Genomic DNA, 288,358 nt, shown 5'->3' with positions numbered 1-288,358 from the left:
AAGGCTCAGATACAAAACCAAAACTGTATTAAATCCGAAAATTGGAAAATAAGTTCTTAATAGAGTCATACGTTATTGTGAATGGCTCCAGTTCCTAAACAGCCCTGTACACCTAGAATGAAATTTATTCAAACAGTCTCATTCAGTGCACATCAATTTGACGCAACACTGCAGCAATCATCCCTCATTGACATTCAGATGGTTTCACGTCTCCATCTTTAACATCATTGGCTCTGACATTTCAAGCCTATTTCTGTAACAGATGACATCATATGACACAGATCGCTTTACTCCTCAACCAGGGGGAGTTCAGCGTGCTGCCACTGTGCTAACACATTTATACCCTCAATATCAGCTTATTTCTGTCCATTCATTCCAACTGTAAGCACGTTGGTGTGTGAAATCCTGTCCTAATGGCGTTTTATGGCATGTCAGTCGGAGCCTGACATATAGCAACAAAGTCTCATGGGAACTAAATGTGTTAATCTAAATGACTGAAGTTGTCTTCAGTGCGGTCCAGTGTGGTGCAGATGGCTTGGAATATGATTACAGCGTTATCGACAGACTGACATCCAGCTATCACATTTAACTACATACAAATACACGACAATCACCAGTTCACTTGTCAGTTATGAATCATCAGCGTCATTTGCAAAAATGCTTTTTGTCCTGAATCCAGTGTTAGAGTTAACAGTCTTTGATTTATATTAAATCATCTACTGAAATAGAAGTATTTGTGTATGATAATTTTACAAAGTGCTTAAATCCCTCATGTTCTCACCCTGGAACTGTATGTTGTGTTGAAGGGGCATTCCTGCGCACCACTGTGGCGCGGTAGGGTAGCGCTGTAGTCCTGGCCAAAAATGAATCAACAATTCCCATCTACTCGTGCTTTTGATTTGTTGAGAACTACCTCTAGGAAACTGAACTGAACACTGAAGTGCATTATGGCAAAGTCTCTTGCTGAAGCTAGCTTGGCTTTTATGTAAGTATTACCAAACTATCTGCCACCTATGTAAATTGAAGCATTACAACCTTAAACAGTGTTATAAAACTCACTATGAGTGAGTGACAAAGTTTAGCTTGCTACTAAACAAGCTAAATCGGTAGTGTACTTGTTATCTGTTTACTGTTTGACACTTACTGTGCCAGTATAAACTCACTGCTGAGACCGTTCTGTACTCCAAATCTGTTCAAATCATATATTCAACTGAGTTTGGCTAATTCCTGCCCTTGCCACTTCCCATATACCTAACTGCAGCGTGCCCATTGAAGATACTGGCAGTTTCAGGGCTTTCCATATTCATTCACTTGTTAGCCTGTTAACCTGTGGGTGCTATTCCTGGATGTATGCCGACTTTGATGAGACTTGTTGCTGCAGTTTGGTTGTTAGTCCCTGTTACTGTTTTGCATTTTGATTGAAATTGCTTTATCATCTCCGGGTCTTTTCTCTTTTCTGTTACTGTGACACAACATACATACAGAACATGTTCACATGTTTATTCACCATACAAATAATAAACACACAGCATTAGAGTTAAGTACACTTACAACACTTCTTGATTTCATAAGTCATCAGCTTCATATACCCTATAGCTTAATACCCGATAGACTGGGTTAGAAACTGGTATGTAGGTTAGATAGTCCAGTGATGCTCATGCATGGCCACTGCTTTGTACTTATACTTGACTGATTTAATTTTCTGCTGAACAATTTCAGTAAGTGAGAATTTATTTTGTTGGATGCTTTGGCTGAATGGTGGATTCTAAATTCACTGCAGTATGTACACTACCAGATAATTTAGTCAACATAATCAGAAACAGACACACCAGAACTTAGTGGTGCAAATCTCAATTTTAAAGCACACATGTTTCTTTGGCGTTTAAACAAAAAAGTTTGTTAATTATTGTCCATAATGATAAAAAAAATATTCAAGTTGAAGTAAGTTATCCACATGATAATATCTTACATCAAAAAAAAAAGATAAATATTGCATATAGTTTGCTTCATTCTGTTATGTGCGCACATCGTAGTAGAATTATTCTTAGAGTCACAGTATTCAGGGCTAATGACGACTTTTTATTTATAGTCCAATTAGAGATGTCCAATACTGTATGGATTGATTAGTGCTACAGTGGGAAGTCGTCCATCTGATCTAATTGTAGTAACACACAAATATGAGCCAGACAGAAGACAAAAAACATGGTGTCATTTGAGGAGCTTGTTCCACTCTTACATCAGCAATCTATGAACATCAGGGACTTTAATCTTTATTCTCATACCCGCTCAGGCCAACTCTGCAGGCTAGCTGCTTAACCTACAGGGCTTCTTCTTATTCATAAAGGGCACAGATAACCAGGACCTAAAAAAAAAAAAAAAATTTCAGTGCTTGTAATAAGTCTTTACTATTTTATTGAACATCTCAGTATATTTATACATATATATAAAGATGAGAAAGCTGTTATATTTCATGCAATTGAACCATACACTGTCTGTTGTATTCATTAACCCCAAAATACAGCAGGATTTTTTTTTTTTTATGTAAAAACATAAAACCTCAGTTCCTGAATACCTGAAAATGCATGCTGTGTTCCAATTCAGGCAATAAATCCTCCAAACACCATGGTCCACAAAGTCGAGTTCTTCACTGATCCATTCGCTTCTTAGTAACCAAGACATGCTTCATCTTCAGTCTCATGGGGAGTGAATGGGGAGCTGTTGCATTGCTGCAGGTTTCAGGTTTGTATGTCAATATGTCTCACACACAAGTGGATGGGAGCAGACTTGCTCTCAGTTTGGATCACATGGTGCATCATCAGGACTGAAAAGTGTATTTTGAGGCCAACTGAGAGTGTCAATTGTGAAGTGCAAGGAACACAACATGTTTTGCAGCTCTTCTTTATTGCAGCAGGTCATTAACAGTTCATCGTGCTGCTGCTAATGTTGCTGTTCTTTCTCTGTCTTGGGTGAGTTCAACTCTACATTCTGAGTGTTTTTTTTTCTAAGCACTTCAGACTGTACTTCTGTCCTTTTTTGGATCTCTTTTTTCAAAATGTATTTATACACACTGGTTGGCAGGTAGGTCTTCCATGGGTCCACTCTTCTACTTTGAAGATGCGGCCTTTGAAGCGCTGAAGGAGCAGGCAGAGTGTGTCATACTCCTCAAATGAAACTGTGTTTGAGTGTGCCACCTTCAACAAACTATGAAAATTGAGTTCAGGGACTGTGGCATTTTATTTCTGCAAGTTCAACATTTTTTTTTTCATCGTGATCTCACAATTGTCATGTGACCTCTATTTGAATAATAAATTATGATTATATGAACAAAACGTTTTTATACTGGAAATTATTATATCGCTTAAACACATGAAAATTAGCTCGTATTGCATTTGAAAAAAAAAAAAAATCCTCAAAACACAATGTGAAATATGAGGCAGTCACATTGAGCTCAAAATAGCCTTCAGTGGAGATGATGGCATAAGTAATTGAAATTAAATGTCACTTTATAAAGAAGGCAGAGGAATGAATTCACTTTTGATACAAATCAATTATGTTTTTGTAAATTAATTCCTGTTACAACAGCAGCTATTACCCAGAACAGAAACATGAAGTTAGTCGTTATCCTAAATGGCCCCTTACCCCAGATGAAATTTACCATACTGTGTAAATTAAAACACATATGCCCTCCATAAAGTACAAACAAATATGCACCCACTCAACACACACGCCACCCACAGACCCTTTTAATATTCAATTATTGCTCTTGCTCGCTTGCCTATCTCAGTATAAGGGCTTTTTTTTTTTTTAGAACAGCCATCAGCAACAGTCCTGTAATTTCCTGTTGAACACGAAGCTGCATATCTCCGTGGTTCTTCCCATTTGTCTAATCTAACCTCTATCTGAGGAATCTTCTGCTCATACACAGAAAACAGTCAGCATCCTTGAGCAGTTCTGAAATGGTAAAATAGAGGAATAACAGTATCAAGGAACCTGACTGTGGCTCCAGACTTGCAGAGCAATCTCCCCCCCACGAAATCCCTGCAGCACAATCCAATTCCATATCACCGTAGGACAGGGCACCCAGGACGTAATCTGACAAGCCATGAAAGGTTGGCAGGGCGGCAAGCATGAGGATGCTCTTTCAAGTCCATTAAATAAAGGCAAACCATTGCATGTAGATTGCCATATCATAATAATAATAGGAATTATTATTATGTACTGTTAATGAAATAAGATGTAACAATGTAACAAGATGCAAAATACATGTGAATTAGAGTTAGTTCAAAATGAGCAATGTACTGAAAACAAAGATTATGCAAATTACGTGTAGTGAGGATTAACGATTGATGATTTTTTTTTCAGCACAGCTGTTACAAGTCAAACCTCCTCAGGCAGGGCTTTCCCAGATGCTCTGACTGTCGCAACTCAGCCACCTCTGTTGTTTCCTCTGGACTGGCCTCGCCAGCAGCCACCCTGAGGACTGTGAGCTGGCTCATGATGTAACTGCATGGGAGCTACACCATGTACTGACCTACCATCGTAAAATCCATTGGGAAATGCACGGACATCCAGTGTGAGGGGGGTGGAGGATGATAATATGATTGTACCTGTTTAAACTGAGTAAAACGTCTGTGTTTTGGTGTCTCATTAGGCAAGAGAAAGTAAATGTCTTGTTTGGGTTCAGGATTTTTACTGCATGGCCTCTACATCAGTCCACATCATCTAAAATCATCTGAAAATATGGTGTCATGGATTCATTTAGCAAAACAACAACTGCCCAAATGATCAGCAATGAGCAGCATACAGCAAAGAGCCAATAATATAAGCAAGAATCCTGCCATGCTATTCTTATATATAAAGCTTTTGAGAATTATAATCACAATTATGAATTCATTTTGATAACATTCATATTAGGAGGGGCAAATTGTATTATATGGTCTCACAGGAAATAAATAAATAATAAATATTGATTGTACTCACAATGCAGAAGAGAACATGGAGACCAATTAGTGATTAAATATGGCTTGTTTTCACAAAATCGCTATATGAGTCAACTGGGAGTTTCCAAATATTTACAGTCCAGCTGGTAAATGAGTATATTAAAAATGTAATGCCCCTAAAGGAAACGTGCAGTTATATCTGCCCTCTGCAGCGGCTCAAATAGCTAGTGTGTTTTAACAGCGCTTTAGCAGCTGCTTTTGAGAAAGCCAGGAATATTTCAGGCATTAATGCGTATTTGGTAGTCTTGCCTAGCAGAGGCTTCCCCTGAGAAAGCTGCCCGAAGTCTAATAAGATAGGAAAAGTGAGCAAGTTCGAGATTAATCAATGAATATTTAACATCTTAAATGCCTTCAAACTTGAAATTCCTGTCGGACCACACATTTTAAATAATGTCATTGGTGACAGTGAGTTAATGCATGAAAAGTCCTGAATTATTTCTCTTTCTCGCCTTCCCCTTTTTGATTTAGTTTTTGACCCTTCAGCACTATTTGTACTGTGTATTGTACCCCTCTACAACCTCAATATACTTTAACTTCTACGTGCATGACAAAGAAACTCCATCAAAAAGCAAATGCCTCGTTGTCCATCTGAAGAAACCCTGTCTACCAAGCTGACTGCAGCAAATCCTCACGCTAAACACAGTAACATGACACCTGTGCGGTTAAGGTTTGGTTACGTTATGGCAACCAAACCTACTTGGTAACGGTAACGGTTGTGGGCTTGGTTAAAGTGCCATACTAAAGTGAACCTGGACACTGGCACTGGTACAACACTGCTTTGACATTAACTCTGAAGTCAGTTGCTAAAATATTCACAAAGACAATGCTAACACACTGATGTTTGGCAGATGGAGTCTTTACCATATCTACAATCTCACTCACCAAAATCACCAGGATTCACCGTCTGGAGACCATGAAAATATGAACCCAATGTCATGGCAACGTATCCAGCAGCTGTGGAGATATTTCAGTCTGGACCAAAGCAATGGAATGACTGACAGGCCGACGCTGCCGTCACTAACATCATACTGCTAAATGGCTGATTAAAATAAATACTCTTGACTGACTTTGCTGTACTAACAGTGTCAAGCTTTAGCCACCTTTACTAATTAAAAACAAGAATGAGTATTTGCACTTCAACAAAAGTTCACTCGTTAGAGAGGCATAAAGATGTTTTCAGGGGTCTAAATAAATGACTCATGCTGTTATTTTTCTGGAGAGGACGGTTTCGGTTTCATGTTTATAAAATCAGTTAGCAAATACTGCATCGCATCCTTAACGTTCCTTTTCACAATCTATTGCTGAAGTGCTACTTTAAGTTACCAAACTAAATCAATACCTCAGCAGACTGCTGTTGGCATGAGTGGGGGTCTAATCAAGGTCTCACTCATGAAAAAATATTGAGTTTGGCAGAATCGACCAGAATCAATGTTCTGTTTCAAAAAATACTCAATACACAATAGTTTTCTCCAACCACTTCCTGCCAGCTCATTTTTGAAACACAAGACAGTTCATACATTTTGGAATCTGGGGCTGCTATTGAGTGCTATAACAAAATCAAATAGTGTATCTCTCTGTCTGTTTTCATGAATTATAGTTTGAACTAGACAGAACCAGAAGTACCCTAACGAGCAGTGGCCCACCAGTGGGTCAGCTAAATCTTGTACAAACTCACAGTATTGTATTTATGTATTTTTATCCTTTAGTGAAGATCCAAGAGTTTTCACAGATACCAAATATGTCAGGTTAAATTTAGGTGAAATGTGAAATGATGTACATAAACACAGACTTGAGTTTGACTGTGTTGTTCATTAACTACTGCAATACCATAAAATATACTGTCAGACAGTAAATTTGAAGCTAAAATATAGTTGTGAATTATATATTCCATATCATGTGTTTTTGGATTTTTGCTAAGCATATAATGTAATGGTGGTTCCGCACTGCACCTATCAGAGATTACCTGTCAATCAAACACTGCTCTAGGTGTTGACGTTTGACACCATGGTGACCAACGATGCTAATAGCGACTACACACTTCTGCTTCTATTTCTTCCAAACTGCTAATATCATAATTTTCTGCATTTCCCTGCCTAGTTGAGATGTACTTGATATTTAGCACAGCTATGCAATGAGTCATATGTTTATAAAAAGCATTATATAAATCATATCAAAATAATTGTATGTATGCTATATAAATACATTTATTTGTATTGCTTATGACTTGCAGAGAGATAGGCCTGTTCTGTTCATATTTGTTCAGTTGGGGGATTGCTGATACAAGCAACATCCCAAACTGTCAAAAGTTTCTGCTTTAACAAAAAGCTGATCTATTTCAACTCAGCACATTCCAATTTATATTTTTTCCTCCACATTGTGCCATGTCTCCCCTGCTGTCACTCTGCTGACCGTCTTGCAGTGCTTTTGAGCTGCTCATCCCTATCGTAATGACCTCCTTGGGGACCTGGAGGCGTTGTCTGTGATGCCCCGGCTGTTTGGTGAAGGACTTCACCACTTCATGTGAAACAATAAAGAGCGGTGACAGAGCGTGGTGCCGACTGTCCTCTTGTTAAAAGCTCCGAAAGCACAGTGCATACAAAACCTTCATGCCGAGATGAAAAGAACAGTAACTTGCAGGGTGAAGCCCTCTCTCTTGGAGCGATGATGGGGTGGGATGGAGAGCAAAACGTGTCTCTGATAGAAATTCTCTTAGACAGCTCCTCATGTTATTCTATGGAATATGCCCTCTAAACATACATATGATGTACATTGTGATAAAGGAGCAAGCTAAAAAAACACAGTTATGTTCACTATTGTATTCCAGGTATCAATGATGTTTTGAAGAAAATAACCTTGAAGATAACACCAAAGCATTAAAGCAGACTGTAAGTATCTATTGTATATAGTAGTGCTCAAAAAGTCCTTCACTCAAGCAAACATTTCAGACTCAGACTAATGCTTCAGTGTGCTGGCCTTGCACTCTGCAGAGATCACTATAACATTGCATGTCTGCTAGAAGCTGAATTTATGTAAGAATGGTGTGCTGAAGTTTTTTCAATTTATCATATGTACTGCAACCTCGACTCTGCTGCACTTAGATAACCACTTTGGATGCAAATATTTCCCCGAGTTGGAGTCTTTGTCCCACAGCGGTGCCCCGACTTTCCAAAAGTGGCAACTCTAGCAAGAAAAACACACATTTGTTCCCTCCTTTCACTGCGTTTCTGTGGCGATTAAAATCCAACAGAATCATTGAAATCAATTAGAATCACATCCATGCTGTCGTCTGCCTGACATGTAGCAACCCCCTCTGGCATCAGCTCCAGATTGACTGGTCTCTATTATGGTAATAAAACTGTCTATTTTGGGATAAGGTTGTGACAGTAGCTCCTCTTACGATTCTGACATCAGTCTGCTTGTTTGGCATTAAGCAGTTTGGAAAACAACAATGGTTGTTCAAGTGTCTTGTATAAAGTATTGTTGGTGATAGCTGCCCCTGTGGATGTGCTTATTTGTGTTTGTATTTGACATATTTCATGGCGATGTTGAAACACGAGAGGACTTATTAGGATAGCTGAGACTCTGTTATTATTTGACATAAACAATGCCTAATGACTGCATGAAAGGGAACATTATTTCATGCTGTGTCCTAAACTGTACATCAGCTATGATGAGAAGAAGAAGAAAAGATTACAAAAAGTGAAAAAATGTTCTACTAAATTGTAAGGCAGGGTATTGTACTGTTAAGATTAGGCCAACAGTTAGTGAATTAGTTTACTATGCAGTACAATAATAATACAATGTTTAAGTCTCTCTTGATATTGCACCCTTAATGTTTTGGTCAGCTGCTGAGATAAATCCGCATCGTACACCACTAGACTGGTTTCTACAACCGAACTCTCAGAGCTGTGATCCAGATGTTCCTCTTTTTGTTCTTCGAACAAAACAGGTATCATGAAATATGCATAAGAAAGAGGAGGAGAGCAACCCCTCCGGGCCTCATAAAAAGCAGTATTAAGCTCCCCCAATTAACTTGACTCTCTCCTTCGGAACAACCAGCATGACTTCGGGGACATGATAGAGCCTCTCCAGGTCCTCTTTCAGCTTTTGCAGCAGCTCCTATGCTGAAAACACTGCAGGCTGCAACAATCAATAAAGAGCAAATTCATGAATAGAGAATATTTTCTCCATTATCAACAGATACTATGTTAACTAGGCTGGCCATAGTGGAATGGCTTGATTTAAATGCATTGAATGGTGAATGACACCGTAACTTACAGCTGGTAAAGGTAATCTGTAATCCTCTGCAATGGCCTGGAGAAAAGAACAAGCAGAGTGTTTCCTGTTTTCTGGAGAACGCTGCTTATTTTCCCTTGTGCACTGCTGTGTTGCTGAAGAAATCAACCCAAATTACCCATAATGTACCATATATGAAAAACAAAACACTCAGCAACAAGGTCGTATTTTCGGCTCCAAAATCAATTCTGAGACATTTGTGTTAAGATACTGCTTTGTTCCTTCCTCACTCATGAATAGTTGTGGATGCTGGTAAACCTAAGGTGAAGAAAGGTCACTCCTTGAGAAATAATCACCCCTCTGATAGATTGTAATTTTCTGTTCTTTTTTTCAGAATAAAGGAAAATGTTCGTAGTTATTACTCATCAAATAAAAGCACCATGCAGTTAACGTTTTCCAAATAACCATCCGGTCTTTTCAAGAAGTGGTTCAAGTTTTGTGAGTTTTTATGGTGGGAACATAAAGTTCAGAGATTGTCAGTGGTCTACGCATAGAGTCACACATAGATCACCAAAGAAACATCAAAGACACAAAAGGTAATGACTAAAAATACATGTTTTGATCAAATGTTTAAGACTTCATTTGAAACAGAAAACATTTTAATAAGCCTACACATATATTAAACACCAAAGACCGCCAATGGCAAAACACTGAAGAGTGCACACACTAAAATGAAGATAATGAGCCACACGGCCAAGTTGAAATATGATCAGACAAGAACAAACACTGCATGACAGAGAGTGTGTTTACTTGATGACAATAATTGTGAAGAAACTGTGATCGTCCATCCTGTCCCTTTCCATTTGCCAGAGGCACCACTTGTTCTTTGTGAAGCTTAGTGAGTGTTTTTCCTCCTTTGATGCACAAAAGTAAAAAAAAAAAAGAAAAAGAAAAAAAAAGGATACGACATCATTCCAGAGATTATTCAACTTTGTAGCACAAGTTCATATGAAACTAAAAATGAGACAGAATTTCCCTAGATGCCTTAATATTGTTTTAATAAAGAAATTAATATTTCTGCATTCAGTACATTCACATTCACATGTGACAAGGATGCTGTAGTGCTGTAATGAACAAAATGATTTAAATTAATCATTTTGTGGCTGTAACTTTGTGTCTAACTCTCCTCTCTTTCTCTCATCATTATTGAGCATCACCCTTTCACATCACCCAGCATTATTATTTTCTCATTTTTAATTCAATGTTATTCAGAAGTTAACAAAATGCTAATTAACCGCCCCCCCCACCCCCCCACCCCCCTCTCGGTGTTGTGATTGGTTCTCGGTAAAAAAGTCATTTCATGTTCCTTATTGCCATGTGCTACGGTGGGAAATAAGCACACCCCAGCAGCACTAAAGCAGCTTTAACAGGGAGGCACAGAGACAAAGTGAGGCATTATTGCACGTACAGTCCAAACATTTATTAACACACAGAAAGCAGCACGGCAGAAGAAAGCCATCCCATCTCTGTCTCCAGCTGGTGCTCGAGTCATAATTTAGATTAGCTCCTTTCTGTTCACTTATTGATCTTTTTGGTAATTTTAATGTGGAGCACTTTGCATTGTAACCTTGCATGAGGAGAGCTATAAATAAAGTTAGTTGAGCTGATTTGATTCTACAGTTAAGTGCATGTTGTAACATAAAATATTTCCTATGTGCTTCCCTCCCAGACTCTACAGAAGCTTCTCCCCATTCTCCCTATGCTGCGTTTGCCATCACTGAAACTTCCCTGCATGATGTAGCTTTCAAATACACTGCATCGCTTATGAACACAGGCTGTTTTAAACTTTGACTGCCATTTGGACTGTTCACAACTGAAAAGATGATTTCTTGTGACCGAGAGATGGAAAAGTGTACAAATCAGACCAACAAGTTAACGCTTCAATTTGGCTGGTTTATTTGTGCACAAAGGACAGATCTGGTGCTGGGTACACCAAGTCTCTCACTGAATGACAGAACTTGAGCTGCTTATATCCTAACTTGATCAGGGCCTGGTAATTATCATCTGTTTAACCTCAAAACCTTTCTCTCAGTGTTTCACTTTTATTGCTTACATCCTCCTGGAAGTACCTGCATCACTAAATCTCTGCCAGGATGTAGATAATCTTCTAAACACCAATATCACCATAAAACCCTTGACGTGTAACAGACTCTGTGATCTCCTGCTCCACCGAAGGTCAGCAGCCTACCTAAAGTTCACATTCTGGACATCCTTAAACCAAAGTTACCAACATGCAACACAAATACAACCTTACAACAACCAAATGCTTCAGAGGTGAAGGGTCTCCCATAAAGGTAATGAACATTAGTTCCCAGTCCTTACCACTGCATGTGCTTTATTTACATGCAAGATGCAGCTGCTGGTTAAAAGGTTAATACCAAAAATATAGAGATACTTAGCGTTTGATTGGATTTAGATACACCTCTCTGTCGGTCCCTTAAGATTTCTTCCTCTGCATGTCTCTAACTCATCCACCTTAGACATAATTGTTGAAATAATAAAACCCTGATGAATTATGTTGTACAGATGTAAAAGATAAAGAAAAAAAGACTGTATTATTGAAGTGCTGTTGAAGCATGAAGGTGGTCATCCTGACTGCTTCAGTAAAAGATGAATTGTTCGAATTACATAATCTTCCATTCTGGGCAGGTCTCATCTTCCAAATGGAAAAAAACTAATAACAAACAGTATCTACCTTTTCAAATGGTGTGCGTCAGTAGAGGTGGATGATGCAGACTTCTAGAGAAAGGAGATGCTGTAGAAAGCAGCTCAGTCTGGCAAACAGGCACTGACCACAGCTGTAACAAATAAAGGCAAAGGGAATTAAGTTTATCCCAATAGAACTCAGTGATATCCTTATTACCGATATTAGTCCAACAAACCAATGACTTCTCTGTTTGGTCAGGTTTCTCCACCAGCACCTAATTACCTTCTGTGATTGTTTATGTTGCCCAAACAATACTTCTGGTGGATAATGAATGACTGCGGAACAGACCTTATGTTTAATAAAGCCCACAAAGTGATTATGTTCCCCTGTTGAGAGACTGCATGATTTTTGTTCTTAAGCCCGCACATGCAATTTGATACATGGCCAACCACCTCCCTCGTGAGGAAGCTCCCGATCCAAACCTAGAATCTGGGTGTTTGATAAGATGTACAGAATGCAGAGGCTCCTTCAGCTTGATTTACTTGGTTTAAAAAAAGGCCCTTAGACACATGAGCTTTGATTTTAAACCTATGCCTATTTCTTACTCTGACATCGTAATGGTGTGCTCATCTTTTACCTTCATAGATTTTTATCCATTAAGATTTTTTTTAGTATCTCTTTGTGTTCATAGAGCGTCTATGTCTGATGCTGGGAGACCAGAGGTTGGAGTTAGGTGTGATTTTCCATTAGTTTGAGCTTTTCAGATTTTCTTTTGTTTGGTTGTTTTGTTCATGTCTTTATGCCTTTTTTTCCTGGCATTGTAAAGATTAATGATAGAAGATTAATGCTGAGATGTTTTTAAATTACACTGACCACCTTTTCTCTCTCCAGTTGGGGAGCATTCACTTAATCAAAGAGAGGTTCAGTGGGTCAAGGCAAAATTTATGTGTAACCTGGGAATTCAGTGGCACAGAGAAGGTAAGAACCAAGGTTATCACCATCACTTTTCTTTTGGACGTGCTTATCTAACCCTATTGCCCCCGTATCAGCTGCCAAGAGCATTTCACTGTGAAGAGGGGATTTCAAACTATTCCCTTTGCTGATTATATTACTGGATGTTTATCTGGGAAAAAAAATGAATTATTTCAGAAGTTTGATGCATAACATCAAATTATTTATTCTCACCTACAATTATTTATATGTGTGGAACCAGGTTTCCACCTAATTAGGGCAGAATAATTACTTTGTAAAGTTATTTTGATGCTGGATGCATGTCCTCTGCTCAGGATTCATTAAGAGCTCTTTCTTTTTATGTCAAGAGACAGTGATAGCAAACTGTAATTAAAACAAAGTAAGTGTGTCAACAGTTTAACACTTTCAAACTTTTGTTATGATTGAATTATAAGTCAGACAAAGACAGTATTTTCTATAATGTGCATTTTACTGGCTCTGTCAACACTGTTGGCCACACTCCTTTATTTTAACTGCTTCATCTACAGTACCTGCAGCTATAGACTACAGTGGCATGGCAGTAGTTAACACACACACCATCAAATACTTGCCCTCTTACAGCAGCTGCCAACAGAACTTGCTGTGTTCAATTTTCACTAGATTAAGGACATAATTAAAGTTGCACTAATCAATATTTTTAACAATCAACCAAATAATGTGGGCTGAAAGAGGTTCCACTTGTGTTGACGCATTGTTTCCAGATGCAGTGGGCAGTGACAAAAGAAAAGAAAAAAAAAAACAAAAACACTGCAGACTACCTAACCAGCACCAAAATGCAAAGTTAGCAATTAGGTGAATGTAGTGCAGCAAGCTGCAGATTACTTTGTTTTTCTCAGGAGTTGGAGTAGTTGAGCGAAATGGAGGAAAATGAAGAGTGAATACTGGACCATTCATCAGGAGGGCAGAGACACCAAAGAAATGCTAATGTTGCTGTGTTTCTGCTGTGTCTTTAACAGGAAATTGTTTGCTAACACATTTACCATAACCACAGCCTTTTACACTGGCCCCACATGGCAAAACAAAGACACATAGAAAGAAAAAACCAACACAGTTTTAAAGATGTGCTCACCTCATCAGTCCATATCATTTTACTCTACATTCACCCACAATAATTACACTTAGGCACTTGGATAAAACAATACAAGTAGCTACACAAATAAAACGATAACAAGCTAAACTTAACAGCATGACAGCTAATTAATGGTAAATAATATATAGCCTGTGATCTAACCCGGACCACATATAAACAGCAACTGAAAAGGCTACGTCTCATTACCCACAGTATACACCAATACAACAAGCCACAGTGATAGGCCTCCTTGTTCTTCACTTGCTGAATCTGAATAAATAGTTTACATTTTGAAATAGTTTCATTAACTTTGACTCTTAAATATTTATTTCTCAATAGTTAATTGGTTACCACTTTCTCTGTGTATCTTGTGTCTGTCTGACTCGTCTGTGATTCGAACAGTAGGTGAATAGTTCCTTTGTGTGTAAAGGGAAAATATTATTAAATAACAATAATACATTTTTTTTTTAAAAACAGGTACGCAAAAATGCAGCTCTCACAGATAAATAATCTTGTTTATTGTGGGGCAAAAACCAAGTCTGCCCCTTCTGGACCTGTTGAACCAATATGCATTGGCCCTAATTTGAAATCTAACAGTACATTTAAGTAAATTGATTCCACTTCCTGCAAGATAGAAACCCAGGAGATATCATCTTTGTTCAAACCAATTTATGCTTGAAAGAGTGTCGATTTAGTGCCAACTTGTGAAACGGTGATTTTTACAGACCCCACTTTTCAATTTACTCAAGAGATTAAAAGTTTTCTCAATGAAGTATATATATATATATATATATATATATGTATACCCTAATTTTTATACACACCCTAAAATTCGCAAATCAGATTAACATATAAAAGATAAAAGAATTGGTACATCAGCTTCCCTCTTACCTTAAAGACTCATTGCTCATTGACTTCCTCAACAAAATTTCTTCTATTCAGGATCTTTAGGAGACAAACTTACTATGTGCTATAGAGATTATAAACTTCTAAATTTTGAAGCACTTCCTTATTTTTATTTTTTTTACATTTTACGCGGAGATCATCAAACTTTCCCTGCTGGTTTTTTGGTACAACTCATCCAGCTGTTTCTTATCCACAATATCAAGGTCAGCATGGGCAGTGCATGTGTCCTAACTACTGGCAGCCATGAATGGGTCTTAGGTGTGAGGAAGAGCTAGCATAGACGCTGCTAAAGCACCCGTTATATCAGAACTGGAGAGTATTTCTTCATTGAAAGAACAGGAAAAAAAGGCATTGAATGCTTTTCTTGACAGAAAAGATGTTCTCACTCTTCCCCTGACTGGCTTCGGTAAGAGTTTGATTTACTTACTTGCTCCGCTGGTAGTGAGCAAAATGGGAAGGATGCAGAATGTGATTGGTTGAAGTTAGCCCATGATGGATGATGATAGTCAAATGGTTCATCCACCTGCCAAGTATCTTTTGAAAACACCTGCCCTTTTCCGAATAGTTTCCAAAGAAGCCTTCCCACATGGCTCTGTGTAACAAACCATCTGGCACATCTGCTTCATATTGATCAGGTGGTCATGAACAGTTTTGATCGAGTGAAAAACATAGACAGAAATTTCCTTCCTCTAAGAGGTACTCAAAAAAATATGTTGGGTAGCATACTACATTCACCCTGTTGTCCTATGAAATTAGAGTTTGGAGATTTGCAGCTTTTCACGTTGCTACTTCCTACAATAACAGAGAGCACATTGACCTTGAAGGAAGATTCAAACCAGATAAATTATACTGTATCCTCTACTCTACGTTCAGCGTTTTATACTTAAAACTAATTTCAAGTGAAGTATTTTCCAGCCTGTATTTTATTGTCTCTGAAGCTCAACATGTGCAGTGTGAATGATGTGCATCGTGAATGATGTGCAGCTAAAGATGATGGGAGTGGACCACAGGCTACCAGTGCATGAGTCACTTTTTGCATAAATTAGACATTAGCGTGTGGCAACGTGTTTAATGTGCCTAGAATCTCGGCATAGAAAACAAGAGTCATTAGGACCTTCACTGCATGTTTATGACTGTAATGTAGACAATGAAGGTCCTCAAAACTTAAGGAGGTAATTATTTTAACCCAAACCACGATCTGGATTGGAGGACTTTTGAATTCTAAGTTCATTTATATCATATAGAACAGTGTATCTTCAATTCAAATCCAAATGTAATTGCAAGAGGTATCAGTACTGGTTTCATTTAAATGAATGAAGATGCAGCCTTTTTTCATCTAGTGCTTATAATGGTTGTAACATAGCCACAAGAATGCACTTACTAACTCCCCTGCCCATGCTTCTATTGTACTCACATTCTTTTGTGCAGCACAGTTCAGAGAGAGGTATGATGGACTATATTTTAATGGTATAGGCACGACAGGAGGAAACTAAGTCCCTGGCACACCTGATATTTTTGTTCCTATAGTCACAATATGCTAAGTGAAAAGGGTCTGGGTGAACCATCAAAATACATATCATCACAATGCATTTGTAAAGGAAAACATTAAACACCACTTTTGCTTGAAAACCTGGATTGGAGGCGATGACACACAAGATTAATGAGCCTGGTGATTTGTCATATGCATTGTACACTGGCAGAATACTGAGATATAAGCAGGCAGTCTGATGTGTGCAGCATGTGGAATTGATTATAGTAGACAACCTTGTGTAATAGAGGTGCAGTAATTCTCAAACTGGAGGATGGAGGCCAGTCAAACATACCTGTCCTGCTGTCTCAACAGTTATGTGAAGGAAAAGGCTTTTCTATAATATAAAGCAGCTCTGGATAAAAGATATTATAAGAATCACACAATTTCTCCAGGCATTTGTTTGCCCTTGCTGTTAGAATTACCAATAGATAGATATTTGACAGAATTATCAAGCATCTCAGAATCGTTTTTAGGAATAACAAAACATTTTCATGTGAAAAAGTTAAAATAGAATTAAAAACACTCCTGCCTCAGACCAGGACATCATTTATGAAGCACCTTTCACTTACTTTCAGCAAAGAAATGACAACTCTAACAGTAATGTGTGATGTCCATGCTTTACTACACTCAGAGCCACAAAGCAGAGATTTAGGATGATATGATATTGTGTTCTACAATACATATGCCATTTAAACTGTAAATAAACATTGGTGAACCACTCTTGTGGCTTCAAAAATAACTGTAAATTAAGAGGTAGGTAATCTAACTCAGCTGTGTATAGTATTATCTTATCAGCCCTATCCGATCCTATGTTGTTTTAAAGCCTGGAATAGTGCAGCACCTCACACATACTAACACCTTGCACAGGCACAGGCAGCAATGATGTTGAAAACTCTCTGGCTGATCTTTTACTGTCCAATTTCTCTTCTCCCTATTTATGTTCCCCACAAAATTTTTTATTCCTGTAATGTCATCCAGTCTTGGGAAATGCACCGTAACAGGACTTAATGGAAATATTCTTAATTATGCAGGTGATGTAATCTCACTGAGGAACCTCTTCGCGCACATTAAACTTTAGAAGACCAGTTCATTCTGCACCAGGTCAGTTATTCTGTTTTTGTCAAAACAATTTTTGATCGGCTTATTGTCATCAAGCATTTCAACACATCTCTGCCTGAACACCATCTCCTGGGAACTCCTAACAGCACTGCTCTGGAGCTCTCCTAAATTTAGGTTGAGATAAGTGATTTCCTGAGGAAAGTTGATGAAGAGCTATTACCTCTAGTCCTAAGAGTGTCACTCTGAGAATTTCTGGTCCAGTCAGGGGTGATTTCCTAATATGAGATACTGTTTGCAACACAACTTCTAAGAACACACCAAAACACCAACAACTTGCTTTGCACAGTTTCATTTGAACTGACTTTTAAAATCCAAAGCAAGTTTGATGCACTATAGACAAGTTGACAAGTTGACCCCCTCAGACAACAGTCTTAACACTATCTCAGCACCTGAGACGACTTGTTCCCGTTAAGCCCTAATCGAGTGCAGTATGCTGTAAGGGAGCATCTGCCCCCTGCGCTTTTAATGCTTTGACTGAATTAAGCAGTGAGAGCCCAGCATATCTGCAGAACTAGAGTTCTGGTGACTTCTACTTTCCATTCATTTTACTATTGTTTGAAATCAAGAATTCATCTGACTCCAATAGTGGTTCCAAAACCTGATCCATGGGTGCAGGAGCAGTGTCCTCTCTAACAATGGCCTCTGATCTGTGACCAGAAGAGGGCACAACCAGATCTTTTCACAGGACAAATTATTGACTACGTGACGACAACATTTTTGTCAATTGTTAATTTGAACCCACCTCATCTCCACTCACCCTACAGTGAAAAAACATTCAGATACATCTGCAGTCATTGCACTAATATTCATTCTCTCCTTTCCTGTTTTTTTTGCACTATGAAAGTGTCCACAAAAAAGTTTAATTCAGTAGCTGTTCAGATGTGTTTTTATGTGACATGGACTTCCTCCAGCCGAGGACTCTGGCCAAGAATAAAGTAGGCCTAAGTGAAATGTTTTGATGACTGTAATGGATCCACTACTCTGCTGTTCTCAGCTTAGCCACGGGAATACATCCCATTCATTCTTCCCTCTCTTTCACTGGCTGCTTGCAAGATTTAAGGTTTAACTGTAATTGTGCTAATAACTTTTAAGGCTGTTCATGGTTACATGTCCTGCTGGATATATTAGTCCCCTGTGTCTGAGAGTGTACCCTGAGCTCAAAATATGATTCATGACACAATCATACAGCAACAATCCACATTAGTTACAGCTTTTACATGTGAAATACACAGACAGGCTCTATATTACAGCTGTTATTCCACAGCTTTAACAAGGCTGATGAGCACCAGTTGATGTATATATATATATATATATATATATATATATAAATAATATGTATAGTATGTATTTACCAGCGTCATCACTTAAATACTTGTCATGTCCTGTTAACTGATGGTGAGAGAAATGCATTAAAATGTCCTCGCAGTCAGTGGTTTCTCATTTCTATATTAAACATGTGAAAATTGCTCTGCTCCCCGCAGAATTACCTCTAAAGTGTAATAAGAAATGGAAAAAAGCTCCTCTCATATAACTTAAATGTTCATGTAAAATTAAAATTGTAATGGTACAAATACGTGAGATGAATACAAGTTTGTATAGATGATTGGATATGATATGCTCTCTGAGATCTACTGAATTACCTACAGACTGACCACTGAGGGACTTAGTAGTATCTATATAGGACTTAAGCATCACTCCCTTCAAACTGTGTCTGTTGGTCTCTGTCATGCTGTATTTTCTCTCTTGTCCCCTGGTGATCATTTGCACATTGGGATCTTCAAGTCTACTTTAAATGTAAAACCCAAAGGGGCTCTTTTATTTCCTCTCTGAGCGCAGAAATGTCATCCTGTAGTTGCTGTTGTACTTTGAATTCAGGACACTCTGATTTTCTGGTAAAAAAATAAATGCCACATTTCTTCCCTAAAGACTAGGGGCGTGCCTTTAATGTGGAAGTATGACTCTAAATCCTGCCGTTAATCCAACTTAATCCTGGGTTATAATCAATACTTTACAACTGGTTGTTTCCATGCAAAATCTCTCCTATTGTACGATAATCTTTTAATGCGGTTTTACTATCTCAGCAGTGTACAACCTTTCTTCTCTCCCATGTTGACAAAATGAGTCATAAACTTTTAAATTTGCACATTAGTAACTGTAGCCTACGCTGCATTTCAGATAACCATTAAAAACATGAGGAATAGTTTAAAGCTTTGAATTCTAATCACATCCTCAAAAAATGAAAACAGGATGTGGGCGTAGTTATCAAATTTAAAACCTCAGGTATTCACAGAAAAAACACATTAAAGTCAGCAGCATACCGACTGAGCAGTATTGTGATGAATAAGCTAAACAGCAGTTACCTCAAGTAGTTCTCTGAGGACGCTGCTGTCTCCCCCGGGACTGGTTGGCTCTATACAGAGCACACAAGTTGCATAGTGCTCCATGCTCCCCCTGTAAAATGACACAGCATGACAGCATGAAATCCGCACAGCGACTTCCTTCAGCTGTGCAGAGGAAACAAAGAAAAAATGTTCCGAGAGTGAACTACCAGCAAGCAGGTCAGCTTGTTTCCTGTCTTGGAGTAGAATAATACTGCACAGCCTTTTCTGAATAACTTAACAACAGCCATTGATTTAAAAAATGGCTCTTTGATTTTTCTCACATAGAATTGTGTTTTAAATTATGTTCGGGCTTGAACAGTCAAGGTTATCCTTATCAACATACTGTAACATATCTTATTGATTATGACTGTATTTTAGAGGCATACGGTTTACTAGAAGACGGAACATTTACATTCATGTATGAGTTCCTTCAAGACGCCTTCTTATATTATAATATATTTGATTCTATACCACGTTCGTCCTCTAAGCTCGTCTCATCAGAATTAGAGTAAATTACTCTGCACTTGCAGCGCTTGTGTTGGGATACACATGATCAAGACTGCTTACACCAGAGAAATGACAGCTCTGGTCAAACACATAAAACGCCCCATTGATGAAGCTACCTCTTGTGGCCTTGAAAATAATGACAGCACTCCCTAGACAAATGACAGAGTCAGTCAGTTCCTCAAATAAAGTAATTTTACATTGAGATGCAAAGGAGGAAATGGTGTGACATTGGCATTTTAAGAGAAAAAGCCTCACACCCTGAACACACAGGCCACTGTACAAAAACAGCACGTCAGCAGAGCAGCAGCAGCAGGATGCCTTCCTACACAGGATGCTTTCAGTCGCAGCACTGCTGTGTGCTCACCTACATCTTGCCAGCTCGCAGCTTGAACCCAATACACAATCACTGCAGTTATGAGCATAAAACCAAAAAAGCAGACCTGAAGCAGCGTGTGCAAAATTTGTGACTTTGACACTGCAGTCTACATTTGCATTGCATCTCCATCCAACAGTCAACATTGTTTGTTTTTTTTTAACCATGGCCACGATCTGTCAGTTATCTTTAGTTCATCAAATCATTTTAGTTGCTCACCTAACCACAGCTCAAAGCTGCTAGAATCAATATTTCTATAGTATTACATCAGTTCAGTGTTTGAGTTGTACGGCCAAACAACTTTACTGTTCAGTATTCAACAGTGTCACTGAGTGGCCCTGCATGCTACCAGACTGGACCAAGCGGCAGACAGATGCAGTTAGCGACTAGCTGGTCTTCACATTTATATTTGCATCTAGCGCTGTTAATCATGCAATGTAAGGTGGGTTCATAATAGGATCAATAATGGGCTTTTCAAATGAGAAGCTCACATCAGCAAACAAATCCAGCACTAAAGAAGAATAAACTTTAACAGTACCAGTTGAATCAAGCTCTGTGTGCATTTGTATGCATTGTATTGTAGACCTCACATCAGCACTGTGGCATGGGGTGCTGGCTGTTGACAAATAGTTTACATGCACTGAATGGTGTGGCGCCTCTGGCAAAATTTTGCGGAGGGCCCCAGAGAGAGCTGCATTTGTCTCTACAGAGAAAAGATTAAAACCATATTAAAGGCCCAGTTTACATCCGTCATTCGGTTCCCCTTCTGCCTTATATTTCCTGCAAAAATTATGCGGTTTCTCACATCCTTTTATGGACTGAAATCCTGTTATCACAAAACAAGGGTAATATTAGATTATAGCTCAGGAGTGAGGTGCATGCCAAAGAAATGACTACAGAGTGTGGTGACTCAGTTTTCCGGCGGTGTGCATGCTCTTCATTTACATTCACAGTGGAGCACATTCTTTGCCAACCGGCTCACACGGCAAGGCCAAGGTCAGGTATTGTCTTGCTCATACACATCAGACTTCCCCGGTGCAGCCACTCACACCTGACTGCCTCTCCAGCTAAACGTCTTTGAACACTGCTGGTGCAGTGGCCATGACAGATCAACAAGTCTCAGGTGGGACTCGCGCACCTTATCAGTGCAAGAGAAAAGCAAGTGAAGTCACTGTGCAAAGGATGAAGGAAATTTTAAATTTCACTCTAACTTTCCACAGTCTGCTTACAGCACAATCTCTATACAATGCCAGCAAATTAAAGAGGTGGATGTCTGAAAGGAACTCGTAACTATAAATAACTCTATATACAGACTCTCTTTATTGTTCTTCCAGTGTATAAGAAATTTTCTCAACAGATGAGGCCATCAATTTGCAGCATATAGCAATTAGACTCCATCATGTCTTTGCAAGTAGATGATCAAATATGAAACAGGTTTTTGCAGAGAAATGAGACCTCACCATGCTGAGGACTTCTTTTCCTGATGTCTCCTGTCAACACTTTGATAAAGTAATACCCCTAAAAGTTTCTAATGCTGTCGCAGAAACTTCAGAATGACCTTTGCACAAAGCTTTTCAAGGCATATATTGTCAGGTAAGTTTTCCACGGCATATAAATGGCACATTTAGAGTGAATTAACGTCTTGAGCTGTTTTTAATGTCACATTTGCTTCGCTGTGACCTTGCATGAAACATTTCCTTCTCATCTCACTTTGATGATAGACTGCTGCATTTTTGGTTTATGAGGATTTCAAGCTCATTTCCTCCGTCGTATGTTATACCAGGTGGCAATCTGACAACTCAACGATTTTATCCCCATTTTTCTGACACGTCCGTCGGTACAGCTTTCGGTGAATACTTGCCAACATCTTTTCCCTTCCTCCATAAAACTGCATTTGCTTTACTCTCTGTTTCTCAGACCTTCAACAATAACTTTGACCAGGGGATATACTGTAGTCAGAGCTTGTGATGCAGTGGAATGCAGGGATGTATTACTGTATGAATATGTTGCAGTGTTATTTTGCATATATTACAACTGGCTTTTGTGCTAGCATATGCCACCTACTTTAAATGAAATGAGCAAGTGATCCAGATGAGTTACAAAGTAAAACGGGAACAGAGGGATTGTCAGAGACTGGGGTGCATATAATTCTGAATGCAGTATGCCTCTCACTCGCCTGCTCTGCCATCTGGAGTTGTTTGGCGAAATGCTGCAAGGCACATATTTTCTAAGCAGTAAGTGAAAATGAGAATTTTGTGTGTTTGTCCGGTTCTTTAGCACATGTAGTGCGTGTAGCTCATGCAATTGTGTGCCCAACAGCACACAGCACTTCTGCTTCCATGGTTTTATTTCACTGTTTACTGTTTGAAAGGTGATGTTTTGCAAAAAAAACAATCTTATATGTGTTGGACATCACATGGTTTATTAAAAGTGAAATTGAAATAAAAATTAATTGCTATGTGAATCCCTACAAATATGAGTAAATATGAATGAATGAATTTAGAGTAGCTCAGACAAAGAAAACAGAACTGAATAATGTGCATCTGCTTTAAATATGCATCTGACACACGCTCCTGTCAGTGAAGTAAAATTACAGTGCATTTTTGGTGAGATTGTTCCATCATTATTCATCTGTTACAAAGCACAAAAGCACGGGCGAAGCTTACTGCATACCAATTGTAATAACTTGCAATTTAATAGGCTGCTAGTATTACAAAAAAAAAAAGACACCCCAAAGATAATTTCATCTTAAAACGTGAACTTAGACACATTGACGAAAGTATATGAAGAGCTGTCTATAGACTTTTGTGTACTTTAGGCCTGGGGGTTATTTTCTAGTGTGAAAGACTTTGACTGGCCTGCACAGAGCCCTGATCGTAACTCCATCCAGCACCTTTGGGATGAACTGAAATGTCAACCGTGAGCTGCACCTTATCACCTACCATCAGTGGCTGACCGCACAGATGCTAATTGTGGCCGAATGGGAGCAAATCCCTGCTGCCAGGTTCCAGCAACTCTCTGCAAATACTGTGGGATACAGTCAAATGGTATGGAAAATAGCTAGTATGTGAATCTTGGGTCATGAGTGAAGCAAATGCAGCTCTGAGTTGCACTGACAACAACAACAAAAAACAGATAAGTTAATTAGTACACATCAAGATTCAGCTTTACTTTACAGCCTTATTTCGCCTCTGTCTTGTCTGTTCTTCAGAATATCAAGACACATGCCTTTGTTCTTACCTACCTTTGAACAGATACAACTGATGTTATACTTACTGATATGCAATGTATTGACTGCAAGTGCTATTCAAGAACATCTCATTATACTGTATGAAATTCAAATCATCTGCAAGACCTTTAAAATACAGAGAGTAACAACTACGCTATGCAATGACTGTCTGGATTTAAGCTACTTTATTCATCCTCTGGGTTAACATAAACTGTACTTTTGATATACTGATCCTATATCTGCATGCTTGAATTGTTTTAAATTCATGGCAGGCATAAGATGGTTTGAATCGTACATGGTTGCACAGTTGGAAGCAACTTTTGCTTTATAGTGACGTCCCCTGCTGATTTTTCACTACATGTGCATTTACTCTCAAATTTGAAGCTCAGTAATCTGCTTTGCTCCATTTTGCTGTATTATTCAGTTTTGGCATGGGTCTACAGAGTCTTTGGAGCAGCAGGGGGAAGATGTTAATCATTGTCACCACTGGAACACAGACGACGCACATTTATTTACATAGATGTGCCTGAACAGTACAGCAGCGCGGAGACACACAAACATATTTTGTCATTGAAATTGGGCTTGAAAATCTCATACCTACTGGCAATTTAATACAGAATATGCGCCTCGGTCTTGGTGAGTTAATAACTTTGTTACACAGGCAAGTTCCTTACAAATACAGAGCACTGACATTAAGTTAAAGTACTTGATATGCTTGAACATGAACAGATTTATGCTCATAAGCCTCAAAACGGATCCATCAGAAAGTGACTTTCTCCCCTGAAAATCTGTCCTCATGTGCCAAGGCTGCTGGCGTAACGGTCCTATGGTAAAGTGTTACACAACTGTCAGGAGCAATCAATAGAAAGTTATTTGTACAGTCTCATGTCAGAAATATTGCTTGGTTGACATTTAATTCAGTGTGTGTGGGAGGATAATTCCTGTTTTGAATCATGACACCTACTTCATAGGTATCACTAAAAACGGTACATTTCTGCTACCAGTGCAAGTAAAAGGTTTACTGCCACAGGGACTGGACAATGTAATGTGCAGCTGCTTTAATTAAGAGATAATTCCTACTGGTCTCAGGGGCTTTTACATACTCCCCGTTAAGAGCACAAGACAAAAATGACTGCACAAAAAAAGGTCAGCATGTCTGGAGCTCCTAAATTTTGTTCATGTGTGGCTTGGAGCCTTGATTAAAATGAGCAGCATGCCGCTCTGTGGGCATCACTGCGATCAGCGGTTTGCTTTACTGGGCAGTTTTGGTAACAGGAGAGATCATCTATTTCCCCAACCTCATATCTGGAATCACAGACGAAGAAAATCTGACATTGGACCGGATAAAATGTCTAAATATAGAAGCTCATTCATTCATATGAAAACTGCTCACCCAGGGCATTCAAATAGAAAACTCCTATCACTTTCAGTTTTCATGCTCATAACCATTCTCGTTCCATGTAATTTAAAGAGCTGAATGCTTGTGGTGTTCAGGAAATTGTCTTCACAGTTTTGCCACAGTTTATTTGCAATAATCTTGTAAACAAAAAAAAAGTAATAGTCAGACCTGATGTCATACTCTGTTGCTTCATTCTTGCTCTTATTTTGTTTGTTTGTAGTAGCTATATCTTAAAAAATATAAGGCCCAATCAGCAGTATTGTGCAGCATACTGTATACTGTATATTCAAACCACCAACATGAAATGAAAGAAAATGACAAACTGAAAAGTGAGTACAAAGTTGAACTCCAACAGCCGAACTGTGCCTTTTTAAGATGCTGTCAGCGCCGTGGATGTCAGAGGAGCTCCACTTTTATCTCCATCTAGTGCCAGTAAATGAGAGTGAACAATAGATAACAACGATCCCCGCAGATCAAAAGCCGAGCCGAGCTCTGGGAAGTTTCCTACATATTTCCCTGGAGTATTTCACCTTTGCTGTAGCTGTCTCGTATTGCAGCCGGAAGGGAAAGTCGTCACTAATGAACATGTCAGAGCAGGTTGCTGCCATACGAGCTGCAAGAGTCTGATTGACTTATGGCTTCAGGCCTCTGACATGAACTATTCAAAATACACTCTGACACATCTTAAGGCAGAGACAACAATGCCACAAGGGCTTTTGCACTATTTATACTACTTAAGTTATCTCTGTGTTGTTGTTGGGGGACTACCCTTTTTGTTTTGGTACAAGTCTGGCCACAGTAGTTGAAAGGGGGTCAGATAAAATAAAAAGGATTACAGTACATGTGCTGCACGGTGATCCCAGTGGAAATATGGCTCATGTGCATCCAATCCTTTACCCCAAGATTTGCTTGCGCTGCACATCTCCAGGTCATTTCCATTTAAATGGGTAGAGTTTTTGGTGGTGAACTTTCTGAGACACAAGACATGAGTGGATTAGCTCTACGCATGGCTTTCTAGCTCTCACAGAAGGATGGTAACGTGAAGGACACACATGTGATAAGTGTCATCAGTCTGCGACCTTCATCCCAGCGCATCATCTGCACACATTTAACACAGCCCCGATTAACCCCCTATGTATCAATTCTACGCCCTCACTGCTTGTGTCTGCAACAACACCTTGTGTGAGCAAGCAAAGTCCTCTCACCTCCCTGTGAGCAAGCCAAATTAACAACGAGCAGAGGTTTCGGTGGTTTGATTTCATTATGGTATAAAGAGCCATAAAGCCGTCACAGAAAGCCAATGAATTCTTTGCTGAACATAAAGAACGGAGAAACAGCCTGCAAGAGGTGACAAAAACGTGCAGCTCTGTGTGGTACAATATGTGGTCATGTCTAGCTGCTGGAAAAATACTTAGGTTTCTGCTCAAACCTTCAAAATTCTCTGTTCATATATGGTCCGCAAAGAGCCCTGCGGGTTGTCTTTTTTAGTGTTTGTAAATTGTGCATGTGAATTACTATAATTTTCATGACATACTACTAATACGTACCCTCTAACTGAGAACTTGTGTGCACAATTCATGCCTCAAATCCTGCATGTACATGCTACACAGCACTGTTGCTTTAGGCTAGTGGTACCTTGTTATTCTAATTCAAGCACTGAATAACTTATGTTTATCTCCATGTGTTTTACATGAATCCAATATCATGAGTCAGACTATGAGGGCAAAATAACCATAATATACAAATTACCTCGACAAGACTTTTTCTCCAATAGGAAGAACCCCAAACCAGCAACAATGCTGGAAAATATGCCTGCGGCCATTTCTTCTATTTGACATAGTGTGCTGTAGGTATTCATATTTCATTCATCATTTGCATGAAACTATTACGAACCAACCAGCAACAAATTTAGCTCAGCTTCTACATTAAGGTAATTTGCAATACCAAACATATGGACTGTATACAAATAAATCCAGCACCATTAATGGATCAAACTTACAGAAGAAAACCAGCAGCACTAGACTTAGTGTGTGGGACAGCAGTAAAATCCCAGCACTTCATGCTTGTAATTAATCGAACCTCAAGTGATACCAGCAACAACCACAGCAGAAAAACTGAAGCTGAGAGAATAGCCAGCAGCAACAGCAGCCTTATCATTTGCTTACCGACATTTAACGAGGTAAAGCCAAGACATCACTAACAAACATAATGTTAATACTCTATAATCCTGTTCACTGTTAACATTATCACATCCACCGTATTAATATTTCTACTAGCCAAACATTATGCTACATATTATTGGCTATCACACTTACTAACAAATGCGGATACTGCACATACTAATCACATCCACTAATCCAGCTCTGTTGCACGTTGTATTGCTTAGTCATGATTTTACACACGTGCGCATTGGTGGTGGTTAAACAGCAGTTCTCGGTTGTGTTTTGTGGGCTGTACAAATCACGAGCCAGGTGTATGTTTAGAATATTAATAGAAAAAGCATCCCATAAATATACTAACAGGCAACTAAGGCTATCCCACAGCTGTACATTTTTGATACATGTCACCCAGTCATTAAAAGTATTCCAGGGATAAACCACAAAATGACACCCAACTCCAAAAAACATCTTTGCAGAGTTTTATATATAATATATATATATATATATAAAAAATTATTAAATTCATTGTGTTGATATACAAATCCAAGGGTTATTTCAGGGTTATTTTATAACCAACCAGCCCAGGGCATTTTTAGCTTTTGTGATTTGTGACTACTGATAGAGTTTCTATTATCCTGGGTGTATTGTTCTGCCAGTCTGTAACTACTATATCTTGACTGCCAAAAATAAGAGGAAAAACTTTTTTTTTTTTACCCAGATACAGTTTTTCAATTTAATGTCAGGACCTCATCAGATGCTAAAAGACTAATTGTTTTGCCTGTTAGCAAAGAAAGTTTTTTCCTCCAAGTTTTCAGATTCGACCTGATGTAGTTGGAACAGAAACGGCAGTGATAGTGAAGGTTATCCAGCGCGGCTGTGCACATACTAATGACCCACAGTCGTCACTAATGGAGCTACAGTAATAAATATTGACACTATTGAATCATTACGATGAATCCCAGGTCTCGCGGCTATGTACTTGGTCAAGTTCATTTTTCCTCATCTGTTACTTTTCCTATTCTCCACTTTCACACTCCATTACAACAAGTCCTGCAATCAATCAAGCATGGATACATGTTAGTCATCAGTACATTTACAATAGTGTAAAAGTTTAGAAAGCCCCTACAGGGAAACAATGTAAAGAATAATACTTGTTATTGCAGTTGATTGGATTAACATAAGCATTACAGTGAATCTTATGTCAACATCATTTTGGTACAACATTTTCAGTAATTATTTCCCAATAAAATGTGTTGTACTATACAACCAATGCTTACATAATCAAGGTAAATCTATACATTAGTGCAACCTAATTACTTATAACCTACTCACATCATAAGCTCTCTTAAAAAAGAAAAAGAAAAAAAAACAGCATTACAAGTAATAAATGGTGGATCTGCAATTAACTGACAAATGTTCTATTTCAACAACAGTCGCCATATGGCTGACCCATATACTGATGTAACATTTATAGCTCATAACATCAGTAGAGGGACTTCTTTGATTAAGCCTGAGTAATGGACAAGCCAGTAATGCATTGTAAAGCACTATCGTGCTGGCTCCTAATTGCCTGATGACTTTAATTAAACTTCAGGCTCTTATTCTTGACTAATCACACAGCCTCACAGTTCCCAACTCTCCTTTAAATGGTACGCACATAACTTTTTGCAGATGTCAGCATTCTGTTAATAGGAGGTTGGTTCAGGAAGTGGCACTTAAATGGCCCCATACACTGTACACAGATGAAATACAAAATGTAGTCAGATAAGAAGATTTGTCAGTGCTGCCATTACAGTACATCACCACGCAGTTACAAAGAAGTATAAATCAATATGCTCTCAAACAGCCACCAATTGCATTTCATTTCTCAAATAAAGTATCAGTTTATTGCACATTACAGTCATGCCATAATATCTCCCTAACATGTGCAGAAGCAGTAAAAGACTTCCTCCGTGTGCAATTCCAGTACATACCTATGTTTTTCCACACCTTTGAATGAGAGTATGTATGGGTGGTCTCTATTTTCTTTTAATGATTCCGAAAATAAAAATAAAAAATTGCTCCCTGCAGTACAATAGAAGGCACTCTGAGGAGACGCTTTATTTGCAGGGGTCCAGGAGTTAATGCCTTACTTATATATTTTCTAACCTTTAAAATGATGCCAGCTTTTTCACAATTCTGCACACAAATGCATCTGCTCTGCTTGTAACCTTTAGAAAATTGCAGACTCTGGACTGAAATAATTCAAATTATTCATCAACTATAGCGTGGATATTACTGTAGTGGATGAAAAATATACAAAGTGCACAAGGTGCATTATGTAAAAACAAAAACGTGAACAATCTACTGTACAATTAATTTCATATATATTTTGCCTAATGTACTATAGGTCTACATGCTGCACCTTCTGCACACAGTAATATATAGGTAATGGGAACAAGGGGAAAATAATTTGAACTCACTTCCAGTTTCATGACACCAAGGAGATGTGTCTCTTTAACAGGAAAAGCTATTAAATACACAACCAATCACAGGCTTTGAAAATCAAAAATGTACTAAGATGCACTAAGTTGAAATCGGTAGGATAAATTGTCTGCTCACTGCTCAGTATCTATTATATTTCAGGAAACATCTTACGATCATTGGAAAACTGGTGAAATGACTATAAATACTATTGGTTAAGTGAATTAACCAATACAGTTTGGCAGATGATCATAAGCAATGATATCTGTATGATCTGAGCTTTTATAAATATACTTCAGTTTTCACTGAGGGAACAGAAGCATGATGTTTACTAATCAGTAAATGCTTTTCATTTGTAATTTCATTAGCAACCCAAACAAATCAGCCTTGAAAAGCTCCAGCATGCATTTATGTGATTCGAAGTGCTTTGACACTACTTACTGTGTTTAATTGAAAGAGATCAAGTTGAGATGAATAACAAAACTTGGTTTGAATTTAAAATACAGAAAACAAATGCACACTCACTGGCACAGGCTTAAGGACAGGACCCTCCTTGGGAGTCTGAATGCTGATGGAAGTGAAAGGAGATTCGGGAATGCGTCATCCCAGCTGGGAATGTACAGTAAAGCTCAGTATGGTGATAGGAGAAGTGTCAAGACAAAACACTATTTAAAGAACAACATCCACCTGCTCAGTGGTTCATTGAACACAGGAGGATAACTGCAAGATCAGATATATAGAGATGAGGCTTTGTGCTGTGGCAGCATGGGAAAGCGGAAGTGATGGAGATGCCAAGACTCACTGCGGGGAGAGCTGAGGAGAATCAGTGAAAACTCACCAACAAATGGAGGGCTGTAATATAAGAGAGACGGTCTAGCTCATCTGGCTCCAATAGAAAAGATGAGTGTGCTGTGAGTCTGTGAGAGACATATTTGAGATAGTGAGCGCGGGGCAGCGCGGTGCCTTATCGCCTCATACAAGAGACGGACTCCAACACTGAAATGAATTGGAAGATTTATTGTGGCGCAAGAAGCTTTGTCTCTGTGTTTTCAGGTCGTGCAAAACTGAACCCTGACAAGAAACATAACACCATTTGTGTTCAGAATGTTAAATGTTATGTACGGCATATGTATCCGTTTTTATGCGTGCACAGTGTCTGTGTATACTCTTCATATATCAGAGAGCACAGATTAAATTTACTAGGCTCTTTAACATACAGTCCATGTTCTTACTTTACATTAGGTCAACCACACGCTGTAGTTCTGTATCCAAACAGCTGATCAAATCCATGCAGCACTCATAACATGGCTATTATATATACAGTATATATATATATATGGCTCTTGTTTATTGAAGAGTGGCCACTCTGTTTTGCCAGTCCTAATTCTTTCAAGCATATTTCCAGGGTTTAAAGAGATATTTCATGTTTGTTTGTTTGTTTATTCAGATCCCCATTAGCTTTTGCATTGCAGCAGCTATTCTTCCTGGGGTCCATATAGGTATGATGTTGACAATACAGCCATACATATTCACAGTGCTCATCACAACACAATAAAACACGTAACAAGAAACTCTCATTAATTATGAAACTTTCTTCTTCAGTAATGCTTTTTCAGTGTTTTTTTCAAACCATATATATTATTTTGTTGTACAATATGATTTGGGAGTGAATTCCATTCCTGCATTGCTCTGTATGTCACTGTACGCTGGATTGATGTGGCTCTTGATTTTGGTAAAGTAAGACATTCTTCAGTAGCATGCCTTGTTGAATAATTCTGTAGACTTTTACAAAAGGAGAGTTCTTCACAAGAACTGAAGTCCTCGTGGTTGTGATGTTCGTAGTGAAAAACATTAATGAATACAGATATCTATTTTTTTTTTTACAACTAACCAAGACAGACATTCATTCATTATGGCAGACATTTGGTCTTAATCTCAAGAGCTACATGTGCTGCTTTATTCTGGACCAATTGTAATTTTCTTATATTACATAATGGAGTATTTAACCAAACTGCTGAGCAGTAATCTAAGTCAGACAAAAACAAACTTGAATTACTTGTTTTATAGTTTGTTGTGTCAAATACTTTGCACATCTCTTAATTTCAGACAAAGTATTTCCCCTTTTAGTTACCACTCTCTGTTTGTGTCTCATGTTGTGATATGCTGAGCGCTTATTCAGAACAACATCATGTGAATGTCTTTATTAAAATATTACCTCATTATTTCAGTCTATTCTTCTATCCTCGGCTTAAAATTTGCAGAGACGTTACAAAATGAGACAAACAGAGAATGATGTTGACCTTTTTGTATTTTTTTTTTTGTAGCACAAAATACACACAAAGAAAATACAAGTCAAACCAACATTCATTAAAAACATTTTCCCATTATGTTGACAAAACATGTAATTCATATGGAATTGTGATTGTCTTAAAAAACATATTTGTCATACCTAAACATAATTTCTAGGAGACAGGGTTGTCTGCTGCTCCCCTCTGCTTCAGGTCACTCCCTGATAGACTGTGAGATACCATGTACTGCACTAATGAACATTTTCTTTTCTTGGGCATCAGGTAATGTGTGTTATTGCAGCTTTTTCTCCAATACTGCTGTACTTATTTCCTTCTATTTCAGAGTGAGATCATAAAAAAAAACAAAAAAAAAAAAAAAACATCTTTTACACTGGATGCTGCTGAATTGCTGACAGAGTAATGAAATCGAGAAATATAATGAATGAATTGCTGCTGTGTTTCTCTCCGTACATGGCCAACAGCGGGAAGGTTGAAAGTCACGTTGGAAATGATATAAAGTAAAACCTTTCAACTCGGCTCAGCAGAAGGCTCTCTGATTCCTTCAAGCTGTTGGACCCCTAGAGGCACGCAGCGGCAGATCCGCACGGAGGGTAAAAATGAGCATTTTCCAAAGCCAGGTGATTATTCTCAGCTAGCCAGTCTTTACTAGTGAGCCTAAAGAAGAACGAAGCACATTGATTATTTAGTGCCACTTCATAGCATCTTGGAGAAACATATTCGGAATATGTACCCCACAGCTTGCACTGAACACGCTGGCAGACAGGGCACACGTTCAGTGTATGAAGTCGCCTGTCATGCTGAATCTGACAGACAGTGCAGGTTATTGATTTTAAGAGAGGGGCTTGGTGGGAGATATCTCTGGGTGCCATCAGAGACCAAAGAATCTCCCACTGTTTAACATTTATAGGTTCACTAACTCTCTCAAACTTCCTGTGGTCTTTCCTCTGTTGAGACTGTAGTGTACTGTATGAAAAATCAATAAAAGACTTTGGGGAAGATTTTAAAGCTTCCACCGTAACTGAACCGTTTTGAACCCATGAACTCAATGACCAGCCTGATAAAGAATAAAATTCTCATTGACGGTGCATAATCAGGACTATTTTAATAGAACAAATCCAATATTGTTGTACACCCTCAGCAGCAACAGACAAAGGTTATCATTCAGACGTGAAAATGAATCATTCTGGGGAATGAGCTGAGTCATGTACAACCAACATAGCAAAATTACATTATTCATACAACTCAAATAAAAAAATTTAAAAAAAACCTTGAATTACTATTATTTATAAATGTATTCTCAAAAAGATCGACACCATTATCATCATCACTCACGTGCACAGCCAATATGATATTCCTTGTAATTCATTTTTGCCAGGTTTTTACCTCAGGCTACTTCAGTCCATCTAAATCAAGACTATAAGTGCAGGATCAAGACTCTGCTGTCACGCTCCATAAGGCTGATGCGTGGTCTATTTTCCTATCGACTTCCAGGGGGAATTTGCAGGTGAGAAGCTCATTCCAGAGTGCCTTTGAGCTGTTTCATGCGCACACACTGGACCTAGTATATCAACTCTTCTTTATATTTTCCTCTCTCATATCCTTACATCTTATTCTCTGAACAATATTTTACAATTCTACAATATTATACTATACATTTTTAAGGCCCTTTTCTCCTAAATAATTCGATTCACTTTAAGATTAAAATCTATATCAGATCCTTGCACTCTTGCTTTGGTAAACCAGTATGCAGTAATTCAGTCAAGTTTATTTTTATTCAGTCGCATATTCATAGGGATTCTTTTAATACCAAAGGGAACTGGACATGCAGCTGGGACCACTGGAATTCAGACCGAAATACATTCGTAATTCAACAATTTATATCCCACTTTGGCGTGCTAAGGGGTGGAGCAGGAGTAAAATAAACATATCACAATGCAAGTTATGCAAGTTCCACATTTAGATGTATTATAATCATTATGATGATGATAATAATTGTACCAGTGGGTGTTAAGCAGGATCATGGGGGCAGTTGGTGGCTTGCAATCAGATCCAGACTGTACAGCTCCATGAGGCAGAAATATCTTCAAAGAGCAACATGAGGAGAGAGGAGAGAGAAAGCACAAAGAAAGCACAAAAATACAAGAGAGAGACCGTGCTGAGTTAGTAACATATATTAATGGGATATGAATGCATATTGATGGGAGAGGGAGAGGGGGAGACAGAAGCTCAGTGCCTCATGGGAAGTCCCCCGGCAGTTCAAGGGAGGCCCAGCCCTAACTATAAGCTTTATCAAGAAGGAAAGTTTTAAGGCAACTCTTAAATGCGGAGAGGGTGTCTGCCTCCCGGACACAAAGTGGAATATGGTTCCACAGGAGAGGAGCCTGATAGCTCTTGGAGACTCTAGGAACCACAAGTGAGCCTGCATTCTGCATTCTCTAAAAGGAGACGATGAGTCCGATGTCTTTAAGATATGATGTTGTCTGACCATGGTGTCTTCGAAGGTGAAAGGGAGGATTTTAAATTCTATTCTGGCTTTTTCAGATAGTCAGGGCAGAGAGGCTAATGTGGGAGAAATATGACATCTTTCCTCAGTTCTTTCCTAAGTCAGTACATGGGCAGCAGCATTGTGGATCGGACTTGATGGGGCAGCCTGATAATAAGAAATTACAATAGTCCAGCCTAGAAGTTACAAAAGCATGGACTTGTTTTTCTGCTGTCCTTGAAGTTTGTTTTATGAGGGAGTTAACATGGCAATCTCGAAGATTTTCATTTCAATAAATGTCTGCTAAGTCACTATCTATTGCTGGGTGAGGTAACACAATGGTGACTGGTCCTATAGCCCACTGATGTAAGTGATATTTATACATTTGCAGGATGAACAACTGGGTTTCTATGGTGACAGGGAAAACTACTGTATGAAGTTGCTGGCAATGCAAACCGAACAATTCCTGCCTGTCCAGCTTCACATTAAAAGCATTTCACTGGCAAAAAATGAGTTGATGTTTATTATGAAATAGTCACAGAAAATGTAAAGTGTTTGTCAGTGATCTTGGCACTTACCGCCACAGTTCATCAAAGGGTGTCTACAAACTGAAACAGTCATCTTCTGCATGTTTTGGCAGTAAATATTGTAGAGTGTAATAGAACAAGAGCCACAGTGAACTGCTAGATGAAGAGCTGCAGGGGACAGGCTGCACATCTCCAACCTCTCAGCAAGGTAACCTACTCCCTGCTGTTGTCAGACTTATGCCGTATGTAGCATAAAATTGGTTCATGGTTGCTCACAGACTAATGGGAAAATGCCAATAAATGCCTGACTTAACAATAGTTTGTTTCTCATGACTGCCATTGATGTATGCCACTCAAAGATAACTCCTAGATTCCTTACTGGAGGTCCTGGAGGCCAGGACAATGCCAGCTAGAGTAATTATATCATTAGATAATGTGTGTCAGAAGTGGTTTGGGGCCAAGTACAATAACTTCAGTTTTGACTGAATTTAATAGCAGAAAATCCCAGGTCATCCAGGTCTTCATGTCCTTGAAGTTTAGCTAACTGATTGGTTTTATCTGTTCACTGATAAATATAATTGGGTTTTATCGGCATAACAATGAAAGCTTATGGAGTGTTTCTTAATAATATTGCCTAAAGGAAGCATGAGATGAATAGAACTGGTCCAAGCATAGAACCTTGTGGAACTAGCTTTTACGTGCATGGAGGATTTATTGTTAACATGTACAAACTGGAACTCATCTGATGAAGAGGACTTAAACCAGCTTCGTGTGGTTCCTTTAATGCCACTTAAATGTTCCAGTCTGTAATAGGATGGGGTGGCTGACGGTATTAAATGCACCACTAAGAGCTAACAAGACAAGTGTCAGAGACAGTAATCATTTGTAACTTTCACCAGTGCTGTCACTGTGCTATGATGCACTCTAAATCCTGACTGAAAATCCTCAAGTCATTGTATTTGTAATGTTAAAAGTCACACAACCGATTGACAACTGCTTTCTCAAAGGATCTTAGGAAGAAAGGGAATGTTAGATATACAGTAGGTATAAAGAGTAAGCTTTTTTAAGAGGCTCAATTACTGCCACAGAACTGTTGTACATAACCTCTTAATATAGAGAAAGATTTTTCATATAGAGAAGTGCAGACTAAAGTTAAAACCTAAGCAGCCTTGTTCGGATTGGGTCTAAGAGAATGGTTGATGGTTAAGATGTAGAAATTAAGTTATATGGTGGAGGCTCATGGGAGAAAAACAGTCTGAATACTTATCAGGTTCAGCTCTTTCTAAGGTACCTGTCTGAGGATAAATCGGTGTCTATTGAGGGCAGGAGGTGGTGAATTTTGACTTCAGTAGTTGGAATTTTATCATTAAGAAGAGCATGAGGTCATTACTACTAAGAGCTTACATGGATCAACAGAGCTATGACTCTTTGTCAACCTGGTCAAAGTGCTGAAAAGGAACCTGAAGCTGTTTTTATTTTCCTTTATTGATGAGTATCAGGCTGCTCTGGCATTACAAAGGGCTTTCCTTTATATTTTAAGATTATCTCTCCAATTTAAGCAAGATCCTTCGTGGAACACCACTGCCTTTCAATTTTTGGCGATGTTTACATTAATTTGTTTGCATTTAATTTTTGTTTCCTCTTTTGTAACTTCTTTTTGTAGAAGGGCGATAGAGTCGAGTGTCACTCGCAGTGAGCCTGCAGCTCTATCAACAACATGGTCAGTTTGGGAGGGACTAATGTTAGCACATAGGAGTCCTCTGTTATTTTGAGCATTGAATTAAATGCTGATGGAATCACTCCCTTAAATTTAGCTACAGCACTATCAGATTGACATCTAATGAAGACGTTTTTGCCTAATGGCATGTAGACTGGTATAACAATTCAAAAGTAATTAAATCATGATCTGATAAAAGAGCATTCTGTGTAAAGACTATTAAGTGTTCAGTTTTGATCAAGTGGCAACCTCTGGGGCTGAAAAGTGAAGCCAACACAAAAGTGCCTTCTTTGAATGGCCACTTGAGACAGGTGGGTCAATCCTCATAGACTTCTATGTTAAAATGCCCAATTTAACAGCAGAAAGTTTACAGCCTGGTACAAAATTACCCTTCATAACAACTATACGTAAGTGATTTTTTTATATAAATTGCCTCTTTAAATTTTAGGCTTACATTTATGCATAACTGAGGGTGTGGCCACTTTGAGTGACAGGTGGGTGCCATCACAGTTGGCTAGAGGCTCAGTCTGCTAGATGTCTGCTAGGCATCACCTCAGCAAATTTGAGTCATTGAATATGGCCATGTTTGTGACTGTTTTTTGAGGTGAGTGAAATTAAATTATTATTTTATTTATACTGTATGTTAGCACAAATTAGCAGGTATCACTGTCTGCACTTACCATACCAGGCTTGTTAGCTTGGGTTGTTAACTAGCTAATTAGCCAGCATGTGAATTAGCTTTGGCTTCATTTCCAAGGAAGATGCACACTTAGCTGTGCTAACGATGCTAACAAGAGTGTATGCTTGCTACAGTTCTTTAACAGGCATGGGAGTAAGGCTCTGAGCTTCAAAACTGCTCTTCAGAAACCTATGCATGACTTTATGGAGCCTTCTATGATTTTGATGCCATATGCCAGCAAGATCTCGAGGGTGTGGTTAAAACAATGAGCGGGTTTATTCCCACTCTGAGAGAAGCAAGTTGAGTCTAGGAATGAAATAAATGCAGTGCTAAGGTTATCATTATTGACATCAGCATGATTAAAATTTCTTACTGTAAAAGGACAAACAAAAAAAAACAAAAAAAACAAAAAAAAAACTATTAGAACTCAGATAAAAATTCATCAGGGCCAGGAGCATACTACATTCAAATAGATTTGGCTGTAGTGTTTTCCAGGTTGGGTGTGAAAGACTAAGGGGTAGGCTTTCAAATGAGTTATGATCTGGTTAGGTTTAGGGTTGATTAATAGGCTTGAGTTGAAAATGGCTGCAATTCCACCTCCTTGGCAGGTGCCTCGAGGAATGTGAGTATTAATAACTGTTGGGGGAGTGGATTCATTTAGACTAACATATTCTTTATGACTCAGCCAATTTTCAGGAAGACAAGATAAAGCATTATGATGATCTGATATTAGATTGTTTACTAATGCATTTTTAGATGACAGAGATCTAATGTTTAAGAGTCCACAATTGTCCTATATATTTTTTTTTATCCTGTTCTAGTAGTTGTGTTAAGTTTTATTAGGTTGTATGCATAACTCCTCTTCTGTTTACTTTTGATTTAATTAATTTAAGTAGTGGTGGTGGGGTGTTGGGCTGCAGACCCCAGCTCTGTGGAGTTTTGGGTGGGTGAAAGTTCTAATGGAAGTGCAGGGAAGCGTGTGAGACTGCAAATCTGCCTTCTGGTCTCAACTCTGGGTTGTCATGTTTCTGCACTAATAAACTCTTCCAGATTTCTAGATATGAGAGCTGCTCCATCCAACGTGGGATGTATGCTGTCTCTCCTAATCGGACCAGGTCTTCCCTAGACAGTCTGCCAATTATCTACGAAGCCCATGTCATTTGCTGGACACCACCACGATAGCCAGTGGTTAAATGATACATAAGGTTATACGGGTCATCATTGATCAGATTTGGCAGGGGCCCAGAGAAAACTAAAGAGTCCGACACCATCTTTGCATATGTACACACTGATTTAACGTTAATTTTAGTGACCTCCACTTGATGTAATTGGGTGTCCTTATGGCCAAAGGGAATAACAATTTTATTATATTTACTCTTATCCTTAGCCAGCAATTTTAAATAGGATTCTACGTCGCTCGCTCTGGCCCTAAGAATACATGTGACTATGGCCAATGGTGTCTCTAACTTCACATTTCTTAAAATAGAGCTTTCAATAATCAGAGTTGCTTTCTCAGAGAGTGTGTTGCCAAACATGAACTGGTTGGTGGTGAACCATGGGCTTCTGCTCAAACCTCACAGTATATAAGCCTGCTGTCAATGATGGCTATTGTTGACATGGATATGCATTAACACACACAAACACTAGTCGTTATTACTTGACGAGGCAGACGTTTCTCATCTGTTGTTTTATAAACAGTGAGCTCACAAGCACAGGAGGCCTCGCAAGCCTGCGATCAGTCGAGACACACGGATTATAGTGGACTTACGTTAACCTTTGATTTCAATACATGGGTCTTGAATGCCCTTCCTGTTTCTCTCTCTCTCTTTTTCTTTACCACATGGTAAAAGGGATGGACACTCATTCTGCAGTAAACATGACAGGAACAAAATCTCAACAGCAATGGCTGAAACACTCAGTTAAAGATTTGGATAATAATAATAATTATTATTAGTTGTTTTACCACTGTTTTACCATTTGAACCTCTTCCAAATACTAAAACAGATGGTGATAAAATTCTTCAGACCTTCTGCATTTGGGGCCATTAAAGTGTAAAGCTGCCTAGTGCAGATTTAACACTGGAATTAAAAACCTGTGGTCATCCAGTACAGTGGCATTTTCACCACATCTATTTTTATTCCTTAATACTTTGAGTTTTACTGCTACCCTCATAGAAAAGCATTGGCCAAGTCGATGGTGGTCAGCTTGTGGGCTTGATGTCACTGGCATCAAGCTACTATAAATTATCAAATGTTTGGCTGCACAGTGCACTGTGGCTTCTTGGCTGGAGTGCTAGAGTGTGTTCTGAAAGCGGTGACAGAGTGATAATCTGAAAATATAAACAGGACTTGTGGCAGTCCACTGAATTTATAAGCCAGAGCTTTTAGCAGAGTGGTGCCAAGAGATGTCCTGCCACTCACACTGTTTGGTAACTCTGCACTAAGAGGTTTAAAAATATAATAAAATTAAACCATAATGCTGTCAACTACAGGGGGGGTGGGAAAAATGATATAAACATGTCATGAAAAAGGAACTGCAATGTGTGTGTGTGTGTGTGTGTGTGTGTATTAAGTGCATTTAGTGCAGAGCTGGTGTCAGGATGTGGTTAGCTTAGCTTAGCATAAAGACAGGAAGTAACTACCCTGGCTCTCTCTAGTGAAAAATACCACTTACTGATTCAGGTGTTGTTTGGGGGAGTGTCATGTTGTACTTACTCCTTGGCAGTACAACAGCTGGACGCGGTGACTGGAGGGAGCTTCCCAGAATCTTATCATCACAATCTTGTCACGAGATTGCCATGTTTGGTTGGATGTATAATGGATGGATGGATAATCTATTGTTCATTATGAAATTGTTACAGCACATAACAATCAGTGCCTTGATCAATCATGTCTTAGCTTGAATATTGGCGAGACAAGAGGTATGTTCTTTTCCAAAAACAATATACAGCTCCCTAATATTGACGTTCTCATTAAGGCTGAAAAGGCTGACATAGTTGCTGAACATAAATATCTTGGTGTAATAATGGATCTAAATTTTAATTTCAAGAAACATAAAAAAAGGGATAATCATTAAATACAGCTCGATAAATTTTAGACCGATTAGAAACTGTCTCTCAGTGAATGCAGCCTTGATATTTATGTATGCTATGACCCTTCCCCACATGTCATGTTGTATTACACACTGGGCAGGCTGGAGAAACAGTCATTAAACCACTTAAGTCTTTGTATACACAAACCTTAAAAAATCTATATAAAAAGCCAATTTAATATCATCAATGTAGTATATTGGGAGACAAAACAAACATTTTCTTATATTAATATATAAATTAAATATCCAATTAGATGGCTTGGCCCTTCGTCCATGACATTAATTTTTATATTCATTCAGAGAACTCTATATAATCCTCAAGAATATCTTCTATAGTAGATTGTACTGTGCCCTTCTGTCACATTGCATTTAGGCAGTCAGCATTCTCTGTGAAAGCTACAACTCAGTTGAAAGTCCTAATCAGAGCTGTTGTAATTACTCAATTAAAATCTTAAAATCTAATATTTCTTTTTGGTGGACGTCTGCTGGAGCAACTTGAACCACTGAAACACACGCTTGATATATTAACTGATGCTGGTCCAAGTGCACACTTTGGAAATATAATGTTATTCAAATGCAGTTACAGAAACTGGCTGATGAGGGTATTCACTACATCCTTTATATGTCCACCTCAGTCTTCATCTTCACACACTATATTATTCTCTTCTATTCATATCGCCCATCTGCCAGCCTCTCAGGAGAAAGACTACTTTTCTCTAGAGCCAGTCATGACATCATGACCCAGACCCTCAGTCTCAGAATTACCTCACAATGCTTTCCCTGGATACAGTCTTGAACTTAGAAGTTCACTTTTCCATTCATTATACTTTCATAAAGGTTAATGTGACTACATATAGATGTCTTAAAATGTACTTCTATCTTAGCAGCCAATGACATATTCAAAAAAAAAAAAACTCAGTCGTATCATCTTCAGCATCCAAAGCAAAGAGACCTTCAACGACGATCAAGGGTGGAAAGCATTTGAATAAAATGTCCATATTCTTGAGCAATGTAGTTTTCACAGAGTGTGGCTGGACTGGACATAAATGCTACCTTTCAGTTCTGCAATAACACAAAAACAAGCCCTCTTTTATGTAGTGCCGTCTACAATAAGGAAAAGAAAGCTCATGCATAGGCAGTCAGCCTGCTGGACAGATAAGTAGTTTCAATATTTTGTCTTTTTATTTTTTTTATTTTAATCTATGATACAGGGTATAAGCTGCCCTGATGGTGTAGACATGGTATGTGGCTTAAGGAGGTTTTTTATCTTGTTTTAAATTTTCATCACCTCTTACAGGAAGTAACAGTCCAAGAGTCAACAGGCATAGCAGATCGTGACATCAGCATATCTTCATTTTAATTTGTACACATTGGTTTTCATCAAAGCACTGGCTTTATGAATCTTGTATTTTAGCCTGTGAATATAGTAAATTCCATATGCAGTAATCCACATCTGTCTCAGGCTCCAGGTAAGGTTACATCCTTACCTGAACTTAACGCGCCTTCTGGTGCGTTACATCTATGTGTCTGTTTATGCGTGTGTGTTACAGTTCCACTGTTTTTTGTGTTGTTGTTTTTTTATGACTTCTCCAATCTGCCAGAGGCTTGTTGGGTGCCTGCTGAAGATTCTCATACATTTATCCAGCTTTCAAGCTGCAACAGTTATTCTAATTCAAATCACTCATTCTATGGATAAACAGACATGAAAGATTTCTAGACATCTTTGTTCGCCTGCTTCAGCACCCTGTGGCACAACTGATAAAAGGAAAAAAGGGTTGCTTACTGTATTTAGGTAAAATACGCCCGTAAATGAATGAAGATTTTGAGAAAACATACTTCCATGCTCTGCGTTATTAGTGAGTGTGACAATGAAACGCAAATAACACGGTAAGACTTGAAATTCAGAGCTATACTGACTACAGTTTCTCCATCTTTTAAATCCTTCACTCGCATTTCAGTCTTTTTATACCATCAGTGTGCTTTCATACACAGGATACAATCAGTAATATTTTACTGCTTAATCACACAAAAGGACAATAACACATCTGGTCTGCATGCATTTGTTTTGGTTGCAACCCCAAACCTGAAGCCTTCCAGGCCATGCCTGACTTGTTTCATAAATTTGTATCACTGGTTCTTACAATGGCGTATAATCATGTCATGGCAAAATGTGGTCCTGGAGACACCTGCTGTAGCAGGAACTACCACAGAGGCAGTTTTGAGTACCTTGGCAGGTGTTTCTAGGTCTGTCCGTCTGCACACAGATATTGTCACTGTGATGGCGTCACAACTGTGCAAGACACAGTAACTACATTTTACAGGTGTGTTGCTGAGATCAAAATGAAGGCCTAGATCAAAGATGGGTGTGGTCCAACCCATAAGAGTACTCATGTTTTAATGTAATAATGACAGATATCACGGCTGATGTGATCCCATCGCAAGATGGTCTGTAGTTTCTCCTTCAGCATCTGTAATGCTGGTGTGGGTGAGTAGACAAGACAGTGCAGAGTGGAAAGTTAGCTCAAGTTGAGACACACTTAATTTTTGATGTAACAACATGGCAGGGGGGGTACTTAGCAGGCGACACCCACTGCTCTAAGGTAAGTTAACCAGCTGCTGGTGGTATCTTCATATACACCATCCTCACACAAGAGTAGTGTTGACCCTCCCATTTCACTCAAGCCAAAAAAAAAAAAAAGCTGATTAGTGTATTTCCAAAAACTCTCAAAGGCACCAGTTCAGGGGAATAATCTAAGTTGCACCCAGTTGGCCATAATTCATGCAAAGTATCATGGAATAAGGTGGATACCACTACACTTGCATTGTACAAATACAGAATAGACTACCAGGATGGTAAATTCAACACTAGCCAAATGCAAATCTCTCAAGCAGCATCATATTACCAATATGATAGCATGCAGATGTGTCTATTTATGAGCATAATTCCAGCTGCTGAGCCAGCTGGCAAATCAGGTGTCTGTTGTAAAAATGCATGTGGAAATCAATAGTAGGGAATCTTTTACATTTGTATATCAAATTCATAATATGGTAAGTCCTGTCTGTGTAAATGTAAATTCAGTTGTAAATGTGGACCACAAAGATCTCTGCAACAAATGGCAATTGAGCATCCTCCCTTAAAGCTCTGGTCAGGTCATCACAACAGGAGTATAACATGGACCACACACACACACTGAGATATTGTGTTCAGTGTTGTGTACGGACAGGCAACCCAAAAACACAATGCCTGTCTGTCACTGGGGCAAAAGCATATAAACATGCCAGTGGGAGCCCTTGTGCCAAACCACAATGGGTTAGTAACTCTTACCAAATCAATACTTCAGACTTCCATGTATTTTCTATCTATATGGAATAATGAATATAACTGGAGTTCAGAAATAGGAAACAGAAATGATGAAGGGTAATGAGGACATCCTTGAAAAATCCATGGGTAAAAACATTCAACATTCATTGGTGCTCCTTAATGAATAGCCTCTAAAAGGCCCTCTGAGTACTCAGCAGTGAGAGCCTTACTGAATTATGAATTATTTGACTACAGATCTGCCAACCTTGAATAAAGTCTTGAAGTGCTACCTAAAAACATGTGTGAAGGGGTGTGGGCGTGTTTTTTCCTTTTTAAGTTTATTTAGTTTACTTCTGCTGCAATTTTATCTCTTTTAATTCACAGTCTTGCCAATACATACACACACATATCATTTGATGCTCAATTATTACCTGCTGATCCTTGATGACAATATTGATATCAATATCAGTATTGCAGACTGTGCAGAATGCATGGTGGGGAAGCCTGGAGATGCAGAGGCATGACCATCTTCCAGTAACTTTATAGACATTTCTGTGGCACATGCACTTGCCCTTTTTTTCGATTTTCGATTGCGATTACAGGTTTGTCTGCAGTAATTAATATTGTGGATACTATTAAAAGTCCTATTTAACCACCTGCAACACATGGACAATAGAACTTATTTTGTCAACTTAAATGTCTGGTGAACAAGCAAGCTAGCTTGGAAATACTTATGTAATGTTAGCAATTTAGTTTTTTCATGGGTGAGAGCAGGCAAGGGAACAAATCTGGCGCTATGATTGGTCTAACTCTTCTTCTTCTTTTGCTTTTCCACAGGCTTGACGCTCATTGGCGTAAGGCGGCACCAGCTTTTTGTGTACTTTAGAGCGACAAGTTGTAGCAGCGTAATTTGATATCAACATGTGTGCTTGCTACGCACAAGGTGTGCAGGTTGGCAGGTCTGTGTCACGTCTTTAATACCTGAGGGCCACTAACAATGATGACCCTGTACTGCACATCCACCTCAATGACTCTTCTAGATCCTTTAACTACAGGGTCTGAGGAACGATGGTATGGTGAAATCAGTGTGAAATAAGTCCTGGTGGGGATTACAAATGCATTACATATCCTGTTCAAATCATTCCTCACTTGGGTAACCCTGGGATAATCAAATATTAAAGGTGAGATGCACTATTGGATCAAGACCTAGAGTTTGCTTCTTCTACTCTGGTAGCTCTGTCGAATTAGAAGCTGCAGTAAAAGAAACATGTTACAGTTTTACTGCCATAATGAATTACCTATTGGTCATAAAACATATCTACTCAGACATTTTAGATGTCAGCATGAAGCTGGTTTAATTGGAATAATTTTGACCTGTTTGCCCAGTGGTGTGCAATGATGCATTGATAAGAGAGAACCTATTGTATTTCATGTGTGCTGCAGGAATTAATTCAGTAATGCAGCCAGCGGCTCTCAGTCCAGTTTGAGGGCACCAAATAGAGGCACGGCATGTACAGTCATGACTTTGTGGAGAAATCAAAGTTGAGGAAAGTGCATATCTTGATTCACTAAATCAAACCATATACTGACTCTCTGGATCCAGTTCAATAAATGCACACACTGAATTTTGTGTGCTGCACAAAAGCTCATGTGCTAAAATGGTCTGAATCTACAAGATATTATGGACATGCTGGCGCTATTGAAGTGCAGCCCACAATCTCGCCTGTCTCTTAAAAAATCTCTCTCTGCCTGGCTTATTTCTGCTCAATTCCTGCTTTGAAAGGGGAAATCAATAAGGCATGATGGCTTTCAGCTCTTTCATCTCATCAGTGACAAAGACAAAATGTCCTTATTGTCTACATTCTGTGCAATATCAAGCAATGACACAAACCTGGAGCATCAGTTGAAATCAAGCGTTAATACCAGACTTTAGCAAAAGAATAAAAAATGTGTGCACAAGTTTCATCAGTTAATTTTATACACTTCATACACTTTATACACTTCTTGCCTCTGAGCAAATTGGTTTTTGGAGTGTTTTTGAACATGTGTTTTCTTCACCATGCCACCAGTTTTGTAAGAATAACTGTATTTTGCAGAACTGATTGAACAAATAATTTTTTCCCCATTCATGATGTCTGGGTTTTCATTAAAGAAAAAGTTGTACTTAATCCGGTACTGGCTTCCAGCACAGACTAGAATTAAAACTTAAGTCTTTCTATCTTCCCTGTAAATGACCTTGGTCCACAATATGTGCTGTTGTCATGGCACTGGTACTCCTGCTGTGCAAGGGTCAGTTCAAAATCTCAAAAAGAAGTTTTTTATACTCACCTGTGGGCTTCCTGCTAGACTTCAACCTAAACTACAGAGGTGCTGCTTGTTGTATATAAATGATTTAAAAAAAAACAACAGACGTCATCTTTAAGTTGGACTAGACTGTTACTCAACAAATACATGTCCTGTATAGACAAAAGCTAAGTGCTGCATTTTGGTCACAAATGCCTGATTGTTTAACAGAGGTGTGAAGCAGTAATGTCAGGCTGTGGCAAACATCCCTCAGTACATAGAGACCACTGGGAATTTGCTGCTCTGTTTTTTAACGCTTTGTAATAACATCTTTTCCCTAGAATTTCACACTTCATAATTCTACATAACTCAAGCAGCCCTCACACCAGGGTGTGACTACCACAGGTTTAAATGCCTCAATATTACAGAAAATCAAGATTTTATTCTTTGATGTTCCATGGTTAAATGATTTGCTATTCCTCATCACATTTTTTACATTTTCTTTTATTAAGATTCAATTCAAAAACAAATCTTTGGCAACATGAGATCATTTTAGTAGAATCTGTGTTTTGTTTTTACTTTTATTTATTATCAGTCTAGCTCACTACTTTAAACAGATTGGATTAAATACAAATAAAGATGCTAATCTACTATCAGATGTTGATGTTGACAAGTTGAATGAATTGACACTATTATCTGCGGTTGCCTAGTATTCCTTTAAGATAAAATAACTAGGCTCTCAGTCTGAACTCAAAAGTGAGTTCAGACTGAGATCTTACTTGTTGATGAAATTTGTTTTACTATATAAGAACAAGCATTCCAGAAAAGTAAAATTCCTGTGGGGAATTTGCTGTAACTATAAGACTGAGCTTAAAACCTTCAAACTGCGACAGCAAGAGAGCTAATTATAAAGTTAAATCAAGAGCTATATACAGGGTTTTAGAAATACTGAGGTCCAAAACCTGAGCTTGCTAGGGGGGTCCGAGGGCATGATCCCCGATAATATTTGATTTCCCTCATCTAAATATGTACATTTTAAGACATTTGGAGGGCAAAAATTGAGCAAAAATTTGCTTTAAAATCATGTCAGTGGAAATAATATACTTTTAGCGGGAGTTTAACTGTTTTTGTTTTGTTTGTTTTTTTCCTTAATGATTGGATTTAGCAACAAGCCTCATTTAATCAAATTCTTCCAGTGTGCTGCTGATTCCACTCCGCCTTTTTGGATTATTATGAAATTGGCAGTTTTGACAAAAAGTAAACATATCAATGTCAACTTTAATGTCACTGCTCTGACAGGAGCTGGAAGAGTGTTATTCTCATCAATTTTGTATGGGGAGAAAAAAAAAATATAAAAACAAAAAAAAAATCTATTGCTGCAAGACGTTTACACATTTAATACATAGACAGAAAGATTATTTTACACAGACGCTTCAAGTGCAAAAGAAGAATCTTGAAAATACTCTTGTAAAAAGCTTTTTCTGTTGTTTACCTACTCTGCCCTTGGTGAGGTTTTGCTAATTCAATTTTTGAAAAAAAAATCTATATTCTTTATGTTTGGGTGGTTTCTGAATAATTGCTAGGTTACTTGAAAAAATGTAGTTATTTAATACTAAGCGAATTCCTCCTCCCTACTCTGCCATTCCTCACTAAAACAAACAGTTTTGTAGAGTCTTTTTCATGTCTTTTCACAGCCTGTCTGAGTCCCCAGAGCTGCTGGTGCATAAATGGGCAAAAGAAAGCTGAGGGTTGCATGCAGACCGAACACTCTCTCTCTCTCTTTCTCTCTCCCTCTCTATACCAGAGTTACAGTCATTATGCCACACTTCAGGGAGACTCGTTAAAAAACATTCTGGAGATGCAGACTTTCATTCCATTTGCAAGTTATCAGTGCGGTTTGTCACAGCCAAAGTACTGTGATGTAGCTGTGGTGTTCCCATGAGGGCTCTGTCAAAGTGCCCACCCCTTCCCTTTCACTTCTTTCACAGATCCAACTGAATGCAGTCACTGTACCTTCAGCAGTGGCCTGTTAACAGTGGAAACTCCTGAATAAGCGGTGTGAGCTGCAGCAGGTGAGATGGTAAATACATGAGTTCTACAACACGCCTTAAAACCTTTCTCTCTCTAGAAATGGACCGAGAGACAACCATGTATCCAGTAAATAGCAGCCCTTCAGTCGATCATTCTTTATCAAACTAGGCCATCCATCCCTTTGTTCCCACCCATCTGTACATAGCTATCAGACCTCGGCCACTGAAGAGGGAAAAGGACAAGCCAAGGGAAAGTAATGATGTTTGTGATGAGCCTCAGTGTTGACTCAACTCTAGCTGCTAAATCCCTGGACTCTCACAGCTAGGCCATTACACACACTCAGTGTGGTCCCCATAAGCTGGCAGAGGAGCTTATAAGGAGTGAAGATGCTCTTATTTGAGGCTGTGGTGACCACCAGATCACTGAATCCTGTCTGCACACCTTGCACTTTTCACCCTTTCTATTACATTCCCTTTCACCCAATTTTGTAGCGCTCACCTTTGTGATTGTTTAGCTGCCTAGTTAGGCTTTTTTTTTTTAAAGAAAAGCCACAGGCCATGGTCTTGCTGCATCTCTGCCTTCACCCCTCGGTTCTTAATAGCATGTGCATGACCTATTGGAGGAGCACAATAGCCACAGTTGGGTCATTGATTGCTGCTGATTTCCTATTATTAGTCTATTCAAAGAAAGATAGTGGGATCTTCTAAAGAAAAAAAAACAATACAGCACAATTTATTTCTCTGACATTACTGGGTTCAACAACAGGTTTTTTTTGACAGAAAAATGAAATGTAACTTTAAAAAAAAAAAGCAGCAATACTGTCAAGACTATCTCAGTTGAGGTATTCAGGCGGTTGAAATAAAAAGTGGTAGCTTTTGCAATGTATGATGACACAGCCACCTTAGCAGTTGCACCTATATGTCTCTGACCTTGTGCCCTCTGTTAGTTAACACGTGTCTTTTTCTGCCTGCATGGCTCCATCCAGTTTGAGATAAAGGATGTGATTCTAACTCAGTCTCTGGAAAAGTTTGATTAGAATCTATCATGGCGAATCATCATAATACCCATGTCACATTGTGTAAATAGATGGTATGTAAAGCATATGTATGTTCTTATCACAATATTAACATCAATTAGCTGTTATAATTAGAATGACAACACCTGTTTATCTTAGATTAGCTTTAGATATACAGAAGCTTTACATAAGCACAAAAATATCCATTATACTGCCTGTACATTAGATACAGTTGTTGGGCATTACTTAGCATTCTTAAAAATTATTAACACCTTAATTTCACAAGATTTTTTACTCATTAAAATGGTGACAAAGTAGGTCTGAGACTGATTAGAGACGGAGACTAAGGGATACGGCGACCAAGCCCAAAGACTGTACAGGACTTCCAGTCAGGCAGCAGCCAAGGTCTAAAAGGTTCAAACCTAGCTGTCATCTGTAATTAAGCTGCCTCTGAAGCAGGAGTATTATACATGATGAATAACCGTGAGAATAATGGTTCCAGTCCACAACATTAAAAAGCAGCTATCCTCATCCCGGGGGCAAAGCCGGTGAGGATGGTAGCGTTACCTCCAGGGACAGACACCAACATGAGCTGAGTTGGGGACTGCTGACAGACAACAGTAGCTGTCAGCCTATAACCCAAAAACACTTAAGCCGTTAAGAGCTTAGCGGCTATTTCCTGTCATAGAGGTGCTCAGTTGTCCATAATATGACTACATCAGGGTTGGGAGGCTGCACTGCTTCAGGATGTTTGGCAAAAGTTGATCCAAGGACAAATTGGCAGCATTTAGTGAGTCAACATGTTGATCCTCATTTCCATATTTCACCTGGGTGCTAAGCCCAGCATTAGAGTGGTCTTCCATAAATACAAAAGCAGCAAGGCAGAAAAAAAAACTGGCTCGCAACACAATGCTGCTTGAAATGCAAAGCAAACACATATCACTTACAATTTACCCAAAACAAAAACAGTGCATCTTTTGTGTTCAGCACATCATGGCACGGTCAGCAGGGGGTAGTATTTTTTTGTTGAAAACCGAGTAATTATCTCAAGTCTCTCTCTACGCATTCAAAAGAATCATTGCCCTGTCTCTCTGTTTTCTGACAGCATTATTCAGATGAGTTCTGCATTGCAGTCTGAGCCATGTTTACTGACCAAAGCTGCAGTGTGAAATCCAGAATAATTGCTCTCCACAACTCCCCTGGCATTCCCTGGCACACTGTGCTGCTCTGCTCAGTTCAAGCTAGAAGTCCAACTGAGAAATTTCCAAAAATAAATTAAGTCAACGTTCTGTTCTATTTTTTTTCTCACACATTTTTGTTGTCATTGAAAAATTAAAAAGATGAACAAGACTCAAAAAAAAAAAAAAATCCATCTAAGTTTTGCTGTGAATGCTGCAGGATAAATATATGCAAACTTTGAGAATGCAGACACCTCTGCTCTCCCTGTCACTGAGAGAAATGATTCAAGTCTGTCTGGATGTTTACCACCAACAACTTTAACACCCTGGCATACCATGAGATATACCTGTAAAAAAAAAAAAAAAAAAAAAAAAAAAAAAAAGCCTTAGGATACCCAACAGCATATGTAATTGCTTTAAAAATGGGGGATAAGCAAAACAAACAGATGTGTCAGTGCACAGTGTGCACAGCTCATTATATGAGAGCATTCTTCAACGTGCAGATATTCTCACCGCCTGTTCAAAATGACACATGGGGAGGTCTGTGTGTGTGGTGTGAAGTGAAGCAGCTGTGGTAACAAGCAGATAACAGTCCCACCAAGATGGTATTGCCAATGGTTTGCACAGTAACAGGTGGGGTAGGGGGTGGTGGGGCATCTTTGCCATTCAGCACTAGCTACATGCAGAGGTGCATGCAGGCTCACACACTAAACCTAAAGCTGCCATGTTTCCCCCTGCTGGCGTGTCACTCTCCCAAATTGTTCTTTTGAGCGACTAAATAAAACCAAAAGGCAAAACAAATCCTCCCGGGACAGGTAGGGAGAGAAAATACTTGTGTCGGGTACTTTGTAGTTCTGCCTGTATCTAATACTTTCTAGTCTGGTTTCTTCAAAATGGCATTTTCTATTTGAGCTTGACTCAAACTCTGGAGGGCTTTAATAAGAGAAGGAAGCATCTCTTAAGGACTTACTGCCATCTGTTGGCACTGAGTGAAACTGATTATCAGTAGATAATGCTTTTTGTGCTCTGCTGTGAGGTACAGTATATTTCTTTGAAATATGCATGCTGACTTGGACTAACATGAATCATCCATTCTATTCACAGGGTCATTTAGTTTCCTCTTTACGTATTGTACCTCTTACCATAACATCGCCGGTGAATTCAAGGTCTGGGTGATATATAGAAATTTGTTGTTTGGGAAATCAAAATTAAGTTAGCCGACACTTGAAGATCACTGGCCAGGAATGGGGTTAAATACACACTCAAAATTCTGTTTGTTTGCAGCATACCATAAAAATGAGCAGCCTGTTTTTTAGACTTTGTAAATTGACTTGTCCTAATGAATGTGCATGGACCTCCGTTTTCATAACATCTTGAATCACCATCTCACTCTCATTTTTGCATGCTTGACTGAACCATAATTACCATTTAAAGTGGGATAGGACTGAAGTGAATGAGATCGTTGTTTGCACCTCAGGTCACGCAAGCCAGGCTGCCTTTCTTGATTACTTGATTAGGTGAGGCTAGGGATCAACCAATGGAAAATTTCGAGGGAACATAAGTTGATCTGGAACACAGCAAATGGATTTCCTTGACCCTCTCCATATGATTGGCTGTCTGTATGACTGTAAATGTATGCTATTTTTTTTTTTTCCTAATTGCTCATAAGAGTTGTCCTTCCTTCACTGCATAATTTGATGTGATTAATCTGTATGTGCCCGGTATGAATAAAAACAGCAGAAATGAAAACCATGAATTTCCATTTATTTTAAAAAGTTAAACTGTATGGTAAAGGAAAAACCCTACAAAGCTAGCATGGTTCTGTTACTTAAGATGTGTGAAGCAATTAAATTCAATTTTATGGGGCATTGCCACCATCACCTTTGAAACAACACAGCTCCATCACCAATAATGGAGACAGTATCTAAAAACCGGCAATAAATTCAGAGTTGTCACATAATTGGCAGAGACATAAAATGAGATTACAAAAACAGTTTGCCTCTCAGAGCACCAAGATATCATGGCTACACAGATAGACCTCTGGCAAGTAAGAGTTCCATGACTAAATACAATAACTGTGAAATATGCCTTCAAACTGGCTAATTTTAAAAGGAACTATCTTTCCAAAACCCCCACCCCCTCCCCTCCCTTTGTTACATGAAAGGGGTTTCAATCTATTTAGCTAACTGTGGCACTGTGACCGGCTCCTGGAGAGTATAAAGGAGAGTACAAGTATTGATTCAGGCCCAAAACATGTAGAAAATAAAAACAGTATTAAAGCCCTTCCATTACAGTTGAACTAGATGTGAGGAGGTAGAGAAGAGATAAGGAAAAAAGAAATATAGACAGACTTCAGTAACAAATCCCTCTACTGCATCTGGTGCTGTGTTTATGTAAAAATACAACTCAAGATGGTAGTTATAGCAAGTGGAGCTCAGTCTGCGTCCTCTTCCTCAGATTCGGACTCTGGAAAAAGAAAACATCAGTCAGCACTGTGCTCACACATCTGCACAAGAAGCTTTACTACCAATATCACTAAGGCAGAAAGAAAGATACTGAATAGGGTGTACATCAATTACATCAGTTTGTTATTCGACACAAATGAGACAAAGCACAAACCCTTGCCAAGTCTTTTTGGCCATTTACAGCTGTGGGAGGTAGAACCCCCCCCCCCAGAAAAAAAAAGAAAAGAAAAAACAAAACAAAACATTGCTTACCTTCCTCTGCATTCTTGAGCCATTCAACAAACTTTTTCATCTGTTCAAGGAAAACACTCTTTCCTTTGGCTAGGTGGGCTTCATTGTACCATTTCAGAATCGCCTCTTCACTCAAGACATCCGCTTTTAAGAATATACAAAAAAAGAAAATGACTAAGAGAACAGATGTACCTGCAGGTGCTTGTTGCCAAGAAGGTTGATGGGTCATTCACCTAGCTTCCAACGTGATCTTTTTCTCCCAGTTGTGGGAATGGAAAAAAAGAGCCTTACTTACACAAAAAAACAACTCACCTTTGTAGAGCAGCACAACTATTTTCTGGAAGGCCTTCATGAAATGGATGTTGTCATAACAGTACTCCTGGATCTTCAGCAGGAGAGTAAGTTCAGAGAGGCCCTGGGAGGTAAAGGCCTTCAACAGTGGGCTGTATTGCTGAGAATGTAAAAGAGGGAAAATTCAGACAAGGAGTGGGAGGAGGGTTCAAGATATTTTTATGATTTCTTTCATTACTTCCTCTGTACTGGTGGAATGGCTTTAGGTTCATAAATCAATTATCTTCTCTGCTAAATTCAAAACCTACAGCAGCCTGGATTTTGAAAAATCTCTGAGGCACAATTTAAGAGTGACATCCCTAAGTTTTTTTTTGGATCTCTCGTTTCGGAGTGCGTTGCCATGACTGCCACAGAATCAAAGAACAGCAGAGCCATGTAAGTATCACCTTTAAATGTTTGATGGCTTGTTCTGTGACCAGCTCCTCCTTCTTGTTCCACTCCACGGAGCTCATTACACTGGACCAAATTAGTCCAATCATCGTCTGCTCGGAGATGTTGTTTTTCTTGATTTCCTCTCGGAGGTAGGTGATGATCTGTAAGGCCCAAGACCAGAGATGTAACACTTATTATTAGCAAAGCAGGTAAACCAATGTCAGCATGTGCTGAGACTTATTGCTTATCAAATCTTGCAGAAGTCTCAGGTATGAGAACCCTGGCGGGATACAGGGGCTTGCAGGAGCAGATAACATGTTCAGGTTGAGTAGGCTGATTTCAGCAACTTGTCATTGAGTCACTGCATCTTTTTGTTCAGCACTCCTCAAGACAAAGCGGGGCAGAGGCTAAGTAGAAAGCAATCTTAAGTGGTACGCTCAGTGCTGTCATACAAAAAGGGACTCGGTGTAAATGAAGCTCAAAATGTAACAAGGCTTACATCTCTGAGGGGGTCCCCACGTGACATCTGCTCCTGAAGCTCTTTCTGCAGCTCCTTGCGAGCACCTATGGACTGCTGGTTTCTTGCAAAGTCCGAAAGCTCCTTGAGCCCAGCGTCTGTGAAGTACTTCGAGAAGTGCTCACAACTGCGCTTATTTGCAGGGAACAGCTCCTGAAAAGGCACACAATCAAATATTGAGACAAACTCTTTTCAGCAGACAAGCCTTGTTCATTAATTAAGTACTAGATGCCACAGTAGTTTGGAGCTGGTACATTCATGCTGATTATTAATTTTATTTTCATCAATCTTACGTAGAAAGCACAGACACATTGTCAACCTTTTTTGCATTGGGAAGCATAACGCCTAAACCTCGTAAAGACTTCAAGATATCATTCTCACCATGAGCCTGTTGTCCATGCCAACCTTTCGGAGACTGGCAGCAACAGAGTTGATGTCCTTTTCAGAAAGCCAGGATTTGAAGAGTTTTACAGCAAAGCATGCAGAAACACCTGAACAAATGCATAAAAATGTGAGTCAGCTGTTGGTAACAGACCTGCCAGGATAATGTTGAGGCCTGACTAACACGTTGGTAAACACAGCTCCACAGGATGCGATTAGACAGGTTTTTACTGGATCAATGCCTCAAAATACAATAATGCAGTCAACAAAATAAGTTAGAACCACAGGTATATTAAACATGCATCTCTGTCTAAACAAAATACAGTAGGACTTCAGTGAGCAGTGCCAGTTCTATAATGTGATACAGGCAAGACCTTCCTTCTATCTATCATATCTGTTTAAGGGCCTTGATACACTAAGCTGAGTGGCGATCATCACTATCATGGCCCAACTGAAGCTCCATCAACTGCAGTTTTTGTGGCCAATCTTCTTTTCTTTCACAAACAAAAGACAATCAGCAGAAAAAACTTGGTCACAGCAAAGAAAACCCTAAGTGCCACCTGCAGCTATTTTTTTGGCTGGACCACAACAGCAGGGCCGTACCTATAAACACCATTGTCCATGACTCAAAGGACATTCAAAGTAAGAAAAAAAGAAAACACCTAGCGACAAATATAGCAATTTTTGGGACTTAAAGCAGCTACTTTCCATTAAGGAGAGTCGCCAGTAATGCTCCACAAGTGAGAGACACTCCTCCGTGTCTACTCTGTATAGTGAGTGGCAGAGGGAGGGAGCAGCAAAATGTTACCCAGACGGAGGCTGTGTGCTGTGTGAGAGACAAAATAAGAAAGATATTCTGTCGCCTCTAACTTTCTCTCTGAGTGATCATTTTACAAGTAAATATAGCCAAAAGCAGAAACTCCAAGCAGGCTGTCATATGCCTTTTACTCAAAGTGGCTTCAATCTAGTCACTCTACAATAAAGGCCCGATTAATGGAGTGCTGCTGAGATGGTCGTCCTTCCGGCAGGTTCTCTCATCTCTGCACAGGACTTCTGACACTCTGTAGAGTGACTGTTACTTCATGCCCAGTTACTCAATTTGGCCCGACTGTCAACTCTAGGAAGAGTCCTGGTGCTTCCTAACTTCTTCCATTTGAAAATTATTGACACCACTGTGCTCCTGGGAACACACAAGCTTTAGAAATGGCTTTATACCCTTGCCTTGATCTATGTCTGACCATAGTTTTAACGCAAAGGTCTACGGGGAGTTCCGTGGACTTTATGGCTTGCTTTTTGTCCTGACATCACAAGGAAAATTAAAGTAAACAGGATGCAAGATGATTTCAGTTTTTGAGGTTTTAAATTTGCAAACGTGTTTTCACTTTGTCATTTTGTGTTATTGAGTGCAGATTCATGGGCAAAAAGGGCAATTTTATCCATTTAAAATTAAATCTAATACACAGTAATGTGTGCGAAAAGTGAAGGGGTCTAAATGATTTCTGAAACCACTGTGTTTGTGCTTATATATGCATGTGTATATATCCGATAGATATATTCAATTTTCTTTTAGCTCTCAAATTATCGATATCAGTAGTGGCCTCAATGATCCAGTAATTGTTGGGCTAGATTGATCAGTTGCCCTGTGTTGGCACTAGTTCTTTGAGGGTAACTGGGTGTGTTATGGCTTTATGGCAGTTTGGATGTCTGTCTTTAGAATTAACTTTACTGCCAACTAACAATAGCCAGAATGGTTGATGGAGATTTCCCTGAATGTTTATCTTGTGTATTCAGTCATTACTAATTCTCGTCATTAGAATTTCAAAGATTAATGTGTAGTATATTTATCTTTGAGAAAAATATAGTAATGCAGGGACAAGTATTGATTTCATGTAAGTAATTAACAAGAGCAAAGCAAACAGCCAAAAGAAAAAGAAGAACGAAAAACAAACAAATCATCTACCCATCATAACTGTACAACATGACTAAGCCAGTCTGCAAGTGGTGTCATTAGTCACCCCCACATTTGCCATTTGTCAACTCATGAGGAAAAATAAGATCGCAGTAACAATGTTTATCTCACTGGAGGAACCACTCAATTTCTTTAATCGAATGATTCCCAATACCTGACAACGAAACTACATTTTATATGCTTAATGCATCTTCATCAGAGTACCACTGATAACAGACGTGTCTGCAGGCATGTATGGCTTTTCCATAGTGTCTGATTAAAACAAAAACCTTTATACTCTCAAGCACTTGTTTGCATGATTGCCTTTCACGCTGTTATTTTTAGACAAATAACTGTACGCCATTTATGCAGGTATAAGATTGTAAACTTAATTGTTAATAAAATGTTAATTCGCATGTTAAGATGTTAATTTGCATATTTGTTCTTTAAATTTTAAGAAATCATTGTGATTTTGATCAATTGTAAATTGTATTGTTAAAAAAATACAGATGTAGAAAAGAGAGCTAGAGAAAACAAAAAGAGCTAGAGAGGATAGTGTTTTAACAATGTTAGAAGAACTCAATAAAGAGGATGGAAAGAAAATAAAAAACATAAGAAGGTACAAGATTCTTCCCCTTTTTACATCTGCATATTTAATTTCAGTCCAGCTGCTTCTACCTGTGGACTATATCAGCTAAACAACCAAAAACACAAGTTGGCATGCATATGAGGCACAGAAGTATGTACCTTCTTTGACCAGGTTCTCATTGAAGAGGCTGCTAAGAATGGATGCAGAGATATTGCCGTTGGCAAGCAGAATTCCTGTTAGCATGGCCAGCTTGTTGCGCTCAGACTCTGTGAAGCCCTTGAGAAACAGCAGCAGCTGCCACAGAGCAAACATATAAACACAGACCTTTAGGCTGAATTGTGAGTCAGACATATAAATATTGGGTTTGAATAAAATGGTCATGAATTCAGAAAACTTGGCCTAGACAAGTGCTGGATGTTCTTGTAAAAATAGCTTTAGCAAAAATACAAACCTTTTTAATTTCCTCCTCAAATCCTTTCTCCAAGTATTTGTAACGCCTGATGAGCTTGTTAAAGACCTGAAAGGAAACACAAAACATGTTTCATTATTTGCGCTAAATTTGATTTTTATCTTTCTTTTGATAACACTGAACAGTGAACAACACTTTGGTATTCACCTGTGCATATGCCTGCATGGTCTCCATGTCCTCTTGTGCTTTGAAGAGACAGAAGTCTGTGCATGTCACGTCGTCCGACAAGGTACCCCCTGGGGCTGTAAAGAAACACAGTTTTTTTCAATTTTGTGAGTGTTATGTCTCAGATGAGTAGCTTAATTTTTTTTTTTTTTTTTACAGTTTATGTCTAACAGTTGCAAGAAACTGAATAAGGAATATAAAAGTATTTTTAATATTTCCATTGTTTTAGCTATGGTATCCAAGTCAAGACACCACTGCGGGCACTTGTTTGCTCTTATCCTGGCTAGTTTTAGTCTGATGATGCATATAGCGCTTAGCTGTATAACTGCCGAATTTTATCTCCATCACAACAATAGTTAGGGCTGGGCGATATGACTTCATCATCAATATCACTTATTTCAAACAAGGGCTGATCGATTACAAAAAGCCTAAAAAGTATCAAAACTGATGCTTACAACCTAGATATTAATTCAGTTAATACTTTCCCAAACGTGTGCGTTCAGTAACTGCCCTTCAAAGAATAGTACCTTGTGTTCAGTCACGTGCCTCCGCTCCATCCAACTAACGTAAGTGTGCATTCACTCAAAGCGAAGCTGGTGATATTTATGACACAAGTGCAAACACTGAGCCTCAGGCTATGTCCACACTAACACATTTTTGTTTTAAAACGCATCACTTTTGCTATGTTTATGCCGGGCATCTGCGTGCCTTGCCTCCTGATTGGGTCTTATCAGTCGAGACTACCAGACAGTGGTGAATACAACATGGATAGCAGTCATAATCACATTGCTGAATAGGAAGAGTGCACGGCTACAAAGTAAGGGGAAAGTATTAACTGAATGAACCATGAGCACATTTAAGTTGGTGAGAGTTTCTGTTTTTCAAAAATGTCAGTTTTGATACTTTGTAGATTAATTACCCTGCCCTAACGATAATCACGCTAGGTGTCCTGCCACTTACCCAGCATTCCACCAGCCACCAGGATGTCGAACAAAGTCTCAGCATAGCGTCGGTAGTCAAGTTTGGCACCAGAGGCATCAAGGAACTTTGCAACAGCTTCCAAATCAGTGCCAGTTTGGTTCAGACCTTGTATGATACTTTCCTGAAACTGGGAAGGGTCGAACCTCTCCTTTTCATCTGTTGAAAACACAGATATTAATTTCGGTTTATCCCTTCCATGTACTGGTGATCTCATGATTCTAAAAGACACATCCAAAGCCATACTCAGGATGTGAACATCCACAGATTTACACACTTCCTTATTTTGCACAAGGTAAGATGTATAGGCCAACACATTTTTAGTTGCTGTGTGAGCTTACTCTTCAGTGGCATTGAAGAATAGATAGTAATTAGTGTATATTCATTTGCCACACAACAGTTTTGGGCCAGATACCCATCTTTATGTATGTATGTATGTGTTGAATATTAAGTGAGTAAACAAATGAGCATGTTCCTCAGTTTGATCACTGAAAACACAATCATATTCCTGTGTTGTTGATTGTAAGCAGGTAATAGGTGAGGTGTTTCTCATGGAACCTGAAGGAGACTTATTGGTTTACAAACCACTGATAAAGGCTATCCAAACAAAATATTCAGTTCTAGTGAGAACAACTGTGTGATTTTTGCCTTAAAGCTTCTTACCTCTTTTCCGAGTTTTAAAACGCTGGCCTGTTAGCGTAGGCTTCTGCTGCCTTTGATTACTCATAAAAAACTCTCTGTAAAGCAAAGGGGAAATGAAATAAGAACAGGATTAAGACAATAAAATGATAATCATTTTTCCATCCTCTGTGCTCCCTCCATCTATCTGTGAAAACAACTATTCCTGCCATCCCTTCATTTTATTAAAGAAGTGGGGCTTATAATGACACACATTCTACACATATTCTGCACAGTGTTATGTGTGTATAATCACACATGCATTGTGAGTTAAAACAAGCCAGGGGCATGTAATGATCTTTGACTGATATTTGTAAACGTAACAGTTCGAGGTAACTAACATCTTCAGCACTGTAAACGTCACCTCTAGTTAAATGAGATCTGGCGTATTCATAGCGAATAAGTTGGACCAGTGTTCACTGTTACGATGCAAAACGACACGACATTAGTTACCGTTACGTATTTCCAAAAACACTGGCTTAGCAAAATCTGAGTAAATAACATAAAACTGTGACATAAAAATATAGGTTTCTGAAGGCAGGCAGAGCCAGCACTGATGTCCGACTTCCGATAACACCTGGTAGCGCTCAGGCCGCTTCAGCTTGATGTATTTTCCAGCCGCAGTGCCATAGCACGCTTACATATATGACCACCCACTCAGTTACATCAACCAAAAACAATCTCCAACTCACCGAAATCCTCTTTATGAGCAAAAACAGTCCGTGAAATAAAAACTAATACCACCGGACACTAGTTCCGCCAGATTCAGGGAAAAGGAAATTGCAGACACATCAGCGCATGCGCGTTAGCACGCACTCTATCTGGGTCACCACACTTTGTGTGGGGAGAATAGAGTTCGTAAACTCTTAAAAACTGAGAAAATGTTATCTGAGTGAAATAACCGGGGTAAATTTACTAAAGAATGTAGTAGTTAATAGAATATGGCTGCATGCCTACTCTGCCTGTTATGCAGACTTGATGAATACAACTACAACCCTTGCAACCCCCCCCCACTTACTTTTCGAAGTCATTTAGATAAAGAGTGAATGAAGTGAAGAAATACAACAACTTGAACAGGATAAGTTTCCTGGCAGTTAGAAACAAGAGTTAAAACTCTCTCTATTAACACACGAAACTGACCCAGATTTTGTATCATTAAACAATCGGTCAACATGTCGATGCGATTTAGACTGAAGACACAGGAGGGGGGTGTTGTGCTGTCGGGTGGATGGCGTATCTGTCTATGGGATGAAGGGGAAGCCTTAATGCTGCGTTACCGTTCGCCTCGTAAATCGTGGATCTAATTCCAGGAACTTTTTTGAACATGTTCAGTCAAATATTCTTTTTTTAATTTTTTAATTTTAACCAAAGATGGAATTTGTAATAAGTCTTATTAGATTCATAATAGTAGATCAGATAGTTTAAAGCACATTACTTCCAACCCACATCCATCATTTATTAATTTATTTTCCAGAGTCAATCTCCTGTAAGACAAACCCACCTTCTTCATCATGAAAGTCACAAGATGTAAAAATATTTAGTCATGCTTCCTGAATGTTTAGATATATATTAGAAAATGGCTGGTATTTTTGGTGGCCTATATGTTTGGCGGGGCTTAGGTTTTGAAAAGCTTGTGTCCCCATAATATAATCACAACTAGATTCAAGAAAAGTACTTGTACAAAAACAATGAAATGACAATTATTCCGACAACATTTGAAGGCATCACAACCCAGTCCAGCCCCCCTCCCGCACTGGAGGTGATTAGGGGACGCTGGACTAGCCCAGTGACGCCGCTCCAGCCGCTCCCTACGCCCGGCGGACCCTTCAGGCTCAAGTCCACCCAGAGCTCCATTCAAAGTGCTGAGATTCGGATGAGAGCCACGTCCAGCTTCATCCAGCACAGCAGACACGAGTTGAAGTAAAGGCAGCGGGGAAGGGCTTCAGGAGCCACTCCAGACTTGGGGAATCACTTCTGGGATCCTACTTTTGTCCGTAGAGTGGATTTAGGACAAGAGGGAGCAAGTCTTGCAGAGATAAAGAGGCAAGTTTGACATCTTCTCTTTCTCGGCTAGATGCAGAAAATGTTACAAATGCGAGCCCTTTCTTTCTGTTTGGGTCTGTTTTGATCCACGGTTGCACCCGCGGCAACTTTTCTCAAAAGTTAACTTTGCATGAGACCGTCTGCTTCCCAACTCATTCATTCCTCGTTACTTCGAGGAGGAGGAGGGGGTTGGGATTTTTTTGTATATTTTTCTTTCTCTTTGTGAACGAATTGTAGTGGTTGGAGGATAAAACTTGCAGGGCAGGTTATGTCCGAGTTCAGTTCGGCTGTTTGTGTGTTTCTTGGTCCAAACCAAAGCTCATTAGGCAATGTGAATAAAAAGTGTGATCGCTAATTGCCTACATCTGCGGGATTAAGCACCATCTTTGTCATTCAAGAGTCAACAACTGCAGACTCCGACGCAGAGGACAGTAGCAGATGCTCTTAAACTCCTTGCGAGTTCAGTCTTTTTAGATGCTGCGGTCATCGGCGCTCGTGCACAGCCAAAGCAGGAACAATAACTGTAAATAGTATCATCAAACATTCGTGTCATGAGAGGAGGGGGAAGGGGGGGGGGGGTATAAACTCTGTCTCCACTTTAGGATAACTCTAAAAGCCACTATTCTTCTTTCATGAAGATTATACCCATAAATTACGTAAACTATGATCTGTGGATACACTTGAATCTAAAGTTAAAAACATCCATGTCAGCTGTAAAAGTGGCTGAACTGACTGAAGGTGCAGAAGGTCCAGTGCTCCCCTGAGATCATAATGGAATACATTACCGCATGAATAAAACTATTCACCTCTCTGAGAAACATCCCAAAGTTCCCCCCTTGTCAAAGTTGACTTGCTTTCTCTCTGCTGAGGTCCCCTGTGGGATCCAGTCTGGAACTCATAGAATGAAACAAAGAGGGGAATACCATATGGGAAGAAAGCTATGGTGGCTTAAGAAAAAAAAAGCTAACACTGTAATATTAAATACACTGCTATTACATCAGATAAAAAAGATGGCTAAAACCACAGAAGTCATTATACTATCGGAAAAATTCTACAAAGTCCTTATTGAATGCCATAAAAAGTATTTTTTTTATGTATTTTAGGAATAATCCTTTTACTATTGGTTTCAACACAGTCCTGTTTAGCTCAGACTTGCATGAAAAATATTTGTTAATGCATGAATGGGAGTCGATTTCTAACAGACCTGATTTCAGATCAGAGTCATGGCCCACAGAAACTGCTGATTGTAGTCAGTCTAAACATAAATTAGTCCTTGACTTTGGCTTTGAATTTATTTATTTTTTGTCCCAGACTATGAGTATTTACAGTCTATAATATTCATGTTTCAGAAGTATGCAGACATAACTGATTCAAAACACGAATGCAGTGGAAATGTAACAAACTCACAGGCTCGTTCTGCTTTAAATGTTCTAGTTTGTGGTTTGATTGCCTTGTGATGCAAGATTGTTTCTGCTTTGAATCCTGCAGCTTTTCAACTCATAATTCCATTTGTGAACGTGAAATCCCAAGAGGATCAGATAAGAACTTTTTTTTTTTAAGGATTGTGTTTCTCTCTTTGTGGTTTTCCACAAATATGTCCCGCCTCTGTTGGCCAGAGTCTCAGTTGGGAAACCAGATGGGAACTTTATTACCCGCACTGATCAAACAAACAGTGATGTAAGATGACTGTGAAAGGTAGTGTGTGGTAAGCCTTCTGAGTTACAGAGAGACTCCTGGAAAAAGTAACAACCGTTTAGCTCAGACTTGGATGATGGCAGTGTGTGGGACTGTTGGCCAGTCTAGTAGCTCTACTCAGTGTGAGCTTGTTGGCCTGTGTGTTTTAAGTTGCAACAGCTTTTTCTAATGTGCCAAAAGCCTCTTCATGAACACCGTGGGGTGAGATGCTATGGTCTAATGTGGTGTGTGTAGAGGACCAAAGTCCCTCAGCCGGTGCCATGGTGATGAATAGTGTTTGAACTTGTCTACCCGTGCAGCTTAGTGTAGTGAGGCGTGTGTCTTGTGTTAGCCCTGCATCAACGGAGGCAGACAGGAGCACACATATGCAGATCCACTGACTGGACCTGTAAAAGCCTTCAGCAGGCTCTCTTACATGAGGATTTTCTGATGCCAGGAAGCATCAAAACTCCTCTGAATGCTACATAGCTACCTTTTTGCTATAAAGCAGATCTTATAGTGAATTTAAAAAATATCTTTATGTTAGTTTGGAGTAAAAAGGGTAAAACTCACACATTGTCTTCAAATTCGACATCCTAACAAAGAGCTTTTCCCTGTGCTGTTTCACTCAGAAAGATTCCCAGCCCTGCAACTTAACTGCTTAAACTTTGTCTTTTGCCTCTCTTAAGCGACCCAGTGTAATAATACTGTACATTTTGATTCAGCTCACTGTTGCTTTGTTAAGTCCAGTACAGCTGCTTTCTCCATTCACTTATGTGAAACCAAGCCAGACCAAGTGTTTGACTGCCTGTTGTGCAGACATCGCTGAAGCTGCCTACTAGCTGGAACATTTGAGTGTATTCATGTAATACAGTGAAAAATGTTGCAGCCTTGCAGCCTTCTCCTGTGTGCAGTTATAAAAAAAGCAGATGAGTCACTTTAGAGCTGTTGTTACTGGTGAAGTTCAACATTGTGAACCCTTAGGAACAGGAAAGAAGAACATTGATTGCATTAATTGTAGAAAAATACCTTTTGTAGGAAGGGTTAGGGGTTTTTTTATGTAAAACACTACCCTCACCACCTAAGTAAACCCCAGTATCAGGATGCAAGTGTCCGGTTGCGACAGTAGCAACAGTGTCTCCATTACAGTGAGAAATCTGGACCTGTCATTGTTTAGATCTTTTACCTCTCTAATCCTTTTAAAGCATTACATGCAATCTGTGTGGATACATGTGAACATGTTTTATGTTCTGTTGGTTATGGAACATTACTTTACATTGCTGTTTAGAGCAGCCAGTTGAAAATGTGTCTAGCACAAAATTAGCTTCCACCTGTTTTGTGATGCAATTTGAAATCGGTCGTAAAAGGCTCATAGCTTTCACATAGTCTATCCATTGTGTGCAGATCAGGGACATCTTGGCACACTTAACCAGTGCTGTCCCATTGCTCATGAAGAGAAGGGGAGGAATGGCAAACATCAATCTGTTCCATTTGTGAAAATACATATAAAAAGCCACTGATTGCTTGATTTCAAGGGTTTTCTTGATAGCATTACATATTTATAATGAAATAAGCATCCATCAAAGCATAGGGGTAAATAATAAAATAAGATTCCATTTAGCTTCTTCTGTTGTCCTCATATTGTGCATGATGGCTCACTGTCACACTTGAGTAAACCAGGGCCTTCATTTTATTTCAACTGCATTTTTTTGTGGCAAATTCAGTTCATTCCAGTGGAGTTGCCACGATAATTGGATTCACTTGCGGGGGATAAGTAAACCCAAGCCAGTTTTTCACATGAATCTCAACTTGGGGGAAGTTTGACATGTGAATTTGCACCATTGACTGATAACAAGCTGTCTTGACAGTGCTGACCTTTTGAGGGATGGTGAGCCAGAGTCCAAAACGGAGTAAGTTATTGTAGCTTATTAGTTCCATTGCACCTTTCACTTTTATTTAACCTCTTCTGTTAGAGTATAAACTGCTCCACAAAAGAGCAATGGTTTTCAGACAGGAGTCAATGATACAAATATGTGTTTTAAATAACTTGTGTGAACTTTGTCTGTATTAGCAACCAAGCTGAGCTAATGAGCTTGCTAACTGACCATTAGCTAGCTTGATATCCAAGAGAGCTTTATTTCCACAAGTTTTCATTTAACCAAATGGTGTACTGTGGTGACCAAATGTCAGGGGGTGTAAGCAGCACATTACAGAGAAAATAGAGAGGAAGCTATTGAGGCCAACTAGAACTAAACCAGCTGGATAGTGTATAAGCGGTTAGCTTGCCAGATATAGCAGTTCAGTAACTAGATTAATTTTGCTGTGCCTACAAATCAAAATGTCTGCTGTGAGAAAAGCTGCCTAATGATCACATTTTGATTCAAATGATGTTAAAACCTAATTGCTGTGTCACCTTTTTCCAACTGAACCCCGCCCACTTCAGATCAGTGAACTGCACAGCCAAAAAAACTCAAATACAGAAATCACTCATGTGACATTACCAGAATTGTTCCAACTTTGGCAGATCATTTTGTGATCATGTCGGAAGTAATCTTTCACAGTAAGAAGCTGAAGAAAATTAATGTTGTCAGGGACAGTTATTCCTATCAGTCATCTGGTCTCTTTTCAATGAAGATTGCATGTGGCATGTGGTCAGAGGATTAATTACGCTGTGGTTGTTTGATCCTTTGTCATCTTCACTGCCAGCTGCAGGCTAATGTGTTGGATAGCTACCAGTCTTGATGTGTCCTTGCTGTTTGAGCTGTATTGTAAATAAAGGGCAGTGTTTGTTTGGATTACAGGTTTATGTTTAACCAGACCTTTATAATTGTGTGGCATGAAAACAAAACTTGTCTCACACACAACTAAGCTAATGGAGAATGATCTGTGTGATCTTAGCCTTATCATAGTGTATGTCAAAATTTTACAGTATCAAATGTGTGCAGTTTTGACAGAAATCACCAGTTCACAATCATTAAGTGCAAAATGTTCAAAAACGTTTTCAGTTTGTTCAGTCTGCAGTGTGGCAGCAAGTGGAGTGACTGCCAGTTTTTTCGTGTGTCAGCCTTTGCTCACGCTCACTCACACACCACCTGGAGCGGTGTTGAGGACTCTGGATTCCAGGTCACTTTCCCAGGCAGCTGCTCGCTCTCTGCCCCTCTAAACCTCTGTCCTCTCTGCTCAGGCCTGCTCTTTGGCAGAGCCCCATGCCCTGCTGCTGCTCCATTAGGGAGGGCTTTAATCTCCATCATTGCCAGCAGCCTGTGATGTAGTGACTCTTCTGCCCCGTGACAATGCCAGGCTGATATGATGGGGAATTTTCAGACTATTACGCTGCAGAATAGATTTTTATCACCACTTGTTTGCACATAGATGCCACTGTCTTCTAAAACAGCCGCTCCCAAGGTAGAATGACACCAATCATCTCTCAGTGTGGCTCACACAGTACCCATTTGCTTTCCTGCAGACCACATGTCATCGCAGGCTGCCGGCTTTGTTGACCATGATGAACATTTTTACTATTTCAAAACTGATAAACACTGAGCTCTTTTACTCGTAATGAAGTACATGCATCCTAACAATTAACAGCTGGTTCATTGACTCTTTCACCGCTTATGCATTGTGCATATTTTTGCATGTGAGTGCTTGCACGGTTGTTGACCTTTTGGTTGAGCGACTTTCCTCCTTGCTGAAGGACAGAAAAGAACACACAGCCTCAGTCTAAGGTGTGTAAATAATATATGTACATTTAATGGTGTTTTTTCATAAATTTCCCCAATAGCCTGATCTTGCTGGGAAATCTAGGTCAGTGTCAGAGGCAGGAAGCAAAGCATGTATCATAATATTGTTGGTGACATGCATTGAAACCCTGGGCCCAGCCCACCCATCAATAATAGACTCAAGATGATTAAAAACTCTCACTCATGTTTTGTTTTTCCGTTGGGCAACTTAGCTCCTCTAAATACAGCACTATAATCTGTGATCAAATCCCAATTTAATATTTAATCATGTGACGTGCACTGAATGTCCTATGTAGGATCAAAACGGTGACTCAGTACTGACCTTCTCCTCACATCTAATGTGCTCTGTGTGATCTTGTCAGAATGCTTCATATTGTGTGACACCAGTGGGAGGGAGGGAGGTATTAACATTGAATTCATCTTGCTGATAGGTGATGAATAATGGCAGACAGTTTACCAGGAAGTCCTCAAAAAGTAATCATTAAGAATTGCTATGAAACACTGTCCCTTTTGCCATTTCATGCACCCACCATTCCTGCAAAGCAGAGTTACAAAGTACGTTTAAGTTTCCATTCAGGCCCAGCAATATATAGAAGTTTTTTTTCCTCAACAGAATCTGTTCACGATTCTTTTGTCACATAAGTCTAAGTCAGCATGTAATGGTCCAGATTTAAATGATGTGTAAACCACTTATTTGTCACAGGCACATGGTCTCTGTGCCAGTCAGTTCTGGAGAACACACTCAGTTAAGGTGACATGCATCCAGGCCGAGGGCATTTGGCCATAAATTTTGCTACATCACTGATTCATGAGATTTAGATTTGAGATTAATAGCAGCTAAACCATGTGGCCGCATGTGATGCTTGCCTCCTAAACATCCATCAGAGAGATTGATTAAATCTCTCTGATATAAAATGCATCAGAGAGATTGATAAAGCAGGACACTTCTAATCCAGTTTCTGAGTAATTCGCCTTAGGTTCATACTAGGGTCATTTTCATTTGGCTTGATAAAACTAGTGTGTTTTTATTTTATTTTTTTTAATACCTAAAATCAAAATAAAAGGTTGGGGGTATTTTGTCCTTCATATGTAGCAAACCACAAAATCAATGTATTTAGTTTTTTAACATTTACCAATACTGACTACTTATATTCCTCATCACTCTACCACTGAGCATTGAGGATAATCCCCTGAGTTTAATCAAGGCCGTCAGGTTTTCTCTCATTCTCTCACTTTTGATCCAGCACAGTTAGCAGCAGGCAGCAACTCTTATTAATGGGACAGTGTCGCTGGCTGCCTGGAAGCCAGTTGCAAATCTGGGGTAGTGGGTTATCAGCAGAGGAGCTAAGGGCATCCGGCGCCCAGGCTGCAGACAGATGCAATATGTTGTTGGTCAGCATGGCACAAGCACTCGGGCGACACAGACACATAGTGTGCTCCCCAAGGCTTCAGCATCTGTTTTCTGTTTAAACTCTTGTCTGGTCATACCAGAGACTAGACTCAGCACTGTCACTGTTGCATGTCTGTGCACTTACTGTTAGGCAGTAGCAGTAGCTGGGTAGTTAATAGGGTTCTACTGAGAAAGAAATTCAGCCATGACCTCATCTGCTAGGACTGATCAGGAAAACTTGGTTGTGATTGGCCAGGGAGTTCAGTCCTGGAACACGTACGCAGCATGCTCTCATCCGCACCACTGCCCGCAAACATCATCTGATGCTCTGGACCGGGCTACTGATAGTTTGTGAAGTTGACTTTATCTATGTACAACACATCTTATTGTTAGAGAAATCTGCTCTCAGTTCCGTCTATGCAATGTGTGGTTGTTCTCCATCCACTCATAAACCTAGTGGCATGTGAGAAATGAGAAAATGTGGAAAGCAAACAAAATGAAATTCAATTTAAAGGAAACAGAATAATAAGAATAATAAGAATAATAATAATAAAAAAACACCTTCAGGGCAACAAAAACATCTGGAATGCTGGAGCAAAGCAGCAGCAAGATGAAGCTCTAGTGAAAGATAGCATATGGCATGAGGCCACGGAGCAGGTGATTGCTGTTTCATCTCTCCAGAGTATCAGTGACCCCAGTGACCATGTTAAAAGGAAATAACTTGATTTAAAACTGCACTGCAGACAACCAAAGCAGCTGGTAGACATGAGCCGTCACTGGGAAAGTTTTGGCACAGTGCCATCAGACCAACACACTACATCAGTCAGTGGGCACACTGTAACAGAGTTCAGTTGACTATGGGTTGACAAGTGAGCATATATTTCTCCCTCTGCTTAATATATCCATCAGAGTCAAGATCAAACTCTTGGCAACTTTGTAGCATTAAAGCCATTTAAATGTTTTAATTGCAAATGAACATAAATCATTTTGCAACGTTCTTCTTCATCTTTTAAAAGTTTTGTGGGAGTGAGTGGCTTTGGAACTTGTCTCCGACTAAGAGCCTGGCAGCTTCTTTATGGGCCAATAACACTGTGCCCTGCAGGGGAACAGAGGCCAGAGAAAAACTGAAATGAAAGCCTACACTGGGAATCTATTTTTTCAGGAATGTCATGCTGCTCCTAAGTTGCCGCTAAAAGCTGGTGTGACAGCTGATCAAGAATTATGCCTTTGAAAGAAAGTGAAGGTTTTCTTATTTAATGTTGGAGCTTCATGTCTTCCTGTTCTGGCTGTCCACCAACTCTTTCAGATCACTTACTGTATCACCCTCTGAACCAGCTCTTTAATCCCCAAACTATATGTCTGTGTATTCACTGTCAGACTATGTATAAAACATTTGTGTGAGATGAATCTATGGAGAAGATGTGTCGTGTCAGAGTGTCAGACATTACTGCTTTATTCATTGAAACAAGTATCAAACATCAAAGTGCATTAAAAATATGTAGCCTTGCTATATTATCATCTGGTGCAAACCAGTGTCTGTTTCTGCCTATACAAAAAGAGACATCTGTACTGCAACAGCAGTGAACAATAGATGACTGCATGGCCTCATCCATTGGCCTGATGTGGACAGTCTGTCACAACTGCAGACATTGGGTTTTTGCTGCAACAAATCCCTGTGTCAAGGCCCTGAATGTATCCTAGGCCTCTCTTTTATCTCCAGCCCTATAGCATTGGGATTACCGTCCCAAAGGAGAGGGGAGGCGACACTAGACTGAAAACTGCCACCCCCAGCACTGTTTTTGTCATTGTGCTCTCCAGCCCAGATCCTTTACTGCCCCCAAATATTATATCGAGTTAGGCGACAAAGAACTATGAAGCAGTTTACTGTTTTCAGGGAGGGGGGCATTTCTTTGATTTATAAGATGTCCTGAAACAGGAGCCTATTACAGCTGAGCTGACACCCAGAGGTCAAGAGCAAAGTTCTTCAGTTATGTAATAGCCTATGGGATGTTCTCACATGCCAGAGGAAAAGACTGAATAGCCAATCAAAAGGCCACACTCCTCTCCCTGGAGTCAAACTGCTGCTGTACAAACATGTCCACCCCAAAGTTTATTTGTATTAGCTAAGTTTAGGACTGTTTATATTCTGGTCAGAGAATATGTCTTTAAAAACTTTGCCAGCGACCTCACAAATAATAGACAACAAGCATAAAATAATGGCCTAATAGTTTTAATAAAGTGATACTTTTCTTAAAGCAGTGTTTCGCATCATGTTTGCGAGTATCCTCGACGTCTAAAAAAACAAGCGAAGTGCATTTTCTTCCTCACAAGGCATATGCAAAACAGATAAAATAACAATTTAAATTTTCCATTATTTACCTCCATATTGGCTTGTTGGCAGTTTTCCTCTTCACTGGCTGTTCTGGCTCATTGTGACATGGAAAAAAAACAAAACGGGGGCTGACTCATAAACACATCTCTCCATAGCGCTTTGGGCCAAAACCTCCACAGGATACCTTTTTTACTTTCGCAATATGTGTGATGTGTCTCTTCCTTCCCCCGTTTTTCTGTGCAGGGGGGGACACCTGCAGCCAAGATGGAGGTGAAGACGTCACTCCTAGACAACATGATCGGGGTGGGCGACATGGTCCTCCTAGAGCCCCTGTCTGAAGACTCGTTCCTCGAAAACCTGAAGAAACGCTTTGACCACAATGAGATCTACGTAAGTCTACTGTTTTATATTCAAATGATAATTGTATGAATGTAACTGAATGTCATTTGAGTAGCAGTGTAACAGTATAGTGACTCTGGACACACTTTATGTGATTGTAAGAGTCACTTTAAGTTAGTCTTCTGCCTCTAAAGTCTGTTATAGAAGGCTTCACCAAGGAAACATGCAGATACAATTTCATAACCCCATTGTTCCTCCATTTCCTCACTCATTTTAGCCTTGGCTACAGAAGTGGCACAGATACAGAGACCACAGTAACCAGCCAATCAGTAAATCACATCACCAATGAATGTAGATGATGCCTTTAAATGAGGCGTGAAATCCAGAGCTCAGGGACAAGGAGAGGCTGGCAGCCTGGTTGGGCTGTATATCTAGAAAAAAAAAGGGGTGGGGGTTGTTAAACCATCATCCCTGCATCAGACAATTGGTTCTGGGTTTAGCGCTGTGGCCCTCCACGATTCTTCTGCTCTGCAGGTCGGCTCCTGTAGATGCCAGCCGAGATGATTACAGCTCTTTTCCGGCTGCTGTTGGCTCACAGGACCCAAGGGATGATGTCACCTCATATAGCAATGATTGCCTTAGTGGTGGTCTAGATATTTTGCTGAGATGCAGCCCACATCCTGCTGAGGAATTGGAATGGTGTTTTTACTTTTTAGATGCCCTCAGAGCTCAGAGCTTTCTATTTCCTGTGTGGCTCTGACCTAAATGTCGTGGAGTAGTTAACCGTGCACAGTGCTTTTTAAAGTAATTTATGTAACATATGCTCCTCCAAGAGAGGTTTTAGTTACACTGGTGAAAATTCTTCTGATGCTCTTCTTTTTACTTTAGTACTGACTGCACATGAAGTGAAAGTAAAGAAAAAAAAAAAAAAAACATTCATGGAAAGGTGGGAATCACATGGTTCTGGGTCCATAATTGAAGCTTTTTGGTGGCATAAAAACTGCACCTCAAGATTGATGACCAAGAGAAGCTCTGAATCCTATACTTATCCAATAAATCTGTGGTGTACAATCCTTGCATGTGAATGCATTTTCCCCTCTGTGGAATCATTCCTTACAAATGGTCCCAACCCCCACCCCAAACTATCATATGACAGCTCAGGGCAGAAGAAACATGGCTTTGTTTTCCAGAGGGACAGCGCATCATGTATCCAATAACTTAAGTGGAAAATCAAAGGGAATGAAAATCGCCCTGCTAACTGCTTGTTATGTCTCACTGAGCAAGAGGAATTACTGAGAATGTCAGTGCTACTCAAAGTTTATTCAACTTGTAAAGCCCTCCCCATTTTTACCACTGACTCTGCGTTGTGACTGTCATGATTAGGTGTATTGCATTTTCTTTTTCCACACCAAAACTGCAGCAGGATGAAATGGCACCTCATGAAATGGCATTCACTTAAATGAATTCTCTGAGTTGTAATTAACAGATGTCCTGATGTGTTATAGTAACCATCAAAGTCTTATTTTCATGACAGTTCAGGTTAAGAGATCACAGTCCCTAACCTATATTCTTTTTACGTAGCAGCTGATCTGTCAGCCCCAGCCATTTTTAATTCATCATGACTTCATGACTCTAAGTGACTTGTCACATCCAACTCCCAAGTTGTCACTTGATAAGCAATTATATTTTTTTCATAAACAGACAGATGAATAGGTACATTGTCTTGCACATAGATCCTAAACTCTGTGTGTTTTGTGGTTTAGAAGCTGAGTGACAAAAAGAAAGAAAATTGGATTAATTTATGTAGCTGCTGGGCATACGATGTGTCATCCAAGCAGCTGTAATATTCATGTAGCAGATGGAGTTTTATAACAAGCAGGAAGGCATCTCTACAAATGCAAAAGGAAGAAAAGATAGCGCAGCATGCATGATGCTGTTTGCATTATTGGTCTGTGCTGATGAGACATGACACTTATTTCAGTTTTAACCGTAGGCTACAATGCCACCCCAACCTTTTTACTGCAGTGGAGGAGGTCAAAAGATTGCTGAGAAACCTTCCTGAAGAAAATGAGCTACATGATACTACTAGCAGGCAGGGGGCAGAAATGAAAAAAAAACAAACAGTAGAAATATATGAAGACCGGGGTTTTTTGGCCCCATCAGAGCACAGAAAGTCATATTTTTGGTTTTACCTTACTTGTTTTGGATTTAGTGTGTTAAAAGCCCCCAATTCATAGCTGTTTTAACACCAGTTTTCTGAGATGCTTTCTGTGATTTGTTAGATGATCTCCATACTTGTTAAACAATGTTTTTCTGCTTTATTCTTTTCCAAGAGAATCCCTCCATTAACGCATGATACTTTTGTTTACATTGCACACACTCTTTCCCTTTTTGTACCCGTCCTCTGCACTTGAAAAGGCCTCATTCTGCCTCTGGTGTGCTATTGAACGAGAGGCTGTGGGAGGTTGTGGTGTTGCCACGGGGAAGGCCATGCTCCACTCTTCCCAGAGTGGGTTATGCAACAGCCATTACCATGGAAAGCAAAGAAAATGTTTCAGGTTGATGTTTGAAAGTGCTATCTGGGCTCTGTTTTGAGCGTAGGAGGATGATAAAGATGATTGCTGGTTACATTTGCTTTCGAAAATATCTGACAAGTGTTATTTGCTGAACAGGACTTGTGTGAGTGTTACATAAAGGTGTTATTTTATGTGAAACGGAGAAAGCAGTGCTTAAATGTCTACCAATTTATTATTTTTTGATTAAAAACCCACTGCTGACAATTTTGATATCTTGCATTTTAATTACATATTATGCAAGTGACTGATGTGACAGTGTTTTTTTTGGGAAACATGAAAGATTTTCATTTCTTTCAGTTTAAGTTGTTTTTGTTAACACCAAATGCTAATATCTAGGTCTGATATTGGTATGGCAGCATGAACACTTGCACACGCACACATACACTTACACATACCCTCCCTTAGCATCATGACCTCTTTGCGCTGTGTTTACTGCCCGGCCCACAGATTCCATGAACCTTTCATTTTATATGTCTTCAGTTTCACTTCAGGCATTGCATGTCTCAACACTGCATTAGTAATACCCAGCTGAGAGAAGCTGACAGCAGCAGAATTCCTCCTGCCTCGACTCAGCAATTAACACCCAGATGGACAGAGGGGAGGAAAGGTTGTTGGAAACAGTGCTCCTGTCAGTCTGTGCAAAACCTGAGGAAATGTCTTGTGGATTCACACTCACTGCCCCCCCCCCCTTTTTATTTTCTTCTCCCCCACAGACATACATCGGCAGTGTGGTGATCTCTATGAACCCCTACAGGTCCCTGCCCATCTACACACCTGAAAAAGTGGAGGAGTACCGCAACAGAAACTTCTATGAACTTAGTCCACACATGTGAGTTCTCCCTGGTCCTTTCCAAAACCAGGTTTTAAATTTGATTTCTTTCATTTGAAATCTTTTTTTTTTTTTTGTTGTTGTTGCTGCATCAATGAACCGGTGAGGATGGCACTTCACAAAAAGTATTTTTCAAGGCACTGTTAGTTTGAATGAGTTGAGCAGGAGCTGTCATATGTTGAATCTGTTGAGGATACAGCGTATTGCAAACCTCTGTGAGGATTATCAGTGTGGACCCGGTGACTAATGCGGATGGCTAGGGGCGGACTGAGATCAGAGGGACACTAGCTCTTGTGTGGAGAGTCCGTCTGCAGCTTCTGCCGGCCATTCAGCACCGTGGCATGCCATCTGTCCATTGGCAACATTAAGTCAGCATTGCTGTGAGGCTGCCAAGATAAAACAAAGCCCAGCACTCGTCAATTAGCCTGCTGTGTCTCTAGGCTGCAGCAAAACCCCTCAGAGACACAGACTGAAAGAGCGAGAGTGCCCTTCTCCCAGAACAGACATACTCCCAGCAGACAAAAGCAAGCTCCTTGGCTCTACTTTACAGCCAGCTATACAGAACCGACATGACACAGTTTCACACTGTTTAGCTTTTATTTAACTTTTTTTTCCCTCCTTTTGTTTTTCCAATGCCTGTCTCTTCTATCTTTTCTTCGATTAACTGGTAGGGACTACTGGTGCAGACCATGAGTTTTTCTCATGGACAGTTACTCAGTGCATTGTTGTAGAATTTCGAAGGTTGTCTTAATTTACCTGCTCAGTGACTTTAATCGCCCAAAACAGCAAACACAGCTCACAGGAAACACCTCCTGCCTTTAAACACAGATGTAGTTATGGATGTGAATAGAGAACGTCAACTGTCATTGTTTTCCTTTTTAAAAGATTTTGCTTAAAACCTTTGTGTTGAAGATAGACTGCATTGCAATCATGCATATTGCTAGAAGGATGATCTAAGGATGGTTAAACGTGTTGTTGTTGTTGAACGCATTACCACAAGATAATTTAGGCAGTTAGCTGACCATTTGTCAAAGACTTTGCAAGATCATTTTCATACCATACTGACATGAGCTCAAACCAGTGCCTGCCTTTTTAAAAGGAAATTCATGTAAAACATGAAAGATCTGTATGATAGAATATGCGAAAACACTGCTATGGTGCTGCAATAGAATACACAACCCTATAATTTCTGTCTAAACTGGAAGCGCTGTCAAACAGGTAAAAGAAGAAGACACACAAGTGTGCAACATATCTCACTGTTCAAGCTCTGCTCAAAACCATCTCAGTTTCTGCATGTCTAGTGAGGGATGAAACAGAAATTGTATCCGCTGAGTGACATGTGAATCCTCTAAACATGTTAAACATCACCTCATCATTAGTCTTTAAGTAAAGCAGATTAAGCTCTGTTTAATGGGACAGTCTCTTATAGAGGACCTAAAATGCCAGTCAAAGGCAGATTGTTTCAACATGCTACATAAATTCATCTTAATCCCCCCAGTCTGACCATCTGGACCAAGCTTTGTGGCTTTGCATTGATCGTCCTCAAGTAATGTTAAACCCCAAGTCTGATCAAATGCTTCAGCCCCGTTATTCTCCACTCATTTCATTTTGGGCCCAGCCTGACATCATACCATCAAGTGTTATTATTATATTTTATTTATTTATGTAGCCTCCCACATTCATGGCATTGATGGCCACTGAATTTGCCAATTTTGATCTGTGTATGTTTGGTGCAGATGTCGCTGTGACATGTTTGGCATCACAACGGCTAGCTCCAAAACTGCTGTTTGCATGTTTTTTTTTTTTTTGTTTTTTTTTTCTTGATAGCCAGCAAATTATTTACAAATACACTGGAGAGAGAACTGCTGTTACCATAGGATAACTGCTCCTTTTAAACTACAAATCTCCTCTTCACAAGTAGTAACACACTCTGATAAGCTAATGTAAAGCTAGAGAGGAAATTGATACTGGACTTATGGAACTTCTGGTTAGAAAACAAGCATTTGTTCCCATGTCAGAGTATTCATTGAACAGCATATTGTACGTTACATGTGTTTCGTACTTTTCATCCAGTGTTTATAAAAACATGAGACATTTTTAGTATTTCCCCAGTACTGCCTGCACCTCTAACTCTGCAGTGTTAGTGTAGTTTTTAGAAACAATTTGGATTTTTTTTTTTTTTTTTTTTTTTTAAATCTCTAAACTTAGAGGCAGCTGGATAGTTGTGGTTTGGAAGCACATTTGGATATTGTAATTTGAATATATTTGACTTGACTGGTAATCAAAGCAGAGAAACGATTATTCATCACTGCATGTGATTGAAATTCATGGTTTGTCATGCCTTAAACACAAAGAAGCAATTCTTTTTTTTTTTTTTTTTTTTTTTTTTTGAATGACTTATTTCCCCATTTCACTTATCACCACATTAATGTGTGGAAAGTCTACATTTTAAGACAACAGAAAATACAAAAGAACAGTATGAACATTTTGTAGACAATACTCCAGAGTTCTGTAATTCTGTTAAACAAAAGAAAAAAAAAAAGAGAAAAAGAGATGATGGCGAATGTTGATGAGATAACTCCCAGTTCCCCATAATGATCCCAAACCAGAAAGAGTTCCTGTTTTTCATGACCCTGTTTTTTGCATGACTGAGCCTCATCTGGCTGAGGGGCATTATTGCCACAGTGACCGGCCAGTGCTGACGGGGATCAGTGTTGGACTTTAATTAAGGTAACAACGGGAGGTCCGAGGAATCTTCCTCTTCCTGTCTTTGATCCTCATTAGACACTTGAACGCTATAAAATCAGCAGCTCAGAACAGGTCGCAGCAGACGAGGCCAAAGTGCCTTGGATTTGCCATGGCCTCTAAATATTTTAGGATGGGTGCGTGAAGTCGCATTGACCTATTTTTGTGTGGCAAAAACATACACCCTGTGTTATGTTAAAGTGGTTGGCGACTGAAGGCATCAACATTCATCAAAGTATAGTATTTTTCTGATTTAGGGCTGCAAAGTAATGCAAGATCTTGATCATTTCACATATTTTAAAATTTTAAAAGCTTGACAGTCACTGTCTTGAACTGAACTAAAATTGTATGATTGGCTGAAAAAATATGTTTTCCATATGAAACTTTTTAAAAAGATTTGAATCCATGGTGTTGTATGCTGTTGGAAGTTGGACAGAAAGCTTGATGGACGAAATTAGCATGAAGCTACTAGCTTGACTGAATTTCTCACCTTACTGCCACTGCAGAGAACAAATAACAAGCCACAGATAACTGCTCAACCCTTAAACTCCCTTTCACACCTCTGTGTACACACACACACACACACACACACACACACAGTGGAAGTAACACTGCCATGTTCGAGATCAGCAGCACCCATTTGGACTTTCAAGTTTAAGATTTGTACACAACCGTGTCACAATATTGTGTGAGAATGTCACAAATCAGTTTTTTCTGTCTGTCTGACAGAACAATGTGCTTATATAGTCAGTCCCACTGTGAAAAGCCATGCACACAGTGACAAAATGTCAGCTGATGCTCTCCCTAAAACAGTCACTGGCCCTGTGTCTACAGAACACATAGCACTGTCTGCGTATGAAAGATCAGTCATTGTCTAGCTTGATGTTGTGGACAGTCTGTTCACATGAAAGATGCTTGTGATTTTAGGTTATTTATTAAAGGACAGGGAGAGTGTGTGTGTGTGTGTGTGTGTGTGTGTGTGTGTGTGTGTGTGTGTGTGTTATCCAAGGATGTTTTAGATACCTTGTGTATGTGTGGTATTGCTTTTGTATCTCTTGCATGAGTAATGAATGTATGCAGGTGCTCATGTATTTTACACCTGCTCTTGTACTTCCCAGACGTGTGTGTGTGTGTGTGTGTGTAAGAAGAACTGCAGCTGGTCCCCTATCTGTAAAGTTGTTAGTAGACTAATTGCCTGTTAAATTCCATTTTAATTAGTGTTATTGCTGTTAACCAGTGGCTCATGCTCAGGTCAGAGACCAGTACAATGCAACAAATCAACCAATTTAGAAAAAGTCACTCAGCATGTTTCCATGTTGTCAAGTGAATTTTACCTAGACTTGCCAATGTCACAACATGCATAGGTGATTCAGGTACATTTTCATCATCCAATGGGAAACCACCACCATGACAGCAAACTTGGTTATAAATACAGACGGCAATGTAATCAGACTTCTGCAGATTGTGACGGATCTATTATTCTAGCTATTTTTAAATCATGGCAGGAAATTATTCTACCATTAATCAGGACAGCCCAACAACTTTGCAATATTGAAATATTTTGAGAAATGTGATTTGTTTTTGCTTTTTCCTTTTGTCCTATTAAAAAAAAAAAAAAAACTACCTGAATGTAAACCCAGCTGGAGAGTTTATTCATGTTACCACAGACCTGCCATCTCATCTGTCCATCATTTCCTCTGCCGCCCAATTTAGCAAAATGCTCTTTGCCCAGATGAGGCACCTCCATAATTAACTGGCAGGTGTTTTCTTCCCTTTCACACACACACACTGAGCATTAGAGATGAACTAATCAGAGACCTTTTTTCCATGCACAGCAGCACTGCAGATGGCCTGGTGTCGTCTTTTGTATGTCCCTTGCTGCCTAAGCCAGACACTGATTGAGAGAAGTGTGTGTGTGTGCATGCGTGTGTGGACAGGAGGCTAGCCCCATGTCTCTAGGGTAAGATCATATTCCCCAATGTTTAATGAGGTATTGAGACCCCCAATGCTCTCAGCGCTCAATACCTAGCGCCACTAGAGCATTGGTTACAGGGGGGCATCACGACTGGCTAATGGAGCAAAGAGGCCCCATGCAAGGCATGTGTCTGGGCTTTCAGCTGTCATGCGCACGGTTATGACAGCTTGACTGCAAAATGTGCTTTGTTACGGAGTTTTGACATCCAGGAATATCTTCTGCTTTTTCTTGCAATGTCAAATGATAGCATGCTTTCTGAGGATGTGGCTTTACGATCCTGGGTTGGTCTAACCCGTAATAAACACAAGATGAAGAAACTGTAGTTTACGCACCTTTGGCTAAGAACACAAAGAACTGATTACAATAAACCATTCATTGCTGTAACTGCAGTTTCCAGGGAAAGGTCTGTGCCCTGCGTGTCGAAGGCACTGACGAGGAGCAGAGATCACACGTGGGGGTAGGCTGATAGTACTGTGTGCCTGCCTCACAAGCATCACACTGGAGACATTCCCTCTATGCAGTATGACTGTGTGCATATTATGATGCCTCTCAGCATGATGTCAGATTGTGGCAAACTGAGAAAGTGTTTTTTTCTTCATTAGTCCTGTATGTAGCTTTGAATTTGTTACCCATTCATGTTTGTCAAATTCCTAGCGTTGGTATTGCCATTGGCCTCTGAAATTGCTGCCAATCTTGAATTGAAGCTATACGGTGCAACACAAATGATGGCTTCATTTTGAATGTGATCTGTAGACATAAGAAAAGGACGCTGCTTTACATGCAGGATGTTGGCTTAAGATAAAAGACCAGACTTCTACATCTACATCTGTGGGTAGGATGGACTTTGGAGCCGTTTGCTGCATCATGGCATCACACCTGTGTTTGCCTTTCCAGTGTTGTGAGCTGGAACACTGATTGAAAGGTAGTAAGCAAACGTGGTAAATTTCCTATAATATAGGATTTATTTGGGCAGTGCACCAAAATATATTTGGCCCTTAACCTTGTATTGATCTTACTTTCAAAATGCTGGATTCAACAGCCAAAATACTTCACCTGGCTACAATTGTTGTGGATGAATGAGTCCCCCCCCCATTTGAAAATAGATATATGGATGATGTAAGAAAGTCTTCTTTGGTGTCACTGTTTCCTACTGTCATTAAAAGATATGAACCACGGCCAGACATTTCTGTAAAACAGTACTCATCACATCTTTATTGATCAATGCCTTCCTTCCATTTTTTTCTGTTATCCATCACAGCTGAAGTTATCTGCTAACAAGCTCATGTCATGTGTACACTGTTTTGGTATTATATAAAATGGACTGCTTTCAAGGAGGCCTAGACAAGCTGCAGCACAGAACCTCTATGTAGGTAGGTTTAAGTGGGCACTTGTTGAAATGGCATTTTGACTCAGGTGGGTAGAGGGAGTCCTCTCCAGCATGTGTGTTGGCGTGATGTTGAGCTCGGTGAACCTAGAGAGAGATGACAGGGAAAGTGTGTGCGTGTGCATGTGTGTGTGGGTTCCTTTTTTTTTTTTTTTCCCACCCACTTCTTCACCCCAAGAATAAAATGCAAATGTATTGAATTTATAATCACCTGGTGCATTTGTGCATAGAGGCAACACTCTCATACCTATGTGCTCACAGCACCCGACTTTATTTTCTCCCCTAGGGCTTTTGGATTCCAGGAAGTTCTGGACATTTTGAAAATTTACTTACATTTAAAGTCATTAACGAACCTAATAATGTTTCTTCTTAGTATGTTGGTAATTGGCTTCCCCTTGTTAGGAAGGAGAGCTTTCCCTCTCCCCATGGTGCCTCTCCCTACACTGTGAATAAAAGGCAAAATGCCAGAAACAGAACATATGTGACAGTGCTGTATATATTATAATACAAGCTTATAGTTTTAGTAGCAAATAAAAATCACTATTTTTATTTATGCTCTGTTTGTACTTTAGTGGTTGTGTCATTTTGTGTATATTGAATTTTTCATATTGTGCAAAGTGTTTGGTATCAGTATCTGAAATTACTGAGCCCAGTGGCAATCATTTATAGGGAGCGGTTATGCATTCCTCTGTTGTTTCAGAGATAATACATCTACCTGACTGATTAAACATTGAACTGTCATTTCTTGCTTCCATGAGCATGAGATTTTATTTTATAGACTTTCTTTTGTCCAAAAACCACTGTAAACTTTCTATTCATCATCAGAACAATGGGTATTTGCTATTTTATCTGTGTCCACAGCTTGCATAAATACCTGTGAGAAAAGGGAGGCAAATAGATGAGACTCATATCAGCTGTGTTAAAGTTTGTTCCACCATGGACCTTTTTTTTTTTTTTTTTTTTTAATATTTTTGAATTTTAAGAAGATGTATTTTCATTTTATTTTTTAGGTGCGATCTTAAAGAGCAACACACTCGGACTTCCTCTCGGTCTTTGCTGGTGCCATTTTTGTGCAGAGCAGGACTGCAGCCGAAGTCATCCTTTATAGAAATTGACGGAGCACTGCTGTTGTATTACTGTGGTGCTGCTCTCACTCTGCAGCTGGTCTACAATCATGGAGGGGCAGGCATGTGATCGGTCACATGAAATCAAACAAGCTGTCAAACTGATTTGAAAGTGATTTGTGTGGTTGGAGGTTTCAGTTGGCTGTGGAAATTTGGCCATGGGCAGACAAATTTATCTCTGCCAGACCTCCCCAAGGGTCTGACAGAGGGCCCTAAGGGTCATGCTGGCATTACACAGAGACACTGTACATGCTAATGGAAATCTAATTTGCCAGCCATTAGATCTTTGATAATATATATTTGAAATAAAGTTGATATACAAGGTCAAAATTATCAAGAGTTTTCACTGAAGGCTGATATTTCATTATGATGAAAGCCTAGCCTTTTTTGGAGGAGGTCTTTAGTTTGTCTTTGCCACAAAATGCTGCCGTGATGCTCTGCGATACTTTAATTTGCTGATGCATTAACCCGGCTGCAAGAAGCCGGAGACTTTGAGCTTTCATGTATCTGATCTACATGTATTGTTTTAGTTAACTGTTGATGATGCTTGTATTCAACCAGTTTACAAGTGTTATATCAACCCACAGTTTATTAGGCAGTGCCATTTCTCTCTTACCTTTGATCTGTAATATTTCATTGCGAGCTGTTTGTTTTGGCTCTGGGAAAAGAACATTTTGACAGTTTTATTCCCTCCTCTGTAAAACTCTCAGGCTTCCTCGTCTTTTTTTCTGGTGTGGAGCAGGCGGGGGCGTCACCCAACAGTGTGGTGCTGATGTGGGTGTGACATTACACTATCAGTCAGACCCACAGTGACTCAGTGTGTTGTGTTGAATGGGCTCAGTGGGTCACACGTGGTCACCCTGAGGCCTTTGCCTTTTGGAAGACATGCTTGTACTAAATTAGACAGAACAGTTTTTTTTCTATGCAGCCTTTGTGTGTGAGTGTTTGTGCAGGGAATACTGCAATGCCTATGCAAGACTCAAAGATTACACATTTATTACAAACAAATAAAATGTATATAGAAGATAAGATCTCGTCCATTTTTCACATAGGTCATCCACAAACATATATATATACACACACACACATATATATGATGTAATGCTGAGACTGTTATGGTGCTGCTACAGTAGAGTTAAATGGAAAACCAATTCTCCACAAACTGCTGTTGCAGCAACATGAAAAACATCAAAAGTTCTTTTGGCATCAGTTATTACAATCAAAGAGGAAGGTCTTTGTTCTTCACTGTTTTTGTACCAATACCGAGCTCTCATTCAAGGAGAAATTGTCATACAAGTCTAGTACAGTTTGTTTCAGTTCAGTTGTAATGGCTGGTGGCTGGTGACTCAAAAAAAAAAAAAAAAAAAGTCAGTCAGTGGCAGAGAATTGAAGATGAAATTTTGAAATTATCACTGGACTAACATGATGTCAGTATTGTATTCTGGTTGCTGATTGGTAAGAGAGGATGCCCTCCATTGGAGCATCATTTTACGTGTTTTGGCCAATAACAGATTGGCATGAAATAAAATTACATTAAATTGATATAAGACCCCCACCACCACTTCACACAGACTCAGAATTTCAGTTAGGATTTTTTCCAAAGAAGAGAGAAAAATAATCTAAATGATACTGAGATAAGGTAATGGTTTATTTGAACCCAGTACTTTTCATATTTAGGGGTTAGGGTTAATCTCCCTTTTGCCTCTCAAAAATAGAGGAGTAGCCTCCTTTGCCTCTGTGGACCAACCTTCTCTGGTTGTATTCCAGTGTGAGGATGCGTTTTACATTGCTAGGCCTCTTTGAGTTTGAAGTGACAAGAAACACTGCTACAGTGGAAGGCTGAGTCATGGAGAGCAGGATGAGGAGAGGAAGTCCTCAAACCTGACAGAGCTATAAAAAGAAATCTTTCTTTCCATCAGCCTGTCTGTGGCTGTGTACATGTAGTTATGTATGTTTTGTTTTTTTTTTTCCTCAAGTGTGTTTTTCTACGTCCTGTTGCCACAGGCACGAGGATGTACGGTTTTATCTATGGCGTCTGTCGTTTATCATTGTATGAAATCTCATGGCTCAGACAATTCAGTCAACTCCTTTTAGCTTCTTTAGTACCTAATAATTCAGTCATTTTTTGGAAATATGTTGCATACAGATTCACGCAAACCTGCTGAAAGAGGTTCTGAAGAGTCTTTGTTTGAGAGCTGCTCTGAGGATGTTTTGCTACCTTACTCAGCATGCTTATTTCCTGCTTTTCCAAGGATCAGACAAACAACTTGGACCTGTGTTTTCCCCCTGCTGTGGGAACACTAAATTGCTGTGCAGTAAAGTAAATTAAAGCCCTGGACCCCCCCCAAAGTTTGATGTATGAGTTGGGGAGTATCAATGGGTAATTTAACAGAGATTCCAGACAACCTCTAGTGAGTGTTGAATAAATTAGAGATTTGTGGCAGCAGTTCTTCACTCTGAGCTTTTAATTTAGAGATTTAGAGCTATTCTTTATTGCACCTTGTAAGCAGCACACTGTGAATGCTCTTTTGAATTTAAGACTGTTACCATGATCTTGTGTCTTATTTGTTAGAATGTTGCACTGTGGGCTGATCGTCTCCTTACCACCTGTTCTTACTGCAACACATTGTCATAACTAGTCCACAGATGGGCCACATCTGTCAGGACCAAAGTTTTTTGTGTGCATGTCTGCATCCGCTCCCTGCCCGCCCGTCGCAGCAGGTTTGCCATCAATCTTTGAAAATGTCTGAATGCGTGTCACTGTAATTGTGTGTGTGTGTGTGTGTGTATGTGTATGTGTGTTTCTTGCACCAGCCACCCACTCGTCCACCTGGTCATAATGCATCAGGAAAGACTTGCTTCCTTGGCTGCTTCATCAGAGCCAGGAGGATTTCCTGTGGCCTTTGGAGGAACCAGATCACGCTGAGATCACAGGCTACTGTACTGCCCCCCAATGCATACGTAGACACGACTGAAACGTAGCAAATGTAGCATTATAGTTGTTTATTTGCAAGAGGCCTGATATCCGTCAGTAGCTGGGTGGGCTGAGCTCCAGCCCTTACATTACAGCTTCATTACCATCTACAAATCACAACTTTTGAAGTGCGATTTCTCTGACCTCTAAGTACTCCACCATTTTAAGATTCAGGTCACACACGGCCGGCCCATCATCCCCTCCTGTGCCCCAGTTACCAGGGGTTTGGTACTAAAAAGAACTGACTAGACTATTTTCTACCGTTTACCTCATGCCAGTGTGGCTTTGTGTTCACCACTGCCACGTGCAAGTCCAAATTACAGCCTGCAGGCAGATGTGAAGGGGAGGTGCCAAGCAGCGCTTATGGTCCAAGGCCTTATCCCCGCCTAACCCCCACACACCCAGCGCCACACACTGATCAGGGGAGGCCCTTGGGATGTTGGTGCCTCACTCATTGCTTCCTCTGGCTTTGATGGTGACCTTGGTGCTTCTTCATGAGTTTGACTTGACCACATTTGTGAAGCGGTGTATTCACACTGCTTTCATGGTCCTAATGATAGCATAATGCTGTAGCCACAGGGGTGTATGTTATTTCTAATTCTGCCTTGTTTTTCTTGCATCCATGTGTCCACAGTCGGAGTAAAAATACAGATCAGTCTCTTGTGTATGTGACCTGCTTCTTTTTAATTTAAAGATTTAAACATATGTATATCATCAGCGCTTGCACCGTTTTGGGTGTGGCCTCTTTTTCTGACCTCCATTCATACAGTGATTATGTGATGGCTATTCATATTCATAAGACCCGCTCTGCATGTATGTGTCTCATTGGGAGAAGTCCCTGGCAAAGGACCTCCCACTCCTATTTTCCACCCCTTGCCTTCTCCTGGTACAATCCCCATGTCGGCCTCCTCTGGGGGGGGGGGGGGGGGGGTGTTTGCTCATTGTCAGGATCAGGTCAGGCAACAGGAGTGTTTTCACAAAGCAGACATCTGCTGCGCTGTGCTGCCCTTTTCAGCAGTGACGTAATGTCCTGTGTGCAAGTCTCATCTGTACAAAAGTGGTGTACAGGAGAGGGTGAGGGCTGGGTGGTGATCTCAGATTTTGAGGGTGGAGAATGAGTGAGAAGCTTGTGCATGGTTAAACAGAGGAAAACAAATGTTTGGCACAACTAAGTGCACCAAAATTTTTACATTAAACGTTTCTTGTAAAGTTTCTTTAATAAAGACTATTTTTACATTTTGTGCTCCTCAGCAGAACTCAGTTTGTGTTTCCCTGAGGCCCAATAAACATGTTGAATGCATTTCTGTCCTTATAAACATTTGCAAAGAGATTTATTTTATTTATTTATTTTTACATTTTGAAACCTCATTGTTAACATCCACTTTAACATTGGTTAGCAGTCCTCACTCCTGCAACTTACGGGGGCATTGTGTACTTTTTTGGCTATTGTAGATCAGTTTGAAACATCATGTAATTTACATGCAGTACACATTTGTATTACTGATTTGTTTTACTGATATGATATGATAAAAAAACTCTAAATGTCTAAACCAGCTCGACTCAGAGGAACTTTTACAGAGTGAATTGAAGCATTAGTGTCCCCCTTCACTTCAGGGTTTGTTGGTGGAGGGCTCACACTGGGGGCTGACGAGGGAGAGTGCTGATGGTGGGGCTGCATGGGCTCTGGTCCAAAACGATGTGTGATGGTGCAGAACCCTAAGCTCCATTAGCCCGCCTGAGCTCTAACTTTGTATTGTGGCCTGGAATGCATTCATCTGGCTGTCCATCTCTGCCCTCTCTCTGTCATGACTTCTTACAAGCAATCAGCTTCTTTTCAAATTGGAGGTCAGTGTTAGTTCAGCTTGTGATTACATGCTCCCACTTCTGGTCCTCGCCACACTGACTCCACTAATTCATTTGTTGCTGTACCCGAAATTAGATTTAGATATTTTTAGACATTAGGCTCATTTTCTGTGTCTTGGTGTATTTATGGAAGTTGGATTCAATGATAAAGAAATTTACAGAATGAACCCGCATAAAACTTTAAGCATACTGACTCTAAACATCTCCCTTAGAAGTCACTTTGAAACCTGTCTCACCGGTTTTATAGCCTGCTGCTTGCTGTTGCACTATATTTTGATGTGCTTGAATCTGACAACAACTTTTCCCCTTTCAAGTAAATGAAACCTCACCAACCATGAGTTGGATATCTCTGTCCAGACCAAGCTACAGAGCCCATTGGTGGAGCCAGCGTCTGTGGATGTCAGACATTCCTTCCTGCATTCATGTCCACTCCACTTAGTGCATAGAAATACTTGATTAATGATATTACTGAGACCTGGGGGACTCTGGAGAGAGACTATTTTGATGCATTCCTCCAAAGTTACCTCAGGCTATATTCCATATCCACCGTACCTTATCTCAAACTAACTCACCGAACCTCTGAACAGCAAATATGTTTTGAGTGTGTCTTAAGGCAAGAAGAGAGAGGCTACATGCAACATTTCCCCCCACAATCACAGCTATTACCAGACGTGGCTTTGGAAAAAATTCCAGAGTAATGAAAGCCAAAGTACGGGGGGACGGGAGACCTAGCAAGCTAATTTGCAGTCTCGTGTCCTACTGGAGGAGAAAGTTGGAACACGTTCCTGCAGCACCATACATGACTGTTTGCTTGCCAAAGAGAAGCTGTAAAAAGCTTTTGCTGCAGCCTCACCCTTTGGTGTTTCTTCTTTTGAGGGCATATCACATCGAAATTATAGATGAGTGTGCCACACGAGATAAAAAGTTGTCATTGTGATATGGCCCTCACTCCATCCACACCCTACTTTCAAACCATCGCAAAGGGATTGTGTGCATAAAGAGAACAAATAATATATTGTTCTGGAATTCAGAGGGGGTGAAACTGCAATAATCAGTCCCACTTTTCCCATTGTAGTACTGTCCTGGAATGTGTGACAATAGGCTTCATTTTATAATAGGCACTCTTCTTTTATCATTCACTAATCCACTGAGGGTTTTTATTTTTTTTTTTTTACATTGTCATTGACTAATTGCATTATTCACACAGCTGCCAGGGTATGATTACACTAGATTTAATTTCCAATTAAATGTTTTTCCCATAACGAAAACAAAAAAAAAAAAAAAAAAATCCTGAAAGGGATTATGGGATAGTTAAAACAATTAGTTTACATGTGCAACCATTGGCTTCAAAGCATATAACTGCTTTTTTGTATTTAAAGAGCAACATTAGTGCAGTAGTTAAGTTTAAGAAGCAGGAGCAGGAAATGGTCAACTACTGAAGCCAAATCCCAAACACGAACCAGCCAGTGTTGCTAAATAAAGCTAAATCACTCCAGTCCTGTGGCTGTCCTACAGATGCGGCCTAATTTCCAATGAAGCCACATGCTGTTGATTAGGGTGGATGCCATGTAGCCTGACACAAAAGTATACCATTTCTCTGAACTTATTTTACCCCAGTCCCCTAAAATATCCTGGAAAAATGCCTGAAGTGTATTATGCAAGCTGTGGGCCAAGTGATTGTGATGTGAGCGCTCACGCCTTTTGTGTCTGTTGTCTTCCAGCTATGCTTTGGCAGATGAGGCCTACCGTTCACTGAGGGACCAGGACAAGGACCAGTGCATTCTCATCACAGGGGAGAGCGGGGCTGGGAAAACCGGTAAGTCAGGCCGTTTCCACTCCAGCCCAGCATCGCCCTGCTTCACACACACAGTTATCCACATTCGTACGTGGGTACAAACATTTATATTAGCACTATTCGTATCAGAATCCCATCTGTTTCAAGCATGAACATGAAAAGTTCTTCATTTATCAAAAGCCAAGGGGGGAGAAAAAAAAAAACATTTTAATAATCAAGAACAGTGTCTTAATGAAAAAGTCACTCAGTATTTAACCAGCAGGTCCCCAGAGGGTTGAAATGAACCGTTTTGGCTGCTCAGCTCTTGTTGTTTGTTGTACTTTGTTCAAAGTGTAGTCAAAACATATTTCTAAAGGCCACTGTAAGATAAGCATTGTTATGTATAAAGCCACAGTGCAGATTTATATCAGATGTACCTTTTTTTAAAAGGCAGCTTGTTGGCAGTTTTGTTTTGAGAACATCATGGTGGTACATGAAACGTGACAGACACTGTGATGACCTGTGCATGAAGTGCATGTAAAATGATAGAGGTAGACAAATCAAAGCAGACCAGTAGCAGACAGATGGTGTCCTGGTTTGATGACACTCCCTGCTTACAGTCAACATCCGCACTTATCCGCAGGGAAACTTCGAAAATTGTGGGGCGAGTGTTGGGACTAGAAATATTAAATGGAGCCAATGTTTGAAGCAGCTGTGTTTACGCCCATGGGCCTTTTTTATTTCTGTTTATACTATTTATAATAGTTTGGCCATGTTCTGGAGCAATTTCACATACCTTACAAAAATCCAAGAGGAGTGGAATTTCCTGGTCTCTATTGGCAGTGCTGTATCACAGGTAAAAGCCATATTGAGTTGGCAGAGCACAAACTTGGGAGAAGTAGTCCCACTCTGCTCATAAAATATCTCCCTGTACAGCAGAGACACAGATATACATTCATACTCAGAACTGTAAATCTTCTTGATTTAATTGTTCCCTTTACTTTATTTTTCCCAGCGGCACTAGGGCCAAGGCTTAATGTTGGTGGGGATTTCGCTGTCAACTTCAAACTCAGCAAAATGTAATCTGCCACATTTGACTTGCATGTGTTTGACTGGAGTGTGGGAGTGATTTGTAATCACAGTCTCCATTTGGTTCAAGTTAAAACTCTCCATGTGGTTTTAATGAGAGGGTAGGCGAAATGGGAAAAATAATTTATATCACCAGTAACTGTATTATCAGCATTATCGCTGTGTTGGAATATTTACTAAAAGTTCAAACTTATGCTTGTCCTGCTCAGAGTTTTACTCAACCAAAATCATGTCATTTCCAAGAAACGCATGTTCTCAAATGTTCAGGTAGTTATGTTTTGATAGTGGTAAAGTCTTAGTTATGAGTCATGTAGACATCAGAACTGATCCATGATATCTTTAATATGATTATATGAAGAAATGACGGAACAAAATGTTGAACTATCATTACTACTGAAGCCAATGAAAATATTCCATCCGAGTTACGAGTTATGTGGCTTTCCCCCTTTAACTTTTATTTGAAAGTACCATCGTCTCATGAGTAACAGAGATGTGTTACAGCACTGATCCCTTTATCCATCGCCTGCATTGATAATGTGACTCTGTTTTCAAGCTGTCAGTGGTTTTGGACTATTGGTACGTTGATCTCTGGCTGCAGCTCAGATTCAGTAACAGAACTTCAACCTGTAGCACTTCATCCAGAGCCATGAAGCCACACAATCATTTTAACAAAAGCCACAGTCAGCACTACGTGAGACTGTCAGTTATTATTAATAATGATAATACTAATAATGAAATAGGCCTGGGACAAAGCAATGAAACACTCAGGACAGTGTGAAAGATCATGTTATGCATGATGGGCTTGCCTTTATTTGAGTGTTCTCTACCTCTCGCGGATAATAAACAACCTCACTCCAAGAAGCTGTTCAGCCAAGTGTAGGAGATAAATTAGGATTTCAATAATCTCATCGGCCCCGAAGCTTTGTAGTGGAATAAGGCCATCAAAAACGTGCCTTCCCCATCAATATGGGTCATTGACACTCCTGTCTGGCTGTGGGTTTTCTCGTGCCTCTGTATAGCTGTGAATTCTGTAGGAAGGAGCTGTGACAAAACATTATCAGATGCCAGCGTAGCATACAGGAGACACAACATAGTTTTATTGTGAGAGATGACTGAGGAAGTTTATTTTTCTTTGCCGGGAGATAATGTGAAGATGAAGCAGTTTCTACCTTGTTACTCAGCAAAGGAGTGACTCTTGATCTCTCTCTTTTTTTTTTTTTTTTTTTTCCCCCCTTCCCCCTTAGCGGAATGTATGAGCATGTCTGGAGGGGTTTTTTTTTTTTTTAATGCCAGGCTCATCAGCAGTCTGCACCAGCAACTACTGTCAAGCTCTTTTCTATCATCACTTGGCACACCAAACACATCATCAGTTCTGGGTCACTGTCATTTCACTGGACAGGAGGGATGATTCCGATGCCAGCAGTCATCCGACAAGGATGTCACTTGTTCCAGACAGTGCAAAATGCCTTTTGAGCCCGTGTCACGTTCCTCATGCAGAAAATTATTTTTGGGAACGTGCTTCACTCTCTCTCTGTCTCAGGGCGCCCCAGATCAGCTTGTGACATGAGAAGTGGATAAACGAAGATCATCTCTGTAGATCCAAATAACCTTTCTCTAGCTCGTCCCCTTAGTTCCCAGTGAAGTCAGTAGCTTGAATGATGATAAGATGATGCAATAATGGTCATCATCAAATTAAACAAAAGTGTTTCTCTATAATGGGGCCTCCTCCTCTGCTCTGTACCCCAGACTTATGAATGATCACACCCTGTACTGATGGGTGTCAGGGGGGATGATGTAAGGGGGATTTTATGGGGTATGGTGAAATGAGTGGGCATGTCGCACTTGCTCCTCAGTCATGTCTAGCAAAAGGCTTTGACCTAATATTTATGTCTGTGTGTATGTGTGTGTGTGTGTTCCAGAGGCCAGTAAGCTGGTGATGTCATATGTGGCAGCGGTGTGTGGGAAGGGCCAGGAGGTGAATAAGGTCAAGGAACAGCTGCTGCAGTCCAATCCCGTGCTGGAGGGTGAGTGAAGCGCCCTGCAACACTAAGGCTGCACCTCAATTCAGGGGCTGCATCGTCTGAAGTTCACACTTGGAGACTGAATCTGTTCCATTTCAAAGGATCTTCAAAAGGCAGCTGAGAAAAGCAGCTTCCTTTTTTCAGTTTTGTGGTAATCTTTGATATTTTTGCTTGGTTTGTGAAGACACAATGACCAGAAAAATACATTCAATCACTTTGAAACTCCAGCTAATTAGCTCTCCAACACAATTATGCACGGCACTGTGAAACAAAATTTTTAGATATAGCACATAGTCAGTGTCACAGACAAGGAACTGATCAGGAAAAAAACTTTAGGAATCCTAAATACTTTGTAACACTAACTCCTTGTACACCACACACACACACACACACACTGTCTCATTCCCACATTTCACTGCTGGCACAGGAACAGCTGTATTTTAATTGGGGGCAGTGGACAGGAAATGCCCATGAGTGATGAAGTTGTATGCCCGGGTTGCGCCAATGTGGAAACCCCTGCACATCTGCAAGAGTTTAACTCCTGCCGATCTAACTGCCCTAATGTTAAAAGGGAGGGAGAGGGGAGCACCGTTATCCTGCTTCATACAATGTCTGTGTCATGTGTGCTCTCTGTGACTCTCTGCTTTGCTTACTTTCACAATCTTTATTGGTTTCATTCTTTGTCACCCTCCATTTCTTTTCATTCCTTGCTCTGATTCCTCTTTGCCTTTTGCGTTTTATCTCTCTCTTGCTCTCTTGCTCTCTGTCTTCTTGCCCTCCAGCTGCCATGGTGCCAGACCAACAGCCCACACATCACATTAACCATAGACTTAAACACATATTAATCAGCTGTTATCAGCAATTAAGCAGTCAGGCTAATAGCGCTGTGATGCATGACACATTAATAGCACTTTAATGTAGAAATGTGGTTAGAAGCAAATGTGCCCAAGATTGGATAATACTCTTCTAAAAGGCTCTCTTATGCACATAACACTAGGCCCACTGTACATATGCACACGTGCTCGTGAGTTCCGTTCTCACGCACAAAAATTCATACCCCACAACACTGTGTTTGAACACCACGTTTGTTTATTGTTTATCTATAAGCATGGGCACATATTGAAGCACTTTGATTTGAATGTGGCGTGACAGCAAGGTTTAGCCTCTTCCTAAGCCTGGAAAGCCCTGCTGCTTTGCTTAATCCATACAGAATTATGGGGCTTCATCAGTACAAATGGCTTTGACATCCAGCCCCTATATGATTGACAGCTAGCTGGAGAGAGGGTACAATGTTAAGGATCATCAATAAGGTTTGGAATATTTGTAGACAGGCTTTGGTCTGAGTTTAATGTATTGACTAAACTATGCTAGATGGATTAGCATAAATGATGCATTGTTTGCAATGTGTTGCTCATGATGTTCCTCCTTTTTCAGCCTTTGGAAATGCCAAAACAGTGAGGAATGATAATTCATCCAGATTTGTAAGTATCCTCTCCAGAACTAATAAATGCTACTGTTATTTGATTTGATTAGCTGCTTAATCTGCTGATTAATATGCACCGTTTGGATGATTTCACTCAGGCTTTCCCTCTGATTTTTGTCCCTCTCTATGTTTCTTTTCATTTGTTTATATCACCTCCTTTTTTTTAATTGAGTTGTAACTCAGCTGCTGCATTGCAGTAACAGCAGCCTTTGTAACGGCTTGGTGGTTTAGGCAAAAGTCTGAATCTGTTTACACATATAAACTGGTTTGAAGCTCACAAGATGCCAAGGTTGATGTTTCCTGTAGACACATGCCCTTGGTAAATGATGCATGTTGTCAGTGTGAGGATCTGTACAGTGTTCCAGTCCTCACACTGCCTTAGCCACAGCAGGCCTATGCCTTTTTACATACAGCAGATATAAAAAGGCCTTTGACCTACACTCCTGTTCATCAGCAACATAACGGTGGGATAAGTCCCAGTGCAGTTTGTCTCTTGCAAACTTTCAAACAGTTCCACATATATACTGTATATATATATTTTTTTCAGTTCATCTACCAATGTAAAAAAAAAAAAAAATGCACTTGTTTGTAATTTGACACCTTGCTCTCATGGCCTCCGGTGGTTTACAAATGAGGAAGCTGAAAGGAATCCAATGCTAATCTCTATGGAGGACAGAGATATCATCACAGGAATGATTCAGTGTCCACGTTGCTCTTTGTATAGACAGACGCAAATCCAGAAAAGTAGTTATTTCCAGGCAGTGGCATTATGAAAAGAGACGGGTGTGTTTTAGTTTTGTTTTCTCAAGAGAGCATGCTCACACTTTCTGGCTCGGTATTTTCAAGGGAGGCCTGAAAGCCGCTGCAGGCTGCTTCACTTTCTGCCCTTATTACATGTCGTTACATCAGATCAACCTTATCACACAACCAGTTGTGTTCATGTTATGTTTTTTTTTTTTTAACAGGAATGTTTATTGTCCTGAGAATTCCTCAAAAATTTTGTCAGTTTATCTGAAGAATTTCCAGTATATCCATCATGTCATGCCACAAGACTGAAGGTGTTTTTTTTCTTTTTTCTACACTATAATGGAAACTGGTTATTCCAGCCAGTAGCAGCTGGCAGGCTAGCTGCCAATGTACTTTTCCTATCCCAATTTTAGATTTCCAACTGTATTCAATTCTACCTACATTGGTACATACAAACACATGTTAGTGCTTGGACTTGCAGTTGTAACAGGGAGTATTATAAAGGATTATGCCCCTGATCTGTTTATATTTAGGTAACCTTGGCATAAACCTCCAGACAAGGACCTCAGGCCTCCCCACTAGTTCATCAGTGCTCCACCAGTTTATCAGAAAACTATGAATCAAAGTGTCACCTCATTTTGCTGAGTGCAGCAGGCTTATTGAGTCTAGCTGGAGCCCACTCTCCAGTTGAGCTTAGCCCGTTCTGAGGACCTGCGTGCTATTAATACATCAGAGGAGGGGAAAAAAATCAAACACACAGGACTCTCTGTTTTAACTTCCAAGTTTCAGACAGAAGGAGGAGATGGGGCCTGAGATGGTTTATTTTAGGCCTCCAGTAGAAAGGAATTGGCAGTGTGGGGGCTTTCCCTCCATAGAGGGCAGTTATTTCAGAGCAGTCCTGTTTATGATTGGCAGCTGGGGCAACAGTTGTAACTTGAATGGATGTGTGCAGACATCCTCACTGTGAACTGAACAGAATTCCTCAGCTGGGTTTGAGACCCAATTCACTGTAATGATCTCTGCATAGGTATACTGTAAGCTGGCTCCTGAAGCATTTTCAAAGCAAAGACAGTGGCAGCAAGGGAGAGTATATATCATCGTTATCTACAGTATGAGTTCAGTAGTTAACGTCCGTGCTCTGATCCACAGGGGAAGTACATGGACATTGAGTTTGACTTCAAAGGAGATCCCCTGGGTGGAGTCATCAGCAACTGTGAGTAGCGTTGAAATGAAAATGTCCTTAAAATAAAATTTAAAAAAAAATGTAAATGTTCCTGCAGGATTATGGCACGCACTATAATTCCTGCTTACTTTTTATCATATTATTCAAATTTGTTCTTCCTCTTGACATATCAGTCATCAACCCAGTCTCCCAGCAACACATTTAACTGTATTACTCATCACGGTGTCAAGGTATCCCAGTGTGAGGATGGCTTGTCACATATAAATAGATTTGAAAAGTACCCGCACACTGCATACATACTGTAACATACGCTATTCTACACGGCTCAGTCGTTGCAATGAGAGCAAATCAGCGGAGTGGATGTGCGAGAAGCTTAATGTACTTTGAATGTCAATATATTTTTCATTATCTTTTTAGGCTCTGTTTGAATTACTTGTCAAGCTCGTTTTGCTCATGTAGCCCAAAATTACAGACCACAATCATGCCTCAAAGGACAATCTGTACAGCATATGACACCTCTGTCCCTAGAACCTTGATTCAGATAAAGCAGAACTTTCCTTATAAACACCCCTTAAAGACAAGGAAGAAAAACCAGTAAGATCTAAAGAGCAGGTAGTCTCTCTGTAAAGAGTGGGGCTTTTGGGAAGTGTAAATCTGCAGTATAATCAAAATTGATTATACTATATAATCAGTTTACATATGTGCTTAAACTGAGCAGCAACAGCTCAGTTTTCTTTTTTTCCACTGTTTATTTTCAGCAGTTTAAGAAGCTATTCAGATCTTCAAATTTATGAGGCACAGTTGCACATTTTATGAAAGCCTATAAAACAGATTTTTGCTCAATTGAAACCAATCTCGGATCCTCAGACTGAACAAAAGGCATCTCTCCACATTCCAGCTTTCTCTCCTTTTGCTCTTTTCTCTTGTTTTGGTTTGATCTTGCCTGTGTTCACATTGTTTTGTCTGTGCTGGCTTCCCTAGCCAGAGGTCACAGAAACAAAGAGAGGAGCTGATGGCCAAGACACAAATGAACCTCTGTCTTCTGGCCTGAGTCAGTCCAACACAAGGCACTGTCTGTGAAGAAGAACCAATGACATGTGACTGCTTCAGACAGAGCTGGCTGGCTGGCTAGACAGATGGTTGAGGATGTACTTGCAGGGGCTGGAAGCTCATTATTCTGTCCTCCATGTATATCCTCGGAGCCCTCAGACCTTCCTACAGCAGAACATAGATGGCTATTAAAACGGATTCTCAGTAGCTCTGGTAGCTATAGAGTAGTAAGACATTTTTGGCGGCCACGTAACTGAAGCGTTAAGTCAGAACATAACAGGATATTGTCCCCACACTGACACTTTAATATGTGTCTGTTTATCTAAAGCAGAGAGAGCAGAGTAGGCAATAAATGCTGTTCTGGATTTAAATGGGAAGCCGTGGCCTTTTTAAAAAGCAAATGCAGGGTGACTGGAGGATTTGGCTGGACACAAGGTGTAAGGTCACTTCAGTCCGCTTATGATGAGAATAATCCGACTCTACAATGCCTGCTTTCTTATGTTTCTGAGCAAATGGTGTCAATCTATCTACAAAAAGGAGGAAAAAGAAATAGGATTAAGGAGGTGGTTTTTGAGTTGTATTTTTCCTGCCTTCTGCGTCTTTGATCACGGCTCTGTATTGCCGCTGCCAGCCACTCAGTCATGGATGTTGTATTATTGATGTGCTTGCTCTTATAGAGCCACTTATGTGATTCATGGCTAGTGGGTGTCACAGATTCACATTAAGCCTGATCCACTGCTCACTCTTGACAGCCCCAGGTCTCTGTGTAGGGCTCTCTAGTTAGGTACTTGGTGCAGCAGAAGTCCTCTCAGCACCCACCAACTATTGAGTCAGAGTTTGTGAAGTCTAAAGATTGGCAGCCGGCTGGAAATGGGATCACAGTTAAAAGGGAAGTTTGTTTTTTTCAAAATGTCGACTTTTCAGTGTAAAGTAAACTCTAAAATCTCCTAAAATAAGATATGTTTTCTAAGCAGACAAATTGAATGCTATTATCCGCCAGGCTGGCAGTGAAGAGGATCTCAAGCGGCCTCAGATGCTGCTGTGCTCTCTAGTTGGTCTTTAATTAAATCATACTCGGCCTAATGCGGTGAGTGGATGATGGGTCCCCTTTTAATCAGGTACTGTTGCACTTGGTCGGGAGCCCGGGAGAAAGGGCTGACGTTCGATATCCTTGTGTGGTTTTCTTCTCTTTGCACTTCCTGTAGTGTTTATACACACAACATTGGCTTGGTCACCTTGGCAACTTAAACACATCATTGAACTAAAAAACCCATTTGAGCTCAATATAGATGCAGGCTGGGCGTCCTTAATACTCACAGGTCAGCCCCGTATTTACTTCTCTAGGATACGTCTGTGAAGCACTGCAGAAACATTTCCTCTGAAGAGTGTTGTTAGGACATGACTTTTTGTCATCGTGTGTCAGTATTTCCTTTTTGTTGTCTTTTCACTCTTTTAGATCTGCTGGAGAAGTCACGTGTGGTGAAACAGCCAAGGGGAGAGAGGAACTTCCACGTCTTTTATCAGCTCTTGTCTGGAGCCTCCGACGATACGCTCAGTAAGTCGTAAAAACGCTGGAACTGGGAGCTGAATAGAAGCATCAGTGTATTTTTAGATGGTGTGCATGGGGACGAACTCGCAGATTAAAGGGCTCATTGATCTGAGAGAAATGGCAGTTTGATATAATGGAAAACTGAAATTCACCCTTCTTATCAGCCCCAACCACAAACTGGGGTTGTAATATATTTAGCCTGTTTGCCTAGAATAATTCCCGGCCTATGAAAATTCACGTCTCTGCTCACAGGAAGTGATGAATCAACCTTCACAGCAGCTAGCGAGAAGCGTTGTCCAGAGGAAACTAGACTCACCGCTATTGGATCTTCTCGCACATTGTTTTGATTTAACCATCATACACCAGACTGGGGTGGTTTACGCAATCAGGGAGTTTGTTTTTTTATGAATGTCAAACTTTCATTTGCTTCTTACTCTCGTCTGGAGTCACCAGCGCACCAGTCTTTATGTTAACATCTTACGTAAAGCGTTTTTCGGCAGGATTGCAGCTGCAGGAACACATGGCCGATACGTTAATGACCCAGTCTTCCTGCCTAACAAACACTACAGAGAACAAAGACAGGCCGTGAAACCTGTTCCCTCTATTTGCTTTTCCGTGGGCAGAGGGTATTGTTTTATGTCCTGAACGCAGGAGAACAATGTAATGGTCATTGACTCCAGAGCACATACATCAGAGGGGCTTGATTCGGCTGTAGTTAATGCAAAAACTAATGAAACCTGACACATGCACCCACGAGAGGTATAGATTTCTTTGCTACTAGATAGGAGGGCTTTTAAGAGGGCGATTTGATCCTCTAGAATAATGTTCACAGCAGTAACTCGGTGTGTACATGTGTGTAGAAGTTGTGTTTGGAGCGACAATAGCCTATAGGTTGGACAAAACGGCTCTGAGCTATTTGAATTTTGCTCCATCAAGTGTATTTTTTAGAAGGTCGCTGAAGCCTGCAGCTTGTAACCATAACTTCAAAATTGTGTTTTTTTTTTTTTGTCAGTCATCTTCCAGGTGTGTGTGTAGGTGTGTAACTTGCATTTTATGAAAATAAGGCTTCATTTATCTTAAGCCAATCTGCTTTAAACAGAGGTCATTTAAATAGTAACCACATGGTTTGTGTCACAGAGAAGCTGAAGCTGCACCGGGACTTCAGCAAGTACAACTACCTGAGCCTGGACTCAGCCGTGGTCAATGGGCTGGATGATGCGGCCAACTTTAGGACAGTCAGAGTGAGTAGTGCACACACATATTCGTCTGAAATGTATTACACTTCATCCTAATTTAGACATAATCCCAGCTGGCTTTAAAAGAGCGAGCCCAAAAACCCCAGAGGAGGTTTTTTAAAAATTATCTTCTGGAGAAGTCCTGATTACAATTCATATTCTCAACCACAAACAGGCTCACACTAGAACCAGACACAAGAACCAGATGAACAAGCACACACGCTCCTCACAAGCAGCGTCATACTCTCCAGCGGCGTAAAGCGCTGACTTTCCTTTGTTGCGTCATGCCGAGTTAATCTAAATCCTTTACAGAGGCGGTCTGACATCTCCTTATCATATCACCATAGCAAACTAACAGAGTGTAGATAGGGTGATTAAAGTCAGTCCGCTAAGATTGTGAAAACACTCCACACCAGATTCCCTCCCACCTGTTGCAAAACCAGGTGAACTTTGAACTGAACCTGAACTTGAAAGTGAACGAAAACCTGAACTGCCAGATTTGTGTTGATTAACACAGGGGGAAATCCATGTGTATCCATGCTTCAGCTGGTCACGGTAGCAGTTCAGGAGAAAAGGCAGTTGCTTCCTCCTTTATTAAAATATGTTTGTGTATATACATGCAGGATCTTGTCTGCATGTGCTTTGCCACCACTTCTCGTCCTTACTGATGGTGACACATCGGATGTTGTGTCTGTAAGGGACTGTATCTACTGCACTCTATTGTCATCATGCTGTCGCTGACATGCTGCAGCATGCTCTGCTCCAGCCTTTTCACTCTGTTCTGTCACATTCTGCTGGTCTTGTTTCACATCCTGCTTCTCAACAGCCCTCACACTGACTTCTCACAGTATTCCCCGTACAGCTGCGTCTCACCACCGGAAACACAAGAGCACATTCCCAGTAAACAATGAGTCCCTCCACGTGGCCTTCACTGCGACAATAAGAGTAGAGTTTTTATTAAGCACAGTAATGACTTTAACAAACATGGAAGTAGTTCCAAGTCCTCTCAAGCACTTCATTCATTTTCTAAAGGCAGTGTTTTAATATTTGGCTCGTCATCCTCTTTATCCATATTTCTCCCCTCATTTGATGAACTAGAACTATTCAATTGTGTAAATACAGTTTTGTTTGTAGGTTGAGCTCATCTTTTTGCTTTTTTCCCCTTTTCTGGCTTTTTTTTTTTTTTCTTTTTTTTTTTATATGCTGAATTATGTAAATGGAATACACACTTAGTTTGGCCTGGACTTGCTTTGAAAAGCAAGATCTCAGTCTCAAGGGACTGTCCTGGTGAGTTAAAGTTTGAAAACACCAGCAGCTCTCATTCAGTCTTCTCTGTTCCAGTGAGTGCAAACACAACTTTTGGATGTGACGTCTAAAATAAGAAAAGACATTTGTGTTTAACTCATTCATCAGATTCATTATCATGACAACTCCAGTTACAGTGCTGTAAGGCTGCAACAATAATATTCCAGTCTTACTTAACTGGTGTTTGCACAGTCACAGACACTGTCACATTGTCTTTTTTTCGTTTTTTTTTTTTTTATTTATTTTTTGCCCTCCCAGAATGCCATGCAGATCGTGGGCTTCATGGAGGACGAGGTGCAGTCGGTGCTGGAGCTGGTGGCTGCCGTGCTGAAGCTCGGCAACATCGAGTTCAAGCCGGAGTCGCGCTGTAACGGGACAGACGAGAGTCGCATCAAAGACAAAAACGGTGAGTTAACAGACAAACAGGAGGCAAAGAGTCATGAAAATCTCTGATCCTTTTACAGTTGGCCTTCATTTGAATGATTCTGCTGGATGATGTACTGAGCTGCCCAGTCTTTTGTTATAATTAGATATCAAATATCAGACAAGCTGAATAATTGAATTCATGTTTTCATTGTATTTTTACGCTGATCATGCTGACAATTTTGAATTTTTTCACACAACTCTTCTAACTAACATACCCAGTTGGCCTGATGTTGAACCACTGCCCCCTGTTGGCGGCTGTGCTCTCCTCTGTAGTCCACCTCACCAAATATTTGTGTTATATGATTTGCGTAACAAGAGGTGTGTGTGTGTGTGTGTGTGTGTGTGTTATCAACCCCACGGCTGTTCTCTTTAGGCAAATACTCCATTTACATATTTTCCTCCAGAACATTGGCATGATCCATCTGACTGCCAAGAAAATCGTGTGATTTATCCCATATGAATCAAAGACTAGACTGATGTGATGTGTCAAGAATATATTTCCCCCACCCGATCCTTGCAGAAGTTTTCTGTTAATTGTCTGTGCATTTCCTTTGTCCACTCTGCAGATTTGAAGGAGATGTGTGAGCTGCTGGGGATCGAACAGTCGGTGCTGGAGAGAGCTTTCAGCTACCGTACAGTAGAGGCCAAGATGGAGAAAGTCTCCACCACCCTGAACGTGGCCCAGGTCAGAGGGAAAGTTGCAAATCTGCCTCGCACCAGTCATACCAATGCATTTCTGCCCTACTTGTATTCACATTAACATGCACTTACACACACACACACACACACACTCATAAAAAGATAAAGGGCCATCTCTTCCTCTTGACTTGCTCCACTGGCTGCCGACTCTGATCCATGTCAATGCTACATGAAGACCTCTCCATTATAGATGAGCAGTATTCCTTCTGGAAATTCAAATGTAGGTCATATTTTAGAGGTTAGTGAGTTCACTCCGACTGCTTATATGACATGAATGCGCCAAACATGGGTCTCTGCATCCAGAAGCAGAAGAGGAAATGGTTCAGGGAATTAGCCTGACCTCAGAATAATGATGTCACTCGTGGTTGGCCTGTGTCAGTGGTTTCCTTTTTAATATATGTATCCACAGTTTTCACTGATTGAGAAGGTTTTTTTTTTTCTTTTTTCTTTTTCCAAATTTTTTACTTGTGGGAAACTCAAGTATTTGCTCCTAGCAATTTTTTCAAAGACTTGTATGGTTTGCTGAGTCTGGGAAATGAATTCATGCATTTTCTGTTGGTGGCTTCATTGTCACTTTGTCACCAAAAATGTGTTATTTGTTAACAGGCCTACTATGCCAGAGATGCCCTGGCCAAAAATCTCTACAGTCGTCTGTTTAGCTGGCTAGTTACCAGGATCAACGAAAGCATTAAAGTGAGTAATGTCATCAATATATTTTATCTATTTCAGTGGATTGAATCAATTATTGTGCTTTCATTTTTCAGTATTTTTCATGCTAAGTTAAACTGCCAGAACATCACCGTCACACTAAAGTTTTAATATTGACATTATTGTCTCCCTGCAGGCACAAGCTAAAACTCGGCACAAGGTCATGGGTGTGCTGGACATCTATGGCTTTGAGATATTTGAGGTAAGACAAATGGCGGATTAAAGCCACTCTTCTTGCTCTGATAAGCCACAAGGACGGAATCTGACCACACAAGCATTTTATTGCATTTAAAAGGATTTTGCCCCGGGGCTGTTTGCGTGCGTGTTGTGGTACCTGTGAGGAGCTTATCAACAATAACTGAGGGTTGATAAAACAACTTTCAGATCAGATTAGTTCAGCTTTATTGCTTCTGGAGGGTGAAACGATTTTTGTGGCAAGGTGATTTCAACACTAAATTCAGCATTTCACAGTAGAGAGATGGCCACAGCCTCAATGCAGTGCTCAGTACACAGGAAAACACACATCCTCAACACATCATATACATGTAATGATCACGCTGTCAATGGTATTCCACAGTAAACAATTGCGTAAGAGTCATTTGGTATCAGTGTGCATGTAAATAAGGATCTGCTTGGAAACAGTTTGAGTGCTCACAAGTAAATGATGGCATAAAATGTTCCTTGCCTTGTTGCCTGATGCCTTCAGCCCCCAACCCCCCCACCCCCACCCCCAAATGTTCATGTCTTTTTCATATCCCTGCTTGTTCACCCCACTTACTCTCAAGTCCTTCCTCTCCTCTGACTGTTGTGTTGTGTCTGGGTCACCAGGATGGAGTAAGTAACACCTGCACCGGCCTGTTTGCTGTGCCAGTGTGCATGCTGTGATCTAGACTCCTCTCGACTTAATTCAGCTCCTCATTAAAGATAATTCAGGGCTCCTAGTGTGCAGCATAGCCACGTGGCTGAAAGGATGCTTAAGACGCCTTTGCATCATTTGAATCACAGCATACTCAGTTGCAAGTTTATTCAGTGCACCTAGATAAAACTGAGGCAGAACAGCCCTGCAATAAATTCTATGTATTCTAATAGCTTTTTACAAAGGTGTTGATTCTATGCTGTGATCATTTTGGAGGCTGCACTTTGTGGTGCTGCTGAAGTGTGCTGTGTTATAGTCAGAGGCGTTTCTGATATTTTTTTGTGCCCCATTTCTATCAACAGCTGCAGAAGAGAAAGTGTTTTAAAAACATTGTTTTATCGCAAAGCTGTCATATAAGAAGAGGATGAGGAAGTAGTCTGGCACATACTGTAATTCCTGTGAAACTACAACATGTCTACACTTGGACTTTTGCATGGATTAAACATAAAATATATAATGCGTTGGCTAGTGAGATATAAAGATAGCAAGCCTGGATATGTGCATAGGACAGATTGTTTCTTCCTGCTTCCTGCTTTTTTGGTAAGCCAAGCCAAAAGTCTCCTAACTGTAATTTGATGTTTACTGTATTCCTCTTTCAGAGAGAGCAAACAAGCATATTAGCCAAAAAGTTGAATTATTTAACAGGTTGGCTTAGGTAATTGGAAAACACAATTATACTGAAAAGATTACAGGTGTCAATTTATTATGAGAAGATGGGTGTATGGCATCTTCCTTATCTTGAATTTCTGCCACAGTGGACGGAGAAGGTTTTGCAAAAAATTATTAGAAATGCCAATGAGATTTGAATAACAGACGGTAAACATTCAGGGCCCGTGCTCCCCATAAGGATTTTTCCCTTGAAAATGTGTTTGCTTATAAGAGATGATATTAAATGCAAGGACTTCTCAGAAACACCTCTGAGAAACAAGCCCATTGACCTTTAAAGTTAGTTTTAAGAAGCATCTGAAATATTTTAGTGTTACAGTACACGTCTATCTACAAGTCATATTTCAGCCTGGTGTCTGCTGCCATTTGGGTATAAATATGCTATTGTGTGAGTGTGTGTGTATCTGTGTGAGAATGTGTGAATGTTTGGGGTGAAGACGACCTTTTGGTTTCTCAGTAAAAGGAAATGGAAAGGAAATATTAACATTAATAACTGATCTCCTTGTGGCCATGTGTCCCATTTCCTGGTCACAGAGAAACCTCGCTGTGTCCTTCACTCTGAGCTCTCAAACTAAACATGCTGCTCTAACCTCTGCTGTGCCCTTAGAAAATCAGTTTTTACCTAACCCAACTCACAGTAAGGCCATCTGCCAAGTAACATGACTCACTGCTCAATGGTCATAATACACACCAATAATAATTGAGAAATGCAGGAAGCAAAAATGATTGAATCTTTGGAATGGTTAACCCTCCATCAATGTTTAATGATGTCTGTGACAATTTACAGGAACTTTTTTCTGATAAGGCTTTATCATCAAGTGCAAGATTTACTGCTATCAGTTTTTTTTACTACCCAGATTCATTAAACCTTTTGATGGTTTGTCAAAGTGATGAGGCAGCAAATTGAAGGAGAGAGCTGCAGGTTATACTTTGTTCAAGCTGATTATTGCTGGTAATCTATCAGATGTACAGCTCTTTTTAAAATTTCGAGGCTGCCCCCTGCAGCTCCAAAACAGAGATGTGAGGGTATTCAGGCAGATGTGACCATGGTTTCATTGTAAAGAGATTTTTTCCTCTTAAATCTTAATTCTGAGAACCTTCTGTAATCAAGCAAAATGTGTCTAAACATAGAATAAGCTCTCCTCATCAGTATGAGTCGGTATGACCATCCGCTTTAAAAAGCGCTGCAGGGAATTAATGAAAAAGGCAAAATTTCATGATGAGGTGAGCGAGTTTAACTAAGCTTTGAGAAATGAGACAATGTCGCAGAAAAAGTGTTTGGTGAGTCGAGCAATAAAAGTGTACAGCCCATGACTGTCACAAAGTATAGCAAGAGAAGACAAGTATTTATGATGCATTTCCTTATCTTAGTGGTGCATTACGTACAGTGGGAACCAACAAAAACTTTGACATTAACACAGAATGACAGGCAGCTTCAGGATTTAAAATCTTAACGTGCAGCTGAAGCTAATTATTTTCCACGTGTTGCTGCTCTCGCAGGACAACAGCTTTGAGCAGTTTATCATCAACTACTGCAACGAGAAGCTGCAGCAGATCTTCATTGAGCTGACCCTACGCGAGGAGCAGGAAGAATATGTCAGAGAGGTAAGTTTACACACACACACACACACACACACACACACACACACACACACACACACACACTGGGGAGTGGACATTTGGATAAATGACCCATCAAACCCAGCCTGTGGCCCTGGTAGCGCTCTCTCACCTGCAGCAGTACATCTACATCGTTCAACATGTCAGCAGTCAATTTGCAGTGCTGACATTTCATCATGGCAGGCCCTGCAGCAACAACTCAACCTGCTCATGTCACTCATCTGTTGAACCTCGTGTGCTTTTTCAGCTAAATCTGCATTCTTGCCCTTGTCCCCTATCCCGTCTCTGTCGTCCATCACACCCTCAGTTTGTACCCCCACCCCCCCCACCCCCCCTCTGTGGACTCTCTGGGACGAACGATCCTTCACTCCAGTGAGAGTAAACACTCCCTGTTGTGGGCCTTTAAGCTCTGTTTGTTTTCAAAGCTCCATGTATGTGAGTGCTGCAGCGGTGACCCCCACACCCCTTCCCCCACTAGCACCACCACCAATGATATTCTACTCCTGGCCTCTGTCCAGTATACTGCATGGGAAAATACCACAGCCCTGGAAAATGGAGGGAAGTCCACCAATAAGGAATTTGGCCAGTCACCCATCATTTTAAGCCACACCTTCTTTTGCACCCTCCCCCTCAAAATATCTGTCACATTGCCCATTAGGAGCTGTGAATTAGACTTCGGCAAAGCGGGTTTTTCAGGGGCCAGCGGCCTTTTTGACAAGATGGAAAATGTTTTCTTTTCCCTCCTCGGAAAGGATGTGTGCTCTGTCCTTACTCAGACAATTAGAGAGATGGAGATGGAGATGGAGACAGAGCAGGAGAGAAGGTCTTAGTGGAACCAGCAAGAATAAATGTAGTTATAAAGACCGATGTACCAACATTTAGACTGATTTAATCATTTTTAAGAACTGCACTAAAGTTTCTGATCAAAGAATCCTTAAATAACGAATATGAACCGTAACTTTAAAGAGGCCTTGCCCATTTATTGTTTTTCCTCCAAATTATGTGTTCCCATTAGACCCAACTTCCCCTTGTAAATATTAAGTGTTACAGTATGTGTCTAGACATAATATAACCTCAGTTTTTTACAAAGTAAAATTATAAGGTTTTAGATCAGAGTGAGAGAAACACTGGAGATTAATAAAATACAAGTCTCCTCAGTTCCTCCTTTGCCTCTTTACCAGAGAGTCTTTGCTAAAAGCCACTTACTGTAGGTGGCTTTGTGGCATGGTCCCTTTATACAGTAGACTTCTTAACCTATGACCAGAACAGAAATATAAAAGAAATGATTTGTGTCTTTCTCCATTTACTGCTTTGAGCTTTTTCAACCCTGAGTGTGTAGATGACAGACATCATCACGGCTTTTTAGCATTATACAATTCATCAGACTACCACTAATATGTCCTTTTTTATGAGGTTGAAACAGGGTCACACTATATTGTGGGGTATGTTGTGCTACATCCAGTACCTGTCAGTTACGACTGATAAACTGTCAGCAGATCTTTACTGTGAAGACTGAAGGTACATATGGAGCCTTAATGGGATCCTTCAGGTACTTGACGAAGTGCTCTGTGTTGTGCTGAAACACAGTCAGGTTCAAGAGTGTTATTTCATCTACCACACAAAAGACTTCTGGTTAGTTCTACTTAAAGGTGGAAAAGCTGTTACATCTTTGACCTTCATGTCTTTTGTCACAGGGCATCGAGTGGACCAACATTGAATATTTCAACAATGCCATTATCTGCGACCTCATTGAGAATGTAAGTGACCCTCTCACTCCTCAGAGACCACGCAGATCAATTCAGTGTGAATTCACATTTCAAGTTTGTCTTGGTTATAGAAAACAGCCTTCACTAGATGGCTTTAGATTTGAGTATTCAACATTTTATAAGCATGAACCTGTACTACCTTTCATGTTTACCCACCTTACAATGGCCAGAACCAGAATGGCATCTTGGCCATGTTGGATGAGGAGTGCCTGAGACCTGGGACAGTCACAGACGAGACCTTCCTGGACAAACTGAACACCATCTGTGCTGAGCACCAGCACTTTGAGAGTCGCCTCAGCAAGAATTCAAAGTTTCTCACCGACCACAGCCTGCCACACAGTTGCTTCCGCATCCAGCACTATGCCGGCAAGGTATTGTACTAAAAATAAATCGGTGCACAGAACAATAAGAAATCTGCACAAAGCAAAATGCAAAATGTGTGTTGAAGCTCTACAAGGGGATTATAGAAAACACCAGAGAGATGTTTTATAGCGTTTCTTTCTTTTATCAAGGTGCTGTACCGTGTCGAGGGATTTGTAGACAAGAACAACGACCTGTTATACCGAGACCTGTCACAGGCCATGTACAAGGCCAACCACAGCCTCATCAAACAGCTGTTCCCTGAGGGCAACCCTGCCAAAGTCAACCTGAAGAGACCACCCACTGCTGGATTCCAGTTCAAAGCATCAGTTGGCACGCTGATGAGGAACCTGCAGACCAAGAACCCAAACTACATCCGGTTAGTCCTGTCATTCTTACAGAGGATAGTAGCCGTTACTCTGTCAGGTCAAGATAGTGGCTCTATATCTTGGTCTATTATTATATTGGTTTTTGGTTGTTTTTTTTTTAATATTTGGCCCAAATAAATGACTTCTATCTAGTATGAATTTTAATCTTTGTGAAATCATGTTGACTGACAGATGTAAATGAATTTGTCCACTGATGAGTATTCAGTAATACTTGTCTAGAATAAAAAAAAACGTCTCCAGAACCCATTCAGGTAAATGTTCTTCCATAGAGGCAGCGTAGTGTTGAAGACTGAAAACTAAATTACGCTGTCAGTGTAAGTGATCATGTTCCATACATTAGTCTAGCACTAGTGTGAACAAGCTCTCTTCTTGCCTCCAAAGGTGCATCAAGCCCAACGATAAGAAGGCATCCCACATCTTCACCGAGTCCCTGGTCCGCCATCAGCTGCGCTACCTGGGCCTGATGGAGAATGTCCGCGTGAGGAGAGCCGGCTACGCCTTCCGCCAGGCCTACGAGCCCTGTCTGGAACGCTACAAAATGCTCTGCAAACGGACCTGGCCTCATTGGAGAGGGCCTGCCAGGTAATGGTTGTGTTCAGTCTGAAGCAGTGGCTGACAGTGAAAGTGGCCTTGTTGCTGGGTAGTTGCCAAAACAAATCCCTCCAAGGTTTATGTGAGTGTGGAAACTGTGAAATGCTCCCAGGTGTCTTTAACTGAGGTACTGGACCTCAGACTGCTCCCAGTGGAGTGACTGTGACCAGCACTAATAGACTGTAGTCGGAGTGGTCAGCTCCCAGGTGAGACTGTGTGTGGAGCTGTGTGAACGTGAGTCAGGTTACTGCTGGAAAAAGGGCTCCGATGATTTTCCCTGGAAAAACGAAGGCTCAAAAGGGGGAAATAATCCACTGAATTTCATTTACTTTTTTAGACTGCTATATATCTTTAAGCATGTTATAAATGTAAACATGGCCCTTACATCTTTTTTTTATGAAAATGTGGTGTAGAATTATTGAGGGTTGTGCACCTTTTTTTTTTTTTTTATGATTTCTATCCAAATTTGTTATCACATCATATTTCATTTGTTATCATACACATATTCATTTCATTGTCATATTCATTTTCACTCCACACAAAACCCCTCGTAATGTCCTCTCAGAAACTAGCAGCAGTCTTGTCACATACCAGTTGTTCACTGTTGAGAAGAAATGAACCATTCCCCCTCTGAACTACATGTTGAGACATTTTTACCTTATCTGCCTCCTCCGTCCTGTATCAGCCAGGCTTGCGTGTTTCATCCACTGTGCTGATAAAAGCACCGATTCCTATCTGCTCTACCATACATCGCTATCTTGTTGTTCAGCTATCCCTCTGTGCTTCGTGACGTTTTCGTATTTCCTCCGTCCACATTTTTCTCTTGATATGTTTATTCCTCCTTTTATCAACCCCTCTCTGTCTCTCAAAGCCGGCATCATTTATGCTGCGCTCGTCTTGTTCTCTCTTGCATCCTAAGCCTCTCAATCCTTCTTTACAGTTGTGCTTATGTTGTTTGTGTTCACTTGAAATGTCAAGTTAGCTTTGGGTGACCCCTCTGACTCTTCTGGCTCTCCTTAGGGAAGGAGTGGAGGTGCTGATGACCGACCTCCCGGTTCCAGCAGAAGAGTTCTCCTATGGCCGCTCCAAGATCTTCATCAGGAACCCAAGAACGGTAGAAAACACACGTTTATACGTAGTCAGAGTAGCCCTGTATGTGTTTTTCCAGCCAGCGTTGACATCTGCTGTGTCCTCTACTAGATGAAGATGTGTTTGTATGACTAAAGATTGAATCCAGTGTACTAAGCTGCCCTGTTTTCTCACAGTAAGATGTTTGTAAAACAGGGTGGGCTGCACTCGGAGCCCCCACTTTGGCAATTAGCATGCAACCACCACTCTGAAAACACATGGTTTCACTTAGCCGTCCCATCTAACATGGGAAATGAGCGTCTTTACTCGGCGCTTGCAGGCTCTTCGACTGTTCAAGCCTGCAGCGTTTGAATGGACATTCTCCCCACCCTTGCAAAAGAGCAAACAAAGCTTGGAAAAACATGATCTCATACTGATGGAATTTTCTTTTTTTTTTTTTTCCTCTATAATCGCTTTTTCTATCTGATCAACTTATCTCCATCATATATCTGCAGCTGTGAAATCACTTGCATATAGAGTCTAGTTAAGCAGACTTCCAGACAGTTTTTCTTCTGGTTCTTAATCCAACGTAGCCAAGCCTCAAGATTAATTGTTACCAAGGTTTGGAGAAAATGCAGAACAAGACATGGCTTCCCTGGGCACAATTCTGAGTAAATAGGAGTCGGTATGCAAGCTTGCAGGGTACACTGAGAGTAAGATAAAGTGCGATAAGAATTTGAGGAATTCTTTTTTCCTATATGTGATATCAAAATACTGCACTGGCTTTACAGCAGGACAATAAAATATTGTGCTCTCATCCCTGATGAAGATAAGTCGATTCACACAGGTCATTTTTTATTGTATTGCTCTAAGCTAAAGCAGTAAAGGGTTATTTTTGTCACCTGTGGAAAGACTGGACTTTACTCGATATCGCTCAGATAAAAAAACATGTTTTCATTGATTTTCATCATGGGTTTTTTTTTTTCCTTCTCCTCTCAAACGAGGTTAAAAAGATTTTGTACCCTCCGAAATTAAATTTGATCTTGATACCTGTCGGCTTTCAACAACAGACATCACACTGAGTCTGTATATAAGAGTGTCGTCTTGTTGTCTTGTGTAGTTAATTCTCCTCTCTTCCTGTAGCTCTTCTTCTTGGAGGAAAGGAGGAGGCAATGCCTGCAAGACCTGGCCACTCTCATTCAGAAGATCTACCGTGGCTGGAAGTGCCGCAGTCAGTTCCTGCTGCTGAAAAAGAGTCAGATAGTGGTGGCAGCATGGTACCGCCGATACGCAGTGAGTGTCTTTTTTGAGGAAAACGCACTCAAAATCCTATACAAACCAAAATGAACAGTGTTGTTATTTACCTAATCTCCTCCCTTCTCCATCTCGCAGCAACAAAAGAAATACCAGAGGATCAAGAGCGCCACCACTGTGGTGCAGTCCTACACCAGAGGATGGCAGGTGTGCACCTCATGAATTCACTCTGTTTAGAATGAAATGTAGCAGGAAGCAGAAATTCTGACGGAAACAATATTAAACTGTCTGCTTGTAATATTTCCGGCAGGCTCGCAAACTCCTGAGAGAGCTGAAGTATCAGAAGAGATGTGAAGAGGCAGTGACCACCATTGCAGCCTACTGGCACGGCACCCAGGTACTGATGCATTGAAGTGCAGAGGGGTATTAGAGAACGAGGTGTTTACCTCAATGAGGCATCAGTCTGGCTTTGATGCAGACTTTGTATTCATGTTGAAAAATCCTACTCTGGCCTTAAACACTTGTTTTTTCATCATATGCAGTGTTCCTGGCTAATGCCCCCCCCCCCCAGTTTTTACAAAAAAGATCAGTTCTTTAACAAAGCTCTCCTTGATATTATTGCTGCTGATTCCCTTTAATCCTGCTTCTTTTCCTGATCACACAACTGCAACGTCTCTTTTTTTCTTTCCCCCAATCCTCTTTCAATGCCCTTTCTTTTCCTTCTCGCATTCCTCTACCTGCCTTACCGAACGCCCACCGCGTCCCACCAGGCTCGGATGGAGCTGAGACGTCTAAAACAAGAAGCGCGGAATAAACACGCTGTGACAGTAATTTGGGCATACTGGCAGGGAACCAAGGTATTTCCACCCAGCTGTAGTGTGTCGCTGTCCCAGCTGTCTTGTCATCCCCGTTCACCACGTCCCGTCCCGTCCCATTTTCACTGTGACTCTAATAGTGTAGCAGCCCCTCTGAATGAAAGTCCTTCTAACCATTGGCCTGATTAATGTGCCTCATTGTTGCCTGTCCTGTTTTGCTATTGTAGATGTTACAAGTTGGATTGTCTTAACACGTGTTGGGTTGTCGTTGTTGTGGTTGTTACTATTTATTTCAGTGTTGGCGTTACAAACAAAAACTAGCTTTCTCGACATCTGAAACAAAATTAACCACACTCAGATCCTGAAACGTAGCTCACATGTTTTAAATTTGTGTGTCTTTTGGTTTGATGTCTATCCAATGTTTTCAATTTGTCCCTCCTCTCATGTGATCAAATAATTACTCCAACCATACAGTGCCCACCACACGTGACTTTCATTGTGCTGTTTACTCTGGCTCATGCTGAGAAGACTTTTTTTTAATATATATATATATATACTGATGTCAATATGATGGCACACATGTTGCTACTTTATAAAGCCTCTGTGTGTCGTATTATTACAGCCACTGTGCAGATTTTGTACTGAGAGCATAACACACCATTATCTTGGCAGTATTCATTCTACTTACCAGTGTTACCATCCCAGATATTCTTGGTAGTTAATAATCAATACATTATTTCAAGGTCTAACAGCCTGCTGATAACTATCAATTCAGACTCATTACAGATGCTGTTATTCCGTGAACTTTGTTCTTAACAAACATGATGGCTTCTCATTGGTCAGCATCTTTTATCAAGCTATAAATGATGTAATAGTAACCCAGGCTCTCCCAGCGCAGTAACGTGGCTCCCTCTAAAACCTGAACATATGTCACAGTCACACGACGTGAGCACCACTTACTGTTCGCCTGTTGATGTTAACCACCCACTGTCCCATCGCTTGGCGTCTTTTCGTTGTCTGTCGTCAGTGTTTGCTCATGATGCCTTTTCCACTCCCACCCACTACCTCTCCTGAGACAATTAAGTTATGATTGTCGGTGAAATTAACCTCCTCCACAACTGCCACCGCTTTTCATCAGGCCCGGAGAGAGCTGCGTCAGCTGAAGGAGGAGGCGAGGAATAAACATGCCGTATCGGTCATTTGGGCCGGCTGGCAGGGCACCAAGGTATTTGGGAAGCCTGTCGATTTGACTTGCCGTGACTTGCCGCCTCCATCGACCCTCCCCATCCCCCCACCACCCATAAACCCTGAACATGTGCATCATTCTGCTCAACCCATTCTAAACATTTTATTTCCATTTTAAAGCAGTTGACCATGCTCTCTGACACACACACACACACACAAACCGCACACGCACACCAGGGACAGATGGGTCATATTTTGGGTTTGTTTTTAGCTTCTTCCTCCCGGGTCCATGCCTTACCCACTGCATGCTGCCTGCTCCTGCTGCATGACTTCTTCCTCCTTGTATAGCTGGTGCATGTTTACTCTGCATTGCAGTACTGTTTGTTCTTTTCAGATGGAACTGTTTGGATTCTTTGAGGTGACCTCTGCTGCCTGAGTTGTCCTGACTTTTGCTCTTCTCCTGGTATATTCACTTTAGTTGCACTAAAAAGCACCAGCTCTGTTTCCCTTACAGAAGTTCCCCTGATAAAAGTTCATATGACCCACAGTGTCATATTCGTTTGCGGAGGCTGGAGGCTTTTACAGTCTCTTGATGGTCACACAGGGCTCGTGTGCAGTGTGTAGCTGTGTGTATTTGACGTTTGCTGACCTCAGGCAAAACAGTATCTCCCTCTTCTTCCTCTCATCTTCTCTTGCGTCATTTGTTCCCGCTCTCTTTCTCCTCCCGCCCACCCCCTGAACAGGCTCGCAGGGAGCTGAGGAGACTGAAGGAAGAGGCCAGGCGTAAGCACGCTGTCGCTGTGATTTGGGCCTACTGGCAGGGACTCAAGGTACCTACCAGCCCCACGGCGCAGCTCATCACCAAGTCTGCCACCCACTCATCACCCCTGACCCAACTCCTCCTCATCCCCCTCAACCATCTTTACACTCCTCTTCAGGGAAGCCAGTCTCTGCCCAGTGTTGTGATCACACTTTATCCATTATGCTGGCATTGTTTTAAAGCGTGTGCAGCTTCCTATCCAAAGATCCAGGGGTTAAACACACAGGGACATAAGTAATTATGTGGTAATTGGTTTATATATTAAATCAGTTTTTGTTGCAAGCTTACTAAACTCATTGTTATTTCCACTAAACCATCAAAAATATAATAGTTACCTGGATAATCTAATAATAATCTGGACAAAATTGCAATGAATGCTATACTTAAACAACATAGTCCTTTTTAACCCCGTTCCCTTTGTAGAGCACTCCCTGTGCAACTTGCAGGACTTGCAGCCATTCAATATTTAGTCCTGTGCCACCTGTGTGGCCCAGATAGATGTGTTTAACACAACAACTCTGTGATCTCATTTTAAAGGGGTAGTTCACCCGAATCAGAAGACACACCAGTGTTTAACCCAGTGGTTTCTAGCCATGCAGACATTGATGATTACAATCTCCATTATAATGGGCGTAAATAGAATTTTATTTGAGGCGCTGAAGTCATTGCGAAGATTATATTTGAAAAAAAGAAAAAGAAACCAGGCACTGGTTACTCAAAATAATCCACAGCCCTCACATCCTTGGAACAGTTTCTTTGGTAGGAAATAGGCAAGATGAGACAAGTTTAAATGGTTTGAGGTTAAACTCTTTCCAGTAGTTCCATAGTTTTAGAGGCATTTTAGATAATTATTTAGGGACAGTTGCTACTTTCCTCTTTAGGTTTTTATAGGTGAAAATTTAAACCAACAGAGACTGGCTAACATGGCAGTAGCTGTCAGTTTCTCTCTCTCTCTCTCTCTCTCTCTCTCTCTCTCTCTCTCTCTGTCTCTCTCTCTCTCTCTCTGAACTGTTCAACATCTGTCTCAGTTTGCTTCCTCTGTATCTGTGCAACTAACCCCATATAAAGCACCTCTGTTTTGTCTCACAGCATTTGTTTCACCTGTTATTTCTTTGTCTTTAGGTGTGTGTCCTAGGTTTTGGTGATTATCTGTTGTGTCATCACACTCATCATTTGTTGCAGTGTTAATCTTTTCATCATGTTAATTGACCACCTTGCACCTCACAGTGCACAATGCACCTGTTTACAACTCAGTTTGTGCAATTAAGGTCAGCATGAATGTAATTTGTCATAACCGTCACTGTCTTTTCAGTATTTACTTTGTAGCAGTCCTTGTCATTTTGATTATTTCCCGCAGCTTGGAGTCTGTTTCAGTTGTTCATTGTTTGTGACTAACCAAATGTCTGTTATTTTAGTGTGCTGTGTGTGTATACTGTCATCCTCCTATCAGTGTATTCCTTTTCTTCCCTGCTTCACATCAGACTAATAGGTGAGAACAGGGGACTGACAGTTTATTTATTTTCAACTTTTTTGCCTTAACAGGTCCGCCGAGAGTACAGGAAATTCTTCAGGGCAAATGCAGGAAAGAAGATCTATGATTTCACCATCCAGAGAATTGTAAGCATGGCTGAGAATATTTGCTTGAAACGTTGCTTGAATAAATGTTTTTGTTGGTGTTGTTTTTGTTTTCAACAAACATTACTTAGAATTTGAATTTAATGGCTTTGTAAATGCAGACAAATCAGACTAGGTTCCCTTGCCTTACATTTCTCATATGTGTCCATTTATCCAGATGCAAAAATACTTCCTGGGTCTGAAGAGCACCGTGCCCTCCATGTCACCCATTGACAAGAACTGGCCTGCTCGGCCTTATCTCTTCCTGGATGGAGTCCACACACAGCTCCGGAGAATCTTCCATCTCTGGAGGGTCGGTCTCAAATAACCAGAGCCAGTTCTTTCCTGTTGGATCCATTCAGCCATTGATTTCTTGTGTTATTTCATGATTTATTGAAAAGCAACAGCTTCATACCGGAGCCAACAATAAAGACAGAAACAGTCTTGTAAATAATTGATAAAATATGTACAGAGTACAAGTTTAGCATCGCAAAATCAATAGAATACAATATAAACCTGAAGACGTTAATTACTAAACATGCAATATAGTGCGCAATGAATAATATTTAGCTACAAGAATCTGTTGTTTCAACTTCCCTTATGTGTTCAGTGCAAGAAATACAGGAGCCAGTTCACAGAGGAGAGGAAAGCCGTGTACGAGGAGAAGCTGGAGGCGAGTGAGATCTTCAAGGATAAAAAGGCTCTCTACCCAAGCAGGTACCTGAAATTCACTGGAGCAGGGTGCTGTTTGTTTCATGGTATAGGTACATAAACACAACATCTATCAGGCTAACGTTTTTACTTTTTTCGATAGTTAAGTAGATGACTGAATCTTAAATTCCGTGATAAACACAAAGCATCAGACATCCCATGCGCTACATATTGTGAATGTCTTTTGTCTCAGTGTGAGCCAGCCCTTCAAAGGAGACTACTTGGAGATAAGCAAGAACCCCAAGTATCAGAAACTCAGCAGCGCTATGGATGAGAAGGTTCTGCTGGCTGATGTGGTTAACAAGATTAACCGAGCTAATGGCAAGGTAAGACGGATGACTGGCTCAGTGTTTACCATCCACTTAGCTTGTGTAAGAGCTGAAAAGTCTAAAATATAACCTGTTATTACATTGTGACCTGCTCACTCTTCCACACAGGCCTACTGGAGCACAAAACTGTTAAGTTGTTTTGATGTGCATTTGACCCAGTTGTGCAGCAGTCTGTTTTTGACACCTTAACAACTGGCATTATTTTTTGTCCCGGCAAATAGCAGACATGTCTGGACAGGTGTGTGACGTTTTACTCTTGACCCTGTCCCAGTTTCAAGATCATGAGGCACTTAAAAACGAAAAGAAAATCGCACTTGAAAACCCTGTTACAGTGTGCGCATCCGCCTGTGCCGTAATGTTGACGTGTTGCACGGTGTTAGAAATGACACCGGGTTGACCCGTTTCTGCCCCGGTTTGCAGGGAACAGCTCGAATCTTCCTGCTGACTAAGAAGAGCGTCGTCCTGGCTGACCAGAAGACGGGCCAGGTGAAGGCCAGCGTCCCTCTGCCAGACCTCACTAGCGTGTCAGTCAGCACACAGAGTGACGGCTTCTTTGCACTCAAACTCAAGGAGGTGAGGGAGACCTGTTGTGATGTATAGTTTCAGCGGAAGACATAAGAGTGGTATGAATCTTCTCATCTAACTCAGCAAGAAAACGCATAGCAATGTCCCAGAATGTGGAACTATTCCTTTAAAGGCTGCTGAGACTTTAAAGGGGTTAAACAGCGGTCAGTTTTGTTGTTATTTTGAATATCTATGGATGCTAAACCAAGACGTTAGACCAGACTACGTTTTTGGAAGTGAGCCTGCAGTAATATACCTTCCTCTAAGTGAAACAGATTTAGTCTATTTGCCTAAATGAAATTGTACTGTTGGTTTAAAGGCTCATGGGAAATTTTTAGCTGCAGCAAGTGCTGATTCAAAACTCTTTTTGGTGGTTTTAGTTTTTTATTTAACTTAGAAACACTACAAGTAAACCTACAGTTAGGTTTTTTTTTTCCTGTTAACCAAACCCCAGGCACCTGGCAGACACAGAACACACACAGGCACACAGTTTACACCCACACAAACAAACACAGAATAACAAACAGAGAAGGTTAGAGTTGAATATTGAGTAGCTGCAATACAAAGAACAAAAGATATGAGATGAAAATAATAATAACAACAAACTCAATCAACAAATAAGAAAAAGAAAAAAGACTGACTTCATAAAAAATAATGGAAATAATACTTTTTAGGCTCACTGGGAAACAGCAAAGGTAAATGGTGCCACACTTTATAAAACAGGTTCCCTCCAAAATGTACCTATGTTAAGTATATTGTTTCTCCACTCTCCAGCTTATTGTTGTTCATGAATCACCACTTTTTTTTTTTTCTTTTTTTTTTTTTTATTAGATTTTATGTGCAGTTTTCTAAAGTATGTGATTACAGGGGACAGAAGTTAAGTTTTTTAATGCCAGTTTTATTGTGCTATTTCACATTAGGGGTCAGCTTCAGCCGTCAAAGGAGACTTCTTACTCAGCAGTGAGCACCTGATCGAGATCATCACCAAACTCCACCGCATCGGGGCCACGGCCGCAGACAGGGAGCAGCTCAACATCGACATCTCAGACGAGTAAGGGAGCATGCAGGGTTAAATCATTACGGTCGACGGACGTGATATGTCCTCCACTTGCGCGGCGTTTAATGATGTGGATAATGTTTCTGTCCGACAGGTTTCTGGTGCAGTTCAAGCAGGACAAAGTGTGCGTGAAATTCATCCAGGGAGCCCCCAAGAACGGCAACAGCGCGTGCTGCAAGCGCAAGAACAACCGCCTGCTGGAGGTGTCGGTGCCCACAACGGCGTAGTGCGCCCACCCCTCCCCCCGCCCGCTCTCTCTGCTTCCAGTGCTGCTCCTGAGCGCTCAGGTTGGGAGCGATTTTAAAACATAGAACCACCACCCACTCCGAAACTCTGGTCTCTAGAACCGTCACCCCCCCAGTGCCCACCCTGAGCCCAAAAATGACAGTGCAGTTATTTGGCTTGTTGTGTTGTTGTTTTTCCTTCAGTCTCTTCTTAACAGATTTACTCTGGCACCACTATAGCTGTAACCATGTGCCACTTTCTTTTGGCAAAGAAAGCCTTTATGTGGGTTGCATGCCACAGAAATTTGGTAAAATGTTTCACTGGTTTTTTTTGTAAAACTGGGGTCAAGAGTTGAAGATGGATGTAAAGAAAATCATGGTGGAGCACAAGAGACTTCTGTACACCAGTGGTGATGTTGATAATGATTGTTCTGCCTGTATGGTAAGTCAGTCTTCAGAGAAAATGTCATTATGAGAACGTTGTGATGAGCTTCAGCCTCAACTGGCCTTTACTCATCTTTTTTTTTTTTTAAGCGGCTCTGGCTTTTAAGCACATGGCTTAAAATTTGAGATGAACTGGGAACTTTTGGGCTTGGTCTGTCAGAGTTGAGTTTCTCTGAAGAAAGTGAATACTGCACTTGTTTTCACCTCGGTGTAACCAACAGAGGATGACCTGAAAATGAATTTGATTGTATGATGTATTATTTTCTATATATTTTCTCTCTGGAAAAAAAAAAAAGCACAGTGGGCGGTTGGGAAGTCAAATGTAATTTGCTAGATTATTGTAAAACCACTTTTGTATCTGCAATTCCTATGTGCCATTGAACAGGTCCTACGACTTGTCACATGTCAGTGAACAAATACAAACCATGCAGGTCACTGACCCCATTCACTTTTTGACAACATGAAAGCCAAAGGCTCTTGAGTAGGGGGGCATATCGACCTGTGTTGGCAATATTTTGTAAGTTGTGATAGAACTGCACATGTGATCAATCTCCATTTCATCCAAAAAAGCACAGTTACAGGTTGTGACAATTTCCAAGCTTAATTTCATCCACAGAGTTATTTTAAACTGAATTCATATCCTTAATACGTAGACTGTCATGTATGACTCAAAGAAAACCCTCTCACTTCATGTGGGGCTTGATTTAAAGATACTGACAAAGGCAGTACAGACATTCCAGTGGAGAGTGAAACCCTTGATACTGATATTTTTTTGTGTGCAATAATTAAAACGCTTTGTCTCAATTATTCTCTTTCCGTCAAAACAGTAGTGACAACCCACAGCATTCGCCCTCACTGTACCATAAGCTGTACATAGGCTCTTTAGGCTGTAGCTCTGGCATGGACAAAGGGTTTCTTTAGTGTCCTCATTTTAATTGCTGTGTTTGTGAAATGGCTCTTTTTGCCACTGCAGCTTTGAGTTATTGTAGTGCTTGACCCACTCTGACCTATTGTGTATTTTTTTTTCAAGAGGAAAGACCAAATATTAAGTGCACACATGACCATAGATTCTCCATGTATCTGAAGAAATCAACCAGTTTCAGTTTTTACAACTTTTCAAGGACACTCATGTAAAAAAAAAAAAAAAAAAAAAAAGAAAAGAAAAAAAAATTTGGTATAGGTATGCATATATTTACAGACAAGCCAAATAAGAGTATCAAAGAAGCAAGAGTGCTATATTTTCAGGTATGTTGACTATAATGATCTGTATTTGGATGTACTGGTAGTAGAATTTGTACTGTTGATTTGAAATCATCCAGTTGTTTTTCTTTTCTGGTGACTGTGAGGGAATAACAAAGCCAAACCTGGTCTAGTCCTGTTTTGCAATCCAGAATATCTTGGTTTATATGTTTTTTTGTATTTTTTATTGCCACACACAAACACAGGGACCTGAGAAATCAGTTGTTGCTGTCCCAAAGCACGGGAACGATTGAGCTGAACGCCTGTTTTGATGTATTTGGTCCTTGGCTCTGCACCGTTTCCATGCAGTTTTGCTAAGCTGACATCCCCCTTCCCCCTTTCACTCTCTTCTCTGTTTCGTATTTGAACAGTGGCTAGAACTGCAAAATGGTGTCTGCATTCTTGTGTGCCTAATGTTAACCTGTGCTGAGAGACACAACATGGGAATGTTTCAGTAGAACTCAATGTAACATTTACAAGTAATCTTTTTTAAATTAAATAAAAATCAGTAATAAATAAATGTCATTCTGCGATTCTGTGACACTCATTCGTTTTTTTTGTTCACATACAAGTGTTAATTTATGTATTGGATTCCTGTATGTCTGCAAGTCATCCACATCTACCTATGAGTGACACTTCTGATCCATATTGAATTGATTCAGGGCATTTTCCATTTTGTGCAGAACCTATTGAGCAGCCTTTTATGTAACCCACAGTGTGTAGGCATCATTTGAAATCTCACATCAATGCACCAGATTATTAAATCTCACATTATTTTAAAGGGCCTAGGTTGCTATTTATCAGCAGTGCAGTCCTGGTCATATTATTGGCACCCTTGAATTTCAATGACATCATGCAGAATATCTTCAGAAATGCAAATGAATCAATTTGGTATAACCAGATTTTTTTAATAAAATGCTCAAGGTTAGAGGACAATAGAAAAGAAAACTTACATAACAGTGAAATAATAAAAACATAAAAATGTACCCCCGACACAATTACTGGCACCCTTTTAATGAATTTAAATTAGTTCCTCAAACTAGATAAAACATAAGTGAGACTTCTCTGTCTGAATTTTCATGACCAGTTCACATGAGCAGAATGATGGTTTTACTGCATGAAAAGGGGCTGATTGTTTCCAGTGTCTTTTTGCCACTGAAATTGCCATTGTAAAAAAAACTCAACAAATTCTAAAAGCTACAGGGCAATCATCAAAAACCCTGAAATCCCTGTCTCATTAGTTGGTAAGGTTATCAAGAAGTTTAGCAGTTATAAAAACGCTCTCAGGACATGACACTAACAGGAAACTCAATAAGAGAAGTCTGTGAAGGTCGGTGCAGACTGTGAAAGAAACATGACACAAAGCATCTAAAGAGCTTCAGGCTTCCCTACAGCAACCTGGAGCGGTAGTTTCAGCCCGTACCATATGCCACACACTAAACCTAGTAGGGCTCCATGGGCAAAGGCCAAGGAGGACACCCCTACTGAAAAAAAAGGTATTAAAAGACGAGACTAATGTTTGCAAAAACTTTCAGTCTTTCTGGAATAGTGTTCTAGAGACAGATGGAACTAAAGTAGATGCAGTGCATCAGTTTGTTTACAGGCAACAAAGTGAAGCCCCTGGGGAAAAGAACACTGTAGCTAAAGGTAAAACATGGTGGAGGCTCTATCATGCTGTGCAGCTGCTAGGCAAAACAAAAAAAAAAAAGCTGTGGGGTTCTGAGACAGGAGGCTCTGAATGTATCAAAGGAATGATGAAATCAGAAGATTACCAAGGCATTGTAGTGTGAAATGTGTTACCCAGTGTCATTAAACACGTTTTGAGATTAAAGTCTTGGATCTTTCAGCAAGACAACAACCCAAGGAACACACCCAACAGCATGGGAGAACGGTTGAAAAGGAAAAGCTGGACTGTTTTAAACAGGCCAGCAATGAGTCCTGACCTAAATCCCATTGAAAACCTTATAACAGCTTGAATGAAAAGTTCAGAGGCTGTCACTGTAGCCAAAGTTTCGGCAACCAAATATTAGTGACGGGTGCCAACAGCTGTGTCTGGGGTACATTTTGTATTATTTCACTATTATTATTTTTTTTTCTGTTGTTCGGTCAGAGTGTTGGCTGGGACAGGCAGGCTTACGGGTTAGTAGCATTGGGGCTGGACGGCCATGCCTTTTACTTAAGCAGCTGGACAGATGTTTTCCATCACATCTGGGGAGAGCTGTCCTAGGGTTAAATTCCGCGGCTTGGGGAAAGCTGCCGGCAACAGGTCTCCAGGGAGCAGCCCTCAGATTGAGCACAGTGTGGTAAAAATAGCAAACCATTTTGGGCTGCCCAGTACCCGGTTCCCACCACTCGGAAGTCTGGGAAAGGAAGGAGGAGTCCCATCAGCTTCCCTGTGGATATTCAACCCACAGTGGGAGTGCAAAGGAACTGTACAACACACAATCACATCTCCTGGAGGGCCTGTCAGATTCAAACAGTGAAGCAGATCTACATCCAACCAGCACAACAGGAAGACCGAGGTTTGGGTGATACCTGCGCAAGGTGATCGACGGCTAAATAAAGAACACACCAAATTTTAACAAACATTATTCAAATCTGCTTTGCCTGTCTTTGATTTGCTGGAAACTGAAACAGTGTGCAATTGTGTTTTATTTCTAAAATAGTATGATTATCATTTTCTAAAAGGTGAATGTAGTTTTCACTTCACAGAATGGTGGGTAATTGGAAGTAGAGCACGCTGCTTCTGAGATTGAGTAGTCTTTGGCGACCCCTCATGGATTTCAGATGATACTACAATAAAAAAGATAAAGCAAGAACGCTGCGGCAGGATATGAACAGTTGTCCCGATGGCCTTTTGCTGATCTATAAAGCTGATTTAGCACACATTAGAAAAACAAGACTTACCATTATTTACAGCTCTTTATAACATATACCTTCTTAGTTTCTTAGAATTCATTGGTATATGATACTGTTTTGAAATTTTAGATAATTACTTTTCTATAACATTTCTTGCCAAAACTTGCAGAAACTTTCATATTGTAAGTTGTATAGTGAGCCAGGCAGATGTAGAGCCAGTAAACAACTGGACAACTCTCACTCTCTGGGGATTTCACATCCTGCTCAAAACATCCTGCTGACAATAAAAAAAAATTAAAAAAAATAAAAAAAACGCAATGCATGACAACATTAAGTGTACTTGCAAATATGAAACTCATTTTTACAAAAAGATGCTGGCTCCCGCTCAGGTTGTTGCACCACCTCGCGTCTGTCTGGAGCCGCATTAGCATTCTGTCGACAACACTGTATAATGTGTGCGAGGATGAAAATAAAGCACAAAGGCTGACACATCACCTCGAGTATGCAAAAGTGTACTGCAGTGTTGGATTCTCGCACACCTCCTGATTCTGTTGAAGTGTTGTGACACTTGAAACCTGTCACACCTGTCTCACACACGGAAGATGCAATGCCTCCAGTTTCTTCTTAGTGAAATCATCCCTGTCGAGTGATTGGAGGAGGAAGTGGACATTAGTCAGGATTTTCTCTCTCTCTCCTTCTCCCTCTCTCACTGTCTCTCATAGAAGTGACTAAGCATGAGTAAAATAAATGAAAGCAGTCATGAATGAGTAGAAAAATACACAGTGGCTACTGGTCCCTGACTGTTAAAAATTCATTGCCTGGGGATAAACGTCGTCTGAAAAGTGATGTGCGCCTTGATGCTGCAACAGAGCTTACCTGATGGCAAGAGTCAAGATAAACGGTGGCCTGCAAGAGTGCTGTCTGTGATAATGGCTTATGCTCTTTTCCTGCACCTTTGTGGCATACATCTTTTCCAAGTGTGGCTGATTGCTATCTGTGAGGCCACTTTAACAATTCTCTTAAGTCACCTCAGGTCAAACACACACACACAGGTTACCAAAACTCCACCAGGAAGACTTTAAACAGGGCACCAATACAGATTGTTTTTCTCAGTAATATAAATAGCTGAAATCACTCTTTTTAAAAAGTTTTGATCCATATTTAATCTCTCAGTCAAATCATTTCGAAATGTATCTCATATCTTGTGATGTTTCCTTTATGCTCAGGCTCAGATCTTGAGACTTCAGCACACTCTGATTTTCAAACAGGTCTGACATGAATGTAATGTATTTGTGTAGTTATACAGCACAGGCACAAGGGGCAAGTCAAATCCAACTTGTGAACCCAAGAATAAACTCCCTTAAAGAGCACTGATTTTCAGAGTAGGTGTGACAGAAGGAAACTTTCAGTCTTTTCACAGCTCAGTCAAGAAGCTAATAACTCAGTGAAGAAATTGCTATGACCAACGTAATTTGGGTATATTTAATGTTGATGTGGGATGCAATGCAATGCAGATACTGAATACATGAATTACTCATCACCTAGTTATTCGTATTAAGCTTTCCTTGCTTTGACATTTTGCATCGCCAGAGGAGGTTTGCATGTTTAACCTGTTTATCCCAAATAAACCACATAACATTAAACTCAGGCAGCTACAATTTTATGCCCCTTGACAATCACCATGGGCTTTTCCAAGTCTGTAATTTACTGCCGTCTAGAGTCAATAAGATCAAAGTTCAGTGTGAACGAATGAATCTCTAAATTCAACATGCAACCCTCCTCCCACCTTTCCCCTTCTCTCAACCTTTCCTTCCTTCCGCCATTAATTTCATGTTGCACATTATTAGAGGTGAAATCATCATAAGTAACCTCCCTTCTACATAAAGTATTGGACCATGAGATATTGTCATATTGTGGTTTTATTGTTGTAATTTAATTAGCATATTGTTCGCCTCATGGAAGTACTTCTCCTGGGACATTTAGCATCAGAAGCATTTCTCACACTGTGCTGTCACACCATCATCTCTTGTTTTTCTTGTTTTTGTTTTTTTTATAGCTCTGGTTGGCAGTGACTGCAATAACACTGGGCCTTCATTCATTTTCTGAAACTGAGAAAAAATCTATGATTTTCTCATTGAGTCACATCACATCTCTTAAGATGAATTTGTCTATTATTGTAAAAAAAAAAAGGATTATTCGCTCACAAATGAGGTTTTTTGCAAGACCGTGATATATAACAAAGACTGTGTGTGCTGGAAGTTAGTTAACCGTATTGACTGTATTGAGCTGTCACAGTGTCAAGGCTGATTTCATTATTGAGTGAGAGAGTTTAGGATGTAGATGTCAACACATTGGCCACCAGCCTGCTGATTTACTTTGGCATAAATCTGTGCTGTGATTTGAAAGAAAACCGGAAACAGACAATCTATCATTTGGAGGAAGTGAATTTCCTTTACCCTCCATGCAGGACTAATAAGGTTAATCTATATTTTTGGAGGTCATTCCTTTTCTGTTCTTCTTAGTTTCTTTGTGACTTTGTACCATTTAAAAAAAAAACAAATTAGGGTCAGTATACAGCAGGTGAACATAATCTTTGCAGGTCATTTTTCCAACTCTGCTTGATTAGTGATGTTATTCAGAAAACATACAGTCAAAGAAGACAAAGATACAGAGACTGAGACAGAAATAAAGACAGACAGGGTGGACACTCACAGACAGGGACAGACACACAGCGTATTACTTTACTGCCCCTGGCAGTGTGTCAGCCAGTCTGGAGGGAGGGACAGGGGCTGGAGGAGGTCTGATTAATGAGTGTTACTGGGTGGTGGAGAGTTTGTGTCCCCACTCACCCCTGTGTCACCAGCACACTCAATGGCTTCATCAATTTGTAGCCATTAATCACGTCAATTAGCAAGAATGAGGGGTGGGTGGGGGGGGGGGGGGGGGGGGTGGGGGGGTAGAAATGGGCTTCTGCTGTGCCATCTGTGGATAGCTTCACATGGGTGAAGCAAGAAGTAATCACTTCATTCATCTGCTACGTCTACGTCTACAAAATGAAAACAGTACTGTGTGTCGGATGTTAACTAAGGCTTTAACTGATATACAATATATATCTTATTTTAACTCATATATAATACAGCTATGACTGATTAACATTTTGCTAACATTTGCTAATTAGCACAAAATACAAATCTCATCCCAAAGTTGATGGGAGTGTGATTAGTTTTGCATGTACTTTGCGTAATGGTGCAATTTGAAAAGTTGACTAAAGTTATAACAATTCTTCCTGATGGGAACATTAATGTATGGACTGCATTTCATGGAGATCCATTCAATATTTCACCAAAAAACAAATGTTTAAACTTCATGGAAAAGTGATAAAGATTGCCAAAGTCAGAGGGGGAGGAGGGAGTCAGGGGACCATGACTGCCTGTACAAAATGTGCCAATCTATCCTGTAACGATATACTGGAAAGGTACAGATTTTGACCTGCCACTGGCCCTGCATGAAAGGAGAGGGGATTTACCAAAGCACCTTAAATTTATGTAATATCATGGCAATCCATCCACAAGTTGTTGAGATATTTAAGTCTGGATCAAAGTACTACGGAATGCTTTAGTTTGATAGATTTTTTTTTTTTTCTGTGCTGAGCTGAAAAATGTTCAGTAGATGAAAAAATCCTGCAGTACCAGAGGGCTTACTCATATTGCTCTCCTATTCCCCTGTCTTGTAAAGAAGACACAGTTCACTTGCATTACTAAATTTGAGCAAGTAATAAATCATCACATTCTCCCTGTTCATTTGTCACTGCGCCTACAAAAGTCATCATGTCTTCTGTGTGTGTCTGTGTATTTCAGGCAGTGTCTGCATGTACGTGTGAACACAAGCAGCTGTGGAGTTGATAGGGATAAGCAAATAGCTGCACACACATCATTAGGTGCTCATTTAGGAGCGCAGGCAGCTCAGGATCCAAACAGACGTGTGTGTGTTCACAGGTCTTCTTATCATGAATCATGAATTTGGGAATTGATGTGGGATCTTGGAACCAAACTGGAGTAAAAGTCCACACTGTATAAACCCTTACTTACCTCAGAGGCTGAATAGCCTGTTACTTTTCTGGCTGCATGACTTTTACAGAGGCTGCTTGGTGAAACAGTGAGGATAACGACTCATCAAGGAGTTCATATGACGTTAATATGAGTTCAACACCTGGTTTTTCATTGCATATTACTGTAACTAATTAAATAGTTCAGGCTGCTATTAGACAAGCAACATCTGGGGTGGAAGAGGCCAAAGCAGAGTAGAAAGAGAGGAGATACTGGCAGAAGGCAGACCACAACAATAAGCAGAGAAGGTGTAAAGTAAGGGCAAGGGGGGATCAATTAGGGAAATGAAATCTCATCGTCAGCGTGGGACGACATACATCAAGCCATGACAGCCCCTCCTCTAAGCCTGTCAGTCCCGCCTCTGTCAAAACGACCAATTAAAGCAAAGCTAATTCCCCCGTTAACCTCTAGATAGCCTCTGTCGAACACATCCTTCTCATGTAAACCAGAACACTGCACTGTGTGACAAAAGTGTGTTTTTTTACTCACTTTGTAAAGGGCGAGTGTCTTAACCCAGTGCTCGAAACCTACAGAGCACAGAATGTTTCCATTTTCCTCATGAACATATTTTGATTTTTTTTTAAAAAGTGGTCTCTTTTTGTGAGGCATTTTTATTATCCCGCTACCAGCAGCTGAACATTTTTGTCTGTACTTTATTAGACTGAAATACCCATATTGCTGACTGATCTCATAAGCTGACACATACTTTTTTCCTCGGAAAATCCATTTTTATTTAAGTTGTTATAGTCCATGGTTTAAATCAACAGCTGAAACAGGAACTATACTGCAGCCAACATCATGGTTAAGCAAGGGGAAAAGCACTATACAGTATCTTTCAATAAAATCCATAGGAAAACATGTCATTGTATGTCACCAATTCAAAGAATAGGGTGTGAATCTTGCACCGCCTCTTTAACCGAATTACTTTTAAGCCATAAATCATCATGCATCTAAATACACATTTACATGCACACTGCAGTAACATCCCTACAGAGTGCCACACACCGACTTTAGAAAACCAGTAACCTACACACATTACTAGGATTACAAGCCTCTCCCTCCAGCCTTTCTATTTAATCTTCCTCACTTGAACAATAAAGGTGTGTTTCATCTGAATTTGTCAGATGCTGGCGCAGCTGAGAGAGGAGAGCAGAAGTTAACAACAGGAGAGGAGAGATGATATGGCAGTGTCAGGTGTGGGAATGATAAAGAATCACATGTGTCTCTTTATCACCTAACCCTAAACCTTCCAACCCCACACACACACACACGCGCGCACACACATTTGAAAACACATGCACGCAACTGATCTGATTAAACCCCACAAATATAGATTGGTGGGAGTGTCCGTGGACCACAAGGCTAATTGAACTGTCTTCGTTCTGAGAAGATGAAGGGCTATGGAGAGGATGATGGGGACTAGATTCAACAAGCAGGAGGAATAGTTACAGAAAGATGCGTATGAAGAAAGAAGAGGAGGAGGAAGAGCAGCTGCTGAGGGAAGCAATTCAACCAGATTTTTCAGTCCACCTTTTAACTGTATTCAAGTTTGAACGCTCAGAAAAAAAAGAGGTAAAAGAAGAAAAGTAGCTCAAAATATATCTATATATAAAATATATATGTACCTTTTCACTCCTTTTCCATTGTAGAAATGTATTTTCTTCTAGGATGACAATGTCTCTCAGTTGGGTGGTTGAGCCGCCACTTTGGTCAAGGCTGAAATACCTCAGGAACTACTGGATGGATCCAAACACAGATCTTCAAGGTCCCCAGAGGATGAATTTTGTCGTTCAGAGTGCAATGTCTTCACAACAGATCCATGGATTCCAAAAACTTTGAATATCCATGAGCCCCACATAATTATTTGTAATAAATTTGGTGATCTTTTAACTTCTATTCTTAGGCACAAAAATAAAAATCATCTCGCTATTTTGAAACTTTTGTACTTCACTTATGATGTTACATTTCCAAAGAGGAACACTCCATCAGCAGTTTGATGAAGAAAACTCTGTATAACTGAAACACCAGCATCTCTGAAGCACAATAATCCACCAAAAACAAACTAATAATCAATAAATAATTTATGTTTATCGCTGGGAAACAAAAAAATATATCCTTAAAAGTGCAACTTAGACATTCATTATGCACCCAAATCTTCTTAAATACTGTATGTAGAGGACAAATTAACAAATGCCTGCAGTTTTGTACAAGATTTTTTAGCGGTTCACAGCCTTGGTGGTTTTGTGTCGTAGGAAGAACATGTTTGAGTGACGAGTATTTTGGGATCCTGACCCTGCAGAGCGTCTGGGTGTCCAACAGAGCAACAGATGTTTAACTGCTCTGTGCTGCCTCCACTCTGCTGCCCCATCACTGCCCCTGTCTTTGTGTATTAACCAGCTCTACGTGTGTCTGTCTCCTCCTCTCATTCACAGACCTCTGTTTAGGACTAATTATCTATGTGCCTCCTCTCCTCTCTCCCTCCACTTCTACCCTGAGGCCTCATCTCATTCTACTGTCATCTCACTGTTTACTGTTCTAAGTAATAATCATCCAATCTCGGCTCTTCCCCTCCCACCTCCCCTTCTCTCCCTCCTCTTCTCCTCCTCCGCTCCTCCCTCTTGTCCTCCTCATTATGTCCCGGTCTCAGTTGTGACGGCCGTCATTAATCAACTCATTTTAAACGACGTTGAACCTTGCAACCCTGGACACCCACCCCTCTTCAACCAGGAAGTGTTCTATTCCTGCGGTCCATTAGGCCAACCAGAGCAAAACTGAGGCATGACAATAGACACAACAATAGAAACCAAAAGCAGATATTAGACTAGATTCCACAATAGGACACAGACAGAGGGAGAACAACAGGCCTTATTATGCTCTATCTGTTGGGGATTTTGGGGGATTTGCTTCTTGCCTTAATGTCTCCTGGGATACATAGTCATATTTTACTTTGCTAATTCACTGGCCCTTGTTATCTTCGTCACTTACATCTGTCAACTGAGCAGCAAAGCTCATTCGGAAAAATCTGAATATGTACCAAGGAATTAGTATAAGCAGTGCCCCTCATCGCTGAAGAAAATACTGATATGAACTGAAGCTGACGTTGCATCAACAGCAAAATGAAATCATTTTTTAAAAATTAAAATCTATTTAAAATGTACTCCATGCACTACATGTTTCTGTGCACCATGCTGAAATGGTGTCAACCTTTTTGCCTCCTAACTGTGGTGGGTTGACAGACATCGCCCACTGGCTTAACCTCTTTTACATTTGTATATGAATGGAGACAACATGAATGGATCTTTTACAGCTAAGGGTAGAGAGGAGCAATGGCCTGAGTTGTTGTTCTGTGTCTCCCAGACTCGCTCTTGTCTATTTTGACTCTGTGGTCTGCATTGTTGCTCTCGTCTATGTAGGCCTGTATGAGTGTGTGAGAGCATTTGCAGGCTTACTTTTGTGTCTGTTTGTAAGGTGGCTTAAACCCAGCAGTGGCTATAAGAAGATACTCACATCTCATTTGTCACAATGCCAAAATTACATGAGTGTAAAGGCATCTGTGCCTCTCCATAGTGTATTTTGACAAAAGGAGGACCAATATAAACCATATATAAATATATATATATATATATATATATATATAACTGTTTGGTCTTTGCCAACTTTAAACCATATTTTTAAATGTATAAAATGTGAAATATAAATCAATTTATTATACTGATTTCAGTATGAACATGATGGGCGGGCAGACAACCAGTGAAAACATCTGTACTGCAAATATAAAAATTAAGTTTATTTTCTTGAAGATATTTGTTTTACATAGATTATTGTTTTACAATAATGATCCTAAAAAGGCATAAAATTAAGACGTTACAACCTTTCTGCTTGTCACACAGACCTAGCCTGAAAACCCTTATATTCACCTTTTCTGTAGTTAGTGCTCTCTGCCATTGTAGGGCACTGTGCGTTTCTCATTTTCACCTGGTGGATGAGATTTGTTCCTATGTATTAATCTAAAACATACTTTTCTGACACTGCAGGCCCTGACTCCTGACCTGCCAAAGATGGAGGTCTTCATCTTCAAATTACATTGATCAACAGTGTTTCCATGTTTTAATCAGACAAGACACAGATAGGTCAACCTCATCCTTGCACCAGAGTATATTACTGTACAAAGTATCAAGTTATGACTGCTATCTGTGGTGAATAGATAAATGTTACGTGTATGGGTTATATGGACACAAAGACTCTTTTGTCAAGGGCTGTTAATCTTGCAACCTGACCATAAATCCCAATTACATTATATCACCAAACATTATAACTCTTAGTGGTGTGAAATTTCAGACGCTGTGCGCTTTGTCTTTATCTACAGGACCTTATCACAAATTATGTGATATTTGTGCTCGGATACAGTGTCATCGTCAACACTTTATTAAACACTGTAATATATCATTTCTCTCCCTTATCTAACGGAGAACAGATCAGTATTAATTATTTTACAGCAGGTGTTTACAACCTCTATTTTTTTTTTTTTTTTTACTATGACCATGTGACAAGGGCAATGGGGAAGAATGTCTATTATTATTTTGTAGAACTTAATAACCTTTGATCTGTAATTGAATCACTTCTTCCTGCTAAAAGACGAATAGAAAGCAAATAAAAATGTGCTATGAGTAAAACTTTGTGGATTTGTGGATTTTATAGCTCAAACGTGTCTTTCAACATACAATTAAACAACAAATCAAAAAAAAAAGTTTATCTAGTTTGCAATGCATTGCTTCTATTTCTAAATTGTTCAAATATGCATAACTTGTACACATTTCATAGTTTCACAGATCTAAACAATATGTCAGCAAAAGCATGACAACATTAAGAGTAACATGGAGTTGTAAAGCAGGCAGTCTGACAACTCTCTGCACCTCTTTCTTTTAAATATCTTTGGCTTGGAGTCCACTGTGGTCTACATGAGTATATGCCTATGGGTCATTGTGAGTCATTGTAATGATAGATGATGTAACTTGTAAATTAGTAACCTGTGTCTCCTGTGAGATGACTTTAAACAAAGAACATCAAAACCTCTTACATCTGTGTGTGTAAGACTCAAATGTGGAATTGCACTTAATCAGCATTTGTTTCGGTTTCTAAATTCATTACACCAAGTCTTGTCTATGGCTGCCATCCATGCTACCACAACAGTGCCATAACAGGAACAAATGAATACTTGGTTGTTCTATGAGTTGGAGGACTGTGATGACTTAAAAAGAAAACTAATGTCTGAAAACCTTCATATCATGATACTCAGATAATCATTTACCTAGATGCTCACACACACATGCCTGCACACACCCACATGAACCCTTAGGTCGTTTAGTTTATATGTTGGCTAGTTCAGCAGGTGTTGGTGTGTTTGTCTTTGAAGTGAGAGCGTTTTTTTTTCCCAGGCCTATGACTGTCTCTTATCGGTCCTGTATAAACCGGCAGGAAATCACCAAACTGTGGTAAACGCCTACGTAAATGCAGTTTGTAGGCTTTAAGTGAAACTTAAGAGGTCCACCTGACACAATTGTACATTGATGGTGTCTCAGTGAGCCTGTAGTCTTATTCATGAGAAATATAAAAGTTTTGTCAGGTTCTCTGTGGTTCGTCTGTGGTTCATCTGTGGTTTCCTGATGGTGGAACAAGCTACCGTGTGCTGTCAGAGCAGGGCTTTCCCTCTTAACCACTTATCTCTTCCAAAAGTACCTCCTGTCCTAACACCTCTCATACCCTAACATGCCAAACTAGCACTTACTATGCACTCTCGGTGTATTTCTTTAACTGACCTTACACTTATTGAAAAGATGTAGTACTAAGTACTTACACCAAGGTCTCCTACTGCACTGAAACTTCTGTGATGTTCCTCGCTTGTAAGTTCCTTTGGATAAAAGCATCTGCCAAATGAGTAAATGTAATGTTATGAACTATATGCACATATCTGACTTGGAAGAAATCTTGATTGCATATACAATTTGTATAATAGGGCCTAAACAACCACAGGGTTTTATGTCACCTGGTGATGCTTTGTCTGTGAGTGGCTGTGGTCTGCAAGGGGAGAAAATGAGTTTTCTTTCTGTCAGTTTACAGCTGCTTTATCTGCTCCATGATGTGGTGATGACCGATAATCATAGCAGCAGCCACTGATAAGAACTGTTGGGTTTCTGTCAACCTTAGCAGGCCATAAAATCTAATGAAGATTTAGTTGTAAACTGACAAATTTCGTCATCTCTCCGAAGTGAGACAACAGCAATTAACCCAATAAAGTTATAAAGTGTGTGTGTGTGTGTGTGTGTGTGTGTGTGTGTGTGTGTGTGTGTGTTTGTGTGCCATGCTTGTGAATGTGTAGATACATTGTGTGATTGCAGACCAGAGTGAGAAAGCTTGATCTCAAACTGACAAAGAGGTAACAGACAGACACAGACAGAGCAAGAAAGAAAGAAACACACAGTGTTCATAAAGAAATAGCTGGAAATGAAATAAAATTTCAGTTGCTATTACCTAGTTTTTGAACCTCATATTTGTAACATGAGCACAATGAAAAGTAAACACATCGATTTTTTGCTGTTTTTTTTTCAATTATATTAATAGGGGGTGCATGAATGCCTAGCCTACAACTGACCCTTCAGGAGAAAGAGTATACCCTGCCCCTGTGCTGCAGGGCTCTGGCCAATCACAATGGAGCAGACTTTACAGCGATATTGAGTGCGAGTGATTTCTCAGCCTGCTGTCGGGGTGTGTGAAGTGGTTTTTACGCGCATGGCACAAGTGGAGTGTTACAGAAAGAAAACATATCTTCGGGGAAGAGGAGTGATAATTGAGCAGTTTCGGCAAACTTTAAAAGCTTAGGCTGCACAGTGTGTTGAGAAATTGGAGACCAGTTTAAAGTACATCAGAGGAATTCATTTCTTAAATTCACGTTAACTTTTTGAAGGTCAGTATCACGTAGATTAACACCAGCTGTTCACTGGAGACATCTTTGAACAGAATGACTGCCACCATGGAGAAATCCAAAAACTTTCGCATCGATGCGCTGCTGGCGCAAGACGTGGAACAGAGGACGGACGGCGATGGTGCTTCCCCTGGGTTATATTACAGCAGGAGCCCCGGCGACAGTCCAGTGTCAAACCGAGGTTCTGAGACGCCCTCCCCTCATCCAAACCCAGCGAACTCCTCTCCAGCCAGGACAGGAGTCCTGCACAAATCCCAGCTCTTCAACCTATCCCAGTCAGGACTCACTGCTCTGCATCAAGGGGGTCTCATCGGAATGTACCCGGGCTCCATGTACCCTCTGGGGGCCCTCGGAGGCCAGCACCCCGCCTTTATATACCCTGGCTTTACGCAGCTGGTCCAACCATATCCGGAGCAGCTAAAGGGGGCCACCATGACCGGGACTCTGCCACTGGAGCCCTGGATCAGAGCCGGGTTGATGTTACCCAGATTTGGAGAATATGGAGGTGCGAAGCTTTCACTCTTGCAATAATAAACTTTGTGGATGGGGTAGTATAGGCTACAGCCTTGTTAAACTGACTTAAATCTTTTTAAGATTTGTTTATATAAAAGCTATGTATGCATGTATTTCAAATCTAAAATGAAATACAATCACTGGCTGTTTTTCAAAAGAGCTAATAGTGAATATTAACACACACACACACACACACACATATATATATATATATATANCTTTTTAAGATTTGTTTATATAAAAGCTATGTATGCATGTATTTCAAATCTAAAATGAAATACAATCACTGGCTGTTTTTCAAAAGAGCTAATAGTGAATATTAACACACACACACACACACACACACACACACACACACACACACACACACACATATATATATATATATATATATAACGTATATTTTATTTTCTCTAAAGTAATTTTTCTCAATTTTTTCAACCAATTTATTTAAAAGTTAAGTTATATTGGCTAATTTACACAAAAATCTTTAAAACAATGTAGGATGTTGGAATTAAAAATCAAATCTATTAAAATTCATGAAATCCAAATCAATTAAAATTCATAAAATCAAATCGATCATACATTAGTTTCCGTTTAATTAAAATTTTTATTTGTCAAGGCTGTTGTTTTTTTTGTCCAGTGTCAGGAGGCCCATGTTATAGGGCCTCCTGACACCTGCGTGTTTATCTTGGTTTTGAAAGGACCGTGACATTGAGATGCTGTCGCTTAAGGACAATTTATCTCATAAAAATAACTCGCAACATTTACGGTAAAGGTAACACCTGATATAGACCTACCACTTAATCAATTGATAACATTTATATTGTTTTCATTAAGGTAATGGAGCTCTGTGATGGTTTATTACCCCTCCAAAGCAATATCCTCTCACCAAGACCTCACATCAGGGCAATAAATGTTGACGAACAGAGAGACAACAAGATACATAGACAGGAAGACAGACAGGCAGCCAGGCCACTGTCATCTAAACTATGAACTTGGAAACAAACTGGACGATTGTGGGATTTTCATTTGAATATTGATTTGAAAAATATCCTTGAATGAATGTTTTCTTTCTTTCTTTCTTTCTTTCTTTCTTTCTTGCTTTCTTTATTTCTTTCTTCTGCTGTTGGCATCTTTTGCTCATAGGCCCACTATAGTAAATTGGGTATTGTGTTCTTATAGAAATAGATGAAATATATGATAAAATGTAAATAATGACAAACGTACAGTATAACCCATCTCTCTGTTGCTCCTTGTCTCTGCTTCTCTCTCTGTTTTTGCCCCTCTCAGCTCAGGCCCAGGCAGGTTTGCTGGGGAAGTGTCGGAGGCCCAGGACAGCGTTCACCAGTCAGCAGCTGCTGGAATTAGAGAACCAGTTCAAGCTCAACAAGTACCTGTCCAGGCCTAAACGCTTTGAGGTGGCCACTTCACTCATGTTGACTGAGACTCAGGTGAGGTAGCAGTCACCTGCCAAGATTACAACAGTGACATCCCTTCTCACAGCGCTTACACACACAGTGGTTACTGTAGTACCTACTCTTTGATAGGTAAAAGATATATGGACTACGAATAAAAGTGAACATAACTTTTTCTCAGTTCTACCAGCTAAATTTAGGAAAAAGAAAAACCATCCATCACAATATATGTTTTATTTTTAAAACATCACATGGCTTTTCTTTCCAGCCAAGACTTCATCAGTTGGCACCTCAAGAAGGCTATTGTTTCTCTCTTGAAATACATACTAAAGGGGAAAATCAGTAATACAAACATGGTAACATTATATTATTCACTACATGATAGATTTTTTTCATTACAATGCATAGTTAGCTTCCTTCTCATCCTTTTTCCTTTGAAAAGCAGCTGAAAAAAAAACAATATTTCATCACATATATGGGCACAAGATGTTTTATGTGATTTTGGGTAAAACAGCTGTTAAATAGACCTCCAGGTTGTTGTTGTTGTATCTGCTTATTTTATTTTCTGTTCAGATATGTGCCTGCAGGGTAAATTTAAGCTTGCTTACCACCATTCTTATTTAAGACAGGGTGAAGATGTTTTTTTAAACCTTTTTCTCTCCTGTGTTCTTTCACCAGGTTAAGATCTGGTTCCAGAACAGACGTATGAAGTGGAAGAGAAGTCGCAAAGCCAAGGAACAAGCAGCCCTAACTTCCTCACTGACTGATACAGAAAGAAATGGGATGGACATACACAGTGCCAAGCCTCAGGGTGACTCACACAGCTCAAGCCTAGAGGATGAAGAGGAGCTTGACGGGGAGGATGAGGAAGAAAAAGAGGAGGCAGAGGTGCTGAGGGCAGGCTCATTAGGCCCTGTAGGCTTCATGCGGCATGCTGTAGGAGGAGCAGGGAACTACAGCTCCTATGTAGAGGAGGAGCTAGAGGAGGGCGGCCCAAGAATAAAAAGCAGGGTTTTTCCATAGTTGTAAAATTTGGCATGCTTTATGTCTTTTTATGTTTATTACTCTTGAGAAGACAATACACAATCCACAGTGCCATATCTTTGTCTGGCGCTCCCAAAATAGCAAAAAGTTATTATCTGCACATTGGGTTGGATATCAAAACAAATTACGTCAAACCAGAATAATGTCATCTTTGTGAACCTGGACGGGATGATGGTAAGGATTTAAAGGCCAGCAATCTCTCTGAGTTGTGACTTGAGAATCAACAAATAATTCTGTTTATAATTGGCATTGATGTGCATGAATTACTTGTGTTTTAAACAATACAAACAAATTGAAATTGCAATAAACTAACTAATACATGAAACTGAAACTGTATGAAGGTGGGTGGGATGGGGGGACTTTAGCACTTTCATGGTAGTTAGTGGATGAAGAGACAGAAAATTTCACCTGGAGATGTAAGGAGTGTCAGTGTTACATTGTTATCAGTGCTTCCTAGTCTGTTACAAATATTGGAGAAATATTCGACTAATATTGTAAACTTTTCATAGGCAATTTTTAAAAAGACTTTGATTCACATTCACCCAGTTAAATTTATGGGGCATTATAATGGTGTGACAAGAAAAATGCTACTCAGGCTATTGTAGTTTTTTGACTATATGGTCATGAAGTTTTGTTTTATAGTATTCAGCTCTTTGTTTTGTATTATCTTTCTGAAACTGCATGTTTTATTTAGTTAAAGCCACACCCAAAAGGAAATGGCTGCATGTACTGTATAGTAGGCAATTCTAAGTTTACTGTTGATATGGCAATTTCCCTGTATTTTGTAAACTATTCTCATATTAAGTGTGGTGTTGTCAATATAATTTAAAATGATATAATTTAATATATTTCACCTTAAGTGCAACACTGGTGCTTTTGTGGAGGGGACTGTTTGAAAAATAAAGCTCAAATGAATGTGTTTTGTGTCAAAAAAAAACAAACTGTGAAAGTGATTGACAATGTGCGCAATTTACAATTAAAGGGATAGTTCAGTTTCAGTTTTTTGGCTGTCGCTTTCTCCCTGTTTTTCGGGGGGGTGTCGGCCGAGTCTGGAGTTGTGGGAGGAGGGCCTTTAATTGTGGTTTTTGTACATCCTGTTAATCGTTCGTAATAACTCACATCATAGCAGGCCTACTTGCTAGTTTCATATATACTACCAGCTTGCGTATTACAAATGTCCCTCCTAGGCTGCAGTAATTAGGCCTACTATGGCAACACAAACAATTGCTTGTTTCCATGGAAGCGCTGTGGACAACCAACTTCTAAAACGCCTTCTTTTGACTGTTGTTCGTGGTGTTTTCATAACTCACATGGAATAAATAGCAGTAACCTCGTTGCCAAGCTTAATTATTTGATGTTTGAAAGAAGGTAAGGGTGCGTTAAACATTAGCCGTTATTAGTTTAACATAAGCAGTCTGTTTAGCTGTCAGCTTTCTGTGTTGGCCAGTACAGCTATGGTGAAAACACTGTCTCAGCTTGGTCTTAGTTTCAGCTACAACTAACGCCATCTGTTTTGAGTGAGTGTAACAGGTGTGTAAACTGTGCAAAATTACAAAACCATGACAACATTATTGTAAACAACTTTGCTCCATATTTAACGATTTGTAGATCTGTAAATGCCTTCTCTCTTTTCCCAGTCATGTTAGCTGAGGCTCGAGGTCCAGACCCAATGGGCTCAGGAGCACCATGGCAGCCCCCCACCACTCGAAAGGATCTCAAAGTAACTAAAGATTGAATAGCATAGCATGGCATCAGTAACAATCGAATGGCCTGCTTGGAACAGATATTTATTAACGTTTCACTGAATCTGTGTGTTAAATTTGATCAGTTTATGTCTCTCTCTGAATGAACAATGGTCCATGAGTCACAGCTATCTATTATTTATCATAAAGCTGTCACCTTCTTTCTCTCCATTTATGTCTTCCTATGAGAAAAACAAATAGGTGGGCTGCTATTATAGGGACAATTTTAGAGAGAATAGACCATAAAAGTCTGTAATAAAATTGATCACAGTTAATATTGGTCTATTTTGTATGTAAACAGCTACAGTGTTGCTCATCAGCTAGTGTCTAATAAACTGCACTAATAAAATTGACTATAGCTGTTCATTTGTGCATCAGTTGTTCTGACATAATGGCACATATGCCCTTTTTTGAAATAGCTATTGGTATATGGCAGTTTCATCTCTACAAAGAGTATTATATGCTAAAGGTTCAATATTCTTAAAGTTGTTTATATGTGTCCTTAAAACTCATCTTCTGCACCCCACATGGCAGGAGCCAGGGAATCACAACAGGCAACAGGGAGGGGAGCACCAACGACATGCATCCAGCAAAAAAAGCTGCTTCTTAGGGTTGGAAACGAGGCCAGAGATGGTTTGGGAGGACTGGGACCTTGGAAAAGAGTTCACCAAAACATTAGTGTTAAAGAACATTCATAACAAGCTGCAGAAGCTCCACTTGAGGTTTATCAAACTCACACAAACACTCCTGTGAATACACCTATAAACCTCACACAAACAAACAATAATAACAATAATAATAACAATAATAATACTACAGTATACAATAGAAATTTGATGCGGATCTACAGGCTAACATTTTCCCCCTGTGTCCCCTTACAGGCTTCCAGTGTCCAAGTTTTTCACCACCTTAATTCCCCAGATAATTGTTCTGAGCCCAGGGACTTCTTTCTCCATCCCAGTCACCTTTAGACCAATACAGAGGGTAAAACTTACTCAACAGTGCTTACTCTTACATGTATTCTGAAAGTGATGTGCTGCAGGGCTTTTAAATATGAAGAAACATATTTTGCATTCTTAAATTGAAGATGTCATAAACAGAACTAACCTTAATTATTGCTGACAAATTGTGCCAATTGTCACAATTTGTAGTCTCACCATCAGGGATGTTACATGATATGCAATATCATGCCTCTTTCCTGTCTTCTGTCTTGTGTGACTGTCTGAATGCTTGGGACAGTGTGAGTATGAGGACAGCATTGAGTTTCAAGGTAAAGATGGCAGCTTCCAAGTACAACTCCGTGCCATCATTCCCTGTCCTGCCCTGGAAGTGCCTGATTCTGTGCTGCTTCCAATCTGTGCTGTTCAACACTCCTCACATACTACTTTCCGGCTGAAAAATGCAAGGTACATCACTGTTGCTGATTGATCCCTCTCTCCGACTCCTCTTTTTCTGTGTCCTACCCACTTTCGTCATACTCTTCTTCCCACAGTAAACTCCAGACATGCTTCGAGTGGGTGTGTGCAGCGCCATTTCAGCTGAGCCCTGAGCAGGGCTTGTTGAGGCCCAGCCAGGAGTGTCACATCACTGTGGTCTTCCGGCCGCAAGAGGCGATGGTGTACCAACAACAGGCCTACTGTATGTTTGGAGAAGATGGGGACAAGGCAGAGAGCTGCTGCACTGTGCTGCTGCAGGCATTAGGTACTATAACCAGCAGCAGAGACAGGACAAGATGAGTTTAATTCATCCAGTGATTTTAACTATAGTGTACGTGGTTAAATGGATTTAAAAGGTTACCAATTAAACTTACCAGCTTTGACAATATAGCCAGATGTGTAAATCATTAATACAGATTGTATGATCGTTACCTAAACAATTACTGTTGAGTGTACAATTTGTGATGCAAATGTTAATGGATGTGCTTTGTCCATTTCCAAAATCTATGAATAAGACTGCAATTTGCTGGGGTGCCTCGGTGGCTCACCTGGTTGAGCGCATCCCATTTAGGCTTGGTCCTTACCACAGCGGCCTGGGCTCGAATCTGACCCGTGGCCCTTTGCTGCATGTCATTCCCTCTCTGTCCCCCCAACTTTCCTGTCACTTTCTCAGTGTAACTATAATAAGAAAAAAAAACGCAACTGCAGCTTGCTCTCAACTTGATGGCCGGTTTGGTTGCATCAGTAATATTATGTAAAATTGAAAAAATGAACAAGACCTGTATGTTTGTGAACATGCCTTAAATGTGTATGGTCAAAAAATGAAAATTATGGGACCTTCAAGCAAATAATTCAAGCCCCTGAAATTACCAAACAGTTCTCCGGTCTGACTGTATAACAATGCAAATTTGAGCAAAGATGCACATCCCACATTTGTCTTAATTATAGCTTCATTTTTGATATGCTGACAATTTGTATCACGGAATGAACCATATGGGAAGTACAAACCAATATTTGCTCACTTACCTCTTGTGTTGCCTCTTGTTTTAGCTAAATACCCATGTCTTCAGCTGAGAAATCCAGTCGAGAAAGAGGAAAAAGATCAGGGGGGTCCAGTACTACACTTTGGTTCTGTGGCAGTTGGCAAAAGTTTGCAGAAATACTTTGATATCTTCAACCCCACTCCTGTGAGTAGTACACAAAGATGCAGCCATGCATGTGTACACTCTCAATGACCTTCCCTAATTTTCTTTTACTCTCTCCTCCAGGTAACTGCAATTTTCTCTTTGTCATGGCTGTCTAGTGAGGTTCCTTTGTTTGGGTCAGAGTTCAGATGTGATGTCACCAGGGGTAAGGTGGTGCCTGGTGGATCACTACGGGCTACAGTCACCTATTCTCCTGCTACGGTGGATACTGTTTCGGTTGAGTACTTGTCTCTAAAATGCCGGGGAGCACTTAACGAAACCCTGCTTAAACTCACTGGAAGTTCTATAGGTAAGGAAGCCACAGAAAGGCACACACATACACATTTGAAAAATGCATTGTTTTACAATAATAAATGAAACAGGAAGGGAATCTTTAACTCAGAATCCAGAATTAAAAACATATGAATAAATTTTTATTTTTTTTTGTAACTAGGTCCCAAAGTTTCCTTGTCCTCCTCTGTGGTGGACTTTGGCTGTGTGGAGGAAGGAGAAGCAGTCATACAGACAGTGGAGCTGGTTAATTCTTCTTCTGTTGAGACCATCTACCAATGGGACCTTGACTGTAATGGGTACAGTGTGTTCAGTATCCAGCCAGCAAGTGGCACAGTACGCCCACATAGCCATACGACACTGAAGGCAGTCTATAGGCCGACACAGCCCATTGCACACTACAGGAGAGTGGCATGTCTCATACTGCACAGGGTAGGAGCCAATATGCAGATGTATACACACTCACAGTGCAGACACTAAACTAATTAAGACTAATTACCTCTCTACCTTATCTTCCTTGTAGGACCCTCTGTTCCTTGACCTGATTGGTACCTGTCACTCAAAACTCCAGAAACCAGCCATTCTGAAACCTGAACACTTGGTTTTGTACAAGCTTCACTGGTACCGCAGACAGGACCCACCATACAATCCCAGTGCCATGCAGCAAAATCAGAATGTGCACTTGAATCAGCAGCTGCTGCACTCCACCCTGGATGAGGTAAAGTGCCACAGAGAGATGTGCAGAGTCATCTATTTAAATATCTAAATATTCAGTATAGGTTTAGTATTGTCTTTATGACCCTGATTCTTTCTCTTTGTCATTTTCTAGCTGTCAGGTCATAGACTGGATAGTGCTCCTGTTGTTCCCAGAACTCCCATGGAGGAATTCTACCAAATTTGCTTAGGGTGCACGGATCCTCTCTTTTCCAGTTCTTCGTCCTCTTCGCATGTGTCTGTGGTGCCATGTGAGCTGGTGTTTAATCACAAAATGTCCTCCTCCTTGTCTGCTTCATCTACTTCCTCTCAGTCTGTCTCCATCATCAATCACACCAGAGGGAAACTCAGGTACCACAGCCTGCCTCGGACTGTGGCTTCTCACTGTGGCATTACCAACATACATTTTTATCTATATGAACCTTGAACCTTGATGAACTAGATTATCTGTTTTTTATTTTTTGCTCAGTCTGGTTTCTTTTGCATGTGATTCTCCTCCAGCCTGGTGTGGACTGTTGCCCAAGACTCTGCATTTACTGTCTCTCCCTCATCATGTGACCTGCCTCCACTCAAGTCCACCTCATTCAGAGTGACCTATGACCCCAAGCAGCTAAACACATTGCACGGAGCGCAACTCGAGTGTTTTGCATACTATAAAATGGTATTCTTTACTACAGTAAGAAGTCCATTACAATAAGTGATGGCACTTGACTTTTTTGAGTTACTATGTCAACAGTGTGTTCTTTTCGCTCTCAGTTGTCTCCCTGTTGTGAGTATAGCTTTAAAATCCCAACAATTTTATGCATCAAATTTTGCTTACGTACCCTTCTGGCCCTCCTCTCTGGATGCTGCAGGATCACATTGGTGAGCAACTGCTGTGTCCGCCTTGGTGTGTGACTGTCAGAGTCATCGGCCACTCCTTTCAGCCTGGCAAAGAGCACTTCATCCCGTGCTGCTCTCTGAAGCCCCCTCAAGTGGTGAGACGCAAGCAGAAGAAAGCACACAAATGTTACAGTATCTCTCTCTCTCTCTTTCTATCTATTTGTCTCCTTTAGTCTTTCCTTTACCTACATTTTTGCCATTCACACAATAAACAGCAAAAAATTAAGATGGTATTAAAGCTGTTTTTGACCATTTCTCACTAAAACCTTCTTATGAAATCAGTGTAAAGGACATTGTAACACTGCAATACATTAAGACAGAGATACTCTGGTAACAATAGCATGTTGTTCTTTATAGGTGTTTCCAGCCCTGAGTGCTCTTTCCTATCAAACAGTGCTCCTCCAGAATGGTGGAGACCTGCCGCTCACTTTTTGTCTGGACCACAGCTCAAACCCTGCCCTGGCAGAATCATTGTCTGTAATTCCGAACTGTGGTCTGATCCAGCCTGGACATCACCGAATCCTCACCCTCAGAACAACTCCCACAGAAGACAGTCCGAAACAGGGGTTCAATTTACTACTGCAGCTCAATGCAGTTAAACACACAAAGGTACTAAACACACTGAGACTCAGACTGTCATTGAGAGTTACAATCTTCTTACAGGTTTTACTGTCTATCTCCTGTAGGAACTGACAGTTGTGAGTGTGGTGGAAAAGCCATGTGTGTCTCTGGAAGGAGACGGCAGTTTATATTTCCAGCCAACAGCTGTGGGTTCACGGACACGACGCTCCCACCACATCAGGAATCTCAGCAGTCTACCTCTACGGTTGGTTGGCTGAGTTGTTATCCCAGTGCTGTTATTCTAGTGCTGTATTTGTGACATTTTCAGTGCATGGTTTGTAGTCTGGACTTATCCCAGCATCATTAATCTTGTCTACAGCTGGTGCTCTGTGATGTCCTTTATGATAGGTTCCAGTGGAGCATTCCGGACCAAGACCAGGACCTTATCTTTGCTGAACCAGATGCTGGTGAATTACATCCGAATGAGAGCTCAGTGAGAGATTGAGAGAATCTCAAATACACTACATTTATGGAGATAGTACTTGTAATGTATTAAAAAAGTTTCTGAGCAGTTGACTTCATTAATTTTATTATAGGTCCAGACCTGGTCCTTCAGTCCGCTGGAGGAGAAAGCATATACACTCAAACCTACTCTCACCTTCTGGCCGGTCCAGACTGATGGATGTAACAAGTCACACCTCACCCTTAAAGTGGTGGGAATGGGCTCCAAAGGCTTCATAGAGGTAGGACTGTCATTGTGTTTGTGTGATTTTGTATGTGTATATACCGCAATTGTGTCTCAATTTTCAAGAAAATTCAGATGACTTTTCCACATACATGAATGAATTGATCTTGAAGTGAACCGAACCAAGCAGTGTGTGCATGTTTGTTTCCTCCCTAGGCAGAAAACGCTGTTGTGGATTTAGAGGAGAATCTAGTTGGAAGTTACCGGTCGATTGAAATTCCTCTGGTGAACAACAGCCCCTGTCCTGTGTCCTTTCATCTCTCTGTACAGCAGACATTTCTGGATGAGGAACTTATTTATGACCCTGAGACTGAGCCAAGTGGTATTCTCTTTTGTGGTATTCTCTGCGGTCGTTTTATGTATGTATGTACATAATTCTCTATGAAAGAGTATTTGATTTTACCTTGTGCATCCGTTAACAAGGTAAATGAGGACAGTATCTGGCCTGTAGGTGTAAGAAAAAGACTGCTGAACACTATTAAGACAGATATAGTTGAACCAGTGTTATACACTAAATGCATTATGTCCTGTTTGGCCCCTTTAGCTCTACAGCTGGACTGTGAGAGGGGCACCATCACCTCACACTCCACAATGCTGCTCCGATGTACTGTTAGACCATACAGAAGAACCCAGTACTTATGGAAAATCAGCTATCAGACACTGAATACTAGTGGTAGATATAAAAAACACACACAAATTCTACAAACCTGAATATATTCTGCTTTTGTTTTCTATTATTTCTTAATACATACTGCTCTCTCCCTTTCTGTATCCATCTCTCTCTCAAGGGTTTGTGTCGTCTCCCCCTCAGCCAGTGTGTGAGGTGCGAGCTAAGGGTGTGTTCCCCACCCTACAGGTGACTGATGTGTGTGGTGGTGGCAGTGTGGCCGGACTCAGCAAGGTGTATCTATGGAAACTCTTGTCATTGGATAGCCTCAACAAGCACCTGCTGTCTATCCCGTCCTCTGCGGAACTTACTTATGGAACCCCCACTAGACACAGGTATAGAAACAATTAAACATTGAACTGATTGTTTATTTTGTTGTGAAAGTCTTGATTACATTTTGAAAATCATCACAATTATTACTGAACAATTACTATAAAAAGTGAATAATAAATGTCACAGTACACTTATTTTCTGCTGATTTTTGTTTCTTCAAGTAGAATAGACATTTTGTATTTAGAGTATATTGTCAGGCCATGGTGTGTGCATGACTTTGTCTTCTTATTCCTAGTCTGCGCAGTTGTCCTTCCATCTTCACCAAAACCATGTTGGATTTCAGCTTTAGTGCTGCTCCCATGAATTCAGACCCCTCAACTTTTGTGCTGATGTTTCATAACCCTGGTCCCATCCCTGTTAATTGGTGAGCAAATAACAGACTGTGGAGAATACAGTCATCCAAAATGAAAGATGAAAGATTCACATTTTTGTGAATTGCTGTGCAGTATAACAGACTAGACTGCCATAGTCAGGGCATCATTTTACAATTTTTGCTCTGTTTGAAATAGTGGGAAAGTAGTGGTCCACTGACTGTGTGATCTACTAATTTTTGGATTGCTCTTCAATATTAGGGCATTCTTGTTTCCAGAGGACCAACAGATAGAGATGGAGTACTGGGCAGAGACAGGAGAGTTCAGCAGCACCGAGCTGTACCAGATGAAGGTCAGGCATGTCCTATCCTTATCTAAAAACATGAAGGAAGTTTATGAATATTAAATTTCACTATATGATTGAAAGTCACTGAGATTTCAGAATAAGACTTTTTGACATTAAAAAAGGTACAGTCACAAAGCACAGATATCTTCAATTCATTGACAGGTTCAAGACAACCGTCTGTTCAGCATTTCTCCTCGTGCCGGAACTTTGTACCCAGGCCAGCAGAGGGCGGTACATTTCAGCTACAGGTCAGTGATAAATGCACAAGATACAGCTCAGGCTGGTGTTCAAGTCAGAGAATTATTATGACTCTGCCGGTGATACATCTGACAAAGATCAAAATACGTCTTTTTTAGCATAAAGCAGCTTTTATAGACATCAGATCATTAATTATGTGATCCCAAAATAATCCAAACTTCTTCCTTCACAGCCATGACTTTGCTAGGACAGATCGGTTTCCTGTTGTGTTCAAACTCTCATATGGCAGAGAGATCTTGGTGAGGCACAACTCCAGTGATGATATAATCAAAATTAATTTATTTGCTAAAATGAACAGTTCTTTCACTTCTGCTGCGTAATTAGCAGTGCTATCCAGTATTGTCTCTTTTACCTGCTGTAGAACTGAAGGAAAGTAGCAACTTAGTGTATCGACGGTGAATTCTCCATAGCTGTTAGATTTTCCATTAACTTAATTTCCATGTGATGTGTTTTTGTGCACAGCTTAACTTCCAGGGGGTGACAGTGGAGAGAGACAGACCATATCTCCACTTTGCCTCCAATCGACATGTCTTCACCTCTGTAACTATTGGGGACTGCAGTCCTCCAAGGCAGGTGTGTGTTTAATTTTTCTAATATAATAAGTCTATTTGAGTGGCCAGCTTACTGTGAGTTGAAATATATATTGCATTCCCATTAATATAATACTTCATCTATTAACTCATATTCAGTTAAAAAGACTTTGAACTGTTAACATTACAACTTAACCTTCTGTAAAAGTCTGGAGAAAACACAGGTAACTCTGCATTTGTATATCTTTGTTTGTCTTGCAGGTGTATGAATTACACAATGCTGGTGCAGTGCCAGTCCATTATGAAGTGGACAGAGCTGTGTTGTCGCAGCTTCAGATAGACAACTTTAACCATCCAGTGCTGTGCTGCCTCAGTCCAGAAGGAGAGGTCCCTCCTGGGAAGACAGCCATGCTGGAATGGATCTTTTCTCCACTGGAGGCTAAGATGTACCATGTATGGACTGTTGAGCTGTCTTCTTACCATTGTCCACTCAGAACCTAAATACTGTACTAACTGGTTTGTCCAGGTTTTACTATAGGCAATATGTTTCACGAAGTGTTTTCTTCTGTAGCATCGTGGTCATTAACTCATAGCAATTTAGAAAATCCAGTTGAACTCATGTTACTTATTAAAGATGAGCTGGAATACTTACTATACACAGATAAACAACTTCCATTCATTTATTTATTCAAGATGATGCCACATACGATAGCTTTTATAGCATTAGCTTTTAAGCACACACTGTCACTAAATGTTCAATTTCTGTTTGCAATTTTGATTGTTTGCAATTTTGTGTATCACCAGATGGATATTCCTATCCACATCCAGGATGGGGACTCGACACTGGTCAGGTTTGAGGGGTGTGGGTTTGATACTCCATCACTGGGCTCCTCAAACCCATTTAACTACAGTGATAATAAGCCACCTGTACCCTGTGTCCAGAGGGTGCCATTCCCAGGACAGGTGAGACATTCAAGGACATTCAAATCATATTTTGATTTAAATCTGAGTTCAATCCGATTCTGCTGAATACCACCAGTCTGTTCCTTATAAGTCATCTTTCCTTTGTGCCTGTCATCATTTGAGGCTGTTTGCATTCATCTCCATGTGTGTGTTTGTGTGTAGGTTGTATTTCTGTCTGAGGACAGTGTCTCTCTAGGTGACATCCCTGTGTCCTCACAATCTTCAAGAATCTTCTTCCTCACCAATGTGTCTCACACAGACATTGTCCACTACACATGGGACCTGCCCCAGCAGAGCAACCAGCAGGTACAGGAAGATATACATAAAGCCTGTGCATAATGTTTTGTGTTTATGACCATTTTGAGGAAGAAACAAGCAGTTCCTCCCTCTTTGTGTTGCTCTATTTGAAAGTCGTCGACATTTGACATGTATAAATCAGTGGCTTCATATTTTTATTCTTTGAATAGCTTGAAAAGACTGACATAAAAATTAGCTTTTATTTGTGTGCCAGGTGACGTGTCTATCTCAAATTTGATGCAAAGCTTAACATAACATGCTGATGAGGTTTGAGTGTGTTGTTGTGTCAGGTGGTGCAGATTCGTCCAGAGCAAGGCAGTCTGTGTCCAGGGGAGAGTGCTCTTATTGTCCTTACCTTCACTTCTACTGACTACCCCACCGTTTATCTGCTGGATCTCATCTGTCAGGTACCACAGCAGTACCAGTGTAGATGAGTGTTTGGTTTTTGGGATTTTTTTTTAGCCTGATGAATTGAAGCCCACCAGTCACTGACATTTTAACACTGTTTGAGAAAGTTTAGTTCTCTATGGTAGCCACTGTCTCTCATTCTTTACTCTCGCCTCCTCTTCAGGTTATTCAGGAAGCCGCACTGACTCGGTATCATGAATCTTTGCAGCGCTTGGAGGAGGAGAGAGAGAGACAGCGAGATGAATTCACTATCACAGACAAGAAGCTTTCAGAAATCCAAGGAAATCTGGTGGATAAGGTCCTTCCTCAAATTGTTGTATTTTTGAAAGATGGTGTAACATTCTTCTTCACGATATTCACCCTTTGTCTCGTTACAGGAACCTGTGGCAGTTCCAGTAAGAAAAGGGCCACCACTCAGGAAATATAAGGTGGCTTTAATTTGCTGTAATTATAAGCCCTGTCCTGTGTATGAATATAATAGTAATTTAATTAATTTGTAGACATGCAGAAATAAATGTGAACCTTTGAGAGTTTATAAAGCTCAGCTTGATTTTGACTGCACCTCTATGTCTAATTTCCTCTCACCTCCAGACTCTTCCTCCTATCTGTGCCAGTAGTAGCTGTGAAACAGTGGGCTCTATATGTACTAAGCTAACAAGAGCTGAGCGGCGGGCATGTCGGGAAACGACGAAAGTACAGAAGCAGCCTGAACCACCCCGACCTTCTCTGTTGCATCTGGAGGTTACAGCACACTCCCACAGCCTTCAGGAGTACCTAACACATTTTCCTGACCAGTTCAATAAGTTTTATAGGTAAAGTCCTGTCCAGTATACATTTAACATCAGTGAGGAAAGTCCTGACTTTATAGATACACAACTTATATATAAGAATTTTCTTTATAAATCTGTTTACACACACATAAAAAAACTTTTGATATTTCAAGTTCAGGAAATTAGTTCACATTCCAAAAGACCCTGACCTCAATTTTATATGCTGAAGCAATAATGATCATCTCTGCTGTCTTCCTCAGGCGCCTCCAGTCAGTCAAGTCCCGGAAGTCTGAAACCTCTACTTCAAGCACAACCCTCTCCATTAGTCTGCCTCCACCAACACATGGCCCTGAGAAAGACTTCCACACACACATACTCAACTCTCTGCTAAGGTAACACTTACACACCCGCATACATACAGTCAAGACTCCCATGCAGACATCCACCCTGACATATTCACTTAAATAAGCTTGGTTGTTTGATATAAGATGTCATTTTTGAATCAGTTTGGTAAGGCCTGGATTTAGAGTAAGCTTAAGTGCATTGTGGTGAGAAATGATCTGAGTGTGTATTTATGTATTTTTCTTGTTCTCCTTTTGCAGGAACATGCTTGATGATTCAGCCTTTGTCCAGTCTCTAATTACTTTGGCCTCCAAGCCCATCACCTACCAGCCCTTTCACTGCCCCACTGTCTATCCCCCAACTTCCTCTCCCCCTAAACCTCAACCTCAAGTTCTGTTGAGTGGGACTAAGGCTGGATCAAATCAAGAGCACAACACAGTGGACAGGGAGGGGACTGCAGGGTGTTCGGGAAACACACCCCAAAGACAGAACACGCTGCACACTAAACATGTGCCTGATGGCATGAGTGAAGTTGTTTTGCTGAACACCCTCCAGAACCTGATGATGGAAGCTGTCAGAGGAGAGCTTCTCCTTACAGCGCACCCACGCACTGTTATCCTGCCACCTGTTTCTACCAGGTGAAAACAGACACATTGTACACACATCCACATGTACACACACACACACACACACACACACACACACACACACACACACGCACTTACAGTAGCTTAGGCAGTGTTACTTCCTTTGCTGCATGTTACCGTTTGTTGCATGAATCAGAAATGAGATATGATAAAAAACGGTTAACATATTGTGTGTTTCATTAGAACCAGGAGGATGTCCAGAGCCATGGCTGAGGAGAAAAACAGAAAGGATAGTGTGGACTTAATTTGAATCCTCGCCATCTACCCATCATCCCAAAGGCTCATCTCACTCCATCGTTTTCTGCAGTCTTCCTTTCCATGTTCAGGTTGCTCTGACACGTGATTTGTAGCTCTTCTGTATCCCTCCGAGTGCCATCCATCATTTTCTATCCATTATACAGCTTTATTCATGTGTCTCTTCTTCCTAGCCCAATGTCTCAGCAGTTGCTGTGCTTCATCTTGCTTTCTTGTGCTGACAAGACTGCTGACTTCTCACAGACTCCTCCATAAATATTTCAGAAATGATGTTGCAGTTGTATTAAGTCATTACCAAAGGTTTGAACATTAATAAAAGTGAATCTAACTTGTAACTCTGACACTTTTGTATTAGCATGTAACTTAGCATGCTTCTTCTCTTCCAAATCTAATTGGTTTGAACGGCAAGTTAATAAGCATGGGAAATTCACAATCTGTCAGGGATTTGAAATGTACCCACAGTGGGCACCCCTAGATTTTGTTTCTTTTTTGTATGTGTCTGACTTTCTGCAAGACTGACAAGATAAAGAATTTTGTATGGCTGAGGATACAAAAACCACTACATTTAAATGCGACTTCATTCTCCAGCAGTACTGCAAACAGCTGCTTACAGACCATGTATTCCTGTATTAGTTTTGAACCTTAGGCCATGATTCCACATTTTCAGTGTTGCTTTGTCTCTGATGAATAGCAGTTAATACCACATGGGTAACGATACAACAACTGGGGTATTGTAGCTTTTACTAATTGCCTATTTAATGTAAATCTATTCAATATTTTTTCACAGTATATCTCTTTGAAATGAATTACAGCACCACCAGTCTAAAAAATGATGTCAGGCAATTTATGATTTATCTTCAAACATCAAAAAAAGGCATATTTCATGTCACACATTTCTATATATCATGTACATGTCATGTTGAATTTCAACTTGTCCAGTAAATTGGGTCATATTATTTTTTCTACCCCAAAGAAACAGTACAAGGCTGAGAACAGAAGTTGAAGCAGTGACACAGTCACAATATTTTCATATATTTCACTGTATTCAAATTAACTGCATAAATAGTCACTATCATGTCCATTTAACAACACAATAAATTAACACGACAATAGGAATAGGCCAGAATTATTTTCCAAAAGTTTTGCTCACTCTAATAAGTAGTAAAGCTACAGCAACATTAAGGTCATATGGTGCAAATATAAGATGTGTAGTAACTCACATTGCTAGAGAGGTAGTATTCCAGTTGCTAATGCTCCCCCTATGTACAAGCTGGGATGTGATTTTAGTCAACCTCATCTTTCTTTTTTTTTTTTATCTTAAAAGGAGCATTATGCATATCCAACCTCTCCTTTCACTTAATAGATGACTTTGATATCAGATGCCTTGTTCTTAAAAATATCCCTCTAAAACTATTCATTGAAATATTTTTACTTTGATGCTGAAAACAAGGCAGGTTGTTTCATAAAATGACAACAAAAAAAAACTAAGGGCACATGGGGACAAGCAAAATTAAAATAAAAGATTACTATTTTCAGTTCAGTTAAATTATGCCGTGATTATTGGGCACTTATATTAGCATTTTTTCTCTGGACACCTCTCTTTGCTCTTCTTCATAGTTTTTCCATCCTATTCATTGCAAGGATGGTTGATTTGTGCAGTAACATAAAACTGAGGAACCTCTGTTTGAACTCACGAGGTGACTGAGATCAGTGGTTGAACTTGAAGATGGTGGGAAAGATCTTGCTGTGAAGATATTCGACCTGTTCCTTCTGAGTTCTCAGCTTGTCAAATTCAAAGAAAGGGATCTGCCAGAGGAAATAAGAAGAAGTAGATGTAGAGAAAAACAATGTATTTGCTTCTCTTTTTTGTAGAGATAAGGGAGAAGGAGCATTGTATTTTTGACCAGCTATTCCTTGTACATAATGCTTTGAAGGTAAAAAAGTAAAAAATGTGAAAATATTCTTACAGTAGAGCGATTTAAAAAAAATTGTAACACTAATATAACTGAAGGTACTACCAAGAAAAAGCTGCAAATTAGTGGCTAAAAAAGCTGTAAAGCCTCACCGCAATGATCTGGTATTACCATGAAGAGGTTGACGACCTTTGACAGACATACCTGCACCACCTCGTAGCCCATCCTGCGGAGGTGTCTCCTCTTTGTGGCTTCCTTCCCCAGCAGGTGTTGCGTGTTGCTGCAGAAACGTGTTTGACCATCTAAACACAGCGCCATCCTGGACAAGGACAAGACATTGGGAACAATTCCAATAATCAGCCAATCACTCAATTGGTTCAAAATATCACCTATTGTTTTCGACGAGAATCTACTGTGACCGCACCGGCCAGCCTTTTACCTCCTGTATGTCTGTTCCCACTGAGAAAGAGGCAGAACATATCCCTCCTCATCCAGCGATATCTCCACATCTGGGCAGGAGAGTGAAACAAAACAACACTATCTGTGAGTACGATGAGATGCAATAAAACACATAGCCACAAGATCCGTCAGCCACTTGGTTGATTCGTTTTTAATTTTGAAGGGATATGCCAAAAAAGTAAAAAAAAATATGCACTGTATCTCAGCAGGCTAAACATGTAATGTGCTTGACATACATCCTTACAGCTTACCTATAGAGTATCCACTGGGAGTGAAGATTCTGGTAGAGTAAAACTTTCCCCCCAGCAGCTGTGTGAGTGGCCCTGTAACACGTTTGTACAGGAGACTGTCCATAGGTGTCTCAAAGGCCTGGTCCACAGAGGAGAACTTCTTCACATGGAGGAAGTACGGCAGTCTGGGCCCCTGGTGAAGGAGGCATTGAGCAGAATCCATCAATATTATCACTTATCTGACTCAATTACTTTTCTATTGGCAAAATGAAAAGTCATTGCTTAGGATTAATTTATGTGTGAATGTAGTCTTAAGCACTAAGGAAACTCTTATCAAGTTGTGTGACACTCACCCAGTAATGTTTACATTCTAATGAGGTGGAGAGATGGAGCTGTGTCAGTTGTCCCAGTGCATTCTTGTCCAAGGGCTCCCCCTGTGCTGTGGGACAGACAAGGACAGCATACACAGATATTACATAACCTATTACATACACACTACATACACTGACAAGCCAGACATCCACCTGTTGTAAATCAGTAGCTTTGGTAGCTTCTTTCTTTGACAAAACAGCAAAACAACCATCCACTAATAAATAAATTGTACTGTACTAAACATCCTACAAATATTATGAAATCTTGTATGTGTGCAACGGAGCATGGGAAAAATGTCTGAGAGTTACTTCTGAACCTGTTTGTTTATGCAACAAGCAGAAAAGGACACTAACTGACACAGCTCAACTTCCTTTCTGAATCCTCAGTCAGTGAGGGAGCATGGGAACACCTGATGAATGCACGTCTCTCCCTGTACGAGCCTTATACATATACATACCCTGCAGCGTCTGCAGGAAAAACGGACTGAAGACTTTGGACATGTAGTTGAGTGGAAAGCGTTCCAGGTGGATGCAGGCGTGCAGCACCTCTATCAGGGAGCGAGGCTGGAACTGGGAAAACCTTGTTGTTAAGATGCTCTCGAGCTTCTTAAACATCTGACCTGAGCACTGAGGAGTAAAGAGGAGACTAATTAGAAGATACTGCTTTTTTTTTTTTTTTTTTTTTTAAATTTCATGCTGTTTTTGATGGTAGTTTCAAACTGTGGTGTTATAGGTTGTAATAAAAATAGTAAATTAATTAACATTTCACTGAACGATCTTGATGTTAAATCAATGATAACATTCATATTGATTTCTGAGTAAAAACAGCATTTAAATCTTTCTAAAATTTAATGACTATCTATTAACTTTCAAATGGATACAGTCCATTACGATAATCACATAAACTTTCAATATTGCTATATACTAAATTATACATGGAATATTCATGAGAGCCAATTATTGTTCAAGAAACGGCTGCATGGTTGCAAGTTAGTTACAGACTCTTTCCATTTCGTTGTCTTTTGATGCAGAGTGTGTACAGTACCTGTGGCAGGTAGTTGAGTCTCCCCATGGCAACGATCTGTTTGGCTATCTGAAGGGTAGTGTGCCTCTCAGCATGGCACACAAAGTTCTCAGCCACGGCCTCAAAGATGGGCTCGGAGCGGCACCTCATCAGCAGACAGTACTCCATAACAGTACTGATCAGCTCTGGATCACACTCTCCCAGCCTCCCTGACACACACAGCACAGAACTTGCATCATTCATTTTGCCCATTCTTATATATATATATATTATTTGCCACAGAATAGCACACACATATTTGTGACTGAATCACACCTGGCAGGTGCTTCTCCATAGCAGCCAGCAGCTCTTCATGATGCTGCCCCAGGATCATCAGAGCAGAGAGCACCTTCGTTATTTCATCGTCACTGAAAGATTTAAAGACCCGTGATGCTCTGTGACTCAGCCTCAGCACCAGGGAGATGGCCTGTGAAACATAATATTAGTATCAGTGTAATGTCCTCTGATATAACTGCACATAGAGGGATAGATCTAATATATTTGGTTCTTAAATGTGTAAAGCAGATCGTAAATACACCAATTACTGGGTGGCACTCCAAGAGAGTGAATTAACTGTTATTGTGGCGTTAAATAACGGAGTCTGAAGTTATTAGAGAGACAGTTCGATGTTAAAAAAATGTGCAAGCAGAAGCTGATTTCACATTAAAAACCAAGGAGAATCTGAAATGTTGCTCTTCCTACCTGTCTCTGCTGTAGCTTCAGCAGGGACTCCAGAATAGAGCTGACTTGGCCGGCTTTCAGGCGGTGGACCAGCCTCTGCGTGTGTCTGTGCAAAGTGGACAGCATGAGTACCTGCTGCTGGCTGGCAGGATTGTAACACAGAGTCAGCAGGGAGTAGACTCTGACAGCCTCGCCGGGTGAGACAACATCCTCTTCTACAGCAGCACCTATGGAGTCCAGGACCTCTGTCACCATCGCTGACTGGCGGCCTTCCAGGGCATGTGCCACCTCACCCAGGTGGCAGAGCTGTGCCACGCTGATGTCCTTTTTGGAGAGGAGCTCCAGGCACTCTTTCATCAGTCTGAGCACTAGAGGGCTGTGGGCTTCCAAGCCAAATTCAACACATGCTCCAAGTAAAGTGGCCAGTCCCTCTGCCCGGTCATTGCTGGGGAAGCCTGCCAGCCTGGAGCACAGCTCAGGAATCACATCCCCTTCAAACAGAGACTGGATATTGACTGGAGCAGTCGCATCGCCCTGTGATGTGGTGTATGGGCTGTATGGAGAGAGGTGTGGAGCTGATCCTGATGCTGTTTTAGGTGGCACGCGTCTGACAGCCCGACGCACAGTCAGCTCATCGTCTCTTTTCTCAGGTAGAAGCAGCGGGGTGGGGAGGGGGATTGCACTCACCTGCTGGACCACTGCCCCGTTTACGTACATACTGTGGAAAGGACGCACACCCGTTCCGCACGGCTGTTGTGCAACTACAGTTCTGCTGACAAAATCCACATTAGTGCATCTCCCCACTGAACTACAACGGATCAGAGCACGATGCACAGGGAAACATGTGGAGGTGTGCTGACACGCCGCTATGACAGACGAAGAGATACAGGCAATGGACTTCATTGTTGTCTCAGTGATGTAACTGCTCCTTCCTGTCGCATAACAAAGTGAAGACAAGAAGTCACTGTCAGTGTGTTGTCTGACTTTTTACACATCGTGTGATTAACTTTGTGAAGCTGACATAAAAGCTGAAGAAAAAAACAGAAACTTTACGACATTACAAAGATACAGATACACAAGAAAACCGGCTGCCGTCATCTTTAAAATGAAAACAACGAAATCACACTTTTAACATTTTAGCCTTAGCCATGAATTAAACTTTAATTAAATCTATGTGAACACTAAAAGAAGCCTGTCCGTGGGACGACTTACCTTCAGAGAGACAGCAGCATTCATGTAAGGGGGCTGTTACATACTACGGAACTCGCCTTCAGTGTTTGGTAAGAGATTGTGTAAGTGTCCATGTGTTTACATGTGCTGCCGCTCTGCGGTTAAAGCGCGTACTGCAGCATGGCTGCATGTTATATACGCTCACCCCTCCTGCTTTTTGATTGGTCGAGCCGTGCCTCTGGTGTCTGTCTGTCAAACTGATGGAGGAGAGCCGCAGGGAGGACTGTGCAATCCAGATGTGGCCACACGTGATATTCAATAAGCAGCAGTAAATCATTAATGTCATAATTTCAAAGAGCTCACTCCCCAAACTGCAGAGTAATGCCATGTATTAAATACATAAATGAAAATATTTTTATTTTATTTATTTATTTATTTTTATAAATTTTCAAAATGGCTTTTCCCACCCCTCTCCATACTGACAGGAGTGTCACTCTGTGGGGGGCATACAGAATACAATTCTTTATTGATTTAAAAGTAGTTAACATTAAACCTTAAACATTAACATTAAATAGGCTATATACAGTCTAATATTACTGGAATCAGTCTTTCATTCATCAAGCTGGGTGTCCTTCTCTTTCTGTTAATGGTTAATAAATCCTACAAATGTGTTATGGCTCAGTTAAACCATTAATAAGAACAACCTCTCGGGGTTGCCACGAAGTGAAAGTCCCTCCAGTTGGTGTTTATTTTTTGTATTTGGCGATAATGCAAGTTGCAACTTGGTTTCACAGTTTCAAATGAGCCATTAAATCTTCACTTACACTTAGCTGTTAATACCAGGACTCTCTCCATGTTTTTCCAGATGGTAAGCTGTTCATTAGAGGGTCTTCCTTATGAATTAAGTTCCCTGATGGAGGATAAAAAGCTTCCAGAGGAATGTTTCACAGTCCGGCAACTAACAGCTTATAACTGATTCATAAAGCATTAGTCAATGATCAGTTAACATTGATTAAGCCTTTAGTTACAACTTTACAATGGGTGACTAATCAGAATGTGGTGCCATGATAGTTTTAACATTTGTCCTTGTCCCTTCAAAAACCTTTTTTATACAGTTTTGTTTCCATAGTGAAAGTTGTTGCAGAGACGCTAATGTTGCAGTTTTGACTGCAGTGAATGGGTCTACATACTGTGATGTGTAATGTATACAGTGACAGCTGTCAGGCAATGGGAAATCTAATCTCCATGAGCTTCTTGGGTTTCCTGATAGTTTTATATGGATTTTTTTTATGCCTGATAAACAACATCCCTTAAATGACAGATTATATGTGTAAGTAGTTTGAGAGCCAAAAGACTAATTATTGGCCAAAAAAAACATATATTTTATTGTGAAATTTAGCAGGTTTTGAACAATAAAACCCTAAAAAATAAAAAATGAAATTACAACCGATTGCAGCTAAACTGTCTGGCAAGTCTGTTAAAAGTTTGATAATTCAGTTCATATAAACAATTTTACATTTGTTTAATGTGTAGTCACTTGGCTTTATGTTATTTTCCATAACGTATCGTATGACTTTCAGTTGCAACTTCATAACCATTAGTAACTTCAACTTCATCATATACTGTATGATGCTGTAGCATCAGTGCTTAGCGTTCAACAAGTCCCACAAGATGGTGCAATATACAAAGAAACTGACCTGCCTCACAGTTCATGCTGCAGTCGGTCACAGCTGAGCTTAATTTCAGAAGGAACATGCTATAAGTGGTAACGTTACAGCGAGAGCAGAGACATTAATCATGTGCATCTCATGATCATATGTCCAGAACTGCGTCATACTGACAGTAATATAAATGACAGAGTTTCTGTCATTTGTAACACAAATGTCAGAAAATCTGAGGTTTTTATCCAATGATGAAGTGTTTTTTTTTTCTCTGTGACCTTGATGAACTGTGTCACATCAAGGCCACAGCTGATTTATGTTCATTGAAGCCCCTGAACAAAAAGGTTCCTGAAACTTTCTGATATTAGAGTTTAACAAGGTCAAAATCAGAATGTGCTTCTTTTAAAAAAGCTTTGCATCTGTTCTGAGTGCCCTGTGTGTGTGTGTGTGTGTTGTGTGTGTGTGTGTGTGTGTGTGTGTGTGTGTGTGTGTGTGTGTGTGTGTGTGTGTGTGTGTGTGCACGCATGTGTGTGGCTGGTGAGAGACAGAGTGTATGAAGGTTGATCCAAAAGTCATCTCCCTCTATCTCCAAGACCATCTGTGTGTGTGTGTGTGTGTGTGTGTGTGTGTGTGTGTGTTTGTGACTGTGTGTGTTACCCATCTGGCTGGTCCCCCTCTATCTCTTTGCAAACAAGCGGCAACACCACAAGCCCTCTGGACACGAGTTGGACAGAGAAGAAAGAGTAAAAATACCCAGGGCTTTCAAATGGTGAGCAGGGCAGACTAGATAAGATCTGTTATAATAAAGTTACTGTTCTGCCAGTAATGCTGATGAATCACACTGAATAGTCACCCTGACTGAATGGAAATATTTACATTTGTGTTGCTGTAGTAAATCTTTAAATAAGCAGCATGACTTCCTCAACCAAAAATACGTGTTTACAACCAATACAAAGTCTGGAGTTAAATCAACCCATTTCATTATCATTAATCATAATCATAAAATAAGTCTTATTAAGTTTATCCTGTACTACAGGGCAGCATACACCTTTTGAATTTGCATTAAACAATTGATGTAAAAAAAAAAAAAAAAAAAAAAAAACTCCCATAAAGAAAGAGAACTTTGTGTGCTAGTCAGAGAAACTGGCAAACGCGTTGGAAACTTACAAAATGTTATTAACACAGTGGAAACACATGCCAGTACACACATCGATCTATGTACCCACAAACACACATTGTGTGGGAATAACATCACACCACACTTTGGCCAAATCTAATCTAATAATCAAAAGTCCAGCGGTGATGTTATCATTAGTCACAAATGGATGTGACGCATTTGGAGAACATGTCTACTCTGTCCCCGTCTAGCCAAAATTATTGCTGCTATTGGATTAAAGATAACACAGTCCAAGTGGTTAACTTTAGAGGGAAATTAGGAAACTCTGGTGGTTCATCATATCCACACTCAAGTACTTGACAGCAGATGTTAAATTGCTTATCTAGCATCATGTCACTGCTTAAGGACCATGATAAGCTTCAGATCCGATTTGAAAAAGATCAAAAAATCTTATCAATGAAGGACTTATTATGTTTTCATTCAGTGCTCTCTACAGCTCTGCTTTTGTTTAAAACGTCTCATTAGCTGCTGAGGGGTTGATGTCATAACCTGTAAAAACACTGAATGGGTAACAGTGTGGGTGCCACCTTTAGCAGCTGTTCTCATTATTTTGTCCACCCCTACATATTAAAGGACACACTCCCAAGCAGACACCAGCTGGGCAGCATTCAGATCATTTACTTAAGTAAATGTGGCAATACCGCAATTTTAAAGTTCTCCACTACTGTGTCAAAAGTAAAAGTGCACATTAGGCAGCTGAATCACCACAGTCAGTGTTAATCTATATATTGAATGCATATTGTGTCATGTGATGACTGATTATTGCTGCAACATGTGAACAGCGTTTCAATGTTGTAATTCATTGAAAGGGAACAACTTTCTTTACTTTTTATAAACTACAGGGAAGTTAAATCTGACAAAAAGCATCATATTTTATGAAGTTTTGAATGTAGATTGTGTGTGTGTCCTTGAGGTCTAGCATATGTGTTGAAGGTGTTTTCTTCCTCATAAAACATATGCAGAGCTGATTTTCTGAAGCTTTTGAATCCTGCATTGTTTTATATTCATGTTTTAGTCCTTCACTTGTGCATTTCTGCTGTGCATTACCTCAACCTGAATCTTTTGGCAGAAATATGTATTTGCCACGTATGTGATAATGAACAGAATAGGGTCCTACTCTTGAAAACATCCTCCATAAAGTTACTAGTGGTCACAAACTCCACAGGGTCCCTTAATAACAAGTAACTATCACTGTCAAATTAATGTAGAGGAGTGAAAAGTGAAATATTTGTCTCTAAAATGAAGTGGAATAAAATTATACAGTAAAGTAGAATGGAAATTGTAATCAAAATGTACTAAACTTCACTTCCTATTTAAGTGTAGTTCACTACATTTCACCACTGGGTAAAATTCAATCAAAGTTATCAGATGCAAAGAAAGCTCAAGCACTTTTATGTAGCTAGAATTTATCTTGTAAATTTATCTTGTGAACTAAGAATGTAAAAGTGTTTCCAGTCTTGTGTTTTGAATTTGGCCCTTTCTTTGCAGTTCTGCCTTTAAAGCAGTGTAATAATCCTCTAAAAAGAGGTCACAAAAATCCATTTATAAAAGCAGTCACATAAAAACTCACCAAACTTGAGGGGCAAAAACTTGAGGACTATGCACAGGCACCATGTACTTAAGTGCTTTCTCCTCTACTCTCTGTCTGTGTACAAATATGGCACTGCAGGAGGAGATTCTTGAACAATTCAAATTCCTCTGGCAGTTCAAGTGATATAAGTTAGACCTTTCTGAAAAAGTACCTGGTTCATTGGAACCTTCCAGTTTAACTCCTTATCATCACCTCTCTGCAGTCACCATTTATTCTCCCAGATAACTGGTCATCTGATCGATTCCAAGTGTCTGCACATTGTTATGATCCAAATAATATGTCTTCAATTATGATAGGGTCACTGCGCCGAAACTGGGCCAACCCTATGAGAGAGGAAAAGCAGGATATATCCGAGTCACACCAAATTATGTAGCTTTTGTTGACAGATCGCAGCCATTCTCAGTGAGAAGCAGTTGCCTGGAACAGGGTTTACTTTCATTACTTGCTCTAACAAGACCATAATTTTGCATAACTTCAGTTCCTTCCTCTCTGAAAACAGACTTTCTGCTTCTGGACATGTAAAATCATGTGGCTGCGAGAGGTATCAATATTTCATACTACAACCTCTCTCACACTTTGAGTGTGTGTGTGTATGTGTGTGTGTGTGTGTGTGCCAGTTATGAAGGAATTTTATGAACATGCCTTTCTCCTGGGGATTCCAGGGATGACTGTGGTTTGTTTTAAAAAGGTTACGGCCGTCATGTGTTTCTGATTTAGATCTAATTCAAGTTGTCATATAAAATATTAGCTCCAATGGGATTTCTAATCATTTTTGATCATAATCGCCTGGGAATGTGTTTTGTGGACTTTTCAGTGTGGGCGAGGCATTTTTCTATGGAAACAAAAGGGCGCACGTGTGGCACAGAGAATAGAAAAAAAAAAAAAAGGGGAAGAGAAAGAGGGTGAAAGAGAATCACATCCAGAGATAGGTGGTGCATTCTGGCAGACAGTAGGAATCCATTTCACGCCCAGATGAAAGCAGTGTGAGAAGGGGAATGTGTGTGCAGCGTGTGTATGATAGGTGTGGCGGGACAGGGGTTAGGCCTGTTAGCTTTTCCTGGGTGGAGGAGGGAGGGAGAGAACACTTCATAACCCGGACCAATGCTCTTTCAGTTCAATCAATGACAGACCCAAGGGGAAACCACAAGTTATTGCAACCAGTTGTTTATTTAGTATTTTTTTTCTGTACAGATAAGCCTTCTCATATGAGGTTTTCTAATTCAGTATGACAGAGTATACAGAATAATATACAGAATAATACAGTATTCCAGTATAGATACATAGGGTTGGAGTATCCAGTGACTTGGGTAAGGGGATCACCAAAATGATTAAGATTCATCTGCTGGGGACCATGAATTTCAGTATCAAATGTCATAGCAATCCATCCAACAGGTGTCAATACAGGTGTCTCACTAAAAGCCAAAAATGTAAATCTCATGGAGCCACTGAGCAGCAACGTCAGCAGATCACCAAAATCAGACTGTACAACATTTCACAGCAATCCAATTAATGGTTAGATATAGATATTAATATATTAATATTAATATAGATATTGCGTGACTGACTTTCAACTGACTAACGTTGCCTTCCATAAAGCAATGCCACTAGCAAAACTAAAAATGGTTGCCTCTGCCTTTGTTCTTAAAAGTAATATTCAGAGCTTTCTTAAAACTAAACGTTAAAACAAACAGACCTATACTGTCCTGAAACAGGTGTGAATGTTCGAAAATTATATCTATGTGAATCAGTGTGAAATTAAATGTGTTTGACCGAACATGCCCATATACAAAGTGCTAGAGTTTGGAGGATGCCAAAGGAAACATGAGGATTATATTAAAAAGGTCTGACACATGGGGCATGGGCTGTGAGATCAAGTCCAACTTTTGTCATGTCATGAACAAATCCCTGTTTCACCCCCGCCATTCTTCTCTCCCTTAACTACATAATATCTTGTAGAGCAAAACTAACATTATAAGTTTAATGTAATGACTGAAAAATGCACTGCTGGCAGCTCTGAGTGAAGCTCCTGTATCTATCAGGGCGTTCTCCTGTACAACTCTGATCTAAGTCCCCACAGATGTCTTATATATGCTGTAAGGACACGTCACATATCTCCACTCTGAGATATGTGATTAAATTGAAAAAGCCGGCGAATAAACAACTAAGGGAACTTCGGTTAATCACAAGAGCTGTTCAAGGTCAACATGAAATCATCATCATGGGAATGGGGGTGAGGTAGGATAGAGAGAAACTAGAAAACACTGGTTACAGCTCCTGTGTTGGCGAGCATCTGCCCTGCTGAAGTGTCTTTGGGCAAGACATTTAATCTCCAGCACTGTTGTTCTGAAGCAAACAAACAGAGACACAACAGTAAAACCACTTAGAGGACCACACTGATGGTTTTTGCCCTTTAGACTAAAATCACTTACACTTTTCTGCCAAGGAATGCTTAACGTTTTTGTACTGATTTAGCTGTAGCGGTCAGTCACCTGGTTTTAACTCAATTTAGTACGAAAATCTAAATTAAAACTGGCATGAAGTTGGTCACGACTCCACTCAAGCACAGATTACTCTCCCGCATGGTGCGTTCAAGGAAATATTTAATATCAAACTTTTTCATGGAACATCTGTACGTTGTTTATCGTAATAAATATTTCTTTTTGCTTTCAGCAGTACAGTTATATCAAGGTATTACAACACTGAACCTAATAGTTATTTTGTGGAGGTCAGTGCAGCTCAGTGACTCTGGCCAAGGCCGTGGTGGTGAAGCACGGAGCTGCGCACAGACAAGAATCTGAACAATACACATAATGTACAATATGAATCTACTGTATGTGGGCTGATGGCCATCTGGTTAGGGGCTGTTCAGTGTCTCCTCCCAGCAGGCAACTAAAGCTGTGAGCCAAGACCCCAGGCCCAACACCCTGCCGGACTTTGAAATTAGATCTTTATTGTCCATAAAGCCTCAGCCAAGTATGAAGAATCAGCCCTCCCTAACAAAACACACTCATCCAGCAGAGAGAGGGACAAGACGAGAGAGAAATTGGGGGAGAGTGAGACACTGATACAGAAAAGACATTGAAGAAAGAAAATTGGGGAAGAACAAGAGGTGAAGGTGGTTGAAAGATAGATGTGGAGAGAGAACAGCCGGTACATAGCGTAATGTTTATGCTCACAACTATGCTGCAGTTATTTATAGGTTACTGAGATAACTCAATTTTCATAACTTTCTAATTTTGTTGCGGTTAGTGCCAGTTCACATATCAACGCAGCATTCTCCAAAGAGTTCAGCTTTCTCTGCTAGAAACATCACAGTATGTTCTTTTTCAGGTACCACATGCTAATTATTCAACTTCTTTTTTTTATCCATCACATGACAGATGCATGTGAGAGAAACAGGTCAATAGAGATAGAAAAAAAAAGAAAAGAAAATGTATAAAAATGATGTAGGTTGGAAGTAAAGTAAACAAACACACAGATACATATAGTACGGAGGGGAGACTTTTTTTTAATAGAAATGTGTTTTGTCTGTTGTAAAATACATTGAACTATTCATTCCACAAAAGCATCAGAGAAGTAAAGGAGTCTGGACACACCTGGAGGAGTAGCAGATACTGCATACATCACTTCTGAAGAGCAATAAGGTGGATTCAGAGAGGACTGATCACAAGATAACCAGAGGCTGATTATCTACGTCCTAGATGGGTTATGAGAGAAGAGGAAAAAAACAATGTTGATTTATCTGAGACCAACGCTGCAAAGACAAATCAAAGAGCTAATGGTGACAACATGTCATGTCAATTCGGTGAAGATCGTGTGGCAGTTGTGTCTCAGATGGCCAAATATGCTGAAGTAAAGTATCATCCTTAATGCAAAAATCCTGCAAATCCAATATTGCCATTAACCTTTAGTTAAGTGTTTTAATAACTACTTTGTATAATATACCAATTTACATGAGGGTGCACAAAAAGAGGAACTAATGAGCAATTAATTAGTCTTTAGTATATTGTGCCATTGACTGTGACTGACTCAATGACTGAATCATAGTTAATCAGAAACTACTCACAAACAAAGTGGTCAGTATGTTGATTCAGATATTTATGAACAAGTCCTCAATGATTCATTATGGTGTCTTCCAGTTGGTCCTCTAGTGACTCACCATTATTTAATATATACAGTCTCCCTTTCACAGCTTTGCAGAAACTACTTTAAAGAAGCTATTTGTAAGATTTGCTATGGCTTCATAGCCAACATTAGCATGAACAGCTGCTTACTTACAAGCCTAGAAGAAACGTGTCCAATACCGAGGTTAAGTCTTGATTCTATCACATCTTTTCTTCCACTGAAGTTGGCATGCTAACCAGCTAGCCCCGACCCCTATCAGCCCGACTCGTCACTTTCCCATAGCGACTCACTGTAGCCTCCAATCTGTCCTGAAGACATAGCTCTACTCAGAGGCCATATTGTAACCTCTTGTATTATAAAGACACAGTCACCACCACACGCTCCCAGCAAGAAACCACATTCAGCGGCAGAAAAAATGTACAAATTGCCCCTTTAATTATGAGGACATTCCTCACGTCTTCCTCACTTCCTCACCAGTAACTACTCCCAGTTTTGTGTACCGCACTGTGAAATATGTAATCACATCTGTCCTCATAAACGATTTCATTGGCTCAAATGCTAATCATAGTAAATGCCAAAGCAATGTAAATTTATTGTATATTTATGTCCATACAGGGTGTGAAATGAACTCCCAGTAACTTACCAAATATGGGTCAAAATGAATTATTCACAAGAATCTAATTCTGAGTATAGAGATCAAAGACCGGTTACTCCAAGTAGGACAAGATAGAGTGTCATAAATATGCAACTGATTGAGCTCATTGATCCAGGAGCTGATGTTCATCTGGTTAGCGGACAGCCAGACGCCTCATCCTGTCTCCAGTTTAAAGAGGAATTAGCCTTTATTTAACAACTGCAGATGGTCAGGTCTGCTATAATCATTGTCATGTTAGGTCACAGCCAGTGTAGATGAACTGATGTGTTTATACCTGCATTTTCTATAACCAGCCATCTACACTGCAATGCTAAAAAATTACAATACAAAACTGTTAAAACGTCCTTCATCTTATGACAAACCAAGTTGAATAGACTGAACTGAAACACATGAGCAGTTTCTCCACCTGTTCTGTACAAGTGATCATGTTGTAAATAGGTTTTCTAATTTGAATCTCTCATCTTATGATGTGAACGCATGAGTTTGAGGACTTCTGCATTAAAGGAAGACCCTTAATCATTGCGATGAAACAGAAAAGAGACAAATGTGACATGTCAGAGGAAGCTGAAGATGTCGGAAAGTTTTAACATTGCTACTCAGCACTTCGCTCATGTTTGCAAAAACCTGACAAGCTGTCAGTCCTTCTGTCACGTCTGAAAAACATCTGGTTTAAGGGACGTGAGTGGATATGAGGACACAAGTGGGGCCAAAGATACATTTTCAAGTGTATCTGCATTAGTGCAGATAAAGTATGAATAGTATGGGCTCACAAACAGCTTCAAATTTGCAAGCTACGGTGCCGAAAAATCTAATTTTGATGACGGACAAGACAAAAACATGGATGTCATAACAAGATTATGTGTAAATGTGCACACTTGTTGCATTATGAAAAAAGAACATTTTGTCTACCTGTAATTCACAAGTAGACATGTGTTCTTGGATAGCACATGACTGCACCTTTCCAGCTGACTTTTCATGTCAGTTCACATTTTCAGCTGTATTACCACACTATGATACTTTGACCAGTACAAAGCATGAAATTAAATGTGATGATTCACCTCAAGTAAACTTCAAGTCTGAACACATTGTTGTTCATGCTGAAGGGAAATGAATGGAGATCATGTTTGATAGAAAGCTGGGGAAAATGCATCATAAGCTCCATAATACTATGGAGGTCTTCGAACAGCTGCAATGTAAAGTACACATGATTTAAATGGACCAAATCAAGCAAAAACTCAAGAGTGTTTTCAATGGATTTGTTACAAGTGGTTTCAACCTTTTCACAAGGCACTGACACACAAAAATATTTCAATGGATGAAAAGTTTGGATAAACAAATGAAACCTGCCAGGACTGGTCAGACATGTGCTGAGGGTGACTGTGGGCAAAAATGAGTAAAATATGAGTAAAAGTTTGGAAGTCAAGACTTTTTCTGTCAGCCTTAAGTTAAGGGGTTACAGTCAGAGTTGGCTCCAGTGAAGACCTTTTATTGGTGAGAGTTAAAGCCACAGTTATGGTTTGTGCATTAGTAAATGGAACTGAGGCCTTCAGGAAAGACAGTGGTACTTGACTGGGTGAGTTTGCCTTGTGTTACACTCGTGATTGATTGCATCACTGCAGTGGAACGAAGTCGGGTGTCAGGGCTTTTATGGGCGACTACAGTACAGTGGTGTTAAATTTCAATGGATATGCCCTTGGCCAGGCAGGTGATAATACTACCCTGTCCCTAAACACACACATACACACACACACACACACAGACGCACACGCACACACACAGACGCACACGCACACACGCTTTCTCTTGAGGGCAGCTGTTAAAGTTTGGCTACTTGTGTGTACAAAAAGGTTGATACGAACTGACGGTTTTTCTTTTTTCTTTCTCTACACAATGTGTATACATGCTGGATTATAAAACACGCATCCAGATGGCACTATCATCTGAAAGGTGCTCTCTCACCTGTACTCACATATGAGTCCATAAGCTTTTATTTCAGGTTCACCATAAACACACTGTATGGTAACTCTTTCTCTCTCTCTCTCTCTCTCTCTCTCTCCTCTCTCTCTTTGCCTGTGTGTGTGTGTGTGTGTGTGTGTGTATGTGTTTACCCCCTTTCTGCTCTGAGCCGGGTCCTCCTAAAACTAATTGCAGTTTCTTTCTCTCTCCCTCTCTGAGTGACAGCGAGGATTTCGCTGCGCCCGGAGCGACGTCACACTAAGGTGGAAGAAGACGAGAGCATTTTTTCCTCCCTTTATCATCCAAAGAAAACACATCGTCAGACCTGTGGCACACAGACGCCTCTACCTGCAGCCGGTGCGCACCGAAAACTGGCCCACCAAGTTCATCAGCGCGTCAGTTCATAGCGCGGCAACATCCAGCATAAAACCAAACTTTCTTTTATTTGATTGGAAGACAGCAGCGCTCTTCTCCTTCGTCTTTGATATAATTTCATCGTTTAAAAAAAAAAAAAAAAAAAAAAGTAGAGACTCCGAGTATCCACGCAACCAGGAGCTGTGTCGTGCGGCTGTTTCGCTCTCAGGGAGGACTCCACTGCTCTGTCGTCCTCTCTTTCCTCCTCAGCCCGCGGTGAAAACATGTAATGTGCTGCGACAGATAGAGCAGAACGACAATGAAGAGGTTAACCACACCTTTGAAAGCGGACGTCTCTTCAGTAGCCTCTTGACCATCTTTGCTGCGCATTAAGATGCGCCCGAGAGAAGAGGAGTTGGATGATGAACCTTTGGCGCTCTCGTTGACAGACAGTTTCCAGTGAGATTTTGCTGAGTCGCACCGTCAGAAAACAAGGACCTCCTATGTGTTTCAGAAATAATCCGACTCGGTGTTGGCTGAGCTGAGTCAGTTTAAACTTTGCTGGGGAATCTCCTTGAGGATTTGCTGCGTTCAACATGACGGTTCGTCTATCACGGATCCAACTTGCCCTGTTCTTTATCTTGCTCTGTCCGGTCAATATCATCGGACTGTGGTGGTAAGTGTTGTGTATTTACCACGTGTTTTATCTCTCTCTGTCTCCTGTCAAATTGGGATTCACATGATCTCACCGACATAGTTTTATTTAGTTTCTGCGCACAAACACGGGGCGTAATCATGTTTTCTATAATTACCCACAGCACCATCACTCAGCATTAGCTTACCGGCTTTTCACCTAAATACTCACACTGCTTCAGATTGTTCCCGGGATATCCCGAGAGCCTGGTCCAAAGACAACTGTGATCATCATAACTGAGCGAACAGTACAAGGCAACAGCAGCAGGATGTGAGGAGAACAGCTGACACAATACAGAGTGTCCTTACAAAATGACCAAACAGTCAGAGAAATCAGTAATGACACACATAAGTTCCTGTTGCTTGGATGTAGCCTAAAAAATAATACATATATTTAAATGTATATACAAGAAATTCAAACAATTATTAACACATTTTTCTCTTTATGCTTTTCTAATATTAAATTACATTATGCTAAAACTTTTGTATGCTCAATTAACCTATAATCAATTTATAATTGGTAAGCATTGAAAAATTCACTAACAAGTCACGGTGTGTCTTAATGAGACAGCGTAATGTGGGTTCCCAGCACGAAGAAGTTCATGAAGCTGCATCTTTTCTGAAGGGATAAGGTGTTCAGAGAGTCACAGGCTGAAGTAGGACAGAGAAAGAGAGAAACAGGAAGGTGAGAGAGGTGTCTGCTGTTCATTGCTTGCAGTAATACACAGAGGAGAGGGGAGAGGGAGAATGGTGGAGGGTGGTGGGTGTTGATGGTGTGTGTGTGTGTGTGTGTGTGTGTGTGTGTGTGTGTGTGTGTGTGTGTGTGTAGAGGGGGTTCAGAGTAAGGAATGTCAGGTGGCCCTCTAGGCACAGTGGATATGTCATCATAAAACAATCCATATAGGCTCAGCTCTGCAAGGTGTGTGACAGTTGGACAGACAGACAGACAACCCCTCTGCAGATCTGCTGATAACATGTGGGTCTCTGTCTGTCTGTCTGTCTGTCTGTCTGTCTGTCTGTCTGTCTGTCTGTCTGTCTGTCTGTCTGTTTGTAGTGCTTTCGTTGTCTTGTGTGCAGTGTTTCATTAGACAACATCCAATGTTTCTGTCCTCATCTCTTTCTCACTCACTCTCTCTCTCTCTCTTACACACACACACACACACTTCTGCAAAGTAGAGTTTGAATGTGAAGCTTTGTGTTTTTTTTTTTTTGTTTTTTTTCTTTCCAGCGAATCCTCCCACTGTTCATTCACAGCCCAGTCAAGGTCAATGTGGGATGTAGTGTCACTGAGGCTGTGTAAGTGGACTGTATGTCCTTGTCTGACTGGTAGATGGACTGGCAGCTGTAGAGGATGTGTGTCCACATCTGTTACAATGTGGAGAGGGACAGACAGCGGAGTTACTCAGCTGGTTTAAACCTCCGTTCTGTTTCCTTCTGCTCTCCATCATCAGATCTTTACGGTGTCCTCATTAAGCCGGACTCATAATCTGTTTTTATTATGTATTTTTCTGTATACATTGTCAGTCAGCTGAATCAGCATGATGCAATGTTTTCCTCTACCTGTTGACCAGGCAAATAGAAACTCCTATGCCGCAACACTGATCAAATCACAATTTTGTAATCACAAAGTTGTTGAGTAAATCAACATAAATACTGGTTAATGACAATAGGTGTGCTGTGTGATCGTGTATATTGACATTTAAAGACGGAGAGAGATTAGGGTTAGCTGTCCTGTTAACTTTACTGACGCACAATTTCCATTGTTATGTCATCATTTTCCAAAACTTGTTTTTCTTGTCCACTCAAAAATGCAAGGCTGTTGTTTTCAGATTTATCCACTCTGCAGAGCAGTTTTTGAGAAGCTCTGGTATCTGGCATGAAGAATGCTGGAATAATGTGGATGATGAGGCAAAATGGGGAGAAAAAGATGGATTTGTGGTATGTGGGTGTCCTAGTATGGACATATAATCAGATTAACCAGAGGGTGCTGATCTGTGCTTTGACCCAGCTGTGGAGAGAAAGAGGGAAAAACAATGTCCCTAGAGGGATCGGTAATTTATTACACTGCCTTCAAACACATGGTTTACTTGGGCTAAATCTGGCTAAATCCTGCCATGGTATAAACTAATTTAAATTATAATGTAAGATTTAAAAAAAATGTATATACTAAAAATTATATGAACCTTTATGGATCATTGTTCCATTATAAGCATTTGTTTCACATAAGCACTATGGTGTGGTCAAATGAAAGAGGAAAAATAAAAAGGAATAAAATAAGTGATTAATGTTTGCCACATACTCAAACCAATCTTTTCATATTTATGGGGTTTAATTCACAGAGAGAGCTTAACTTGTTAAGATCTGCCAAAATAACTCTGTTGCCCATTTATGTAATGTTTATGTCACTTTCCTACTGGCAGCACATTGTACAGGACCCAGGACATTTATTTTAAATGAAGCTGTAGAGGATTAAGAGCATCAACGCTAAGAAATCACCTACTTCCTCTTTATCCCCATTGACATACGTTGTCATCTTCTTTCACTCACTCACTTGTTCGCTGGCTCGCTTACTCACTCACTCACACAGACACGCGATACGCACATATTCATGCACAGACTTACACACACACACACACACACACACACGCTGACACACACACAGTGCCCAACTGTGGTGCAGCTAGGGTGAAGCCACACCTGTGGGTCGCTCCCTGGTCTGCCAGGACAATGATGCTCTCTGTTGAAAGCTGCTGGACATACCATCGTACATCTCTCTTTCTCAGTCTCATGCGCGCTCCTCTTGAATGTCTCTATCTCTGTCTGTCTTTAGTCATACTTGTCTTTTGAAGGAAAATACCTTTCATATAGATAGGTTGTCGCTGAAGGAAGAGAGAGAGAGCTGCAGTGAGAGACGGACGGTGGGAGAGATGAAATGCTGGGAGATAGCTGTCCTTTCAGAGCCTCTGCTGATTAGAGCGCTTTAATCATTTGGCCTGAGAGCAGAGAGCACAGCTCGGAGACTCAGAGGAGTGAGGAATGCCTTTGCTCTCTCATACTGGTTTTGACTCTAGTGCTTAGCAGGGCCAACTTTGCTCAGTGTGTTTGTATGTGTGTGTGTGTGTGTGTGTGTGTGTGTGTGTGTGTGTGTGTGTTTGTGTGAGTGTGCGTGTGTGTGTCTGTCATAGCCCCAGTTTGGCGGACAGCCTGCCTGGAACGTGCCACAGGCCCACAGGTGCACACACACACACACAAAACGTGTGTGTGTGTGTGTACGTGTGTGTGTGTGTGTACGTGTGTGTGTGTGTGTACGTGTGTGTGTGTGTGTACGTGTGTGTGTGTGTGTGTGTGTGTGTGTGTTGAAGTTCTGCCCTTTGTATGTTTATGTGTATGTCAGTACAAATACATCTTGAACCAGTGGATCCTGGTTAATCTGTTTAACATGCACTCAGAGATGTAAAAATGCACTTATTCAGTCACACAGTTGTGGGAACATATTTGTACACACACACACACACACACACACACACACACACACACACTGTATAGTCAGAACCGCCATCATCACCAGAGGAGAGTTTCATTGTAACAGATCTTATCTTGTCCACTCCACTCCTAGTCTGAAAAGCTAGATGTCTAATCAGGACCAGGGAGATGGGTACAGATAAAGATTAAATGACGATGTGGGTTTGGCATCAGGTAGAGAACTGAATTAAACATGTTTATGTGTGTATGTGGGTACGTGTGTGTCTGCAGTTGTGTGCAAGCATGCATTTCTGTAGACATTCGTGGTACAATGTACTCCAGTGCCAGAAATATATACAGGGCAGAGAGCAAAATAGTCCAAGAAATGTTCAAATGTCTCTGTAACTGGAGGAAGAATTGGCAGAAAATGTGACATTGCAAGCTGACGGAGATTTAACGTTAACTTGCAAAGTTAGGACTGGTTGCCTTGCAGAGTTCTGAATAGGAGTAGGAGTTGCTGTCGTCTAGAGTTTTGAGTTTTTTCCTTTTCTTTGGCACTGTTCAGAAACTTTTATCACAGTTGTCTGACCTGTTCCCATTTGTCATACTGCTTTCAACGGTGAGTGAGCAAGATTTCCCATCAAATAACAGTACAGAGTTTCTCATTCTAAATGCCATTTGTGGCCACTGACATTTTGTTGTAACATTGACTGACAGCAAAAATGACTATGATGACCCTGACACTGTAAAATGTTCTGTTATTGGCACAATAATGTGCTCACGTTAAGTTCTTCATTGGTTTAATCCAAGGCACCACAATACTAATGTAAATATACAGCTGAAGCCCATTTGAAGCCATTAATACCAAGTTACCAATATCTGGAAAGAGGGAAAGAAGTCATACCATCTACCACCCATGTGACTGTGATTACTGACTGACATCGTAGTAGCTAGCATACCACAGCTCACTACCACTGCTTGCTTATGTTATTTGTTAATTCATGTTAAAAAAAAATATCAAACTAATTCTTAAGATAAAGGTGATAATGTTGTTGCCTCTATAAATTACTGTAATTTACTGTACTGGTACTGTACTTCTTATGTAGGTATGATGCCGGCTACTCTTCTCAGTCACAGCAGCCTTCATAATGACTTGGGTTCCTAGCATAGACAGTAAATAAAGATGACGTCACCCATGGTTTCTGAAGAGTGGTTTTGAGGCTCAGAGTGGGCTGCTCCACCATCACCACCTTTTGTCTGACTCCGCCTAATTCTGGGCTAATCCAAAAATTTGCAGAGGTGGAGGATGAGTGGTTTAATAACTGTGGCAAGCATACGCTCCTGTTTGCATTGTTAGCACAACTGGGTGTGTGGGCGTCTTGCTTTAAGGCTAATCCGAAACTAATTCAAGCCAGGTGTGATGAGCGCAGACACTAATACCTGCTAATTAGTGCTAACATATAAATAAAAATGTTTTTGGCACCAGGCTCGAGTGGCCATTCGAGGAACTGCAGTTTTTGGTACTTCATTTTTCAGCTGTGGTGATTGCTGCTTGGCTCGTAGCTGTACTTTCCATATTACATATCTAGCGCTTAGCTTCACAGATCACAGAGTACATCCATGCACCTTTAAACCTCTTTGTCATCTACATATGTCTGTTCTTTGACAGTTTTCATCCTTTGGCTGTCTGGCTTGTTGGGTGTGTCACTGTTGTTACAAGAGAACAAACTGTGGATGTTTTTCTTGTGTGAAATTGGTTTAGTAGTGTTGGTTTCCTGCTGGTCACACTTTATTGCTACTGTTTAAATTGGGTGCATTACAAATTAAGTGTGTTGAAACTTTTTATTGCAACAAATTTCATTGTTCTCAACCTATTGTTTTACGCAACAAAAATAACATGGCATGTTTGAAAGTGATCAACGCGTCCCAGACTGCAGTGTCGGGATAACTGAAAAGCTGCTGCTGCTGGTACTCGGACCCTCTCACACTGCCCAGCCACAGACGGTGGGGAGTTGCTAAATTTGTTCCCATCCATCTTCGAAATTAGTTTAGGACTGCAGACAAATCTTACATGTGTTTTGATTTTCATCCTCATTTCTTTATCACCTTGCTTATCTCTTTGTATCTCATTATGTCTCCTCCTTATCTCACATTTAACCCCCCCCCACCATTTGTTTCCCATGTCTCCCTAGCTGTTTCTATTCTCGATCCTTTTTCTTTTTTTCCTTTTTCATATTCACTCTGGCGTCTCAGACTAGCGCTTGTCGTGACTCTCTTCATCTCCAGCATACTTGAGGGATTAAGGAGGGATGAAATTCACTCATTCGTGGGCGGAGTGAAAAAAAAGAAGGGCCCCGTACAGTACAGCACTTCATCTATGGTGCCGTGAGATCCTTTATGAAACCTGAGGTCGCTCTGAGCACCACTGTTTAATCTCTTTCTGACCCACCTCTGGGCCCAGAAAACACCGAATAAGGCGTCTATTTCTAATATCTTCATTTTTTCCCCCAAAATTTCCAGCTACGGTACATTATGAAAAACACTTCATCCAAGCCTTTTTTTGAAACAAATGTAAAAATATATCACTGATAAGACCTTATTCACATTTTTCAAGCAATGCAAGCAACCACAAGGTAAAGCTTTAGTTCTGGATCGGACCAGCTGTGAACTTGTTGCAGGTGGTAACAACCTTGATAGTCGTGCTATCAGTGCTTTTGATTTGGTTATTTTTGTTACTTTGTCTTGTTTTATCTCTTCCTCTGTATGACCCTGTCTCTGTTTTGAGACTTTATCATGATGAAGAACTTTTCATCTGAGACAGTGTTTCCCTAAAGTCCCTGATAATATCACTGGCTGCACATCCTTGTTGGTGTGTTGTGTTATCTGTTATCTGCTCAGGAGCTGCACAATAAATGACAGACTGGGGAACAGTGGAACTTTGCATGGGAAGGATCTGATTACTGTCTGACTTTGAAGTTCCCTCTCACAAGTATATGTGAGGTTTTATCTCTTTGCAAGTCTGCACTGTAGCAAGTGCACCTGCTTAGATAAATGTGCGCGCTCGTGTATATGCAAAATTGTGTGTGCAAACTGCATGTACGTGCAAGTATGAACATGGAGCGTCCCGTTGTAATTGTTTGAGCTGAGGGTCACATCGATCTGTATATGGTGCAGTAGAGTCAGTCCATTCATTCAAGTAGTTTTACTTTCATCGTGACTGCAGAAGACGACAGAGCAGGAGACAAACAAGACCGTTCCTGCAGGATTTGAGCTCAGGCCAACAGTTGTATACAGTTTACAGTTATTCTCAGCAGCAACATTTCTAACCAACCAAATAAGAATAGAAAGAGAAAAGACAAGATGACACAAGGAAAGTCAGATCTTAATCAGTGCACTGTTGTGTTAACTACTGCTGTAAAAAAGTAGACAACACTGGATGTGACATGCATGAATGACATATTCTGGTATTCTCAGTAATGATCACTGTGCTCCTCGTCATTTTCATGACATTACTTATTGTTTTTTAACATTCTCTATTTCCCTGCTTGTCCTCACACCTGCACTTTTTGGAGTCTATGACAAAGTACTCCCCTATTTTACTCTACCTCGCAGAGATGTGCACTTCAATGTTTCACTCTCCAAACAAGGGCAAGAATGCTGGGCACCTACAGTCATCCCGTTATCCAATTAATGCACCCCATTTTAGGGTATGTCTCCAGCAATGTGCTTTTCCACCTGAGTTCACTTCCCTTTCAGATTCATTCCCACATTCCCATTCTCCTCATCGTGCCCCATTTCTTAACTTCTGTCTAAGACAGTCCAACGCAGATTATCAGAACAGCCGTCAACCAACATTAAGCGATGATTCAGACTGAGAGTGTGAGCTGAGGTAAAGAAGAAAATGACATGGCACTCCCCTTTTTTGACTGTGGCTGCTTTCAGCAAATCAAAAAAAATAAAAAATTAGATTGGTTTCAGAAGAAACCAAAAGCAAAAAAAAAAAAAAAAATTAACTACTAAATACAAATTCTAAAGAGATCCAGCACAACATTTTACAGATGGGTTTTCATGTTTTTGTGCAATACAAAAGAGTTAATGCCCAGGGAGAAATCTTATCAAGAACCACAGTTCATTACAAAGTGCATGATTGTAAAAAAAATGCTGTTTTATAAATGTTATTATTAAAGTTGCATCTGCTCTTCCACCAGATGCAGTCTTGCTGTATCTCTTTCACCAGTCCACCTTGCAGTACTTTCTTTTGTGCTAAAGCAGAAGAGCAGAAGGAAAGTTTCTTCACGCTGTCGACGCCATCTAACTGTCTCTGTCTCTCACTTCCAGACTCTCTTTCTCTCTCTGACAGTGATACAGGGCTCAGAACAAAACTCCATCCAGTACATTCGCTAGTTTTACAACTCTACACCTCCCATTATAAAAACCAGGCTGGCTTTTGTGAGCTGCTGACAGAGCTGGCTTCCCAGAGCTGCCCCTGGCACATGCACACGCACAAGCGCACTTGCAAACACACACAAGGCACAAACAAGCCAATTCTCTCTCTCACATCCAGAGAAAAATTGAACATACTACATGGAAATACACTTATATGCATGGATATCAGTTTTACACTCTCTGTGTCTCACACACACACACACACACACACACACACACACACACACACACACACACACACACACACATACACATACACACACGTGCGCCCACGCACACACACACACTCACATGCACACCTACACACACACAAGCTTCCTGGTGGCAGTGGGTAGATAATAAGCGGTTGTTGAGAGGGAGTGTGTGTTGCTAAGTATTGTACATGTACCTGCTAATTAACACATAGAGACTGTCTGTATGATTTAATTATGTGTGACTACCACACACATACACGCTTAAAGAAAGACAAACACACACACACACACTGCACACATAGAACACCTGTATTGAAAATACTACATTGTTTCCATAGCGATATTGTCAATACACTCTCAATAATCATAGGAGGAATCCAACAGTGGGTGTCCTTGGAGAGTGGATACGGATATGTGTGTGCGTGACTGTGCAGACAGTGCATACACGCTCTGATGCACACAGTTGTCTGTGTGCTTATGTGCAAGTGCTTTTATTATTTTTTTACTCTAATTTGCAGGTTGTTACATTATACACCACATGTCACGGCTGATTATGTGGGATTACTGCTAATTTTCAGACAAGTTGAATTATTAGAATGGATTACAAGGAAACCATAACTGTGATACATGCTGTCTACCATGGTCATATATATCTAAGTCCTGGTGGTAACAGAATGTATTTGTCTTTGGATCTTACTTTCCATACTGTTATTGGCTAAGAGGCTGAAACAAGATGCCCTATGAATAATGTCTTCATTCGATCACGTGTTGACATGTTAGTCTGTCATATAAATGGCATTATTAGAATAAAAATAGATTGGTTTTCAAAAACACTGGGAAGGAGTTTGAGAGGATGAATGTGCGTGCCTGTGTGTGTGTGTGTGTGTGTGTGTGTGTGCACATGTCTTGCTCGGTATCAGACCGCCAGGAGAGGGGATGGTAAAGTGTTTGTTCTGCTTCTTAAAACAAACTCTCGAAGCAGATGAATGATACAGGCAGTGCGATTAACAGGCACAAGGCTGAATGAAAACCTATGAGGTAGTCCTTTGCTCTCTCCCATTCTCTGTGTCATGTAAACCCTTCCGACTCCTATTTCATGGGAAAAGTTATGGATCAGTTATGGACTAAAAGTCCCTGAATCTCCGCAGATGTGATAGAGTAAATGAAGTAAATGACAAAGGAGGGTTGTGAGAAACGGAGTTGAATGTACATAACATTAACAGCATGGAGGGGATGAGTGGCTGATTGCTAAGGCAAGAAGCAGAGGAAAAGAATGGAAATAAAGTCATCTTATAAAGCCACTTTGCTGTTATACCACTGAAGTGGCCACAGAGGCTGGCATTGCTTCAAAGTGGTAGAGCCAAGTCCTTCTTTCCCATTAAGAGTAAGAATAAACTATTTATCTTTATTATATACACTCATCTGTCAAAGCTATTGAGGAGGTCCACAGTCCGTATGTGTATATATATTTTAATGTTTTAAATATTTGAACTACACGAGGCATGCTTCATTTATCTCACTACACATTTAAATATGGATTTTTTTTCTTCTTCGTCTCTGTAATATAATATGTAGACTTCTCATTTAGATGGTTTTAATCTGGGAACGTCTTACGGAGGGCTGATTCGGGGAGAATGTGTGGTTTAAGCACTGAAGTCCTTAACTGCTACAAAAATCTCCAGAGAAGCTGTATCATCTGGAAATCTAGAAAGTCTGCCCTCTGGTTCACCAAAATCAACTTAGCATTAAGATCAACTGTAAACGGCCTGTCTGTTAAGAGACTTCCAACTGTGTGACTTCCAACTTTGTGAGGACCACACACTTCTTCCAAGTGTAGTCCAATAGCAAAACACAGACTGTGAATGTGACGTCAGAAGATGCCTCTGGGAAACTCTGTGCTCTCTTGTCTCCCATGTGCCTATTCAAGAGGCACATTGTCGCCACGGCTGAGATGTGGTGGGCAGAGTTGGCAGGCGAAGCAGCCGCAGAAGAAAACTTAGTTTGCATTTGGTTCGTGGCTGCTGATGAGTGCAGCCACATTGTTTACTGTGTGATTCAGTTAACAGGTGTTGCTCAACAAAAAAAAGCACAGTGAACTTTTCTATTGTTGTCATATCTCTCTGTAATTGTCCTCCTCTCTAACTTTGTGTAAAACTTTTGCAGGGCGGTGGGCAGTCCGCTGGTGATGGACCCCAACAGTATCTGCAGGAAGGCGAAGCGTCTGGCAGGGAAGCAGGCTGAGCTGTGCCAGACTCAGCCAGAGATTGTCAGTGAGGTGGCCAAAGGGGCCAGGCTGGGAGTCAGGGAGTGCCAATACCAGTTCAGGTACCGCCGGTGGAACTGCACCAGCCACAACAAGTACTTTGGCAAAATACTGCAGCAAGGTGAGTAAGGGAGGGATGGATGTGTGCAGTTTTGCTCATAGGATAGCAACACTTGTGTCCTTCTTTTTCCCATCTCTCATTTACCCCTAATATCTAGTTTGATTTGCCATTTATATCGAGTTAAGCAATAGTTCAACATTTTGGAAAAAGCACTTATTTGCTTCCCGCGGAAAATTAAACGAGAATGTCAATACCACTAGTAAGAAGTTGTAGCCAACACCCTATTAGCTAGTTTAGAGTAAAGACTGGAAACGGGGAAACAGCTAGTCTGGTTCTGTCCAAAAGGTAACAAAATCCACTCACCAGCACCTCAAAAGCTCACAGATGAACATATCCCATTTCTTGAAACTGTACAAAGATAGAAGAAAAAATACGATAATTTACGGTGTCAAAGGGATTTATGTGTGGGATTGTTTCGTGGACAGACGCAGTGACTTCCTGGGGTCACCGCAATATATATTCATGTATGTGATATTATGTGCTATGTCCTGGCACTGTAGCCAGATATTAGACAGGCAGAGTGGTACTGACCTTCTCATTTATTTCACAGCAAGAAAGCACTTGGATATGAATAAATTCCCATAATCATCTTTGCGCTCTCCACCAGTGCTTCCAAAAGCTTTTCATAGGATTTTCATAGGATTTCTTGGATGAAAAAAAAGACATTAAAAACATTGTCATGCCCCATTTTTCAACCACGAGTGTCTTAGGATCTGAACCCATGACCTCATGACCGCAGCCGGCGGCCTTACGTCAGCTTGAGGTCAGATCCCTGTCTGATGGCAGCACAACAGACAAGGGCAGCTGTTGTATTTCAGACCAGACATATTCACACTTGACTGACTCTCCTCTTCATCAGATTGGGCACGCTTGAAGTGATCAGCTAAGATTGCCTGTTCCCTTAACATCTCTCTGAAGATCTCTTGACATCTTCCTCCAGCTCTTTGAAGTCTGTAATATAACTGATGTTGGGTCAGCGCTGGGTCTTTTGCAATTACTGTGTTGGTTTTTCTCTCGTATGATTAGATTCATAGAGAGCCGTCTGTCTCTTCTTTGACTGGTAATACAGAGGACCTTTATCTGTGTGTATAGTCAACAAACAGGCAATAACTAATATTAATACACAACAAAAAATGTGTCAGACATGTTATTAAATCCATTTTGGGTCTCATTGCACGAGTATGGGCGTGTTGAAGTTTTTTGTTCTCCTTCCAGTAACATCACGAGGAAGTGGCACATGGCTTTTTGATTTAATTCATTTTCCATAGCACAACTCAACAGTGGAGACTGAAATGTAATTTTCAATCTACAGGATTTTTACAACTTTCCCATTTTGTAAAATTTGCGATAAATTCTTGGCGTAACACTACATTAAGATTCCAAGTTCCCCAAAGGAAGTACAATATTTTTAATATGATGTTTGACTGTTACATAAACTTTTAACAGTTTCTTGCATTGGAAAGATACATATCAGTGTGGAGCTGTTGCACAGCTAACATTTAGCATTTAAGTGTAAGGTGGTACTTATTACTTTCTGCTGTGACAAAGCCAAAAAATTTGTAATTTGACATTTTACGTGATTTAGACATTGCCCCTGTTTTGTGGGTCCCTGCAGTCAAAATAAAAGACCCGAGTCAGAACTTTGCCATTGTGTAACATTTGGAGCATCATTTGTAAAGTTTAAGTTTTATAAAAAAAAATAAAATAAAACATCCTCATATCTGTCTGCATGAATATACATTTTGTATGCTTCATCTCCGAACTGGAGAGTTTTAATGCAGAAATGCTTTGAAAGCTTCCTCTCTCTAAACCACATAAGCTACATTTGCACTAAGACCATATCCTGAACCACACATTTCAGTAACAGCAGGCCACATTAAAGCACATCAGCTACCCACATGAGCACAATTCAGCTTCTCACCGTCAGAAACATTATTTGTCAGTACCTCGTGCAGCTGAAACTGACATGGTTAAAGAGCATATTGTTTTGTCTCTTATCTCATTTGAATTTATGACACCACCAGTGTTGCCAGTGTCTCTGACAGAGAAATAAAGAAGGGAGAAAAAAGAAAGAAGGCAGAATGATAGATTGAGAAAGAAAGAAGGAGGAGAAGAGAGGGAGAGGAGGCAAGAATCTACCAGTAGGAGACAGACTAGCAATTAATCATAAATTCCTGCCTGTCTATAAGAGAGGCCAAAGTGCTCCTCTGTTTTGAAGTCTTTGTCCTCAATTACCTGGATCTGCTCTTAATGGCTGTTTATCATGAACTAGTACCAGTAAATGTCAAAATAAAAGTGCCTTTCTGTGTAATGCACTCTCTTTCTAAGTGGTTTACTTAACCTCATTGACCTCTGTTTAGAGTTTTATGTGATAGGGTTATACACTGACACACACCTCCTAACTGTACAGTGAAAACAAAGCCACGGGGTGTTTGGGTCTGGAGCACAACCAAACTGGCTGAACCATCTTTTCTTTTCTTTTTTTTTTTCTGTCTCCACTCTACAAAAACATCTCCAGGCTATCTTCAGCCATTATTCAAACATAAACCGTGCTGCACTTGTGTTATGTGCTGTGTTTGTTATGTGCTTCCTCAGAAATGGGATTCACTTTGTGGCATTGGTGTTGCATGTCAATGTGTGTGTCTAACTTAGAAAAAAGACTGTAGCTTGTCAGTGGATTAAGAAGTTAATTTCATAACAGTACAGGTAACGTGTGTGCGTGTGTGTGTGTGTGTGTGTGTGTGTGTGTGTGTGTGTGTGTGTGTGTGTGTGTGTGTATTTCATTCCTTACAATGTTTTGGATGATGAACATGAAAATGGATACGTCACATATCCAGCTGCATGGAAATTAGATAACACACATATATTCATGTGGCACCGTGCAAATGCTTACGTTTTGACTGGAGACCGAAAGTGTGAGGTGTGGGAATATTTGTGTGTGTGTTTGTGTAACAGGGGTTTTAGGTGATTTCACAACATTACTGCCATTTCACACGTTTATTGCCAAAAGTGTGAATGAATGAACATGTCGACACAAGGATGACAACTTATTTTGCATCAGAATCAAAATGTTCTTTTCTCTGGACATGAACCTTTCACGTACAGTCAGCTCCAAACCAAGGCTGAATTTCTGGTTTCTCGTCATTAAATGGTAGTTATTATCCTCTTTTCCTTGATCTCTGTTTAAATAACACACAGACCCTGGAGCGGTCATGACAGGCAGTGCAAGCCAGCCAGCATACCGTGATGCTGGCAGTCACAGAAGGGATGCTGCGGCTTTTCTTTGAAAGTCCCGATAGGTTGTGTGTACGAATGTGTGTGTGTGTGTGTGTGTGTGTGTGTGTGTGTGTGTGGACTATTATACTGCTGTAGAATAAACAAGGGCTCTTGCTCTGGGCTGTACAATTGTTGCACATTAATTAAACCAGTCATCAATCGTGTCAGAAATTTCAGAATTTTCTCATTAATGCTCTTGCACACAGGTCACACAGGTATACAGACATGTTGACACAGGTTTACACCTTTGCACGCTTTGTGTTTTCTTGTGGCCTTTTTAACTGGTATTTTAAATGAAGTGAGTAGAACTACTTTGTTTGTCAGACAGCAGTGATCAACGCTGACATGATAATGAAAACACTTTCAAGGTTTGACTTATGTGATTTTGTGTCACAAACCTGGCAAGTACACTGAGAGTGTCAGACATTAGGTTTAAATAAATCAAATAATCAATGTCAGGCTGTTGCGTTTTGAAGTCAGTGAGTTTCCACACCCGCGCAACACTTTGCTTTATGGTCCAGTTTGTTGTAGTCCAATTTTTGACCAGTTGCTTTAAGCAGAAATGGATTTAACACACATGAGCACTTATACCATCGTGGCACAGTAATTTGCCCCTCGTCTCAATGTGAGATGTAGAGGTTTTTACGAGTCTAAAATTCTGGACCCAATCAAAACAGACCAACTGAAAAAACGACCCAAAACCTACATGCATTAATTCTTTTTTTTTCTTTTTTTTTTTTTTTAAAAAGAGATCCAAACATATCAAAAGATAATTAGATCTGATTTAAAATAAAGTTGACCTGAATAGACCCTAGATTTTTAGTAAAAATGAAGATTGTCTCCTCAAATCCACGTGTATAAGACTTATTATCACACAGAACCAGGACCTATGGCAATACAATGGGACCCTGTCTGATATGTAGAGATAGTATATGGATCTTTCCTCCCACAATCCAAACACATGCAGGTAATGTTAATTGGTGACTTAGAAGGTATGAATTCATGTGGTTGTAATGCTGCAGCCTTCCAATTGATTTGTTCCCTGTCCGTGGTGTACCACTGCCTCTCGTCAATGTGAGAGCTACCCCCCGAGGCCCGGAAGATGATAAGACAGATGGTATAGTATATAATCAATGGATTCACTCCAGATGTTGTAATCTTGGGTTTTGTAGATAAGTGTTTTTTCCATACACCTGAGATTATAGTAGTAGGTCCCCATCTGTCCTCTAACTCAGCCACTTACATGACTTTGTGGCAAACTAGATACTGCAGGATGTATTGGAGCCTTTCCACAGCTCACAGTGCAGACTGTCTGTGTGCATTTGAAAAAAAAGAAAAAGAGCACTGCATGTTATCATCAGTTGCTGCAAGTGTCACACAAAATTAGCACTTGATTTTATGAGAAAACATTTTTTAACCTCTGCTTATCTGGACTGTGAGGTCATTGTCTCAGATTGAAGGTACCAGACCTCCTTTGTATCTTGGCCTAAAGTCAGAGCATTAAAAGAATATGTGCTAATTCTTGCAGAAGGGACCTCTGGAATTAGAAGCAGACATAGACAGGCCCAGACACCCACCGTGGCAGAGAATTTGTTTGGAATTCATGTCTCCGAGGAAAATATGAAACAGGGTGCCTCAAATCATCAGATTTTTGATAGCTTCTTTTACGCATAACAATACTCTTCTCTCTGTTTTCTCTCTCTCTTCTAACCCTGTGCTCTGTTGTTTTTATTTCCTGTTGTTTGACTTCTCTCTTTGTACACTTTTAGTGGGATCATATTTTGCTCCAAGTCACTGACACCTTTTGGAACCTTTTTTTTTTTTTTTTTTACCAGGAAAAAAAAAAAAGTTTAGTGGTAAATAAGACAGAGAAATAAGACATAATTAAACACATCAAAATGACATTTGTCTTCTGCAGATTGCCTACTAAATGCAGTGTCTCACCAGTGCATCTGAGGACATCTGGACAGGCTCCCAGCTTGTTTGGATACGGCATGTGTTACTATCACCATATTGTTCTAATAATGAGTTGTGTGCTGATGTTTTACACACGTGTCTCGAAAAAAAAAAAAACCCAGGGATGTTTTGAAGATGACACATCTTGATTTGAGACTGTCGCTGCTCCTGAAAATCTGAGCCCTTTTCTGCTGAGCAGCAGGAACAGTAAGGTGTGGTCTGTCTGAGCTGTAACAAGGGCATGCAGCACACACACACAGACACACACACACGCACGCACACAGACACACACACACACACACACGCACGCACGCACACACACACACACACACACAGACATACACACACACACACACACACACACACCCCCGATCAAATACAAACCATGAGATAAAAAACATTAGAGAAACTGACTATTTGTGAAATGCCATAAATGCTTTAAATCTCCATTAAACAGTATTTGTCACACACACAAACGCATTGACACGCATGCACACAAACCTACACAAATTTGCCTGCATTGGAGACATCTCTGGGTGTTGGGGTGTACAGCTGGTATTGATATCACGGCGTGCTGGGGTGTGCAGGTTTCGTCGCACGCCATCCATTCTGTGTGTGTGTGTGTGTGTGTGTGTGTGTGTGTGTGTGTGTTACCATTCCTAATGAATCCCATTCACTGAATCATGCGATATGGAGTTGGCAGTGTTGATGGTGGTGACTGCACGCTCACTGCCTTCCAGCTCTTAGAAATAAAAGTCCTCTGCTCAGTCTCTACACACATACAATGGCTGAACAAGTGGCTATTCTTCTTCTTCTTCTCGTCCTTATAACGCATTCATTTTATGTCTTTTTGACATAAATCTCTAAACAGGTTACATGTCTCTTTTTTGGAAAAGGCTTCGTAATTTCCTAAAACAGCTGGGCACTATAGTTTGTAGCGAGCGTTACTCAAACAGGAATAAATAGTGCAATTGTTAGGAACTAATTTCAGCAGCGGATTAATATGCATTTAGTGCCCTAGTGAGTGGCAGCGGGACGGCATATGCAAGATTGACTGAAAACAATCTACAGTGCCCGTGTTCATCTTAAGGAAAGAACTCAGTGGTGCAGCTGAGTGGTTCATCTATGAGTCTTCAATAGTTTTTGGAGCTCTATGGCACAGAGTAACAAACGTCAGGTTTTGTTCCTGACAATACAGATTCTCAGCTTCTTTCATAGCTGCACTTTTCTTGTGGACTGAACGACAATAGCTGCAATAACAGAGGATAAAGACGTGTTGAGCTGAGGGTGAGAATGATGCTGAAGCCACTGGCGAGGACAGACGATCAATTTGCAGTTGTGGTTGGACATGCCTTTAGCCAGGAGTGTTAAGCTCTGCGCCTGAAATAAACCAGCAGCTGTGGTGTGTATGAGTGTATGAGTGCATGACTGCGTGCATGTGTGTGCACGTGGGAGAGAGCCGGAGGACTAGCCGCCCTCTCAGCACTACAAATCCAGCGACGCTTGAGATTGCTTTCATCCTGTTCCATGTAGCAGAGATATCGACTGATTAACTGACTGGCTGGATGGAAGGACAGATGTCTGGATGAATGGATAGATGGATGGAAACTAGCTTCTTGCACTTGTAGAGTTCTTTCTTTTTCCTAGTTGTTATCCTGCGATTGATTGGGGAGGACATGTGGTTGATCAAATACAAAGACCATCGTGTGTCAGTGAAAAAATCAACAGATGTCTGAATGTGATGTGCTGTAATGTGTGGGTATTTATCATGTGATTGTACTATCACTGTATCATAATAAAAAATGTTGAACCCTGTGCAAAGTATGAATAAGCACATTCTCCAAAATGTTGAACTTATTATGGGAATGAAGGCAAGTGCCAGTCCTCTGTTTTGAGTTTTGGTGTGGGCCTGTTTAAACTGAGATTATGAATAATCCTTTAAATACATATATTTCTCTGTGTCATTAGATATCAGAATATCTTAAATAACTCTACTTCTTCATTTTGGCACCTCTGCGTGCAAGCCAAACTTCAATAAACTAAAGCCCCTCTTCTGCTTGACTCTTCCATTGTAGATATTCGGGAGACAGCGTTTGTTTACGCCATCACGGCAGCCGGGGTGACCCACGCTGTGACCCAGGCCTGCAGTATGGGAGACCTGCTGCAGTGCGGCTGCGAGGCCACCAGGAACAGAGCACCTCCGAGGCCTCCTTCATCCTCCTCCTCGGGGGATGGAGTCAAGTGGGAGTGGGGCGGCTGCGGAGATGATGTGGAGTTTGGTTATGAAAAGTCAAAACAGTTTATGGATGCCAAGAGGAGAAGAGGCAAGAGCGACATCAGGACGCTCATTGATCTGCACAACAATGAGGCTGGGCGGCTGGTAAGAAGTAGTCTGAGAATGAACGCCAGAGTATGTCTCCGCAGTTTTGAATGGGTAGAGTTAAGAATAAATTGACCACAACTTTAATGTATTTCATAAAAAAAAACACTACTACAACTACTACTACTGTGCTTAATGCAGAGAGGCCTGATGTTTCACTGCTCTGGAATATTCCTCATTCCACGAACACGTTAAAGAGAAAGACATCGCCCCTGGCCATATTTGTGTAGCGCCGTAAGCCGATATTCTGACAAGAATCAGGTTTCTGAAACACAAAAACAAGAACGTGCCACACATTTTGTTTTCAAGCCTGCGAGGCAGGTAGCTTCTAACATTTCCACAGCCCCTGTTCAAGTGTAAAGTTCCTCTTTGTTGCTCGTGCGGACACAGAGTGAATTATGGCCACGGCAGGTCATCGCGCTACAGAAAGAACAACTAGCAGCCTTTCATATGAGTTAATTGCGTTAATTTATGGTGTAGCTATAAGATGACATTTACCATTTGACCTGTCAGTGTTTTGTTGATCTCGGTTTGTTACACCCACCTGCAGAAATGTTGACACATGCACAAGCAAAACACAGAGTTACAGAGTTCACTGTAGCTGGGGTCAAAGGCAGGTAGAGAGTAAGAGAGGAGAGGAGGATTTTGGGATATAGTCTGTGCATGCATGTGTACTTGTATACACATTTTGCAAGTATGTGTGTGCGCGCGCGCGCGCGCATGTGTGTGTGTGTGTGTGTCTGTTTGTGTGAGTATGTGATGGGTTAATTATGTGCAGTATAAGTGAATGATCTGTTGTCAAGGCTTGTTAGATGTAGGAAGGCCTGAGGCAACCTGGAGCGAGAGAGGGGGGTTGTGGAGTTAAATTCCTTCTGAATAGCGTCTGCTTTTATCTTACCTATCTATCAGTGTGTGTCTGAGTGTGTGTATGTACGTTTGTGCGTGTGCGTGTGCGGGTGTGTGTGTTTGTGCGTGTGTGTGTGTGTGTGTGTGTGTGTGTGTGATCCGGTGGCTTTGTCTGTGATATATCATGAAAACACAATAATAAATTACCGCTTTAGAGAGCTTGTTATTTGTCAAAAGCAGCAGTTCTGCTTCACTTCAGGGTACAAGGTTAACACAAGTCTTTACCCCCTTTTTTTCTGTTTGACCAACCTTCTCCTTCTCTGCTTTTTCTTTTCACCTGTTTGCCCTCCTTCACCCTCTCCCCTCTCTCTCCCACCATACAAAACCCTGCACCCACACTCTCCTCCACACTCTCCCTTCCCAGGCAGTGAAGCTCTACATGAGGACAGAGTGCAAATGCCACGGACTGTCGGGCTCGTGCACCTTGCGCACTTGCTGGAAAAAGATGCCTCATTTCCGTGAGGTAGGCGACCGTCTGCTGGAGCGCTTCAACGGCGCCTCCAAAGTGATGGGCGGCAACGACGGCAAGACCCTGATCCCAGTCGGCCAGAACATAAAGCCACCAGATAAGCAGGATCTGATCTACTCGGACGAGTCGCCCGATTTCTGCCTTGCAAATCGGAAAACGGGTTCACTTGGGACTCGAGGCCGCATGTGCAACAGCACAGCCATGGACATCAGCGGCTGTGACCTGCTGTGCTGCGAGCGTGGCTACAGGGAGGAAACAGTGGTGTTTGAGGAGAACTGTCTGTGTCGTTTCCACTGGTGTTGTGTGGTCCAGTGCAAGAAGTGCTTGGTCCGAAAAGAGCTTAGTCTCTGTCACTGATGAACTGATGAACTGAGGTTGAGAGTAGTCTGTGTGACATGGTTCATTATAATTACGTCTGTTACTTTTTGAGGTGTTTGCTTTTAGTTGTGTAAGTGTGAAAGAAGGAAAGGGTTTGGACTTTCATGGTGATCCTTTCCTTTCCCGTTTTTGCACCAGTTACAATCAGACAATGCCCCCAAAAAATTTCATTTCAAATAGTGATCGGCTTCCAGAAAGACGTAAACGCAACCGCACGGAACCAATGGAAAACAGGGACTATGTTACTTCACTGAACTACCTATTTTTCATTTCTTGTTTATGAAAATGGACCAAAGAATGTGAAAATGTGCATTTTCCATCTAATTGAAAGAGGAGGACCTATGCTTGGAAGACCTTGACACGACCAGCCAACAGTTATTTTCGTGCCTCTTCCTTCCACTACCAGTTCAACAGCAGAGCTTGCTGTGGGTCTCAAACCAAAGAGTTTATGGCATCAACATGTATTGATGCACCCGATTTGATTACGCAATTTCCTTGATTGTATGAACTGGCCACATTGAAGATTATGTGTTTTTCCTGTACTATCTGGCATTAAGAGTCCTTCAGAGACTGCTGTCTATCTGCAGCGTCACAGAAAAATCATGGATCATGGAAACAAAAATCTGATTGTTACCCCAACATATAAGCGCAGTTTAAGGTATCTTTAATTCTTGATCGGAGCATCTTTACAGGCCTATTATACCAAGATCTTGCAAACTGTTGATCACCATCGCAGCAGTCCCTCAGTTACAGTAACTGTAGCCTAACCTTGTCATGGAGCAGGCACACCACATACATAAAGATACTGGTCTTTGACCTTTTTTTTTTTTTTTTTTTGCTACTGCGTCAAAAATTTACCAAAAAGGGAAATGGTATCACATTATCATATTTGAAGAATGCTGTCAACACCATGTTTTACAGGTGAGGACTTGGCCTGCCAGCAAAGACTGTTATTTATATAAAGATATGATAACAAGACTACTCACTTCCATCTCTCTCAGAAGCACTTTGGATGCAACGGCTGCCATGGACTTCCTCAATAGTTTGGCAATAAAACCTTTTAGGGGTCGGCTGTTCCTTGTAAGCCAAAAGAGAAACCTTTATTTACATGACGTTGTTTGGTATCAAGGAAATGTATATGATGTATTGTGTTTATCTGTTATGATATACAGGGCTAATGTAATAATGCACTTTGGATGTTAGCTTTTCATTTGATACTGTATGTACGTGTGTGTGTGTCCGTATGCGTGCGTGTGTGTGTGTGTGTGTGTGTGTGTGTGTGTGTGTGTCTGTGTGTGACTGTGTGTGTGACTGTGTGTGTGACTGTGTGTGAGAGAGAAAGTTATCTGTGACCGTGTGTTTGTACAGGTTGGCCAGTTTTCACCATATCCTTCAGCGGACAGTAGCTTCGGTATATCTTGAAGTTGCTGCCTGATGTTAAACTGCATTCTGTTGGTTATTAAAAGCACACAGCTCTTTGACTCTCTGTCTCGGTGTGAGGCAGACAAGATCTTTTATTTGTTGTTCAGTTTCAGGGGAAGTATGTTTCCCATAAACCTATCATGTCATCTCATTTACACTTAAGTTTTATTACCAGACAATGTACAGTGAGTATACTAAACTATAATACTACATTGCTTCAACTTGCTGTTTGCATTTGAGTGAGTGTTCAGGTAGGATGGTATTTTTACCCTTGAGGACTCAGAGTGATCTCCTTTTGATCTTGTGTGTCATGACTCGGATCTACCTGATGTTCCCAAAGTTACGTAAGGTTTTTGCAGGGCCAAAATGAAATGACCACTGATTATTCTGTTATGAAAGTCCCTTTTCTTATCCAGCTGTTAGCAGTCACTGTCATTTTAAGAGTTACCGCACATTCATCAACTATAATCATTTAATTCCTGACACATTAAAGACAAATGCCCACATCTTGTTGTATGAAAAATGCCTCAGAGGTTCACGTGTTGCAGTCCTGACATGCAGTTGAACAGCACAGCAATAAGACCAAATATACCAGTCACACACACTGATGAATAGGGTACACGGTACATTCGGTTTATTATTGTCACTGCATCTTTCATCGTAATGGCACGAGGGTGATGTTACAGTTCATAATCCTGTTGTGTTGATATTACCTCTGCATTCAAATAGTCACCCAAGAGACAGTCAAATTAACAATACCAAGAGCTTCTGTGTATACTTCTTCTTCTTATCTGTCAAGTGATGTGAACCTAAAACCATTTCAATATTTGCTTGTGTTACATTAAACACATTCCAAGTACTGCCAATTCTTGAACATTATTCTAGCTATATTTGCCCATAAAGGCATTGTTAACCAACATGATTCAACACATTTTTGTTGAACAAATGTCACAGAATTCATCCATTGTCATTTATTTAAATACAGTTTTTCATATCTTGCTTTAGATCTGCTCTCCATTGTTGTACTCTACAGAAATCATTTCATATCTGGATGTTACACTGCAGCTTCATTAAACGTAAATGTTGAAAGTGACAACTGTCTGTGGCTCACGTTCAGAACACTGTTCAAACTAAAAGTAAAACATCCGTGTTTTTATTTGATCTTGTCTTTCCATGTGCATTATCTGACTTATATGAGTTGTGAGGTGATGAGATCTTCATTTTGATAACACTGCATTATTTGAACCATGTTGACATATTCGTAAGAATCAAGATGTCCATGTGAGAAAAAGACAAGAAAGTCAACATCCAATCTTTCCCATAGTTTTATAATGTTACAGTAAATAAAGGTGTCACTTTGGACTTGGGCTTTGAGCCCAATCCTGGCAAAAAATATTTCACATCCTCTCATACTAGATACCTGCACGGAGGAGCAGCAAAAAGCAGAGATTTCAACCTGTTGAAATATATAGTTAAAACATTTACACACTAATTTATTACCATCTTGTATCACTTTTTTTCCTTTGGAGTCCTTCCAGAAATTGTGTATCTATGTATCACATACTTTAACTTTAACACAGACACAGGGTCGAGTTAGGTTTTGACTTCATGGATAATTTTCGTCAAACTGGATCCTCCCTGCACCTCTTGATTAGATTCAACAAAAAGAGGTGTTGTTTTGAGGTATTTATGCTGTAGAAATGAAAAGACGGAGGGGGGTGAAAAAAAAAAAAGAAGAGCTGGCCTGTATTAGTTTGAGCTGCACAAGTTGACACAAGTTCTTATTTTCCAGGAATTTGTTGCACAGTGGTGTGTACAAGTCGGGCCAGCAGTCGTGTTTAAGACATGGAGAGGTAGGCCCAATGGGAGGAAAATGCCATGGGGCACTTGTCTCCTCCTGTCTCCCCTAGCTCCTTTCTCCTCTCCTCTCCTCTCCTCTCCTCTCCTCTCCTCTCCTCTCTTTCCTTTAAGCTGTGCAGGCATTCACTGCCGCATGGGCAAAGCCAGAGAAAATAGACAAGTGAGCAGATAGATTTATTGTAGCATTGGTATAAATAGAGCTGCCTGTCGACATCTGTGTGCATGTGGCTGCATGTGTCTGTCTTTGTCAGTCAGTGTTTGTGTGTGTCCATGGGAGTGCGTGGCCAGGTTAGAATGGGTGTATTTTTCCATGTGTCCCTCTCAGAAAGAAATAGTGCCTGAGGAATGCAACATCGTCCCCGCTACAGATGAGTTTTGTCTCCACCTACGTTGACTGTTCTGTGCTTACACACAGAAACGCAGCCTCACACAAAGCGTTAATGAAGGGTTGCCACAGTAAATGGCTCTATAGTGTTACGCTGCAGACTGTCATTTCCATAGATCAATCAGATAAATAGAGTTAGGCAATCTCTTATCTCCTACAGTGGAGTCTTGGTGGTCCTCCGCTTCTATTTACCATACATTTACAGTATGTGTGTGTTCGCCTGCAGAAAAACAACAGGAGATTATATAAAAATGAGAAATGACTGGGCCAGGGGAAATGAGCGACAAGGGAGCACAAATTAATGAATGGAGGAAAAAGGAAAGGAGGGAGAGGCTGAGAGGAAGATAACGAGAGAGAAAGAGACACAGAAAGAGAACTTAGAAGTAACCCGACACTATAATGCTCTTCCATTTGTGTGAACTCTCCTCCAATCCTCTATCAATCTAGCAGTGAGATGTTGCTTACACAAAGGGCACATCCAGAGATCAGCTCTGTGTGGGGTTTCATCTGATACCAATGACTGTAATTATAGGAGTGGGAGAGACAGACAGACAGAGAGAAACATGTTTAATACAAACCGTGAAATGAAGCAATCCCGCTCCTTTTACAGATGAAATATGCACTAAAAGTATAATTTATCATGCTTTGGAGATAGAGACATGCACATTTTCACATTTGTGCACATCCGCATGAACCTCACACATACAACCTCGACTTTGGCTCAGGGTGTTTGGAAGAGACAGTGATCTTTAAGAGTTAATGCAGGCCCTGGAGGTGATGGCTCAGCGGCTGCCTAAGTTCCACAGCCCACCCAACAAGGCTGCTGCTGCTGCTGCTAGGAGATTTAATAGTCCATTCTGTGCACATCAATGCATCTCTGCCCTTTTAGGTACGGCTTGCCTCAGGCCCCTTCAGTAACATTTACTGTACAACAAAACACATCAGGAGTATTTGACTTATCTTGCACAAGGCTGTTCCCGAACACGAGGCGAGTCAAGTGCTAAGCCAGATAAATTACAGTGCAGATAAAGTCCAGCTAAAGTAGTTTCATTATAAAATGTTTTTTGGCAAAATGACCCTCCTCTTTGTGGAATATACTGTATGAGAAAATATGAGTGCTGTTCTCAACGAACCTGTCATCATTGCAACACCCTGAAACAACACTTGCTGCCTTGAGAAACACTCATTGACCCACATTATTGTCGTGGGTGGATAAACATTGGGATGACCTCGCAGTGAATCCTATCTCAGACCGAATCTCCGTCTCTCTCTCTCTCTCTCTCTTTCTTCACACACACGACACACACACACACACACACACACACACACACAGTCACACACACACACACACCATGTCCACACGATCTAAATTAACATTTTGTAATTTAATCAACTTACGGACCCACGGCACCCAGCTGCCACCCACCCACCCCCACCATCTTCTCTGTTATCTTGGGTTGTGAAAACATAGCTGCCAGAGGTTGGTGGGAGACGGAGGGGGCCTGCTGTCTATTGTGGCTGCTTTGGCTCGGTGTCTGTTCCTGTGTGAAGACAGGGCAGGTCTCTCTCTCTTTAGCACAGAGACAATAAACAAGGTTGTTTGTACAACAAGAGTCATGGAATGGCTTGATGGGAAGCAGACAACCAGCTTGCTAAAGAGGCATGCACATGTGCACTGGCAACTTGGGATCAGTTTGTAAAGCATCTTTTCCCATTCGCATGTTTCTTTAGGGGGGAGGATGAGGAGGGGAGCGATAATGTTTCAACACTCAACACAACCCTCCACCTCAGCTACAAGCGGCTGCAACAGTGTATTAGTAAAGACTCCAATCACTGTAACATATGTTTGACAGAGATCGTCCATTCATTTTGGTGTTTGAACACAAGATGGCGTCCTTGGAGCAGAAAGCTGATTTACTGTAATGCTACACTTCCATTCTACTAGGCTACACTGAGAGGGCTCATGGCAATGATATCAATGACCCAAAAAAAGAATATTAAATATCTACTAAAGTGAATTAAACTAAAGTGAAATAAGTAAAACAAAGCATATTTGACATAATGAAAATAATGGATTAAAAGGAAACATGGCAGAAACACATGATTTGCCCTTAAAGGCATTTTAACTAAAGCTGCCCTTTGTTTGGCTTGGTTTCAATCACCTCAGATTTTCAGCCAATACAACCATATGTACAATATTTAGATTATGTTTGCTTGTCTTAGAGTGTGTGTGCATGTGCTTTACAGAGAAAGGCAGATTCTTATTGACATTTTCAGCTAAGTAACCCATATAATTGTCCAACTGTTCTTTATACGGTAATTTTGCTCTGAAGCTACGATAAGGCTTTGTAAACACATTCTTGGATCGGCTGCGCCTGCTACCTCGCATACTTCTCCTGTTGAATTACACACACACACGCACCCAAAAACACATATCTCAGAACTCACACTCACACACATAGACACTTGCACACAAATGGTTTGAGATAACAATAGCATGCACCATGTTGTAATCATCCCCAATTAGAGATACCCAGAGGTAAGTGAGGCGGTGAGGAAAAAAAGCACTTTCAAATCCTCAAAACAAAAAAGACCGGGTGAATGTGTCCGTGTGTGCATCCGTACATGTATTTGAATTTTGTATCTGTAAGTATTTATTTCTTAATCTATTATTCTTATTTGGTCTTTGTGCACAGCTGGTGTGCAGCAAGTAGCGTCTCGGGTTGAGGCGATGTTTGTTTTTTTAGCTCAAGAGACAGTGGTTGGTTTGAACCCTGTGTAAGTGTCCATTTTGGTGAAGGAGTGATGAGGTTCTGCAAAGGTCGTGGACTGGGCTCAGATCCAGGACAGAGGCACATGGTATGCACCTTAGGGCACCTCATAAAAGTGTTTTTGACAGGATACTGATCCCCAAACTGTTTCCGTGACAAAAAAAGATTGAGATTGATGCCGTTTATTAAGATTTAAGAACAAAATAAGTGGAATGACAGAAGTAAGCAAATTCTATGCATTATTGTGACTCTTTTAAAATTCCATGTGAACTGTTTTTAAAATTAATAATTACTGTGGAAACTTTGGTTGAACTCAGCTCCTAAAATACGACTTTCACTTTCTCCATTTCCCAAAAATACAACCCAAGAAATATTTTCTTTTCCAATCACCAGAGGAAAAAAGAAAAAAGAAAAAAAAACACATGGAAGTCTTGCATCCCACTTTGGTGCCTGTTTTGTTAAAGGATCCTCAGCGAAGTTTTACCTCCCCTCGGGCATGTGTTCTCTGTGCATTCTGTGAATCGTTAGGATCATCCAAAATAAAGCCAGTTCTCACAGCCCTGGGATATTTTCATTCCCTGCAACGATGGGTTAATTGATTAGAACCACACCGCGGTCTCGGCATGGGGATTGCAACACAAATACAATACATGACAGTAAGAAACAACTTTGTGACAGTTCTAATAACATGCATGTGTTACTGGCACTGGAAGGTACAGCAAACATTTGATCTGCAGCCTAGTATAGCATGTGTGGGTGTATGTTTTGAGAGAGCCATGCTCATTTACCTGCTCATTTAAAACTATGTCCCACTCGTGCTGTAAGATAAAGCCAAGCAAAGTCATATTGTTGCTTCTGTCAAAGTGTGCTGTGTAAAAAGCAGTCAGAAGAAGAAAACAACATGAAGTTTGAATGTGTGTGTGTGTGTGTGTGCGCGCGTGTGTGAGTGTGTGTGTGTGTGTGTGTGTGTGTGTGTGTGTGTGTGTGTGTGTGTGTGTGTGGTGGGGGGGGTGAGGAGACCAAAACTGCTTTCACATGAGTACATTTTGTTCTTAACTTTCTCCTTTTTCAAAACCAACACTTCAATCATAAACGCCATTGATCTCGTATACTGATTGTTTATCTGGCAGCCCTGTCATTTGTCCCAGCTCCCTACGGTGTAATTGCACATCTGTCCCTTCCTCTGCACTGTTTGTCCTTCCCCGTCTGCTCCCCACATTTCACACAAAATCACTCGCAAAACATGTGTCCCCGCATGCAAAAACATACAAACACCCCTGCTTATTGACAGCCCCATGCACCCGCACTGTTTTTCTCCTCTCTCTGTCTCATAGACTCGCACAAACACACACACACAGGGCCAAGAATTTGCTTGTTAGAAGTTAGTTACTAGTGTTGAGCCTTGTAATTGACTAACCTCTGCTCTGCCGCGCTCTCCTCTGCTTTGCTCATTTTCGTCGGCTCAGTCCAAAACTCTCCAAGAAACATGAACTTCGCTTGAACTCCCTTCTCAGAGAGACACAGAGAGTGAGGGTGTGACAGACATAACTTCTGTCAGTTAATATGCTGCACAGTGTATTGTCACAGTGTTTTTGGCCCATGTGCTGAGAGGGGGGAGAGTGAGGTTCAGAAAGGCCAAGATGAGGGAGAAACGCAGAAAGAGAGAAGATGAGGGATTTAGCAAAATAGCCTCAAGCTATCTTTAAATGACCGTATGTTGTAATTATTTCTGACCTCCTATCATAAATCCTATCACTGTACCTTCTACTTAATTCAGGATGTATGAGATCCCAGGTTGCGAGTAACAGTGGTTAGGGTTCATGATGGTCCTGTGCGTGCATTAAATGGTGAAAGTAACCATGACACCCGCTCTGCTATTTCTGCAACAATGAAGTCAATCTTAAAAAGTTCATGGCAATAAAGGGGGGGGCGCTCCAAACTAATGGAAGCTCATTACTGTTCTGTATAAAATGCACCAAAGTCATAGCACAATGAGAACCCTCTACAGTGTAAAGGGCAGTAATATACTCCATCTCCATTTATACAACACCACTGACTTTACAAGTGTGAAAGACGTAATCAGACCAAAGTTACCATGGTTTTCAACTGAGCATGAAAGCAGCACTGCAGCTGAACTTTGTAGTTAACAGGACAGAAATGATCAGGCCGCTGTGTATAACCAAGAGTGATTTTTAAAAACTGTTTTGACCCAGTTTAAACCAATTTCACATTTTGGGAAATAACACTTACTAAGAGTAAGACGAGAAGATCAATACCACCCTCATGTCTGTATGCTGAGCATGAAACTACAGCCACCAGCTGATTAGTTAAGTTTAACACAAAGACAGGAAATGGACATCTAAAGCTCACAAATTCATCTACTACATCTTGTTTATCTAAACTGTACACAACTAAAGCCATATTAAACTTTAGCAGCTGTTTCTAGTCTTTGTGCTAAGCTAAGCTAAGCTAAGCTAAGCTAATAGGCTACTGATAATAGCTTCATATTTGGCAAACAGACATGACAACCTTCTCATCTAATGCCTGAAAACAAATAAGCGTGTTTCCCAATATGTTGCACAACTCCTTTGATATGTCCATTAGTCCACTTTAATATGTGACCATTACTGTGTCTACAGTGGGTAGCCTACTAAGCTTAAAAGTGTATCTCAAAATGTTCTCATTTTTTTAATAATATGAAAAAAGGCCAGTGTCTTGCTCTTTTTTTAACACATGATCTACATTTGCACTCTACAAGTTACAAAGCATTTACTTTTTAATACAGAGGAAGATCACTTCACAAGAAGTGATCACTGTTTTGCTGTGAGAGACTTTAGGACAAGGCCACATGACAATTCCAGTTTTACCGTTTAAGGTATTAAGGCCTGAAGACACACGTGAACCTAAAATTTTAAAAGTGGATTTAAAAGCTGAAGATAAACTCCTATATTTCAGTGTATTCCAGTACAGCATTAAATCTCTGCTGTTCCCTTATACTACCACACTAAAAGTTAACAGTCTGACTACACAAGACCATAGACTACATATTCATAAATACAGTATGACCTAATGTGTTTACATGGCACTCGCCACTAGACTGTGAAAACTTAGCTCGGCCGTGTCTCTCCCTGCAGGACAATAAAGTTTCAATTGAACCAGACACTGCAACTCGACAAAAATACCGACACTATTGGGAAAACTCTGTGTTTTAGTTTATTATTGAATTAAATGTTCAGCAGGTTCATATTTCGTGTAGCAGAGCGGGTGAGAGCGAGCAGTGTAAGATAAAAATAATAAAAGTTTTCAAGGGCCACAGGAAAATCATATTAAAACAAAAACTTTTCAGCTCAAAATAGGGAACTATGAAATGAACCTGGCATGAGCATTTAACAAAAATAAATTCTTTATGTCTCTAGGCACAGGAGTCAAGTTGATCTGAGACTAGCACTGAAATGTTTCCCACATCATTGTTAATGAATGTAACTGAACAAGAACATACTCTCCAGTGAAGAATGGGAAACAATTAAAGGTGTGTGTCTGTGTGTGTGTGTGTGTGTGTGTGTGTGTGTGTATGTGTGTGTGTGAGAGAGAGAGGAGAGAGAGAGAGAGAGAGAGAGAAGGAGAAACACACAAAAAGAGACAGAGAGACATGGCAGACCTAACTCCTTGGCAGAGGGCTGCAGTCCAGATGGAAGTTGTGTGTATTATGTGTCTGCGTGTGCATGAGTGTGTGCACGATATCCTTTTTCATTATGAATAATGTGCAATAGGTCCATAGCATGAATATGTAATGTATGTGTAAAAAAGTGTTGTTGCCTGCTGGGACTTACATTTGTCATTTTAATAAAAAAAAAAAAAATGAGGCCCCATAAGTCATTACCCCTGAAATGTTTTGTAACAAGAACCTGCTGAGGTTTATAGCTCCTCAACATACACTCACTTAATAATAGGTAAATCATTTGACGTCAGTGACAGTACAAACTTGACATTTCTGACTTTTGATTTGTGGATCGCAATGGAGCTAGCTCAAGTTTGATAACATTAGCTAGGCTTACTTTAGCCATGATATGCAGCGGGTCATACCTGACCAAGTAAGGCTGTAGCTCTGACTGTGCTGAACAGAGTAAAGGCTGTGTCTGCTTGTAGATTCAACTTTCCTTTTTAAAGAGGAGAAATGTTTTATTTCTTCTTTCAAAAGTTACGTACTCTTGTTTTAAGTTGCATGTTTGAGTTTTTATCTCTTTTTTCTATCAGAATTTTGACTGACTGATTCTAAATTTTGACTTTCCATTAGCATTTTCAGCTTTATCATGACTAACTACTTATTTTAATTTTTTTCTGGGTGGAAATCCGTATCGTCCAGACTGTTTTACTGTAAAGGGAAAACCATCTTTACCACCTTTTATAATTTGGTTTACATGATTGCTTCACTGGGTCACAGTCAAGGTCCCTTCTGCTGCTGTTTTTGATTCTCCAAGTGGAGAGAGGGGAGTGATGTATGAGTCATGTTTATAAGGAACTGTGATTCACAAAGTAATGTTATTATCAGTCATGATGGGAGCAAGAGAAACAGAAAGATCGGGACGACAGCAACACATCCCTCAATAGAACTGAACTCAGTGTCAGAAAAACCATTAAATCTACTAACAAGCCTGCTCTCCTTACATGCCTTGAAATAATTAAGCGCAATGTTGTCCCTTCCAAATCCTCAAGATCAGGGTGCTGTGATAAATCCCTCTGGGAGAAAATTTGATGTGGGATTGTTTCCCTGATCTTCTAAATTTGTGTATGGCAACTTAATTGCGTCTGAATGCTAAACTCATGTAGTGTTTTACTACTCTGGTGACTCCATGCTGGCAGAATGCTTGCGTCCCTCCACTGGTGGGGGAAAACCTTTTTATTTGTGGTTTCTGAATCTTTATTCTAAGCTACTCATAAAGCACTGAGATGAGTGATATCATGTGGTCTTCATCAACAAGGGAGCTTTTTGTTATACTTTATAGCCATTTAAATCAAAAGATTAAAGTCCATGACACACAGGGAAGGTTAGAGAGCAATGGGAACTTCAGCTGACAGTTTTAACAAACCCTCATTCTCTTCTGACAGAAAAACCAAAGGGTCTTCACTTTGACAGAATAAAAACCGACCTGCAATACATATCTTATTGTTTTTTAAATAGATGCTTTTCCCATGAGAAAAAAAATGTATGACTCACTGATTTTACACAAGATCAGTTTACCTGACACGGTTAGTATTACTCAGCCTGTGACATACACTAATTATGTTAGAATGGGTTTCCAGTGACAGAGGGTGTAATGAAAAAACGCTGTTGGATGCATTATGGGAAGTAGGATCAAGTATTTCTGGAGCTTGACCTATGCTATGGACAAAAATCAGGATATTTCCACCTCTACTACTTCAACCATTCTTTTTTCTTTTTTTTTTTAAACTCTTTTGAACAACTTTATGAAAATGAAACACACAGCAGAGTGCCCCTTTAATTCGAGCCAAACCAGTGGGGAAAGAAGCCTCGCTGTGAGTGGAGGTGTTAAAAGATACCTACTGAAGTATTGTGAAATAATGAATTAAAGCAAGAGAAGAAGCAGACACAGACAGGAGTTGGTCATGGTCCAACTCATGGCTTCATTTGAGAATAAAACAACAGAGGCAGTATAATAGTCTTTCATCTTCATCATCTCATCATCATAAATCACCAGTTTTTAAAATAAACTAAAAGAGTCCCTCATTATCTCCTCCTCCACTTCATAATCATCTCCATCATCATGTTCACCAACTCTACAAACCCTCATGAATTCACACACAAAAGTAATTTTCTCTTTTGCAACACAGTCCTCCTCACCATCATCATCATCATCATCATCATCACCATCCTCATCCTCAGCATCGCTCCTCCAGTGAATATAAATGCTCCCCCTCACAGAGGGCGCAGGCTAAGTGTTTCTGGTTGCCTTATCTAAAAGGATCTCTATCCTGCTTTAACGAGGCACTTGACCTCCCTCGGCGCTCTCCTACTTCGCGAGTGACGCAAAAAAGTGGGCTGGCGAAGCGCTAAGTGCAGTAGTTTAGAGGAGTATCGGTGCGCACCGAAAAATCACTAGTCAAGCAGACTTCATTTAGAGCGCCTACCTTGGATCAGCCGTCTCTCTCTCGGATGTTACACCAGTGCAAAGACCTCGTTGGCGGAGATACCGGGATGTGTACGGATGTGCGTGAGAGAGACTGACTTTTCCTCAAACTCGTAGCAGCCTCCTCCATTCAGTGAGTTGAGAGGTTGATGAAACTTTTCTTGAATGAGTATCCCGCCGCTGGCTGGCACATCTGGACTGAGGGTAGTCGGAGCTGTCAAGTCCAGCGCCAACTTTTAGCCGGACCTGACCTGACCTCCCTCTGCTGCTTTGTCCTCCCTAAACTTTGAGGCGGAATATTGGACTTTGAACTCTTTTTTTTTTTTTTTTTTTTTTTTTTTACTTCTTCTCTTCTTTTTCTTTTAACTTTTATTTCTTTTTTTTTGTAATTACAAGGCACAGAATGGAACACTCGGTACTCAGAATAACATGCGTCTTGGTGGTTATCTGTCTCTTGGATAAAAGGTGAGTTGAAATAGATAGATAAATAAATGAGGGATGTCTGTATTCAAGCTAAAAAAAGTTAATCTCTGTGTTGGTTCAATACACTTAAGCCTTTAGTCTTCACTTTATGATTCTATGTTTAAAATCTTGTTTTATTTTATTTTCTATTTTTTTAATCATAGCCCAAATTATTAGTTTACAGTAGGCTAGAGAATAAATAATAATCTACTTTAACAAAATAAAAGTCAGTTTTCATTCATGCAAGTAAAAGTTAAATAACCCACAGTATCCTTGCTGACACGTGTGTCTGAAGTCAACACATAAAAAAACATAAAATAACTAAAATATAAAATGAAACAGCCCACTTTTTCATTTTTATTTTCTGTTACCAATTATCTACTGTCTCATTCCCAAACAATGTAAAAAGTTGCCCTTTGGAAACATAGCTGTTGAAACAGGTCTACTCTCAAAGCAGGAAACACAACAGGTAGCAACAGAAGCCGAACTGCAATCAGAGGCAGACAGTTCAAAATGCGATGCCACCAAGAAAGTAGGACACCACCATGCAAATGAAGATTTGATGTTGGAGCCAGCTGCGTTTTTTGATTTTGATTTATGTCCAAAGCTGGCTGCGTTTTCAGAAAGAGCACAAGGTGATTTGTGAATGTTTGAGTCAGACGCTCTGATAAAGAGTTCCACATATTGACAAAACTGGAAAGAAATATGCAAAGTTGCTGCAGCTGTGTGTCTGTGTGTGTTTCTGCACATGCCTCCTTACACCTGGGTATTTGCGTGTGCATGTCAGGGTGTGCTATACGGATATGTATGTGTATGTGTGTGTGTGTGTGTGTGTGTGTGTGTGTGTGTGTGTGTGTGTATGTGTTTGCCCACAGCTGAGCACACTCCCCGCTGCATGTGCAGTTGTGTGTCCCAGTCATACAAACACAGAGACGCAACACAACCTGTGTTTTACTTGTAATGATAATGAAAAGAAAAGCTGCGCACGTTTCAGGCCATCATCAGTGCAGCCTGTGTTTTCCTTGTTACTGCTGTGACTGTTTCTCTGTGAAGTCGAGAAGTGCTTTGACTGCTGTCAGCTAAATTAGTGACTGATAACATGATTGATAGGTTACAGCAGCAGGGGACAGTTAAGTCAAGAGACACGTCTTACAGCTAAAAAGTCATTGAAATTACATGCTAACATATTTTCTGTGGTGATTTTATGAGGCAGGTAAGTTGCTGTTTTCCCTGCGTGCACATAAAACTGTCACTTGAACTACTAGTAACACTGGTTCACACTAGTGCAGTTCCCTCACTCCCCACTGCAACTCACTTGTTCCACTGTATAACTTTTATCCTGCGCAGTCAAATCAACATCAAAGTGATGATGGGGAGACAAACCTGAATTAGGCCAAATTAACATTAAATGCAAATATTCATGTTTCAGCACATACATTTCAATCAGCATTTTCTTGCAGTTTTATAAGTTCACAAACCTAAAATGAGACAACGTTCCTGTAAAATCACCCGCAGGACCCAAGAGCTATTTTGTTTTATTCATTGTCAGTAAGCATTGGCTATTTTGTTGCCAAAACATGTCGACAGTCGACAGTCATAGCGCTCTTTTTATTTTGGCGACAACTTTGCGGGACCATAAACTGAAATCAGTCTGAAAAACAAAAAAACAAATAGATTTGTGAGCGCATTTCCCCTTCTGTCAGCATCTGGAGATGGTTTTACAAGTATTAACCCACATTATGTGTATTATTGAGGTTTTACAGCAATCAGCTATACTGGGGACCATCAAGTCAGGGCGCCTGTCTGGTACCGTGGGAACAGAGTTTTGATGTGTGACACCCAACAGGAGTTATTATCAGCACTAACTAGACCTTTGATAGCAAAAGAAGTGGACAGAACAGAGACAGCAGGGTTCATAAGTTACATGTTTTTCTTGTCGATAACCTGACCTGTATGCTCCATGCAGGGTAGACTCCAATGAAATCTTGGGACTGAAGCTCCCCAACATTGACCCAATCCTGAATGCCAACACGGTGTGTCTGACACTGCCGGGGCTGACGCGGCGCCAGCTGGAGGTGTGCATGCGGAACCCAGACGTAACGGCTTCAGCAATCCAGGGAATCCAGATTGCCATCCACGAGTGCCAGCACCAGTTCAGAGGGCACCGCTGGAACTGCTCCAGCCTGGAGACTAGGAACAAAATACCCTATGACAGCATAGTCTTTAAAAGAGGTCAGCTTTATGGTCACTATATCAAAATATACTGTTAGAGATGGTCCTGATGTGTAATTTCATTTGACTTCACATTTGAGTTTCTGCCTGGCTTGTTGGCATTTTGCTCTTCTCTTTCATGAAAATCTGTGTTTCAAAACTCTGGGTTGCAAAATCATGTATTACGTATGAACCATTACGAGAAACTTACCAGACTCTTATCGGCTAAGAAGAGGTACGTACATTATGCTGCAGAGGTGAGATGTCACCACAGGCTTCCTCCTGAAAAAAACAAAAAAACAAAACAAAAAAAAAACAATTGAGTAAGTTCAAAAGTTTGGTCTTCAAACAGGCTGTGGTTTCATTCTCAAATACACTTTAATACAACACCTTGAAAGGATGGGCTTAGAAAGATTAACTGCCACAAAGATACACGTCCTAAACAAGCGTTGGGATAATAAACTGTAAATCTTCAAATAAGACCATAAAAAGAGATCATTTTCCCCATACTTACAACTCTTGAATGTTATCTCACAACAATAAGGTCCTCCAAATGGTTGGGTTATCTTTAGTGACTACAAGACTGGTATCTACTTTCTAACCATCTCACTGTGTCTCCTCAATAACCCATACAAAAGAGCAGGTAACTTCAAAAGCAGTTAGTCACCTCCAGATTACCGAGCCTCATGCAGATCGGTTTTCTCTGACGCTTTGTAGTGCTTGGAGCTTTGCAAGTCAGCCACAAAGGATGAAAGAGGATCTTTAGAGTTGGGAAGCCTTTAGATAGACTCATCCCAGGTTATTGACTGGAAAAAGGCATCAATTTCTTAGTAGCCTGAGCACCTGGCTAGATGAACGGTGCACAGTGTGGTTTGTAGTTTGATTCTTGAGTTGAGTTCCCTTTTAATTGCGCCAATGTTGTGTCCGATCCTTGAGAAATAAGATTTAGACAGTTGCATCATAGTGCACTGGTTGACCTTATCATTAGATTTTAGTTTGATCATTGCTTTGGTGTGACAGCAGTGCAAATGTAGGTTTTGAGAGTTAAAACCAGTTATCTCTAAATATCCTTATGAACTGTTGATGGAATCCCCCATCATAAAAAAACAAACAAAAAAAAACTAACTGATTAAACGTGTCAGATCTTTCCTGGAGGGTTTTTGCCATAAATTTATCTTCTCCTTAATCTGTGCGCAATATAATCATGAAACTTTAATTTTATAACCCTAATTGAGGACTGTATCCTGTCACCGCTACAGTACTTTAACAAAAACTCTTAACTACAGTATATGCTTACACACCTCTGGACGTACTTTCACTCCTCACTGACTCATTGAAAGGCTGTTTGTCATTATTAGTAGAGGCAGTTGCTAGTTGTCTGGCATCCCTGGTTTGCCTCGGGTGCAGAAACTCCAAACCACTGACATAAACAACCTCTTTAAATCAGATGATTCATATGTTACATGTTGATACGTTCCACTCCACAGAAGCTAAAAAATTGACGCAAGTTAACATGCTGCAGCCATTATTGCGTGCAGCTACTGGCAATACTCTCATGGAGACAGATTTACAGTCATGGATTGGATGGAAGTGTGGAGATTAACACAAGTGTTCAGTGAAACTGAGCTTAGAAAAATAAACATGGTCTCACACGAAGCGTATATATACTCCATACCCAATTGCTATTTTTGCTTAACGATTCATATACTATAGCAACAAGTTTATCTGTGTTTTTAAAATGCCTGTGAAGGAATGTTTACACTACGACTTGTAATAATTCTAGTAAAACTGAAATTGAGTGGGACATCAGGTGCCTTACAGTTCAGTTTGTTTTGTCTAAGATGCGGCTTGGATCCTCACTGGCTCTGCCACAGATCTCTCAGCTGATGGTCTGTAATAACTTTTATAGGTCCGTGTTCATTCTTGTTTAGCTTGCATTAAAAACTAGGCTAAAGAGGACATCAGGCGAGACATGGATAGACAGAAATAGGAGAATCTCTCCCTCTCTCTCTCTCTCTTTCTCTGTCACTGTGTCTGTGTCCTCCCTCGCTGGGCTGCTCCTAATGCTTTTACGTCCCTTGCCAGTGCAAGTGCTTGTGAATTTGCTCTCAGCACTTTCCCAACTCTCTGTGGCAAAAGCATAAACCTGTTTAGTCGGTTTCTGTAACACAAAGTGACAGTTTCCTTTGAATCTTTAATTCATTTTGCCACTTCCTCTGCCATCAGTTCAGCCGGGCGTGCCGCAGCCAGTGAATTATTTGTTAGATTGATTTGTTCCCAGTCTTCCGGGGGCCTGAGTCGGGGAGCCCGGCTCAGAGCGGGACTAGAGCTAAAACAGGCTTTCTATGTATGAGGATGTTCCTAAGTGCCATTCCTCTCGCTCCCCCCACCCTGTGTGAGTCAAGGTGGTAGAGGAGAGGAGGGGCAGAGTGGGAGTTGGTGAGTCAAATTATACACAGTGGGGTCCAAAAATCCGAGACCACTCAGAGCTTTGGACCCCACTGTATGTAGTCGGAGATTGTGTATGTTGGGGATGTATTTTTTGGTATCAAACCAAACACATAATCAGATGTTGAATAACTCATTTTTAAAATAACAAATCAAAGGACTACTTCTGTGTTACAGGGATAGTGCCTAGATTTATCACCTGACTTTGCAGTTTATCTCAACTTGACAATATCTAAATATTTTAGTTTAAATCATTGAAAAATTAACTTTAAGACTATCAACAGAATGTGAAGAAACAACCGTTTAGACATCATGTCAAAGACGTGATGTATTGTATTGCAGAGAGACTGAAATTAGCATGGTTGTGATTGGCCAGTGTGCCCAGTCCCAGAACACGCACACAGCACGCTCTCCTGCACAACCTGAATGACAGGTAGACAGAGAGAGCCGGCAAAAACTTGATTGTACACCGGCCAATCGATGCGGCGGCTCACCAGGATTTGTCCCTGTATGCCTGATGGCCAGTCCAATTATGCATGCCCAACATGGGAAGGGGAGGAAGGAGGAGGGACCAAAGAGTGCATTTACTTGTTACTTATGATAGAGGTGGACACCCAGACTCTCCAGTAGTAAGGCTGCCGCCTATTTGTGTGGAGTATGATACGAATAGTTGTCCCTTTAAGTTAACTGTAACACTGCTTTCGTGTTTTCAGATGAAGCTGTTTTCAGCAAATAAAGCTTTGATGACTTATATGTGTCACATGGCCAGAAACAGGACACCAAATGAATGTTGCTCTACAACAACTGTTTGCTTACAAAGTCACTCTGCCAACTTAAAAGTTGCTAACATGTAAAATGCTGTTCTTACGGCTGGCCAAAAAATCTGTTAATGAGGGTTTAAGGACAGCTTATCTGCAGCGTGACAGACAAGTTTGCTGGCTGTTGAAATGTAGTGTACTGTATCAGATTCTTTGCTGACTAAGAGTCAGTCTCCATCTAGACTGCTTGCTTCTTTTTTCAAAGCCCAATTTATAAGATGTTAACATAACACTGTACAGTATAACAGTGCCAGTGAACACCTGCATCTTTTTTCTGACTGTAATGTACAGATGTACATTATGAATATATACAACTTAAGACAAGAAAAGCCAACATTTGGAGATGGAAACCTTCCTCCATTTATCTGAATTGAAATGGGAGAGTTGTTTAAAACAGCAGAAAGGGCTGCGTCGGTGGGCGTGCGTGACTTAAGATACTGGTGAAACAACAAAATAGCATTCATAAAGTCCAGTTTTTTCACATTGTGCAAAAGTCAGTCTGAATGTGTTCTTAGTTTTGCTTTAAGCTACACAGGTTGTGCACCACTAATTCAGCTTGCTGGCATGAATCTTTAAGCAGAGCATAGCAGTGATCATTCAGAATGAGACAATATGTTTAACCATCATATTGCTCATCATAAGCTGTGCATTCAAATACATATGCGAGTATACAGCAGTTGCGCTATAGTGACACCGTACTGAGGAATATGTGCTGTAGCGTTGCATAGGAGAACTACAGACTGTCAGTTGGTCTGTGGGTAAATTTCTGTTTCACTGCGTGAATAACGAAGTAACATCAAACATTGCTAAAAAGGGGCAGTTCCAGTTATTAGCTTTTTATTTGACTCCAACAAGCAGCCTGAATCATTTCCCCTTCAAGCGGGGTGCTATAAACCCCTAAGTGGTTTCTTTTCATGTTTGCTTTACAAGTTTCCATTATAATCTTCACTGTTTTCTGCACCAGTAAGTTACCGCCAGTGGGGCTTCTTTTATAGAAGCTGAGGGTACCATGCTCACAGACAGTAAGCTGATATCCATCAACAAACACTGTAAATGTGCGAGTGTAAATCCTGCTGTCACTTCATCTTTCAATATTCACAGATTCCACAATTGGACATGGATTTTTTTTTTTTGTCACAGAAATGTATCAACATAGACAGGGTGAATGTGTACGTGTGTTTATAAAGTGGGGTCCAAAGGTGTGTATGTGTCTGTGTAAGAGAAGCGTACTATAACATTAGCCCTCTGAATTACAGCTCAGTTGTGGGAGAGTTGCTCATTACATGTGCCGCATGCAAGTTCGACTTTCTGAAGGAGAAAGGGATGTGTTTAGCTGTAAAGGCAACAGCCGTCACACGTCATATAGATAGATTGCATGTCCACAGTCGTTTAACCACCTCCTCTACACACAGTAGTCTGGCTGGGACAATTTGAAGTGATTATAAGGCAAAAGCCACAGTATATGGCGCAATCTAGCCCTCTAAGCTGAACACATGCACGGCAACACGGCTACAGCAACGCATCGTCTGGTCCTAAATTTTCAATGCAAGATGTGATATGACAGAAACAGGTGAAAGGATCAAACTCCAGGCATTTGATGCCCCTCAGTGAGCCAGAAAAGTAAGTCAGTGACCAAGTATTCCAGTCATCCAGGACCCAATGAAATGGAAATGGAAAGATCCATGACAGATGAAGAAAGAGGGAGGCATTCAAAGCCTGAAATGCACCCAACGTAGTTCAGCACTGCAGTGCAAATTCAGGAACAATTTAGCTACCTTTCTACTCACTTATATACATTAGGTGGTAGATGTAAGTAGAAAGCAGTGATTTCCACAGCTGAATATCTTGTATATAAGCAGTAGAGCAGACAGAAGGAGACACAGCCATGTTTAGTAACAGCATACGAGTCCTCTGCGAGTGCTCTGATGGGAGTGGTGGGGGTCTGTTCGTGTTCAGCTGGTCCACAGAGACGACATACGCAAGTGTTTGGAACACTTAATTGCTATTGTCCCAGATGTTTCCCCTGGTTTTATGGGATTTGGCATGAGTGTGTATGAACATGTGAATAAACTCTTATGTGTATCCTTATCAAAATAGAGGAAGCTCTTTTACTACAGCTTCGCTGAGAATGTGTCAAACAAAACGTGCGCTGAAGTGCAAACTTACTAAACATTGTGACACAGTTGCTAACGGAGAGGTGAAAAGATTTCTTTGCTCATTTAGCTGTTGTTAAAGTGAGTTTCAGGGCTAGGAAAATCACTTTACATCTCAAAGTTGTATCCAGCAGTTTTCCAATCCATCTTTAATGAGGGGAATTTAATAGTTTTGTTGCTATTCTGATGCTATTTGCGTTAAAAATAGAAAATGCACCACAGATAGAAAAAACCTGTATACCGCACCATAGTCACAGTCATTTGAATTTGGACACAAATGGCACATGTCATCCACCATCATCTATTTAGCTGGTAATCTTCTAATTTCACCTGACAGGTTCATGAGGCATACACACAGGTATGCTGTGCCTGCAGGTTATCGAAAATATTTCAACATTTTACATAAACTTCATCTTATAACTCTCGTAATTCCTGACGGCTTCTTAAAAACAACATGGCACATTCCCAAACACTGACACAGTCCTCATGTCAATCAGCCAGTCCTCATACTTATGTCATTTTGGACATGGCTTTGAAGCCCTGTGTCAATTTAGAGAGAGTAAATTCCATCTTCCATGTCATGGACTAAGCTATGTTATGATACTTTTTTTTTTCTTTTTTTTTTTGACAAAATATATTCTCTTTCTTTCCTTTCTCAAACTTTCTTTCCTGATTGTGACACTTCCACAATGTGCTATACATTAACACCACTATTGTCTCCCTTCACCCACAGGTTTTAGAGAGAGTGCCTTTGCGTACGCCATCGCAGCAGCAGGCGTGGTGCATGCAGTGGCCAACGCCTGCTCCATGGGCAAACTGAAGGCATGCGGCTGTGATGAGAAGCGACGTGGGGACGAGGAGGCCTTTCGCATCAAACTACACCGCTTGCAGCTAGAGGCCATCCACCGGGGGAAGGGTATGGTACACGGCGTCATGGAGCACTTTCCCGCCGACCTGCCGGGACCCCAGGACTCCTGGGAGTGGGGCGGCTGCAGCCCTGATGTGGAATTCGGAGAGAAGTTCTCGCGGGACTTCCTGGATGCCCGTGAGACGTACAAAGACATCCATGCCCGTATGAGGCTGCACAACAATAGAGTTGGGAGACAGGTGAGTGTGAAGTGAGAGGATGTGTGTGTGTGTGTGTGTGTGTGTGTGCGTGTTTGTGTTTCTGTGATGGCTTCTACAATATTTTTGATTATTTGTGATTATTTGTCATATAGTTAACCCTATCACACACCCACAGTTAACCCAGAGGGACCACATACTTAGCATTTTGTGGATTTATGTTCAAATTAAAGGGACAGTCCACTGATTTTACACATCCAGTTCAGTTTAATCATCAGATGGAATACTACATGTAAAAAAAAGTATTTTGAGGCTGTAGAGGGAGCTGCTCAGGGCAGGGACGGTCTAATGAAAGATGCTATCCAGCTGCATCATGGGCAATTTAGGATCAGGTTTTTTGTCAAGTGTTTTATTCATAAATATATTACTAAATTAGAATTTAAAGTCCCTCCCAAGTTTTTACTGACTAACAGTTGCTAGTTTGAAACGAATGATTTACTCGGCCGTTTGCTGGGAAACTTCTGTAGCGTTGTCCAATCAACCGATAACAAGAAGTCACTGTATCATCACAAGCTAGCATAACTTCCAAAAATTACAGTTTTAGTAACACAAAAGGTACGGTATGTATTTAGTAAATCTAAGTATTACTATGGTGTATTCAGCTCTGTATACATGGAGAAATATGTGTTTCAGAGTAAGTAGTATTCATACAGTTTATGAGTTGCTAACCTAACTGATGTTATTTACTCATTTAGTCACGTTATGAGGTATGCTGTGTTATTTTTGTGAAATATAAATGAAACCCTTAATAATTACATCACCATTAAACAACATTTATGAAGTATCTGTCCAACATACTCCCATCTCTCTTACCCTTCACTTTAAATTTAGAAAAGAGCAAGTGTGCGTGGTGCAACCTTTTTTAATTTACTGATGTGTAAAGCTGCGCTTATAGCAAACACATATGTTAGAACTTGCAAACAGCTGCTGCAACTGGCTCCAGTTTTATTCTGCTTCAGATTTTACTTTGATTTTTTTTAAATCAGACTGTGACGACTTTATAAAAGTGCAATACTAAAACACTGGAGTGTCCATTTTTAGTGTGAGAGGGTAGTTGTTATTGCCAGTCTATTACCTCATATCAACAAGTAGTGTAGTGTAGTTAATGCTTGACTCTATCCGTCTATGAATCTACAAACCTATGAAAGGAGTAAAACATCTCTCTCTGTTATTAATGTAAGTATTACACCATCTTTTATAAAAATGTATTATACAATAAAACAGGTGGATAGTGGGTGGGTTGAGTGCTACTGGGCCAATGATAATGTTGCAGTGCACAACACAGTCTGATTTAATTGGCCAGGTCAACGGTGGCCAGTCATTATTACACTGATGTTTATTTCTGCCGGGGGAGACTGCTTAAAGGGTTTTTGCATAAACTCCACTTGCAGTAAGGGTCACTCTTCAGTTCAAGTATTACAAAAATAATAACAGGGAATCATTTTTTTGGAAGTAATTTGAATCAGAGTGTGACGTTTAGGAAAACACTGTATATTTATTTCAACAATTCTGACAAAATGTGTTTCAAAGGGGAATTAGATATCTTATCACAACTACAGCTGTATTTTATACAAACACATGTAACTACTGTAGAAATTCCAGCTCAGGACACTGTTGTTTTTTCTGGAGAAGAACTGTGTGGAAAAAACAATATTAATGATGGAGAGACAGGGTGTGAACCTGTTCACTGGTTGCTGGGGCATTCATATGTGCAAGAAGAAGATTGATACAGGTGCAGTAGATTATAATTGACTTTTTTAATGTTTTTTTTTTTTTTTTTTTTTTTTTTTTTTTTTTTTTTTTAAGTTATAGCAGTTACAAAATAGATCAGCGAATCTCTTTTGATTGCATAACAAAGTAGTTTTAGAAACAGGATAACCCAGGAAAAAAAACCTTCAAGTCATTGTTTCATATCATTATGAGCTTGCTGTCTAGTCAACCATCTAGCATGCTCAAGTTCACCTGCTTACTGTAACAGTTCAGAAGTCCTTTTACCTCATCCCGGTGCCGAGCATTGGTTGAAGTGGCTAGTGTGGGAATTTCCAGTCTGATTCTTCTTTTATGGATCAGGGTTGCTGTAACCCACAGCCTTGGGGATTACAGTACATTACAGTTTGTCTGGAGTAGATTTCCACTTCATTCAAACTCTATTGAAATGAATGTTTTTGAAAACATTCATTTCAACACTGATTAATAATAATGTTAAGGTCAAGAAAAACGTTGTCTTTAATGGTTGATTGGGTGTTTTTTTTTTTTTATCATTATCACATTAATTAAACAATAAGGCCTGTTTATTATGTAGATTGCATGTATATTTTGTATCAGTCTATTATTATTACTGCCTGATAGCACTATTGTTTCCTTGATTGTTGTTTCTTCAGGGAAACTCCAACTCTGAGAGGATTTAAAACATCTACAAATAAGTCATTCTCTGACAGATAGGGGAAGTTGTCAGTTTAGACTATCTTTGTTTTGTTATGATGGTGGATGTGTGCTTGCTGTGTCATGTCAATTAGTGTCAGATCAGTCGGTGTGTCAAAGGAGGGTAATGGTACTCAGTGTCAGAAAGCTACAGTATAATATCTTTGCAGCTGAGAAGCAAACTTCAGACATCTATCATATTAATTAATTCATATATTAATTAATATATGCGCTACTTATGCTAGGGTAATATGTAAAGGCTCTGAAACTCTCTTGGTGTAATCTAAATTTCTTTTAGCCAACTAGTTCCAAAGGTGTTGCGCCTTGGGCAATGCAAGAGAAAGATGTAAATGACAGTGATAAGCCTTGATGATGTCCAGCTCTGTGGTCGAACAGAGACAAGAAGCGACCGTAAATTGCTCATTGTTCCCTGTTTCCTCCTGAGTAATTTGGGCCTGTATCTTTCCATCAGTTTACTTCTGGTTTCCTTGATTATCCAGACAAAACACAAATGTGGAGCGCGTCAGGCGAATTCAATAACAGCTGGCCTCCCCGCAGAAGCCGTAATGGTAGAAATAGTCTTAGACTTAGAACTGGTGACATAAATCCCAATCAGTGATGTGGACATGGGAGTAAACTTTGAGTGTGGGCTGATATGACATGAGTAGGAATGAGTTCATGAGCCAAGGAAAGGGAAATAATTTGTCTTTTGGGTCCTTGTCTTTTTGTTTGGATGGAGTAAGTAAGGTTATGAAACATGATAACATACAGGATCACAGCGCGGCCTCATATATGTTGTCTTCACTCCGTCTACCTCTTGAGGCCATATGCTCCACAATAATTAGACCCCCGGAGGATGGCAGAGACTTAAACACTGTCTCACATCCAAAACATCCCAGGTTTGATCCTGGGTTGTCTTTTTGCAGCAGTGTATCCTGTTGAAATGCCATTGAAAAAGAGTAGATATCCATTTGTAAAAACACAAAAATAATAATGTAATGATTTTAAAAAGCAGTTGTAGAAAGAGAAAAGTGTAAACATAAGTGTAAGTAAGTTTCAGTGGCTGTTAAAATAATCACCAAGCTTCACTTTGCCCTCAGCACCTGCAACCTTAATTTCACAATGGCATGCGGTGATGGCCATATATCATTGTCACTGCTGACTTTAGATAATAACCGTTCAATGAGACATGATAGCACAGATACCAATTTGCCTATTAGCCTGATACTTAGGTGCCAATTTCATTATACAGTAGGAATAAGCTCAGTTACACGATGTGATACAGGACAGCTTATTAAATAATTACAGATACAGAAGTCAGGCAGCAAAAGCCTGTAGCAAAGAAATCGTTTTGCAAATCATGATAAATCTCTGCTCATGTTCTGAAGAACTGACAGGATCACTGTGGAGCCGCAGAGAGAGTCAGAATCAAGTTAATCTTGCTCGCCTGTTTTGGACATGAATCTGTTTGGCAGTATAGTTGCTTAGTGTGCAGAGTTTAGCTCGTGAGATGTGTTATAAATTTGTCGAGATGTATAAGAGATGTAAGTGTATACGTTATAAACAAGTTTATCAAAGCGAGCCAGTTCCAACATTTGGCAGGTGAAGTGCCCGAGAGAAAATCTTTCAAAATCAGAATATGCAATCACACCCAAACCGTAAGAAGCACAGCGGTAGCTCGAAGAAAACAAACTATATTTGGCACTACTTAGCTTCATTTTAATTTACAGTTTGATCTTTCCGGAATGATATTTAGAAAGGCTAAATATTGGCTCTCGGATTCCTCACAATAAATTTTGCTTTCAGTGTGCCAGGCTGCAAATTCCCAGCCAAGTGAGCTGCGGCATCCATCAAACACAAAAAAAACTTGACTCATAGTCGTCAACATCAAAGGGCCTATACCTCTTTTTTTTGGCAAAGACTCTAGTTACGACCAGCAGGGACTAAACGACACCCAGTGATCCTGACCATTTTGACACAAGCCTGATGACCCCTGATGACCCTGGTAGGGTTCAAAGCTGAAGTAATTTGCCTGCTGACTTATGTGATCTCTTCAAACACTCAGCTATGATGTGGAAAGAGGTGAATTTAGACTCCCTTAATATTTTTATCCAAATTACAAAATGAGTTGAATGAATATCTCTCATGGAGAGCTACTCAGAGGGATTTAAGTGACTTGTTACATCACACCACAGGAAGGAGATTACAACTTGAATGATTGCAATATACAGAGCAATACTGAAGAGAGAGAGAGCGGGAAAGAGAGAGAGGGAAAGAGAGACAGAGAGAGAGGGCACTGAAGGACAGAGAAAAGTAGGAAGAGACAGAAACCAAACATACTATGAGTCATTGCAGAGCTGTTATACTGTAAAATACCACGCACCTTAGTGACTTCAAATGGTATGGAAAGCCACAACAAAACCCCTCCAAGACCTTGCAACACACACGTACACACACACACACATACACACACACACACACACACATAGCCCCTAGAATCAAACAGAAAACACTGACAGGTGGGGCCTCAAAATAATGCCTACCCTTCCCGTGTCTCTTTCCTCCCACCGACCCACCACCTCACCTCCCTCCCAGTGAAGTACTCTTTAGGCAGAGGAATGTGGTGGTTTTTTAGCGGGGCGTGCATGTCGCCTCATGCCCACCCCAGGGTTCTCACGACGTCCCGTCTTGTTTTTAGCCCTAATTAGTGGCTGCTGGCAGTTTGGAAACAGATGTTTAAAACCCTGCAAAAGATTTTAGACTTCAAACACCGGGGCGGAAAGTAGAAAGAGATTCGCCCTTCCTTCCCTCCCCTCTTCCCCCTCTCCTGCTCTGCCTCCACCAACTTCTCTCCAGCAGGGCTGATTGCAGAACTAATACTATACACTAAGGAGGCACAAAAAATGTGTGTTGTGGTGAGGTTTATTTACATATGATGTCAGCATATCAATAACGCCATACATATGTAAAGTGCAGGCTTCACCAGCCGCTTGTTTTACACTTGCAAAAAAGATATTAATTTGAGTGAGTAGGAAATGTAGCTGTTAAAAGAAGATAAATAAATTTCAAGTATTGTCATTGTTAGATACATGCTTTCCCTAACTAATTTTAAATCATGTGAAAAGACAAAAAATCTAAGTGTTTGCTTAATTGTTAATGGTTATGATTCCATTTAATATGAAAATTGCTTTACAAAACAATATTTTAACTTAATTTATTTTTATTTCTATTCAAATAGATATGAATTGATGATCTCATAAGAAAAGAAATTCAAATTCTGCGTTCATTTTTCTGTGCACATTTCAGTTTCCCATTGTTCTGTTGCAGTGAATGAAAACACGCTACTGTACAGTAGTTAATAAGAGCAGCTTTAAAGGCTTGACTACACGTTTAAAGTATCTGCTCATGACATGGAAACACCTCACCAGGGTGGTAAATTTCTTGGCCAAGTTTTTTTTCTCTTGAGCATTTTTCTCAATCGTTTAGAGAGCACGCCTCAAAACAAATGCTTGGCACGCTTTCTTGTGTTCATGTTGCAGAGCTTAGAGCCAATACCGAGGTTCTGTTGAATCCTGTCTGTTTATTAGGCAGGTGGTGACAGTGCCGGCTATGCAACAGTCTGCAGTCGTGTTACTGGCAAGCGTCTTCTGGTAATTACGATTTACCATCAGACCTTGACTTCAGGGGAGTAAGGAGAGATGGTGTGGTCCTTTTCAGGAAGGAAACTATACATTTCAACTCATTTTCACCTCATTTTGAAACATGTTCATTTGGAAACTCACAGTTTAATAGCCTACTGGTAATCATTTGAACATTTGAGACATTTGCCCTGACTCTCTCGAAAGCATTGTCAAGGGTTATGTTCATGATGGAATGGTGGTTCAGCAGTGGCACACTTCCTGCTGCAGTCAGAGCATCTTTATCATTTCAAATGTAATGTATTTCAGAATGACACTGAATATGTGTGAACAGTATAGTTGAAATGAAAATGAAATCCTTCAGATCTAACTGGGTTGCTCAAAAGTGGACACGGCCTAGTGAAGATGCCAAAGTATAGAGTGATGTGACTAATGAGCTAATGGACAAGTGTGGTTCTGTGTGATGGGACCAAGTTGTTTTAAATCAAATTTGTGGAAGTAGCCAAAGCCTATGCACTTCACTCTATCCTGTGATTGGCCTATGAATGCCTTATTGCCACAGCCAAATGTCGGTGGAGAGCACAAACTTTGTGTGGTCCTAATTTGGTAAAGGTTCCCCTGGTACCACAGAAACACAGCAACTGAATGTGTGAACCTGTCTGATCTAATTTAAGTTATGTCAGACATTCTCATATGACTAATCTGCACCTTCCTGTACAAGGACATCTGCTTTCTCCTGGCGAAAGGTGGATTCACTTTTGTCTGATGTCAGCCTCTATTGCATTGACTAATAATTTATTGTAATGTACTAATATAACACTCGTAGGAAAGGAAAGGACGTCTGCCACTCACACCTGATGTTTTCAGGCGATCGACGACCTACTTTGTGTGTTAAGGCACAACATTGCTTCACCAGAGCACCAAACACACTGTAAAAGTTATTTAAACTGTAATGATTTTGAGCAGCAGCCCCTCAAGCTTGATCCAAACCAGCAACAGTGGGACTCCCAGGTCCTTTTATGCCTAATTTAACCCTTGAGCGATGATAAACTGCTCTGGGGAGCCCATTCACGTTAATTCATTGACTCAGAACCCACACAAAAAGCCAAGTGTGTTTGATCAAAAATAGCAACATTAGTGTGGGGTTAGTCCTGTGCTCCTCAGAGACCAGTTCATATCATCAGTGGTGTGCAGAGCATTCCTGAGTGCTGACAGTGCAGAGGCAGAACATTTGATCTGACCCACCACACGCTGTGCACACACCAACACATACATGTGCACATGTACACACGCGTGCACTCATGCCCACTCTCTCCTTACAACTCTCTGTCTCTTTTACTCACGCACACACTCACACGGATATACAGAGGCAAACGTTTCACAGTAAAAGCTCAGCAGGTGGAAGTGCTTATGCTGGTAATAACATTTTATTAGAGTCTCTAAATGAGAGCTGCGGACATTGTGTGCAATTAACAGTGAGTAAATACTACACACATGCACACACACACGTTCTAATGTAGTATAGTTCTTACTGTGTACTGTAGATATGCATTTGCTCCGTAATTGCATGTCATTGTGTCGTGTACACATTGTGCATGTGTGCGTGTGTATTTGTGTATGCGTAATTGTTCTTTTGAAGCAAGGCGTTTGATTTGTTTAAAGTGATGTCTGGGCTTAATGTGCTGCTGTGGGATTTGTTTGTGTGCTTTGATATCGCCTTGGCTTTCTGCTCGGCTTTAAAGGTCCTTCAGTAGATTGTCTTTGAACTGACAAACACACGGCAGCATGCAGACTAGTCTGCTGTTTATCAGCCATAAGGGTCGCCTGTGGGACACATAGAGGCTTGATTAGGATTTTCCCAAAAGTGTTCAGTGGTGGTGACACAGGGATTGGCCAACAATTAAATTCAATGAACCAAAGAAAACAGAGAATAAACCACAAATTATACGGGTGCATAGCTGGGTATGACTGACTGAAGTTGCTCAACTACTCTGCCTCCACATGGTGAACATGTACTGTATTTACCTAAGTCACATACTGAAAAAAGCGTTTTTCTTATTAAAGTGGATTAATATTGAGACCAAAAAGAAACAAACTATTACAGACTGCTCATCCTACTAGTGATTAGCCAGGGATGGGAATCACAGATTTCACAGCAAGGAGCACAGTGGAATACATTTTTTATGTTATACCTTATAAAAGGTGTTACAAGCACAGACAGGCAAATTTCTCTTTTCCTGATTGGCTGTTGCTTCTCTCCATTTGTGCTGTTGTTGTTTATGTCATGCCACAGGAGTTTCCCTCCTCAAAAAAAGCTATACTGTAAGCCATCACCAACTCCTTCATTACCACTGAGTCAGTGTTGACTCAGTCAAATCTTGATATTTGGTCAGGATGACAAAATCATCTGGCTGAAGGGAGTGTGGTAACAGTTCACCTTTGGCATACTGTAGTCCTGGATCGCAGTTTTCATTTTCCACTTGCACGCAGCGAATTAGAAACCGCCTCATTAAGTTTGGATGTTCTAGAAATAGATCACTGTAATAAATGACTATTGCTAAAGGAAATGTGTTAAACATGTGCAATAAATTAGACTGACACATACTGTACTTTTTAAATTTACTGTAACACAAAACAAAAAAATTCAAAAATAAAAGTTTTAAATTAGTAATATAACAACGTGTCATGACCATGTTGATGTGGTAATTTGTAAAAAAAAACAAAAAAAATAAATAAAAAAAACAACAATGAGTGAGAATACAGTTGTCCTGGAAGTCAAATATATGTAACTGTAACTTTTCTGATTCATATACGGCTGGTGAACTTGGTCACATGTCATCACCATCACTTTCTCTCCTCATGTTTCCTGTATTTTGGTTCTGTCTGCTCTCCACTAAAGGCAAACATACTCCTGTATCTTTACCTAATTAATGCACACTGACCCGTTTTCAACATCAGGTTGTGCTAACCAAGCTCTGATCTTTAGTTTACCTCATCGCTCCTCTTTATTGCACAGTAGTCTACTCTGCTCTACTCTAATATGTTGTACTGTTCCCCGGTCTACTGTATTATGTAGCCTGCAGTCCTAATCTGCCACCAACATGTCGTGTTTGATCTCTGTCTGGGGTTGTTTTATAGACGCCTCCGTCTCACTCTCTAAGCCAATTAAAACTTGCCAGATGTTTGTCTCTAACTGTGGTCCGCCATTGACTGTGAAGCATTTACATCTCTGTAGTGTATGTGCAGCGGCAGCCACAGCATAAATCATGGAATAGGGCGTATTAGCAGGTTTCCATCTTTATGTCCAGTAGCCCATGTTTTTGTTGCATCTAAAAACCATCAGCTCTTCTCCCGTGTTTAACACAGTGACCTACTTTACTATTCTCAAACCTCGGCTCTAGGCCCCTGCTGTGTCTCGGCACATTATGCAACACCGCAGCTCAAAGTAAGTGTGTTATACAAAGTGTTCTTTTCAAGCAAGCTTTTTATAGCTTGTGACTCAGGTTGTGTAAGACCTACAATCTTTCTACATTTCCCTTGCCCTTTGCCACAACAATCAGCTGATGTCAGGTCAGGTAGGGCTGCTGATTATAATCTAATCGAAATGGCTAGTAGCAGCAGGACATGATGATAGAGCCTAGATAGAGTACCAGCTAGACACACAGGTGATTTGCAATCCTCACACACACATGAACAGCCTTTGCGTATCAAGCGGTGGAGGGGATCTAAAGATCATCTAAAGATCATCTCCTCCTCCTGTCATCCTCTTTTCCTCTCTCCTTTCCTCTGCCCTCCCCTCCCTTCCCTTCCCCCGTACTGTACAGCCCCCTGCAGCTCCCCCACCCAGCTCCTCCTCCACCTGTCCTCCATGTCCTCAGGGCTCATTCTCGAGATCTACAACAGGGCAACTATAAATCACATGCATCACTTTTCTTCCTTTTTTCCACAGTAGTCAAGTCAGATATAGTAAACACAGACAAAGACACAGACACACATTTTTCTGTGTTTTGTCTCTCTCTCTCTCTCTCTCTCTCTCTCTCTCTCTCTTTATTACACAACACATTGCCCCAGGTAGAAGCCAGAAAATCACAACCTTTCATCTGATCATGTATCCAGCCTGACTAGAGTGGTCTAGATCTGGGAAAATACTGTCAAAGTGTTTTAAAAAGTGATTTGGAAGTGTATTATGTTAGATTAGTAAGACCAAAGACCGTCTAAAAACAGGATACATCTACAAGTAAATGATCTTATGTTTTCTTTCTGTTTCATTCTTTCCTTCAGTTCATTATTATAACCAGAGCCATGCATTTGAACTTTTGTCAAAAAATGTAAACTTTTGTCAATTGAAATTAAATCCAGAATGCTGTGTTGCTTTTCATTATGTCATGTTAAATCAGGGGCTCTGTCTTTATTTGTAGTCTACTTGTACAAAATGTTCTTAACTGCTGTTTCCCCTGGCTCTTTTGTCAGATGGATCAGCACTTCACATGTCATACTGACAGACCACTTCTAATAATATAGCAAGAGCAGACAGCTTCCCTATTTCCTATTAAGGGTCTGGATTGTACCTGTTGCGCCTTTCAACTACATGTCAAAGGAATATTTGCCACACACACACACACACACACACACACACACACACACCAAAAGCACTAGCACTAGTGTTGGGATAATTCCACCCTAAAACAGAACTCATCAGTTATTCCTCTGATGTTGAATTGGCAGATGTCTGTTTGAATTTTAAATCCAGTGCTATTTCCCTGTAAATCTCAACAACTGCTTCAGGTCTTGTCAGTTGTTAACAGGTTGGATTTTAGCTGAGTAGCAACAAGTTGTAAACCTGATTGGCTGTGTGTGACAAAACAAATCAAACTTCTAGGATGCAGCAGTATCCTCATATAGTGACAAAAACTGTAATTAATTTTTGAAACAATAGAAAAGAATTAGTGTAAAAAAAAAAAAAAAATGAGTGGAAGATTTCACTCAAACTTTTATTTGGTAATTTTTGAAACAATGGCTGCCCTCTCATTTCTAGTCAGCAATTTTCAATTTTACCTGCTGAAAATCATTTCTAGCTAGCTAATTAAACTAAGGCTAGCTCTGTGAGTTTGATGAAATCGTTCCAGCTGATGTCCACTAAAATGAGAATCTTACAAAGGGATTTAAATATATATATGATAATAATTGTTATGAATAATATATTTTATTTTATAAGTATAATAGAGAGTAAGAATTAACTGAAGTCTGTTCTAAAATATGGCTGTTAAGCTTGCATACTTGTTTGTGTAGCTATGCTAAACAAGAAAAATCTTTTAGCATAAGAATGACATGGCAAACATAACACTCCATTGAATAACATTGACTTTTCACTAGAGTGAAAAGTTCTACAAAACCAATAAAGAACAGGATATAGATGCTAATGTTAGCCTTAACTCTGATAACAACCAAGTCATACAGTGTTACAAAGTGGATGTGGTAGAGCTTGTAACCCCACAAAATCTACAGTAGTTAGTAATGATGTGCTCCTTTCATTAACAATGAAAATTTATGTTAGAGCAGCTAAAAACACTGTTTAAAATAACTTCATAAAATATTGCTTTTGTACTTTTAGTTTTTGCTAAAACAGACACCATCCAGAAAGAAAACCTTGACAGCTGCAATACCTAACTGGACAGTTTCTGTTTGGGGGAGGGATTTAGCAAACACTCAATTGAAGTTTGCTGCATTCTGAACATGAGGTATGGAGACCAGACGTGCTGAACTACTGGAAAGCAATGGTTTTGTGGAGTTCACAGTTTTTTTGCGAGAACATATTACATCCTGATACACATAAAAAATATGAGACATGCTGTGGTTCATAATCTCCCAGAGGTTTTAATTTTTTACCCTGCAACAATATAACAGTCATTAGACATCCCACTTTTTAGCTGTTTTTGTTGTTTTACTGTCCTTTGAAACCCTTATCCTGTTGTGAAAGTACCATCAAACAGTAGCAATGTGGATGCAATTATGACTCCTTGGTCAGTTTGTCTCCTTAAGGTTTAAGTGGGTTCGAGCGTTTTATGATTACAGACTTTGCTGTGTGTTTAAGGCCAGTACGTTTGTGATTCTGGGGTTGCCTCTGCCTTTATGTAAAAACTGAACCGAAAGCTGCAATCTGAACTCAGTGCAAGTGCTGTTTGAGCTATTATAGTGTTGTTTACTATAAAGTCTTACAGCCTCTAGTATCTCCTCACAACCGATCACAGTTTCTTTAAACGTTCTTTTCAACACACTCAGTTACAGAGGAACCATGTTTATCTAAAACGCATACCCTTTAGTCACTTTCTGTTATCCTAACAAACATTTTGAACAAAAGATGCAATGATTAAAAGACTGGAAATGTTCTTCATTCTTTTGCATAATTATAAAATAATCTAAATGATTTTAAGCAACAGCATCAGTTTCTAACATTTAATCGTCTGAAGTGCTCTACATTGCTGGCAAGTTTGATGAATGATAGTAACATAAATATATGTCCAAACATAAATATACAGTATATGTTTACAAAGAGTGGGTAAATGTGTCTAAATAAGTAAGAAACCGATATTTACATTAGAACATTTGCACAGCCTTTAAGTCTGAGCAAAGCAGTTTTGCTTTAATAATTTGGATGCATCATAATTCATAATTCAGGCTCCACCGGTTTTGCAACTGTAACTTGATTTATTTGTTTTACTACATTTTTTGTTGTTGTTAACCATGGCCGATCCCTATTAACTTTGGCTCTGTGGCAAACAGATCTTTTGCTCTACTTTTCACTTGTTCATTCCAAACAGATGAGGCAAGTAGCTGCATTTATCACAGTTTCATTCTCTCATCCACCTTTCTGCTCATTCATGTCCCGGAACAAGGAATCGGGAAACCCACTGTACAGCATGGAGCTGAGCCTTAGAGTACACTAACCAAGCACAGTACCCAGTATTACATTATTCAACAACCTGCTCTTTCCCCCTGAGAAAGGTGGAGTCAAACAAGAAAACAAAAAGTGAAGTATCTCATTTTTGGCCTCTGTCCAAATTGACCTTGACTTTGGGAAAGTGTTACAATTAATAGATGCATGACAAGCAATTTGTTTAACGTCTTAACGCACCTATACAGCCACAAAGCTCCTGCCCTTATCCCCTTAAATTGGTCATACCGGTATGTCTGCTACCTCTGTCTTAACCTGTGTGGATGAGTGTGTGGGTGACAGTCACATTTTTTGTGTGTCTGTGGAGTGTAGCATTATTGCTAGCACATGTGTGGAATGTGTTTAACTGCGCAAGTGTGCTGCATGTGTGTGTGTTTGTGTGTGTATGTGTTGATAGGGGCTGCAGCAGCAGCATCTGTCAGTACTCTGGGTGGCCTTGTGTTCCTGTTAGTAATTGGATCTTAAAGTTTAGAATAAGTGCTGACTGATAAACGCACACAAACACACATGCATATGTACACACATGCATATATACAGCCTTGAAGAACCGTACTGAGGTGGACAGGGTTTATGCAATGTGGGATGTACCTGTGTGTACATGTGGTTATGTGTGTGTGTGTGTGTGTGTGTGTGTGTGTGTGTGTGTGTGTGTGTGTGTGTGTGTGTGTGTGTGTTTCACTGACAAAGAGTGGGTTGGTCCTGCAGTGTTGGTCATGCTCTAACAGGACGCTTTGTGTTTGTGCTTGTTTATGCATGCAGATGTACTGTAGACATCAAAAACATTCTTGTAGAACCTGTATAAGAATTTTTTGCATAGTGTAGTAGTCCCACATACCAGGGCCTACAGTGAGCCTTAAGATGAACAACCCCAACTTGTGTGTGAAAATGGCTTCCATCCATTATTTCATGCTTTTTCCATAAATATAATAAAACCAAAACAATATATTATCACTTTTAATATCCATGTGTTCTCATTGGCCAGCATTAAACCATTAAAGTGAAAATATGTAAATACTGCAATGCTCTGATGCCTAATGTGCCACTACATGTGGGTCAGGCTTGGAGTAATTCACTGCTGCCAAAAGATGAATAATGACAATGCTATCTGTTTGGGTAACACCTGCATCCATCTGTGTTATTTGATATGAGTATGTTTGACAACTGGCTCAGAGTTGGACCACCTGGCTTTTTAAATGTGGGACCAATTTCTTCAAGGGCATTACAGTGGAACAGTCGCTTGCTTAGGAGTACAAATAAATGAAAAACACTGAAGTAAAGCCAGCACATTATAAAATATGACAGGCTCCACGCAACACACTGGACCTGTATATTAAATTTCAAATGCAACCAGTGATCAAAATCAAGTTTTTAATCCCTCTCGTTTTGTTCCCCCTCCCTCTTCTGACTCCCTCGCCTCTGCTCATTTCCTCACTCCATCCCACTCTCTCTTTTCGTCTGTCTCTGTCTCTGTTATTCGCAGGTGGTGCTTGACCACATGAGAAGGAAATGCAAGTGCCACGGGACGTCGGGGAGCTGCCAGCTAAAGACCTGCTGGCAAGTCACCCCAGAGTTCCGGGTGGTGGGCTCAATCCTCAAAGAGCGCTTCCACATCGCCACGCTTATCAAGGCTCACAACCGGAACACCGGACAGCTCGACCACTCCCACAACAACAACAACAACCACCACAACCACCATAACCATCACAACCACCACAACCACCACCACCATCACCACCATCAGAACAACCACCATCACCACCACCACACGCATCGGCGGCGGCCAAGCATCAATGAGCTGGTCTACTTTGAAAAGTCACCAGATTTCTGCGAGCGGGACCTGGGGTCGGACTCGGCCGGGACGCAGGGCCGGATCTGCAACAAGACCAGCCCCGGCATGGACAACTGTGAGAGTCTGTGCTGCGGGAGAGGCCACAACATCCTGCAGCAGACGCGGAGCGAACGCTGCAACTGCAAGTTTCACTGGTGCTGCTATGTGGTCTGCGAAGAGTGCAGGATAACAGAGTGGGTCAGCGTCTGTAAATGAAGAAACACACATCAAAAGACTCAATAAAGAAAACAAAGAAAAAGACTTTTTTTAAATCAAGACTATTATTTTGAAAGGGGAATATGACTGTAATATATATGCCCTGTACCTTTTTGCGGTGGACTGCTGTTTTCCAGAAGAGCGAGGACAGGGTGTGAAGCAGTTGAGCCAGCAAAGAAAGATAGATGTGCTTGTTGGTAAAGAGTGTGCACATGCAGCATATGTCTAAAGCTGCCATAACTCAGAGAGCTTGGATGTTTACTGCCTTCCTCTTGAGACAAAGGATAACATAGTTTTATCAGGTAAAATATATGAAAACTCCAAATATGAAATCTGAGCTCTGAGAACAACAAATTATTGTTGTTTCATCAGCGTATGTTGACTGACACACAGCTGCATGAGATTCAGGTAAGCAAAGAGGAAGGTGAGGGTAAGCAGCAGATTGCATGCAGAAAGAAAATAATATTGCTTCATAGCACCGGTGATATCTAAGGTGGAATGGCCAATGTCTGCATCCCATGAAACCTAAAAATGGGGGAAGACATCCAAAAATCCAGATGATACTCTATACAGTAGTCCCTCCATAATCTGTATGATAAATTACAGCATAAACACAGTTACACAGTATTTGCTATGCCTCCATCTTCTACATACAAAGAGACAAATATAGACCTTTTCATACATCAGGATTCACAATGCACAGGATTTGACCTAGCACAGCACATTTGGAGCACTTGAGGATTTTGTGCCTTGCTCGAGGGCAGTTTCAGTTTTAGTGATTTTTATAGCAGATATCAGGTTATACCGAGAATACATCAGGGGTTTGTCTGGCTCAACTGACACTAAATGTATCAATATCACTATGTTGTGTGCATAATTCAAACCCCGCTAAATCCATGACATTGCTCAATAAATGCATTCATATATTTTGGTTGGAAAGGCCTGTGGCAAGTTTGCACGAAAGGGGCAAACTTTTATAATAAATGATGGCCACTGTGGAAAGGAGGCCGTTACAGCCGTGATGAATGAGTGGCCGAAGCTAAAGCCAATCAAAGAACTGATCTGAAACTGATTGCTGGTGCTGCTTCCTGGAATTCTTCATATCAGACCCTGACAAATGAAATGAAAACATTTCCTTTCCTCTAATGGAGGATGTTGAAGTAAAATTCACACAAATCAGCTTTCAACAGAGCAAGAACAAGCACTACTCCCGTATAATATAAGATTTATTTTGTGATACCATTTGAAAATCACAAACCACCCTGACACGAGCTTGTGCATTTATTTTCCGACCTCCCTCAAACACAGCACAGATCCGTTGTCCTGCATTAATATGATCCAGAATGCACCATGTGTGGTCTGTGTCTGTGTGTAGTATGTAACGTAAGAGGACTGTCAGAGTGCACAGTATTCCTTAATTTAACAAATACAGTTTTCATCTTCACTATGATCTGACCTGCATTGTAAATAAAACATAATAATGCTGCACAAACATCATCAATAAAATGAAAGTGCCTCAGGAAACTGAGTGCACGGGAACAGGCTTCAGTTTCTCACACTATAAACATCCTAAATTGTCATCAATCACAGTGTCTCCTGTTTTGTGATGCAATGTACTGTGTGTGACACTGTAAGCTTCTTGTAATATAACTACACTCACCTTCTTCACAATTCTTCAATGTGTACAACAGACATATTTTGATGTCAACTTCAAAGTATATAAATAACTAAGTTGATATGAATTTCTGCCTATGCACATTTTAAAGATCGTATTTGGTCTCAAGTAACTTGTATGAGTGAGGCTCCTTATCAGACAGTGTAATTTATTTCAAGCAACTATGTTTGTGTGTTGAAAACAGAGGAAAAAAAATATCTGGGATTATGTTTCCAGTGTAACAGATTATTTTGATTCTGATAAGTAGTTTGCACATGCAGAACTGTGTCCAGGAAAACTCTGGGAAAATATCAGCAATATGCATTTTTTTCATGTCATAAATGTAATGTATGTATGTATTTTTATGTTTTAATATGGTTATTATCTAAGTTATTTTATTTTTGTGGATAACTTAATATTTGTAAGACAACAAAGAAAGACCATAATATTGAAATGGGGCTTTAATGTGATGAATAATAAAATACATGAAAACAGTGGATTTGGTAAGAGAATCGTTTTATGTATATTTTTTCATAAGTCAGCTGCCATCAGCAGAGTAATGATGATGAATTCCTGTATATGCTACAGTATATTTATGATACTTGAGAGGTCATTAGTTTTACATCCCATGGGGAAACACTTTTATTTTATTTTGTACCAAGGTTGTTTTGTGGAGGTAGAAGAGTAACAGTTTCCTCAGTTTCACCATAACAGATTAAAATCCAGTCCACAAACATCACATGCTCTAACATGATGCATTACAGTAGGTACAGATACAGTATGCAGTGTTATAGACAGAGTTATTCATGCCCGCCTTGTCATGTGTGTGTTAATTGAATGAAATACCTCAACTCAGAAAATGACTTTCAAGACTCATCGGAAAATTCAAATATAATTTGACTAGCAAGAGAAGTGTACAGGGCAAAGTAGGTAGATAATTAAATATAAATGTTTGTTAGCATCAGCTTGAGCATGCTATTTTTGTTCAAATGACTATAACGTGGTAACTCCTTCCTATGTCAAAATGTATGTATCTGACATGTTATTTACTTTTTACTTACACTTTTAATTTCTCAAAAATGGTTCATGCACAGTTTTTTATTTTGTGAACGCACTCGAATTAAACTAGTTTCACTCAAATCCTGATCACACAGGGTGCCAACCTCACAGAGCCGCAATGTTCTATAGTATTCCCCTCACATGTCAGTAATTTGCCAGACTGTCATATAATCTGTATAATTAGATGCCCAAACTGAGTAATTAATGGTTAATGAGCAGGTATTACAGCAGTATGTGGAACAACCTGCATAGCGGTGTAAATGCGTAGCCCAACAGGATTAACTAGTAACCATTTAGATTGGCTTGTACCAATGTTCACTTTGTTTAAACTCCATTCTGGTACTTTTGTTATGTTTCCACTGCCTTTGCCAAAGAAATCAGCTAAGTAAAAGCTTTTCCGTTAGGAGATCCAGGTAGAGCTACCTTGATGCCATGTGCCACTTCTCCTGAGTGAACTGGCTGCAGCACATGCACTCACGAAGATTGTAAGCTAAATGGTTGAACAAAAGTTACTTTCTGCATCCGTGAGTACCTGAGGGTCCACAAGGGTCCGCGTGACAGAAATTTCGTCATCAGAGGGTGTACGCTAGGCTTTGTTTTTCCACATACCTGCCAATTTATTATGACCGGCCACCACGCTTCAGGGCAACTGTACATGTGCTCCACTGGGTACCGAAGAAACTAATGTCCCGTATAGTATGACCAGAGATGCTTTAAGGTCTTTGAGATAGCTACTGCATCTTGGTAAACAATGCTTTTCAAAGATGATGGATGGTCACAGTTACACAGAGGTGAGGTAATTGATCTGTTTGCTTTTGTTATAAGTTAGAAGAATGTACAAACTAGCAATAGCTAATAAGTCAATCTAACGTGAATTCTCCAGACACAGTCTTCAAAGCTTGTCAGGCATCCTAATGAATAGGTAAGTTAGCTATTGCATTAGCTGGGTATTGCTCATCATTAATGAATCAATGATGTAGCTAGGTATTTTGTATAGTGATGGTTTTTCGCTGAGGCTCCAACCTAGGTTGAACAGACACAACAGGGACCCCTTTGTTTCATATTAGTCCCAGTCAGCTGCAAGCAATGTAGAAAGTGCAAGATGCGGTAGTTAAGTTTAGTGATAAATATTAGTTAACCATGTGAAATTTCAGCAGCAGTATTGATCTGGATTGGTGTGATGTGTGATATATTGAAAACTGACTGTCTTGCTGTTTCTGTTGACTTTAGAAAGGCCACCCCCAGAGAATTCAGATTAGGAAAAGAAAAGGGGTAAATTGTGCAGGTCACCTCAGAGCCACAGAAGACCTATGCACTATAGGTTACACATATACAGTATGTGCTATTGTTTGTGTCTGTGTGTGTTATATTCATGATGCGCAAATTTGGAATTTAAAATCTAAATGTGTTTTTTTTTTTTTTTTTTTTTTTTTTTTTTTACTTTTGTTTGCTGCATGATGCTTTGTATGACACAGTTTTATATTTGGTCTCTCATGTCTCCTAAAAGATTTAAAGGTCTTTGACAGAAAGCTCAGTTAATATGTATCAAATCTGCTGTGGAGAAAGTTACGATTTTATTCTTTCCACACTGAGGGAAAAACCTACAAATAAAAAACCCATCATTGGAATACTTGGCCTCCATATTCTAATTGCAGTTATTATAGCAATTGCTTTTGCCTGCACACAGAGTGAATGTTTTTTGAATAACCTGAAGATATACCCAGACCAGATAACACCACAAGTCTGTGGTCGAATGTAGACCCTCCCTTACCAGTTGCTGCTTGCGTGCAGAGAGAAATCCTGTTGAGTGTCTCGACTCACTTACATATTCTGCGCCCCGAGGGAAGTGATGAAGTCACCAAGTCAAGTGTAAGAATGCAAGAAATACACTTTCAAAGTAAACAGATGTGCAGTAAAAAGGTGCTATTTCAGAGTCATCCGGTTCTATTCTTATCCAAACATACTGCTGACATTCAGGGAGTAAAAAAAAAAAAAAAAAGCTTTCCTTTGCCATTCGGCCCTCTCTCCCTCCTCTCTGCTGCACCATCTGTATGTATGAGTTTAGCATGCACCGTGCATCTTTCAGTGCGCTGATTTAAGTGAACATTCTCTTCATCTCCCTCTCTACATGTATAAATAATTTATGTGTGGATGTGTACTTGCGGTGAGAACACCATGTGTGACTTGCATGTGTGTTTGTTTATGCAAGCTTGTGTGTTTCTTTTTGTGGGCACATGCATTTAAGTGACAGGGTGAGTGTATGTGTTCTCGAAGTATGTGTTGACAACAAACTAAAGCCAGGGTTGAGTGACTTCTGCTCAGACATCCTGCTGGGCTCCTCCACCAGTAGGATTCAGTGGTAGCCAAATCAAAGTTCAGCTGATCCTATCTATTGTAGAGAAGAAAAGAAGTACGGTAATTGTGCAGAAATTAATCACAATGGTCACTTCTCTTTTTTTCTGCTTTAATGATTTGACCTTGCATGGAAAGAAAAAAGTGCCGAATGATCATATAACTATTCAGAGCCAGAACAGATATTATAATCCTTGATAAATACTTGTTTAATATTATATTTCTCAAAAGAAAAAAAAAAGAAACATTTATCTTCATGAGAATAGCTCTTGCCTGTGAATGTCAGAAACATCAGGCCTGGGCTTGTGTGTTGGGTTTATTTGAACTGTGGCTGTTATTTTGATAGAGAGCAGGTCCCAAAGTGACTGCAGATTTGAGCTGAAACAACATTATGCTGGTGAATGAGATTTATTATGTTATGAGCCTTTCGCATGAACTTGCAGGTCTGCATCACTTGTTAAACATTCTTTGATGTTTCAAGGACAATGATTTCAAGGACAATTTCAGGTTGTTGTGCAATGATGCCTCAATGGACACTCACTATGCATGTAAATAACAAGCAGTGGCATGTGTATTTTCAATGTGCATGTAAAACTACTGCAATACCTTGAAAGTCCACTTTAAGGTGAAATTTATAGCTCAAAATTCAGTCATTCATTCAGCAACAGTTTCTCTCTGTTGTTATGGAATTAAAGGGTTGTCCCAGGACATAGTTTTGGTGCTGCATACTAAATTGTCAACAAGTATATTCATTAATCTTAACCTTGATTACTTAATTTTTATTGCTGTTTTCAGAGATGGCTAGTAAGGAACATTTTAATAGCTCAGTTGTCCTTACATACTGCACATTCCTACAACCAACAAGACCACAGCATTCAAACTGTAATCAGTGTTTTTGTAACCTCTGGGCATGTGTGTATAAACTATCTGTGCAACAGATAGCAGCAGAGATACTGGATATTTCTGTATGAGCATTTGTGCATGCAAGTGTTTGTCACTTGCAGGTATGTGTTGCATTTGTTTGAATGTGTCTGGGCCTTTTTTGAATAACAAACCTACAAATTTAGCACCTGTTGTCTGTCTTTCTTGACGTTTAAACCAGGAGACCCTGAGCTATGTCATCAGTCACCTAAACGGATTAGGTTAGGTAGTTAGTTTAACCACAACATGCAGACCAAACCAAAAGACTTAGTAGGTGCATTACTGCAGTTAATTAAGCCAAAGCTCTATCCTGAAGGAAATTAGGTGCATAGACGGAGAGGTGGTCAGGCAGAGTTACAGTTGAGTAAGCAAACAATACAATACCACGGATGGAAAGAAAGACATGTAGGAAGCCAAAGATAAGCAGACAGACAGGCAGCTAGCTGCTACAAGCTTGATGAGGAATAAATGTTCTACTTGCCTTTTCCCTCAAGGGTGGGTTGAAAAGAACAAATGTGAGGACCAGTCTCTACAAGTAAAGTCAGGAGAGAAACATTGAATAGTGCATTATAACAGTAATCCACATGTGCCGTGTGTGCATGCCACATGCAGCAAACAGCAAGTCAAAAAAATCAACAGCAACAGTATTAATGATGAGCTGCAGTACCACATTATAGATGACAACAGAGTGTGACTGATCGTCCTGCGTCAACTGACCACCAATGAAATTAGTAACTTCAGTGTTCTGCCTGCACTGAGGAGAGGCCACATCAGTGCTCATTAAAGCTCCATAGATGTTTTGCGCTGGATTAAGACTTTTTTTATCCACTTTGAGCTACAGATAGCAAGGGCATCACGCAACTGAATCTATGATTTGGTGTAGGTTTTGCAATTTGAACATAAAGTTATTAGTTGCAGCTAAGAATGCTATCAAGTTATGAGGGGAAATTGTAGCAAAGTAGTAGTCGAGTGTTTTTCTGCTGCATGGCTTACTCTGAGTAGATCGCTCATGACCAGTTACTCCAAATTCAATAGGGACTGCTTAAAATGCTTGCTGCTGTAAAATTTGGAAGCACTGCACTCCCTGACTGCCATTTGGGATATACCACACCAGCATAGATGCCCTAGTTGAGGTTAGATCAGAGGAGACCACACAAGTGGATAGTTTAATCCAATTAGCTGAAGCAGACCAACCCTCTAATGTTAAATCAGTTTGAAATGATCTGTTGTTGACTGATTTGTTCACTGGTCTCAAATTAAATTAAAGTACATTCTCCAGAAGATTTTTTCATTCCCATTATTTCACCTTTATCTTTATGAAGACAGCTTTTTAAAACTCCTATTCAATGTATAAAAGTTAGGTCTTGCATTTAGATAACTAATTCATCATTCTTATAGAACTCTATTCCAAATTAAAATTTAATGTGACAGGAAGAGGGAACATACAAGGAACATCCACATTATCTCATAGGGCCTCTCTTGTATATAGTCCTTTCAGCTTCTTTACAAATACTTGATCTGCGCTAACACAGCAGTTTGATCTGTGTTACTAATTCATGTCGTCTTCCACCAGGGAAGGATCAAAGAGGAAACAGGGATCATTTTTTGTGGGCCTCCTCACATTAATTATTGAGAGTGGAGGCCAACAAGTACATGCTTTTAACACCATTTGCAACATGTTCCACTCGACCTAAGTTGACACTCGCTTCACTGAATTTGAGTTCCACTTTCTTGAAGCCTGACAGGGAATGAGATGGTGGAGAGAAATGCTATGGGCCTGCTGACGGATTCACTTTAACTCAAGCCTCACACACCCACACACACACACTCACATAGTATGATCACGTCCTTGTCATCTTGGGAGATGGGGAGTGACACAAGGAGCAATTTCCTAAAATATTGATCAGCAAGGGTCAAACATGTCCTCATAAGCAGGGCTATATATGGAAGAGGTCTAAGCCCTCTGGTCCAACGGTTTTCCCCAGGAGGAACCTTTAGCTCTACTGATTCACCTAGAACTGGTTGAAATATTGCACTTTGAGCTCAACAAAGTGGAAGACAGCAAAATGATTGTAGGTATTTGGGCCGTACTTGGCTTAATGTGGACTTTGAATTAGGACAGAGGTCGGGCAATGACAGATAGTTTTTCCTAAGTCTGCAAGAACAAAAGTACAGACATGAATGCTGATCTAGAAAAACCTATTTCAGGTACAGACAACTGCGTGGCTTGGAAGTAATCAACTTTTCAGCAGTTCATAAAGTAGGGATCTAGCTTGTAAATCTGTTTCCAGTGCAAAGCTTCCCGCTGTCAATCCATTTTATCAGTGTAATACCAAACAAGCATGATAAGATATGAATTAATGCATGAGATAGTGTTTGACACATTCAGTGATGTTGCAGTGGTAACACAACAATCAGTGTTTTAAATTTTACATCCCCTACCTGAGGGCATCTACAGCAGGATCACAACGAAAGGAAAGAGTATTCCCCATAATGTTTTCAAGTGGTATGACAAGGATCAGCATTGTTTGTCTTTGTTGATTATTTATCAACTAGTCATAGTTAAAATTCTTGAAGATTATTTCAGCATCAGATCCTCTCAACCTTAATTCCCATTCAATAACATCTTAAAAGAATAATTCAACAATTTGTGGAACTATTATATGCTTGGTCTCACATAGTGAGTACATGGAGTATTGTTGTTATTCTTAATAGTCACTGCCCACAACCAAGAGATAGTCCAAAATATCCATAAATCACAAAATGTCGTTTTGGCATTTCAGGTTTTGTACAGATTAAACAAATGAGATATAACATGCTCATTAGTGAGCTTTAGAGGTACAGGGAGGGGCAAGCTGTTTCCCAATTTCCAGTCTCAATGCTAAGCTAAGCTAACTGGTCACTTGCTGTAGCTTCATATTTAACTGACATAGGTAAGTGGTATTATTCAATTTCCTGGCAAATAAACAAAGAAGCACACTTCCCAAAATGAGACCTGACCTCAGCTTGAGTCAAAAACACATCTGAGGATGGCTGATATCTTGATTATTGCCCTCAAAAAAAGGAATGTACTTAATGTGCCATTTATGTTTGGTTTATCTTTGCATTCTTTCCTCATTTGTCATGCGTGCTCTGAAACCACTGGAAACCCTTTTCCCACCCACTGTACCAATGTCCACATACAGTGAAGGGAATACAGAATTCATCCTCATTCATCCATCTACTGTTTTTCATATATCATCTGTGTTTTTTTCTTAATATTAGGCCTATATGAGATGTGGCTGAAGCAACAATACTGTGATCTCCATTATTAATGCTTTGACTATCAAGAAAATTGGACGTCATAGAAAATTGAGACTTGCAGGCAAAGGCGCCCTAGGCACCGTAGGGAAATAGCATTTAGAAGAAAATAATTAATGACAGTAACAGTTCAAGTAAAATTAATGCATTTTTCAACCTGGATTTTATTCTTAAAATCATGATCTTTTTGACAATGGGTAATGCTAACTTTGTACACCATCCCAAAACAATGTTGAGCTGTCCTTCAAATTGCTATAATTGATATTTTTATCAATAGCAATGTATGAATAACAATGTGACAACAATGTAACAGTGTGAAAGGGATCACTCCTATATTCAGCTCTACAGAGCTACTGTATCGAGTTTCAGCTCATTGCTTAAGTGTTCAACTTTACTCTTTAGGTTGACTCACGCAGTTCTCATCGTGTTGTTTTCAGCCACAGCAAGCAGCTATTTTCAGCGAAAAAAGTCACTGTACACTACTGCCCAGCACCAAACTACAGAGAGGCACAGTCAGAGACTAGCTGGTGGAAAAAGTGGAGCATTTAGCAGCTAAATAGATTTGGTAGAGACCAAAAACAGAGCTTAAAAAGAAAGTGAATATTGGACTTACATTCACAAGGTGGCCATACACATGACTCAAAATGAATAGTAATGTTGTTGGAGGTGCAAATAGGCAACTGTTTGCCAACTTCATGATATGATAATATATATGAATGTTGTGTTCACAACTTGCTCCCACTGCCACAAAGTGGACAAAAAAAATGTGTTGTTATTGTAGGTGTAAGATTTTCTAAATAAAAAAACGATGTTGCATAAATCATTTCAAATGCTTGCCTGTGAGTTCGAATGAAAGTAAAGTAGCCCCAGGATTAGCTATTGCAGCTAGTAACAGTACAAGTTGCTCGCTAACTGACCTAGCTGTCTCTATCTCATATGCTGTTTTTTACATTACATTTGACAAACCACTAAATCACAGTACAGGTGGCAAGTGCATTAGCATGATAAGTTAGTCAGAATGGCCGCAATTGATTCCCAGGTTGAAACATACTGAAAATTTCCAATGAGTTAAGCACACCTGTAATGGTTCATTTGTCTTTAGGCTGCTCTGTGTGATCTTAAATGCAATTGCTGAAAAACAGAACAAGCAGACAAACTGTATGATGAGTTCACAACTTCTAAACTCAACTTCTTCTAAACTCATACATTTCATACATCAGTATCCTCTTTATTCTTCCCTCTTTCTTTCGCTCTCTCTTTTCTCTGCTTGTAGCCGTATGGACTTCAGCCTTCCCCTTTACCCAGGCGGGTGTTCTTCTTTGATCAGTTATCTGAACCAAACAAGTTAAATTGCTGCATCATCAGCCAAGCCTTAAAAACATCTGAGACAGTATAATTAGTAATTTTGGCATTAATAACATGAGGGACAAGCAGTGGTACCCTTTAATCTTTAGCGTTTCAGAGGGTTCTTTTATGTCCCTTCGCCTCTCCATCTCTTACTTCAAGTGACCCATGATCGACTGCAACCCACGGCCCTGAACCAGACTAGACTGTAAGCCTCAGAGAGAGGGTGTGTATGGTTCTAGAGACAGATCTGTAGTGGTTCGCCGAACAGCTTTATTTGTGAGTAATTTCTAATTTGTATTTTTGCAGTGCCTTCGATATTCTCTGGTGACCTGCATTGCATCAAAGGATTATAATGAACACTAAGGATCCATGTTGAACTGTGTTTATAGAGTTGGTGGTCAAGCCTGATTGGCTGTTTTCTGCCTAAATTGCATAATTTGTACTATTTAGCTTGGGTTAGTGGACTGCCTGTGCTCATAGAACAAGAGTCACAATGTGTAACCTTCATTATGCCATTACAGACAATGTAAATAGAAAATATCCTACATGTGGATGTTTTGCTTACTAAAATCTAAAATTTTACTAAATCACGTCCCCCATTATGATACAGGTATTGTTTAGGATTTGGTCACCATCATACCAACTGACCATTTAACACTGTCATAGTCATTTTGGTGCAGACTCAATGCTGCTGAGGAATTCCAGTTATCCGTTGCGATGAAGGTCAAAATCTTGATCGCCAACTTCATGGCCTTGGTCTCAATCATGGTCATTACCAAAACTGCTCTCAGCTGTAGACATAGCCTTGATGAAAAGAAACTGGTGAGTTTTCCTCCTTGTCTTTATAGTTGGTAAATATCAGGGACAAGAGTCATAAAAATGCTTAAGAGTTAATGGTCAGTCTAAACTCTAAGTTGTTACGTTTTTGGTCTCTTCCAATTCTCCAAGCTTTGTAGCACTAAAACCTTAAGCTCTTAAGTCTGGGAGAAGTTCAGAGGATTCTTTAGTCAGTAAGACCTTATCACAATCAGTTGTCTGCTTCCAGTAATGTGCCTTGTGTTTTGGAAAAACACAGTGGTATCAGCTCCATATTAAGGGTGTTTTGATAGTTCACTGTCTCATCAAATCCAACACTCTGCAGTACATCAAGACTCCCACCTCTCCACTACTTGACCACTGGAAAATGTTACTTATGCATCGCTGATAACTAGGAATATCCATCTGTCAGTAGAATTTTCAGTCAAACACTTAACACGGCAAAGGTTTGCAGCCAGATCAATTAATTCCAATAATCACTACAATCAATTGATTCACTTACAGGGTTGTAGTTGTGACATCACAAAATTACAGAAGTCCTGATGGCTCATTTTAGGGCATGGTTTCCTAATGTGGGCTGTGTGCATTTCTCCATGGACTGAGTGTTTTGATACTTTCATGTATTTATATTGCACCTAGATTTATATAGTACTTAGACCGCACTTTCTACAATATAGGACCTTTAACATTACCCATATGTTGAAGGAATGGATCTTTTTTTTTTACCTAAGATTGACCTTAAAGCTGTTTAAAATATTCATAAAATCATTCAACTCATAAAGGGCAGCCTGAAAGATGCAGAAAATGGAGGTGATGAATTTGTAGAATTTCATGGCTTTTGGAACATACCATATTCTGAGTTAAAGATACGATTATACCTGTAAACTGTATAAGTTGGCACAGTAAGTAGATAAAAGTTATAACCAAAACTTAAATAATTGTATTTCATGACAAAGTTTTTGCCAGGTCGATGATAAAGTGTTGAGGGGGATTTTATACATAGTGCCACTTCTTAAATAAAAACTCAGCTATTGCAAGCCTTCATCATGTGGTAAAGATTAGCAACATCTAATGTTATAAGGAGTCAGTGTGATTAAAATCAGAGAGGTTCAGATGGAGATAGTGACGGAGACTGGGTGTGTGAGTTAATTAGATGTAGGTTAATCAGTAGCAAGTTCTTTGTGCAGATGCAGAGGCAAAGATGTGTCCTTAGGCCATTTCTACTACCTTTCCTAGAGTTCACTGCGCATGCTGTCGCTGCACAGACCTGCCGGGCTGAGCTCACCCTTCATTCTTTGCATTCTTGCCTCCTGTCCATCCCTCCTTTCTCTCTCCCATGATCCCGCAGGGCAATGCTGTCTGCAGAATGCGGCACAACATGGGCAGATATGCCTGGAGCAGGCTAGATCACCTGGCCTTATTTTACCTATTATGCGCTTATTCTCTTTATTTCTGTTGCACCCACACACCAACTTATTTCCAAATATGTATGTATTGTATATAGTGTACATTGCACGTCCTTCATTGCACATTGCACCACCTCTATGACTGAGTAATACAATCAATCATTGATGTTTGAGTGCATAAGCACATCTGTATCTCTCACGGGTGCTTTTATAATTGTAATTCAAAGAAACTCACTTTTGCAGACGTCTTCTGCCAATAAACACCTACACAATCTTTTGTCTGCAATATACATGCATTTGCCTCTAATTGCTACCTCTGAAAAGCATGCACACACACACACACACACACACACACACACACACACACACACACACACACACACACACACAGTTTCCCGTTGTTTTGCATCTGTATAGCATACAGTACATTCCATGTGTTTAACTAAAGGGAAGAGTGTGAGGAATGTATAGCTTAACACTTTCACCTTCTGTTTCATACAGGTGTGACTGTCAAAGCCCACCCCACTGCCCCACCACCACTTCAACCCGGAGATGCTGTTCTCTGCTCTTCCAGTTGAACTCGGAGGTGCTTTATTGACCTCATATTAGTAAATAATTGGGAAAATCATAGAAGAACACACAGAATGCATCATTTGTCTTTCTGCCACCCCTCCCTACTCTTTTTGATGTGACAGACAGAGGTGATCCGGTGCAGATTAAGTGGAGAATCAGAGATGAGGACAGATTTGAACATGTCAGAAGGGGAGTGCCAAGGTTTCACTGCTACCACAGTGTTCAGACCTGCCATGCTGGAGGCGGGTGTGCGAGTGAGCTTGTCTGTGTGGTTGCACATGTATATTTGCATGTACACACATATACAGTCTTTTCCAAGTATGTATCTCAGCAGATCAGACACCTCCCAATGTAACTGACCTGAGCCTCAAATCGACAGAGTAATCCAAATGCAAAGCCCTTGTCTAAATGATGAAGGTTATTAATGAGGGTCCACAACAGCGGTGTCTAAATATGCAGCTACCTGTCATTATACTAAAGGCGGATCAAAACTGATGCAGTAGAACCAGAGGTATCATCTTTTTATTTCATGCATTCTTCTTCCTCCATCAAAACATGGTGTCTGCATTACCCACAATATAACTTGACCGCAAATAGTTCAGGTGGAGGTTCAGGTGTGTTATGCTAGTCGTGGCTAAGCTTTACATTGGTAGCCTCAAGCAAAGATGAGGATGAGGGCTACAAATGTCTGCTAAGATCATTTCTTTCTAACTCCACAACCCCCAGATTATTTTGATTATCAAACTTTGGTTGATCTATGCACTCAGTAGTGCAGCAGAGCAGGAAGTAGTTAACAGGCAAAAAAACAGGATGCAGCAAATCAAATTTTATATTCATGAATTCGCCAGAAAACAGAATCAGTGGGAACAAGAAAGATTATGTGCTTAGTTATACCAAAAAAAGTACTAAAAAAAAAAACAGGAATAGAATAGTGTGACTGTTTTTGTCCCTCCTCAACAGATGACAGCTGCAATGCAAAGTTGTTGTTGTTTACTATCTAAAGGGGCCAGATAATTAGAAATGTTGAATGTTTGCAAATTGTTTTTACATTTCAGGGCGAACTGAGAAAATTACTTGAAATGCAACGCACATATGGACAAAAGTAATTTTCACATTTTAGATTTGGATATGCTATTTTTTCAGCATTTATACAACTATAATATATGAGTAATTCAAAGGATATCTGCATTTTGTTTTAGTACAATATGTACCATTGAAAGTACATGGACTGCACTTATATAGGGCTTTTTTAGGCTTTACAACGCAAGCCACATTCGTCCATTCACACATTCATACAGTGCTTTTTTTCTGCACATGCACACACACTCACACACACAGATGATATATTGAGAGTCTTTCCCAAGCACACTTCGACATGTGGGCTGAAAGCACCGCCCCTGCACTGTAATAATATAGAGATATGTTTGGCAAATGTTGATAAGGTTCCTAAGTTTATTTTATCATGTGCTTACATCATATTATACTCATAGTCTAATCACGTCTTGTCTCAGTTTTGTTTCAGTCAATCACGTACTGATACCTTTTAGCTGTATTTGCATATCTTTGCCTGTAAGACAGAAAATTCAGTTCTGAATTTATCACAACATAAAGTCTAATGACATTTTATCACCCACAAAATATGAACAGGAATCATGATTATGATCTTAAACTCTATTTAACCCATGTGGCAGACATTTAGAAGTATTTTTCTGCAATGAAATTTCGTTATTGTTTATTTATTTATTTTGTAATTATGTTAGTGAAGTCCTGTCATGAGTAAAATTATACGTATTTACTGTGTGCTTGTGCTATAAGGGAGTTAGACAGTTTATGCCATTGTGTGTTGAGTGTGAAACAAGGTGTATGAAACACACCTTTTCTTCTTCACCAGCACCTGAACATGATGACATAATGTTTGACCAGGTTGCATCCTTACCTGCACCAGATGTCTAATGAACGACATTCCTTCTTGTATGAGGCAGCCACTACTGGTGTCTCACCACCGCTGTACCACTGACATGATCACACCTTCTGGCTGGATGACGTGTGTGAGTGTGTGTGAGTGTGTGTGAGGGAATTCAGGACACTCTCTGATGTAGCGAGTAGGCATTCATCTTACGTGATCTACCCAATACAATGATACACACACCAGACATCTGGATGGCTGCACTTTTATTGGGGTTATGACATTAAGAGTATACTCTTACAGGGATCAACAAACGGCGTGTGCATGAGTGTGTTTGCAGGTCTGTGTGTGTGCTTGCGGGTACTTGTATCCATTCATTGGTGTTGGTGTATCTCCACTCATGCGCGTGCCAGAGTGTAGGGAACAAAGAGATCCGATGGATCAGACACAAAGAGGGAGCATTTAAGAGTGCGCCTGCCTCCCAGAGTCACAGCAATAGCCTTCATCTCACCCAGAGAAACCACAACAGAGGATAAAGAGGGATACCTCACTGGCATATGACTGATGGGTCCCGCCTAAAGGGGAATTCCACCCTAAAACAGATTTTCTGCACAGGTGGGATAAACGGCAGACACCTACTCTTTTATAGAGGTCCCTGTGATGCTGGCAACGAAATTAAATTCAGTTTGAATACATGAAAATGTTGTTGCATAGGAGCAGCTGATGGGTGATAACTCAACTTAAAGGTTAAAGGGTTAACTTTATCTCAGCTACTTTTAATAATCAAAAGACAATTCAAGTTTTGAGTAATGCCTGGAAAGCATATGCTTTTTTATACATATCAATATCAATGGTAAGCCAAAGTGGCAGCTTTTAATTGGAGGTATTAACACCTCTACTGTACTATGGTGTCTAGGTAAAGTGAGTAGGAAATGGGCTTTTTGGGTTTGGTAATATTCTGTATTGATGATTTCACTAGCATCAGGATGTATTATTTTGATATTTAGCAGGAAACCAAAGTAAAAGTAAAAAGCTCAAACATCAAATGAGCTATTAAGCCTGTTTCCTATTTACTGACATTGTAATAATTTGTTTGCAGTTACAGTAAGTAGGTATTTTTATCAACAACAAAGGCACTTTTGTACACCATTGTTGAGACATTCAAATTTACTGCCCTGTCTGAGATTATTGAAAAAAAAATGCTGAAAAATTATACTTGAGGATGGTTTTTTAATTATACACTAGCTACAATGGTTTTTGACCTGGGGGATCTGAAGAACTCCAAAGTAATTATACTGGTATGTATAAAGGAAGTCTATTATTGAACTTCTGTGGGATGGTTTAGTGATTTGGCACTAATTCTTTTAGCTGAAATTACACCTTGTTTAGGTGTTTTTGTGGAAGTGGAATAGAATGGGTCTTTGTATCAAGCTTAAACAGAGACGAAACACTAGCCAACAGGGAGCTATTATGTTTATTGCTGCTTTTGGATGAAGAGAAGAATTTTTTTTTGCTTTTTTTTTTCGGGAAGATCTATCCATTTTTGATTCAGTCTTCTGTACTTTGAACTCTTGTCTGCTCTCATTGGACAGGGCAGATGCCTGTCAGCACTAGAATTATTGACAAAGACAGTTACCAAGAGCAGAGCTTCTTCCAAGATTATTCAGATTAATGAAAGATCACAGTTATGTGGTTGGCATCTTGTGAGCTGAAGAAAAAGATGATCACCAGGGGTTCAGATGTCTCAGGCAGAAGTATTTATTGAAAGCTTGATGTGCATCAAGGACACAAAGATAAGCAGTACACAGCCAGGAAGGGACTGAGAGTAGAGCCACACCAATTTCTGAAGAGGTCTAGTCCTACAGGGCATATACATTCCTCTTCCTCCTCTGTACCTTACCCCAAACAAGGCTAAACTATAGGCCACCATGTGTGTAGACCCTATTGGTCACTGAAGCCTGGTCATTGTCACATTGTCTTATCTACTATTATATATGTCTTGGCCTTTGCCTACTTCACTCATCATTGACTAGAACTGGATTTGGGTGATTTCACTACATCCTTATCTATAAGACCTTGGTTACCGTAGCTACGGAGGATAGTAGATGGCTTCATCTAGACACTAACCATGATAATAGAAGCTAAACAGTGAACCACTGTCTCACAATGTGAGGTTGTTATGACTTGAACTCTTGGAGTGTTAGTGTGGGAGGAAGAAAATTCCTTCACAACTTACATGTATAAATATAGCTGTGTAGTAAGTATTAGAACAAATGACCAACACTGTTGTTTTTCTGGTGAGGACAACTTCCAAGTGTCACTTTTACAATGCCAGTGATGGACTGTACTTGTTGCAGTTGTAGTTCAGTGAAAATGTAAATGGCATGACAGTATATTTCCCAGTATTACCATTGCATACGTGCTTGCTAGAATGCAAAGTTTGGCAAGTGTAGTAATTGTAACTGAGAGGGGCAAGGCTTAGTGACCAGTCATTTCCAAAACTCTCACCATCCATCCATCCATCTATCCATCCATCCATCCATCCATCCATCCATCCATCCATCCATCCATCTAACCACTCACTAAGGGCATCCAGTGCAGTGCAAGCCTCTAATCTGTGGGCCCGAGCAGCTGCTGCCTTGTGGCTGACAGGCAGCAGGGCTCTTATTATTGTACACACATGCATGCACTCACACACATGCAAGCGCACACATACATGCACATACACACATACATATACCAACGTCCTCTCATGTGGTAGGCCAGCTGCCAGTGGCGTGCCTTCCCCTCACCAGTGTGACCCAAACACTGCTGCTGCAGCTCCTGGTGCTACTGCAAAACTCAGGGGACTTTCCCGTAGAGAAGTGGAAGAGAGTGGTGGAGATGGGGGGAGATAAAGGGAGGTAAAGGCTGCAAGGTGACTTAAAAACAAATATGGAGAAAAAGAACAAAAGAGAAGTGAAGATGGTAGAGAATATGTAAGCAGGCAAGTTGATAAAAGATGAGGTTGAAGGAAAAGTGCAGAAGTATTGAGAGAGAAATTTGGAAAACTTGGATATTTGGTTTGAAGTTAGATAAAAGCTTGGCTTGAAAAAAGAGGCAAATACTTCTGCAAATGCAACTCATATCTAAGGCAATATTTACTGATGTGACATTTATTTGGCGGACAGGACATTCATGAGCGCCTGTGAGGAAAACCTGTGTCCATATGAGGCTTCCAAGTGTTTGTGCTAGTTGGTGACTAATTGTTGGCGAGCTACTTATTGATGTAACCAGACAGATGACTTTAATTAAAAGCATTTATAATGAGTAAGCATTTTGGGAAAATGTAGAATTTTGTATCAGTTCAGTAGAAATTAATAGGCAATTGCATAGACAAAAACTTTCAGATAAATATTGTTGGCACAATTTAGTTTGAATTTAAAATGATCATCTTATTGCTATTTTTAGCTATAATATAAAATAAATAATATACTGCCACATCATATCTGAACAAAGTCTTTATGAATATGGGGCCATCAGGGGCCAGTCAAACTTATTGTCATGGTGCCTTTCTGCATTCTGTGTGAATGGTGTGCTTGAGTTTTGCCTCTTGTATGTTTGTGTAGTCTGTCCTCTTTCCATACTTTTGTCATCCTGATTGTCCATACAGTAATTTACCATGTTGGTCTTTTCTGACATCTACGTATTGCATGTGTGTCCCTCCTCTGTTACTCCTCCTGAGGTTTCTTCCACTTTTTCCCCATTTAAAGTTTATTTATTTATTCAAATAAAATTGACTTGACTGGACTTGACAGGAACTTGAGTCCTGCGTCCCACATGTGGTTAGGTCTAGGCTACTTAAACACGTGGTTAAGGTTAGAATAAGGTGGTGGTTTTGGTTAAATATTGAAAAAGTGAACTTGTCCGGTCTCATGCTTCAAGTCAGTGTTGATCTTTTCAAATATTTAACCAAAACCATGGTTTTCCATAACATCAACATGACTTTAAAGTGACCTGAGTGGACTAAATGTAACCATAAAAACATAGTTACTAAAAGTGGGAAAAAGGAAAAAAATAAATAAACTGACAGTGAATGATTTGCTTGTCATGTTGATATAAAATGCAGTTTAATGTAATGCATTACACTTCCAATGTCTTTATCCGGGAGTTGGCTTGATAAGCCTCAGCTAACCATGTGTCATACATGGCCTGTAGCTTTCTTAAGCAACAAATCTTCATATGCTCCATCAGAGTGCTGCCTATAGGCAAAATGACCATAAATCATTAATGTACTAGTATAGTGACAATTCAGTTATAAGCATAAGAAGCATACAAGTGAAATGACCAATGCAAGAGCTTGGATGGGAATATTCATGTAAATTCAACAGTCCAACTCTTCTCTGCCCAACCCTGGCCGGCCCAGCCCAGCTTGCAGGCTGCACATCTGCTGGTGAGGTCAGCGATCTCTTCCCATCGCAGTAACATGAGGATGATGGATGCTTTGGCCACAGAGGTTTTCTCTGTGGTTTCCTCCTCTATAGAGCTCAGATCCAGACTCACTCTGTCCGTCTCTTTCCCCTTCTCTGATCTCTCCTTCAGCTATCTTACCACTTGCCATCTTTAGCGACCATGTCATTCTCAGAAACATTTTGTTTATTAATTACTTCATCTCCTAATATATTTCTCTCTCCCTCTCTCTCTCAGTCTTTCACGCTCTCTATCCCTCTCCTTCTCTCTTTCTCTCTCTCTCTCTGTTTCCCTCTTTTTTGCTCCTCAGGTTTGGGGCCATGAGGAAAGCTTTGGGCAGGGCTAGGCAGGGTTAGGTCTATATAAAGAAAGCGGGGTAATATCTGTCATATGGTCTACATCTCCATGGGTTGGCAGTAGCAACAAAAAGTTTTTAACAGAGGCCTAAAATTCTCATTATGATTGAACTGTGAGAACTACTTACTGGTTGTAGACTTCCACTAGGTGAAACAACTTCCCTTCTGTGATAGCTACAGTTTACATGGCTGCTTGCTTAGGTGCAGCATTCGGGTGCGCTTAAGAGGAAAACTCGTATCTTCCATGTTCATAGGAGTGATCCAAGTGTTTGCGGTAACTGATGACTAATTGTTGGCGAGCTAGTTATTGTTGTAACCAAGCCCCCGGCAGTATCACTGGGCTGTGAAACGTTTTGCGCAGTGGCCATGCTCTGTATTGATGCACTCTGGCCAAATGAAGCATTTTTCCCATACACAGAAAAGTAGCACCTGCGAAAAGGTGAGTACATTTTTCTGAGCATCTCAAACACCCTGAAACTCTTAGTTTAATAACCAGGATGTGATCCATTTGGAAAGTAACATTTGGAAAGTCTAACAGAGCTGCATGGTTCAATTATTATGTCCCAATCATGTGTGCGGGGAGCTAACAGGAAGTCATGGACGCACATGCTCTCAATCAGCTTGGCTGGAGAACGACTGAAGGAAACCCACTGATACTTTTTCAACACATGGCCCACTGAGCAACTTTTAGGTGCCATCTTTGAACACCCTCTTAGTACATCCATGGTTGCAACTAAACTGCTAAAGTGCACAATAGATTCATGCACAACCACCACCCCTTTGGTCTTGGAGGAGGGAACCAGTGTATAAACAAAACTGCATTTTGTAGATTTTAATCTGAATATGTGTAAACAGGATGTTGGACTAGAGTGGCTTCATGAGTATAACGCCAAGTTAAGATTCATTAATCAGGTTAGGTTCTGAATAAATGTTTTGTCTTGTGCATGTTGCTGACAGCACAGTATAAAACCCAGGCCTCAGAACCATGTGCGTAGTGTTAAACCCCATGAGCAGCAGTGCATCTGTGCTGTGGAGAGTACTCCGCATTCCAACAGCATCATGCTACTTTGAGGACACTGTTTATAATGCAACAGAGACATTTGTATGTGGTTGCACAACATTGAGATCGGAACAATGTGTAGACTCGTGACTGCTGAATCACTTGGGCAAAAAGCTAGTCGAACATAAGGAGCCATGAAAGCACTTGATAAGACTAACAAAACAACTCACCAGTCACAGACAAATGATGCAGGGAAACGTTTCTACTTTTTTTATGTAATATCTAGTCCTGATTCTTTGATGCCCTGAGATCCTTGAAATATGCTTTATTTTGAGGCTTCTGTGGTTTTTGGGATTATTAATGAGAGGGATCAGTGCATCATAATGTTTTGAAAAGGTCTTGCTGAATCACACATTCGTTACCTAACCTCACTTCCACCGTTCCAGCAGAAGTAAACATGACATAGTGAAGGGTGAATGGGATGAGCACGCCCCCTCTTTTCCTGAGAAAAACCTCAGCTGTACTCACACATGTTCACACCATGTATTAGACTTCATGTTTCATTGAGGTGGAGCATGTACAATACAACACACACACACACTTACAGAACCATGTGCAGCTCTGTCTGTTCATGAGAGGTGATGGTGTGATCAAAGCAGTCATCATGTCACCCCACACCAGAACTGATCACACACACAGATACACATGGAGTATTCAGGATGTTGTTAATCAGGGGCAGCAGGAGCTACTGGGGAGGGAAAGGAAGGAGATTTTGCCATGTGAGATGTTCACATGGGGGTGTGAGGAGGAGTTTCTTTTACTTTGTAAGCACAAATTTGTAATTTACAAATGTAATTTGTGCTTGTACGTTAATGGTCCCACCCAGAAAGAGAAATGTGTTAACTTTTAAATATAAATTAAGTATTTCCTGTACACTCCATTGTGCAGGAGTTGCACCACCAGTGATCAGAGTGAGGTTTGTCAATGTTCAGAGTTGTTATGACAACAGTTTATAACCAAATATTAAATGGCAAAATAATGAATATCAGTGTGTGCACCAAACAAATGGTGGAGAAGACCATTAGAAGAGTAATTATGCCATGAATGTAACAAGAAATATTGAGCTACAACTAAAGCCCAGGCAGCTTAGCTGTCTGATACTTTTGTAAGTATACCTATGATGTGCATAAGTATTAGATGTGAGAATATGAGCAATTGTTAGAATTTAAAGATTTTAAACTTCAAATACATAGTGAGATGTTAATGATGTTAAACCCTGAATAAATAGGTCTGTTGCATAAAACTACACACATTTCAGTCACACATTTGTTTAAGGACACATACGGATTTCGTTATATCTACACAAAATATATATGAAAACAACAATTAGTTACCCCACTGGTTGTTAAGCCACTACCCAAGATCCAAAATGAGTCACAGGCTTGTGTCTGGTGGGTCACCACATGCTCTCTATGATTCAATAAGCCTGTGTCCCACGATGAGACTGTATTTCCCAAATATAGGTGCCAGATTGAAGAACTTAAGGAAACCATGTGAAAAACAAATCTTCTTCACTCTGCCCATCTGTTTTATTTACAAAAGCTGATTGACTGTCTGATCGCTGCTGTTTACTTAATAAAATGTGGACTGTGTCGCCAGTATAAATCTCTCTGCCCGTTAATAAGACGTCTAAAATGACCATAAATTGCTCTGCATGTGGGATGAAGTCTTTGATTCTCGGGGCAGACTAAGTAATAACATGGGAGTGATTAGATGAAGAGGTTAGTACTGACCCACGCTGAGGGGGGAGGCTATTTGCTGTAGCTAAATAATAGGGTGGGGTTGACTGCCATATCAGGTGAATGAGTAGCTGTCACTTATGAGGATCAAGAGAAGATGATTTGTTAAATGAGCCACACTCACATGCACACATGTGCTCACAGGCTGGATACACACATTTGCATGAAGTCAACACAGCAAACACACATTCATAACATGCTGGTGGAAAATCTCTATAGTTATGTTAATTGAGTCATTTTCTCTGCTAAAATCACTAATCTGGTAAGAATAGATAACACCCTCACTATTTTCACTGCAGGGGAAATTACAGGCATTTGGTTCAGAGGCCGGTGCTCTGTAAACTGTTTTCAAAAGCTGCGCTCCAGGAATTATGATGCTGCACTTTAGGAAAGACCATGTTGTGTTATAATAATAACATACAGATTCTTGAAACCAGGTGATTTTCATTAGTCTTTCCAGTAAAACTCCGGCAGCTGCTCCATGCCATCGATCACTTCCAGCAGCAATACACAGTTGCAAGTCGTCTCGTTTGTTTAAAAAAGTTACGGGAACAAGAGCTTTGAGTTACGGTAAGTGTTTATGCGTGTCTGTGTTGAGTCACCGTCCATGAGCCAGTCACAAAGTGAGGTCAAAGGCCAAACGAGGTCCCGCGTGCCTCGACGGGAGCAACCTTATTTCCTGTAATCCCAAACTTCTTGTGTGGCTCCTGAGATTGAATGCAGGGGAGTGTGAGATAGAGAGAGAGAGAGAGAGAGAGAGAGAGAGAGAGAGAGAGAGAGAGAGGGAGAGAGAGAGAGAGAGAGAGAGAGAGAAGAAGTCAAAAAGGGATTGGATTGAGAAAATAAAAGTTAATTTTGAGGCCTTATCGTCAGGGTATTTAACATCCCCGCATCCACAGACAGGAGTCGGCTGTAATGACACAATTGTATCCAGATGATGGTGATGGAGGGGAGGATCTCTTTAAAGTTTTTTCTCACAGGAACTTTTTTTTTTTTTTTTACTTGCTTTTACAAACGCACACAACGACCTGACAAACCGGCTCAGAGCTTCTGATTGAGATAACAGTTATAATTGAGCAGTGCTTTCATCATCTGTTGACCAAACACAGTGAAGCTATGCTCCTACGTCAGGGTTTCCTCATGACCAACATTGCCCCTGTAGGGCCTTTTAATCACCGTTGCATATGGATCAATTAAGTTTCATTCCTGAAAATGAAAGCTTCTCGTAAGAACTTACAACTTCCCTGCGGCTAACCTACAAATAATGTGTTCAGTGCACAAGAAGTGAAAGAAGTAGATTCATCAATCACAAAAGAAGTAAAGTAAAGTCACAGTGGTGGACTAACCCTAAGTGGTCTAAGGTTTATTACTATAGCCTTGTCTTTAACCAGAGCTGTTTTGATTGACTAAATGGAGCTTTTACACATAATAAAGAGCTGAAAATGGCCTTTGCAGTTCATAATGTAGACACATAATCCAATGCGAGGGGAACATAATCATGATATGTGTGAGTGAGTGAGTGAGAGAATCACAGCATCTCATTTGGGCCTTCTACTGAAAAAGAAATTTTGCACTAAGTTGGAGTAAAACATACCAGCCGCGAGCCAGACATCTTGCGTAATTTCCATCTTTTCTCATTTTCTGGTGTTATTTTGAACTTTAAATCACCGCACTGGAAAGAGGAACAAAGCTGACTGTCTCTGAAATATACAGTCACTGGTTATCATGATGTTTTTTGGTCTTGGATCCGTGTGAGGGCTGGTTACGGTTGAAATCAGGGCCATTCATAGCCATAGCAACCATACAAGACAGAGACGCTGATGAAAATGCGATCATGTCTGTGTGTGTGTGTGTGCACGTGTTGTATCATGGGAATGTTTTATCGAGCGAACAAGAGGTCCAGACTGAGGGGTGAGACGTTGACAACTTGGTCAATATTTCCATTAAGTCAACGGTTACTTCACTCCACACTGGCCCGACATTTAGCACCATCAGTGTAGTGTGGCTTTGTTCCTGGAGAGCTGCCAGCCGACAGATACCTAAATATATTCAGGAAATGTAATAATTACAACTTAATAATCACAGCTATATACAACACAATCTGCATACTAATTAGACGGGTTAGTGTGTGTAATGTGTGTGTCATTAATTACTGTCTATAAAAAGAATAACACTGATTTGAATCAAGAATGGCTGTTTCATGTTCATGTTAAAAAATATTTTGTAAATATTATAATCAGTGCATTTATTATAAACAGTCAATAACCATTCTTTACTTGTACTTCGGAGATGTAGATTTTCATTTTAATTTGGCCATTTTTCCATCTGTCTCATCTTTCTTCATCTTTTTGCACTCTTTTCTACACGCTGGGCAGAGATGTCATAATCACAATGACAATATTTCTTTAAGTAATATATGAGAAAATGAATATGATTATGTCCTAAGGATTTTAATTATATAAAACAAAAAACATCAGCTTATTTCACTTCCATGTGAGCCGGAGACACAAATACATAAACTACTACATATTTAAAGATAAACTAAAAATAAAATAATTTCATGATGCGTATGAATACCACTGTCAATACGACATCTACATCTTGCCCAAGACAGCAGCACAAAGCCACCGTTAACACCCTGCCACCATCAGCAGGTAATTTATTGCTTTAATTACAGACAGAAAGAAAACCAGAGAGTTTATAACCACTCTAATAGGTGTGACCCCTGCAGGTCTTCTGCAGGGTCAAAGAGGGTCACCATCACTCTTCATAAAATGAGTTCAGGGCATGGGAAGTTTGAGTTTGTGCTGCTTGAAACATCTGCAGAAGCTAAATGTGATACTTAATAATTATGCCATTCTATATCTAAGTAACTGATAATTCTGAATTATCAGGACAAATTACTGGGACATAAAGGAAGTCGTTTGTCGGAATAAAAACTTTGAACTTGCTTGAAAGAAATGTTGGTCTAAAGCACCAGGGAGTATTAGAATACAACATTTCATATAGGAGAAAATGAGGTGTAGCTCATAAACACATACATACATTTAAATTAGAATAAAAAGTAGAGCAACATTTATATAAAGTTGTTGAAGATAATCACGTAATACTAGGTCAGGAAACCCTAGGAGGTCTTTAGTATAAATGACACATTGTGGTTCTGTAATAAATATTTGTTTGTTAGACTAAGAGAGAAGTGAAATGCTCTGATAATTTTTTTAAAAAGTGATTTCTGTAAAAAAAATATAACAGCAGGAAAATCCCACTGGGCTCTTGATGAAAATTATAAAGTAAATAAAAGATTATGGAGTGTTCTGCATTGCAAGTGTACAGTACCACCAGTTGCAGAATATACAAAACAACATTCATTAAACATTTGGAAAATGGTATTTAATTCTTGCCTTTCAGGATGATTCCAATACATGCATTCCTTTCCCATGGCATTTTTTTTAGATTTCCAAAAATTTCTAAAACCAACCCGAACCACAGTAACATCAACCAGATTCAACCAGGAACATTTCTTAGTTGAAAAAACATTATTGGTTTGAACCCCTGCATGGTTCCATATGTGTATGGTCAGGCTGAGCATGCATCTGCTTGTGTGTGTGTATGTGTGTGTGTTTATGTGGTCTGTGAATGTATTTGCATATATACAGGAAAAGTGTACATAAAAGTCTGGTTTATGTGTGTTGTACTTGCATATTTGTGTTCATTCATGTTATGTTTGTGTAACAAAAGCCTATGTGTGTGTGTGTGTGTGTGTGTGTGTGTGTGTGTGTGTTTGTGTTTGTGTTTGTCTGTGTGTTGGATGCTGTGGGTGAGCAGGGTGGGGCGAAAGACCCTGATGTGGTTGCCTCTGCGCTACTTGAACACATGGTGACGGGGGCATGAGGCTCCACGCATCACCAAGAAAGTCTGGGAACCGTCTCTCTCTGTGTGCATGTGTGCGTGTGTATGTGTGTGTGTATGTGTGTGCGCACATGTGTATATGTGCATCTGTGTGTGTACAGTAGGATTTCTGATGGGCTGATGTGGCCATACTGATCATTATGTATTTGTGTGTCATGACGATGGCTTGGGAATATTTGCTCCAGATACTAGGAACAGCTGCCCTGCTAACCCTGAATGGTACACCGCCATCACTATCAATCCTTCTGGGAATATATCTCTCTTTCCCTGTGTGCATGTGGATTTCTACTTGTACGATTGTAATAAAGCATTTTGTTTTGTATATGTCTCGTGTGTGAGGACATAAGCTCAGCAGCAGCTTGTCTGGATCCTACAAGGAATCAGCACAGTAATGTCTCACAACACTTATGATTTGATTTTAGTTTCTGTAATATTTATAATTCCTTCCATTGTTTTGCCTTTCTTTTGTTTAGTTGTGTTGTTTCTTCTTGTGTAGCAACAGAATGACTCAAGTACAGCTTGTGTTCATTGTGGCAGAGGTGGGTATGACATCCCGGGACGTCTGCTTTCTGTCTGTATTATTAGATTGACTTGTTTCCTTTTTTTTTTTTTTTTTTTTTAAAGTTTCAGATTTTTTGACTCTGAAAATTATTTAAACACAAATGTAAAATGAATGAACAGAAATATACAAGTACAACACTTGTAACTGTATATATGTAAATACACCCCCAAACCACAGAAATAGAGAAGAAATGGTGTAATGACTAATAGAGATTTGCTGTTTTTGGACATGGAGCTTTTCACAGACCAGTGGGAATGACTGATACTGAGCAGTATTAGTCATCCACTGTGGATAAAAACCAAATGACAGTCACATTCAGAATGTAACTTTGTAAAACATGACTCTCGGTTAAGCGTTTGCCTACATGCTGCTCTTCAGTGAGCAATAGCATGTGTGTTCTAAAATGATGCACTTTACAGCATGGGAGACCAGCACATAGCAGTCCCGTGCATGTCTGCGTATACGCTGTTTGGGAAGACCTAAAGGCATGACAGCGTGATGCGCAAAAAGTAAATTGAAATTACTGCAACTGCATGTGAGTGAGAGCAGAGAGCACACTTTGATGAGAAACTCCACACTGCTTCAGCCAAGCTCGTAGTTGGTAGGACTTATATACCATTTCCAAAATAACTTTGTTAAGTGTCGTGGTATCATATATCTGTTTCACAACACACAACTCTGTAAATTGTGGCTATGACACATGTCGAGGTTCTCCACGCGGTACTGTGGCGGTTCCCCAAGCGGTTCCTTGAGCGGTTCTCGTGGTGTTTGCTCTCCAAGCAGCTGCACAGAATCGGGGCCAGTCCGCTGCTGACTTGACTGTTCTGCTTCCAGAAGTCAACCAACCCAGGCAAATAGAGTTCAGCTTTTCCAGGGATCTCGGGCTCTCGGGATCAAACATTGTTGCTAACAGGCGGCCCCGGCAGGCAGGCAGGCAGCGGTCACCAGAGCAGCGGCCCCTGGGCCAGAGGGAAACACCCTCCCTGTGGCTTCCCTCTCCTGACAAATATTAAAGACCTGGCCTTCCCCTTTGGCCATTTCTGCTTTCCTTTATATGTGTGCCATTTTGTGGTGGTGTAAATAAAAAAAAAAATCAATATAATCTTGCACTCCATTATTTGTGTTTAATATCTAAGAATCCGGTGAAATCCAAAAATACAGCAAAAACACAGACACACACCGAATCATCAACATCTGTTGAAACACTCATTCTCTCCCCTTATTTTTTTATATATCTCTTGTTCTGTCTGTTAAAATGTGATAATGGAGTTCCTGAAAGGGTTTTTGACAAAGTATTGCAGAGTTTTCCTACATTAGCTACAACTCTCTTGTCCCTTGTTTAGGTCTCTCTCCCTTTCTTTTCCCTGCTGTCCTTCTCTCCCTTCCCTCCCTCTCTTTTCTCTGGGATTAGTAAGTGTGTCTTCAAAGGCAGGACCATATGCGTTCAGATTTACTACAAACACAGCAGGGGTAATTGCAACGAGGGCAAAAAGATTTACACACTGGAATCACAGGACACTTCACTGACTGCTGCTTAAGTTCATTACTACAGTTGGCCGGTATGATATAACCCACGTGTAGCACTTTATCCATCGTTCAAGTTTAGACCAATTTTCTCTCTGAATCATTATGTGACTCATAAAACATTTGCGTGTGGCAACTCCCTCCTTCTTTTCATTCCCAAAGAAAAATATACTAATTGCACTATTGAGCCGCAGGTGCTGAAGTGTATATAGGTGCTGAAGTGGCATTAAAAACTAATGCTTCATCATTGTTGGTTTAAAGGACTATATTGTGCATATAGAGGGCATAGGGGAGGGAGTGGCATAATGGAGTGATGTGAAGAGGTGCCCTTGTGTCTCTTGTACTCTGTCACCAGGTGATGTTTCAGTTCCTTCACTTCACCTCCGCTTACAGCTCGAGCGTAATAAAGACTTGTGTAAATAATCACGGCATGGAAAAGAAGGGTTGAGAGCAACAGAAGGTAAGAGGTGAGAGGAGAAAGGTGAGGAGAGCTCACGAAGAAGGCTGCATTTGTGAGGGCACTTTTTGTAGGATAGAGAGAGAGGGAAAGAGAGAGAGAGAGAGAGGCCGAGAGAGAGAGATGCTTACTGAAAAAAAAAAAAACACCACAAAGTTTGAAAGTCAAGCTCTCTTGCGGAAGAGGACATCTGGAGAGCAGGTGTTACAGCCAGCTGTGGTAGAAGGAGGAGATGGTGCAAGAGCATAGGGCGCTGCTCCCTCTACAGGGCGCAGAGAAGCACGACATTTCAGTGCTGAGGACAGGGATAGGTCAAGACATGCCCAGGCAAACGACTACTACCATAGCCAGGCACTGGAACTAACTGTGGCACATGGGAACTGAGCATCTAGTCCCACTGCCTTACGGAGAGCGTGACACCAGTGTGACACCAGTGTGACAGTAGTGAATCTGTGATTACTCAAATTCTGTGCGTTTTAGCTTTCTGTGCTACTGAGGGCAGAACTGGCTGTCTCTGTAAGTGATGTAATGTCAGCCGTGTTTGTCCCACCAGAGGAAAAATGGACATAAAATGGAGTGCAATGTTGTAAAACACAATGGAGCATTTTTATGACTTTGTGAAAACTTTTTTGCCTCACACAAGAATTTGGTAAATGTTGAGTTTAATGCCACTGGAAAATAGAATAAAACATTTTGGGTGTTAGAGAATGTCTTTTTCCTCCAACTTACCTTTTCTTCCATATTTTGTTTCCTTTTTAAAGAAGATTTCTAGTTGCCTTCACAGCAGTGCTGACACTCAAGCAATTCACATTAAAGTCATGATGAAAAATGATCTGAGCATGACACAGCATGTCCGAAGTAAAAGGTATCTAAGGTTGGTGATTTATTCTATCTTGTAAAGATTTCCCATCCATGTGTGTGTGTGTGTGTGTGTGTGTGTGTGTGTGTGTGTGTGTGTGTGTGTGTGCTCTCGTAGTATTCTGGTGCAAAGACAAGACAAATAAGCTAACTAGTGTGTAAAGTAGGCCTACTAAATACATATAAATGTGTGTATAGCTATACATATTGTAACAGAAGAAATACATAAATACTGAAAACATCTAGAAAAAGTGGCGAAAAAATATTTATACATATATATAAATATATACATACAGTATATATATTAATTATTTCAAAATGCTGCAAAAAGTAAAGATTTTTACACTAATTATGTTTCTATAATATAATATTTTTAAGCAATCCTTTTAATGCTGCAATAGGTATTGATGGTATATTATTGTTAAGGCCCAGTTTTAAAGTGGAAATGAATCAACAGACAAATCTGGATTCATGGCATGAGAATTTGCTTCAGTATTTATTTAATATTTATTTAATATATTTTATGTCACTGACTTTGTTAGTTTTACATTTTAAGACACAAATTGAATGAAAAGGCAACTCTTTTTTCATCATAAATCAGGTTTACAACCCTCTAGGCCTGGTTCCTCCTGACCCTGAGCCCCTGTGTTGATCAGGAGGAAAAGATGGATGGCACCAATGCATCACAGCCTTCCACAAAGGAAGCCTCATTCTTGGTTTGGGTAATACCTTGGCACTGGTAGACAGATTCTGAGGCCAAATAAATTATTATGTCGAGGATGCCACAGCTAAAATGTTGTCACTGTAAATTATTTTAAGGGAAATAGGGAATGAGTGTTTTGTCATAACATGACAAAATTTCCACAGAGACATTATGAAAACGCAACAGCTAAATTCAGGCATTAAATAAAATGAGATGTGCCTTGGGCCCTTTAAGGCACTGATCAAGTCTAAACAAGGTCAGACTTTGAATTCCAAGCATTTGTTAAAGAAAAATAATTTAATTAAACTGTGTGTGTGTGTGTGTGTGTGTGGGGGGGGGGGGTTACAAAATGTCACATTCAAAAATACAATTTTACTGTTTCATTGGTAGTTGTGTTTGCACATGAAGCAACTCAGAAAAACAATCAAAGTGAATCATTCGATTATTCCATGTAATACACGGTTTATGATGATGGTTTCAGTGTCGAAACACCAGCCAGATATTAAGTGTTTTACTTTGTCAGTGACTGAATATGAATATTTACAGTACAAATCAGAAAACAGTTTTGTAGAGAATAACTTTTTTCTTATAGTTACTGACCTCAGTGTTCATTCAGCTGTTGAAGAAAATCATCAGCTTACAAAGGAAGGATGCAATCAACTGACTTTACAAAGACGTTGACCTGCACATAATAATCATACTGGACCTCACATACAGAAAAAAATGAGGACATGTGATTATCTTTCCTGTGCTCTGATCAGTAATCTATGAGCCCTGTGTCCACGCCTGTTGTTTTCACTCTACATCACAGAGGTAATCTCCAGATGAAGATGTCTTTGCAGTAATTATATTTAATCCACTCTTCAGTATGTGTAGATAATAACCCTGAAAGTTTTTACTGCTCATTAAATAGTAATAGTCAAGATGTTATGACAAATTACAGTGCATGCATCCACGCATCTTTACATGCATACATATATCACAAGCACAAAAACATATATTTTGCATGACCTATTGTGTGTGTGTGTGTGTGTAGGCGCGCGCACGCGCGTGTGTGTGTGTGTGTGTGTGTGTGTGTGTGTGTGTGTGTGTGTGTGTGTGTGTGTGCTTACATATGTGTGTTTGTGTATGTGAATTAGTGTGTTTGCACATTCCTGGCCCTCCAAAACCATGTATAATAAGCTTTACTTTGACGTGCCCTAAAGATGAACTTGAGAATCAGCATCGTTTGACTTCTTAGCTTTTGACATGGCTGCCAGTCAGCATCAGTGGCTGGATGAAACCAGAGCTGCTGCCCTCAGAGGATCTTCTCTAACCCTTTCTCTCTCTCTCTCTCTCTCTCTCTCTCTCTCTCCCTCCCTCTCCCTTCTTTACTGCTCTGTCTTGTTCTCTCTGTTCCTCTCGCTGCATTTCTCCGCTCCCTGCTCTGGCCAGGTAAATCTGTTTCATATGACTTTTGCGAAAGGGGCCCTCTGCAGAGGTTAACACCAAAGGTGGAACGCCATGCACAGAGAAAATGAATCTACAGCTTCAACTAACTGATTCATATCTGATCTCAGTTCAATTCAACTCAATTCAAGAAACTCTATTTGTCCCCAGGGGGAAATTTTAAACGTACATAGAGTAGACATTAAAAAACACACACACACAAAAAACACAGCCAGTGCAAGACAAACTGTGCACTTTAAAACAACGACAATGAGATGAAAAACAACATCAGTGCAAAAAAAAAACTTACCTGTAATATTATAATGAGAATAACAATAACAGGGGAGAATGACATAGTGCAAACGAATAACTATACACATAAATAACTGACTAACTGACTGTTTTGATTTTAAAAAATAGCTTTATGAGAAGTTGAATCAAAAACAACACAACTATGCAAGATAATGTAACATAAGCAGGTAAACTAAAACAGAATATTTATTTATAGCTGTTGGGTTGTAGTCAATCTTACTATCTTACTTCTGTATTTCACTCACAAATCCAAGCTAAGTTTGGCATTTCTTTTGTTATCAGTACTTAAAAAAATACTTTGAACTACATTTTTGGAAAGACACTTCTTTTCTTTATTCCTAACAGCTGGATGAGAAGATCAACACTGCTCTTATGTCTGTACAGTAAAGGGGAAGCTACAGCCAACAGGTGTAAGATAGCTTAGTATTAAGACACGTAACACACAAGCTAACCCAAATGCAAAAGCTAAATTTCAGGTTATTGCATGAAATATATGAAAATATAACGTGCTGATCAGTGAGTTTTAGAGATGCTGGTAGGTGAATTTTGTTGTCTTTGGACAGAACAAGGCTAGCTGTTTTCCCCTTCTTCCAGTCTTTGTGCTAAGCTATTATTCCTTTAAAGCTTTAAAACTCATACTCAGTATGTGTTTCTCTGGCATTTTTTTTTTTTGTCTGAGCATACTACATGCACATGTGGGTGCGGTACTGAATCCTTTATACAGTATTCCTGGTCATACCGTATCTTAATCCTCCCCCGAAACGTCAAACCTGTATACATTGAGCAGTTCAAGCAAACCTCATAATCCAAACCCGTAACAGATTAGTTTGGATTCGCTGTTTTCAGAGCTTTGATTTTCCTCAGCCACAAATTGATGTCATGCTCGTCAGCTCCCCTCCCGTCTCTTGAGGAAGGCAATGGGAGATGATAGCTGGTTGTTGCCAAGTTACAAAAGGTGAAGGGTTAAGGAATGCCTCTCCCTGTGATGGTGTTTTCAGAGAAAGGCCAGTGAAAGTACCGCTCACTCCTGGATACTTAGAACATGCTTGTCTTAGCGAAGAATCAAACAATAATGATTTGGCTCTGCCTCTGTTAGACTCTTGTCTCTCAGTCTGGGCTGTCTCTGCCTCTCTCACTGTTTTATCTCAGTGCTCTCTAAATTGTCTCTGCTTCTTGTACTACAGCTCTGGTTTGTCTCTGTCTCCCTCTGGCTTTATCTCTATGCCTCTGCCTTCACTTTCTTCTCAGTCAGTCTTTGTCATTGTCCACTTAACCTCCTCACATTTCATTGGTTCGTTTGCTAGGGAGCACATGTATGTTCCCGGGGTTCTATGTTCCAAGGAGCTTAAGATCCCAAGGTCCTATGTTTGGATTCCATATGTTCCCTGTGTCCTAACCCAAACCTTAACCCTTACCCTATATGTAAGAAGCATTAAGCTATGACCTCTGGTGATTCCATGACCCCAAACCATTTGATAAGTTCTCACCAGTGTAGGCCTATTATATTGAGACCCTTTGGAATCCCTTTGGAAAGTTTCCACAAAAGCCCATGATGTCTTTTACAGGTTCCCATTATGTGCTATATAGAGCTGGGGAACTATAGGACCCTGAGAGAGCACATGTGGAACTGGGGAACATATTACCCTGGGAACATAGGACCCTTTGCCATGTCACCATTATGCACCATATAAATCTGGGGAACATAGGATCATGGGAACACAGGGATGACTCTCATATGCTACTGTAACGGATTGTTCTGTCAGAAGTATTCCAGAGCCCACAAATCATTACTACTCAAAAAGAGAGCTAAAGAAGATTTGACCAGCCCTGATGTTCTCGCAGATATTTTTGTTACGAAGAAACCGACAAAAAAGCTGAAACTGAAAAACACCTATAACATCCAAGGTGCAAGGTCCCTGAACCAAACATGATCTTTGGCATCTTTTCTCTGACCCTCAAAAGGATATTTATTCCCAACTTGGTGTCAGATATCACCTACATTTCACTGATCAGGCACTTTAAATTATCCCAAAGCTCATCTCTGTTTCTGTGTCTCACACATAACAGCCTCCTTCTGCTTCTGTGTCTCCACATACACACTCACAGAGAACCGCGGTCATTACGGAAAGCCACCGAGCCAAAGATGATCAGAGAGCGCAAGGCAAACTTAACCTAAAAAACCCAAAGAGCATGATAAGTAGCCTTTTACATGGCCTGATATTATCATATTCATGCCTCATTCATAACAGACAAACTGATCAAAAACCTCGAGCTGTTCCAGAAGGTCATCTTTGGGTTCATTGTAGGTCAAGCTAAGCCATGAAAGCTGAGGGTCATGGGAAGCTGCAGTTCTTGGCTCGACTGGATAGGAACTTCACTGACAGGTTCTCTTGGAGGATGTTTGTAAAATGGCCGACCACTGATACCACAGTAAAGAGCAGCACTCGGTGACTGTGCCGTACATCCTGGGCCAAGGACATGGCGAGCACATCATGACCAATGATCTGAACCAGGGAGGAGGCACTGTGAAAGGAGTGGAAGACTGCGTCCTCTACTCTGGGTTTGGAGTAGGGGAAGATGTGTGGACATGTGTGCATGTGTGATTGTGTGTGCGTGCGTGTGTGTCTGTGTGTGTGTGTGTGTGTGTGTGTGTGTGTGTGTGTGTGTGTGTGTGTGTGTGTGTGTAAGGGAGAGCAGCGAGGGAGTATGTGCCTGTGTTTTAGTGGTTTGAATTGGTTTGATTACATTTGGAGATAGCAATCAGCTCCATTCCACTCGATGCCTTATTGTGTTTGATGTCCGATGAGCATCCAGACGGAGCAACTCAACACGCATAGCCTGTTAATGCACACACACACACACACGGTAGGGAGAAATCTCAGACAGGGCATCTTCTAACTGACATACTCTGAGTGAGTTCTCATGTTTTCTCTCTGTGGTGCAAACACTTTGTATATGACACTAGCAGCACAGGTGTGTAAAGAAAAACTAACCTGACACCATCTGCCGGCACCCTCCTTTCTGACTCCTCCATCTATCATCTCTTTCCTTGCTTTATACGTCTTTCTCCCTATTTATTCAAGTATCAGTATCAGTCTTGATATTTCTCATTTTTGGTGGCAAGTGGTTTTCTTTCTAAGTAAACACATTTGGAAATGCTCTGTCACTGTTTAGGGTGGGAAAGGAGTGTGTATGTGTGTCTGCGAGTGATTGTGGTGGGGAGGGACAGCTCACACACACACACACACACACACACACATGCAAATGTTTGACTGGATGTCGTGGAAACGGGCGATGTTTGGTCCTGATAGTTTCTCTCTCTCTTTAATTGTGGGGAAATGGGTTTCAGATGTTACTGTGCGACTGATCACTTTAGGCCCCGCTCGGCCCCGTCATGTCCTCCCAAACCACATCAAGGAGCCCAGGGCTGATGTGGGACGATAGCGGCCCAGCGAGGGAGGCCCACTGTGGGGCTAAAATGCTCCTCTGGGTGCCCTTGCAATAACAAGATCCACATTAGCAGTAGCCGTGTGATCTGTCTGCTAAGCTAGGCTGTGTTGCTGCCTACCGTGTGATATGTGATGCTACTGCACAAAAACAACAAATCAAACATGACTGGAGCGAGAGATTTTCAGCTGTAGTTTGTTGAATGTAGCTTCTATCAGATGTAATTTGTTCTCATCTTTCATCAAGTCTTTGATATCTGATAGGAATAATAAAATTGTTGCTGGTGTGTGTGTGTGTGTGCGGGGGGGGGGGGGGGGGGGTTCCTCTGTTTGCTCCAGTGCTGCACAGGAGCAGGCATTTCAGCAGGCCAAATACTTGACCATACAGGAGCTTTAACACCTGATATTCTGGTGTAAATTTTCCTATTTAAGCTTTCAATTTTTCCTCCCATGTTTATACATATCATGACAGCCAATTAAAAAAAATATATCTACAAAGCTGCATTGAAAACTTTATAATCAAACTAATGGAAACTGTCCTCCACATATTTGCAGCACCTGTTGAAGAGATGGCCGATCACTGTGGGTGTAACAAACCCACATTCCAGTAATAGAGCCTTTTGGTTGCTTTGGTTTGTTTTACTTGGATGACTCCTTACCCCTGGGTGAGGACTCTGGTAATTCACAGGGGGAGAAATGCAGGGGTTGATGTCATGTGTTCCAGCTCTAAAAGCGGGAGAAAGAGAGGGGACCACAAAGATGCAATGCTGCCCCCTGTTGTTGGGCAAGGCAAGGATAATATCTAACATACAGATGGGTGACAAATGAGAGGAAAAAGCTGATCAATCATAGAAAATGCAGATGCCTCTATACATCATGGATCAAGGGCTCGCCGAATGGTTGAGAGAGCATGAAAATTAGAGATGCTCTCGCTTTGTTGGGATGGCACGTTTCCTGCTGTCTCCAGTATGGAAATGTAAGTTATGGAGGACCTTGTAGAGACAATGTGTATATTGGTATTTCTACATGTCCCAAGTGAACACTTTCAATACAGCTGGTTTGAAAGCCTCAATACTTCAACAAGGTTTCAATCAACCCAATTTGCTTCCCAGTCCTCCATATCTCAACCCAGGTGAATGCCTTATGGGAGATTTTGGAATAACGCGTTATATAATGCGCTCTCAACCACCGTCATCAAAACACCAAATGAGGGGACATCTTTCAGCCGAGTGTTGTTCGTCCTTCCAGTAGAGTTCAGAGACTTGGAGAGTGTATGATGAGGAAGAAATGAAGCTGTTTCGGAAGCTCAGGGTGGAACAACACCTTAGTGAAAGACTCTATGTTTCTTTTAATTTGTCACCTGTCTGTATATGGATCAATATGGACAGAGAAATGGCTTTTTTCGTTTTACCTCCAATGCTGAAATATAACTTTATGACATCATACTTGTTCATACTTACCTCCACCATCTGTCCCACCTTACATATCTTATCTCAAAAGTAACCCAGACACTACTTACTGGACATTTCTATAATTTGTCTGACGTTCCCTGGAACGTCCCCGACACTCCCTGGACACTTGGGAGATGGGGTCCTTCGAGGACGTTCTGGATCCCGTGTCTGTCCTGAGGTCTACAAGAATCATGATTTATGGAGCCATCCTCCAGAGACAGTTTTGTCTCCTGACCCATACTTTACTTTATGCTATCTTGTTCTCTCCAATGACTTGGTCTCACAGATTGTCATGAGTTCATGTGCACTTTATCTCTCTGTAATCAAAAACAAATGTAATCTCTAGAAACAAGACTGAAACACAAGATGTCACAATTTGTATTCATTCATGCATACTTTCTATTGAAAACCATGCACTGCTCTTCAATTGATCCCTATCACGACAGGTTACACAACAATTTTGTGCGGAAAAAAAGAAGTTCTGGAGCCCCAGGATGATGCTTTACACAATAATGTTACCTTATTACTTAGGCTGGGGGGTTTTCCCTTATAATTCACATTGACAGGCGCACAGTATTTGTGTGTGCATGTGTATCTCTTTGTGTGTTTTTGGGCTAATGTAACAGTGGGATGAAGAGAAAGATGGAGGAGGAGGATGTGGGAGGGAGGGGAAGTCAGATAGCCACCAGTTGATAGAAATGTATCAGCCAGCTGGCCAGCAGCCGCAGAACTTTGGAGCTCTCCCTGATCTCTGGCTCAGAGAAAATACAACAGCCAGAGGCAACAGGGGGGCTGAAAGGGTCTATTTGCATTGAAGCTCGCCGGGCAGTCGAGTTTTGTTGCACTTACAATGGATATTTAAAAATGCTTTTCTTTGTCTCTATTTTGAAGAGTGAATGGTTTGTGAGCTGGACTCGCACCTGCAACTTTTGCAAACATGTTACTTTGTGTGGTGAGCCGTTAATGAATCTATGACGTGCAGTAAAATCCAAGTCAATGGCATTTACATGAATACATGTCGTGTAAGATGTTCTGTTTCGATGTGTTTGATATAAAAATTTACGGAGCAATTCCACAGAAACCAGGACAGATCACAGTGCCTCTGCCCTGTGGGCACGACAAGCCCACAGACAAAAACATAAAACATCTGTTACCCATATTTTGTGATCCTTCCAAGAGGAGCAATCCAAGGTTACTCCAAGAAGGTCATCATCACTTTAATCTCCGTCTCTCCCCTACCATATTCTCTCTCTGTCCTCCTCTTGTTCTTTTTCAGTAGCTCCTATTGAGCATCAAAGGCTCCACTCTCTGTTCCTATGGAGCAGGAATCTCCCTACTGTGTAAACAGCACTCGAGTCCTTTCCAACTGAGAAACAGATTGGACTTGAACCTGCGTGTGAACCTCAACATCTATACTGTACCAGTCAGCCAAAGGGAAATTAGGGTGTGGGCGGAACGAGGTTTATCTTGTTTTGGGTCTAATTTACCTTCATGAGCAAAAGGAAAGCATTATCAGCGGCCTTTAAGACAAAATGTGTAGTATCACTCTCAAAATGTTAATGTATTAGAATAGCTCTGCAGGGCTGACATATACAGCTCATTATTACTATTTTTTTTTGGATGTATCATAGAAAAAAATGATTTATTTAAAGATCTGTAAATCACCTCCACTTGTTGGTGTTGTTATTTTTACTTCATTTTGTGACAGGCTCTTGCAGACAGGCGAGGATAAGATGAGAAGGGAGAAGGGTTTATTTTGGAAGAACAAAGAGGGGTTGGTAGGACGAGAGAGCATGCCATCAAAGGCAGGGGTTGATGACAAGCAGAGAGAGAGAGACTGTGTGTGTGTGTGTGTGTGTGTGTGTTTAAAAGTGAAGGAGTGAAGTTGTGTGCCCCTCTTGGTTTTACTACCAGTACCCTGTTATAATTGTACAGGCTTTGTCTGGGGAGGATTGGGCATTTAAGATAAACCCTGTCTATGAATGTATATCCATCCACGCACACACTTTAGTGCACAGGTGTACACACACATCTATAGACACACACACACACACACACACACACACACACACAGACAGAGGACTGATTATCCGAATAACAAAATGTTACTTAACATCCAGACAAGGGCGCAGCCTGGTGGCTATGGAGGGTAGTGTCACTTAATCTGCGCACAGCGTCTGCATTTCAAGAAAGGCTTAAAACAACATACAATCAATCTATTTTTTTCATGAATTTATTTGTTTGTTTACATTGATACCCTTGATTTTCCCTGTATGTTTCTACCTTACATTTTTCCACCTTGTATGACAGTTTTTTGGATATTGATATAGATTTTTTTTAGGGTATTCCTTGTCTCTCTGTGTTTCTTCAACAGTACTGAAGCTAAAAGATTTGCTACAATTTTCAATCAAGTTCTGTGGGTTTACACCATGCTTGAGAATGCTTGAGAAATTGAGCCTTGACTGTGTGCATGTCCTCATCCGCCTTTTGGCTGCCCCAGATAAGAACATCAAAGCATTTGAATGCTTATCATCCCTTGTTGTAATTATAGCAGTGAGCCACAACAGTACCGGACAGGACTGCAGGCAGGTTTTTAAATGAGAGGAAAGGCCTACATCCACCCGTAACTGTGTGTGTGAGAGAGAGAGATCATAGCCTTTGATCACCTGGCTGTGTTTGATTGAATTGGTACAGCGCTAAAGCCTTGTTTTGATATCGTTGTTTTTGTCTTTTGTTACATAATTCAATAGGAAGTGGCAGGTGGGGTTGTTTAACGCCAGATGCTGCTTTTGTGCCGTTGCAGGTTACATGTGCCTGAACAGGGTGGCCTCATCACCATTGTCAGTTATTGCTTCAAAGCTGGTATCCATAATGTTTTTTAATGGACAGATTGTCATTATCCAACTGCAATAGTATCATAGAAAATCAACAATGGTGGGAGATACTCATCATAATGCTGTATTCTATTAAGAAGCGTTTATCATATCGTATCGTGGTTCGTTGCATTGCATTTGTACTTGTTGACACAGATAATGAAAGTCTTTTCAAAGCAGAGCCGTTCACAATCACCTCCTGTTTGTCACAGCAAAATCAAACATCAGCAAAGCAGATTGAGCTGCAGGGGTTTGTAGATTATCCACTGAATATAAGGAGTAAAACATTACTGTGTTGTAAAAATATTCCATTTGAATATGTCTTAGATTCACAAATTCACTTTAATTCATATTTAACTTCAAATTAAAATAAAAGTGCAAAAGTATATCAGTGAGGAAAATGTACTTACGTATCAAAAGTAATACGTTCACCATGCAGAACCGAATCTCAACTGAAACGTTAAGGTTACTGCTATTGATGCGTTCCTGTTTAAGCAAAACAAATCTATCTGGTGGAGGTGAAGCTAATTTGTAAACTTTGTAATTCACTGCATAGTTTCATCAGTAACAGTGCACCATATTTTATAGAAATATCATGTTTCATCTGGAAAATATTTATCTGCAAAGTAAGAAGAGGTGGTAGAAAGAGGCTGAAGCTAAGTCAGAATGGCTCTTTTAAAATGTAGTGGAAGAGAAGGATAAAGTTAATCAAATCTGGGCATTTTGATGATGAATTTCAGCCACACAACCCAACATCACAGGCAGGAAGTGAACACACCCAAATGTATCTCCTCTCACGTTTAAATGTAAGTTTATGAAAGATAGACTCAGTAAAAGCAGCTAGACAGAGCTGTAGAGAATAGCTGCATATTTCTCAATGAGAGGATGACTCTTTATGATATATGAACTCCCCCATTCAGTGGTGTTAACAATCCTGCTTTGTCATGGATGGGAAAATACTTGAATATCCGGCAAGTGTGTGCAAGTGTGTGTGTGTGTGTGTGTGTGTGTGTGTGTGTGTGTGTGTGTGTGTGTATGTGTGTATGTGTAGGCGCCATTATCAGCAACTCCATGGCCATGCAGCTGCACACAAGAAGAGAGAGGCAGCTCTTTTACAAGTCTGTGACATTCACATTGACCCACCTGTTTTTCTTGTGTGTGTGTGTGTGTGTGTGTGTGTGTGTGTGTGTGTGTGTGTGTGTGTGTGTGTGTGTGTGTGTGTGTGTGTGTGTGTGTGTGTGTATGTGTGTCTCCGTGTGTGTCTCTGTGTGTGTTTGTATGATCCCACCTGCCTCTCTCTCACTCTGCTCTCTCTAGATTGTATTTTGTCTTCACCTGTCTGTGTCAGCCGTGCTAATCCCTCCCACAGGCTTTGACAGACACGTCTTCGATAAGACAAGACACCCGATCCCTTTAAAGCCGTTTGATCTGCACACACACCCACACACACACACACATGTACACACACAGAGTGAGGGAGGGAGAGGGAGAGAGTGGTCCCCCTCTTATTGCTCTAAAAAGGCAGACCAAAACAGTGTTTAGATTATTTTTACTCTTCATCTTTAACACACAGGCCATATTACATTATGTGTACACATATAAATACGGTGGATAAAGAGAATGATGTCAAAACTTTGTGATAAAGTGAGTCAGTTATTTCTAACTAAATAAGCATTGGCTTGAAAATAGGTGTAATTAGAATGACAGTTTTATAATATTTATCAAACTTGTCTCACATTAAAGTACAGGCCAGTTTTAAAGTGTTGCAGTATCTTTCTCCTGTAAGTGCTTTAAGCCTCCTCCTCCACCCTCCGTCTCCCTGCTCACTCCCACTGGCCCGTTGGCAGAGCCTCAGATGGTTGACGGGAGAATTCTGTCACTAAAGCTAATATTAGTCTCGGAACCCTTCACTCCTCCTCTCTTCAGTCGTTCTGCCTGATACGTCGTCCCACAGTTTCACTAAAACTAATTAAATGTCAGGACGAGGTGGCGAAGACGCCTGCTGACAGGAAATGTCACCAGAAAGCCCTTCATGACAAATATTTCCACGCAGTCTGGGTTGATTTGCAGTCGACTGGATGTGACTGCTCTCCAGTGGTCAACTTGTTACTTGTTCACCCCAAATTTACAGATTGACGGTACTGGCTGTTTGAAAAGACATCATTCAGCTTCCAGGCTTCCATGAAAGGCAAAAACAGTCTGAATTGAGAAGGTAAAATTGGACTGAAAGTATCGCATGTGTGCAAGGTATTTCAGCTTTCAAGGACCACCTTTGAAAATCTCTGGGCACTTTTCAACTTCTTCAACTTTCAGTGCAAGGCTGCTGCTCAGAAACAAGAAAAAGAACATGGAGTGTGAATCCTCTCCACAGATGACATTTATTTTTCTGAAAATAAAATAAATAAATAAAGAAATGGGATATCTGTATTGCATAATTCTAACTCTGCTAAGATGCTTTTTAAATAGAGGAAAGATGACTTCAAACATGCCATTATGATGGTTCACGCTGGTACATTTTAAATTTAGGGTTCTAACAATGTGTCCCAACTTTGTGACACATTGACAGAAAGTGCAGTGATTTGAGAATGAAATATTTGCTCAGACCAACTTCAAATACATAAAAACGGATGCAGAAGACAATGCACGTTGTTGCAGCTGCCATAGTTGCACTAAAACACCACCAGGAGGCAAACTTACCCCAGGAAACAGACACACAGAAACTTGTGTCCTCTCTTGAAAAAGCATCTTGAAAAAGTCAGAACACGCAAAGAGAGGCTGAGATTTTTTGATGATATTTTGTTCTTCTTCCTTTCATTTGTGTTTGGTATTTTGCAACATAAAGCTTGATGCTTCTGTCTTCCTCCCCCCCGTCTCCTCCTTTTCTGTCACTGCATGACAAACCTGTCTCCATACCTCCCGCTCCTGTTCTCCTGCTATTGTCACTCCTCCTCTGTCACTTAGACCTGAGCAAAAATCTGCCATAAAGTGCTGCAACTGAACTTCCTCAATAATATCAATCAATCATGACCTCAAGGACAATTAGATTTTTTTCACTTACATATCTTCATCTTCAAGTTCTCTTATGAGAATCTGCCCTAAATGTGCAGTCAAACCCTTTTACTGTTACTGTTACCTTTGCTGTTCTATAATTCACAGATGATTTTGTTGTAATGTGACATGGTGTCCCCCAAATCCATCACCTTTCCGCAGAAATCCGAACTCAACTTAACTGCAAATTGTGTCCATTTTCGTAACATAAGCACACAACAGTGGGCTTGCTACTGGTTGCTATATCGTACCACTTATTTTTATATCTTTATCAGAAAGAAATGACTAAAGTAACTCACGTAAAGTTCACAGGTCTGTAATTGCTTTGAGCAGAAAATTGCATTTATATTCTACAAGGTTTTTGCATTTTGTCTTTTGTCTTACATGTTAAAATGACACGGCCTCTTTTGTAGAGGTTTCATACAGCATTATAGTGTATGGCGTGTTTTCATTTTAGTTTGGTGTGACTTCAAGCTGCACTAAACAGTGCATTCTTATAAAAACCATAGATCAAATGGCTGTGTGTAAGTGGTAACTCATAGTTACAAAACCACAGAGAATATTACCTGAGAATAATATCTGCTGTTCCCCTCAGCTCTACAGAGCTATTGGTCTATTTTGCATCATTCTTTTGGTTTTCCTACCCACAAACTATACACTACCTGTCCTTAACCATACTGCAGACAGAAAGGCTTAACGACAACCTGCTGATAATAGCGGAGCATAAACTCATCAGGACTTGGTAGAGACCAACACAGAGCTAAAAGGAGCTTAGACTCATCAAGAGGTCGGAAACACAACTACAAATGAATTCTAATGTTGTTCATGAATTTCAAACATGATAATATGCCAGTGTTACATTTACAGCTGCTGCCCTCTAGTGGCCCAAAAGAAACTGTTAACTTTGATTGTACTTAAAATTTATGGTTCCAAGTTCCAACTTTAACTCTTTTTCTTTTTTCCTTTTTTTCTTTTTTTTTTTTTTGGGCCAATACAATACAGTGCATTTCATATTTGAAACATTTACTGTATGAGGCACTTAATTAACCTCCAAATTTGCTGAATTATATAATATATAATAAAATGTGTTAAAAGTGAAGCACAAATGACAAAGAATTAAGGAAAAACAAAAAAACGTCCCTCACCTGATTGCTCTCTTCCTCTAATCCCAGTCCTGTGATTTTCAAACATTTATTTTCTTTGGTATCTACATAATGATATATTATAGAGCCTGAAAAGCTTTGTCCTTCATGTCTAATACATTGAGATTATTCCTCTGTTACATCCTGTTGCGTTTTGTTTGATTCGTGATGAAAGTATTTCCTTTGATCGCCATCTGATTTATGATGTGCTGGATCAAACGTTGGCATGATCAAAAGAGTTGGTGTGAATTGGGGAGCACTCTGCAGTTTTAGGAAGTTTGGCTTGAATCGCCTTCTTACTTCAGTCTTTTATCTCCACGCAGTTGTTTTGGTTTGGTTGACAGTTTCAACAGGTGTGTCAGATGTTTTATTGACGACGGCTGATGCGCAAAACTCAGTTTGATTGCTGTTATTATTATGCAGCGATGATAGTGGTGCTGATAATTAGAGTATGCTGTTGGTCTGTTGTGGTATCAGTGATGATGGTGATGATTTGTGAAGGTGATGACAATGATGGGTGGAGGGGAAGTTGCAAATGTGGAAGAATATGCAAATTACTTGACATATTTTTATCATGTGTTACTTGTAATATAGAAAGAAAAAGCTAAATTTCCAAGACACGTGATCAGCCATCACCTCCGACCTCTTCTACGTTAGTCTAACTAGGAAAGGACAACAATTTAACTTTATTTCGATATCCGTACTTGTCCTCTTTGCACCTAGACCTATTTTATCTAATACATTTGTATTGTAAGTACTCATCTGAGTATAGAGTCTTTGAATAGTTTGTTGGATCCTTTCTTACCTTTTAATTACACTTTGTGGGTTAATTGCTACAGGATTTTATATCACATTAACCTGTATGTTAACTGTGCTGTTGCGCTGACCTCAATACATTCACACAGTTTATCACTGTTCACTATCCAAAATGACATGAGACCAAATACAAGTGGACAATACCAGGAACTCAAATTCCACATAACACTGAAGAAAAGAAAGGCAATAAAAAGGTCATGAATATCTCTCATTTATCTGAAAATTCTTCACACCTTCACTTCATAAATAACAGTCAGAATGGAATATCTTACCGTCGGGTCTATGGACGATTACAAGCAGCTGGTGTTAGACTTTCAGTGCTATTTGTATCTGTTTCCATGTCATGTTGAGTGGAAAGATCAGACAGTAGGCTAGTCATGTAACCTAGTGAAGGAGTGCCAGTTCTAATTGGATTACCTATGTAGTTTCCTGAGACATGCTATGCACTCCTTAATGTGTCCTACTACACAGAACCACCACTGAAGGAAAGCAGATCAAAACACTTTTTTATGGCTCCAGTAATGATAATAATAATAATAATAATAAGAGGTATTTAAGTGTGCATGCAATCCGGCATGAAATAACTTGACAGAGCTGATCTGAAAACTCATTGTTTTGTGACCCATCCAGTGATCATACAGCAGGACTTTAACATTTCAAAGATCAAGAGAAGAAGATTACAACTTAAGGGACACATGGCCAGTCAGTGTATTTCAAGTAAAACAAGTGCAGGTGATGCTCTGTCTTTTAAAACACGACTGAAACTGCCTGGCATCAAGAACATTATGCTTCGCTCAGCTTCTGCAAAACATTTTAAATTTAGTTCACCCAGCGTTGGCACAAACACTCTGTACAGATTTCTTTCCAGCAACTCTTCAGGGAACATTCTTGTATGAACTACTGGGGGAAGAACAATGTGTTCATGTGGTTTCAAACGTTTTGAAAACAGTTTTGAGGAGCAGTTTAGTAACTCTGTTCTTGACTCCATTGCTTAATATGATGATTTAGATGAGGTGGAGGATAGTTTTCTCTTTCTTTTACTTGTTTGTGCTTTGGAGCTTTTTTGGGGGGGTATGAATAATATGTGACAGCTATGTTTCAATATGTAAACAAAAGCAGTAGCAGGGCATTTTTTTAGTTTAATCAATTGCTGCCATGTTTGTCACAGCAGGACCAAAACAGTGTTTTGTTATTTCCTGGTCTACAGGCTGGTGATAAGGTCAGTGAATAGGCTTTGTGTATCACATCATTCATAAATGTTAGGCTATTTCTGAAAACGGAGATAGCACTGCTTTCCCAAAGTAACTAGACTAGTGTTGAAGAATAGCACCTGAACCTTTCAGGTGAGTGTTACCTGCAAATAGGCTATTAATGGGAACGTAGATCTAAAAGCAACATCCCTGGTGATTGGATCATTGATCGGCTCTTTCATTGGCTGGCTCGGCTGTCAGTCAGGGGCTGCACTTGCTGGTTCGTTTAAACCCATGAATTACGCAGCGCGACTTATCTTGGTTTAGTCTCCAGCCTGTGGACTGTGTCGCAGCGTCCCCGGAGGGACTGACGGAGCATCTGTTGGAATACAACTCCACTCCGAGCAGCAGCTCCAGCATCCCTCAGCACCGGCGAGGCGCGATCACACGGAGGAAATAAACGCGTAAATGGAGTTTCAATCGTCGTCGTGACTGTTCTCCACCGCCTCTCAATCTGCAGAAGATCCTGCGTTGAAGTCGCAGCAGCATCCACACCACCGCGGCTCTCTCCCTTAGCAGACATGGGAACCGTCCTTTCTATATCTCCCGCGTCCAAGAAGGCTTCTATTATGGACGGTGAAGTCGCGGGAGATGGACTCAAAAACGACAAAAGCCTCAAGCGGCACTCGATGTTCGTCTCTCTGTCCTGGAAGAAGCTGGTGGCCAATTCGGCCAAGAAGAGTGCCAAGAAAGTGACCCCGAACCCGCTGCCCACCCGCGAGCTCCCGTCCAGCCAGGTGGCTCAGCTCAACAGCGAAAACATCAGGAAAACGCACCAAACCGAAGAGAAGAAACCCAAAGCGCCCATCCCGGTCCCGGTGCCCACGGTGCCCAAGCAAAACAACGAGGCTGTCGTCCAAAACGGGAGGCTCTCCACGGTCCAGAAGCAACCCAGCAGCCTGTCCCTGGTGTCGCCGAGGCGGATAGTGATCCAGGCTTCAACAGGAGAGCTGCTGCGCTGCTTGGGGGACTTTATGTGCCGCAGGTGTTTCAAACTGAAAGAGCTGAACAGCGGAGAGGTGATCCTCTGGTTCCGAAACATCGACCGGACTCTTTTGCTCCAGGGCTGGCAGGACCAAGGCTTCATCACGCCGGCCAACGTGGTGTTCGTGTACCTGTTGTGCGAAGACACCATAGCGGACAGCGTCGACAGCCCGGCCGAGCTGCAGGGCACCTTTCAGACTTGCCTCTACCTCGCCTACTCCTACATGGGCAACGAGATCTCCTACCCGCTCAAGCCCTTCATGATCGAGTCGAACAAGGACGTTTTCTGGGAGACCTCTCTCCGGATCATCAACAGGATGAGTGCCAAAATGCTGCAGCTGAACGCAGACCCGCACTTTTTCACCGAGGTCTTCCAGGATCTCAAAAACCAACGAGACACCAGCGACTCAAACCTGGACCGCTGACATGGGAACGAACAAGACACTGGTGTTTTATTATTAAGATGAATGTTTTGCAAAGTCACATGACGGTGATTTTGAATGAAAGGGCCAACGTTGAAGGCTCCCCACCTGTGGGCTGAATATCTCTCTCGTGATCAACAACTTCAGTATGGTGTTTAGGCTACAGTGTAGGAGATTTCATAAATGCATGCCAATGGTATATTGTCCTCTTTTGTCTTGTCCCTCGAGTGACACAGGGATCGAGCTCGTGGTGTAAATCACATTGTTAGTGACACTCAAACCCCCGATTCATTCATGATTAGCCTACTTTCCGGGTAAGAGTAGGTGTCGCAGTGAGGTGAGGTTCCAGGCAGGACCAGAATAGAACTGTGTTTGTGAGGAGGCGGAGCTGTCCGAGGTGCTGACCTGTGCAGCCATTACCCCCCCACCCCCACCCCCCTCTACTTGAATCACTTTTCCACAACAGAGCCAAGTGTGGCTTAGAGGACCAGAGTCAGCCCAGTATAATTTCAGCACATAAGCCTAAGCTTTGTAAGCAGAGGTATATAGTATATTGTGCTTTTTAAATTCTCAGCCACCTGATAGTTAAGTTGTTAGACAAGCAACAGACATCAGGGGCATGTTTTTTAAAGGGGACAAACACATTACTTGGTGTAAGTGTAGATATTTCTCTATGGGCAAATATCTCTATCTCTATGGGCAGCATTGGTTAAAAGCTTGTTTCTATCTGCAAACCTTGACTATATGTTAAAAGGTCCCTCCTGCAGAAAAGCAACATGCTAAAGCCTTTGTATGGCTATTTTAATACCAGGTTGGAATATAACTGTTTTTATCTCTTCTTGTGTGATTAAAAAAAAAAACAACAACAAATTTGTCATGACAACAACCTAGCTTTGAATTAGAATAACTTGTTTTTTGCCTACCAGTGTGATACTGTAGAACTGAATCTGCAAGTGGGCCATTGGTTCAAGTTGAACATGAGGGGAAATTTGTGAAGGGAGTCTTTTTTCCCCCCTAGAATGTGATAAACTGCACTAAATGGTCCCATCGACGGCCATACAGCAACATTATCAACCCGAGGCCTCTGTTGTGTATTGCTTTTCAATACATGTTGGCTGCTGTGATATATTGCTTTGCAACATATTGCAGAGGTCAACTAGAGACTGAATGGACTGAATGTACAGTTTTTCAAGAGATTTTTTTTTTTTTTTTCAAAATCTCACATGTGCCAACTTTAAAATTCTCTTGGCCTGAAACTATATGGTTTACATGTATATATCCCACATGTTAAATCTGCTGTTTCTTCTATTTTCCTCTGCCTGTTTGGAAGGTCACTGCATATGACGTAGTTGAAGCATTACAAAAACAAACAGAGCTTAATGGTCAAATGGTGTTTTTGCCCTGTTTTTTTTTTTTTTTTTTTTCAAATGTGCTGTGAGCCTCAGTTTGCTGGATTCAATTCATTTTCAGTTCCTACAGTTCCGGATGTTTCTTCATCATGTAAATACTAAGTGTGAACATCTCATCAATAAGCGACAGAACACGATCATTTGCACACGTGTCATTGCAGTTTCTATAAGCTAAAAGTGATTTGACTCCAACGCTGAAACCAAACTTATGGGGCAAATGTGACAGTTAGTATTCAGTATTAGGATCGGTCTAAATGATCATTGTGATGTTGTGTTGTAAACTCATTTTTTGGAAAGTTGAATATAATGCTGCTATTTTTGCACAGCTGTGAACAAACCTTTGATGTTTTGCACAGTGGTATAACACAGTGGTGTTTCCCTTCAGGCGCTGGAGTGTTTGCCATAAAGTTTGCAGTTACTGTCACCAAGTCTTGCTCTAGGATGGTCATCTGTGAATTAGATCTTTTGTATAGCTCTTTTTCTTTTCTTTTCTTTTTTTTCCTATATGTCAGCTATGGAAAGTAATATTTAGATGTGTATGTTGTCTGTGGTGTTTGCACCGCAGTTGCATTCACTCTCTCTACATGTTAATAAAAGGTCAGTGCAGTGATTGTTTATGGTGACCATGATGAAATAAATCCAAACTTATGTAAGATCTCTGGTCTCTCTCGTATCGTCCTGATCATTTAACACTTAATTTTTTTGTGTGTCTCAGCCATGGCATGTTGTTTAGCGTGTGAGTACACATGCTTGTGGCCCACGTTTGTGCTAACGCAGATTGCTGAAGCAGTAATTAATATGGACAGCCTCTTATCCACTCATACCACCCACTAATCCTTGTTTTGAAGGGAGCCCTTGAGACACGTTGGTTATGCAACCAAAATAAATCCATGACGAATATGCTTGCCATGAGGTTGCCATGAGCCTGAAACTCAGGAGATATCATGGGTTCATAGGTTGCCATCAGGTATCGTTACATGGAAAAGTTTACTGAGGAACTACAACCTGAAGGTGTACGCGCACATCCAAGCCAAAAGTAGGGCAGGGGCTGGAACGAAAAAGACAACAAACACATGTCTCACACACTTATTTAATGCACCAAAAAAAAAAAAAAAAAGTGATATTTCGAGCACCCCTGCTCTTCATCAGATGATTTTCCTGAGACAAATCTCTATATACTAACACAAATATACAGTTTTTGGAGGTTTATGGATAGATAAGCAAATGCCTAACCTGTAACAACAGCTACATTATATCCTAGAACATATTGCAGTTGAATTATCGGTGGTGTACGAGGACAATGAAGCATGCTGACACATATAAAGGATATTTTTGGTATCCTGTCTGTGTGTCCTGGGTATTCCAAATGGGGCCACATACTGAAATGGGAACACAGACAACTAAACAGTAAGAAAGTCAACTGTAAAAACCTCGCAATTGACGGAGGAAACTGCTTGCACTCTTCTGCTCAACTGGTCTCACATGCTACATATTTGATAATGATTTTCTGATATATGCAAAAAAAATAAATGTAATATTTATGTATATAAAATCATACCATGCCTGAGTTGCAAAAAAAAAAAAAAAAAATCTGATTATGAAGTTTGAGAAGCTTCACTAGTGTAGAACATGTGTGTGTTGATGATTTACTGTATGAGAGAATGGAGCTGGATTGATAAGGATTTTCCTCCTGGTTTTATGAATAAGCCACATGGGCTGGAGAGTTCCTTCATGTGATTGGTTAGAATCTGCTGCAGTCTCAGAACTGTCTGTGACTCCCCCTCTGTCTCCCCCCCTCCCTCCCTCCCTCCCTCTCTCTCTCTCTCTCTCTCTTTCTCTCTCTCTCTCTCTCTTTCTCTCTCTGTGTGTGTGTGTGTGTGTGTGTGTGTTGGTCTTAGGGACATACAGCATCTATTTTAAGAGCAAAAATGGAGGAAAGCAGACAAAATTGACAAAAAAAAAAAAGAAAACGTGACAGAAAGGGAACAGGAGTGAAACAGTTTGAGAAGTAGGTAGAGGTAGTGAGATTGGAAAGAAAGTGGAACAGGGACACAGAGAATTAAAACAAAATGAGACAAACAGAGGGAGAGGGGGGCCATACAGACACATTTCCATTGATTTCATGTACTGCCAACAAATGCCAGTCTGATGATAAAGAAAGATAGCATCAAACAGGACCATTCTGATCGATCTAAAATAACCATTTTAAAGTTGAAACTTCAGCCCCATTAAGTATTAGCACTGCCCTTAACTAAACTAAGTCTATTATCACCACAAATTGTCACATACTCATAGATTTACAATATTTCACATTGTTGCATACCACTACTATTGCCTCTGTACATATTGTATTTTTTCTTGATTTCTGCAGGCATAAAACAGTATCTTATATAAATTTGTCTTTGAATTTAAAACTCACTGCCATATGTTTGACAGCCACAGTTTTCCACTTCCTTGTGAGCGGAAGCTTTACATATTGTGATCTTTGAGGTCACACAGGTAAGGGAATCAGAGGAAAAACACCACATCATGATGGAGAAAATAGCTTTTTTTGTTATATCTTTTAGTCCCCCCCCACCCCCTCACCCCCCCAGTCCCTACAGTTTGACTTCATGGCAGAATCCTGCAGCAGTGTTATGTAACAGCCTCCCAGTGCAGTGTTGTCAGCCTTCTCTTCTTCGTTATTAAGATTCAACCCAGGTCTCTTGCATATCTATCTGCCAGCCTGCTTTCTGCATTCTTCTCCACTGTGTCTCTATAGTAACGGGTAGGTAAGTGAATGAGAGCTGGACAAAGTGAGCTGTGTGCGGCTGAGCGTGGGCTGAACAACTGCACAACACATACACACTGCGGCGATCAATAGGAGACATGCACACCGTGTTTGTGAGCGTCTGTCAGTGCAGGCATGTGTCCACATCCAGCCACTCTGTCTTTTCTGAGTTACCTCTGCCGTGGTGCTGCTGTGTTCACCACTCTGCTGGTTTTGTCTTCTCTATTTTCTCAGCGGTAATGAAAGACAAGATGAATGGTACCAATGTTACAAGGACAGGCTGAGCTAAGATTCTGAAAACAGTAATACACAAAAAAAAATTTTTTTCAGATTTTTAGATTTTATTTTCTATTACAGAGTATGGTGAAGTCACTTGAGTCACTCAAGGCTGCATAATGCCACAGTTCAGTCTTCTGCTGGTTGTGATGGGTTGTGATTGACTGTTTCTTTTCATTTGTCTGACAGTTTTAGTTGGTTGATTTAGTCCAGGTTTCGTTTCTTTTCCAGCCAAGATACAATAAAAAATAAAACACTGGCCTTAACTATTAAACTCTATATAATTCAAACTAGCACAACATCTAATTATTGATAACTTTATAATATCATATATAACCATATGAGAGTCCGAGAGGACATTTTACTGTCAGTACATGATACTTTCCTTATTGCAGATTTTTTTTTTACATGAATTTATTACTTTCACTCAAGTAAAGGACTTGAATACTTCCACCACTGGTGACAGACCAGGACAATGGAAATTTAAAAAGAACTTTGTAACTTCACTAAGATTGTCAGAACATCGTTACCAGTCTGTATTCAGTCCCTACTTTAATGTCTTCTGTTGACTTTCCACTCTCTTGGAAAAAGGGGTTTTTCTTTGACCTAATATTTGTCAGGTTCATCCCAACGGAAAAAGGACCAAATCTGGGCCAATTGAGGAAACACCTATAGGGATTATGTCTATTTTGCCGTCCTCTTGCTACATAACCTCCCTGCTAATCTCTTTAACTAGATTACTCGAGCGTCCAGTTGCAGTTAGAGGCAGTTGGTTGCCATTTCTACGCAGCAGGATGAAGTCAGTTAAGCTGGGGAACTTCATTCAGGTTGTTGTTCAGCTCTTGAAGAGTGATATGCTTCATTATGTTATGTGCTGTCTATGTTATATAACTATATATCGTCATATGTAAATTACACTTTTTTTAATTTAAATCTAAGGTGTTATACATTATGTAACAAATCCAGAGCAGTATACTAATTCCTTCATTCACCACACACCTACACAGGGTTCATTGTTACTTTCTCCTCTTTATTTGCCAGCAAATCATTTCACGCCAGATGAATCTGCATGATTATTCATCCATTTAGTTTTATGTAACAGACAAAATCCGACCCTGGATTTTGAAGTGAAGAGGTGCACCAATCCCAGACCATTATCCAAATGGACAAATTAACATTTCAAACAACTGTCTTCAAGCTTTCATATTTTCCACATTTGGAACACTTTCTATTGAATTGAATTCTACCAAATAATTTCACAGTATCATAGTGGGGAGGTGAGGTGATTCTTGCTTTTTACTTGACATAAACTGTCTTTCATTTTTTATATTTTCACAGATTAAATGCCACATTTCCTGGAGACGCTCAATTGTGTAGCTTCTTCAGGTTTAGATTCAATTTGAATCATCAGTGCAGTGTTAAACAATACCTATAACCCCTCAAAATAACACCACACTTTGACAGCAGCCGTGAAGTCACAGTGCCTTGACAGAGAAACTGTCTCCCACGAGAACATTAGTAATTTATTGAACTTTTTCATATCAGACACATGGAGGATGAAGATGAAAGACTGATTATAACCACGCTTTCACTGAGCTGTTTTTGTGTTTTTAGCTGACAGAATCCAGGTCCTTGTCCAGACACGTGGGTGTCTCTGACAAAAGGGTAAAATACGTTGGAGTAAATTGTTCTTCCCTGTTTTCTTTTACCTCTCACCTCACGTCTTTGAGTCTCTCTCCCGTCCCCACGCCTCTTTCTCTCTGCCTCTTATTCTCAGGTCTATTTCAGCACAGTGTAGGTGTAATGTTCTAATTTAGCTGAGCCTTGATTACCACTCTCCACTCTCCAGCTGGAGGAATGACTCAGTGACTGCAACACTTCACACAAAGCCACACAAAGCCCACTGACTGCCTTACCCTCTGTCCTAACAATAGTAATGTGCACTGTGAGGACAGACGGATCGAATTTTCTTCCCAAGAAAACGTGACTCACGGGTACCTGTCAGAATGTAATGAGATTTCAGCAAATGCAATAAAAAATTTGAATTTTTTTTTTTTTTTTTTTTTAGAAAAGTTGCTTTTAGTAACTGTAACCTTTAACATATAATTTCCCCCCATTATTTTTCATTATTATTTTACACTGTCTGACAGTATCATATATGCTCTGTTTTAAATTCAGCAAAGTAAATGCAGGTTCCCTCCATCTACAAACACTCATGCTGAAGTGCTCTGCGGCTTCAGGGCTCGCTGCCAAACAGCAAACACTTCAAAGTTAGACATGACAAAATTTCCATTTTCCTTATCATGATGTCCAGTTTGTCTTCATTTCCTCAGTCTGCTTTTCCAACAGCAGAGCTTGTAGCTTGTGAATGCAACACAGCGCAACAACCTCTCAGTTCTCAGATATCAGAGCTGCCCACCATCACCTTGCTCACGGTGATGGATTTCTTTAAGCATGTTGACACCAACTGAAATCACCGGGTGCAAAAACAGTGAGACATTTTCCGAATGTATGACTTTCTTTGCAAAATGCTGATATAAAACAGGTTATGTGTTCTGTAAAAAATAGGGTGCAGGATATAAAAACCTCAGTGTGGTACTTAAAGTCCTGAGGACAGGTTTGAGGCTGAGTGTCTGTCCACTGACAGTCAGCCTCAAACCTCCTGAACACTCAGATCTGAAGTCAGTGAAACGAAAGCCTCTGATTTGAGTCACAGACGTTTTTCTTTTTTTTAACTCATACAGACGTTTCATCTCATGAGTGCTGCTAAGAAAAACAAATGCAAAGATATTCTTCTCTTATTTCCCTCTCCTCCTCCTCCTCCTCCTCCTCCTCTTCCTCCTCCTTCTCATGTTTTCTTCTAGCTCCTCAGTCTTCTTCTGCGTTCACACTGTTAATCCCATGTCTTGCTGGGAAAACACCCACCTAGTTTGTTATGCAAGAAGAAGAGAGAGGATGAGTGCTGCTTAGCAGCAACAACGGGCGCAGGAGATTAGAAGAAGAGTAGCAGGCAGAGAAAACAGTGATGATTATTATGTTGTGGATGTGACTCCATCCCTGTGGAGTTTCCACTGTTTTATTATAACAAGTACGTAGTGTACTGGACGTGAACAACACATCAGGATACACATCTCTCTCTCTCTCTCTCTCTCTCTCTCTCTCTCTCTCTCTCTGTGTGTGTGTGTGTTTATGTGTGTGTGTGATGTGTGTGTGTGTGTTGTGTGTGTGTGTGTGTGGTGTGTGTGTGTGTGTGTGTGTGTGTGTTGTGTGTGTGTGTGTGTGTGTGTGTGTGAGAGGTGAGACAGGAGATAGAGAGAGAGAGAGAGAGAGAGAGAGATTTTCAGTTGTCAATAGAGACCCCATGTCTTTCCTATTGATATGCAGGACACACACACAAACACTGTTGTTGTAAATGAGTGAATGAGTGCCCCTCTCGCTTGCTGTCTCTCCCTCTCTTTCTCTCTCTGTCTCACACACAGACACACATCCACACACACACACACACACACACACACACACACACACACACACACACACACACCTCTTCTTTCTGAATCTTTACTTTATATGTAATAACCCTCATGTCCATTGTGTTGTCTGATACCGCTCCGGCCAGACCTGTTTAAATCTCTGTAGACCTGCTCTGTCACAAAATGAGATTTGGGGTTAATCTGCTATTTGCAGCTGCCTCTATGTTCTATATTAGACCAACTCTGTTATCACTTAGTTATGTAAGCCGTGTTCTGATGTTGGAAGAGTTATGGTGCCCCCGTGTGGCTTACAAGATTAGTGTCACAATATAAAACAGCTCTATGCTCTATCAGCTTAAGCAAGAGCAAACTACTCCATAAAAAGTGCAATATAGCTTACATGATAACAGTAATGCCTCCTGAAAAAAAATCCCCATGTGATGCACTGAATATGAAGTTGCTACTTACTACTATACTACTGGTTTGCTGTTCCATTCTGTCATATTGGTGAAGTGTTGCTCCAGTCAAGTGGAAGTGACAACACTTTCTTTTATAGACCTTAAGCCTAACAGACAAGTAGCCGGCAATGAATGAGAATTTTATTTTTCATTTTACCCGCTCACAATAACTGCATCCAGTTGTAACTTGTTACTTTCCTCAGCCATGCCACTGCTAAATCAATAAATATCCTTTTCTTCAACCTTAGGTCACATCTGCATGGCATCAGGATGAAATTCATCTGAAATCTGTTAAATGTGAGATAGATGGTTGTCTCATTTTGTAGATAAATAGAAGAGATTCACTGAAACTCTCTGTTAGGGCAGCTACACCTTTATATCTGATTGTCATTGTAGGTGAATGATGTGGCTTCTACTGGGGAATCAGGATCAGCAGGGTCACATGCCAACACTCACTTCCTATCCCATCCCATAATCACTCTTTATCATTATCGTTCAAAGACTGTATCATGAATAAAAATCTAATAAAAAAAATATACATTTTGAGGAAACAAGAACCATGACAAAAACACCGTGAGCATGGATGGCTCTGTCGTGTTAAGATGTGACATAAAAGCGTTTACTGGCTCGCTGGTGTTTTGAATGATGAAGCAAACAGCCAGGTTTGATCATAACAGTCTGTTTTTTTATTCACTTCATTTGTTTTCCATTGGTACAGTTGGTGTAGCTACAGTATGAGCATTTGTGAACGAATGCACTGTATTTCACTTCAAAAGCACTAAAAAGCAGCAATAGCCTGAGCCTGTCTGTATCCTACAGTATTTACAGAGTCAAGATTCACAGTTTCTGTTACTATTCACGTTAGAGCCTATGTCACACAAACAACAACTCTCTACCTTTGAAGTACTTTTCTTTTTATTGCAAGTGAGTCACGTTGGATTTTTCTTTTAATGAGCATTTTCATAACGGACGTGGATATTTCTGGAGTAAAGTAACAAGGGATATATATTCAAGGGGACTGACCTCTCAGGTGATACAGTGGTGGCGGTGATATTTAGTAAAATTGAAAATGATGTCGTCCAGCATGCGTTTGGCCATTTCATAATACCACGAGATGGCGCCAATAGTCCACTAATAGCTGGCAATTTGCTCCCAAGGTTGGTGTAAACACACTCATCTGTATGTGACACCCAGAACTCAAGGATGAAGGCATGGGAAACAGCAAAGGATGAGCAGTGACAGTTACAAAACAATTTATTTTTCATTATTTTTTAAATAATATTCTATAATTTGTTCATTTGGAAAACAGGTCTCCCACACGGAAACTGTTATTGATACGATTAAATTTCACACGTTGCGGCTGCAATTAGGAAATTCCACATTTGGGCTTTTTATGGGTTAAAATTTAACTAATATAATTATTGAGTTTGACAAATATAATTATTGAAGTACCGCGCGTAAAAGTTCAAACCACTGTGCGTAATTGGATAGGCAGCCAGCAGTGGATTGAAGGATTTGCTCGCGTAAAGACGTCTTGGCCTGTTGGTTTGAACTGGGGGGAAAAAACATTTTTTTGTCAAAGTATAAGTTTGTAGACGTCTTTCTAACACACACCTGTCGTTCTAGCATCATCTATGACTGTAGGTCTTAATTACATTTTTATAAACAGCTGTGTGCTGTTGAGCTAATTCTTGCGTGTCGTTTGAAAACGTTAATTTTTGACCAAATCAAATCAGCTTGAGGCTGGAACCGTATTTTCACCTGCAAACTAACCAAAATAGGCCTGTCTGTCCTCTCGTTCATTGCTGTATCACTCTTGGTGTTAATATTCTCCCAGTCTGTCTAAAAGACGCATTAATAGTCAGTTGTAATGGTTGTTGATGTTACTCAGGCTGTTGATGTTGTTGACACAGCTGATGTGGGACGGAGACACGGTGCCAAAGGGCCCTGGAGGCTGGAGGTTGTGGCTGTGATACAGAGCCGCTGGTGGGGAACCAGGCCAGTAGGAGAAACCCGACGGCCCCACGCCGGGAGCCACGAGGTTCAGTTTGGAAATCCCGGAGAAGGGAATCGGGGAGAAGTTACCCTGAAACTTGTAGATGGCCTGCTCCGTGGTGGACGGCTGGCACACCTGCGCCAAGCCGTGGAAATCAAACTTATAGGCGTATCTCTTGCCGTGGACTTTGGTCATGATGTTTTTGTCGTAGTAGTAGCGCAGCGCTCGGCTCAGCTTATCGTAGTTCATGTTGGGTTTGCTTTTGCGCTCCCCCCAGCGCCGGGCCACCTCATCCGGGTCGATGAGCTTGAACTCGCCGTTGGTTCCCTCCCAGGCGATGCACGACATGTTGGTGCTGTCAGAGAGGAGCTCCAGCAGGAACTGCCACAGCTGAATCTGCCCACTGCCTGAGTGGAGACAAATAAAGACGCGTTCATATGAACGAATCCTTCAGTGCAAAGCAAGATACGAAAAATAAACATTTTATATGAAACCATATGATAATAATAATATTCAGTCTCTGTGGTTTGTGCAGAACATTTTACATTTTCTACATTTCACATTTAACATTGGCAGCAAATTGTCACTTTTCAAGACAAATTACAGACTAATACCGTTAGACATTATTTAGACTGACAGCATAGTTTTTTATGCTTTGAACTCAATTTGTACAGTTTATATTTTAAGTAGCATTTACCTGCTTTCTATCATTTAAAAATGATATTTTTATAAATGACATGTTAATATCATATTTTAATGCATCCTAAGCAAATACATTTTTTTCTTGGAGATCCTTTTTTTAATTCATCTTATAGCATCAGTTTGTAGACATCATGGTATTCTTCAAATTATTAATTCATAACACGGGTGTAAAATATCATGTAGGCGCTCTAGTGTCAGTCAATGCTCGTTTTTTGTTTTAAACATAGTTCGTCAAATATTTTTACACTAACTCATATTTTTATTTTGAAAACGACAACAGCTTTATTTTTCCCTTTACATCAGTCTTTGAGAGGTGCTAACACCAGCTCTGTTAACACTGTGTAATCCAATCAGTGACGAGCTGTGGATGAATGACGGATGAACTTTCTTTAATGTATTTAAATGTTTCATCACTATTATTATTATTTGCATTTTCCTTGATCTATGATCATAGATCTATTGATTTATTTGGGGTTTTTTTTTCTTGTCTGTCACCAGCAAACATAATGTGGCTGCAAACTCTATGACTGTGAATTGAGAAAATAGGATATGTTGTTTTTTGAGTTAACTCAAGTTAGAGCTGCTTTAACACAATTCAATCCTGCTTTGATCATTTGGATTTTTCTTTAGTGTTAATATAATAAACGTTATTGATCCCTCGAATTTTTATTTTCATGTCAGTTTCGTTACTGTGGCCAAACGTTTTTCTCACATAATTAGAAATAGGACTACCTAAAAGTTTTTTATTTTTAATTTTAATGATTCCATTCTTGATATTTTCATGTACTGTGTTGGAGAACTGGAAAGCTTATTTCATATCAAAATAAGCTCATGAATATGAAATAACTGTGACCTGCACTGCGATAATGAAAGAACCACTGAGTTCATTCTCTTACCTTTTTGTACTCCTGTGTTTATTGGACCCCATGATGTTCCTTTGCTGTCTTTCAACAGGTTTTCTGTTGGATCTGAAACCAAAACAGACACATTGTTATCATCGTCGTCATCATCATCATCATCATCATCATCCTCATCATCATCATCATCACCTTGTCCACCCTGTTTATAAATTATTACAAGATGCTCTCTGTAACAGCTGCAGGCCTGCTCTCTATTTCACACCGTCTGCCAAAAAATAGAACTAATGATTGCTTTGCTGCGAGAAACAAATCCTATTGTGTCCAGAATTTTCTAGAAAACACGGTCACATCTTCTATTGAACGATGAATAATGATGACATAAAATACAAGCTGAAGATGAATTTCTTTAAATCTGTTTTCAGAGAAATAAAAAAGAATCTCTCAGTAGAGCACAGCTTTCATAAAATGTGTAAAAGTTCCTATAGAATTGACCAGAGCAAGTGAAATATTAAACATCACAAAATTTCAATAAAAGTAAAAAAAAAAAAAAAGATTAAAATCCTGTTGTGTCCCGGTCCAGTCGCGGTCTAATGCGTGAAGCATGTCGTCTTCGCGGTCTCCTCCGCGAGGAGCCAGGAAACGCGTCCAGGAAAAAGGATTTCCGATTTCCGACAAAAGAGCAGACGGGCTTTCAGATTGAAAAGGCTGAACAATGCTCTGCCCTGGAGACGGAGCATCACCGCCTCAGGACACCGACAACCGGCAGTATTTAAAAAAAAAAAATCATACTATAACAGGCTGTTTCTATAAGTCTTTACAGGACAAAATGACCAACCTGAGAGATACATGTTGAACATGAGGTTTCCTCCGCAGTCCTGTCTCATTGTGTTCACTTGTTCAGAAAGGGTTGGATTTCATTTCGTTGGTGGCGGAGGAAACGATTTTTATTAAACTTTATCTCATAACTGTGATCTGGAATAAATGCGGGTGGACAGATTGAAGTTTCCAGGCAACTGTCACTGGCCCCCATCTCTGAGACAATATTCAGACAGCAATTTCCCCTGGTGCATTGCTTTAATTAAAAGAGCAATTTACCTCTGTCAGCCCGCCTGGTGCCCACAATAAAAAGAGGCCGATAGAAATTCGGCCCTTATCAATCCACCATCACAGTTTAATAAAGTTTCCACGTTAAGATCTGAGTTTCTATGGTGAATTGAAGTGTTTGACATGGAAACCAGTTCAGATCCTCCTCACTTTTCCGCCTCTTTACCTCTGGGCAAACAACAAAGACCTATTTCATGTTGGGAAAAGAACATTTACCTTGAAAAGCACGCTTCAGTGCACACGAGAAAACAAGAACATTTCATCCCCTCAACCTTCTGTTTGTGGGTTTAAGGTTATATAGCCTCAATCTGGGGCTAATGAGGTTGTAACTTTAAAACCATGGCTTCTGATGCTCACTGACGTTATCATGTCCACTCATATTTTTCTTCTTCTTCTATTTTTTTTTTTTTTTTTTTAGAGCCAGATTGTGCCAAGCCAATGGGCTTTATGGCCCTGTGCTATACAGCCTGGTTTGGACTGATCACACAGTATTGTTTTCTTCCTACAGCATGTATGTAGTATACACACCTTTTAGGATCAGTATTATCATTAACACTGGTTCTATTCTGGTGATTTAAGGGAAACAGACACATTGTAAACACCAGTCTCTGCCATTCACACAGATATGCAGAACATTTCAAATTTTATTCAGGTGCAAACAATGTGGACAACGCTGGCTGATGATACAGCACAACACCGTGATTACATTTCATTTCAATGTTTATTTATGAATGAATCTATATCACATGTCATTTCAACACCAGATCTCTATCAGTATCCCTCGTGATCAATTAGGCCTATTGTTACATTTCAAAGCCTTTTATTGTGAAAACTGCAGCTACCATTGCTGAAACACCTTCAAGTGAGTAAAGCAACAAATATAAGGTTAAAAGCGAAATTAGTGTAGTTTGTGAATGTGTCAAAATACCTGGATGATAAAGGCTATAGCTAAAGGAGGAGGTGTCCTGGTGGCTTAGTGGATTAAGATGTGCGCCATCTGACCATAATATCCCCGGTTTGATTCCAGGACTTTTGTTGTCACACTTCTGTCTCTCCTTATACATGTTCATTGAAAGCGATTCAATCAATATAAAAAAAAAGGCCAATTAAATAATTTCAAAAAGACCTATACAAGCATCGGCATCGTGTTTCTCCAGCTGTAAAATGCATCGTAGGTGTCATGACGTAAAGAGACACAGCTCTACTATCCATGGAAGGAAAAAAAAAAAAAAACACACATGGCGTTTGCAGCCCTGCGATATGGAATCTAAACACAGTTCACTTTCAACTCTTTCCCTGGGGAAAAGTGAAAACAACCACACGAAAAGGTGGGGGAAAAAAATCACAAACACTAATTTAAAATAATTCTGAACTACAAATGTTGATGTCTTGAAATGGAATTATAACATTACATTACACAGCAGAAAATCTCAAAGTCTGACATCTACCATTAAATTCAAATCACACTTGCAGCGTCAGTATTGACTGAACTGAAAGTGAATGTTCTGCTCATCATTCATCATCAGTGTAGGTGTTTCCTCTGTGTCACCTGACTGAGCTCAAACATGCACACCCACTGAAGAAACAATGCAGTACAGCTGACTGAGCTCAGGGTAATATATATTTACATGTCAGGTTATTTTGTTTATTTTACTAAACGGTCAGTTATAGAAAGTAAAGTTAGAACATATAATTCCCACTTCACATAATCAGACTTTGTAAAAGCAGATTGCACCAACAATATGACAAAAGACAAAATCCTGCGTAATTGGTAAATACAGATTTCACCAGAAAACAGTATATTTCCCATGCATGTCCCTTCCACCTGGACTAAAAGCTGGATTTTCCACTCTTCACATGGCAGCACTTCCTCAGGACTGGACTTGTAGGTGCGTCTCTGGCGTCCCAGACTTGCTTTAGCTGCCTGTGTCCAAGTACAAGTCGCAGGCAACTTAAAACAAGCCTCGAAAGCTAGACTGTATCCACTGATGGAGAGGCAGCTAAATCTGGATTTAAAAGTGGGTAACCTGCAGTCAGTGATCAGCATG

The 288,358-nt window shown here is 40.4% G+C and overlaps 9 protein-coding genes across 17 annotated transcripts in view; 6 read left to right on the top strand and 3 right to left on the bottom strand.

The window, feature by feature from the left end:
• Positions 1-52,445: 52,445 nt before the first annotated feature.
• LOC111218365 (basic leucine zipper and W2 domain-containing protein 1-A-like) lies at positions 52,446-60,631 on the bottom strand. Its single transcript, XM_022740638.1, has 12 exons — positions 60,539-60,631; positions 59,832-59,905; positions 59,151-59,327; positions 58,173-58,267; positions 58,008-58,073; positions 57,715-57,850; positions 55,020-55,129; positions 54,621-54,791; positions 54,136-54,282; positions 53,711-53,849; positions 53,420-53,542; positions 52,446-53,168 (listed from the first exon to the last, which is right to left on the bottom strand). Exons 2-12 carry the CDS (start codon positions 59,893-59,895, stop codon positions 53,137-53,139), a joined length of 1,260 nt encoding a protein of 419 aa, XP_022596359.1. The 5' UTR covers positions 59,896-59,905; positions 60,539-60,631; the 3' UTR covers positions 52,446-53,136.
• Positions 60,632-61,652: 1,021 nt separating this feature from the next.
• myo1b (myosin IB) lies at positions 61,653-118,778 on the top strand. Of its 9 annotated transcripts, XM_022740434.1 has the most exons (33): positions 61,653-61,889; positions 71,269-71,415; positions 74,654-74,769; positions 88,556-88,650; positions 91,617-91,721; positions 93,153-93,199; positions 95,098-95,161; positions 97,638-97,736; positions 98,868-98,971; positions 100,529-100,676; positions 101,263-101,381; positions 102,002-102,088; positions 102,240-102,305; positions 102,932-102,937; positions 105,186-105,290; positions 107,000-107,062; positions 107,242-107,442; positions 107,584-107,810; positions 108,202-108,402; positions 109,432-109,525; positions 110,623-110,772; positions 110,872-110,940; positions 111,044-111,130; positions 111,504-111,590; positions 112,687-112,773; positions 113,477-113,563; positions 115,096-115,170; positions 115,346-115,480; positions 115,778-115,884; positions 116,072-116,204; positions 116,628-116,780; positions 117,692-117,822; positions 117,923-118,778. In XM_022740434.1, exons 2-33 carry the CDS (start codon positions 71,290-71,292, stop codon positions 118,053-118,055), a joined length of 3,507 nt encoding a protein of 1,168 aa, XP_022596155.1. In that variant the 5' UTR covers positions 61,653-61,889; positions 71,269-71,289; the 3' UTR covers positions 118,056-118,778. The 9 variants fall into 9 exon arrangements, with proteins under 9 accessions (XP_022596155.1, XP_022596156.1, XP_022596157.1 ...); XM_022740435.1 differs by lacking the exon at positions 111,504-111,590; XM_022740436.1 differs by lacking the exon at positions 112,687-112,773.
• Positions 118,779-133,715: 14,937 nt separating this feature from the next.
• Positions 133,716-136,633, top strand: LOC111218838 (motor neuron and pancreas homeobox protein 1-like). The gene is made up of 3 exons (XM_022741313.1): positions 133,716-134,184; positions 135,486-135,646; positions 136,289-136,633. Exons 1-3 carry the CDS (start codon positions 133,716-133,718, stop codon positions 136,631-136,633), a joined length of 975 nt encoding a protein of 324 aa, XP_022597034.1.
• A 1,660-nt stretch (positions 136,634-138,293) lies between these two features.
• On the top strand, positions 138,294-150,582 carry cfap65 (cilia and flagella associated protein 65). Its single transcript, XM_022741312.1, has 33 exons — positions 138,294-138,374; positions 138,931-139,118; positions 139,278-139,380; positions 139,636-139,802; positions 139,889-140,097; positions 140,883-141,019; positions 141,101-141,326; positions 141,471-141,739; positions 141,831-141,928; positions 142,160-142,372; positions 142,523-142,682; positions 142,876-142,998; positions 143,261-143,512; positions 143,590-143,729; positions 143,873-143,957; positions 144,061-144,207; positions 144,366-144,531; positions 144,754-144,882; positions 144,998-145,211; positions 145,445-145,573; positions 145,782-145,872; positions 146,029-146,114; positions 146,297-146,363; positions 146,587-146,697; positions 146,916-147,107; positions 147,459-147,617; positions 147,780-147,923; positions 148,205-148,321; positions 148,486-148,586; positions 148,982-149,134; positions 149,353-149,484; positions 149,695-150,072; positions 150,265-150,582. Exons 1-33 carry the CDS (start codon positions 138,294-138,296, stop codon positions 150,329-150,331), a joined length of 5,034 nt encoding a protein of 1,677 aa, XP_022597033.1. The 3' UTR covers positions 150,332-150,582.
• Positions 150,583-151,216: 634 nt separating this feature from the next.
• On the bottom strand, positions 151,217-156,288 carry LOC111218562 (FAST kinase domain-containing protein 3, mitochondrial-like). Its single transcript, XM_022740917.1, has 10 exons — positions 156,266-156,288; positions 155,075-155,985; positions 154,649-154,799; positions 154,355-154,542; positions 153,768-153,936; positions 153,292-153,377; positions 152,960-153,131; positions 152,689-152,758; positions 152,454-152,568; positions 151,217-152,142 (listed from the first exon to the last, which is right to left on the bottom strand). The coding sequence occupies exons 2-10, from the start codon at positions 155,954-155,956 to the stop codon at positions 152,044-152,046; spliced, it is 1,932 nt and encodes a 643-aa protein (XP_022596638.1). The 5' UTR covers positions 155,957-155,985; positions 156,266-156,288; the 3' UTR covers positions 151,217-152,043.
• Positions 156,289-168,338: 12,050 nt separating this feature from the next.
• Positions 168,339-189,091, top strand: wnt6 (Wnt family member 6). Its single transcript, XM_022740842.1, has 4 exons — positions 168,339-168,418; positions 178,701-178,921; positions 186,229-186,533; positions 187,804-189,091. Exons 1-4 carry the CDS (start codon positions 168,339-168,341, stop codon positions 188,263-188,265), a joined length of 1,068 nt encoding a protein of 355 aa, XP_022596563.1. The 3' UTR covers positions 188,266-189,091.
• A 12,182-nt stretch (positions 189,092-201,273) lies between these two features.
• On the top strand, positions 201,274-225,142 carry wnt10a (Wnt family member 10A). The gene is made up of 4 exons (XM_022740671.1): positions 201,274-201,335; positions 203,299-203,564; positions 209,696-210,069; positions 224,579-225,142. Exons 1-4 carry the CDS (start codon positions 201,274-201,276, stop codon positions 225,140-225,142), a joined length of 1,266 nt encoding a protein of 421 aa, XP_022596392.1.
• Positions 225,143-272,133: 46,991 nt separating this feature from the next.
• cdk5r2 (cyclin dependent kinase 5 regulatory subunit 2) lies at positions 272,134-273,682 on the top strand. Its single transcript, XM_022740103.1, has one exon. The coding sequence runs from the start codon at positions 272,381-272,383 to the stop codon at positions 273,266-273,268; it is 888 nt and encodes a 295-aa protein (XP_022595824.1). The 5' UTR covers positions 272,134-272,380; the 3' UTR covers positions 273,269-273,682.
• Positions 273,683-283,130: 9,448 nt separating this feature from the next.
• fev (FEV, ETS transcription factor) overlaps positions 283,131-288,358 on the bottom strand; it is a 5,691-nt gene continuing 463 nt past the window's right edge. Inside the window, exons 2-3 of the mRNA XM_022741067.1 lie at positions 285,243-285,314; positions 283,131-284,051 (exon numbers count right to left, since the gene is read on the bottom strand). Of these exons, the coding sequence (XP_022596788.1) occupies positions 283,510-283,992 (483 nt within the window). The 5' untranslated portion in view covers positions 283,993-284,051; positions 285,243-285,314 and the 3' untranslated portion in view covers positions 283,131-283,509. The remainder of the gene's footprint in view (positions 284,052-285,242; positions 285,315-288,358) is intronic.

Source organism: Seriola dumerili, unplaced genomic scaffold (assembly GCF_002260705.1).
Source record: "Seriola dumerili isolate Sdu_G_001 unplaced genomic scaffold, Sdu_1.0 BDQW01000052.1, whole genome shotgun sequence".
NCBI lineage: Eukaryota > Metazoa > Chordata > Actinopteri > Carangiformes > Carangidae > Seriola > Seriola dumerili.
Note: the sequence above shows the minus strand (reverse complement) of the source record. Positions and strands in the feature narration are given on the sequence as shown.

What these genes read in the sequence shown, in the direction of transcription:
- LOC111218562 (XM_022740917.1), bottom strand. Translation starts at nt 155,956, where the DNA reads ATGAAGTCCATTGCCTGTATCTCTTCGTCTGTCATAGCGGCGTGTCAG. An exon ending in GACTCAACTACCTGCCACAG is followed by an intron (nt 153,937 to 154,354) that starts GTACTGTACACA and finishes TTTACTCCTCAG; the next exon opens with TGCTCAGGTCAGATGTTTAA. An exon ending in TCCCAGTGGATACTCTATAG is followed by an intron (nt 152,759 to 152,959) that starts GTAAGCTGTAAG and finishes TCTCCTGCCCAG; the next exon opens with ATGTGGAGATATCGCTGGAT.
- cdk5r2 (XM_022740103.1), top strand. Translation starts at nt 272,381, where the DNA reads ATGGGAACCGTCCTTTCTATATCTCCCGCGTCCAAGAAGGCTTCTATT.
- wnt10a (XM_022740671.1), top strand. Translation starts at nt 201,274, where the DNA reads ATGGAACACTCGGTACTCAGAATAACATGCGTCTTGGTGGTTATCTGT. An exon ending in CAGCATAGTCTTTAAAAGAG is followed by an intron (nt 203,565 to 209,695) that starts GTCAGCTTTATG and finishes CTTCACCCACAG; the next exon opens with GTTTTAGAGAGAGTGCCTTT. An exon ending in ACAATAGAGTTGGGAGACAG is followed by an intron (nt 210,070 to 224,578) that starts GTGAGTGTGAAG and finishes TGTTATTCGCAG; the next exon opens with GTGGTGCTTGACCACATGAG.
- cfap65 (XM_022741312.1), top strand. Translation starts at nt 138,294, where the DNA reads ATGTTAGCTGAGGCTCGAGGTCCAGACCCAATGGGCTCAGGAGCACCA. An exon ending in CCTTTAGACCAATACAGAGG is followed by an intron (nt 139,381 to 139,635) that starts GTAAAACTTACT and finishes TGCTTGGGACAG; the next exon opens with TGTGAGTATGAGGACAGCAT. An exon ending in ATGCAGTTAAACACACAAAG is followed by an intron (nt 143,513 to 143,589) that starts GTACTAAACACA and finishes TATCTCCTGTAG; the next exon opens with GAACTGACAGTTGTGAGTGT.
- myo1b (XM_022740434.1), top strand. Translation starts at nt 71,290, where the DNA reads ATGGAGGTGAAGACGTCACTCCTAGACAACATGATCGGGGTGGGCGAC. An exon ending in AAGAACCCAAACTACATCCG is followed by an intron (nt 107,811 to 108,201) that starts GTTAGTCCTGTC and finishes TTGCCTCCAAAG; the next exon opens with GTGCATCAAGCCCAACGATA. An exon ending in ATTTCACCATCCAGAGAATT is followed by an intron (nt 115,171 to 115,345) that starts GTAAGCATGGCT and finishes CCATTTATCCAG; the next exon opens with ATGCAAAAATACTTCCTGGG.
- wnt6 (XM_022740842.1), top strand. Translation starts at nt 168,339, where the DNA reads ATGACGGTTCGTCTATCACGGATCCAACTTGCCCTGTTCTTTATCTTG. An exon ending in AATATCATCGGACTGTGGTG is followed by an intron (nt 168,419 to 178,700) that starts GTAAGTGTTGTG and finishes AAACTTTTGCAG; the next exon opens with GGCGGTGGGCAGTCCGCTGG. An exon ending in TGGCAAAATACTGCAGCAAG is followed by an intron (nt 178,922 to 186,228) that starts GTGAGTAAGGGA and finishes CTTCCATTGTAG; the next exon opens with ATATTCGGGAGACAGCGTTT.
- LOC111218365 (XM_022740638.1), bottom strand. Translation starts at nt 59,895, where the DNA reads ATGAGTAATCAAAGGCAGCAGAAGCCTACGCTAACAGGCCAGCGTTTT. An exon ending in TGAGAACCTGGTCAAAGAAG is followed by an intron (nt 55,130 to 57,714) that starts GTACATACTTCT and finishes GCATTTGTTCAG; the next exon opens with GTGTTTCTGCATGCTTTGCT. An exon ending in AAGCCATCAAACATTTAAAG is followed by an intron (nt 53,850 to 54,135) that starts GTGATACTTACA and finishes TTACATTCTCAG; the next exon opens with CAATACAGCCCACTGTTGAA.
- LOC111218838 (XM_022741313.1), top strand. Translation starts at nt 133,716, where the DNA reads ATGACTGCCACCATGGAGAAATCCAAAAACTTTCGCATCGATGCGCTG. An exon ending in CAGATTTGGAGAATATGGAG is followed by an intron (nt 134,185 to 135,485) that starts GTGCGAAGCTTT and finishes TGCCCCTCTCAG; the next exon opens with CTCAGGCCCAGGCAGGTTTG. An exon ending in TCATGTTGACTGAGACTCAG is followed by an intron (nt 135,647 to 136,288) that starts GTGAGGTAGCAG and finishes TTCTTTCACCAG; the next exon opens with GTTAAGATCTGGTTCCAGAA.